This window comes from Osmia lignaria, chromosome 4 (assembly GCF_051020975.1).
Source record: "Osmia lignaria lignaria isolate PbOS001 chromosome 4, iyOsmLign1, whole genome shotgun sequence".
In the NCBI taxonomy this organism is placed as follows: Eukaryota; Metazoa; Arthropoda; class Insecta; order Hymenoptera; family Megachilidae; genus Osmia; species Osmia lignaria.
In genome coordinates this window covers 4,996,282-5,284,639 of record NC_135035.1, presented here as the reverse complement: position 1 = coordinate 5,284,639, position 288,358 = coordinate 4,996,282, and the positions used below count along the sequence as shown (strand labels likewise).

Below are 288,358 nucleotides of genomic sequence, written 5' to 3'. Positions count from 1 at the left end.
CTTTATCAGGAAACTAAAAACCTTTTTTTTAATAACTTCCAGAATATTTTCAAAAATTTCAAATAACATTTTCGGGAACAAAAGAATGTAAAAAATTAGATTTAATATTATCATGATACTAACGAGATATTGACCCATCTATCAGACAATTATAGTTACGCCACTGTCCTGTATATGTTACCGAGGATTAAAAAAGGAAGTCTTGGAAGTTCATTTACTATTACAGTATCTTAATATACTACTTCGAATAATGGACGAACATTCGTCTTAAATTATTCAAATGGTGCTTGTCAATTTTACGATTATAGAGTCGTTTCACGTTTATTGCATTCAACTTTCAAATTCGTTACATGTAATCCTCATCCAGCAGGAAAATGACGCCGATTCATGTGATTCTATGGGAAACCTGTTAGCGACGCTTGCCAGACAGATTTTCCTGAAACGGTAGAGCAAACGTGGACACGTGAACACCGGGGCACGTTGACAGGAGCTTAATAGCCGTAAGTACGCGTTTCATTTTACTTGGAGAGATTAGTGCTGAAGACATTCATGTCACCGTTATGTCACACTCGGCTTAATACGACGAGTCCTGTTTACAAGAAGCGTATTCCATTTCCTTTTCACTTTTATTCCGGCGATCGTGATGGTACGAGGCTGGCTACTTTCGACGTTTCACTTCTACTTCAGATGACCGATGCTCGATGTCAAATTATCGTCATCAAGAAAGGGACCAAGCATTGGCGTAACCATTGGGTACCGGAAAAAGTTTGTGCGGTTCTTCTCTCAGATTTATTAACTGCTGCACGTTTGTGAAATCTATGATTTTTTCAATTTTATGTTCCTTATAATAACTAATAGAAGTTTGTTAACCATTGGACGACAGACCATGGAGAAAGCCCCAATTTTAATTAAATTTATTTCTATATTATTCCAAATTATTCACTCCTCTTCTTTTTTGACAAATGAAAAATTTAATTTATACGTACATACAGGGTGCTCCAAAATTCATGGTACAAATGGAGTCGGGATGATTCTACGGATCAAAATAAGACGAAAATCAAGATTAATGAAATTGCATGGTAGGCTTCGTTTTCGAGAAGAATGCATTTGAAAATCAGTATAAGTACGCGTGTACTTAATTAATAACCGATGTTACCGATTCCACCATAGAACGTTGTTATAACTGATTTTATACACATTAAACGTAATAAATAATGGTAATAAAGTAACCATTGTATTGTTAGTTGAGCTTAGTTTATTATTATTTGTTTAGTGTATACTTTTTAGGCAAGATATTGTTTAAAATGTTGATTATTTTCTAGTATACAAAGTTGTAGTCTTTGAACTAAATTTTGTCTTACTATTTGCTGCGTATCCCAGATTTTGATTTCTTCAAATGCAAGATTCGTCGTTTTAAATGTTCAAAACTTACAATATCTTCAGAATTAACTATTCTTTTCACGTTTCCACACTGATAAAACTCGAGAAAATAATACAAAATAATCCTTAACATTGGTTATTAGTTAAGTACACGCGTACGTAAACTGATTTTCAAATGCACCATTCTCGAAAACGAAGCCTACCTCGCAATTTTGTTATTCTTCATCTTCGTCTTATTTTGAGCCGTAGAATCACCCTGACTCCATTTGTATCATAAATTTCGTATTACATATATAGTAATTCAAAAACAGGAATATAAGATTTTACTTCTTTTCCTTTATTAATGTAATTATTATTTGTACTATCCACCGATCACAAGAAGTCTCGCTGAACAGCACAAGGGCAAGAGGGCATCGACTGATCCCCTAGTTTACACGATCCCCTAATTAGTAGATGTGATCTCTTCGACCAATCATTCGTTACGACCGAAAGTACGTGTGAGCTGAGATGTGGTGCGACCAATCAGGTGGCGATATTCTCATGGGACTTCTTGGAATCAGTGGACAGTACACGAGAGCACAGCCGACTCTAGTAAGTTACTAGCCGTGCTGAAGTAAAAATGGCAACACCGCGGGAGTCCGGTCTGAATATATCAACACCTACCCTACTCTATCTGCCTCCCGGACTCCCAGACTCCCAACCAATCAACGTCGTCAGACTCTCGGCTACTCTCTGGACTTCACATAACCTCTTTGGTTTCGTTCCAATAATTTCGCTTGTTTCAAGGTTTTTATTAACTTATATACATGTTTATCAATTCCTAAATGTTTCAATTTGATCCAAAGATGGTTTCATTTCGCTTCATACCTAAATTTTCTTGAAACCACTGTAAATATTTCAAATATCATGCTTCACAACACCAAACTACTTCGAGAGTACACAAAATTTATATCACATTTATAACAATTTTATACTACCACATCACTTCTATTTGCCATAGTTGCAACGTTTATATATTGTTTATACATAATTAACAGAAAATAGTGTATGTTACTACAGCTTTTAATTAAAAAAGACGTTAATTACAATTCCGAGCACAGGACTCGGTTTTTGAAAATAGGACTCCCGATTGTCACGTGAGCGGTGTTGCCACGTTGTTCAGCATGGCTAGTACTAGAGTCGGCTGTGACGAGAAACTCAAGATATTGCGCGCACATGAGAAGAATAGGTTATGTCAAATGGCGCGAAATTTGAATATCTTAATATATAAATATGTACTTCACATCAGTTTTATTTCTATCAACTTTCTTACTAATTTGTCGTAGTTTTTAATTCTCGATTGTAAAGTCTAGTATTCTATATTCCTAAATCAATAAGGTGTGATTTCACGACAGCTATACCATACCATACTTAACGCTTCTGCTTATATTCCATTGCATTTTTACTTAAATGTTTATTTCTATTAAGAATACATTTTACACGCTAACAAATGTCTTTTTACTTATTTTAATAACTTCTGATAAGGGTACTAGTCTGCATTTTGGTCCTTATCTAAATTACGCCAATGGAATCGAGTAAGAGTTTTGAATGTAGGAATTCCTTTTTTGGTTGGATTGCAGTTTCCCGGGTAATTGATCTCGACTATTTTATCGGATAAATCAAGATCGGAGAAGACGATAGGAAGTGTCGTTACGAAGTTATGGCCATTTAAAAAAATTACAATTTTTCAAAAATTTTCCGATAATTTCGAATTCAAAAAATAACCTAACCCAACCCAACTTATCAGCTAGAATAGCTAGCCTTTGAATTAGCTTAGCTTAGTTCTCCTTAGTTCTCCAAATTGTGATTTTTTAAAATGGCCATAATTTTGTAACGTGATATCGATCTCGGGACACTTCCTATCGTCTTCTTCGACCTTGATTTATCCGATAAAATAGTCGAGATCAATTACCCGGGAAACTGCAATCTAACCTCTTTTTTTATTTAGTTCTAGTTTACACAATAAATTTTCTTATAAATTTCAAATAATGATAAATCAGAAATATGAAATAACGTTTTTCCCTCTATGCTTCCCACTGTATTTGTAACACTTAATCCTTGCAAGAATGTGTCATGAATAATGAATTGATAATATTGTGAAATTTTCTGAATGAAATTTTTACTAACGATACCTGTTCCGATCGGCATTACTTTCACCGACTTGAACTCGTTTTCTAATATCGTTTTCTCACAGCATGTTTATTTTTATTACAGGCATAATGCAATTCTTACTCGTCTATTTGCAGTCTCACCTTCATTTGTAAAACATCATAAATTATTCACCACTGTGGTTGTTTCTATTTATATTCTCATTATCTCAATCGACCGGTTGTTTTAACGGATTAATGAATCAAATAATAGAATAATAGAAATTAAATAAATTTTGACTGAAACATAAAAATGTATATATTAACAAATGATTATTGTTGATATGTGTACAATGTTCTTTTGCTGATGAATTATATTAAAGTACTATTATAAGCATTTTGTCAAATTAATTTAATGCAACTGATACTAAGCAATTGAATATAAAGTTATACCAAATGAAATATTTACTTCATACCTTTTAAAATATTTGTTAAACGATTTTTGCAGACATTTTGTGTCACCTTCATAATTAACTGATTAGCAGAATTAATTAGATAGTATTAAAGTGATAGCAGTAATTAATTAAAGCAATTAAATTAATGATAATTGTAATTATATATCAATAAGTTTAAAATTCACTTCCTCAATTTGTAAAATCTCTAATTATTATAATAGATATAATCATATCCAACTAATCTATTGATAGATAATCTACTAGCCCTTGAACAGCAAAGCCTGGGTCAGTCGTGACTCAAACTTGACTAAATATATCATTTTTGAATGAAAGAGTTTCATAGTTTGGATGAATAATTTTTAAAGCAACAGTGTAAAATTTAGAAATTGTAAATAATATTAAATACAAATTATATCAAAACTGTGACTCCCTTCATGGTCCGCTATTCGAGAGTTAATGAATTAATGGATTACTAATTACTACTAATTATAGATATAATCTACTAATTATAGCTAAGTTACAAAGTAATCAATAACAATTAGTAATTGGATACTCCCATCAATTCATAAAACCAGATTACAATTACATCACTTATTAATCTGTACGTTTATAATCTATTCACTGCATGTAACAAGTTCTCTATCAGATTCAATATTAATCTGCCATTTTCTTCTTAGTAACCATATCTTTTTCTAGTAATCTACAATAGCAATTGAGTACATTAATATTTAATATTTTCCTCGAAAAATTGAAGATTCTTGGTTTGAAACTTCTGACCATCAAACGCACTTATAGTCATTTTTTCCCTATTATTTAATAATTCAGTTTTGGTGTGATTCACAATTTTTCTACGCTTCCTTCTACGCTTACTTTCCACCGATTCATCATGAATATTTTACAATCTATAAAATATCAAAAACTGTGAATTTTGTTTTTGAAGCATTGATTATTAATAGATAATAATTATATTAATACCATTGTATTCTAACTATTAGATTTTATTATTATTATTCCAGATTTCCAATTAAACTCGCGATTTTTCGCGTATTTTAATTCCAAATAATGATTCATTAATATTTATTTAGAATGCCATGGTATCCTCATAATATAGATATAGTATCAATAATAGTATGGTATTCTAGCCATTTGTAACATTCAAGGCGAATATTAATAAAAGTCACTATATTTTGATACAAAATATGCGAAAAGTCGCTAAACCTAAAAATTTGTTATTATCGTTTCTAATATCGTTTTCTAACTCCAAGTTGACATTAGTCGCTAATGAGTAATGGGGCGCTTGTTTTGTTCACCTTTTCAGGCTGAATTTCCATCGCGTTTCACTTTCTTTACCATACATAATCACGCTTGTGACTCTCGATGGCAGTTTAAGGCTGCACATATAAAACGAACAAACGCACGAGACCTTAATACAGAGTTAGAACCTGTCGATCGGTTCTAACGATTGTTTGCCAATCAACTTCCGTGTAATCGTGCGGTTAGTTGTTACGCATGCCTTGGGGCTGCTAACGATTACCAACATTCTTGCTTTTCCCTCTTCCTCATACCTCTTTTTCGATATGAAATACTTTTTTTACCGTTGCAGCAATTCGTTGTGTACTCACAGCAATAAAGTCATTGATGTTATATTTAACATTTACAATGCTTATATTTAACATTTACGTTGTTTATATCATAATACATTTTTAAATAAGTGCTTGGATGAAAATATAGGATGGCGCAAAAGTTGCGAAGAGGTTTTGAATAATTACAATCCTTTTTAGTTTCTCAAGTTTAATATTTTGCTCCTTAAAGTTATAATATACGATTCATAAAGATTTTCTCTATTAATGAAACTGTCTCATTTGTGACTCCTTTTAAACTTCTAAGGTGAAACTTCATTTACTGTATATTTCGTATACTTTAAAATGGGCATTTGTTGTGGGATGTATTTAAGCTTTCAGTATCAAGAATAGGAGTAGTTAATTTTCAAATTTCAAATTTTATGCATTTTATGTGCTATTTTACATTATTTGTATAAAAGCAATATTATTTGAAATAATGTTTTTCTATTGACTTCTTTTAATTATTCAGGCATGTGTAATTTACGGTGCCAGTCACCGATGACTCCCATGGCATTTAACGTGTTCATTATAATTCATATTGCATATCATGAAATCAATAACATGCAATTATTTTACTCTCAAGCAACTTTGAATCAACTCGCTCTCACACTCGCTTGTTTTATATTATGACAATGAGTTCCGATAGTCTTTTGTTTTACGCATTTACGCGCGGCGTTCAAATTTGGGAAACATCGAAATTTTGAACCGCACATATGGTGGACCAACTATCGTATACACTGTAATCAAACTGTATTCGAAGATTTGTATAATTAGGAGAGTTTTATTGACTACGGCTGTCAATTTTTTTTTTAATTTAAGAAAAAAAAAGAGAACTAACAGCACGCGGAGTTCCCAAGCGGTCACCCATCCAAGTACTATCCGCGCCGAACTTAGCTTGACTTCGGTGATCGGACGAGAACCGGTAGTGGTCCTAAGTCGTATGGCCGTTAGTTGAAAACAGAAGGTTTGTTAGAAGAGAAAACTAGTAAAGATCGAAGAAACATACAATGTAATTAAAAAATTAATTAGTTGTACATATCCGTGATATTCCATTACATAATCTACTACGTTTGCATGAAAATGTGGTTAATACAGCTGTATTTCTGAAAATCTGTCAAATGCGATTCGATTGAAATTTTTACAGATAGCCATTTTACAGAAGAAGAATGTTTACGAGAAGAATTTTTGGCAACTGGAAGGTTAAGACACAAAATTTGCAGAAAACGTGTTATCATTTTATGATATTGAAAACTTTTATGCTCTGATTTTGCTAATACGTAAAGAATAAGTTCCTCACAAATAAGAAGCATTTCTGGGGATTCAACGGTTAACACTTACAATTCTGCGAGAAACATTTTATTACGGTAATGTCATTCTCTGCATTACCAATATAGCATAGAATAAGATTGCAATACATACTCGTATAATAGAGTGGGAAGAACAATATATACTTATCTAAACATATCCCTAATGTTTGATATCGTATTTTATAAGTCAGGTTAGGTTTGAAAAGTTTTAAACCGACAGCAGGTAATATTTTTGGATTTTAACTTCCGAGTTGCCAAAAATGTAAAATGAAGCTATTTACAAAACTTCAGCCAAACTCGATTTCAACTATTTTAAGAACAAATGATCAATTCAATTTTAGCATAGAACATTACCAACATTAGATAAAGTGATAATGAAGTTTAATTCCACCAACGAGAGATAGCTAAAGATACCGCTGCCAATACCGACAAGAGAAACAATGTTTCGTTGGTGGTATAACATAATAAGTGAGTACATATCAACAGCAGCAAAGTAAATATTAATGAGTACTCATCAATTTATATTTTTTCACATAAATAAATTTTAAATACAATATATTAATATTCCACTGTAAAATCCACTCGTAATTTCATAAAGTATCAAATTATGAGAAATGTTGTTTATGTAGTTAATTATTTTTTTACTTTTCTACCGTTGATATTATACTAACTGAATTTTTATGTGACAAATAATGTATATTAGAAAACTTAATAAAATTTTACACCTGTTTTGTTTTGAAACTTGTTTCTAATTAACTATGTGTGAAAAGAAAATCATTCAATTTTAGAAAAAGAATTATAAATCTGAATTAAAAAATAATTACTATTGACAATAAATTTTTCTGATTCGCTATGATAAAATAGGAATCTTTAACATTCTCGAAATCTGCTACGGTTGGTAGGATGCGGTGACATCTTTAATTCGTATACAATCTGTTGCTAAGTGTTTCCAGGAGGTAAGTAGTTTCAGCAGGTAAGTAGTTTCAATCAAATTTCCGGCCTTATCGATTACTCCGTTACGATATGGGATTACGCTAAAATTCAAAATAACTAATAACACTCTTATATTTGAGATTTGCATTTATAATTCTTCTTACTTGTCATGCAAGACTGAGGATTATGTTACTATCGCTTTAGTTTAAATAAGTATCAAGAGTTAAGTTCAATGGTTATCACATTATCAATTTACTTATCCCGGGAAAGAAACAATGAATCGATAAAATTGTCCTCGTGTTTCGTTCGACTGTTGTCGTGTATTCGTCGGCTATCATCGGAAATTCTCAGAGAACATTTCAACAAACATCAGCTTTGGCAAACGTTGTAAACAGAGATAATTAACTTCGATGAAAACATTGACACGCGTTCGACACTACGCAAGGCCATTTTTTTTCGGTGAATAAGGCCAGTTCCATTACAGACAGCTGTGAACGTGTTCTGAAAGCATGGCGCTCCTCGTGAGAATTTCCAAGTGCGAGGTACGTCAGAGATTTACAATACTCTTACTGAAATGTACCACTTTGTTTTTGGAATCGAATATCAGTTAAAATTGTGTGGAATTTATAAGAGCTGAACATGTTTCATCGTCATAATGATGGTTTGATGTGCAATTGAGTTTTTAATTAGCCGCGAAAAATCGATGTATGTTTCTTCTTCTTTGATATGATCATTTATAAATTACATCATCAATGATGTAATGATAAAATGATGGATATAGATACAGTCACGTCAGTGAAGATCGTACAGTTCTTGTCTATGCAAATTTTGGTTTAGCTTAGTAACAGAATAAAATTGAATTATCAACTTATAATTTACATAGAAAATCAGAGAATATAATTAACTTTATCTTTTTTTTATTACAAACGTAACTACAGCTACAACATAATAGAAATTGATTTCATACTCAAATCCTAAAAAATATATAATAAATCATGAATATAAAATGATATAAAAGTGTTATATACAAAATTCCTTTTAATATGTTTTAAGAGTAAAATAGTCTGTATTATTTATAACTTATTCTGATTGTCCTGACGTCACTTGAATTATTTTTTGTCAAATTAAACTGAAAATTTATCCAAGTCGATTTTAGCGCAATTATTAATTGAATTTTATATGATATTTCATACTTTTGTGTTTGCTAATTGAACTAATTAAAATAAAGTTACCTAATTAAACTTAAGTCTAGTAATTAAAGATATGTTTGAATAATTATTGGATAGTTACATAATAACCGTTCTTGTGCAATTCTTGATATGTCTTTTGGATCATTGCCTCAATCAAACATATATAAACTTAATATTTTTAATTTTTGCGCGCTTTCTTTTATATACAATTTTAGAAGACCGTAATGGCCAATCAGTAGTCGTAACGTATATATACCCGTTTAGTAGTCGGTGGAATTGATTGCTCGTAACCCGGGGGGTCCTTAGCTACACCTCTAATTAATAATATAATTGGGCAAAATAAAAACTATTAAAATTTTATGTCTTTTGCTTTACAATGTTAAAATGCTTTAATTAAATTATTGGAATCCGTATAATGCAAATGATGTCAAACGTAACCCTTCGTAAGCAAATATATTCTTCCAGTCTTCATAGACTAACGTTGTTATTTATGTCGTTTTACTATTCCTGGCTTTCAAAACATAGAAAAAAATCTCCATTGTACTATCGTTCTTTTTGTTAAATTTAAAAACAAATTCATAAGCCAAATTTCTGTTTCATACTGAAAAGAAATGTATTAAATGAAGAGAAACGCATTTGTTATAGAAAAAATATTGCAAAAATACTTTAGTAGTATTATATAATGTACCTATACCTTATATGGACAAACCTGTTTTGCAATTTATATTAAAACTTATAAATGGAAATTCAAATTTATAGGCTTCGGAAATTCGTCATCCAACCATAACAGATTATACAAAGTTGACTTATCTAACCACAGACATTTACGTTTAAAAATCGTCGCGTTACCATCGTGTTAAATGTGATACAGCATATAGCAGGGTATGGTGTATATTACATGAAAGATAAATGAAAAGACATAGCGTGTGTGGTGTATAGGGTATCCCGAAGTTAAAAGATCAAACTTTATCAGTATCTTCTGCAAAAAAAAATAAGAAAAAAATGTTGTTCGGCGAATGCTTTATAAAAACAACAAAAATGTGAAATCTAAAGGCAGCAGGTGAGTATTTAGTGATATGTATAATATGTAAAATGTATTTATGAGTATGAAAACGATGATTCTATTGACTAGATACATATTTAACAGTTTAATGGTCTGTCATGTATATGTGATTTTAATATTTAATATTTTGCACTACTATTATTCGCCTTATTTTTATCTGCTGTATTAAATACAAATTGCAATTTGAAAATTAATAATTTTATGGCGTATCCTAAATGAAGCTTTTAAATATAATTTTATTAGATATAAAAAGGTTTAAAGTTGTAAAAATCATAAATCTTACAAAATGTACAACTCTTAAAATGTTAAAATTGTGAAACTGTATCTTTTGAAAATTGAAGTAAGTACATATGTTGCGAAGAATCCATTATTTGACATGCGCGATCATCAGATTTGACACTACATTTTTATTTGTGAGAAACTATGCAAGTGATAATATATTGTACAACAATTAATTGACATCAAAAACTGATAGAAAGTCATTGGTGTAACTAGTAGTACTTTTTCGGAATGGGCTGGATTCCTTAATATTATTAATGGTGTTAAATGTTTAATATTATACGTTTTGTAAAATTTTACGCGAGAATTTTAGTGTTTTAGAATATTAAAATCTAAAAATTTTAGAATATTCGAATTTTACAACTTTGCAATCTTACAGTCTTACAATTTTTCAGTTTCAAAATTTTGAGAACCCCTGAATTTTAGAATTTTGAAATTTTAAAATTAAAAAATTATAGAGCGATAGAATTTTTGAATCTTAGATTGATGAGGGAGCCAATCCACAGTTTTTTAAGGGCGGACGGCATCCAGGTGTTTACTGAGTTATGTTAATGGAAAAGAGATTAATAATACATTCACTAAGGCAAAAAAAAACACAAAATTTATAAAGTTAAATTTAATTCCACTACAATATCAAACTTGCATTCGAAATAGGAAATAATATTTGAAAAGGAAATTTGTTAATGTAATAAACCGTTTGTAGACCTGTTGGTATGTAACATGTTATTTTTGCTCATGGAATATACTGGCCCAATTTGATTATTTAACTTTGGGACATCATGTATAAGAGTTAACAAATTTTGGAATGAAATTTGATGCATTGAATAAATCCTCGTAAATTCATCTGATAAAAAACATAAAATATTTTGTAATATTATTTTAAAAAGTGTTCGTAAAACAATGCTCATTTAGAGTTTAATGTTATGTTTTCTATATTTTAAGCAAAATTAGAATATCTTGCAAACTTCGTAAGGGTTTATACATGGTGTTTCGTAAATGGTGGACAAAACTTTAGGGATAGATTCCTAATGCTTAGAGAAGAAAAATAAGTTATATTAACATAGGTCCGGAAATGATTAGTTTCTGAGTTATTAAAGTTTTTGTGCCACAATTCTTGTTACATTGTCCGCGAGCATCTCGATGAAATGTTTCCTGATAAATGAATAGCTAGAGGTGGACCAATTGCTTGGCCTTCACGCTCACCAAATTTAAACCCGTTGGACTTCTTTCTGTGGGGTTATGTAAAGTCTTTAGTGAATTCGTCTGTAATAGATGATATAGAAACTCTCTGTGACCGAATTGTGGCAGCTTTTCAAACGATACGCGTCACGCCAGAAATTTGGGAACGTGTTTGGAGCTCAATGAGACGACGAGCTGAGGCTTGTATTGAGACAGGAGGTGGACATATTGAACATTTCCTCTAAGACGATGTGACAAGAATTGTGGCACAAAAACTTTAATAACTCAGAAATTAATCATTTCCGGATCTATGTTGATATAACTTTTTTTTCTTCTCTAAGCATTAGGAATCTATTCCTATAGTTTTGCCCGCCATTTACGAAACCCCCTGTAGAAACAATTACATCCTATCGTCTCTCTTCAGGTCTTAGGGTACGTTTATGTTGGAGCGTCGATAAACGATAACAGCGTCGATCATAGCAATGTGAAGTTGTCTTATTATCAGAGCTCTACTATAAACAAACCAGAGATATTTTTTCGCAGCTATGATCGACGCTCTTATCGTTTATTGACACTCCAACATAAACGTACCCTTATACGACCCACATTGAAAATTACATTTCCATATATAGGTACTATGTTTTAAAAAATGTTCTCTTAATTTTTCATTGAATTTTAATTGTATGTTTACTTCATTAATATTTTACATTTGTTAGAAAAAATATATCAAAAAATGTAGTAAAATAAAAGCATAAACGAGGACAGTAGTGTTAATTTATTAAATCTAACTGCTTTTATTATTTCTCTGCAATATTTAATAATATTAGGATAATTGAACTAAGAAAGGCTTAGTTGCTCTGTATTAATCAAAGTGTACAAATACATGGATTGTAAAATATTTAAATATTTCACTGATTGAAATATGAGAGCTTTCGTTATTGATTTCTCAATTGAATTTTAGAGGTGATGTACACCGGAAGCTCAAATTATTCCTTTACCATTCTACTTTCATTCAAAAGCCACGAGAGAGACTACTTACGTGTCTTCAATTCAATTGACTCCGATACAAAATTACTGGGGCCAATAGTGCTCGCAAAGGGGAATGTCATTACCAATCTGGTATAATAGAGCTCGCATACTTTACGTAACGCGAGACGCGAATTGAATCGGTTTGCCAACAACTGTATCGTGCCAAAGCGACATATATCGTGCAAGGGGCAAATAGTTGCTCACAATAGGTTCCTTATCTTTGACGTTGCCCATTGATAAGCGATAGCGAACGATTGAATTAATTCGAAAACAGAGCTGGCTACACTCCAAGTAAAAGCTACCAGCGATACTAATTATTGGTTCATTCGAAATGTTTTTAACGAATTGTAATAAAAATATCAACGTAGAATCTTCATGTAATCAAATGTTATATAGTAGAACCACGATTATCCGAACATCGGTCAACCGGATAAATACTGCGGATTACACAGGGTGTTCGACAACAAGTGGGAGATTTTTTAAGGAGTGATTCTAGGGATCAAAATAAGACGAAAATCAAGAATGACGAAATAGCGTTTGCGGCTTTGTTTTCCAGTAATTAACGTTTAAAAATTCGAATAAAAAGCGCCTGACACCTGTAACCTGCCCAGCACCGACGACTGAACGTCAGGTCAGCAGGGGTAGATACAGTCATAACCAAGAAGAGAAAGCCGAATACTGGAGTATCGAAACAGAATAGCACGAGGTAAATTTCTACTATTCAATGATTCTTGGTTATAACTGTACCCACTCCTGATGACCTGACGTTCAGTCGTCGGTGCTGGGCGGATTGCAGGTTTTAGGCGCTTTTTATTCGAATTTCTAAACGTTAATGACTGGAAAACAAAGCCGCAAACGCTATTTCGTCATTCTTGATTTTTGTCTTATTTTGATCCCTAGGTAAAGTTTAAAATATGTCAGTAAAATATTCAACGAACTTGTCACGGCGTGTGACACTAACACATATTCACGCCGGCAGTCGATTGGCTGCAGTCCCTCCTCCGCGTGCCCTTCGCCCTTCGGCCCTCCGACGTGAATATGTGTTAGTGTCACACACCACGACAAGTTCGATGAAACTTAATGTACATATTATTTAGAAAATGTGTAAATTATTTAAATTGTTTTAGGCAAAGTATTAATGCAATTTTTTAAATACAACCTAACTATTTCGTAATTACATAACTTTTGTTATTGGCAAATTACAAACATAGAATCAGTAATAATTGTATTTACTAATTGTATCAAAATATTATTTGAAAATCTATGGTTAATTATTTGCTATAAGTTGTTACGGATGCATGCGAAATATAACTTATTTACGTTCAATTACATGACTTATTGTTTGTGTAAAGTTTATATTATGAGTTATGAATTATGGTATGTTATGATAAGACCAGTGTATTATTTTTCCATTTGCAATGTGCTATAATTTCTTTGTGGTTCCTTTTGGGAATAGATGTAAATAAATTATGTAAATGATTGGGAGAGTGGCTTAAGGATAGCCAAAGACACAAATATTTTGTATTATATATTAGTTATTATGAAGATAAAAATTAAATCGTGTTAACTCACAACGGCGTAGCCCAGTATTCACTGAAAACCCTGGGGTGTTAAGCCTCCCGCGTGCTAAGTGTCGACCCGAGGCCGTTTCCGACCTCAGCAGGAGTAGGTTCCTGAGTCTATGCAGGTCAATGCGGATACGGGAAGGTAAAGTCTATCAGCTAGGCGTAGTCTAGTCTGCCGGCGAAATCGCCAGAGTTGGTACTACACTTAAGAAAAGGATAATCCCTTTGGATAAACACTAGAATTACCGGCAAGCGGCGGCAGCCGTGACTGTACATTTGTACATTCATGAGCTATTCTCGAGACAGTACTCGTTCGGAAAGCCGAGTAAACGAACTTCACTTTCAAATCAAAAATATAGTTTCAATTAACCGAGAATAAATTAGCTTTTTATAAAAAAAAGAGACCGACGAACTACGTACCGTACACATTACCTAAAAGCATATTATACTGGAACAAAAAACATCACAATTTATGCATTATCAGAATTGTATCGACGGGATATACTTGCTTAGGTAAATCCTCCCCTTTTGAACTTTTTACATAATTAGATTATTAAAATATATATCCTTTCTCTCAATATTATTTATTTACAAATAATTCTTTTTTGTACGATTAAATGTAATAAATTTTAATTTTTGAACTAAGTTTATCAACTAATAGGGCCCTCGAAAGTTTGATAGTCATGTGCCCCAAAAATTTTAATCCGCTCCTAAGTTCAATACAATATTATTTTATTTAAGTTTATTACACATATTGGGGTTGGTATTTAATTTAGCAGAGTGATATTGAAACTTAAACGACATAAACATTTTAAAGTAAGTTAATTAGATGGCAGAAGAATTATTTTTGTTCATTTATTTTAGTTTCTGCTACAAGGCTATAGTGAATCGTTTGATCGAACGTCAAATAGTGACAATTAAATTTGTTAATGAAGCACGCGAACATCAGCGTTTATTTTTGCAAAATTATTTGTATTAAAACTGATTGTAATTGTAAATACCATGATAAATAAGGTTATTCATTTATATTGAAAATTCAAAATCACAAAATTTATTTTCACACGAATGTATAATGAATAACATCGATACATATTCCATTAATTTTTTTTTTTTATTTTTTTATGTTGAATCAAGAATTGTTTAATATTAATTGAATGATATTTTAGGCGCGATTAGCCACAAGGACTTACACCAGTAGAGTATCAACGGTTAAGATGTACATTGATGGCCAATTCGTAGGTAATTATTTTATTGTATTAAAAATTGAATAGAAAATATTTTTGGAACGTTGAATTTCGTAGTTATTCATCGTCCAAAATGCATACTTTAATATAAGAATTCAAAAAGATTCATAATTCATTTAATCATATATCAACCATTGTATAGCGTAATGAAGTTTACAAAATTAAATGCAGTATGTCTGAAAATTTTACAGCTAAATTTTGTCAAATATAAGGAAATTATGTTATTTAAATGTATTCTGCTAAAGATAATGAACAGCTTTTGGCGGGCCCCCCTTTAAAAGTATAAAGCTAGCAGCACTGTCTTTAGTATATGTAATGCGTAATAACCTAACCTGACCTAATGAAGATTATTCAAGGAAAGTATAAGGATCAACAGGAGTAGCACTGGCACCTCTAGCGGTATAGCATTGAAACTCAAAAAAGTAATTAAAATTTTTTTATCACAAATCTGATGCTAACTCTACACGTTGAAACAAGGTTCTCGAATGTATACATAGATATGTAATTTGTCAGCATTGGCCCATTCACGCCAACATTGGCCACCGCTGGCCTTGCAGGATAACATGAGGGTATCGTGCAGGCGTAACATGAGAGAAAACGCGGTACGGAACGCTTTTTGGGAAGAGCTGTGAACAGTTTTTTCTATAAAAACGCATTTTTGTAAGGTTCTAAAATAGGTAGGCATTAGGGATGTGCGGCCCTACTAATGTGTCGGGTTCCCGACTAGTCGGGTCAGTTCGGAAAACATCGGGCGGACTCGGGCGGGCGTCCGATACATGTGTACAGTCGGGTAGCCCGACTATTTCGGGTTCGGTCGGGTGCAGTCGGGCAGATTCGGACGAGCTCCCAAATTATCTCATTATTAAATTATCTTATTCCAAAATTCCATATAAAACAGATTTCGCACATGCTTATTGCAAGTATTAACAAGTACATGAGAGCTGGATCGTAGCTCGCCCTAGTCAGTCCGACTGTACCCGATCGAAACCGAAATAGTCGGGCTACCCGACTGCACGCATGTATCGGACGCCCGCCCGAGCCCGCCTGATTTTTTCCGAGCGCGCCCGAGCCCGTAATATCGGGTATCCGCACACCTCTAGTAGGCATACAATGGCCAGCTGGCGGCAATGCGTCGTAGTCACGTTGTCGATGGATATTTTCTTTATTTGTTCCAACACCAAACCATACCGATACTTTCTGTGAATGGTTTCTTCATCAGAAATGTTTATAGAATGCAATCCTGTATAGTAAATTCCTGCTAGATAAAAGATTTTTCATAAAAATACAAAAATAGCGCGTGCAAACTAACTATGGCACCTCTTTTTCAAACTTTGACAAGCACTTACAAATATTAAAAATCATCAAAAAATATAATTGTTCATACAGACGTATAGAGGAAAGTCTACTCTATCTTTGGACATAAACCTGAACTGCCTCGCATTTTTCGTTTTCATATAATACTGCATTTTTTCCCCCAACCACACATTTTCACAAAAATGCCTGTTTCTCAAAAACTGTACGTATAGGAGCAAAACGGTTTGCAGATTCGTAATCAGTGAACAAAAGCCTATAAGAATCACGTAATGGATATTGCAGATCACAGAAAAAGTTCAAAGGGTATAGCAGGATAAGATGGTCAAAAGTGCCCTTGAGCCGAATTTGCTTCGCAATGCACCATTCGATAGCATATCCCAAAAAACCATGGTACACCAAGTTTCAACCCTGTACCTCAACCGGGAGGGTAGTTACAGGGTAAGAAAGAAAAAGTAGTTTTTGCCATATTTTCCCTATTTAATGGCATTCAAAAAATCTAAAAAAATTCTAGAATATTCTAGCCATGTTTCTTTATGATTGTGAATTTTCTCAGATTTTTCGGTTGCAAATCCTAGGCGTGAAAAATCAGAAACGCAAAAAAAAGTCGAAAAATAGAGATTTCGGGTAGAAGCTTTCGAGACACTAGATTTTTACTTTTACAGTAGTTAGATATTAGCATGACTGGTGTCCTCAATTTTTTTCAGATTTTTCATTCTGGTGCGTCAAACCGAAAAAAATCAAACACCGATATTTTCGACATATTTCGTGCGATAACATGAGAAATACTTTCAATTTCTACATTTCCTTTACACACTTAGTGCATTATGTGATTTCGAACATTTTTGCACTGGATGCAGTAAAATCTGAATGGAGAGAGTGAAGTTATTATAAATAATTGAAAATTACGCACCTTATCCTCTAAAATATTAGAAACTTTTTCAACGTCGCCGATGGATAAGTCGGTAAGGTGTCCGACTATGGAACCGCTGGAAACTTTTTTGTCACGAGTTCGCGCCCCATGAATGTACAATTCTATTTTTTGTCATAAAACAATTTTTTTTTAAATTATTAATCACATAAGAATACACAATAATCATTTAATAACGTATGAAAATAATTTTGAAATATTTTATTATTAAGTATACATAAAAATAAGTGGTGCACTACCGATTTTCTGATTTCGTACTGTTCTAATTACGGATAGCTCCCAATATTTTGTTAATTGAAAAGTTGTGTGGTTGTTGGTTTATGATGGATATTGAAATCAATACAGATATGTATATTTTACCTTAATTGTACATATAGCCAGAGTCGGTTGTGTACCACTGATTTTTATGTATACTTAATAATAAAATATTTCAAAATTATTTTCATACGTTATTAAATGATTATTGTGTATTCTTATGTGATTAATAATTTAAAATAAAATTGTTTTATGACAAAAAATAGAATTGTACATTCATGGGGCGCGAACTCGTGACAAAAAAGTTTCCAGCGGTTCCATAGTCGGACACCTTACCGACTTATCCATCGGCGACGTTGAAAAAGTTTCTAATATTTTAGAGGATAAGGTGCGTAATTTTCAATTATTTATAATAACTTCACTCTCTCCATTCAGATTTTACTGCATCCAGTGCAAAAATGTTCGAAATCACATAATGCACTAAGTGTGTAAAGGAAATGTAGAAATTGAAAGTATTTCTCATGTTATCGCACGAAATATATCGAAAATATCGGTTTTTGATTTTTTTCGGTTTGACGCACCAGAATGAAAAATCTGAAAAAAATTGAGGACACCAGTCATGCTAATATCTAACTACTGTAAAAGTAAAAATCTAGTGTCTCGAAAGCTTCTACCCGAAATCTCTATTTTTCGACTTTTTTTTGCGTTTTTGATTTTTCACGCCTAGGATTTGCAACCGAAAAATCTGAGAAAATTCACAATCATAAAGAAACATGGCTAGAATATTCTAGAATTTTTTCAGATTTTTTGAATGCCATTTAATAGGGAAAATATGGCAAAAACTACTTTTTCTTTCTTACCCTGTAACTACCCTCCCGGTTGAGGTACAGGGTTGAAACTTGGTGTACCATGGTTTTTTGGGATATGCTATCGAATGGTGCATTGCGAAGCAAATTCGGCTCAAGGGCACTTTTGACTATCTTATCCTGCTATACCCTTTGTTGGACTGTGTTATAGCTGTGCTATAGTCGTTGCATTTATTAATAATTCATTATATGCCACACTTTTTATAGAATTTAAATTATGTTTTCTCTCCAGTACACATTTACACGCGCTTATTTGTTATTACAACAGCAAATTTGTATAATGATTAAATAAGATCAAAACGGCAATTGCAAGAAATAATTGTGTGTAATGGCAAATAAGCATACGATGCCGTAACGATGTTAATGTATGTATTGGATGGAAAAAATAATTTAAATTCTATAAAAATTGCAGCTGTATATTTAGTTGTTTCGTTAATTGAATAAAAGTCAGCATACGTGGTAGCAGAAAAATTTTAATGGATTCTGTAATTTTCCTTGTGAAATTCAAAACGCGTGAAAATGTTGCGTCTCGTAAAAATGTTAAAATCAATATTCTAAATAACTTTCTCCTCTACATGTACAGAATTGCCTCGAAATAAGCAAGTGGCTCGGGACCGAACAGTTGCTTATTTCGAAGCAATACTGTACCTACTTACCAGTATCTCGATCTAAACAATGTTTTATGTATTTACTTTTTACAAAAAAATTTCATAAATTATTTTCAATATATAAAACATCGATCCTTAATGAAATTCGATTATTCAAACTGGCATTATTAATTTGAATACAACGATCAATAGATTAAAATATAATACATTTGTCAGTTTAAATTATTTCATTGAGGTATAAAAAAGAGTTCCGCACTTTTGATCGAATAGATACTCGTCTTCTGAAGCATTCTACAACCCATTTTTTCATTACGAACATTTAAAGTGCACTTCTAAAGGCATTTCGATTCAAGCCCCCGAACGACGAGTACTGCTGAAGCGTCCATTGAAATTGCATAGAAAAGGTGCTATATTCGAGGCGAATTCAATTTTAAGCATTGCTTTAATAAGGAACGCTTAAGAATCGAATGAATAAGCATCGATTAAACAGAAAGCTTCAAAGTTCAACGGAATGATTGAATTATTTTTCACGCAAAAATTATATTGGTACATACTTTAATGTACACATACACATTACTAGTCAAAACTAAGGAACTTCCTCTCTATAAAGATCTAAAGCCAGTAGCGTAACTAGGACTTTTTTCTAGAATGGACCAGGTGTCTTATAAATTTTGAAATTTGGAATTCTATAATTTTAGAATTTAGTAATCTTAGAATCTTAAAATTGTTGAACTTTGAAAGTTTAGAATTTTTTAACTTTAAAAGTTGGAATTCAGAAATTCTAAAATTTTTCAATTTAGGAATTTTAGAACTTCAGAATCTTAGAATTGTTGAACTTAAAAATGTTAGAAATCTGAAATCTTAGAAACCCAAATTTACGGATTATAAAGATTTTTTAAATTTGGAATTTCAGAATTCTAAAATTTTGAGAATTTGAAATTTTAGATTTTTGAAATTTTCAAAATCTGAAATACTGGTATATAACAAGTTTTTATCTTAAATTTTGATTGCGTTAGCATTGTCTCACAGGAACACGATGTGTGTAATCTATTTAACTTTACTTTTTTCCGTACGCTACCTCGATTCTCGATTGTGACCACATCAAAGGCGACCACACGAACTCGCTCGTGTAACGTATCATGTACGCGATTAGTGTTCGCATTCGGTCCCGAGCGATGTGCACTAATCCAAATTGTACTGCCATTTACTCTCTATCAGTGGCGGCTCGCGTATAGGCACTGTGGAACTACAGCGCCCCCTATTTCCACTTGATATTATTGATAACATTTAATATAATGAGTCCGTTTTTCTTTAATTCTTTCTTTATACTTATACCAATTTATGAAAAAGATACAAAAATCTTTGTATGGAACTGTGCGCTTCACAGTTCCAGCGACACGGCGCGGCGCAGCGCAGCGTGGTGGTTGACTGTGTGCTGGTTTTTTAAAACAAAGGCTAAAAATTTTCTGGAGCAGTACCCCCACTAATTTTAGCTACGAGCCGCCACTGCTTTCTATTATAGTAAAAATACAGTAAATACAGTCATCACTGGATAAGTCGTCATTTTCCTTTTCTCGTCATTTAAAAATTTACATGGTTTATGCTCTGCTTAAGTCGTCACTCTGTTTAAGTCGTCGAAATTTCTCGATCCCTTGAGTGACGACTTATCGAGGTTTTACTGTACTTATCTAATTAACCCCAAAATCAATAGGGTTCTTGGTCTACCTCATATCTACATTTATCAAAAGAGCTCGATTGGTTTTTTTATATTTGAGTTATCGTGATGACAAGAAGTTCCAAAGTTGATGGTTAAACAAACTTCGATCGCACTTACTCCGTCTTAATTAAAATTCTGAAATTCTGGAATTTCGAAATCCTAAATCACTTTTTTAGGGAAAACGAGTTTGAATGTTCTGAAGTTATTATAACTTTGTATGAATAAATTTAAATAAATTGTAAAATAGAAAAAAGTAATTATCATTTCCGCGGGTTCAAAAATATATTATTTTTCAAAATCGAAAAAATCACACAATCATGCTTAATAAATTTTAGAAGTCCATTTTCTCAACATCGTATTATTTAATTAAATGAAGAAAGCATCATAAACATTTCTTAGCATTTCATTTTTTCTTTTAATCACAGAAGGATTTGAATTTGTTTCAGAATCGAAGGCCACAGAATTCACGGAAGTTCATAATCCAGCAACAAACGAATTGCTCTGTCGTACACCGAAATGTACGAAAGAAGAGATGCAGAGTGCCGTAGAAAGTGCAAAGACCGCGTATGGAAAATGGAAAAATACCAGCGTTCTTACTAGGCAAACTCTGATGCTCAAATATCAAGCACTCATTCGTGAACACTCGGTACGTTCTTAACAATTTCAATTCTATCAATTACAGTAGACTCTCATTATATTGCCGTCGACGAGACTGTACGAGCGGAAAATTTCTGGAGCTTCCAAACATTGATTTGAAGAGGAGAGGGGAGGTAGAAATGTATTATTTTCATAGACTATGATGATGAATGGATGGCAGCAGTATTAGGGTAGACCGAAAAAATTCAACATTTTTTTTTTGAAGTTGTAATACCGCGGAAAAGCTGCGAATTAAGGAGACAAAGAAAAGAAAAAAGTATCAATTAAATCGACTGCTGTCTTCCGATCGCGCATTCGACTTAAAGTTTGTGAAAATCGGCAGAAATTCACATTTTTAACCGACTTCGAAAAAGGAGGAGATTATTCAATTCGATTAGTATATTTATTATTATTATTTTTATTTTTTCACGATAATTTTCAATGTCCTATAATTTGCCACAATGTAAACATAATAGCTCTAGTCGATTATTATTCAAACCATTGAAAAATTAGAAAAAAGAAATTGTTTAAATCGGCCAACGTCTTCTGGTCGCGCAACAATTACAAAATTTTTTAGGGCCTCTCATACCTCATATGAGGTCGCGTAACTTTTGAGGGTCGTTGAAATTTTAGCAAAACTGAAAAACTCCTGGATGCGTAATAACCGAAGAATATTATTTATAAATTTCCTTTATAATTTATTATCAGCAAATGTTTTAATTCGTATTCCCAGTTAATATACCTCTATACCCAGGGTCACGAAAATATTTGCTCGGGTAAAGAGGGTTGCCAAGTAGAAAAGTTTGAGAAGTTTATTTTAATAAATAAAAATACAATTTTTATTTATTAAAAGTTAATATTTAAATTAAAACAGTTGATACTGGCTGTTGGTATAAGATTGTTAAAATTAATAGTCTTATGTATTAAATGGTTACACTAAGTGAGAAGCTTACATGTATTATTTTATTTAACCTTCTGTTTTGAAATTCATGGATAACTAATAAACTAATTAAAATTTATGTAGAAGACAAAATATATTCGACAACATAAGACAACATATGCATAACAAATCTTTTTTTTTTTCAGAAAGAAATAGCAGCAAATTTAGTACAAGAGAATGGAAAGACAATGGCAGATGCTGAAGGAGATGTTCTTCGTGGACTGCGTAAGTATACTTATCAAAGTATTTGTTATATTAAGCTTTGTTTCTGAAGAAAAAAAGGCACTGTTATATTAATGACTTACAATTAGCATTATGCAGTAGGTACCATGGATTTACATTGTGATAAAATTTGAAAAAGTTTGGGTTGTATGTTATCATTCAAATTCATTTTACGTTTAATATTTATGGTATGTTATTAAAATTTGAAAAAAAAAATGAAGAAGAAAAATGACATTAAAAAATATTGTATGATATTTAAAAAAATTTTACGATTCTCTTCCCTTTAGAAAGGGACTGTACTAATTTGAAATTAATATTTCTCCTTATTTGTTAATTTATAAAATGAATATTTGATGAAATTATGAATGTATAATGAACTTCTGAAACGAATATTTTTACATTACACGTTTGAATAAATTCAAACTTCGCACATAATTTAGGACCTTATTTAACGCCTAGAATAAGTACTTGGCAAAATGATTTTTAATTATTTTAATAAAATTGCCGTACACGGTGTACATAATTTACCAAAAATGTTTATTATTCATTAGTTTGTATGACTTTCCTGATTTCTATCATGGTAGAAGTGCTTTTCATATCTTGTCAACGTTTCAGGAACTGTTTTAAATCTCAGCTCTGTAGAAGTGAAATGCAATATTCACGAAACGTCGACAAGATATAAAAAAGCATTTCCAATAGTATAGAATCCCAAAAAGTCATAAGGACTAGTGCCTACTATTTACCAACAAATTGTAATTTTGAATTGAAATGCTGTAAATCAATGTTTCTTCTGTCTATAGACTTTGTCTTACACTAATATTATTTACCAATTGTAATTTTTATAGTAGATTCTCGTTATATTGCCACGTTAGCAATTTGACGTTCGCGTGGATTTTAAGGAATACTAGTGCCACTCTTCCACCTTTTATAGAAAATATTGACGCCTTATATAGCTCTTTTTTATGTTATTTAATAATGTTAACTAAGCAAAATACCGTAGAGCAATTTGGCATTCACATGGATTTTAACCCCTAGGCTACTGTGGGCGCCTATAGGCGCTAAGAAATTTTGCGTTTGTGACACTGACGATGAGAGCGCCTATGGGCGCTTATCCCATTGTGGTCGCCTGAGACTGAGGGCGTCTAAAGGCGCTCGACGCAGTTTGGCTTTCTGACACGGAAGGCGCCTATAAGCGCCTTGAAAATTTTATCGATAATTATATTCTCGGTTCAGAATACAAAGAATTAAAGGTAATTATTTAGTAATACGGATCACCCTCCGATGACCATAACCTTGACATATGTTGTCAAGGTCACCCTCCTGAGTGACCATCAGAAGGTTTTAGCCGTCGCTCGTTTTTTATTAAAAAGTTATTAACCAAAAACGTTTCGAAAATATAGCAGTTATTTTGAATATTAAAACGCATAAACGACTAATGTATTTCCACGAAAATCGAAGTCTACTCCACCCCTATTAGATTTCTCGACAAAATCGACAAAAAAATATACCTACAATGCGTAGTCAACCTTTCAAAAATTTTGTTGATCCAAATATGTACGGATATCCATACCCCAAACATAGAACGCTTATGAAGAAATATTCATGGAGGTATTCCACAATATGGTCGTAAAGAGTACCATTTTAACCATTATTTAGTGAAATTTATGTTTAAAAAAGCATGCGATTTTCATGAACGATTAGATGCATTTTTCGAAATAATGTCTATTATGTATCTTTTACCAGAAAATATAAATGAATAAATGTTATAGTAATTATTATCGTTGGTAAATATTTAGATTAACGTACCCACCTCTAATCGCCTCGAGTTGAGTAGGAGATAAATAAACTGAGCAATAAAATTAGCGCAACAAAAATTTCTATCAAAATTTCACTAAACTTTAAATAATCATAACTCCGCGAAAAATGACCGTATCAGATAAATTTTTTTTTTATTTTAAAGCTTGAAGTTTCCGCTTTCAACAGAATTTGTCATATTTTGATTTCCTCCTTCCCCCTCCCCGCCATTTTCTTTAAAATGAGGTGATGTTTTGTTTTAAAAAGTTTGTACACTTTGACGCGTTCCACGGGGTGCAATGAATCTTTCCCGCAAATTTCACGAAAATTGCCGCAGAGTATAAACTATTCTGCACAAATTTAAAAAAAATTGAAATCTACGATTTATGTTGGCGGAGTTATGAGTGTTACAAGTTACCCATGCATTTTACTCAGTTTATGCTTGTTACCGCCAGCATTAGCGTTATTCAATGCACACCACGAGGAGGTTGCTGGCCGGATTTTGTGCATCGTGTGTATGTGTATGTGCGTGTGTGCCCGTATGTGTGCGTGTGCCTGTGCGTATATGTGTGTGCGTCTGTATGTGCGTGTGTTACAGCGTATGTCCTACGATCTTCAGCAGGTATAATCGGAGTCACGTACACGCAATTTATTACAAACGATGATGATTTATGTTACAGAGGTGGTAGATTCATACACCGCAGTTCCTTCCCTCCAAATGGGTGAGAGCATACCAAACATCGCCACAGATATGGACATAATTTCCTACAAAGTTCCTCTTGGCGTAACAGCCTCTATCTGTCCGTTCAATTTCCCAGCGATGATACCCCTGTGGTCGTTTCCGGTCTCGGTCGCCTGTGGAAACGCTACGATTTTGAAACCGTCCGAGCGTGTGCCAGGAGCATCCATGATCCTCGCCGATCTATTCACCAAGGCTGGTGCTCCGCCAGGATTATTGAACATTATCCATGGTCAACATAGCGCTGTTGATTTTATCTGCGAGCATCCGGATATCAAGGCGGTTTCTTTCGTTGGTTCCGATCAAGCGGTACGTTTTATTGATTGAAATTTATTTGTGCTTACCACAGCGTAAGTTCCATTTTGTACGCAAGATATTAGGCAGAATGATAAAGCTATTTTGATTTTATTGCTACTTTGTATAGAGCAGATTGATATATTGAATTTAAGATGGTTGGATTATGGGTATGATAGTTTAGAGTTGGAAAATATAGAGCACAGTGCCGGATCAAGGAGAGGCTACAAGTTCAGGCTCCACTTTGCAGGGGGCCCCTTTTCAATCATTCCATTTATTATATCAAAAAATATTTAATAAATTTCTGTTTACTGTTGCCTCTTTAGAATATATACCCTAAATATATAAATAAATCGGCTCAAAATTGTTAAAATATCTTTTCGATGTTCGTCCTTTAATATTATTTTTCCTCACTATGAAATGTTATTTAATTTCAATTAGAATAAATTTCAATTTTGAAACGAAATTTATCAGCCAAACCTTTAAGGTTTGATAGCCCAGAGCTCTAGAAACCTTAATTCGGTCCTGATAAAGTACTAATAGGCGCTCGCAGGGAAAATAATACACAGGGTGTTCCGGCTTTAGTGTTGTAATTCCGTTATTCCGTAACTATTAATGATATAAAAAATTGTTGATATGAAAATTGTATGGAAAAAGCGGGCCTACGTTTTCACCGAAGTGAAAAATCTTTTGTATTATTAGTTTAATAGATGTGTTGGTCAAGTTTTGTTTTTTAAATGGAACCATATATTTTTTTCAGATCATGTCATAGTACTTCTCAAGACGAATTCATTAAGCTTTAATGTATACACTCGATTTTAATTAGTTTTCAAGATATAGCATTTACAAATTTCCCGATTTTCAGTAGCGGAGGTCTACGCTAGGAACGGCAGACCCAAAGAATAACCGCTGTGGCGCTTTTACAATAGGGCTGCTTTTACGACTTACTACTCAAACCGAGATGTATCAACTGAAAATCGGGAAATTTGTAAACGTTATATCTTGAAAACTAATTAAAATCGAGTGTATACATTAAAGCTTAATGAATTTGCCTTGAGAAGCACTATCACATGATCTGAAAAAAAATATATGGTTCCATTTAAAAAACAAAACTTGACCATCATATCTCTTAAACTAATAATGCAAAAAATTTTTCACTTCGGTCAAAACATAGACCTCCTTTTTCCATGCAATTTCTATATCAACAATTTTTTGTATCATTAATAGTTACGAAATAACGGAATTATAACACTTAAGCCGAGACACCCCGTATGTAGAAGAAGAAGGCTCCGTCATTCTTTTTAACACCTCTGAATTATTATGCGTTGCACCCTAGACATATTACTCATTCATTGTTTAACTCATTCACTGTTCATTACGCTTCTGTGACATAAACATTTCTTCTTCAATATTAGGAAATTCTTCTATAAACACAAGGAAGCAAAATATGGTATCCTCCATTGAGGATATTTTTATTAATTATAGATTCAATTATAAAGTGAAAACTGAACAAAACTTACAAAAACTTTATATTATATTATGCTGTTGTAAAAGAATTAAAAATATTCATTTTTGCAACTTATATATAGGCACTGTAGTGTTAATAATATTAATTCTTTGGTAACCATTCAATCTTATTATCAAAATTTTGTACTATACATTTAGATATTATTTTAAGCAAAATTTGAGTAGGTATCTAATTTTAATCAATACACCGTTTGATAGATATGGGCCACGATTGACTCAACCACCCCTTTTCAAAGGTTAATTTAGTGAATCTTCGATGTAAAATAAAAATTGTAGAAGAAGATATCTTACCTTATAAAATAACAAACTCAAATGTTACTTAGTAATTAACACAATTAAAGTACCAAATCCATACCTTAGTTATAAATAATTTGCAATTTTCTATTATTTAGTTATAGTTTAAAAACTTCACAAAGTTATAGCCTTTAAAATATATGTATTTCTGTTTTCATTATTACACTGATAAAGTTGATACCTAATATCTTAGACAAAGACAATGCACAGGTAAAAACGAGTATCGATTCAAGCTATTATTAATTTTACTCACTCACTCAGTACTAAACAAATCAATTTGCTTTGAAATGAATACTAAACTAAATAATCGCATTGTGTAAACGGGTCATAGTGTGAAGTGTAAAGTCTAATGGAGTCTTTTCCCTCAACATCACCTTTTCCTCTAGGGAATGCTAGCATAATTGATAGTGTATGTAGAATCTCGTGTAATTTAGGCTTTCTTTAGTTAAAGGGAACTATAGAAAAAGAAATGTCTCATCACTCGACTTGTTTGTCTATGTTCTTCATCTGCAAGGGCAAGAGGTTCTAGTTTAGACCTTTTTGACTTTCCTAGACTCTCCTAGATTCTCCCAGACTCTCCCAAATTCTCCTATTCTCTTCTAAGTTAGGTTCTCTTATTCTTTCCCAAGCTCTCTTATTTTTTCCTAAGTACTCCTGTTCTTTTCTTGGTTCTCCTATCTTCTCCCAGGAATTCCAAGGTTCTCTCAGGCTCTCACAAGCTCTCTTATTCTCTCCTAAGTTCTCCTATCCTCTTCTTGGTTCTCCTATCCTCTCTCAGGGTTTCCAAGGTACTCTCAGGCTCTCTCAGATTCTCCTAGGCTTCCCAGGTTTCCCAAGACTAAAATCGAAAAGGTTACCTTGCACCCAATTATACATACACTTACATCTCTGATTCTCAAGATACTAAGTATACCAACTTTTCTTCCAGGGAAAATACATATACAAACAAAGCAGCGCCCACGGAAAGCGAGTGCAGTGTAATTTGGGAGCGAAGAACCACTGCGTTGTATTACCAGACGCAAACAAAAACAAGACCCTTTCTCAAATTGTCGGCGCCGCATTTGGAGCAGCTGGACAAAGATGCATGGCACTCTCGGTTGCCATATTCGTCGGTAAATCAAAGGACTGGATACCAGAGTTAATAAAAGCTGCGAAAAACTTGAAGGTCAATGCTGGCCATATTCCCGGAACCGACATTGGACCAGTTATATCACCACAAGCCAAAAAGAGAATATGTGATTTGGTCGAGTCAGGGGTGAAAGAGGGTGCAACGTTAGCCCTCGATGGCAGAGGAGTCGTTGTCAAGGGTTTCGAGAAGGGAAATTTTGTCGGACCAACTGTGCTGACCAATGTAGAGGTACATTTGTGCAATGAAGTCGTATTACGCTTTAATTGAACGGAGCTGACAGTTGTTTCAATGCTGAGGGGGAATGCACGTTGCGCTAGGTGACGTTGATTGATGCTGACTTGTTCAAGTTCATAGAGAGAAGGGGTCGGACGTTTTTAAACGGGTGGTTTTAATTGGAGGGTCCTCGCCTTTGAAATACTGTTGAAATTGGGACAGTGTTATGTAATTGAACGGGTGTAGATTTGTATATATAGGGTGATCAATAAGTACTTAATTTGATTTAAAGTAAAAAAGTAACATTAAAAGATACCAAAATTTTATCAGAAAATGTTTAATAAAATTTAAAGAGGTGTTCAATTGATCAGCTTTTCAAAATGTTTTACTGATATTTTTTTATTTCAAATCACAGTTGCTAAGAACTTATCGATCATTCTATGCATATTGCATATGAAGATATTAATTGAGCTTTTGTAAAGTGTGAGAAATTTTATTTAATATTATTGAGATACATCTTCAGAGCTATTTTGAATGAGTGCTAATGCTTTTTTAAATACATACAATGTTATAAATTCAGTTAGAATCATTTATTAGAATCTATATATTTTAGTTATTGAAGAAATGTAGGAATTTGTTGCTGTATACTTATTTACTATTATTTAGTTTTATATTTTATTTAGAAAATTATTAAGAAAGTTTGTAATCTGAATTACTAATTATAATTAGAATATTAATCTAATTGTCACATTGAAGCTACTGAAAGTTTCATTAGGAAATACTTATATTTTTAACAAATCTTATGATTATTTTCACAATATTTTATTATTCTCATTGTCTATCATTCCAAGTACCTAAAGTCTTTTACTTATCTAATATTTTAATTAGTTAAATAACAAAATTTCTAATGATATAGATGATGATTCCTTATAAAAATTCATGTAATTCATGTATGGATCAATCAGCGTGTTAAATTTTTATTATTGCTCTTATTATTTTCATATTTAATTGAACTCCATTTAAACTAAATAAAATTTTATATTATGTTTCAGCCTTCAATGCAGTGTTATATTGAAGAAATTTTCGGTCCAGTACTTGTCTGTATGTTCGCTAATACATTAGACGAGGCTATTAATATTATTAACAAAAATCCTTACGGAAACGGAACTGCTGTATTCACTACAAATGGTGCAACAGCGAGAGCGTTTGTAAATAGAATTGAAGTTGGTCAAGTTGGTGTAAATGTTCCTATTCCTGTGCCACTACCAATGTTCAGTTTTACAGGAAATAAGGGATCTTTCTTAGGTGATAATCACTTCTATGGAAAACATGTAAGTATAATGTTTTGTACAGACCTTAAATTTACATATATAATTAGAACAATGCATTAAAATTTTGAAGTTTATAGTAGAATTAAAATAAGAAATTGAAGGAATATTAAGATGAATTTTATAATTTTTTAATTACAACTGTTAGGTTTTTTAAAATTATTGATATTTTGTAACATATTGGACTTACATATTATCAAAAATTGAAGAGTTAAGTTTTTAATTCAATTATGGAATAATTATTGAACATTGAAATTTCGATTTTGAACTTTTGCAATATGTATGTAATTCTGTTTTGTACTGTAAAATTTTTTAATTAAAATAATTGAAAAATTCAATTATTTTAAAATGCTACTTAAAAGATATTTGAAACAAATTTATATCAATATGTTTACTAAATGTGTCAAATGTTTTAGGGCATTAACTTCCACACACAAGTGAAAACGATAACCCAGTTGTGGAGATCTGGAGATTCCAGTGACATCGCATCCTCAACAGCAATGCCGACTATGCAATAAAAGAAATTTAATTCGAACATCACTTTGAATATGTAAAATTTAATTAAAATACTGGTTCCTAATTTTTGCGCTTAAAAACTTCAGAGTCTAAATATATTTAGAAATAATTCTACTTCTTCAAGAAGTGTAATGTATAAGTTATACAGAATGTCTTCCATTATTCCAAAATCAGTTATTCGTATAACTGAACAGGGAGTGTTGTCCTATTATATTTAATGTACCTACATTTTGTAATAAAATAATAAAGTCTAATTTCTATGCATAATTTTCATTATTAGTATTAAGAACTACTTTTATCAATTTTAATATAAATCATAAATTTTTAAATACTACAAATATAACAAAAATGATACAAATTAAAATAGGCATAGTTAGAAAATATAATTCATTATACCTTATTATCAAGTTTAAAATATAATTATTTATAGAATTAACTTACATCAGTATATTTTGATACATTAAAATTTCTTTAACAAATATATTTGCATATTCAAAATTAAAGATTAAAACAGTTTCCAAAGTAATAGTTAGAAATTGAATAATTATTTTGCAAACATTGACGACGCGACGCGACGTCTAAAAATTAGAAAAATTTGTTACAAAATTTTAACAACATAGTTTCCACAAATAATTACTGGAAATTAATACGTCGCTCTATTCATTTGTTTAAACAATATTATCAGTGATTAGTTTAAATATTAATTTTAATGTGCTGCAACTCATTCATTCATTGTTTGATTGCACTTGTTCCTTGAATTGTTATAAGATTCCTTAAAAGATTTTATCACACTAGAAGTCTTAAAATGATAAGGAACTTTAAGAGTGTTTTTCTTGAAAAGTATAAAAGATATGGAAGATACTCTTATATGTATTTATTAAGTAAATTTTGGCCTACAATTTTAAATTTAAAGATATGAAAAAAAATGGCGAAACAGGAATTTAAATAATAGAGATACAAATTTTTAATATTTACATTAAATATGGTAGAAAGATACTCAAGGATGTTTTATTTTTATCCTGGATTGTAGGATCAAATATGAAGCATTTTCCTGACATCTCCACTATTTCTAAGTTTATTAATATTTTACCAAATTCATATGTACTTTTTTAATAAATTTAATGTCAATAACACAAACTTAGATCATAAAGGCAATTTGTATGGCTTGCATAACAAAAATCTATATCCGGAACACAGTTTTGATGTTCAAACTCTGAGCAACAATTTTATTTCTTTTTCTTTTTCATCTCTTTAAATTTGAATTTGTAAACAAAAGTTTGCTTAATAAATATCTCGTAATTTTTATACTTTTTGAAAAAATCGATCCTACAGTTACTTATAATATCATTTTGAAGTTACCATAGTGATGTAACCCTTCTACCTTTGCATTACAACTTGCTTATTAAGTTATATAATTTAGCCCTTGAACAGCAGAGCCTGTGTCAATCATGTCCCAAACTTACAAAACATATACAAAGATATTAACCTAAAGTTAAATGTATAATTTTTAAAGGAACAGTGTAATATTTAAAAAATCAAAACAATATGAAATACAAAATTAAATTAAAATTGGGGTACTCTTCATGGTCCGCCGTCTGAAAGTTAATATGTAAATACGAATAAACTAATTTCCTTTGTAAAATTTTATTTGCAATAAAGTGCCTCTCATCAAAAGTGCATTTTGTTTTTAATTTTCTAGTATATGTATTTCGCATAGGAAGATTACAGTCATCCTTGGTATTGAAAGAGTTAATTTCAATATAGTGCAAAAGTCGTTACTAAAAATGCATTTGCCAAATAATTATCTCAGTTTAAACGCTCGATCAAATTTAATTTTTCCTTTTGTGCTGGAAATCATGAAGAAGAATCGATGGTAAGAAATTTCTGAAGAACACGGTTTTTGGGTAATCATAAGTGGAATCATATTGAGAAAAGTTCAAGGTCGAGGTGTTTGGAAACGTCCTTGAACCAAAACTGGTCCCTCGTATGTCTATCGAAGACATTCAAACGGTGACGGACTTCCGGAAATTGTACGTTGCGTCTGCGCAATTGCCTCACCACCCCCTGGTGAGACGCATCTGCGCATTTTCCAGGAGAATTTCTCTCACAGGCGAGGTTCTGCCTGTCCTGGATTGTCGTGTTCGTTCCGACAGAGAAGCCTGCCGGAAGTGGAAACGGAGAATACCAACCCCTTCTGTTGTACACATATTGTGAGTACTACTTGTTTATCTCTAAATAATTATTTCCCACATTCTTTTTCATAATATTTTCGGCCAGATTACAAAAGGGTCGTCGAATCTCGCCATTTGTTTGTAAAGGAGTGAACATCATTGACATTGTCATTAATATATTTGTTGTCATTCACGTTATTGTTTTCATCTTCTCGTTTATGAACGATGGAATTTATTGTTGATTTAAAGACTCTTAATTTTGAATCATTACGTTTTGATTTTTCCTTTTCAATTGTGCTTCTTCTTTTGTTTCCTGTTTTGTTGTAATTTTGAGAACCCGGTATTAATCTTTGGGTGTCACAGATAGTTTGTTAAATGGATTGTGATTTAATATTTGCAGAGGAAAATCGGGAATCGATTCCTCCCACAGGAACGTGTCTAGGTCTGTTGTCCTTTCTTTAGCTCGACCATGCTCGATAATCCTTTGGGAATTTGAAAAATGAGTTTTCGTTACTGGTAGGTCACAAATGTCGTCGAATCATCACGCAATTCTCTCTTAAAATTATTTTCTTGTATATCTGCAATTTTCAATTAGAATTATTTTTATGACTTTCTGGAATAATTGTTTCCTTGTATATTTACAAATTTTTATCCACATATTTACAATGATCTGTTACAATATATTTGCAATTTTCTATTAAAGTTATTTGTATGACCTTCTGTAATAATTATTTTCTTGTATATTTACAACTTTCTGACACATTTGTTATTTATCCACATTTACAATCTTCTATTATAATTTATTTGCAGTTTTCTATTAAAGTTATTTGTATTATTTTCTGTAATAATTATTTCCTTGTATTGTATGTAATGAGCAATTGCAGGATATTATTATTAAGATACGAACTAATTTATTATTGATCGATTACTAATAATTCATAAATTTGTGTAAACCGAACTATTGTTATTTAATTAAATAAATAGGATTATTTAATAATTTGAAATTAATCAAATTTATGTTAATATTAATCTATCCGTTCAATTATACGAGTTAAACTTTGTGTATTATTTAAACCTGGTCATCATAATTACAAGATAGCATTACATTATAACATGTTTTATAAAACTTAAATTAATAAATAGGAAGTCTACTTTAAATATTTATATACTATTTCAGTATTATATATGTATATTTTGTAAACTTTAAATTAATAAGTTAATCATCTGCTTTGTATATTTACATATTCTTTTAGTATTATAAAAAATAGCATAAAACGTCTTTATTCAATATAAACAATTTTTATTCAACTGAACATTATATAAATTTAGAAATAACAAGTATCTTGAATTTCGGTATCAAAATCAATATAATAAGATTAAAATAAATTCTTATTAAATCAAAATGAGTCTAAAGGATAGTTCATTTCAACTAATACCTGAGATTCTAGTATTTAGGAAAACTTTTCGAATTATAGTATAATGATAAAAAAGAACAAACTCAGTTTAAAACTATTAAGAACCAAAGAATTCTAGGTTCAGGGAAAAACGATCAGGGTCAATATTTCCCCAATGAAATAATGATCCAACTTAAACTCCCGTTGCATTTTCAATTCTCATATATTTCAGAAGATATCCGATTCCATCAAAACCCATTAAAGGTGTAAAGATCACATCAAATAAATCAAGGTTCTTATTGGATAAAAAGTATCATTTTCAAATCTATTATAAATGCAGTAGGATACAATTATTATAATCAAACTTCGGGTTATTGCTATCACAACAGTCGGTTTCAAAGCATTTTATATAAAATTAATTAAAAATAATCTGCCCATTACAATCGAACTTCGGCTGTTGTTATTACCTAATTGTAATAATTACACTTGACAAACGATAAGAATTCTTAGCAAATTCATACTAAAGAGACCTCTTCTTCAAAACTTACTTTTAACTGAAGCATATTTATCTTTTACATGAGTGTATGACGAGAACTCTTAGAAAATAGGGAGAGAAGAATGGGGTTATCGCGTTCACTTATGGCAAATTATTAATATCTTCATTTGAAATTGATTTTTTATGTAAGTTTTTAATTCCAAGTGAAATACAAGGTTTTAATTTTAAGGAAAATCATCGAAAATATTTCAAAAATTATCAATGTTAAATTAATTGCTCAAAAGAAAGGAATTAATTGCTTAAAAGAAAAAAGTGACAATCGATGTCATGTGACCTGAGTAAGGTCAAGACGATCAGGTTAGGGATCGCGATAATCAAGATGGGGTCATGAAGATCGTTATACTTAAATCTTAAGGAATCGTGATCGGGGTCATGAAGGTCACTTTCGTGTTATGAATTTAAAAATGAAAAAAGTTTTGCTTCGATAAAACCTAATGCATATTATTTTTCCTTATTTTTTGACTTCCAATTTTTTTCTCGTCGCACCGGGTAACATTTTGACATTTGATGAAAATTGATAACTGCAAAGTCTCAGCATGATTGGACAACAGAAATCCGTGCCGCAATCGAGTTGAAGTTTTAAAATTTGTACGATTTCACGTTAACATCAGATGTATTTGGGTCATTTTATTTAACAAGTAGTAGCAAATATTTTGTCATAAAAATATAATATTTTACATATATAATGTTTGTGTACGATTTTCAACAATATATTCCAAATTACTGAATTTTACCGCTAAAGTTAGAATGAATCTTATTGCTTATTGGGTTCTAAAATTACAAAGCTTTTGCACCTTTGATTTGCTTTCCTCTAAAATTTGAAAAATGTCACATAATACACTCTGCCCCTGGGGGCACGTATATAGTATGTCCTTGTATGAAGACGCCATGACCGAAAGGGTTAAGGATGTCAAGGATTGAGCAAATATATCAATATAAAGGTGAACAGAGATGGTGTGGTTAGTTATGTTCGGTCTAGATTCGATTATACATATAATTAAAATAACTGTAGATAGTGATTACAATTATCTACATCGTATACATAATTATGTACATTCTTAACTAATACATATACAGAATAAACCAGTTCAAATTATCGCCTTGCCAAATAAAAAATTATGATATTAATATTTTTCAATAAATGCTGCACAATAAAAAGGGAACCATCATAAATACGGTGTCAACATTTTTTTTCCAAGTGAAGTCATCTGAGATTTTTTAAGATCATCTTTGTTTTTTTGTTTTTGTTTTTAAATAACATCACATTTTTTTACGTATACTAATTCTGCGAAACCATCTTACGTAAAAAGGCATTAGAATATAATGTTAAAGTAATCAACAATTATTACTATACCTTTTTCAAATTTTTATTATAAAATATTACACGAGTTATTCATTTCTTTTTATATCATGTACTAATATTTTTTTATGTGAAATGTTCCGAAAATGTGATTAACCTGAAAAGAAATGTATCATCCTAATATTTAAAGAGAAAACGAAAATAATCTTCAGAAGTCCGAAGCAACTCCATTTGGGAAAGATTGTTAACGTCATCTGATGGCCTCCTTTTTACCGTGCAACTTTTATTTGATAATATTTCTTTATTTAGCTTTTGCAAGTTTATACATGTACAGGTATTGAAACTGAAAGTTTTTGTTAATCTATTCTATATACTAGTATATAAAAATGTTCATCGTCCAAATTACGTATTTAGTAAAATGAATAATTTTTTTTAAATTTTGACCCTGTTTTGAATGACAAAATAAATTGAAATATCTAGAAGAATATCCAGATAGAGTGCAATCAAATGAAAATCAGCTTGTTTTGCCTGCAAAGCGTTTCGAGGAAAGTGGGTTTTCCAAAATAATTGTTGTAATCGGAGATCTCTTATTTCCGAAGATAAGAAGTTAAAAGTTCTCTTGCATTTCGAAGGAACTTTGGTATGAAAAGTAATTTTCGCGTATAGTGTTTCAGTTAGCTAATCTCGTAATATCCTAAAATTGCATAATTACAAACCCTTTAAACACCATAAAGTACAAGGGCTACAAGAAAGTAATTTGCCGCGGCGCGGCGTACTGAATTTTGCGATTGATTACTTAGGAAGGACGACTGCAAGTTTTCTAAAAAAATTTTTTGGACGGACGAATTAAGCTTTGATAATAATACAATGAGCAACACCCATAATGCTCGTAGGGTGCATTGAAAACCCAAAAGCGAGAAAGGAAACAAATTTCCAAGTACAATTTCGCATAAACGTATGGTGTCGCATAATGAACAATGTTCTATTAAGACCTTATTTTCATAATGGAATATTAAATGAGGAAAGATATTTAGAGTTCTTAAGTACATCAAATAATTTTTAACAAAAAATACAACCGACTTCGAGATGATTCAGTTTTCATGATTATGATTAACCGAAAAATACATAGAAATAAAATTCATTTTTTCATTCAATTTCTTGAAATTTCTCAAATTACAATACTGTACATTTAAATATGACTCGTTTAAAATATGCAATATACAGGGTGTCCCAGTTGAAGGAACTCACCAGAATATTTCCATTGTTTCTAATGTCATTAAAAATATTTATAGCACAATTTAAATGATTTTTAAAGTTGAATATCGCGGGAAAAAAATGTTTTATTTACTCTTTATTTATTTTCTTTTTTGCAAAGTCGGGATCATTTTTCATGTAGGAAATGAGTATTTTTTTCTGTTGCATTTTGTAGCTCCTGAATATGCCTGTATAATGATCTCCAAATAACCGTGAACAATAGAAGACAAAATTGCAAAACAATTATATAAAAGTTTACGGTTCGCGTTATTAAATGTTCGGAAACAATAAACGCAAAAGAACAAACAAAACATTTTTCTTCACAATATTTTCCTTTCAAAACCATTTAAATTGTGCTAAATTTTTCATAAGATTTAAAACAATGCAGATACTTAAGTGATATCCTTCAGTTGGGACATGTTGTATTCGTACAGTATTTGTATTTATAATTTACAATCAAAATATGTATTTCTTCAACAGGTTTATTAATTATGTACAAAACGGTACGAAAGGGCGATGCCAGCCTGCAGTACACAATTCTGCCGCAAACCGACCAGTTCTCATCGTCTGGTTTCCCTCAGACCTCGAGCAAACCGAGACCGAGGATCATTAAATACACCATGGGCACCTTGATGATCCTCATCATCCTGTCCTGTGTGGCGACTCCGTTCCTGATGAATCAAAACGACCAGAGTCTGTTCGCCAACACTGTTCTAGCGATGGGTCGTGTCAGTCACAACACAATAGCCAGGAACTCGTCGAGGAGTCAAGCAAAAGACGTTGTACACAAAAGCAAAAGCAGATTACCGCTGACGACGTCATCGACGGAAGTCTATAGAAAACCGGATGTTGAGAACGAGATGAGCACAGTGTTGGGGATGTTGAAGGCGGAGGTACAGGACACCGAGGATCTTACGATTACAGGTAGGAATTCTTCGATCATCTTGCTTCTCTTATAGCTCAAATTTATGGCTTTCTGAATCTTCATGGATTATAGCTTTGAAGGTGAAATGTGTACATACTTACAAGGGAAGTTCGGTAACTCGAAAATTCCAATTTTTTTTAAACTTTGCAGATTTGTAGGGGATCTCAAGAGAAGTATATTACAATTTTTGTTTTTGGCCCAATTTCAGTTCTTCAGGGTGAAAACATCCCCTGAAGGTAGACAAGCGTTTCCATATTTCCCTGTATGTCTTTAAAATTATTGTAGATATAACAAAATAGTTATAATAGGCACATATTATACATGTGTGCTCGCACACATACGTGGTAAGTATGGGCGTACAAAGTACATGTATCGGTTAAAATTATTTAAATACCACTTTGTTCGACAAATTTAGCATACATATCTGCATTTACAATAAGGTTCTCCGTATTTTTCGACGTGACAAAGAATTCAAAATTTTTCAAAATAACAGTGGTGGAGGGAATTTTTTTATTTAAACAAAGAATTTTTATCAATTTAATTGCCTCTTTTTATAGAGCATTAAAAACCATTCAATGTTTATTATAATCATTTTTTTATATCTACAATAGTTTTAAAGATATACAGAGAAATATGGAAACACCTATCTACCTTCAGGTGGTGTTTTCACCCTGAAGAACTGAAATTGGGCCAAAAACAAAAATTGCGCTATACTTCTCTTGAGTTGAAATTGCAAAGTTTAAAAAAAATCGGAATTCTCGAGTTACCGAACTTTCCTTGTTAGAAGAAATCAATATGCAATAGCATATCACAAAAAGAGGCAGTTTTGTTTAAAACGTCAAACTACCAAGTTATATTAAAATAAAAAATATGTTTCTTAACTCTTTAGCTACAGCACGTTTAAAAAAAAAATTATCAGCACTTTATGGTGTGATATTTCTAGAATCAAAGCATTTGATTGTTAATAAAAATGAGAAAACATTGAAACAGTTTTTAATATGTATTTAGTTATTTGATTGGTTGCTGCACTATGTCAAAGGCTGATTTTCATGTGTCAAGTAATTTAGTCGAATAGCAAGTAATTTAAGGGGATAGACACGGGTAATGCAGCGAGGTGACATTACCGGCAAAAATGGGCCTAAATGGGGGTTTAAGGGAATACACTTTTGTCCTTATATGAGAAGATTTGGGGCTGGATGAGGGCTCATTCGAAAGAGGAAGATCCAATGCAGGGCGGTCTGGTCACCGTTTGCGTCACAAAACTCTTTTAGTGGCTTAAAAATACTTGGATTCTGCGAATGTATTTTGTCGATTTTTACTCTACTTTGGACACTCATATTATTAGATATCATCACAATCTCATTGAACCATGACCAGACCGCTCTACATTGGACCCTTCCTCTTTCGAATGAGCCCTCACCCAGCCCTAAATCTTCTCATATAAGGACGAAAAATGTATTCCCGTAAACCCCTTTTTAGGCCCATTTTTACCGGTAATGTCACCTTGCTGCTATACCCGTATCTACCCCCTTAAGAATTTACTGTGTGTGGACACTAAATACTCGAGTAGTTTAGTAAAACGATTTAGTCGAGTAGATCTATTTCGTTGGATTTTCCTGGTTGGGTAGGCTTCTCCCGCTACTCACTAGTAACTAAGCACTTACCTGAACCTACCGAATCTATTTATTTAGTCGTGTTTATCTATTTATCTCTCTCGATTTCCAAAACACGACTGTACTAGTCCAGACAATTTTCTATGCACTAAACTATTTAATAGTAAGTAGCTACTCGCCGCACGATTAGATTATTCGACGTGTTTGAACCAGCCTTCGACAAACGTACAAATTAAATTTTAGCCCCTTTTAATGAAATGTAAGGTTAATTTTTGAATAAGCAAATTGCATTTCAATCGTTGAAATGATCTCTATCCATCACTCTTTATATTTCTGTTACTTCTCAAGTAGATTAGGAATCTCTTCTCGAAAAAAGATGGAGGTTTTAGGTAAAAAAACCGACAGTGTTTTCTTTGACTTGTTTAATTATTTTAAAGTGTGATTCAATTAAATGATGTTTAAATGACTGAAATAAGTGATAATCCGAAGAGGTTAGATCTGATAAGTAAACTGTGTGAAGAAGAGTTTCCACGCCTAACGAATATATGAAATTTTTTGTCCTTAGTTACATATAGCTAGTCCTATTATATATTGGATAATGACAGCGGTTCATTCTATTCATTTACTATTTCTTGAAATTATATTAATAGCAGAATTGGTATTATGATTTTAAAATTGATGCTTCAAAGATATTGTACAACTCCATCAGGACAAGAAAAAGATTAATTTTGTAACGGAGTGACTCGGTTGGTCATTGCGCACCGCAGCGGGATTAACCCGTGCCAGAGTTCGCAAGGTTGTGGTAGGGGTTCGCAAATAATAAAGCCTTATTCGGTGAACATAACTAAGCATTCATTTTATATATTCTTCTTGGCCTCGCCGGCGGAGGTCTTCTACCTTGGTCGCTACAATATGGAATTTGCCGGTACATGAAACAACGAATGGAGCTTCGCTCTTAACCTAAATATACATTATGCTTACTTGCTACGGACAGGATCCCGGTCCTTTACAGTCGGTACGCGGGTTTACAAACGCAGGTCTTACAAACTAACGCGGGTCTTACATACTAACGGGCGCCGATGTGAACGCGGTCGCGAGAATGAATGCGCGAGAGCGATCGGTCGAGAAAATCAGGAGGGTATGACACGTTCGGGCCAGTGTTCTTTATTACGCGCTGCGGTGTGGCGTCGCTGCCCACTTGCCTTGCGTGTTAGGCGGCGGAGGCCCGCCTCTACCTCCTCGGCCCTGCTTCTGGCTTGCCTGCGATTGCTCCTGGAGTTTTATAGCTGGTGGCTGGGCTTGGTCGGAGCGGGGGGCGGCGTTGCCGCTTCTCGCGGCACCGTTGCCGGTTTGTCTGGCTGAAGAGGCGACCACCGGCTTTAGATCTCTGACATGGACGTGGTTCACGCGATTTCCCCTGTGGTCCCGGAGGTCGAATAATACTGGAGATACCCTTTTTTGTACCCTGTAAGGTCCAGTGGACAGTTTGGCGTTCCGAGCCTCCGCTTTGCTGGACAGCGTGTGAGCGCGTTTCCATACTCGTTCACCGACTTTCGGTTGCCAGTCGCGTCTTCGTTGGATGTAGTATCGCTGCTGGCGTTGGAATTTCTGGGCCAGGTGTACCCGTGCATCTTGTAAATGTTTTAGCCGGAGTTTCCACGGGCTTGATGTCTTTGACCGGTTTTCCTGTTGTACATTAGTGGAATACATGTTTCCTGGCGGTACTCGTTGGCTTACCTTGAACTGCTGGCATTTGTGGCAGCTTCTGACGTATTGGGTGGCTTCCCGTAGGATTCCTGGCCAGTAGTATGACCGTGCTAGGCGGGCGAGCGTTTTGGTCACGCCTAGGTGCCCGGCGATCGGATTGTCGTGTGTCTCTTCCAAGATGTGTTGCCTCTGATCGCTAGGTACGCTAATTTTCCATTGCTGTCCGGGTTTTGCCTCGTTGAAGTCCAGGATTGGTAGAATGTGGCGGAGTAGTTTCCCGTCTTCTATTCTATACTCTGGGTTCTCCTCTGGATGGTCCTTTACCCCCTGGTAGATTTTGTTGTACCAGTTGCACTGCAGTGGTAATTTGACTCCGCAAGCGGCTTGCAGCCGTCGCGACAATGCGTCGGCGACCGTGTTTTCCGGTCCCCGTCGGTAGCGGATTTCGAAGTCCCACTGGCCCAGCTCGAGTGCCCATCGGACCAATCGTAAGGATGGGTTGTCGATCTTTTCCAGCCATTTGAGGGATTGGTGGTCGGTGACCACGATGAAGTGGTATCCCTCCAGGTAGTGACGCATTTTCCAAATCCCCCATCTGACCGCGAGGCATTCCAGTTCAGTGGCCGAATAGTTTCTTTCGGCGTTATTGAGGGTCCGGCTGGCGTAGGCGATGACTCGTTCGTCCTGATCTTCCTGGGTGAGCACGGCTCCCAGGCCTTCCGTGTTCGCGTCTGTCTGCAGGATGAAGGTTTTATTCCAGTCCGGAACGGCCAGGACCGAAGAATCGACGAGGCGCTTCTTGAATTCGTCGAATGCCTGCTGCTGTGGTTCCCTCCACGTCCACTTGGTCTTTTTCCGCAACAGTGTGGTGAGAGGGGCCACTAGTTGTGAGACGTCGTGTAGAAAACGCCTATACCACGATAAGAGACCCAGGAATCTTCTGAGCTCCTTAGTGTTAGTTGGTGGTGGTACGTCTGCTACCGCGGCTACCTTCTCCGGGTCGGTTCGGAACCCTTCGCTGTCCACGATGTGCCCTAGATATTTTAGGCTGTTTTGTGCCATATGGCACTTTTCCCAATTCGGGCGGAGTTTTGCTGCCCGTAGTCGACGGAAGACCTCGGTTAGGACCCTGACGTGTTCCTCGAAGGTGGATGTCACTATTGCAATGCCTTCTAAATAAACGAAGGTGTGGGGTGCCATCTCCGGAGGTATTACTCTGTCCAGGAGTTGTTGGAAGGTGGACGGCGCCGAGTGTAGCCCGAATGGCATCACGACGAATTCCATCAGCCCTCGTCCTGGTACGGTGAAGGCGGTCAGAGGCCGGCTTGCTTGTGAGAGTGGCACCTGCCAGTACCCATTCTTTAGATCGATGGTGGAGAGGTATTTTGCTCCACGTAGTTTGTCCAGGGTCGCATTTACGTGCCGTAGCGGGTACGCGTCTTTGCGTGTGACCTGGTTTAGCTTTCGGAAATCTACGCAGAATCGGTATTTCTCGTTCATCTTCTTGGCCATGACGATTGGTGAGCTCCACGAGCTGCTAGACGGCTGTATGATTCCTTCGGCCAGCATTTTCTCGACTTCCTCGTCGATGAGATTCTGCATGGGTGAGTTGCACGGTCGGCATCGTTGTTTGATTGTAGTTGTTTCCTCCAATCGGATCTCGTGTTTGATGAGCGGGGTGAGACCTCGTACTTTTTCGAACGCCTTTATTTCGCGCTGAATTAGTTGGTCTAGCCATTGCTGGTCGGCTGGAGTTAGTTCGGCTAGACCGATTGGCGCGTTTATTACACATGGGTCAGGGAGGTTTGCTGGCGGAATCTGGACTTCCTTCCTGTCTATGCGCTGGTTCCCTAACCAGACTTGCAGGCCTAACCTGCGTAGTAAATCCATGCCGATGAGCATAGAGTGCACTAATGTTGGCATGGTGTAGAAGCAGTGCTTGCGACGCATACCGTTGTAAAGCCCTCGCCCACTGTAGCTGGCGTAGATGGTTGTTATGTCGCCATTGGCTAGGGAGGTAGTTAGGTGGTGTTCCTCCTTTTTCCATCCGGCTCGTTCGCATTTTCCCGCCGTTTCGCTGCTGATATAGGAAGCGGCGGACCCGGTGTCTAGTACGGCCTCGATATCGTTATCCCCGATGCGGACGGTGATTATTATTCGGTCGTTGTAGACAGCCATTGGTAGTTGGTGGTTTTCTTTCTGGTTGGTTCCTGGTAGGTGGTTGGCTGTCTCTGGTGGTATTACGGATCGTTCGGCCGCTCCTGCGTTTGTCGTTTCCTGCTCACGGATTTGCGTGGATGTAGCCGTTGCCGGCTGTACTCCCATGCTGGCGCGGAACCATTCCCGCGCGATTTCTGCGTGGAACTCCTCGTATTCCAGTGTTCGGTCGACTTCCTCATTGCAGCCGGGCTCGTCTGGCGGCCAGTCGACAAATTTCTCCGGGTGATCGCAGACATAACCTGCTAGACGATGTCGTAGTTGGACCCATGTCCCTAGTGTTGGGAGCTGTAGTCGACGTAGTTCACCGATTACTTGGTCTCTCTTCAAGCGGTATACCCATGCGATGCCGCTCATCCTGTTCTATGTCTGCCTGGTCCGGTGTTCTTCTCGATTAGTTCAGCTACTCGTAGCCGATTGTCGGTCTGGCTGGTAGGCTTGGATCGTTGGACTGCCGATGGTAGACTGCTGCTTCTGGTCTCGTGGATCTTGTTCTTCGCTGGTTCGGCTCGTACTCTTTGCTTCTGCTGCCCGGTTTTTCTGCTCGGTCTCATCTCTTCTCGGTTATTCGATTTATTGTAATCTCGATTCCGTTCGCTCGCTCCTTATATACCTAAAATCTTAACACTAGAGGTTCCACTGTCGCTATTCCAAACTATTCGGGCGCCATGTAACGGGGGTGACTCGGTTGGTGCGCACCGCGGCGGGGTTAGCCGTGCCAGGGTTCGCAAATAATAAGGCCCTGTTCGGTGAATATAATTAAGCATTTACTTTATGTCTTCTTCCTGGCCTCGCCGGCGGAGGTCTCCTGCCTTGGTCGCTACAATATAGAATTTGCCGGTACATGAAACGACGAATGAAGCTTCGCTTTTAACCTAAATATACATTATGCTTATTTGCTACGGACAGGATCCCGGTCCCTTACAGTTAGTACGCGGACCTTATACACTAACGCAGATCTTACAAACTAACGCGGGTCTTACCTATTAACGCGCTGCGGTGTGGAGTCGCTGCACGCTTGCCTTGCGCGGCTGTCTTCTCGCCTGCCAAGGTAGAACCATTTAAGCAGACGAGGTGAGGACTAGTTCTGGCCAACCCTGGGTTAAGCTACGGGATTGCACAGAGCCGGTTGCCAAAGGCCGGATGCGGTGCCGTGTAGGCTAGTGTTCGGAACTCCGCGGTGTAACCAGCGGTCGTTATGAACATGCACCAACTTGGTCATCCCGGGAGATTGCCACGGGGATGGCGAAGCTAGTCGCCTACGGCAGATGGACCTTCTGGGAGCTGCCAGCCCGTGGCGTAGTGCAATGCCAACGGTCCGACAGCCGGTGATCTCTATGCCAGGAAATTGCCGTGGCGCAGAGCTACCGGTGCTCCAGTCCGGACCTCTTAAGAGGTCTTCTCGGGGCCGAGGCCCCGAGGCGACTCGCCTCTAATCGTGACGCTCGATCGTATTTATGCTGTGTTGCTCGCGGGAGTGGGGATGCCGGCCCGGTGGGGACCCGCTGCGTAGTGTGACGCGCAACGCCGTTCCGCGGTAGTCATCTCAATTGATATAAATAATTCAATATAGGGCTCGAAAATTAATTTATATACTTATTGTTTATACTATAATAATTCTGCTTATGAGTGTGCTGCTAAGCAAGCATGCTCTGTTCATGAAATAAATACTCCATTATTTTTCTTAAATTCATTTCTTCGTATTGATTCTTTAATCTTTTTTCGTTATAACAGTATTTTTCAAAGTACAAAATATTAATTCTTCATTAAATTTTAATTAAAATTAAAGATGATGTCGTTGTCCTTATTTATGCGCCCTTTCGATAGGTATTGAACATATATTAATGTGCCCCTACTTTGCGACCACTGTTTCAAGGAATATTTGTATCAGAATTTTAAGTCACTAAAGAAAAGTTACTTTAAGATGTCGAGAAGTCATTTTATTTAATATTTGTATTAATTGCGTATCTTATATCGTTAAGACTTGGATGTGTGTTTTTCAATTATAATTTTGCATCATATATTCAAAATCTGCGATAATGCTACTAATAGTTTCTGATTTATTTACATTGTTACTTTCGACCAGGGTCTCTTCTCTTCCAAATATACTGTACTTCCCCCATTATTGATCAATAGCAGGGTGACATGCATGCTACATCCGGCCCTAGAAAAACGAGTACATACCATAAAAGCTCACGAACGAGTTAGAAACTGGTCTAATGCTCCGATGACTCTTTAGCATGGAAATGAGCCAATATCAGACCATCTGTTAACTTGTGATGAACATATAATGGGTCACTTATACATCAAAATAAAAAGCTACTATGCTTTGTTATTACCTAGGGAATGAGTTACATCGACGTCTAAACCGAACCATCAGAGAAAAGTTTTACTGTGTGTTCGACGGACAATAGCAGGAATTGTTCGTTCTGAACTGTTACCAAGATGCCAAATATAGATCATTGCTGTAGATCTATACTTGATACGACATGAGAGAATTATAAGACCTGTATTTATATCAAAACAGTCAGAATTGGTCAGTTATACTTGCACCTAAAAGTGTTCTGATCTTTTAACACAATGCAATGTTTGCAAATTGTAAGTCAAATTCTGTAAAAACCACGTTTAGTTATCACAAATTAGACTTTATAAAATATTCCGAAAGAAGGAAACTTCATTTTAAATTTTTTCGTTGGCAAAATATTTGTGAAATTAACCCTTTGTAACAATATGCTAGGTATATAATGCAACTAATGCATGAACTGCACATTTTGTTATCAGTAAAATAATAGAATTATTTAGAATTATTTAGAATTAAAATAATAGAAATGATATTGTAATATCAAACAATTTTTAGTTAAATAATTTGTTAAATTAGACGTAGATTTGGTAATTGTTGTTCTCATCTCATTACTACCCATGAGAATTAAAACATTTATTTCTCACCAATTATTCACAAAATTATGATACTTTTCAAAATGATAACAATACTAACACCATTATAATGCAGTTTTTTGACGCCAAAAACGTAATTCATAATGATAAGAAAAAAAACATGAAACATACATTTGATAATAAAATTTTTAGCAAATTCTGTGTATTTTTCCCTTCAAAAAAAAAAAGAATCTTCTGAAAAAGTGCAAACTTTGCAACATAAATGAATCGAACATTAAAGCTAATATCAAAGTAAATAAATGAATATTAAAATATTCACATCGCATTAATCAATAATTATTGTCATCTGCTATTTAACTCTCGTACACTGTTCAGAATAAACTGACCTGGAAAATAAATTCAATATTTAATAATTCTTTGATGAAATATTTTATTATGAAAAATCTGATACTTTTCATAATAGGTATTCGAAGAATACATTTATCGAGTATCTGATTCAGGTCAGCTTTATAAAAGGGAACTGCAATGAAAAATACTTTCAACACGATAGAAATTGGAAAAGTCATTATAACTAAATCAAATTATTCTGAAAGTTCTTAATGCGCTATTAAAATATTAATTAGGTTTGTTTTTATAATATTTATGTAAGCCATTCACAGGCCAAGCACCACTTTTTGATTTTTTTAAATTTTAATACCAAATTAAATACTTGATTGCTTAACTTATACTATTTTGTCAATTACTCTACCTTTTGTTCTGTAGAGGTATTCGATTAAACAAATGAGCGATTCATATGTGAATCGAACGATATGAAAATACGAATATAGGAACGAAAATAATAATAAAAAATTAAAATAATCTATCTTCAAAACAGGGTACAGTTATACTTAGCTTGCATATTTATTTATTTATTCATTTTATTTTTGCCAGTAAAATTTTGAACAGTATACAACCATTAAATACCTGCATTTAACTACTATTCAGTATATCATTTAACTAATCAGAAAGTAGAATCCATTTTGACAAAAACAATGTAGACAAAATTACTTTAGGAAAATTAAACATATTATAGTAAAAATTGACTTCGACATATAAAAATTACAAAAAAATTTTATTTTATTATAGTTCGTATAAACTTGTTAAATTGATTTTCAATTATCTGCTTTTATTTATTTATGCTTTTACGCAAGAACTGAAAATGGAAGCTACGTTTCCTTTCGAGTTTATACCTCTGTTACTTGTATTTTATTTCAAGATTCCCTTTGATGGTGGGTTAAAAAGAAATATGTACGTATATTTTAAGAGAAGAACAAATAACATTGCTAGAGAATTTCACTTGAACAGGCACCGAACTTTCATTTTTGTATTTACAGCTTTAATAAAAGGAAATGTCTGCTCCAATTCTTTGAAATTGGAATATTTATACAAAATCCCCTACTTTTTTATAAAACTAGTATCCATGATAAGCTGTTCTTAATTTTATTCCAATTCTTCTGTAAAAGTGACGTTACTAAAAATATATACAGAGTGAGTCGCCTAAGGTAAGCCACCTGAATAACTACATTTTTGGAGATAGAAACAAATGTTTCAGACAAAAGTTGTTTGGTTTCGATGAGCTCATTAAGTGGTGTATATAACTTTTCTTCAGATGGAGGCGGTTAGGAGATTTGAAGGTCAACTTAGTTTTTTTAAATGGAATGGGGTACTTTTTTATGCATCAAACGATGCAGCTAGACATTCTTTATAAAAAAGTACTGACCTATGTATGTTGAAAAGCTGGTAGTTTAGGAGATATTTCAATTTAAATAATTCTAAAATTTGTACTGATATTAGCGTTTATTTACAAGTATGGTTGAACATAACGATCATTTGCATCACAGCATTTTTTAAATCGACGAAGTAAGTTATTCAGCTGGCTTGCCTTAGGCGACTCACCCTGTATATGTATATAAGATATTAAAACTGAAACAATTTTTAAACTAATATGTAGTTTCAAGGTATAATTATTTTAATACCTTTTCTGTAAAAGAAAAAATTGCATCGATTAATGTAACTAACTGAGTGCATTGGTGAAACTAGTGTATAACTTAGGTAGAAGCCATGATGACCCCTCAATATGGACTGAGTCTTTCGTCATTGTTAAACTCAAAGATTCTAAATTTCAAGAATTTAAAAATTTCAAAATCCCAAAATTCTAAGATTCTACGATTCTCTGGTGAAACTTTGCGAAATAGAAAATAAACATTTGACATTGTTAATCCTCGGACGACAAACCCTATAGTCTCAATTTTAATTTAATTTTCTATTTCATATTATTTTCATTTGCTAAATTTTGCACAATTCCTTTAAAAATTCTGCCTTTAGTATATGAAACTCTTCGGTTTCGACAGATTGGAAACTTCCAAAATTAAAAAATTCTAAGATTCCAAGATTCTCTCGTAAAACTTTGCGAAATCCAAGTTAAACATTTAACACAGTTAACTCTTGGACGGCGGACCGTAGAGAGAGTCCCAATTTTAATTTAATTTTGAGTTTCATATTATTTCCATTCTCTAAATTTTACACTGTTCCTTTAAATATTATTCTTTCAATATATGAAACTCTATTGTTTAAAAATTATAATATCTTACAATTAGTATATGTTTTGTAACTTAGGGTCACCCATTGACCCAAGTACAGCTAAGTTCTGGACCACTGTACTGAATGTAAGGATTGGACCCATCAAGCCAAAACATTTCTTATATTTACTATAATTACGATATCGACTAATTGGTTATAAATTTTACTTTATTTTGTTTATTACTATAATTTAAATCACTAAATATTTTAGTTTTGTAAAGTTAAATCTGAATTACTGTCGATTTCATGCAGTATTACAATCGATTCGGGGTGAGGGACGATTGTAACATTTTTTTTTCCAGTCTCCATTTTTATTAATAACTTGGATATTGTCATACAGCAAAATTGCTATAATTCAATAATGCCAGATAACTATGTAAGATTTTGGTATAAGGAGTTTTGTTGTGAATGCAATAGTTTTTGCATAATTGTGTTCCAAAGTTAAAGTGTTACTACAGCCCCGGTTTACAATTTTTACACGTTTTTTAGAAATAGACTTACACCACTTTCACAAGCAATGGTCTCTTTATTTTTATTTATAATAAAAAGTCAAATTTTGAAAATAATATAGTTTAGATTTTATACTTCAGATAATGCACTTTAAATTCAAGGAATTAATGATATAACACGATTTTTATTTTTTGCAATTAATTTACCGCGAACGTTAATTGCGTATTATCAGCAACATTAGAACATAAAACTGGTTATAGGAAAACAGTTTTTCACCACGTAATAAAGGTGAGGTTGGGAGAATTTAATTCCGAAGTACTTGATTGATCCAATTTCTTCCATGGATCACTGTCATATTTTCACCTCTATATTTCTGGTATCGGTGTGCTCGAAACTCGTCACAGTAATCAATAAACATCGACATCCTCGATACTTTCCTCAGTGTTATATCGCTTTAAGATATTTTACTTGTAAACTGATAACATATCGAAAATTATACGACAGAAACTAATAATAGTATTGAAAATTAATTAATCATATAAAAAATCAATTATTTAATAAAACGTTATACTGTTAATATTACAATACTTCAAGTGTTTTTACTTATTAGCTACAAAAATATATAAAATGTTAGAAAGATATCAGTGAAATAAACATATAAAAGTATTATATTGTTACGTTCCGAACAGAAATTTTTACACATTCACCTTGTGTTACATGGAGGGGCAAAAATTGCGCAGCGATCGGGAAAATTCCTTTTTCTCCTTCGCAGAAATTTTAATGTATATACCCAGGACACTTATTATGGAAACGCACAGCGTGATTCAATATATCAAAATTGTTGCGTTTTCTTTTGAAAATTATTTGTCAGTGATAATGACTCAAAACTCTTGTTATCATTTTAATGTGCGAAATCCACCCTTTAAATTCTGAAATGTGGAAGGTGACATACCCTATCTTGCGTTTGACAACATCGCAATAAACATAGAGTCATCGATTTAGAAGTTAAGGGTTTAAAAAGATTTCGTACATTAAAATGACGACGATAAACTTTTTAAATTAGTACCACCAAGCGATGATTTTTAAAATAAAATTCAAGAATTTTGGTACGCTGAATAACGCTGTAGGTTTCCATAATCTAGGTATCTCAGGTATATTTTAGAATTTCTGCGAAGCAAAAAAAGGAAAAAATAAAATTTAAAGGAATTACGAATTTTCCCAATCGTTTCGCGACCTTCTCTTCACCCTGTGCATTGAAATCTATATACAGGGTGTTCCGTAACGCATTTTCACCCTCTGAGATGGTGATAGGTGGGGTGATTCTGAACAACTTTTTCCTTTGCGAAAAAGTGGTTTGAAGCTTCCTTTTTGAATTATTAAGCAAAAACACTGACCAATCCCAGCGCGTATGGCGCGCGGGCTCAGGGACGGCAGCGTCAGCTACGAAAGCGGGGCTTGATGTAGGTTGCGAACGAACGGCTCGGCACCCCTGAAATAGCCTGTAGACCTAAGAATGTCTACGTTGCACTCGACTATACATAATTTTTGGCTATAAACAATAAACACTGAAACATTATAGTAAATTTAATTATTATATAATGCGTTGTAAAGTAAAAGTTGCCCTATTCTCTTTGACAAATCCTAGCTGATCAAAATGAAATCCTGATGTCTACGTTTCGCTTAATTCATGTGTCGATTATTCCAAATATGTCTTCAATAGACATCTAATTTAAAGGTCAACAGAAGTGATGGTCCAGTCTGAATCGAACTTTAGTGCCTTCTACCGGGAAACTACGAAACTCACAACGATCCTTGTCTCTCCTGCATAAAAAGACAAGGACAGTGATTTAGCGATTTCGTAATTCAAAGATTTTGAAGCGAAGAAGCAATATTTTCTCATGACTATTTTTTAAAAATATTCTTCGTATGATTATACAGCAACGTACAGAGCCCGATTTTGCAATTTGGTTTTTAAAACCTGATAAAAATACGTTTCTGCAGAAGAAATTTTGTACAGTTTTTCCCAAAAAACGTTTTATAGCACCTTCGGTATATTCTTGTTGAATATGAACATCATAATCATTACACGTTTCTCTGAAAATTGTTTTTAAAAAAGCATGAATTATTTTTTCGTGTTTCATTGCTACTCCACTCAGGGCCAGTTTTAGCAATATTGGCGCCCTGAGCAAGATTATTTTCACGCCCATTCAGGGGTTCCAAATTTTTAAGAAAAAAGTCAAGGTAATAATATGAAACGATGAATCTGTAGTTAGGGTAAACTTTACTTTACCGGACCCAAAATTTTGGACTTTTTTTTTGAATCTATAGTTTTTAATGCGTAGAATCTGAAAATGCAAGTCTCAACTTTAGGAATTCAGTGGTTAAAAAGTTATAAGCGTGTAAAGTTTGACATTTTTAGCGGATTTGCTACGTTACTGTGACGCCATATTGCCTTAGATGTATAACCTGATTGGTCTTCGCATAGCGTAGAACTAAACTTCCGCTTACCTTAATTAAAAACATATTGTTTCCGAATCGCTTCCATCATTGATCCCATGAGGTCTATGGTGTTGTGACGGCAAAACCGTCGCCACAGATATTCGCATAAGCGATCGGCAAATTCCTCATCGTGAAAACGACCCCTCCCCCTCATCCAGTCCTTCGCCGGCCGCCAATTTGACTCTATTTGCTGGGTATGAGTCCCATCACTAGCTGTATTTAAATTATTCATAAAATTAAATTCTCTCTCTCTCTTTAAAAAAATATACACATAACTAACTCAGACAGTATCAAATTTACCCGCCAAAGTAGTCGGCACCCATGTGAATCTGCCTACAGCTAGCGACATCGTTCATTGGACAAGAAGTCAGTATGACGTCACAGTAACGTAACAAATCCGCTAAAAATGTCAAACTTTACACGCTTATAACTTTTTAACCACTGAATTCCTAAAGTTGAGACTTGCATTTTTGGATTCTCCGCATCAAAAACTAGATTCAAAAAAAAAAAAGTCCAAAATTTTGGGTCCGGTAAAGTAAAGTTCACCCTGTAGTTAGGTTGTAAAAATTGTTAAACTACATAGCAGCTTTACTGATCTAAATGGATAGATATATGTATGTATGTAGAATGTAGATGAATAAACTAGGGACACCGGGCTGCGGCGCCCCCTACAGATCTAGCGCCCCGGACGATTGCCCCCCCCCAACACCGGCCCTGACTCCACTATAGATGCTAGTATCACTCTTAATAATTCTTAATTTTTAGTAAAAACTACATCAATTAGTCTAATTTATTATTAAGTATTTGTTATAATTGTCGTATTAAAATTACAGTAGTTTTTTGTTTATTATATTTACAGACTTCGTGTCAAACAACACGCAGCATTTGCACACCTCCTCGGAACCAACAACAAGTGTCCGACATACATCCACCTCCGTTCCATCAACTTTACCTCCAACGTTTTCGACGACGTTCAAAACGGTAATCAGTACACCAAACGAAGTAACCAAAACGTCAGCGAGCTCGGTGAGAAAGGCGCAAATGCCGAGGATAACCTTGAAGCTTCGAGAGAATGAAACAATACCACAAATGTACATGAAGGCGGGGATAGCTTCGTACAAGAAAGGAAACATTACGACTAGCGTCCTGGCGCATGGCCTAAGTCTCGAGGGGTTAATCTTCAAGACGCCGGAGGGAACGATAAAGCCGTGGCCGCAGAAGTGGTTCTTCACCGATCCCTCTTCCGACTTTCAATGGAAGGTAGGTGCATTTTATGCGTTTGAACGAGTGCAACAAGGGTGAATGTCTTATGTAAACCGAGCGACGCTAATGTATAGCCATTAATTACGCTGCCTGTCGTGCAATTGGTAATTATGTATAAAAAGATTCCACCCCCAGAGAACTATTAAGTCAGGAGTGGATTAAGATTTCTGGAGTCCAGAGCTATTAAACCTTCAAGGGCCACCAACGTTCAATTAACGGCGCAACATGTACGTTTACAGGGGGCGGTAAAATTAATCCAGACTATACGAAATTCAAATACACCCATATCTCGCTTTACGGCCTAGATACGTTCCGGAAAAGTTGACCGTAAAGCGAAAAGCCGTATAACGAATCAATTATTTTGATACAAACCCATACAAATCCAATTGGATCTGTTTTAATTTTTTATGAAATAATATAGTTTTTAGTTCGTAAAGCATTTTATTCCTTTTATTTCCTATAAAAATGCTTACATAAAAATAAAAGTAATTAAAAAAGGTAGTTATAGCGAAATGCTGTATAAAGAGCGGCCGTAGAGCGAGGTATAGATGTATCGTAAATCATTAGAAAAGTAATAAAATAAATCAAAATGATTTTTTAACTTAGTGATACTTAGGGGTTTCTTAGAGGTACTTTCAAGGATTTTAAAGGATGTTTTTTCAAATACTTGGGGGATTACTGTATCACAATTATTATCTTTCTTTTTTTCTAACTATCTCATTTCTGCAAAATAAACAATTTATGATTATTTTTTATTAACTTATAAATTTGTATTAACCAATACTACTATTTAGAATTTATTAAAACGTCATTTTAAGAGTTTTCTTTTGAAGGGGGAAGGCGATAAAGTACTTATACTATTGCACAGGATAGTAAAATTCGTAGAACCGGCCCTGTCCTTGATCGATAAACTTGATTTAAAAATTCCAAGTTATTCTAAATAAAATTAAATAACTTTTAATTGTGAAGAAAAATAGTGATTTACACATAAATAATATTACAGGAGAAGCATATATCAAAATTTAAATACAGAGGAACCTCAATAATTCGAACCTCAATGGAAGGGAAAAATAAAGTTTTTAAATAAAAGAAGTTCAAAACACAAAAGTTTGATTTATAGAAATTTTGTGTGACAGTTTCGACTTGTGAAGATGTAAAGAAAGACAAATTGAAGTTATAAAGGTCAATTGTTTATTGTATACCTATAGCCAAATATACAACTCATGCATTATACGGAGTGTCCCTACTATAAAAAAAATCTCATATAAATATAGGCTTACAAATGCTTTATTAAAAAACTGTAACAAAAGCTCGAAATAGTAACTGGCGACATTTATTTACGTTTCTTTCATTTCAATGTGTCGTCCATTGTTATAACAGGAAATTCTTCTGTTACAACAGCTGCAGCACTTCCGTTTATGAAGCCGTAAATGAAATGCATGTCGGTATATTCTTGACTGAAGAAAATTCGTGGCATGTTGACACGAATAGTACAGCATACTAATTTGGGCCATTTGCATAAAAGCAAACGTTACCAATTCACGTTACCAATTTCGAAGATTGATTGTCATTTTTAAATATTTTATCCCTACTTCATTTTTGTCATAACGACCTTATGTAGTTCGAGACGTTTGAAACATTGAACCATTAGCATAGTCGTGGCAGCAATAATGATAGCAATGTGAAACTTGTTTTTGCTCGCAATTTGTAAGCATTGTATAAATTACCTCTAATTAAACAAGGAGTGAATGAAAACAGGAGGAATGCTGATTATTATTCTTAACTGGGTATTCCATATGTACATATATATGTATGTATAATATCGGTTTCAGTATGACTTTGCTAACGTAATTAACACGATAACAATGCTTACAGAATCCACTGGTTTTAAGTTTTAAGCTTCTATTTCAAAAAAATGTAAATGATGGTAAATATACCGCTATTTTCATGTAGCGATATGAGGTCATTCCAATATTTCAGTATTTCGGTATTTCGATTTCTACATATAAGGGTTATGAAGATGGAACCGAAAAATATCGATATTATACCAGTATTTTCCGTTTCGGTATAAGTTCCTGATTATAAGTTAAGTAAACTTCGATTTGTAGAGGTCAGAGTTCTCTTGACTTCGAAACGTCCAAGTAAAAAAATTCCAATCAATAAAAGTTGGAGTTTAAGCTGTAGAAGATTTTACAGTAGAACAGAAATTAATGAAGAAAATTTTCGAGCTATTGAGGTTCCACTATATTTCAAAATATCTAGAAAAATGAAAAATGGTACACAGGGTGTCTCTGAACGGGTAGTACAACCGGACAGGAGGTGATTCTGTAAGCAAAAATAAGCTGCAAAAACAGAAAAAATTTTTGGAGCTTGTGTTTTCGAGAAAATTCAGTTCGAATATTCGTCGAGTACATCTGCACTCACAAGAAAAGTACTTGGGATGTACCTCAACAGTTTAGTTATAATACCTACATCAAAAAATGTTAAATATGTATCTTTTCATACGTGCTAATTCGTTCATTTAGGGGTTGAAAACCACCCCCAAGGTTTACCCCGAAGAATCGTTTTTACTACATATCTCGAAAACAAATTGGAATTCTATTATTTGTCATAAAGGGACGATATTATGTGCATAATTTTGAAGCTAAAGCGTTACATCCCCTACCTTATATAAAGAAAAATAACACTTGTTAACGCTTTTTTCGGATTATTTTTCCTTATAGAATCACCCTCTGCCCGGTTGTACTACCCAACCTGAGACACCTTGTACGTATGGAATTTTAACCAAGGAAGACAATATTGTCAAAATATTATTTAGAACAGTAAACTTCCTGTTCAGATGTTTCTCTGATATTCACTGCACCGGTTGTTATGTGTTTTATTTCTAAAAAACACGACTACCTTTGTCAAATCATAGAACTGAAAGAATTTCGAACGACATCGACGAGTGTTCGAGTAGTCGTAATAAAAAACCATTTGCGAGAGAAAATATACGGAACAGGATACAAGTTCGAAGAAAGAAAGCTTTTCTGTTTGTTAATATTTCGTGCACGTTACTTTCGGAAATACTATGCTCGTCCTTGAAACCGCTTGAAAATTTAAGGACGATCTTCGCAGAGCCGAAAGGTTAATTCGTATTCAGCATAAATATTGATCGTGTTGCACCAAAGACATTTAAACTGAAGCACTCGTACCGATCGATAGTCACAGAGTACGTTGGTGAATCTAAAAGCAAACGAGGAACACCCAGTCCCTTTATTTTTACATCGCCTTTCTCACCAAGTCATCCATTATCTTTCATCTCTTATCTCGTTGCCTTGCAAGCAGAGACAAAGATGCACTAGCACTTCTTTAGAGATTATTTTGCATTTGTCCTATTCTTATCCTCCTACTTATTCTTAACACGAATATTATGCAGAGCGCTTTAAAAAGGTGTAAGGTAAATAGAACTATGAAGACGCTTATTATTTTGAGAACTAAGACTTTGATTCTGAAATAAAAGTGATCGATTAAGTGTTGGATGTCTATTTTTTGAACGTTCTACAATAGACTCTCCTTATATTGCCAGATGAGTGATTTGAATTTCACATACTAGTGCCGCCCTTACACCATCATAATCTAAAAAGATCATACACTTCTTTCTTTTCTGTTCATCTAAATGAGAGCTTGAAAAATTTCTAGTTAAAATTGACTAATTGGACGTTGTAGCCATCGTTAATTGAAAATGCAAGGAAATCTGTTGGAAAGATAGGATTTATTTTAGGAGCGGTTACAAGGCGTAGGATACAGTTTTTCTTTTTATTTATTCGTACAAAACATTTTACAAAGAGCGCCATGCTTATACTTTTCCCGTTCGATAGGCGTCCAGGTATTATCGCCGAACTCTCCATATCGAACGGGCGTCTAGAAAACTAACTCTACTAGGGCGTCCAGGAGATGCTCTGTACTCTCTCGACCGACAGGCGTCCAGGTATTATCGCCGTACTCTCCGTGTCGGTCGAGCGTCCAGGAACAGGTCTCCTGTACTCTCCCTTCTTCCGGTAGGCGTCCAGGAATTGTCGCCGAACTCTCCTACCGGGATCTCTCTCTCTCTTTTCTCCGGCAGGCGTCCAGGTATTATCGCCGTACTCTCCTGCCGGAGTCCCTAACCTGCTGACCAAGAGCGGCCGATGGTCTTACCTCGTCCTTTCTCTCTGTTAACAGCAGGCGAAGTAGACCGAGGCCGTCGCGAGCCCTTATTTTATATCCGCTCGTTGCTATCCGCGGTCGCCGAAATCAACGATCTCGTCGTCAGGAATGAATTTGGCGTTTTCCGCGCTCGCGTTCCGCGTCTCCGCTCGCGCCTCGCGTCACTGTCTCCCGCGATACTCTATCGTCGGTTTTCTCGAAATCGTCTGGACGTTTCCAGACTACGTCGCTCTCGCGAAGTTCCTTTTTTACCGTTGTTACAACGTTATTTTGTAATACAGTATTAGCCTGCAAAAATTCGAAAATTGATATTTCAATACAATTTCTTTTTAAGCCAAAAAGAACATTGTTTTATACATTTTCATTCAGTTGATTGCATTTTAAATAAAACGGCCGAAAACATAACTGAGAAAAAATAATATACGTAATATTGTATTTTGCAATAAGATGTCAAATCTTATAACATTTTGTGTACGTCATAAAAAAAATTGTGGATTTTAACCTAAACTCATGATTAGTTACGTTCTTAGGTGAAGAATCACGATTTTCACTAATTTTAATTGCTTGCAACTTCTAAATGCGTTAATCGTTCTTGATGACATGTTCAGCAGTTATATAACTTATGTATATTTACAAAACGTACATTTTAAATTTTCATTACAGGCTCAGTTACAAACTTTCTAAAAAGTGCTCTTCATTATTTTTTTCGCGAATTCGACGAATTGTAATTTTTTAAAACGACGAAGTACATCATCTACTAAATTAATGTTCATAGTTTCTCAAGAAACCTGAAGTCATTTGGTTCAGTTTTAAAAAAGGTACAGTAAAAGCTGGATATATGCAACAAAAGTTTGGCTGGATATATGCAACAGCGCTATCCCCTCCACTTGGGGGGATCCCCCTAAGCTGACCGTAATATAGGTGTGACTAATACTAATTGAACGATAAAACTTTTTTATTTTTAACTTTTTCTTAATGAAACTTTTACTGACGCATTTATAAGATTTTTCTGATTAAAATGGTACCAAACACGATATGATTTGAATTATATTTATTTATTAAAATAATAATAAAACTGTACATATATATAAGGCAGGCTGTACACCAAAGATACATCAAACACGCAACATGCAACATGCAACACGTCGCATGTTGTGTACGAACGTAAAATAGGTATCGCGGCACGGTACAAACGATTTGTACGAACGTAGAATAAGTGTCGCGGTACGGTACAAACGATTTGTACGGACGCAGAATCGACACCAAGACTGGATATATGCAACGTCTGGGTCCCAATGTTTGTTGCATATATCCAGCTTTTACTGTATTCTGATACAAATTGTGACGGAGCGCCTCGATTGGTGCGCGCGGCGCGAGGGTGCTCGTGCAACCTGTTTTCCCGGCGCGGCGCCTGAATGTCCAGAGGCTCCCTGGGTCCGCATAAGGAGGGGACGGTGTGAGGGCCTTCAAGTAACAAGTCAAGGTGTCATACAGGGTGATCCTCTCGCTACGCTACCCAAAGGAAGTGCCGCCACAATAGAATGTGGAAGTCGACATCCCATTTTTGTCATCGCTTACTTGACCCCTGCAGCGAAGACGGCTGTGTGCGTGAAAATGTGTGTAATGAGCAGAAGAGTCCCATTTAAGCGCTGCAGAAAACAGAATATTTTCTTAACACATTTTCACGCACACAGCCGTCTTCGCTGCAGGGGCCACCTCGGTCAAGTAACCGATGACAGAAATGGGATGTCAACTTCTACATTCTATTGTGGCGGCACTTCCTTTGGGTAGCGTAGCGAGAGGATCACCCTGTAGTTGAACTGGTACTGTTCGGTGATCTTTTTTTTTCACATTCAATATTTAATTTTACTAAAATTAGATATGAAATATGTTAAAACAAGAGTTAAAGATTATCCAGGAATTTTTTCAAATTAAAATAATGAATAGCTTTTCTCAAGAAATATTTTAGAAATTTTTATGTTAAACGTCCCAATGTGCCAGCTAAGGATTAACTGAAAAGTTAAATATATATTTTTTAAACAAAAGAGTTTCATATATTAGAAGAATAATTTTCAAAGACACAGAGTTAAATTTAGAAAATGAAAATACTATGCTATACAAAGTTAAATTAAAATTCTGGCTCTCTCCATGGTCTACCGCCTGAGGGTTAATAAATACATCAAAATGATGATTGAACAACATTTCATTAACTTCCACATGAAGTATTCTTATAAAAATAAAAGAATCGTTCTAAACTTAAAATGCATTTTACGTAAAGGGGTGATTTAACACTGTGTTGCTCAACGATACTCCATTTATGTGCGTAAATAATGTTGTATCGTTTTGTCAGCCGGGTCGTATCACCTAGTTTTGCCGTAACCATGTTACGTAAGCCCAGAACTATGAATAAACGTGAAACGAAGATACTCTATAAAAATTGCTTCCGTAGCTGATCAAGTTTGTCAATAATTGCCAAAGTATTAGATAAGTATTATATAATCTCTACGGTTCTGACAGCTTTAACGAATAGGGGATGTCACCTGAAATTCCACCACCTCGTTTCGCTTCGTCTACAACTGATTATTGTGATAAACGTAGACCAGTTATCGCTGCACAAACCGCGACCAATGCAATTTATACAAATTGCATAAGGCGATATTGCAATATTATTGAAAAGTATTACCTACATTGATAAACAAGAAGGCTGCTTAACACATTGATTGCCAGGCTGAAATTATTGAAAATCTTATTAGGTAGAATTTTTATTCTGAACAAATTTTGGGTATCGATTTCAAATTTAAGGGGACAGTGGGGGAGGAAGAGTGAATCCTAAATCTAAAATTTTAGTAGTTTATCAAAGTTAACCTTACAATTTATGAAATAAAGCGTATTCCATATCTTGTCGAAGCAAAGTATATTTTACTAATTTATGATTAGACAAATTAACAAGACGAATTTTCATTAAGCAAAGTAATAAGACGAATTTTCATTAAGCAAAGCATCAATCGGATCTTCGTTAGAAAGTACAACCTAACCTAACCCGATGTAAATTGAATTAAATTCTAGTTTACTTAGATTATATTTTACAAAAATGTATATTACATTATTACTTTGTCTAAAGCAGTAATTTATATCTATACATTTCGTAGTTAATAGTATGCACTTACTAAACTGGTTAGTAGATGCATTCACCGGGAACGAATATAACCTAACCTTTTTTACAAGACACCTCCAGCCCCCCTGGGGAGGGGCCGGGGTTAGTGCAGGACTAAAACCCCCACGGTGGCCTGCACTGGGCTTGAGGGAGGGCCCCGGGACCTCTGTCGAACACGCCGGGACCTCCCTACCCTTGGCGCGTTTGCGCCCCATCGAGGGTCAGAACCGACGCCGGCTACTCCTCGGGCCGCATGCAATGGCGACCCAGCGGCTCCGCTTAGGAGCCGCCGATCTGCGATGGGGGAGAGGGGTAAGCTCCTCCCCCCGTCCTATCCCCCCAGGCTTCGGCCTCCCCCCACTACATCTTCGCTGGGGGAGGAGTTGAAGCTTCTCCCCCTCATCCTGTTGGGGGCGGTGGGCGGAGTTGTCAGAGCCCACTATCCCGCCCTCCGCGGGGCCCCAGCACCGGCCACCTGCGGCCCAGCGACTCCGCAAGAAGCCGATCCTATTCCCCTGGGGGAGGCCTCCCCCCACTACATCTGCCTTCATCCTGTTGGGGGCGGTGGGCAGGATTATCAAGGCCCACCGCCCCGTCCTCCTCAGCTTACTGTGCCGTCGGGGGCCTTCCCCGACGGCGTCCTCTCCTGCGGGCGGGGTCGGCTCTCTCCCGACCCCGCTCCGCCTCCTCCTTCATAGCGATGACCTTCTCAGAGAAGGAGGTCATCGCCCTCCACTGATCCTCGCCGGCGAGCATATTTCTTACCACGCTCGCCAGAGAGATGCACCCCCATCTAGCACCGCAGGGCGTGACGAGCCCGCGCAAACACTGGACAGTGCTCCAGTGTGTGTTGCGCGGAGTCCCGCCCCGCCCGGCAGTGATGGCATATAGCCGTCGCCTCGCTACGAATCTGGCACAAGAAGTCACCGAAGCAACCATGCCCGGTGAGCACCTGTGTAGTCCGGAAGGTGATCCGACCAAAGCCGCGGTCCCGCCAGTTTTTGATGACGGGCAGGACCGCCCCGACCGCTTGCTGGCCAGCGGCGCCGCTCGCGATTATTTCGCGACGCCAACGGTCCAGGGCATCATGTCGGGCCTGGCACCTCCATTCCCGTTCGACCGTCTGCTCTGGCGGGCCTTCGCGACAACCTAACCTAACCTAACCTATCTTTATATTTATGAAATGAAAATATTTATGTTTTAATACATATTTACTTTACTTTATACATTTTTATTCTTGAAATACACCTATATTTAAAAAAAATTATATTTTCGATGTTATGCTTTTATTAACACTACCATATGAAATGTATGCATTATGTATCTCGTAAATGAATGTAATTACTAGGAAGGGTTTTTATACTCGGTTCATACTTTTCGTACTATTTAATTTAAAAAAAGAATTAGGTCGATAACTGTTATAATTTTCGAAATAATAGTTTGTAACACTTTATCGGACTCACCCTGTACACGTTGCCTTCATTTAACATTTTACTGGTGTTCAATGTGGTCCATTTATCTTGAGACAGGTCAAGTTTCAAAAGGGTCATCGGGTAGTAACAGAATATTTGATTGATGGGAACTTGGAGGTCATATAGGGTTTAACTCGATTTTTTTAATTAGGAACCTCTACTTCTAATCATAGCATTGTATTCTCAGGTGAAAAATACGCAACTATCGTTCCAAACATTTTTCGCTAGTCATCAACTTTCCGAAATAAACCATTAACATATTTGCGGACAGTGTGAAGTCACATAGGGTGTTGATATAATATAAGCGCTCTTCATAAATCTAATTTCAAAGTTAGTTAGACGAAATTGGACAATAATACAATGTTACCAATATTAACAACGGAAAGGCGGGTGTCGAATTATTGTATATGGGATGAATGTAGATTAGATAGATAATTTTGCTTATAAGTTTTTCTATCGTGATTACTATAAAAATTAAAAAAAACTAATGTACTGCATATGCAGTGGTGATCTACCAGAACAAAGCGAAAATACTGCATATGTAGTAGCCGTCCGCGAACGCGTTAAATAATTAAAACAATATAATGGAAAAAAAGAGTTATAAGGAGAATTGTATTTACTACTGCCTTATAAAATGCAACAAACTTTTTATTTTATTATCCCAGAATGCACTAATTTTATTAGTGAATACGCAAATTTTATTACCTCACTTTAACTGTTATTACAAAATTGTCCAACTTAAAAGGTTCCATAATTTTATTAAAATTTAACCAAACTGCTATGACAAAAAGTTAATTAAAACTTGAACCTCTTACTTTTTAACCCCTTTAGTCAATGTCCAAAGGGTAAAATCTCTTGTTAATGAAGGGAGAGGGATCGTTTAATTATAAAAGTTTCTTGATATTTTATAAACACTACAGCTTGCAAGCAACAATTTTTGCAATTGCCACGTATACTGTCGGAAAGTTTGAACATTTTCTTTTAAAACGAACGAAACTGCATTATAAAGGTAACTGCATTACAAAGTTAGAGTCATTTACAGAAATGCCTGTGTTTTTATGGTTTTATGTATTTCTGAAGTAAAATTTTAATACGTTGAATACCGCACGAAACTTACGACAATTCTTTAATAATAGGATATATTTATTTAATACTTCCTCTATTTTTTCCGAGATTTTTTAAGGGGTGATTCTAGGGATCAAAATAAGACGAAAATCAAAAATAACGAAATAGCGTTTGCGGCTTTGCTTTCCAGTAACTAACGTTTAAAAATTCGAATAAAAAGCGCCTGAAATCTGCGTCAGGTCATCAGGGGTGGGTACAGTCATAACCAAAAAACATTGAATATTAGAAACTTACCTCGTGCTATTCTGTTTCTCGGTACCGCAGGATTCGGCTTTCCCTTCTTGGTTATGACTGTACTCATCCCTGCTGACCTGACGTTCAGTCGTCGTTGCTGGGCAGGTTGCAGGTTTTAGGCGCTGTTTACTCGAATTTTTAAACGTTAATTACTGGAAAGCAAAGCCACAAACGCTATTTCATCATTCTTGATTTTCGTTTTATTTTGATCCCCAGAATCACCCTTTAAAAAATCTCCCACCTGTTGTCGAACACCCTAAATATGTTTTTCGTTTCCATGTCTTTTAGCAGTGGTACATTAAATTTTAATATTTCAATCCGGAAGAGTTTTCTGATTACATTGTACTTACGTGAGCATAAAAAAGACGGAGAAATCAGTCTCAACGGAACGGGATTCAATTTCCCGGATTAAATTAAATTACATTTTGCCAATATGTCTCTTTAGAAAGGAAGGTGGACGTTATTTAAATGGAAAATTACTTTGGATGTCGAACCTTATATACGATCTTAGAAATAAGAATCCGAAATATTTTATCCGTAGGATTTCTTTAAATCCTCTATCTGAATTTGTATTTGAAAAATTGCAGTCGACATCGATTTTAACGATTGATTTAAAATAAATTATCCCATTATAGGATATGTAAAAACGTAATCGTTCAAAACTTATTGTTTTATTAGAAGGTATATAAAGATATTTGAATAGTTGAATATTAATTCTTCTTGTTTTCTAAATAAATCGTTTTCAACTGTAATGTAAATAATTATAAGACAATTATTAGTGAAAATTACATTTATATAAATTATAATTGATGTGCTTTTTATATTTTACTGTTAACCATCTGGGAACCAGGTGAATAAAAGTGATGCCCTGAACCATGTGGGATTTATATTTATCTTTTTAATAAAATCATGTTTCATCAATTTTATAATAGGGTCAAATCTGAATAAACAAAGATTTATGTTTTAAAAATAAACGATTCACTCGAATAACCGAACAAATTGCAAATATCTTGAAAAAATATAGTAGTATTAAATAATATAGTAGCTGTGGAGTATTGGTATAAATGGAACAGAAATTATTTTATACTTCTTAGCCCATTTTGTTAATGCAACAAGAGGTTTCATTAATAATTGTTACGCAGCTGTATAAATGAAATATAAATTATTTTACACTTTTCAGCGTATTTTGAAGGCGGTTGTATTTCTTGTTAAAAATTATTTTATTTCACACTTTTTAGTGGAACGAGCAGTACTCGTAGGATGCCGTAAGATGGTTTACCGTTCTTATTGGTTAATTGCAACAACAAAATTTATTACCGATATCAAATTCCATTCATTTCTGTAAGTAGGGACATCGCGGAAGTATCTCCTATCTTCTATAAGATGTAACAGGTGTCATCGGAAACGATACATTCCTTGCAGAGTAAACGCCGAAAAGTGTAAATGAAGCATTGTAAGCGTAGAAACCGCGACATGGAATCTTCTCGAAGATTCGGGGATATCCCCACCACCGAAATAGGCAATAGGCATATATAGGTAACGGTCCGCGGACTAGAGACGGAGATTAGACGCAGATTACAAAGAGATTAGACCGAGACAAACGATTTAGATAAACGGCGTGGTTCCGCGACTGTGATACGACAAAGTTAATTATATTATTAAAACGCCCAGTTAACCAACATTACGGAGAGAGCATTTTATTTATTTAACTTTTTTTCCTCTCCTACAGCATTACGATTTTGCAATAAAAGTCGTTAGGAATGAAAAAATGCGAAATGTCCTTTTTACGGGACCAATTGGGGGACATATGTACTCTACAATCTACAAGATGTAAAAGGTTTCGTTCCGATTGGTCCATCCGTCTGGGAGTAATTGGTGAAAAATATAAATGAAGCATTACGTTTTCTGCAAAAAAATTGTTAGCAATGAAAAAAAGTTAAAGTTATATTTGATCTGTCTAGAAAACTATACTGACTGTAAAGCATACAGGATATTTGCTCACCTATAATAGTGTATAAAGAATCCATTATAAATCTTATTTCCATGTGATACTCGAGTTTGCCAAAGTACATAATTGTATATAACTGATAATTTGTAAATATCCACAAGTGGAAAATGATCACCATATTGACCATTTTACAACATGACTATTTGAATATGCTTGCAAAAAATCTTTCCATAATAAAATATAAGCTTGTCTTATTTTACGTATCAATGAAATATTTGTAATGGGAGAATTGTTGTTATTACCCTGTTCTGGTCTATGTAATACTTCATTTAAATTGTATGATTGTGTGACATTTCATTATTAGTTAAAGAACCATTTATGAAAATAAATGGACTGACCAACAGAAGGTAAAAAACATGCCCATATTGTTGTAAATGAAATAGCTAGAAAATAAATTTTACTTTTTTCGTAAAAAGATATTGTAAATATCTATAATTTACATAGTTTTTGAATATTTTTAATTCATAAATTTCTTTCTTAATATTTGAGTTATTAGAATAAAAATTAACTATTTCACAGTCTAACAATTATTACTTTAACAAATACCTGATACTGTAATGTAATTTAACTGATGATAATAATCTAATATGATATATCAAAAGAAACTGTCAATTGTACAACAATACCAGACATGCAACGACCAAAAAGAGATCCCAGATAGCACACGATGTCTTAAAGATATCCATTTTACGACCATTTTAGGTCTGAACGTCTTACGACCTTACCTGGACATCTTTACGATATTTTGTCCCGAACGTCGTTAAGACATCTAAAATTCATGTCTTTAAGGTATCTTTACAAGGTACAAAACGAACGTTGTAAAGACATCTGAAATTCATGTCTTTAAGGTATCTTTATAGGGTACGAAACGAACGTTGTAAAGACATCTGAAATTCATGACTTTAAGGCATCTTTACAGAGTAGGAAACGAACGTTGTCGAACACGCTGTATATACCGAATTGAGTAACCTCCTTCTTTTTCGAAGTCGGTTAAAAAGTCCATCTTCACTGCGGCGACCAACGTATTAATAAATTATTATTTACAATGTTTAAATAATTTGATCGATATTTCCTTGCATTTTGGACTCTGCAATTGGACACTTTTAGAAAATGGGGACTTATCGAGCGTCAATGGAACGCGTGCATACTCCATAATTGATTTGTTGCTGTTGCATAATTATTGACTATCTATGCAAGAGAGTAGAAGGTGCGTGCGACTACGAGGCGTCCCCAATAGGGAATTAGCAGGTGTCTACTGTAATTTTTCATTAGAAATAAGTAGATCTTGTAATGCTGCCAGTAAAAGACTATAACAAAATTTTACAATTAGTGAATTTTGTGCCCAGTAATTTTGATAAATACAGTTTTGTAATTTTTCATTTCATTAGATAAATAGATTCGAAATTTAATGTTTTAATCATATTATGTGTTAAAATATGGCACCATTATTAGTGTGTTAATAAAAAGATAAAATCATTTAGAACTTTAGAAAACACCAAGTTTTTACTCTTCAAGTATTTAATTGAAAAATGTTGTTTCCATAATTAACCGTTTCTTCGTTGCTGTTGGCGATATGAGGATTATAATAATAGTAATAATAAAGTAATAAACAATTGTTGGATATGATTTAAATGAAAGGAAGCTTTCCGTATAGTTTTTAATGGTAATTCTCATAACTGTAAAGGTATAAAACGTTTATTGCGAACTCGTGTGTTTAATAAATGCGAAGTTTGAAATCATTATCATACCGAGTTCTTTAAGTAGGTCAAAATTTCCGATATTGAATTTTATATCATTATGACGGATTAATTTAAGCCATGTCAGGAAAGTATTTAAGCAGGCCAACGTTCATAACAAATACGGATGTTTTCCTTTAAATGCAGTTTCATGTTTATTGTATACCCTCGATCAATAAATTCTAATTTAACGAAATCTTTAAATTGTCAGTAATATTGTTCAAAATACATTAATAATTATAAATAGCATTCGATTTTCGTAATTCATTGCTTTACAGATGTCATGCTTATTATTTATTTGTATTATCAACATTTAATTGTATAATTTGCAATTGACTTTATAGAAAGTTTATTTCTCATCTCGTGCAAAAGTGAAATAGTTTTCTCCAAAAGTTTGGATACATACATATACTAGTTAGAAAAAATCTCAAGTAGTTAGATACAAAAAGTATCAAAATAAATAACGGTACAGTAGAAATTGGATAAGCACCCGAAAATCGGAGAAGAAGCCGGGCATTTACGAAACGGAAGTGTAGATTTTTAATGATAGAAATGGCCCAGGTCGAGCCTTTGAATGCTGCCGAACTTAAACAAAAACAGACAGCGGAAGAGAAAGAGGTCCGAGAATCCTAATTTAACAACAAAACTTTTTTACTTTATATTTTTGTTAAATGAAATTTTCACCAATGTGATTGTCAGATGTTACTAATGTCGCAATCGTGTTTAGTGGAGGGGGTTTCGTCTCCCCGGACGCCTTGAGTTCGGACCGGGAGCGTTAGGTGGCGGCGAGAGGAACCGTGTTCTCACAAGCGCTCGCCCAGCATGCGGCTCGAATATATACAAGTTTCGAACCGCGGTATGATACGTGTCTGGAGCAGAGGTCGTCTGTTGTCAGCCCCACTGACGAGTTTAACAGAGGATCCCGAGACGTAATACCGTTTGTTTTCTCGACTGCTACACTAATTAAAATAGGATTAAACATGATATAATTGGAACGCGACATATATAGACGAAAAAACAATTCGCATTGGGGATGTTTCCATGTACATACATAAAATAAAGTAAATATGATCAAAAAATTATATCGTTGTTTGGTCTTGTTTTAATCAGAAAAATCTCACAAATACCATTAGTAAAAGTATCATTTAAAAAAAATAAAAAGTAAAAAAATTACATGGGTGTGTTAATTATTATTGTTTCACTGATATCGGTGCTTGGATCAGGTTAAACTATTCGCTCGCGGAGCCATCCCTGTTCCGCAAGGGGGGTGTTCCGTACCGAGGAACACGTTTACGAGGATTTCGTTGGACAGTTTATGACAGTTTCGCGACGAAAGGGGCTACTTTTGAGTTTAAACGTTTTTAGTATTGCCTGCAATAGTAATTTATCTTTTTCGAACAATGGACTTAGTTAGAATTTTCAATTTTTGCTTCGTTCCCAATAGCTACAATTATGTCATAAACTCAGTCTTCCGAAGGATAAGTTCGAAAACGGTCAACTAGTGGTACTTGGCCTCCGAGGGTCAACCTGGAGAGAAAACCGCGGCGTTGCCGAAATTTCGAGGTCCTTGGGTACATCAGGTATCGCCTCACCCTCCCCTAGACAAAATTGCATTAAGGGCGCAAGGAAGGGCGGATGCGATACCAAGGGACACGCTGATTGGCAAATTAACTATCGCGTAATCAGCGTCTTTCCCCCGGACAAGAAAATTCGAGAAGGCGAAAAACGACGACGGAGCCTCATTCTCATTTTTATGTTTCGATCAGCGACAAAGATGCGAACTGATACTCTACAATCGGTCAAGTGTTCGTGACCGAGAAACAGTGGAAATTCAGACGTTTCAATTTTTAATTATTGTTTCAAAATTAATTTGGCGAAACAACGCGTCGCGACGGACTGCTAGCCATCGAGGCTATTCTGAGATTTACGACCTCGGAAGGACGCGTGAAATCCGGCAATCGTTCGCGACGCAGGGACGACCAGCGGTCAGTACGTCGCCAAGTAGGATCCCCCAAGTGGTGGGATGGTTACCGAGCATTTATCCAATGCATCTCACCGGATGCCTATCCAACTTATGCTATGTATGTATGTACCGTGCACCGATGACAAAATGTCCCATGAGAAGCACGCATTTGCATTTGTCTCGTGGGACATCTTGTCATCGGTGCACTATACATACATACATATTCAGTAAATCTGTAACATGCATGGTTATCTGGCGGTTCGCGAACCATAACCCTACTTTTCTATTTCTCTGAACCATAATGGCCGATGTAAGTATGTAAGTAGTTACTTACACGGCGCGAGAAACCTCGTTTCGTGAACACCGTTAGAAGCATCTCGAAACTTGTATACGTGAATGTTTTGACACGGTTTAAGACATAACTCATATAGACAATTGTTTGTAACCTGTATTACACCTTTAATACTTAATTTCCTTTACAATCGCTTGGATTTCAAAGGAAATCTATTTACCTGAAAGAAAAACCTACTTATTTAAACGAAAACCTATCTTATTTTAATAAAACATAAATATGTACATAATATATGCATTTTAATCAGGAGGAAATTCCCTACATATTGACAAAATTTCATAATTTTTCGAGTTTCCGGGTTTGGGATCATTCCTTCTTATATTTGTTAGCGATACTTTTTAAAATAATGGTATTTCTACCTTTTTAAATAACCCTTTTGAATATATTGAAGTTTCGAAAATTTCTTTTTCGTCATTTTCTCTAGAGAAGCCTACTGTCACGCGACAGCTGCATTCTAATTACCTATTCAGGCGAGCTAATTAAAAAACTTACAAAATAAGTAATATAGACGCAATCACAAAATCTACCGAGATAAATTTAACAATAGAACCCGCAGTGAACCACTGTTTCCTACATGACTGCCTGTACAATTCTAAACAAACAATCCAGCAAAAATGAATACACCGTGTGCGGTGGGCTGAACTTTAGTTACAGTTATTGCATGTATGCTATTCGCAATTACAGTAACTGCAGCGGAAATTCGTTTATACAGCACACTGCTCACTACATAGTGCTTTACCGCTTGCATCAAAGGGTATTTTAATATTAATACCCTTCGCAGTTGTATTTAATATTCCTTTCGTAGTGCAAAATATTTCACTAAAACATATTTATTAAGCATTGCAGTAATTGTGTATTTCTATTAGTTAAATATTTATACTGTTCATAAAACAAAGGTTTTGACGCAAAACGGTATTAAATCAAGTTGAACTTACAAAACTTTCAGTAACGTTATAATTAAATCAAAGTTTCAGTTCGACGAAACAGTGAATAATTTCTTGGCTTCATTGAAGATGTTTCTGTACCGTATTTAATTAAGAAGTTATTGAATGCTGGTAAAAGTTTTAGATAACAATTCAATTCTTATAAAGGATAAAAAGGAATTGAAATATACATATATATTTATTAGCAGTACTAATATTAGCCTTGTATTTCTTTATTTGCTTTGAAATACCTTCTTTGTAGGATTTAGGGATTTGAAGCAGAAAAGGCATTCACAAAGAAGAAAGTACCTTAAGTAGTCTATATATTTTATTGTTCAGTCTTCTCAACGTCCAGCATATCTTATTGATAAAAAAAATTAATTCTATCCTTTTCATACTTTATACATATATTATAAATATAATATAATCACTTTACTCTGAAACGATTTAAATCTATTTTGCAGCAAAACATTAGCTATTGAAATGTAAATAACGATATAATGTTTGTAACTATAATTACAATTCTAATCGTTGTATTCATTATCAGTACCTTTTAAAATGAAATTGTACATTTAAGTTTAATTTAAAAGTCATGGTATTAAACTTCAACATGTTTAATCAAAAGTTCTAAATATTTAGCAGCATTGGCTAATGAAAATTCGTAAGTTAATGAAAAAAGTTTTAGCTTCAGTATATTAAGCGTAGCAACGGTCAGCAGCTTTTAAAGTAGTGTACCTACTATGAAGTTTTATTATGAGAAAATTTAACTAATGGTATCCTGATGTTTGCTGTTAACAGAGAAGGAGTAAATAACTTTTTTATTATGAATAACTTTTCTTTATAACTTATCTATTAAAAAGTTATTAATAAACATTTAATCTAATCTAATTCCAAACTGAAATGCTTTTATGTTAATTCTACATTTTAATATCGAAGTTGATGTATGCGCTTCATTCACAACACCACACCGGTGTTGTCAGTGTTATCAGTTGGTTTTGTTCGACCCTCACCAATAACTGTCATGGGCTGATCTAGCTTGGTTAGATTTGAGCATCTCCAACGTCCAGATTCGTGATATGCCGAACTGGTCGAGCTGCTCAAACGTCGGGTAGTCCGTGGCTGTCTCGAGTGAGAACTCCCATTTCTCCCTTGTGGTGCGGTCCACCCGTCTGCACACCTGGTGCACCAACATGCAGTCGCCGAGCATACTGGGATCGACAAGCTTGAGCAATGCATTTCGAGTCTCAATGGCAGTTGAGATGAGTTTGCTCAATAATCTGGAAGATTGATTTGAATTCATTGGCATCGACGTGAGCTTGTCCAGGTGAGCCTGAACGAGTTGTCTCTTGTTTCCATATCGGTTCTTGAGCTGTTCAATAGCCGGTTGCAGTAAGGCGCCAGTGAGTGGGAGGTTTGAGATCATCCGAGCTGGCTCTCCACGTAAACATCGCTTCAAGTAGTAAAATTTCTCCACATCCTTCAGATGTGAGGTGTTCAAAATCATTGAGCTGAACAGGTCGAAGAAGGACAGCCAATCTGTGTAATTTCCGGTGAATTTTGGCAATTCGAGGACCGGGAGCCGCGATTGAACTACCTGTACATCAGATTGTTGAGCCTGCAGCGTCGCATTCTTCTTTACTATGAGTGTTTTCACTTCTAAGCACACCAGCTGCATCTGGAGGTAGCAGCGGTCATTAAAGTATGGGTGGTCCAGCATTGAGGAGGGCCACACTACCTCAAAATGCGCATGTTCCTTATTAAAGGCTCGCTGCACCTCGTCCACTTGCTGCTTGACGTCGTCGAGCTCTTCTCTGGAGAGGCGTCCAGAGCTGTCTCGGGTTGTGTCGAGCATGCTCTGCACCGTGCGGAGTCGACCCTTCTGACTTTCAACCTTGAGCTACAGCTCAATCGGCAGTGTTGCTGGTGCGTTGGCTCGTGTCGCATGTGAGTGAGGTGATGGTGAGCAACGCGATGCCTCCTTTGAACTAGGCTCAGGTGAGGTGCGAGCTGACGAGTTTGGCTCTGGCACCTCCATGGTCTCCTGCGAGCTGTCTTGCATCTCAATCCGTTTTCCGGTCGTCTTCGACGGCTGCGCCATTGTGTCGGTAACTGGACAGGTGAACTGTACCTCCTTACCGACGGTTGATGTTGAGTTGCGGCTATGGGCTTCTTGAGCGCCACCTAGTGAGTGACGTAAATGAGAGTTTAATTTGAACGTGAAAGAGACAAAGATGGTTGAACAAAGAAAAACCGTTACGAACACGAAACAAAGATTCATGAGGCGCACAATGATCAATTTGCGAAATTAACGAAAACCGAGTCTAGCAAGTGCGCAATCCGACTCGAAGGATCAAATGTTCGAGATTGGTTTCGAAAATTTGATTTATTCAAGTCGTTGGTGATAAAATTCACAAGCTCGTGATTTGAACTGTCGCAAATTAATCTGTCATGCCAAATGAATTACAATACAATGAGCAAAGTGCCGTTAATTGTATTAATACGGTCCGCTGTAGTGTAGATGCCCGCGAGTGTGTGCTGGCGCGGCACGTGGTTGGCGATGCACGTGTTCGTTGAGTAAATAATGTAGTGCGCTATACCTGGTGAGATCTTGCTGGTCTGCACAGTGACTGAGGATCTTGCGATATGTCGAGCTGGTCTTAATCGGTGAACCAGTGCACTTGATTAAGCTTTCTGTTGAACACTTCTTCACGATTTGATGTTTCACAAGATAGTGCCGTCGGCGTGGGCCTTGTGCGCAAACGAGCGAGAAGACCCGTGACAGAGACAGGCCCTCCAAACTCCCCGAAAATTAGTGTTACGCCTCACTACCAGGATCGCTGGTGTCGCTACAAATACATATAAATGATATCGGTGAGGTACACACACAAGCACATGGTCCCTATATATGTTCTCCACTCCTCTGGTGCAGTCAGGTTTAACTATAAGAACAAAATTATATAATATTATACATACACTTCATGTAAGAAGTATTATTATACAGACTGTCCCACGCAACTGGAACAGGCTGTATCTCCTAAACGGTTGGGAATAGAAAAAGATGTTATAAGTAATAGTTAAATGATATCGGACGGTGCATAATATGTAACTAATTTTATGCACTTTTGTGCATCGGTGCATCAGAAAAATGCAACTGCACTATTTTTTTAAATGGAAACCTATGTTTTTGACTGCACCAGTCGATGCAGTTTCTTGTGCTCTACATAAAAGCACTAACATACTTATGCCCTAATCTTATTCGTTAGGAAGTTTTCGAAGCTAAAGCTTCTCTGAATTATTTCGGGCTCTCGGCAAGTGTTCCGGATTATTTACGTTATGTTCCATTACAATGTTTGTAAACATGAAGCGGCTGCTAATACTAGTCACTGTAAGATTAAGAATTCCATGAGTAACAATTCACTACCCGTGTGCGATCGTTTGCCGACCCGATTTTATATCGATTTTAGCTTCGATAACTTCCTAACGAATAAGTTTAGGGCATAAGTATGTTAGTACTTTTATGTAGAGCACCAGAAACTGCATCGACTGGTGCAGTCAAAAACATAGGTTTCCATTAAAAAAAAAAAGTGCTGTTGCATTTTTCTGATGCACCGATGCATAAAAATGCATAAAATTAATTGCATATTATGCACCGTCCGATACCATTTAACTATTACTTATAACATCTTCTTCTATTCCCAACCGTTTAGGAGGTACAGCCTGTTCCAGTTGCGTGGGACACCCTGTATATACTCAGTGTATTAATACCATGTTAATGATTTTATACATATATTGTATATGCAAACTGAATACTTACAATCTTCCTCTTTTTCTTCTTTTCATTTGCATCCAGCTGTCTTGTTGCTCTATTTTAATAGAGGTAGTCTCTGACACTGTAATAAATATTTTCATTAACAATTATTTACATATGCTATAAAAAGTATACATAAGAGTAATTACCAAATAAGTTCAGTGTTGGAACTGCTGATGTTGTTAATCTTTTCTTCATGAAGTATTTTTCTTTAAAGTAGCTACTACAGATCACTCGGAATTTCTTTGGGTTGTCACATACTTCCACCCACTGTGCCATCCTCTTCTTATCCTTTCTCTTTAAGGGGAAGGAGAACATCCTGCTGTTTTCGTTAATACACCCTCTGATGATGCATATTTTCTTCCTCTTTCTTTAAAGATACATTTTAATAATTAAAATTAAATATATTACTAAAATAGCAATGTAAACAGTTATGTTTCCAGTAACAATTTTAAAAAATTCTGTACTTACTTAATTTCTATCTTCTCCTCCTGTTACTGCATCTCATCAGCAGAAGTTATTGAAAAACCTAAACACCTAGAAAAAACTTTAAAAAATATCTTTTTCAATAATAATAATAGTAATAATAATAGTAATAATTATAATAACGGAATTCACGAACCTGGAAATTCAGTCACCTACGCTGCCACCATCACACCATGTGCAGCTATGTGCACCATATTTCTTTTGTCTCTTTAAATTTTGAAACAATTGAAAAACGCGGCGACAAATTTCGCGGGAACATGATGTCACGATATCTTTAGTTGTGTGTTAAAATCAGTGATACAAGCTATGCATGGAGAGAAGTGACATCAGCGCCTCCTGGTAGTGAGGCGTAAACCTAAAATTTGCGTCAAAATCACAAGAGTGGAGCTTGGAGGTCAACGGTCTTAGCCACTTAGGCCATACCGGTACCCGTAAGATCACCGAAGTCAAAAGTGGGCACGGTTTCGCCAATAGATGGGTTACCGTGTGTTGTTGACAGCGATACACACACGCACCATACACGGACACACACACACATAATGGGACTAAAAAAAGTATGGAGTATAGAAAAGTAAAAGTGTGGAGTGATAAACTCACGGAATTAAAAGTACGGAAAATGTAAGACAAAGAAAAAATTCAAAAGAAATGCGCGGGGTTTGGGGTTGGCAGAGCTGTCTAACACGTGTTAACGGTAACAGAAGATTGCTTCGATACCAAGAATTGTACCCCTTTGCTTACTTTACTCTGAATAACCCTTGTAGCAGCAGTACTTGCAAGTAAACTAAACTCGGGTAAAACTAAATATTATGACTGACAGAGACTTCAAAAATATAATCAAAAGCAATATCAACAACATTTGGAGTACACAATGGATAAACAGTAAAAAAACTTGCTCTGCATAATGCAAGGAAAAACACCCACGAACGCAGCCTAGCCTAATTTAATAGGAAAGACCAGATCTTAATAACAAGGTTTCGAATAGGACATACATTGCTCACGCACTACCTAATTTGCTCACCTAATTGCAACAAGTGCGGTCAAGCTGGACTCAAAGCACGCTCCTTGATTCAATAAAGCATCGCGGTCCAACAAATAAAAATTTTTATTAACGATAATATACCTTGAATGAATTCCTCAAATATCGATTCATCATAAAAAAATAAGTTTTTCATAAATAAAATAAGTTTAATTATATTATTAAACATAAATTTAATTAAATTAATAGAAGTATATGACCCTTATTCAAAATCTGACAGACACACAAAAGCCGTGACATAAGCACACTCAATGGAGGGTGCTAAAAACTACAAGACCAGAATATGAACAGTGCAGGAACCCAATTACTGTGAATCATATATTAATAGATTGTCCAAAATTTCACAACTAATCTCGACAAGAAGACAATTGGTGAAATGTTAAGTATCTTTTCACAGTGCAAAAATGTAATCAAATTTATTGATTCCATTAACGTTAGACATTTATTGTTAACTGTGCAATGTAACCGTTAACTATGTATTTATTGGATATATGTATGTGTGGTATGTAATAGTCGCTAATACCCAGGTGGGGGATGCGATTTAAAATAATAAAATTTAAAAAAACCTTGTATACCAACGACTAGTTAAAAAACTTTTATCGTTATTAAATCTTTACGTATTTCGCAAATAATACACACTCTTATTTGCCATGACCTTTCGATGTCTTAAACACAATGAATACCTAATAACATCAGTACCATTCGACTACAAATAACAGGATAACTCCTTTGATTATAGGGATCAAACCAGATGCCAGTAATGATTTACATAGTCCTGGCAGGGCTGGCAGCGATGGCAAGCATCAGCATCGTTCTCATGTTCTACGTGCAGCGAAAGGCCATAAGACGTCAGCGTCAAAGCGTAGAGGAACCAGAAGTGGAGGGTCACGAGGAAGACAAATCGACCTTGTTGGGCAGTGAGAGTCAGGAAACCGAGGAGAAGGAGTAATCGTGATTCTACAACAGGGAAACCACGTAGCTCGTAAGACTCGCATATTTTTACAACACGCGCATCAGTTAGGTTAGGTACCTCGCGTCAAAGACCGAAGGGATGATTATGAAGGCGTTGGACACACCGAATAACATTTGTTTGATCGAATACTAGAGGCATCAGTTATGGAATTGACAAATGATTATCATTGATTACATTTGCTTACACACTTATTGTTTCTTTATGAAATAATACAAGTTAAGATGGCATATGCGTACACTTGACATTTCTCTTAGCTCTTAACGTGTAACGAGTAACACGATTATTACTTTTGATACAAAATGTTGTTAATAATTAAAGCTGGATATCGTTGACAATTTGCTTATTGCGATTCACGAGAATCTTAAGAAAAAAATTTTAATTCATATGATACGGAATTTAATAATTCTACGAGACGGTTATTAAAATAATTGAAGTCCAAGATCTCTCGTCTATAAGAATATTTGCAAAACTAGGGGGTCCTAGGCTAGGGACGCTCAGCAAGTAATAAGCCGAGCGCCCGCCGATGCCCGGATTTGCACGCGAGCATTGTTACGGGCTCGAAGTACGCCCTTATCTCGGACAAATCGTTGGGAGTGGTGGGGTACTTCCCATTCCCCAAGTTTCCCGAGGTCATACAGCTGAATGCCTTTCACTTCTCAATCTGATTTACAACTCTCATATGTCCACATCAAAGCATCGCGTATAGGACAAGGAACGCACTGGATGTCCGTGTAAACTTTACGGTGTCACGTGATATCGTCTGCCCTTCGTAACACGTGCTCGTAGACCTATCGTTGCGATGATGCCCTCTCCCGCCATGGATCGATAATCGCAGTAGTATAGGCAGCTATGTCCGTGACAAGTCCGACTGCACTCAGGCGGTCGTACGGTGACCTGCATGAGCGTGCCTGGCCTAGGCGAATAATCGAGCTGATCTCTTGAATTGATAGTAAGCACGTTTTTGTGTCCCTTTAAATAGAATTTCTCGGCCACAAGGATTTTTTTTCTTTGCAAATACGACTGAAACGTATGGTGATACGATTAACATTTTATTTCGCACTTAGGTTCTTTTGCACAATAATAATGATTTATAATTATATAAATGAGTGATATCTCATTAAATAGGTGACAGATTTTTTTGAGAATTCATTTGTCATCCGAATTTGGGTGACATGACAATCAGTGTTAAAAATAATAAATTAGATGTGTTGACGCATCGTAGTCCGATCGATTTTCTACTAATAGTCTTTTGTCAAAAGTAATAGAATTATATTGTTTTTAATAATTTTATAAAAAAGGTATAAACTTATTATATGTTTCTTATTTGAAATTATCGATTTCCTCCTAACGAGAGTGCTTGAAACACTTCTGGTCGTTTAAATAATGTGGCATTTAATAACGTTACTTTTTAATAATTTTTTGCATCGGAACAGCGTTCGTCCATATCGTTTGGTATTTTTATAAAATTGGATAGTTTACATATGCAATTAAATATTCTTATGCAGACCGAATAAGAGACATAATTTAGAGTGGAATATTTTCATGGAAATTAAATTTGAATTTTAGATGGGAAAAACTTTAAAAATTATGAAAAATGGCACGGCTAATTTATTAAAAATGTTGAAACTTTTAGTCCAAATAAAAAAAAGAATTCAATTTGAATTTAATTTTATATTGTATATTATTTTCTTATTTTATACTCTGGTTTAAAAACTGATAGATTTAATTTTAGTTGAATTTTATAATAGACGAAGGGTTAAGGGTCAACACGAGCAATGGCCTAAGTCTGAACCGATGTTCTCGACTCTCCTGCATAGGAAGACAAGGAGATCGCGATATTCAAGACACGTTAATATAAAACGGCACGTCTGCGATTTAGTAATTCAAAGATTTTAAGGCAAAGAGGCAATATTTTTTAATGATTCTTTTTTAAAAATATTCCTTGTATAATTATACAGCAGTGTGTAGAGCCCAATATTGCAATTTGGCTTTGAACCTTATAAAAAATGCGTTTTTATAAAAGAAATTTTTTTACACTTTTTCCCAAAAAGCGCTCTGTACTGGGTTCAGTATATTCTACCTAAATATGAATATCATAATCATTACACGTTTCTTTCGGAATTGGGTCGGGAAAATGTGAATTACTTTTTCGCGTTTCATTAGTACTTCGCTATAGGTGCTAGTGTCACTCCTGTTGACCATTAAATAATAATGAAATAAATGAAACACAAGATATAGTAAAATCCGGAACTACCTTGTTAACGTGAAATTCTGAGGAACTTTATTAATGTTAAATGTTCGCACTAATGTCAACGTACATATTTGATTTATTAGAGAAGATGAATATTAATTTATGTACACATCCATTTGATATAAATGATGAATTAGAGTTCGTCAAATTATTCAAAATTATACGAAAGTGCTACACTCAACGTTAAATATCGCATTATAATATAATGAAACGTGTTTTCTACATTATGTGACATTATACGTGACATAATCAATGAAAACTATTACACGCACCAACCAAGCGTTATTGAACGTTATTAGCAGTCATGTTTTACATCTGCATACTTTACAATACATTGGTTAATGTAAAATGATTTTCTTTTATTACAAACGCGAAAAATCATAAATCAATTTTTGTGTGACGAAGAGGTAAGGGGAAAAAAGTTGATTGACATTTTATACTTTATGAATATAAGAAAATAGACTTTTAGAAATAAATGTTTAAGAAATGTTTGTGAATAATATTAATTTAAAATATGAGTATGTAATTATAAGTGGAAATTCTTTATTTAAAATTATATGATCCTATTTATTTTAAAAAACAAGTTCAAGATTACAGAAAATTTATTTGAAAATTGTTAAAAATAAGAAAGTTGTTCCTCAAATATCACGAGTTCTTTAAGTTATTATTATGCTCCACTTATTAACAGCTCTTCTGGTAATGTACAAGTGTGTATGCAGTTCAGAGATTAAGAATTCCATATTTTAAAAGAATAAATTTCAAGAAGGCTTGAAATTATAATACTGATTTTAGCATTTAACGTTATTCATGATTTTTGAAAATTTAAAAAGTTTTACAGGTTCAGATTTTTACAAAAATAACATTTTTAACATTTGGCTAACGATTCATTTAGTTAAGATCATGAGAGCGTTATAAACATATCAATATTTAAAATGTAGGCAATTAACTTTATTTTTTGTCAGGTAAAACAGTTCTTTCTAGGAAGGCGGACCGATGGGGTGCGGTTATAATTATTAAACGATTCACTTTCGCGAAGGATCTGGAGAGTTCCTTTATTTTAATTATATCACCTTTCTTCGCTCGTCAACTAATGAGTGTATGATCGTCGATGATCTATATCCGTCTGATCTATTCCTTAAATCTCTCGTCCTCGCTCACGGCCGGAGGGGGGCACCTGAGAGAGGGAAAAGAGAGGGGGGGAGACACCGCGACAGTAGACTAATTTACCTACAAAAAAAACTTTTCAATGGTATGTTATTAATTTTTTAGTAAATTAATAATAAAAAGTAAGTCTGCTCGCGGGGGTCACTCTATATTTTACTCGCAATACACAAAATTCGTTGGGCGCTAGCCACTCGCTGTGGCAATCTAAAAGTGAAGGAAAAGGGTAGAATCGGGGTCTTTACTGGGGATGGGTTGCGCGGCTCAACCGGGGTCTACCGTAACAATCGCTACGCAGGGGAGTTCGCAGGGAGGATTGTCGGGGGAGGGGAATCTCAAGGGTCGGGAAGGTTCATTGGAAGTTCTTTACGTTACGCGTTGAGAAATGAATTCAGAAAGGAATAGTAGGGGTGGGAAAAGGGTTTCGCGAAGGCGGGGAATACCGGACGAAAAAGCGCATACGCTGACGCGAACGCGAACGTGAGGATGCCGTTGTCGACTCTCAAACTCTTACAAATTTTTATGCGAAAGGGGCTTACCCAAAACGCCTCACACACTGTACACTCAACTCTGCACACCCAGTACTCGCTTTCCGTAGTTTCCAAAAATCGCTAATCGCTTTCCAAATCTCTATATCGCTTTCTGTGACGATCAAGGCTAATTGACGGCTCGTCGCCGCAGCAACGACGACGAGCCCGTCGCGGGATATTTTGGAGAGGGGATGGGGTAGAATTGGGACCTCTTCCGGGACTAGGAATGATCGATTATCGATCTGCCGGTAATAGGGATCGATGGGGCGGATGGAGGTTCGGCGACGACGGCTGCGGGCTGTGTTCTTCGGGCTCGGCGACAGAGGGCTCTATAAGTCGCTTTTGGCTATCTTTACAGGGCTGGTGGACTTCGGTTAGTTTTCCGGGTTGCTCCCTTTCTGGGTAGGGATGATGGTGCTGTCGCCGGCCTCGAAGCTCCGTTGGCAGCGTTTTGGGGTTTTCTTTGTCGCCTCCATCGGCCCCGTTACCGGCGGGTGGGAAAAAGGGTTAGGTGTGGGAAGGGTTATGGGTCGTTTTGATGTTGGAGCGGGAGGTAAGAGAAGCGCAGCGATTCTAACGGAGGGGCACACGTGACACCACGTTACAGTACACATATCAGAGGTCACTGAATTGTGTGTAAAAAAGAAACATAATTTTTGTACAGCTAAAGCTGTACAAATGTTATATTATATAATACCTATATTATTATAAAATTATTCCATGAATCAATTACAAAAACAGACAAAAAAATTATAACAGTCCACTTATCTGAATACAAGTTAAATATGAAGTCAAATCAAAAATGATAATTATATAATAAATATTTATTATTTACAAAATTTAATTCTGAAAATCAAGTGCTCTCGTAAACTTGCATTTCAATTTTTCAATTACATTTTGTTTTTTCAAAGACAAAAGACTAATAAAAAATTATGAAATTCATCGATCTCGTTAGGTCTAAAGCAGGCATGGGCAGCTATGTAGTAATAAACGGAACAGGAGCGCTCCGGAGCTTGGCGAAGCTCTAAGCGGAGCGCGAACCGAATTGAGCAGCGGAGAGTGTATCCCCACTCCGCCAGTATCTCGAGGTTAAGCAGTCAAAGCATGCATGTGTGACGTTCTCTGTCGAACGCCACACATTCGTATCACCACGACCGCCGCAGCACGATTTCCCCTACAACAGCGTCTCCCCGCTACCTCGAAAGAGCTAACAAGTAGAGTGAATCGCGCTCCCAAACAGTGTCGATGTCAGACGCGCTCTTTGAGCTGGTTTCGTGCCCATGCCTGGCTAAAGTCTAAACCTAAACCCTCTTTGCAGGGGGCCCTGTTATAAAGGCTCTCTGAATGAATTTTTTTTACTGTTGCTGTCGTTCTTTATGATTAAATGTTATTTAATTTTATTCAAATCTAAATTTTTTAATTAAGTATGTCAATCAAGAAGGCTCTCGAAAAGGTTTGATAGCCATGGAGCCTTAGAAATCTTAATTCAATTCTGACCGGACTACATGACGTTTAACAATTTCAAAAAGTTGTAATCAATTTTGAATGAGCTTAATTGAAGTTGTCATAAAAGTTTTAAAAACAGCGTTTCAACGAATATTTCTACGACAAGAGGCATCTTTTGATTAACAGTATGTAAATATTTATTAATTGTTCTATTATAGTAAACTGCACGAAACTTGAATCATTAAATGTCAGAAAATTCCAATGGTTTTTCATAACCGCGCATATTTTTGTACGTGTTAATAGATGTAGATTTATTGAAGAGTATCCAAATTTTTTGTTAGACGTATGAAAACTATAATAAATAAACGAAAAGGGAACTTGTGTTAATTTGGTGACTGTTTTGAGAAACAAGAAATAAATGTAAAAAGAATTGCTAAAAACAATAAAATCTATATTAATGTATTTATCCAATTTGTTAATTTTATTTTATTAACAGACAGTATAATGTCTTTATATAACAGTATAAAAAAAAAAGAAAAGAATTTTTTTGTACCATTCATATTTAACCAATGACAGTATATTTCTATGAATCAATTGAAACAATTAAACTTATGAGATATTAAATACCTGTGTTCTCGATAATTCTCATTAACATGTTGGCTGTTATGGAATCAACCAACAGTATAATAAATTTTATAATACAATTACAATTACAAAGCAGTATTATGGATTAGGATTTCGAAGCTTCCACCTCTTGGTTTATTATAATTAATGCTATTGAAGCCTGCGGCTGTAAGCCGTATTAAATAGGACAATATTCCCTGTTATATGTAGAATTAACACATGTCAATTTTTAATGAAATTTTAGTATGATATTCAATAGTACACTCGCGATCAAATCAGGCTTCTCCAGGGCAAATACTGATGCTTCGGCTTTTCGCTCTTCCTCAGACCCCCGTCCTTCTCTGTAGGCATCGCCGAGGAGAACGACGATATAGGGGAGAAAGCCCACCTTCTATAGAGGAATGAGGGGCGGCATGGCCACTGCGGGTAAATTGACTTGCAGGTAAAGGGTATAGCAGGATAAGATGGTCAAAAATGCCCTTGAGCACGTAAACTTTTTCAAAACGAAGGGGGAGGGGGAATTCAATTTTGCAAAAAGGATGATTTAAAAAAAAAACTTACACGCAGCTTTATAGACCTCAAGAAACGGTATAACTTTTATTTCAACTATTTTTTTATCTTTTGTTGTTTACGATTTATAAGCACGTATATAGAAAGGGCGCTTCAGATAAAAGGGTTAATATCTCCCTCAAAGTGAAAAACAGGCACCAACGAATTACAGTTATCTTCATAAACAGGTCTAATAAATATTTATGCAAAGTTTCATCAAAATCGGAGTGTATCAGTCCCCGATGTTCCCTTGTCAGTTCGTTAAAAACTTTCAATATGCAACTACACGAATTTCTGAGTATTTCTCATGTATAGTATAAAGTATAAAATGATCAAAATATTTACCCTTATTTCTTGGGTCCTTCGTTCCATATTTGATAATTTATAATTTATAATTTAAAATGTAAAATTTAAAATTTTTATAATTAAGGTTCAGGTAGATTGAAATCGTTTATCATCAAAATGTAAAATTAACCCTTTAAGTGTTGTATTTAAGTGTGCACTCGTATCTTTTATATAATTTTACAATATGTTCAAATTATGAATTCTTGTTTCATTTAAATTTTATTAGCAAAACAAATTTTTTTGTCTCCATGTCAAGTATATTCGACATAAACCTCAAAAAGATTAAAAATGATGTTTTATTTTCGTTACGATTCAGTCAAAAACACAAAGGCAACAGCTTATTTAAATGTAAAATAATTATATTACATGATTGAAATAAGAAGAATAAAATCTTTTGTGTATGTACACCTAATACATAAACATGCAACCTTTAAAGGGACATAAATGTCAATGATTATAGAGAATGTTAAACAGCAAAGGGTCTCTCTAATTGGGACATGATATTTTCTAAACTTTCTATGATGTATATACTGCCCTTTTATGTCTGGTTGTAAAATGTTATGTACTTGTGTAAATATCACTAAACAGAGAATATTTTAATAGAGAACCCTTTGAAATCATTTCACAGTAACACAAACACTATAAATTGATTTGAATAATATGAATTTTTGAAATTGATTTAATTATAATATTATGTTTAATTCACTTGCGTTTTCTATTTTTTACAGCTTGGGTTTTCAACTTAAAAATCTGAAAAAGTTCTATAACATGTGTCTTGTAAAGTAGATGTTTCTGATGTTTTAAACAATTTTTCATGTGTTAAGATGGGAAAAATTGAGCAAAAACGTGGTTTAATTTTTACCCATTACTACTCCCCAGTCAAGACACAAAGTTGAAACTTGATACAAACTCTTTTTAAATATCGGAGACTTTCGTTATATTGCCGCCAACGGGACTATAAGAGCAGAAAAGTCAAGCTTCCGAGTTCTCATTTGGAAACGGGAAGCGAGATAGAAATCTATCATTTTCATAGACTATGATGGTGGAAGGGTGGCAGTAGTATGCTTTAAAATGTGACTTATCGCAAGTCGAATTTGACTTCGGCTGCCACTTTTTACCATCTTATCCGACTATACATTTTAACACGTTGAATACAGTGGGAGTTATTAGTGACCTATAGCAGATTAGATATATAATATTTGAGCAATTGAAAAAAAAACAGTACAGAAATATCATTTTGATAACAAATTGAAAATTAACACTTCTTAACCTTCATAATATACCTAATTAAAGTTTCTTCTTGCTGTTTCTTATATTGTATTTTAAAAAAAGTCAAGTTTAATTAAGTTTAATTCCTGAACGGCGAACCATAAGGAGACCCCTAATCTTAATATACTTTTATTTTTTATATTATTTTCAAACTCTGGATTTTACACTGTAAAATTTATTTTAAACATTTTTTTTCCACAATATAAAACTATTCTGTTTAAAAATTATATATTTAACTTCCGTTAATACTGTAGCATACAGTTTGTAAGTTTGGGTGATGATTGTGACTCCATTTTTCAAGGGTTTAAATAAATTTGCAATACATCACTTTGCACGAATTGTTTTAAAACATAGCACTAATAAAAATCAGGTATTATGTTTTTTATAATGCTTGAATGCCTGAACTGAAGTGTTAATATATTTATTGATATCTTATTCTATTTTATTAATTGAATTACAATGTCAAATTCTCTCTCACATGTAAATAGCAATCATACATATGTATATTAAATTTTAAGCACGAACTGTCCTCTGCATTAAAAGTGAATGGCTTCTTATTTCATGTATGGGTCAGGAGACTGCAAATGTGTTAATCCTTTGTCGCATGATTTTTGTTTATTTTGAGGAAAACAAAACAGTTTTAAACAATACAAACTATTTTTTTATTTCAAATATAATATTAAAATTCTCAAAATTATATAAAATAAAATTTATAACTCAAAAATTTTATGCGACAGGCTTTAGTTAAGAATAATCACAATCTTGTCCTTTAATTTTACAAGTAATACAGTTGAAAGCTTTTCAGAAAAAGATTTAAATCTTTAAGTAAAAGTATTACTGTAAGTTGGATCATATTAAAGCTGCTCAGCAAGTGGCTACCAATTTTATTTATTTATTTCTTTTCTTCCAAAATATCGCGTATCAAAGTGGAATTAAAAGGGCAGTTGATGCTGATAAAGTTAAAATTAGATTTTCATCGATAAGCAGTTGTCCTTATGTAATGAAGTGGGACGTTATTTTAGCGAAAACGTCAAATGCACACGGATTGCGAAACAACGATAACGATTTGACCCAACCTTTTCAACTTTTTATCGTAATAACTTCGAATCGATAAAAATAGTCAAAGAATTTTTATATATTTCGCTAATGAGCTTTAACTTTATTCGATTCGACGGTGAAGCTGCAGCTACTTATCGACGACCTGGCTGATTGGAGAAATAAATGAGGAAATTTCCGTAATTTTATACAAAACAGTACAAACGCAGGTTTCCTAATAAATGGTAAATGGAATTTTAATATTACGTTCCTGAATAAATTATAAATGAATTCACAGTTTAATTATGAATTTACAATTAAGGTGGTTGTATTATGAATTTTATAATAAAATTGTTTTGAAATTTAACTCGATTTAACTGAAGGGTTCATGGAAAATAGAAGAATTTTAAGTTAAGGGTAAACATTTTGCTTTTTCGTTATACATTATAATTTTTTATAATTACTGTAGACCAGTAGTAGTCTGATGACTGGTATACCAGTAGTAGTCGGTGTCCCATAATTTAATGCCTAATTGACAACTAAGATTCAAAAATAATGCAATTTTTACTTTCTTTATACGTGCAGTCACTTAGCAGTGACTACAAGTCATTTTAATTACACTTACACTCACAATCAAATCAGATTTCCCTAGAGAAAGTAGCAATATAGGGTAAGCAGGAGTTTTGATAATACTAATATTAAGAATAATTTAGAAAAAAGATAATATAATTTTTCATTATTACATATTATAAAATTTAGTATCTACTTGAACAGTTCGAATAACAAAGTAAATATAAACTCAAATTATTCCGCGTGAACGTTTATACGCAAGTGGTGGGGGATCACAGCCGGACACAAAGGAACTGGCGAGACCTGAACTCCTTGACCGCACCAAGAAGAGGTCCGCGTTCACACACAGAGTCGTCTTGGCCCCGGTAGGTCCCCGCTGGCGTGTGACAATGCGGACCTCTTCATGGTGCGATCAAGGAGTACATTGTCGCCAGTGTTCCTTTGTGTCCGGCTGCGAGAGAATCACCCTGTATATAAGGCCCTTTTCGCTACATCAGGCCTGTCTAACTGCTATATAGAAGCGAAAGTGCCACTGCTCTCACTCTTACCGCTTCAGACTTCCCCCACCATCCAGTAGTGTCAGTAGTGGGGCAGCGGTTTCTAGCAGCTAGGACTAGGAATACGCGTCAAATATTGGAAAAGTCGGGAAACCAACTGGAAGAGTGGGGGGAGCCGAGCGCGAGCTATATGGTAGGGGAAGGAGCCACGACTGGCCCGCGGGCCGCAGGTTAGACAGGCCTGCGCTAAATTGTCATTTACCCTGGGGAGACCTACGAAGAATGACGGATAAAGGGACATCACCACTTTCTCCGGTGAAGCCTGATTTGATCGCGAGTGTACAAAACAGCGATCTTAACAATTGGTAAATAGCTAGTTATAAAAGGCCCAAATAGAAGCATACGGAAAAATATTACACCCAAAATTTGTTAAAGATTGAGATCCTCTCTTTTTTTCATGGACCTTTTCCATTGATGAAATTTCAAACAAGATTAAGTAGCAAAATGAAGATGATTGCATTTTAAATTACAACATTTAATATGTACAGTATAACTTGGAACTGTGAAATTTCGCAATGTTCGAATTGTAGAATTTTAGAATCTTAAAGTTTTAAAATGACGAGGGGGGCAGTCTCCTATCTATTTACACTAATGATGATACAGCCCCCTTAACAGTTACTGCACTAAAAAAATACTGTTGCTGCTTCTACAGAATCTTTTTTTCACATAAGGATAGATTGAATTTTAAAATCAGTTCGGTGTACTCACTTATATTAACACTTTGAGTGTCATATATCATTCACATGTGGATGACGCCTGAATTTTCATGGAAATCCACTACTCATTTTATTAGGAATTCTTTGGCTTACCTAATTTGAAATGTTCGTATTGGGTACTTAAAATTATGGATAAGAGACATAATGAAATATTGTGAAAATAATAAATAAAATAATAAATTTTAAATACATAACTTCAGCATGGATTGAAAAATTGAATAGGATTGTTGAATTATAAATTTACAGACATGGTGAAATATAGATATATAGATACTTAATTCAACTTTTCTGCTTTTATCCAAATTAATCGTGTTTGTTATTCTTTTATTTTTATCACTCATTAATTAAATTGTATAATTTCATATTTACCCAAAATTTTAATTACAAATTATAAATATTTCAGTATGCTACGATTTAAAATTCATTATTGTTTTCCAATCACATCTTTCATTACATGTTTATTTAAAATTGCAATAAGTTTATAAATATTCACCAGAAAATTTAAATTATATATATTTGATGGAAATAAATGTTTCAAAATAAATGAATGGTCATTTATAATTCACATAAATTACTAAGGAAATTACCAAATGATTACACACATTATTTCGACGAATTTGTTATTAATGTTTTAAAATTTTCTACAAATTCGGTAACAACAAGTTAATCCTTATGTTTTAAAAAATTTTTATAGTATTTAATTAATTTTTTCATTCTCTTCGTATATTCGTGTCTTTTCAGTTGCTTTCTTTCTAATTTTATTTATTTTAGTTATTTCTCTCTAAATAAAATCTAGCAATTTTCATAAAATATTTAGATTTTTAAATTTATTTTCGTATTTTGTATTTTTTATGTTAGCTACAGTTTGTTTTACCTTTTCGCTAAACTAATATTTAATCCAATATGGAAATGTTTTCAGTTACTGTGGACAATCTTATTAATGGAAAATAAACATTTACGTTTCAATTTTGTTCGACAACAGCCCATCTTGAAATTAAAACCAACAGATTTTAAATTAACTTCATCAAATATCGGAAGTTTGAAAGTGTATTATTTACCTAATAATTCAGTGCTAAAATCATTTCCTTTCGTTAAAATAATGAAATGGCAAATACAGAACATGATAACCACCTCTGTGTATAAAGATACAAACACATCAAGCTAATAAAAATTGTTTAATTTTTAATTTTTATAATAAAAGTAATCGATCTTTTTCAATCATCTTTTAAATCAAATTCTTTTTCAATTACACCTTTGTAAGTACACAGTTAATGTTACAAATTTGTACACAAAAAGAAAGTTAAAATATGCCATATTAGGCATTTACAGGTTAAACTTTTAATTTGATTGATTAACTAATATTTGCAATTAAACAAAATAATCGTCAAGAACCGTTATTGTTTTAATTGATTCAATAAATATAACTGAAAACTTTAAAAATCTTACAAAGAATATTCTTTTGTTTTATTATTTTAGAAATAAAAGATATATTTTGTGTGCATAAAAAATCCATTGGAAGACTGCACATTGTTTCAAGCCTCGTGTTTGCGAACTAGTAATCATATTTTAATAAATATTTTGACAGTTTCAACATTGTGGAATTACAACATAACCTGGTTGTCATATCTGTAACCTAGAAACTCTTTATTTATCATATTATAATTAATTGGATTCTGTCATAAGTTATGTTGCATATTAATAGCAACAAAAAAAAAGCATTTCAATAATTAACATGTTGATTGTCGTGGAGATCACCAGTAACGGTATTACAGATTAGGTATACTTGTATAATTAAAAGATAACGGTAGAAAAATATTATAGTACTCGTCCGCTTAATGCTTGCATCGGGGTTTTAGCGGCCTAAATTTCCAGAAACCGAGCATTAAGCGGACAGCCAGTGATACGCGTGCTCTCTCTGAAGCTCGTTCGTTCGCTTGTTCGATGTGGCTACATATGTATACGGCGTCCTAGATGCCCCGTATGTAGACTCTACATTCAGGCATGGGCACGAGAGCGGCTCTGATGTCGGGCCTGTTTGGGAGCTGCTATTTGTTCTTACTTACGATTAGAGCTCTCTCGAAGTGGTGGGGATGCATTGTAGGGGCGACTGTGTTCAACAGAGAACGTCAGTCAAACATGGTTAGGCTGTGTGTGATCTCGAGAGTTTGGGGAGTGGGGATAGCCTCTCCGATGCTCGGTTCGATTCGCGCTCCCCTTTGAGCTCGCCGCCAAACTCCGGAGCGCAGGAGAGCGTTCTCGCTCCGCTTACTACTACTTGCAGTCTATGTCTGATGTATGTAGAGTAGGTCTGTCTAACTGCTAGAAGCAAAAGAGCCACTGCTCTCACTCTTATCGCTTCAGGCTTCCTCCACCATCCAGTAGTGTCAGTAGTGGGGCAGCGGTTTCTAGCAGCTAGGACTAGGAATACGCGTCAAATATTGGAAGAGTCGGGAAACCAACTGGAAGAGTGGGGGAGCCGAGCGCGAGCTGCGTGGTAGGGGAAGGAGCCACGAGTGGCCCGCGGGCCGCAGTTAGACAGGCCTGATGTAGAGTAAGCGCACCTACAGGATGTCCCAGCCCAACTGTTACAGAGCTCTTATTCTGTAACTATTAATGATACAAAAAATTGTTGATATGGAAATTACATGGTAAAATGGGGCCTATGTTTTGGCCGAAGTGAAAAATCTTTTGCATTATTAGTTTAAGAGATATGATGGTCAAATTTTGTTTTTTAAATGGAACTATATTTTTTTTCAGATCATGTAATAGTGCTTCTCAAGACAAATTCATTAAGGAGATCGGCACGGTTAATAGTAGCGCGTTGACATTACCGGCAAAAATGGGCCTAAACAGGGGTTTACGGAATTCGAGTATTCGTCCTTATATGAGAAGATTTGGGGGTGGGTGAGGGCTTATTCGAAAGAGGAAGGTCCAATGCAGTACGGTCAACTCATGTTTCAGTGGAGTTATGTTGATGTTTAGTAATATAAGCGTCCAAAGTAGAGGAAAAAATCGACAAAATGCAGTCGCGGAATCGAAGCATTTTTCGGCCACTAAAAGAGTGCTGTGATTGAAATCATGAGTTGACCGTACTGCATTGAACCTTCCTCTTTCGAATAAGCCCTCACTAACCCCCTAATCGTCTCATATAAGGTCGAATACTCGAATCCCGTAAACCCCCGTTCAGGCCCGTTTTTGCCGGTAATGTCAACGCGCTACTATTACCCATACCTTTGACTATATAAGTATGGACCGCCAATCATCCCCACTTTTCCTATCCTTGCAATGCTTTGCTATGTGAGGCACATCAGCCACGCTGTTTTTAATTAAACGGCAGAAAATGTAAACATTAAGTCAGGTTTGGCCGGTAAAGAAGGAATAATGAGGAGTCATATAGTACTGTTTTACCATTTTTTTATATGATCAAAATGTCTTAAAATTTAAATTCATGTAATAGACATATGTATGTACCCAGAAAGCCTTGCTGTTGTATTCTCAACATAAACTACAAATTAATGGACTTTAAAATGAAAGAAATAAGTAAATGTAGAATGCTATTGTATGTAACATATTTTACTATTTATAGTTATTCAAAGGTATGAAATATATCAAAGTAAAATAGGTTCAAATTATTATTGGGACGCGGTACAATGCGATGTGGCGTCAGCAAGCAACTACACGTACAATTTTGGCTAGCGAGTACTACAAGCCGCCACTTGATCAAACGCAGCGCTGCTGATCCGCATTACATACACACAACCATAACTGGCGGTCCATACTTATACAGGGTGTCCCAGAACTGGGGTAGGAACGGAAGAGGGATGATTGGTGAGGTCATTCTAAACAACTTTTTCCTTTGCCAAAATGTTGGTTAAGGCTTCGTTTTCGAGTTATTAACGAAAAACACTGGCCAATCAGAGCGCGCGGGCCGGACCACGAGAATGTTTGGTATGTTCCGCGCGGTCGTGATCAAGTGCCTCGGCACTACGTCGGTATGATGGGATTCGTTGAGTAGAAGTTGCATCGGATAATGAATAAAAAAAAGAAAAGAATAATTGTATCGAATTATTGATTACTCATGAACAACGAATCCTATTACACCGACGTGGTGCCGATGCACTTGATCACGACCGCGCGGAACATACCCAACACTCTCGTGGTTCGGCCCGCGCTAACGGCGCGTTCTGATTGGCCAGTGTTTTTCGATAATAACTCGAAAACGAAGCCTTAACCAACATTTTGGCAAAGGAAAAAGTTGTTTAGAATGACCTCACCAATCATCCCTCTTCCGTTCCTACCCCAGTTCTGGGACACCCTGTATAGTCAAAGATGTATACACTCGATTTTAATTAGTTTTCAAGATATAACGTTTACAAATTTCCCGGTTTTCAGTAAACCTCGTATTTACTTGAGCATTTTTGTCCGAACGAATGTTTTCGGCGCACGAACGTTCATTCGGGTTTCTTCGTTCTCTCGAGCATTACAATCGTGCTCCGGCTGTTCGCGCAACCTTTCTACCTGGGGTGTCGTAAACCAGTCGAAGTTAGAATGTCGTCAGGAACAGACGTCACGATCGCCAGTGCAGCATATGTTGTTATGCATACAATAATAAAAAGAAGAAAAAGAAGAAGAAATCAAGATAGACGATGGTGGATTACCCAGCTGTATAAAAATAGAGCAACCTCTAGTGGTGGAAGTCTACTTAGCGATTTACAGCTAGAAACTGGCGGACATTTCAAAAATTTCGTGCGGATGTTATCGGAAGACTTTGAATTTTTGATAAACGCTATCGGTCCCAAAATACAGAAAAACGACACTAGATTGAGAAAAGCTGTGACGACGAAAGAGCGATTAGCTATAACGCTACGTTTTTTAGCAACTGGAGATTCATATACGAGTCTTCAGTATCTCTTTAAAGTGTCAAAACAATTAATATCAAAAATTGTTCCGGAAGTATGTCAAGCGCTTGTTGAAATTTTAAAAGAACGTATAAAGGTAAGTGTACATATTTAAAAATACATACTTATTTATTAATTTATTTAGTATATACATAGACTTACTAAATAACACATCTTTAATGATAAATAATAAATTACAAATCTTTTTCGGCATTTAAAATATTAATGATCGCAGTCAGAATAGCTGAAGCCGGTTTCCTACGGAAATTCCTTGGCATTTCATGATTTTGGAAATGCTGAATGGAGGGAGTGTGATAATGCTGAGTTGATGCAGCTACATACGTCATACATCCCCATATCCGCCTCGAATAAAATTTTGTTAATAGCGTGCTCCACTTGAGCACGTGTGCGAATGCTATAGCTTCGGAGCTTATTGGCAATATGTTTCGTACATATTAGTCTCGCACTCGTCCGGTTGCCCCTTTGGGTCGTGCATGAACTGCGCCGATTACTTTATGGCGGGGGCCATAAAAGACCCGCACGAAGGTCCGGTACTGTATACCTGGAAGTCAGACAGAGCTCTGCAGAGCCGAAAAATAATTTAATATTAATATTTTTTCACTGACTAAAGCCATTCAGGCTTTTCTTTATTAATACTTTTTCACTGACTAAAGCCATTTAGGCCTTTTTTTATTAGTACTTTTTCATTAACTAATCTAACTTAACCTCACCATACCTTTTTCTATTTAATCGAAACTAAAAGAAAGCTCCCGCTACTGATCGAACGGGTTAAAGGTTGAATTAAGCAATCCGCGCAGGATGAGTCTAGCTGACTCCTCAGCATGCATGCGCTACTTTCCAACCCAGGTACAGTAAAAGCTGGATATATGCAACAAACATTGGGACTCAGACGTTGCATATATCCAGCCGAGGTGTCGATTCTAGGCATTTAAACGTTGCATATATCCGGCCGAGGTGTTGATTCTGGGCATTTAATGTTTCATATATCCAGCCGAGGTGTCGATTCTGGGCATTTAAACGTTGCATATATCCAGTCGAGGTGTCGACTCTGCGTCCGTACACATCGTTTGTATTCAGCTGCGATATCTATTCTACGTTCGTACACAACATGGGACGTGTTGCATGTTGCATATTGCGTGTTTGATGCATCTTTGGTGTACGGCCTGCCTTATGTTTGGTATCATTTTAATCAGAAAAATCTCACAAATGTGTTAGTAAAAGTTTCATTAAGAAAAAGTTAAAAATAAAAAAGTTTTATCGTTCAATTAGTATTAGTCACACCGATATTACGGTCGGATCATATTACACGGTTTCCTCGTCGAGCGGCTCGGTTCGCCTAGGGCAGGCCTGTCCAAGTAGGGGAATTCACTCCTGGAACACATGTTTTGGGTCCCCTTCCAACGCTGCTCCTTCAAGTAAGATGGGACGGTTCCGACTACCGTCTCTCCGTCTTTCCTAGCGGCGGTATTGTCTCCTCGGTCCCATCTTACTTGAAGGAGCAGCGTTGGAAGGGGACCCAAAACATGTGTTCCAGGAGTGAATTCCCCCACTTGGACAGGCCTGGCCTAGGGGTATCCCCCCAAGTGGAGGGGATAGCGATGTTGCATATATCCAGCTTTTACTGTATACAGTACCCGACCTTCGTGCGGGTCCTTTATGGCCTCCGCCATAAAGTAATCGGCGCAGTTCGAGGCCCACCCTTCGCTACTGATTGTTTTAAAATCTTGAATACCTCCTCCAATATCTCTTCATCCCTTTTTTCGAAAGCTCGGTTACGACGTTTCGGAGGCACACGAGTAACAATTTCACTCGTATCCATATTTTCGATCGGGTTCTTGTACGGTATGGGCTGTTTTGCATTATTTCCCTCATTGCAGTTTTTTTACAAATTTAATTTGTTACATTACTTTTAAACATTTATCTGTTTGAAACAAATGTTTATTTTTATTTTTATTTTTTCAGATGCCATCAATGCCAAATGATTGGTTGGTAATTTCGCAAAAATTTGAAGACTTATGGAATTTCCCACATTGCATAGGATCAATGGGTGGAAAGCACGTGGTACTGCAGGCACCTGCCAACAATGGGAGCGAGTTTTACGATTATAAATCGCAATTCAGTAGTGTCTTATTTGCCTTAGTTGATGCTGATTATAATTTCATGTATGTGGATGTAGGATGTCAAGGTCGAATTTCGGACGGCGAAGTTTCTAAAAATTGCGAATTATCGAAAAAAATATGTACAAACACTTTGGGGTTGCCAGAAAAATCGGTCTTGCCAAACAGGACCAAAGAAATACCATACGTATTTCTTGGTGACGAGACATTTGCTCTAAGCGAAAATTTAATGATACCTTTCTCTGGTGCTTATAATGAGAAATCAGCCGAAAGGATTTTTAACTATCGACTCAGCAGAGCTCGACGAGTAGTTGAAAATGTGTTTGGAATTTCTTCGGCAGTATTTCGAGTATTGAGAAAACCAATGTTATTAGAGCCGGGAAAAGTGCAATTAATTGTACTGACGGTGGCGTATCTGCATAATTTTTTAAGGAGAAATGATAATTCGCGTTCACTATACTCTTCTGCAGGGACTTTTGACTCAGAACAAAATGGAGTATTCGTCGAAGGTAATTGGAGACAAGAAACAAATCCAAGTTCACTAATTTCAATAACAAACATTCCTCGGAGATCACTACTAACAAGTGCTCAAGAAATTCGCGACGAGTTTAAAGAGTACTTTATTACTAATGGGCGTTTAGAATGGCAAGACGAATATGCATAAATTTTATAAATTGTACAATTTTTTACTTACCTGCTCCCTGTCTAACGTTGCTCGCGATTCGTCTTTGTCTAATAAATAAAGCATTCGCTCGAAAGCGAACCACTTTGACGTGTACATATCCTTAAAAGCTGTCAATAAAAAATTACTTTGTATTGATTGTAATTATATACAATATTTCCACCTGATTGAACATAGAATAAATAAATACCTTTTCCCGTTCCAATACACCTTGCACCCTTTGCTTTTTCCCGGCGAAAAGACGCTAGCAAACTATTCATTTTTTGTTTCACTTGACTGCTTTGGACTCCCACAACTTTAGCAATAGCTTCCCACGCGTCATTTTCTTATTTCGCAAATAATGAAATTCGTCTTTCGGATTACACAGCACTGGGTACTTTTCATATTCGTCAATGAGACGAAGTGTCATTTTATTTGTCCATTCCATGCCGACCTTCCTCAACAGAGCTCGTATCGACCACTGGCTACTCTCGCGTCGCTTGTCACAAAACAAGTGCAGGAATGCGAGTCAATTGCTGATTTATTTACCCGAGTTTCCAGTTCTTTCCTTTCATTTCTTCGGCCGCACATGGTTGTACGTGCAGGGTGTAAAAAAACGAAGTGTTACGGACCACGTGGGGTGATTCTACACCTCTGGATCAGTGGAGATCTTTTTATTCCCTCGATGAGCACTATACGATAAGTCAATACAAAAATTTGACCTTCAAATTAGGGGTCAAGGTCAATTTTGCGGTCACTTTTTTTTACAGATCTCTACCAATCCAGCGGTGTAGAATCACCCTACGTGGTCCGTGACACTTCGTTTTTTTACACCCTGTACTACCAGAAACCCGTCCACATTGAGCGCTTGTCCGCACAAACATCCTTTGATGGACCAACAGCCGTCGGAAAGTGTTCGTTCGTGCTCGAGGCATTCGCGAACACATTAACCGTACTCACTAGAGCAGGGGTAGTCAACATTTTTATACCTACCGCCCACTTTTATATCTCTGTTAGTAGTCAAAGGGTATAGCCGGATAAGATGGTCAAAAGTACCCCCAAATCAAATTCGACTTGCTATGAACCACTCGATAGGTGATAAAAAAAAACCAGTCTGTGCCAAGTTTCAACCCTGTATCTCATCTGGGAGGGTAGTTACGGGTAAAAATGTAATTGCGAGGTTTTTGGCCAATTTCTCCCATTTAGTGACATTCGAAAAAACTGAAAAAAATTGAGGATGATAGTATCAATAATATACACTTATAAAAAAAATATGATCGTAGGACCTCATCTCCTTCAATACAAAATCGCCATTTTTCAGCATTTTTTACGGCTTCAGTTTTCAATCTACAAATCTAAAAAAATTCTGTAATATGTGCCTCACAAATGGAAATGTCTTTGATTTTTTTCAGAATTTTCGAATGTCATTAAATGGGGAGAAATTGGCCAAAAATTTCGCAATTACATTTTTACCCGTAACTACCCTCCCAGATGAGATACCGGATTGAAACTTGGCACAGACTGGTTTTTTTTTATCACCTATCGAATGGTTCATAGCAAATTGAATTTGGTTGGGGGGCACTTTTGACCATCTTATCCGACTATACCCTTTCGGCTAAGCTACATAGTCCACTACTAATCGCAGCGCCACTTGGTTGATCCGCTTTTATATCATTCGTGATGACGTAGCTTCATAATGATAATATACCTACCCCGAAACTACGTAGTAGGATTGCATTATTTTGCGTTTTAATTTGTGAATCGTTATAAAATATAAACACTAAAGAATTTTATGAAAACCTAATGAAAATGTTTTTAAATAATGCTATGAAAATTTTTTAAACGATACATTAAAAAATTTCCATTTCAATGTTTTTAAAAAGTACAGTATCGGACAAAACCCCTACCGCCTACCATGATAGCTGGAACGCCCACTAGTGGGCGGTAGGGACCAGGTTGACTATCACTGCACTAGAGCATTCGTGCGCCGAAATAGGGCTGCTTTTGCGACTCGCCACTCAAACCGAGACGTATCTACTGAAATTCGGGAAGTTTGTAAACGTTATATTTTCAATCAAACGTATACATTAAAGCTTAATAATAAATTCGTCTTGAGAAGCGCTATTACATGATCTGAAAAAAAATATATAGTTCCATTTAAAAAACAAATCTTGACCATCATATCACTTAAACTAATAATGCAAAAGATTTCTCACTTCGGCCAAAACATAGACCCCATTTTACCATGCAATTTCCATATCAACAATTTTTTGTATCATTAATAGTTACGGAATAAGAGCTCTGTTACAGTTGGGCTGGGACACCCTATATAATGCGGTGCTCTGATAACGCGGTACGAATGAATCGCATTATAGGAGGGTTGACTGTACTGGCATTTTTTGTGATTAAAGATTGAGCTGTTATTTTGCTGGGCGGCAAAGTAAGACAGGCACGCGTGTGTAAGTAAAGGTTGTCCGTGTGAGCGAGGGGTGATCCTAACGTGCATTAACAAAGGAGCTATTAAGCGGACGAGCATTATGCTTTGAATAGCATTAAGGGTCAACAAAAACCACAAATCAAGTCGAAATTAATCTTAGGGGTCCCATGCGCGGAGAAACTGAGAAACTCCGGATGACCCTTGTTTCTCTTGCATAGAGAGAAAAGGACAGATAGACAAACAGCCATGTTAATATAAAACGGTGCAAATTTAACGATTTCGTAGTTCGAAGATTTTGAAGCGAAGAAGCAATATTTTCTTACGATTTCTTTTTTATTTAAAATATACTTTGTACAATTACACAGCAGTGCATAGAGCCCAATATAATAATTTGGCTTTTAACCTCACAAAAAATGTTTATTTGTAGAAGAAATTTGTTCACAGTTTTTCCCAAAAAGGACTCTGTCCTGCGTCTGATATATTCTACATAAATATGAATATCATAATTATTACACATTTCTTTCGGAATGAAGTCTGAAAAATGTGAATTACTTTTTCGTGTTTTACTGTTACTTCGTTGGAGGTGTTAGTGTCACTCCTGCTGACCCTTAATAATTCAACCCTTTCAACACAGCACTGTTCTCATTTATGTAACTAATTTTTACTCTTGAACTATTATTGTAATGTAAAATGAAAATGGATTGTATAAGTACTGTTATTGTTTTTGTTTTTTTTTCTTCCTATGCGCAAAAGGGGATGACATGTATCCTAATAGTGTATTACGGTAGTTATTTTCATCCCAACAGTGCATTACAGCAGGATCATTTTTAAATTTTATGGAATTTGGGATAAAATTGAACTCAAGAAAAATTTTCAGTTATTTTGGACATAAAGACACTTAATACTGTTGAAAGGGTTAAGCTAATAAGGCTGAAATTAAAAATTTGAAAATTAATTATTTTAATTCCTAATAATTAGTTTCAATATGTTCTATAACAAAAATCCATGCTTACTATGACAGTCAACATGTTAATATTTTTTCACCGAAAATTCAAAAGCTCATATTCTTAATTAAAATGGCGACGGCCGATAAGCGATATCCTCCACAAAATTAAGAGGACAATCGAAAATAATACTTTTTGTTTATACATTATTTATACTTTATGTACAGTAGCGCACCACTCAGTATTTTTAAGAGCAATACATAGAATGAAAAAGAATTTATTATTTAACCCTCGGATGGTGAACCACTGAGGAAGCGATATTTATTTCATTTTCTAAATTCTATAGAATTTCTATAAATGTTATTTTCAAATGTAACCTAACATTTTCTTTTAAAAATTCATATGCCTAGTATTATTCAAAATACCATTGTATACCTTTCGTAACTCTAGGTCAAAGTTGACTCACCTCCACTGTTCGAGGATTAAATAACAAATGTATAAAATCTATCACCTAATCTTTCAGACAAACGAATGACAAATAAGTATTTTAACAAATTAAAATACTACAACTGTTAAAATACTACAAGTTAAAAGTTTACCAACTAATAGAAAATTGTATTATGTTACATTTTCTATATTCGTTTTCATCAGAAATTGTTTATATTTGCAAAGTATATTGTTACTATCGATGAAATAGATCTTAAGGGCTAACAGAAGTGGCGGCAAATTTTGAATTGATTCTGGAGGCTTTGTTTGAAAAAATTGTAAAATTCAAGATTCTTAAATTTAGCGATTTCGTAGTTCAAAGATTCTAAGGCAAAAGAACAATATTTTTCTATGATTCTTTTTAAAAAATATTCTTTATACAATTACACAGCTCCGTGCAGAGCTCGATTTTCCAATTCGGCTTTTAAAACCTTATAAAAATGTTTTTATAGAAGAAATTCTTTTATAGTATTTTCCAAAAACAACTCTGTACGTCGATGGGTATATTTCTCCTGAATATGAATTTTATAATTATTATGCATTTTTCTTAAAACTGGGTCTGGAAACCTTGAATTACTTTTTCGCATTCCGCTTCTACTCCGCTAGGAATAGGACTATCACTCCTGTTGACCCTTAAAGACATAATTATCCTTAATGAAGACAAATTTTTAAAGGTTTGTTAAGCGATGGATGTTTAAATAATAAAAGTGTTTAGCTTGATGCGTTTTTCTTCGAAATGGAAGTTTTAGTACAGCAGTTTACAAGAGCCGTTGCTCAATTGTGTTAGTGGAAACGACATGGTTAAGATTTTTAACAGGTTCGAGCCCCTAAATAACTTATACCTCAGCAGAAATAAGGCGAAGTCGTAAATTAAATAATTAAAAAGCATCAAGGACTCGTGTTGTTTCTGAGCATCGCAACATCAATATTGGTGCCGATGCTATTCGTCGATAAAATTTCATGTATTTTCATTCCACGACTTATTAAAGATCGCCATCTTTTGCAGTATGAGTAAATCTACCCAAGCGGGCTCGAATATGTTAAGCAAATATTTGCAGCTTGCATTATGAATACAAAATAACCCAGTGAATATAAGTGTTGTGAGAAAAAAAATAAACTATACTGTATCTGATGCTGACAACATAAGGAAATATTTAAAATAACAATTAAGCTACCATGTGAACAAAATATTTCTATAAGTTAACCGATAGAAAAAATGAAATGCGAATAACGAATGTTCGTGATATTCCCTACTCTACTTTTATTATGTTTTTCAAGATGAAATCGATTGATTTGTTAAAAAATTTCGTGAGAATTATGTGTATATTTTAGGATGGCGTATCCGTAGTGGATCAATCGAGGATGCTCTAAAACGACGAGAAAAAGAGGTAACTTTTATTTTTACGAATATTCTTTGGTACTCATACCAAAGAACATCCAAATACATAATAGGTACACATATACAATTCCGTACAAAGGTGAAAAAGAGAAAGAGATGATGTTCGATGTTTTTCAAGGAAAACAAAAGACGAGAATAAAGAACTTATAAGTGACACAATAGTGCTGTAGCTGAGAGAAGAAAAACGGTTATAGTTTCTATTTTGAAGATTATATTTTTTTAACTTTATTAATTTTTGACTTCCACATACATATATTTATATATACATATCATTGTATATATGTATTCGCATACTTATTATACACGTATAAATATAAATCTATATACATAAATTATAAATGTTATTAAGTAGATAATGAAATATTGTGTGTGTGTATATACAGAATATACTGAAAATCGAAGTGTAAGCAAAAAGGAAGAGATTCTTTGTACAAAAGCACTTAAATAAAAAATGTAGGATTTTTTTTCAAGGCCTAATTTAGGAGAAAATTGGTTATTAAGTTGCGTGAAATAATGACAGTAGGCTGTCAAGGCACATATAAAGAAGCCTACGTTGCAATGCAGATATTCATACACAGTAATTCTTAAGTAAGGGGGCGAATGGTGAAGCGTTCTTCCCCTGCACCAGGCATGAGCGTATCGTGGCTGGGGAGTAGCATTGCGATAATCGGAGATATGAAAAGGGACGCGTGACGTCATAAAATATTCCGTTTTGTTCCGTGACTAGTGCGCACCAAGCGGGGATAAATGGTACTAAGGATTTTAGTTAGCATTAGTATGTGCACACATGCTTCACAGTATGAAAGTATGTACTTACAATCTACACCAACGAAACTAATATGTGACGTCATATGCGTCCCTACGCTATTCCTGAGTAAGGAGACGAGTGGTGAAGCCTTTTTCCCATACTTTAGACATGATTAAACCGTGGCTCGCGGGAAACGTTATCCGATCGAAGGATAAAAGCGATTTCGGGAGAAGGTTGTGGGGAGGAAGAAATCACCAGTGATGTATAGAGTTATACAGGGTGTTCGACAACAGGTGTACAAAATTTTAACGGGTGATTCTAGGGATCAAAATAAGACGAAAATCAAGAATAACGAAATAGCGTTTGCGGCTTTGTTTTTTAGTAATTAACGTTTAAAAATTCGAGTAAAAACCGCGTGAAACCTGCAATCCGTCCAGCACCGACGATTGAACGTCAGGTCAGCAGGGGTCGGTACAGTCATAACCAAGAATTGTTGAATAATAGAAACTTACCTCGTGTTACAGTAAAACCTGGATAAATGCAACCAAGATTGGGACCCAGTGGTTGCATTTATCCAAGCGAGGTGTCGAATCTCGGGTTACACGCGACGACCAGTCAAACGTGAACGTAGAAAGGGACAGACAGTGGAGGAAAGAGAGAGGTTCGATGATGAAAGGAAAGAGCCGAAAGGTATCGGTGTGACTAATACTAATTCAACTATAAAACTTTTTTATTTTTGACTTTTTTTTATTGAAACTTTTACTAACACATTGGTGAAATTTTTCTGATTAAAATGGTACCAAACACGATATAGTTTCAATTATAATTACTTGCTAAAATTGATATTAAAGGTTGGCGAAAAGCAACAGAGATCGAAATCAAAACCAGTCGCGGTGTCGGCTCTGGTTTCAAAGGTTTCATTTATCCAGGCAAGGTGGCGATTCTGGGCATTTAATGTTGCATTTATCCAAGCGAGGTGTCGATTCTGGGCATTTAATGTTGCATTTATCCAAGCGAGGTGTCGATTCTGCGTCCGTACACATGTTTTGTATTCAGCCGACATGCCGATTCGATGTCCGTACACATCTTTTGTGTTCAGCCGACATCATTTATATTCAGTCGTGGTGTCAATTCTATGTTGTTTATTCTATTACAATTGTTTATAAATATAATTCAAATTATATCATGTTTGGTGTCTTTTTAATCAGAAAAATCTCACAAATGCGTTAGTAAAAGTTTCATTAAGAAAAAGTTAAAAATAAAAAAGTTTTATCGTTCAATTAGTATTAGTCACACCGATATTACGGTCGGATCATATTACACGGTTTTCTCGTCGAGCGGCTCGGTTCGTCTAGGGGAATCCCCCCAAGTGGAGGGGATAGCGATGTTGCACTTATCCAAGCATTCTTTCGTTGCATTTATCCAGGTTTTACTGTATTCTGTTTCTCGGTACTGCAGCATTCGGCTTCGATTCTTGGTTATGACTGTACCGACCCCTGCTGACCTAACGTTCAGTCACCAGTGCTGGGCGGATTGCAGGTTTCAGGCGCTTTTTACTCGAATTTTTAAACGTTAATTACTGGAAAACAAAGACGGAAACGCTATTTCGTCGTTCTTGATTTTCGTCTTATTTTGATCCCTAGAATCACCCCTTAATAAATCTCTCACCTGTTGTCGAACACCCTGTAAATACTAATTCGACTTGTGCACCCCACGCGCGATTAATGGTGATAGCATGGAGGGGTAAAGGTGTCAATGATAGAGTCGTGCAGATGACACGGGATGAGGGGAAATCTCTCGTCGAGAGATTCTTTTCCGACTACCCTTCTCGCAAGTCACTTGTCTCTACCCCCCCGACTTTCTCACTCCTTTGAACCAGAGAAGAAGGTCCGCCACTATACTGTCTTTCTATCGCCGTTGAACGCATCTCTGAATTATTGCACGATACACGGTTGTGGGGGTACGGGCTAACTGATAATGGGAATATATGTAGAGTATCTAATAGTGGATTTGCCTACCCTGCATCACGGTCATATACACAAGTCTGAGAACTGCTACGGTCGAGATGGCTCCCTTAACGAAAAGCAAAAGTTTCGTGAATCTTCTGGTAGCTACACAGCTCTGCTATCATAATAGATGCCACGGTGGTGAGTGGGTTAATTATTATTCTGAATTCTGTATACCACGATCGTAGCGCCCTTGCTTCGTGGCAGATTTTGCAAGCATATGTACAAATAATAGGGGTATCATCTCTACCACAAGTGCTATCAGACCCTATGTTAGGTTTGGCTAACTGGTGACTCATTCCTCCACTTACCTATTTCGCTAAGAAATCCACACGGTAGGTTTGAAGCCGCTGCTCGTGCCGTCATTGTGAGCTACACGACATTTGTTTATATCTGTGAACTTAAATAATGGAGGCATGGTGTGATTGGTGGTGAGAGCATATGACTTGTGACGGAAAAGTTAGCCGTTCCTGCCGTATGACACTATTTTCCCCAGGGAAAGTTAGTGTGCCCCGCAGTGCACTTAAGAATTTTACGTTACCTCACAGTCGATTTTCATGAAAATTAAGCCTTGAAGGAAAAAATATCATTGTATGTTTATAAGTTATTTTTGTACAAAAGATCATCCATTTTTAGTTAATAACACGATTGTCATATATTCTGTATATTCATATATCTACATACATTACCAGCCAAAAGTATGGGACTACCTTTTCATAAAGATGTGAAGTAACATTTTTTAATACCTTACAAAAATAACCTTTTCCTACGTACAATTTGTTATAAATAAAAATAGCAATTTATAGTATCTTCACACCTGAACCGCAAAACTTTGAATTCCAATCAAGATATAAGTGAATAGTTCATTACAAATGGACCATTTCTTAAAATGTCCAAGAGAAAGAAAACACTGGTTTAATTTTATTATGGTATTGAAATAATTTTGTAGATATCAGAAATAATAAAATCACAATTGGAATTGTAGGAATACATGATCTTGATCAATATAAACTTAATAAAAGATTTTAAACTCCTTTTCAAATTATAGCTATGATTTTTTAATACTTTAATGTGTGTATATTTTATAGAATCTACCATTTTTATAATTTTACATTCTTTTTTCTATCTAAAATGAGATCATTGATAGATTTATATCTGACGACTTCTGTATTGTACGCTGCAAAATTATTATTTTTTACCTTATAATTTGTACATGATACTGTAAATATAAACAGAGTAAAAAATAATAGTATATAAAACCACGTATTGAAATTACGAATACGTGACCAGCCATTAAAATTTTAAAGCGGTCAATTAGAAGAATTAATTTTTAATCAGAGATTAACTTCTGATGGTCAGGAAAATATACCACAGCGTGGTATCGTTGCAAAATAATTTATTATACATCTTTCCAACTGGAAGTAAAAGATTAAATCCATTCTAGTTAATTTTAATGATATAATTTCAAATAGAATGATCCTATAATTTTGACTGGAAGTGTATATTCAAACCTATATACTTGAAAACAAAGCTGTGTAACGTGAAAATCATAAACAACAAATATATTAATGAAATATATCTTAAATTTTGTCCGTATCACATTATTCGCATATTGAAAACAAATTATAAGGCATACCAAGTGGTACATCTGTACACGATGTAATTTGGAAAACGCGGTTCATATTTCTGAAAATATGTTTCCAAGACTATATGAAATTAAATTTCAGTTTAAAATAGATAACTGTTGCATAAAAGCAAGAACTCCATATGTATAAAATACAGAACTTTTAGAATAAATAATTGTTGGTTATGGTGATTTTTGTATTCTTATCTTTTCATAAACGTAGACAAACTTTAAACAAATGTGATGTTTATTTTTACTAGTGTTTTATTGACTTTATATCATCAACAATATTGTAGCAAGCAGAGAAAATAAATTCCCAGGTACGTTAACATTAATTTGTAAACAAAATTATTATTTCGTTCTGTTGTGCTATCTTAATCTCATTAAGGGCACAGACTTCTTCGAGGCCTCCTCCGAATCGATTTCTCTATTAAAACTAAATATAAACAGAAAGCTAGTTTCAATGTTAAAAAGGTTTTTTTTCCACCAGGACTAATGTTATTTCCTTTAAGAAAGTACTTCTTGCTAGCAGTATTCTTGACGATTCAGGAAACATAACCTCGTAACTTTGTGAGTTTAATGCGTCTAGTTTAAAACTTGTAAATCAGAAAATCCATTTATTTTATACCTTGATCGTGAGAAGCATCGCAATTTCTCAAAGTAAGCTTATTCATCGATTGTAGTGTTAAATACATGTATAGTGTCTGCGAAGATATAGTAAGGTCATAAAATTCTTCAAACTGTCAAAATATATAAAATCTGATTGCTGAAATATTTATTTAGAGAGGATAAAGGTCTGAAACTTTGTTAAAAGAAATATGAAAAGATAATTTATGAAGTATCTAGGTGGTCCACAACGCATTATGTGATCCTGCGATCTGTGGCATCTTTCGGCACTGCTTTTTGAGGATTTAAGTTACGATCTCACTATATCATAGCAGGGACTATACAATAGCATCTCTCGTATAGTAAACTCTCGTTCTATTGCCAACATCGAGACTTGGAACGAAAAGTTTTTAGAAATGGCAATATAGCAAGCATTTAATTGACCCTATTTTTGTTTGAGAAAAAGAACAGATAGGGTCAAGTATCTACTAGGGTCAAGTAACGGATATAGATGAATAAACTAGGGACACCAGGCTGCGGCTCGCCGCGGCGCCCTCTACAAATCTAGCGCCCTGGCCGATTAGCCGACCGCGCATGCCCCTAACGCCGGCCCTGATTGGAAGTTATGGCAATTTAACCGACTAAAACGTTGGAATGTGTTCTCGTTTCACTATATTAACACATTAAGCTTTGGGCGATCTTTCGAAGTCCACCATGGGTTCTTGAAACTAAGAGAGTGTCATCAGAACCTATGGTTCGTTTCACAAAACGTAGATCAGAGCTGTTCAACTGCTTACGAGCAAAGGGAAATATTCGCCACCCCCACAGATCATGCAAAAGAAATAAAAGATATCGCTGGAGCCGTGGTGGGAAGATGTCGCTCCACGTCCTCCTGCACCTTTGCGTCTTCACGCAGGAGAATATTTGCTCGTGAGCAGCAGTGGACATATCAGTCGCAAAGTGTAACGAATTTAACTCCTACCACTCCTATGTCGAGTGTGGCTCGACATCACATTTCTTACATCATCTCCAATGTCGAGCTAGACTCGACATTTCTAAAGCAATTAAAAATGTTTTACTCTGAATGTTTTAATGTTTTAATATTGTAATACAACATTTTATTGAATCCCCCTTTTTTGATCTATTTTGTAAATGAATGAAGGAGTTGTTGGTAGGTAAAAAAAATTAAAGAGTTCTAAGGGTTAAGCCTTTGACTGCTATGGACGCATATACACGTCAGGCGTTAGCTATTGTTTCTTGTACATTCTAATCATAATCAAATAAAAGTTTTCAACGTATATTACTAATTACACACTATACATATATTATTGGATTATAATGATGTGATAAAACACTGAAAAAGAAAAAAAAATGAAAAAATGAACTAAGAAATGAAATGAAATAAAAAGAAAAGTGATGTGTTATTGACTTGATTCTTATTTCGTACACACGAATCATTCAACCCTAGAGTACTCAGCAGTCAAAGAGTTAAAGACTCATATATGCGTCATCCGGATGGTGCTAAGGAATCCTAAAGATTCTAATATGACTCGACCGGTGCAAATGTGTTAATGTACAAGAAAAAGAATGCGTATAACAATTACCACCGTTAAATATCAGTGGAATAATGATAAATTTGTATATTCTCTGACCGTCCCAACTATAGTATGCATGAAAGTCCGTGTGAAAAACCCGTTTACGCGGCAATATAACAAGAGTCTACTGTATGTTTAGTTCGTGCAGAAATATAGCGTGATAGTTAAAAAGGTCGGTGATTAAGAAACATGTGTAAAAGGCTGATGATCAACAAAAGTCCTTTAATAAAACACATATCAACTTACAAACCCCAGGGGTTAAGTATTATGCTATATTTCAGTGCCAGTTATCCTTATAAGAGCATGGCTGAAAAATCAGGTGATTTATCATGGAAGCAAATATGCATTTGTTTATTGGATTAATTAGATTACTGAATGCCGTATGACGCATGCATATGAAATAATGTTTTCTTATTTAACTTATTGTTAGATGACTTGCAAATTTCTCATTTGATATAATGAAGAGTGAAGCTGCTATGCGATTGATTAATTCGACGAACAGATTAAGATATAATTTCTAGTTAATTATGTAACTGCGTAAGAAATTTGATTTAAATTAATGATGAACCTGGTACCTTGTTTGAAAACATGATAAGCGATCGAATTCCGTTACACGGCTCCATCGCATTAAATACATAGCTTAGGTAGGCAAAATAATTCTGTGTACATATATTATTAACTCTGTAATGTTTATCTGGAGAATCACAATATGGATTCTATCGATTGTGGTATGTTCACTATCAAGAATTGACTTGTTAATTCGAGGTGAAACTGAAATAGCTCACGCCTAATTAGGGCCTATGATAAGTGTACACAAATAAATAAACCGTTGGGAATAAATATCAGGATTATTCTTGGGTATAGTTCCGAATAGCCCCGGCGGAGGAGGGGGTCCCCCTTTGGGGGGGGGGGGGGGGGGGGGGGGGGGGGGGGGGGGGGAAGACCCCAAATATCAAACGGTATCCACATCAGACCAGTAGTTTCGGAGATATTAATTAAAAACTTTCGCAGAATACATACAATTCTGCCTATACAGACATGACCAACACAACCATCCCCACTGTAGAATTCGTGGTCGTCGAGTGTCAAGTAGCCGATGACACAGTAGAGCGTCTCGACCTGAGTATCTATAGGGTGTCTCATTCAGTTGTGATCATTGTACCATTGTATTTAAAGTAATTATTCTTGTGTTTTAGGCTTTGCCCCTCCCCCGACACCCCCGCCGCGGAAAACATAACCTAACCTCACCTAGTGTTCTGTTCGTATATGTATAACTGGCAAATTCGCCTTACATATGCCTTACATTATTGGGTAAAATTCTATGTAAAGTTTGCGAATATTTCGACAGCTTGTTATTTCCATTAAAAACAAAAATCATATTCGTATTCAGCATATCAAAACGAGTAAAACGACGAGATTAATGTAAACGTGAACCACAGTTTACAAAATAATGCGCTTTATACATATACAACACCCTGTAGATACCCAGGTCGAGACCCCCTACTGTGCCATCGGCTGCTTGACGCTTGACGATCACGGTTTCTACAGCGGGGATGGTTGTGTTAGTCACGTCTGTATAGGCAAAATTCTATGTATTCTGCGAAAGTTTTTAATTAATATCTCCGGAACTACTGGTCTGATGTGGATACTGTTTCATATTTGGGGTTTTCTCCCTCCCCCCTTTCCCCCCTCCAAAGCCCATGTCGATCGGCCACCGGGGCTATTCGGAACTACAGCCTTATTCTTTACCATTACTCAGCGGCGACTCATCCATGAAGGCTGTACGGTTGCAGCTGCTACAGCAGGGACGTTCAAACAAATTGCACCCACAGGCGTCTCAGTATTCTCGGACTTGTGGCAGGCATCGTTATCTCTACTATGGCCATTTATCGAGTGGCGATCGTTAGTGGGGTGGTATGTAACGCTAAAGAAGCTTCCTCCCTCCCAAACGATTCTCGCTCGAGACCAAGACGTAAATACTGTGCGCCCTCGAAAAAAAGGCGAGCGACTCTTTAGATCCCCACTCCAGCCACAGTTTATTACAGGAGCGTTCAGTAAGTAGTAAGCCAAGGGTTAAACTTTACTTTACTGGACCCAAAATTTTGGACCTTTTCTTTTTAATCTATAGTTTTTGATGTGTAGAATCCAAAAATGCAAGTCTTGGCTTTAGGAATCTAATGGTTAAAAAGTTATGAGCGTGTAAATTTTGGCAGTTTTAGTGCATTTGCTACGTTACTGTAACGCCATATTGGCTTCTTGTCCAATGAACGGTGTCGCTAGCTGCAGGCAGCAGGTGCCGACCACTTTAGCGGGTTTAGTCAAACCGTAAATTTGATATTGTCTGAGTTAATTAGATTTATATTTAGATTAAACTTTACTTTAGGGGACACCAAATTTTTTTGGGTATGGGTTCCATCACTAGCTGTATTTAAATTACTCATAAAATTGCTCATAAGAAGCAATAAGCAAATGCATGGGCTGTATCCTCTCTCTCTCTAACAATAAGATAAATATAAACCTAACTAACTCAGACAGTATCAAATTTATGATTTGACTACACCCGCTAAAGTGGTCGGCACCTCCTGCCTGCAGCTAGTGACACCGTTCATTGGACAAGAAGCCAATATGGCCTCACAGTAACGTAGCAAATGCGCTAAAACTATCAAACTTTACATGCTTATATTACTTTCGATTTATTACAATTAATTGTAGACTACTATATTTAATATTCTGTGTTTTATTATAGATATGACATGTAACATTTAAGGAAGTCTACAAAGGAAAAATCATTGCAAAGTACCAGTATGACTTCGTGGATTGTCTCCTTTTCTTATATTACATTCATTTCCAATTTAAACAACAATGTATTAATGAAATAAGCTTCATTATTTTCTTAAGTTTAAACTTTATTTGTTTCCTTTAAGTATTTTTATTATTCATATAAACTCTAAAGTAAGTGTAAATACCACATAACACATACAGGGTATCCCAGCTGAAGTGTGACAGACTCGTTATTTCGTAACTATTAATGATAAAAGAAATGATTGATATGGAAATTGCACGGTAAAATGGGAACTGTGTTTTGTTTGAAATAAAAAATTTTTGCATTATTAATTTAAGAGATATGATCGTCAAGTTTTGTTTCCTAAATGGACCATATATTTTTTTTTCAGATCATGTAATAGTGCTTTTCAAGACAAATTCATTAAGCTTCAATGTATACACCTGATATTAATTAGTTTTTAAGATAAAACGTTTGCAAATTTACGGATTTTGAGGGGAGACGTCTCAATTCGAGTAACAAGTCGTAAAAACGGCCCTAGTGTTGCGTAAGTGCACCATGGTGTGGAGGATGGTGTCTCACTGCAACAATAGAGCCGCTTTTACGATTTGCTACTTGAACTAAAGGCTGGTTCAGACACGGCTAGTAGTTTAGTCGAGTGGCAAGTAGTTTAGTGTATGGACACTAGAGTTTAGTCGAGTAGTTTAGTAAAACGGTTTAGTCGAGTCGATCCGTTTCATTAGATCTTTCTGGTCAAGTAGACTTCCCCCACCACTAACTAGGCTTTCGGACAGACCTGTCCGGACGCATTTCTTTAGTCAAGGGATATATCTTGAACTCTTGATTTTCAAAGTTCAACTGTACTAGTCCGGACACTTTCCTATGCGCTAAACGGTTTAGTAGTAAGTAGCTACTCCCCACTCGACTAAATTACTAGCCGTGTCTGAACCAGTCTTAACACGTTTCCCCTGAAAATCCGTACATTAGCAAGAAGCAGTATCACATGATCTAAAAAAGAAAATATATATATAGTCCCATTTGAAAAACAAAACTTGACCATGATATCTCTGAAACTAATAATGTAACAAATGTTCAGCCAAAACATAGTTCCCATTTTACCGTGCAATTTCCATATCAATAATTTTTTGTATCATTAATACATAGTTACGGAATAACGAGTATGTCACACTTCAGCCGGGACATCCTGTATGCATATAGAAACCATGTTCTTGTGTGCATATCACACCGATACAATGCACTTATACATATGCATATGTTCGAAGCGACAGACACCAGTGCTCTAAGTATTCATGTGTGCGAACTAATTTGCATTAAGCCTCGTACAGGGTTGAGCATTTTTGCCCGAACGAACGATTTCGGCGTACGAATGCTCTAGTCTAGGCCCTGTTCGCGAAGGCCCCGAGCACGAACGAACGCTTTCCGACGACTATCGGTCCATCAAAGGATGTTCGAGCGAACAAGCGCTCACTGTGGACGGGTTTCTGGTACAGTGAAACCTGGATATCTGCAACGAAAGATTGGCTGGATATATGCAACATTGCTATCCCCTCCACTTGGGGCGATCCCCCTAAGCGAATCGAGACACTCGACGAGGAAGCCGTGTAATACGATCCGAACCGTTATACAGTAAAAGCTGGATATATGCAACAAAAGTTTGTCTGAATATATGCATCATCGCTATCCCCTCCACTCGGGGGGATCCCCGTAAGCCGAACCGAGCCGCTCGGCGAGGAAACCGTGTAATATGATCCGACCGTAATATCGGTGTGACTAATACTAATTGAACGATAAAATTTTTTTATTTTTAACTTTTTCTTAATGAAACTTTTACTAACGCATTTGTGAGATTTTTCTGATTAAAATGGTACCAAACATAAGGCAGGCCGTGCACCAAAGATGCATCAAACACGCAACATGCATACGTACGAACGTAGAATAGGTATCGCGGCTGAATACAAACGATGTTTACGGACGCAAAATCGACACCTCCACTGGATATATGAAACATTAAATGCCCAGAATCGACACCTCGGCTGGATATATGCAACGTTTAAATGCCCAGAATCGACACCTCGGCTGGATATATGCAACGTTTGAAAGCAGAACTGACCGGTTTTCATTTCCAACCCTCCTTTGCTTTTCGCCAAATTTTAACATCAATTTTGGCAAGTAATTATAATTGAAACTATATCGTGTTTGGTACCACTTGAACCACAAAAATCTCACCAATGCGCTAGTAAAAGTTTCATTAAAAAAAAGTCAAAAATAAAAAAGTTTTTTGATTCAATTAGTATTAGTCACACCGATACGTTTCTTTCCTTTGATCATCGGACCTCTCACTTTCCACCATTGTCTGTCCCTTTCTACGTTCACGCTTGGCTGGTCGTCGCGTGTAACCCGAGATTCGACACCTCGGCTAGATATATGCAACGTCTGGGTCCCAATGTTTGTTGCATACAGGGTGTCCCAGAACTGGGGTAGGAACGAAAGAGGGATGATTGGTGAGGTCATTCTAAAAAACTTTTTTCTTTGCCAAAATGTTGGTTAAGGCTTCGTTTTCGAGTTATTATCGAAAAACACTGGCCAATCAGAGCGCGCCGTTAGCGCGGACCGAACCACGAGAGTGTTGGGTATGTTCCGCGCGGTCGTGATCAAGTGCATCGGCACCACGTCGGTGTAATAGGATTCGTTGTTAATGAGTAATCAATAATTCGATACAATTATTCTTTTCTTTTTTTTATTCATTATCCGATGCAACGAATCCCATCATACCGACGTAGTGTCGAGGCACTTGATCACGACCGCGCGGAACATATCCAACTCTCTCGTGGTTCGGCCCGCGCTAACGGCGCGCTCTGATTGGCCAGTGTTTTTCGTTAATAACTCGAAAACGAAGCCTTAACCAACATTTTGGCAAAGGAAAAAGTTGTTTAGAATGACCTCACCAATCATCCCTCTTCCGTTCCTACCCCAGTTCTGGGACACCTTGTATATCCAGCTTTTACTGTAGTACGTCTATTCCTGACTACATTCTAACTTCGATTGGTTTACGATGCCCGAATGTGATGCTCGAGAGAAGGAAGAAACACCCGAACGAACGTTCGTGCGCCGAAAACATTCGTTCGGGCAAAAATGCTCAAGTCTGTACGAAATGCATGACGATTTCTTAGGTCTCGTTCAGTGTATTAGAACATCCCATAATCTGGCATCCCGTAATCACGTACTGTGCGTTGCACCTAAGTTGCCGAGCACCGACAAACTGAACCGACAGCGGGGCAAGGGGACTGTGCGTTCGCTCCACCTAATCCCCTCCAGGGTCTCGTAACTTGAGAAGTGAGCGGCCAGATTGCATAGGCGTAAAATTTCCATATTCGCGGAAGATGTATTTAATTATATAAACATGCAAATTTTTCGAGATATTAATGGATTTTTTATAATACTCGTTCTTGACAACAGTTGTTATTATGCAAAATTTATGGAAATTACATTATGGAAAGTGTAAAAACTCTCCTGTTTTCTTAATACAGTAAAACCTGGATAAATTCAACGAAAGAATGCTTGGATAAATGAAACATCGCTATCCCCTCCACTTGGGGGGATCCCCCTAGGCGAACCGAGCCGCTCGACGAGGAAACCGTGTAATATGATCCGACCGTAATATCCGTGTGACTATACTAATTCAACGATAAAACTTTTTTATTTTTAACTTTTTCTCAATGAAACTGTTACTAATGCATTTGTGAGATTTTTCTGATTAAAATGATACCAAACTCGATATAGGTTGAATTATATTTATAAACAATAGTAATAGAATAAACAGCATAGAATTGAGACCACGACTGAATATAAATGATGTCGGCTGAATACAAAAGATGTGTACGGACACAGAATCGGCATGTTGGCTACAAAGAAAACATGTGTACGGATTCAGAATCGACACCTCGCTTGGATAAATGAAACATTAAATGCCCGGAATCGACTCCTTGCTTGAATAAATGAAACATTAAATGCCCAGAATCGACTCCTCGCTAGGATAAATGAAACCTTTGAAACCAAAGCCGACACCGCGACTGGTTTGGATTTCGATCTCTCTTGCTTTTCGCCAACTTATAACATCAATTTTAGCAAGTAATTATAATTGAAACTATATCGTGTTTGGTACCACTTTACTCACAAAAATCTCACCAATGCGCTAGTAAAAGTTTCACTCAAAAAAAGTCAAAAATAAAAAAGTTTTTTGATTCAATTAGTATTAGTCACACCGATACGTTTCGGCTCTTTCCTTTGATTTCGGACCTCTCTCTTTCCACCACTGTCTGTCCCTTTCAACGTTCACGCTTGGCTGGTCGTCGCGTGTCATCCGAGCTTCGATACCGTGCTTAGGTAAACGCAACCACTGGGTCCCAATCTTGGTTGAATTTATCCAGGTTTTACTGTAATGTAAACCCCGAATCTACGTCTACGTCAATGCGTTTGAATCGTCGCTCTCAATCGCTTCATCTCATTCTGTTTTAATGTCTGTCCTTAGCGACGTTCGTCACACGATAGATTTGTGGATGTAAAAGCCTCGGCCAATAAACATAATACGTGTGACTGGAGGTAGGTCAACGAATTTGATTGGACGGCAACTTAGCTGCAACGCACAGTACCTGATTTCATGGTAACGTACAATGTAACTGCTAGATTCCTTTGCTTCGCAATTGTACAAAATGTATATAAGCGAAGGAAGAAGTGGCCAAGAAGTGTTACAGGTGTTTGTGCATGGCCTCATCAGACGGTGCTTTTCGCAAGACTGCCGAAAGAATCGATAAGAAACACATGCGCCAGCAGCAACTTTGTACATATTTCTTCGTTCACTCTTGCATGGCCTCGCATACCATCGAGTCCAATAAGAATTGGAGCAGTATCAAAAGGTACCCGATGATGCCTCCCACGACCTGCAAAAAAGTTTTATTCTAGTATAATTGAACTGGGAGGAATTTAAACTAAAGCTTTTGCCCTCAGCTTTGCCTCTTTCACCATATACTGTACAGGGCAAATTTAGGGCAATCTTACCTCCGCAAGAAGCAATGCGTTCAAATCGATTACTTTCGCTGAAAACGTAGTGTCACCGTGTAGTAATTGCAGCGAGAAAAGCTCCAGCTGCAATTTAATAATATTTATAGACATCTTTTGAAGATTCGATGAATTTGTAGCTTACCTCGCGTTTCACCGACAAATCGGTCGCCTCGCTAAGGGCATCGTGAAGAGTAGTGCGGATTTGTTCAGCTTTCTTAGTCGCCGTTTCACAGGCCCAAATCGTCGTAACAAATTTAAGAAAATTATATATGACAGGAGTAATATAAGGCCAGTACCAAAATAGTTGATTTTTCTGAGCTTTTGTCCCACCGATGATCAGCACTATCCAAAAGTACAAATTCAAAGTAATAATAACACAAGTGTTGAAAGCTGTTACTACGTGTTGCGTGACAAACATCTTGTTCAGTAATTGTAGAATATCGGTGACCTGCAGGTGTTTCCCTTCTAAATTCTTCAATTTCATCAGCAACGAGGCAGTCCTCTGTTTGTGGCGCAGAAATGTCTTGGTGACGGGTTTTCGAAATATATCAATTTCTTCGTTGATTTTCATGAAGCATGCTTTTAAAACGCACGCCGAGTTAATGTGGAACATGTCCATGACGAAGTTCACCAACATAACGAATAGAACGTAAAAATTTCTCACTGTTATGAACGTGTTTCCACTTTCAACGCAATTGAACACGTAACTTGAGATAAGTAAAAATACAAAAAGATCCTTTGAATGAACAAATATCGCCATATCGTTGAAGTCCTTTGACGCCACCATGGAGGACACCTCCGTGAGCTCTTGAAGAAAGCGCAGTATCGTTTTATATTGACCGTACGTTAACGAGATAGTGCTTACAGTCATGATGAGAACCACATTGAGATGCATTTTTTTTGGTATAGAAATGAGTGTCAACGGGGTGGAATTAATTATATATCCCATATAAAAGGCCACGATCAGGAACGTGGTCAAAATGATCATTGAATAAATTACACGAATTCTTGAAATGGTATATCCTGAAGAGTCTAATTTGAAAGGAAAAACTCCGAATAGATTTCCGATGAAATGGCAAGGGTACATCAGCGAAACGAAATCCGTGGCGTGAAATAGTTTCCATTTCTTGTTCTCCTTTAATTCTGTTATCTTCCAAGCTTCAGACATCGTTCTTCCGAAACTTGGAAAGTTACAGAGGAAAAATTTCAATGTTACTCACGAAAATTGTCTGTCTGACAGACTAACAGAAAAAAACTTCGTTATAAAAGTGGACAGACTGCTTATGTTTTCAATAAACTCGAGATACTGATGTTTAATCATGGATGTAGGGCGTTTGAACGATTCTCTTGGTATTAGAAAATTGCATGATATTAAAAAATTAATTGCAATACGATAATACATAACGTAAATAAATAATTTGTTGTATAGTTTGCTTTTAGCATGATTAAGAGTAGTGCTGTAAGTTTATAATTTATTCCAGGCTCTTCGTCAATCGACCATAATTGTTTCTTCACTATTCAATTAAAAATCATTACATTAGAGCTTCTTCTTAACAGGGCTTTACAAGCAGAGATTGTACCAATAGTACTACATAAGTGGAAATAGAGCACACTATCTGCAAGAAAGAAAATATGAAAGAATTAAATATTAAATTCGAATTGTAAATTAAATGAATTTACCTTTGTCAAAATGGTTGCGTCCATCGGAAGACCCATCGCCGAGAAGGTGCTGTCACACTGCAGTACTTGCAACGAGAATAATTCCAACTACGGAGGTGCAAATTAATAAAATTCATCCATTAAAATCAATGAGATTTTATTCATAATTCTTCCATCATTTCACCTTACCTCGATCGTCGTCTGTTTGTCAAAAGTATTCACGACGATTCGGTGAACATTAGAACCAATCTGCTGGGCTTGGCTCTTAGTCGTCTCGGTGGTCCAAACAATCAAAATCAAATTGAAAGTATAATGTATAATATACATATTAACATCGGAAAACCATATGGTAACGATATCCCCTTGAGTAAAAATTACCACATAATGATACACATTAAACGTGAGGTCAATGAAGATCATTATAAGTGATCCGATATTTTGAATATTATACGTCTCGTTAATTAACCGGACAGCAACAGTGATTTTTAAATGTTGTTTTCTAAGATTTCTCAGTTGTTTGAGCAACTCAGGATTTTCCTGCGATTGATATACTCTGCTGAAAAGATGCGGCTCTTCGTTGATCACCGTTTCGTTCAGTTTTACCAAGGAATCATTTATTTTTTCAAAACAAGCTTTCAACACGTACACATTGTTCACGTACAAAGCGTTTGCCGCTACCATCGACAAAAACACGTACCAACAGGTGCAACCAACTATGTATCCAAATCCCTTCACACTGAATAGAAAATACGGAATAAATGGGATGAGAAGCAACACGTCCTTCGCGTACACCAGTTTGGCTAATTTGCGAATGGTTTTCGGTGGCAGCAGAGTAGCAACATTTTTCACTTTCTCAATCATTCGTACGGTAGAATGATTTGAAATGCAGCCACATATAACGATCATGGGACTCAAGAACAAAATGAAATTGCTGTGTAAACCCATGGACTTGTCGATTTCAATAACGTAATTAACATTGTATATGGCTAATACCATACAAATGCTGAAAATGATCACCAAGATCACAGAAAATGAGAAACGAGATTTTGATATGTATCTCGATGAGACAATTTTAAAGCGCAAAAATCCAATGCACATATTTACGAAAATACAATAACGCATTAACGTTCTGTAGTTTGTTACGTTGAAAAATGTCCATGTTTCGTTTTTATCTTTGATTTTCTTTTCACCGAGTTTTGGTACTTGGTTGAACATTTGGAGAACGTTTCTTGAAGTAGTATATAAAGTACCTTCTTCTTGGAGGTTGTATCATGTACTAGTGAAGAAAGAGTAATAAAGTTAGAATAGTGACATTTAATCATTATTATACAAATCTAGTTGAAGCATCAAAAAACAGAATGAAAATATCATCCACTAATGGAAGAGGGTTTTAGTACTTCCGTTAAGTCTTTAAAATGGTAGTGCATGCAATACATTGTATGAGGAAATTATTGGGAATAACAGTTGCATTATCTTGATTAAAAGTAATCGATAAAGTTAATACAATATAACCTATTTTATCGATTCTGTCTACCCTTATCTGGTGTTTATATCAACATTTACCGGGAAGTATTATTAGAAATACTTGAAGAAATATTTTTTGAAATACATATTCATAATTTGATATATTATTAGAAGATTTGCAATTTTTATTTTCATTATTTTTATCAAATTATATAATAATGTTTTTGTAGTTACAGGCATGTAGATAATGACGATAAATTGGGTTAAAATAATACTTGTTGCTTGTAAGAAATTCCTGTTCAAAGCTATACACTATCGCTATTTTCTCAATTAAGAGCGTAGCATTTGACGTCAATGAGTACTATGCGTAGCTTATTTTATCAACTTCCTGTGCTTACTGTTGTTAATAGATATAATGTTTTTTAACCGCGATATTGCAGTTTATCATTGAAATTTTTTCTTCTATTAAATAAAACAACCATTTCGAAAAGGTTAATGTGTCAGCAGTATTGACGATGCAATAAAATGTTTTATTTAGATCGCCTGCAAGAGTAATCAATTTCTATAAATTAGAAGCAAAAATATATAAACTTCAATACGAAAGTCAATTTATTTTAAGTGAATAAATAATTATAATAATGTAATGATTTTAAAACTATATGATTACTAATGCGTTTAAATATATTTAATATTTTATTTTATATGGGAAACAACCATAACATCAATTTTAATTTTTTATGTATTCTACATATACATTTATATATTTTCTTTTTTTTAAATAATAAATTATCGCGTAAAATTATTAACTCTAAGGCACATCTAGAAACGTATATGTTTCTGGCGAAGAGATAATGCTGAATAGGCAGTATAGATTAGGTATTTTTGCTGCCAATAAGCACCTATCAGCACCTATTAACGCTTATGTAATCAGTAGTATGACTGACTAATACGTGAAACTGTTTGAACTGATATCATTTTAAATGTGATAGCTACGTAGCTTTTGTATGACACCGATTGAAAGTAGTTTATAACGATTAATTAAATATTTATTTCCGCATCGGCAAACCGACGCGGCGTGAATGTGTTACTGTGCCAACTTCAATGCGACAACTTCGGTGCAACTCATACGGAGAACTACCCAAGTGTTACACTCGCTTATTAATGAAACTTTGCCAGCTTGTAGAGCTCGTCGAGCTGAATACGCCTATACCCCGTTTTGTGGGCAGACGACTAATTGTTTAAAAGATATTAATAATTAAACTTATAATTGATTAATAATTAAAAGATATTAATAATTAGTAACTACTTACATTGAAAAGTATGACAGACTCACACATACAAACGGTTAACTCTGTGGTAAAACGCAATCTAAAGGTCCACGGTTCAAATCCATGGATCCCAAGTTTTTTTTAAATTATAATTTCTCTTTTTGAATAACTATTACAGCTGTGCTATAATCACTGCATTTATTAATAATTAATTACATACACTGCAATTTTTATAGAATTTAAGATATTCAAAATAGAATATAGAATTTTAGTTTAGGATTATATAGAATTTTAATTATACAAAAAGAGACAAATCATTTAAAAAAAAAAAAAAAAAAAAAAATGGGAACCAAGCATTTGAACCGAGGACCTTTAGATTGCGAGTCATGTGTTTAACCACGGAGCGGATCCATGACTCGCAATCTGAAGATCCTCGGTTCAAATCCTTGGTTCCCAAAAATTTTTTTTTTTATGATCATTTTTATGTAATAGTTATTCAAAAAGAGACAAATTATCATTAAAAAAAAAGAAAAAAAATGTTGGGAACCAAGGATTTGAACCGTGGATCTCTAGATTGAGAGTTGTATGTGTGAGTTTGTCATACTTCAGAATGTAAGAAGTAACTAACTGTAATTGTTAATATCTTTTAAACAATTAGCCATCTGCCCCCAAAAGGGGGTATAGGCGTGTTCAGCTCGACAAGCTCTACAAGCTGGCAAAGTTTCATTAATAAGTGAGTGTAACACTTGGGTAGTTCCCCTCGTCAGTATAAACAGCATCATGAACAAAAACAGTATTAATAAAGGAATAATTTCTTATATGTATTTAGAAAATTTCGTGTAAGTATTATTCTAAAATATTTTATTAATCATTTCAATATATGTGAAATGTTTATTTTGTTACAGAACTTATAATAGCGTTTCTCTAAAACCTGGGAGTTTGTCCATTGCTTGACACAGTCTGCGACCTTTCAGAATATTCGGGGTCTGTTTTCTGTTATAAAGTCTTGCCGTAAAACTTTGAAAAAGAAAGGACAGTCAGTGATGGGCCATGATGGGGTATGTGCGGACAATGACGCACTCAGGATTTATTCTTGGAGGGAGCTAAGTTGAACGAATAAAAATATTTTTAATACAAAAAACAGTGTTATTAATATGTTACATAAACAGTAACACTACTTTAATTAGGAACAGATTTTGGAAAATTTTCTGTTGTTCTCCTTCCTTTTTCTTTGAGGGATGCTAGAGCCCCTTAGCCCCCCTTGAGTGCGCCAGCGTCAGCGCGGGTATGCAAGGACACAAGCTTTTAAACGTTTGGGACGTTCGACTCTGTTCACCACATGGCAGAATAAGAGAATACTAGTATGTCATTCTCTGTTAAAAATGTCTACTTTCGCTACCTGTGAAAAAGGTAAAAATGCCCACCTGTTAACAGTCTGCTAAGAGACGAGTCTCTGTTAACAGTTAAATGATATTTTTGGTTTAAGAATCATTATTTTATAAATATAACAGTAATTTTCGAATTATTTTTTATTCAATTCTTCTATTTTTTTCAGAATGTTACGTACCAAATATTCTTATTTTTCATATATTTATGTAGTATCGATTATTACAATAAGAATCTAATCCAATTATAAGGTAAAATATAATTGTTTTCCAAGCAGCACCGACGAGATAATTATTGTACTGTGGCAAAGCTAAATCATCTCGTTGGTGGTATAACAGTTTTTTTCGGCGGTACAATGGGTAATATCACTATTCTACATTATCCATCATTCCTATTTACCGATCGTACCCCAGGCCCACTGGGCCCACTTGGCGTGCCGAACTTTAACACAGGGGTTGGCAATCTTTAACAGTATCTCGTCGGTGTCCATGGCACTATGGTAGAAGTGAGAAGCCAGAAGAACTTGCAAAGCACTTAAAAAAGAGATGAACTGCTTTCTTTATTAATATCCAGCCCTTTATCGACTCTGATCGTCCACCAATCCATAATCGGTATAGATCCCTTACCCGTGATCCGACAGAAAGACCCAATCCCCGACCTGTAACCCCACCCCAAAATTCGCCGCGACAGCGACGAGCGAGCAGTCAGAGTTTAGTATTAGAAGAGTTAGTAGTGAGTGAGTGCAAGAGTACGAGCGCGTACGTGCGGTCAACGTATCGGTAAGCCCCTATCATTACTAAAATTGTAAAATCTGGGTCCGATAACGGCTACCTTCCCCGTCCGAATCTTTGTTCGCCGCGATATCGTCCCGCCCCCTTCTCCAGCCCTTAAAGATACCCTTTGGATACTCGATCGCGTAACGCGAAGAACCTCCTCGAACCCTCTACCCCGAGATTCCCATCCCATATTCTTCCCAACCCTTGCGAACTCCCCCACGTAGTCTGTGATGGCCGGCCACGGTCTTTATTGTAGAAATTCTGTATAGAGTGAACTCTCGAAAAGGGTCACAAAATTGGCATCTAACGTCGGGCCAGGAAGGTCCAACGTTCCATAAGCTTTCGCGATCGGAATTTCTCGAATCACCGTTACGAATTTGAAATTGTCGAAACTACACAGAAGGTGCCCGTTACCGTTACTGATACCCTTGTTGCCGTTTTTTTGGCCGTTGCCGGTCGAACACGGTGTTGTGATTAACGTACCGATATAAAAACTGTCAGTGCCTCTCAACCGAACCGAAAGCCGTTTTCGATCGAACGTTTGATTTTGAAAATTATTTTGAACCTGTTGCATGGCCACTGATCGTGAGTTAATGTGGCGGTCTCCTTTAGTTTTGACATACTTCAAAAGGAAAAAGTTGTTCTAAATTACACCCCCCACCACATATCCAAAAATTATTTCTTTCTGCTGTAACTGCTTTTAATATTTTTTTTGTCCTGGCAAGTTCTGCCTGCAATTCCACTTGTAAACACAAGTTGTAAATTAAATAATGAAAAAAATATAACGATGCAAATATCTATTATGAAAAATCGTTTACAACCATCTCTTTTCTATGTAGTTCCTCGATTCTTGGGCGGTACGGCGAACTGGACCTAGATCGGCCGCCCCTCCATTCTCCGGGCCGCAACATCCCCTTTGTTAATTCTAGTGGGGAGTAACTTATATACAGGATGTCACGCGACTACTTCGACAACCGAAGAGGGATGATTGACAAGGTGATTCTAAACAACTTTTTCCTTTGCCAAAATATTGATTAAGGTCCCGTTTCCGAGTTATTAACAAAAAACACTGGCCAATCAGAGCGCGCCTTTAGCGCGGGCCGAACCACGAGTGTTGGGTTTGCTCTGTGTTCAAGCCACGCCGTGGTCGTGATCAAGTGCATCAGCACCACGTGGTATAGTAGGACTCGTTGGGCAAAAGTTGTATGGAATAATGAATGAAAAAAAGAAAAGAAGGATGATCGCCGATCAAGATGAAATTTTAAGGGGAAGGGGGAGGTGGGAGGGAACCCCAAATATAAAGTGGTATCTTCGGCTTCCTATTAGTTTCCGAGATATTAATTAAAAACTTTCCTAAAGTACATAGAATCTTTCCTATACAGACGTAACTAACACAACCATCTTCGCTGTAGTAAGCTGACATTGTCAAGTGCCGAACAGCCGTTGACACAGCGGGGGTTCCAACCTGACTATCTATAGGGTGTCCTATTCAAAACTTTAGAGATGCGACGATTGTTGTAGCGTTGGCGGCCGCCTTCTGGTGGCCGGAAATTTATCTAGCCTAACCTAACCTACGTATAAATCAAACGTGTTTAATTCCTTGAGAATTAGTAATACAATATAAAACATAACATAATGTAACTAAAAAGATGGATTTTACATGGTACACCCTATAGAAACGAAAGACGATATTGCTATGGTGTGAACGGCTGTTCGACACTTCACGATGACGGTTGCTAGAGCGAAGACGGTAGTGTTAGTTATGTCTGTATAGGAAAAATTCTATGCATTGTACGAAAGTTTTTAATTAATATCTCGGAAACTAATAGGAAGCCGAAGATACCGCTTTATATTTGGGGTCGTTTACTTGCTCCCAACCAACCCTCCAAATTTCATCTTGATCGGCGACCGGTCGTATTCGGAACTACAGCCGAAAAGAATAATAGAATCGAATTATTGGTTGCTCATGAACAACGAATAAAGTAATGAATAGGTTTCATGTACAATAAATAAATCGATACTATTATTTTTTTCTTTTTTTTTTAAATAAGTTTGCAAATAATAAAAAAAGGATTAAAATGGGGGAAACTTCCGAAAGGCCCCCCCCCCGAAATTCCGAAATTGCCCGGAATCCATCGTTCTGCAAGTGCGTCTTATGGACTGATGAAGCCCTTTTCACCAGGGAGGGGTGCTTCAATGGCCACAATTTGCAAGTGTGAGACGATGAGAATCCGTTGGCGATTCGAAAAAGAGCAGGACAAGTGCGCTGGTCAATCAATGTATGGGCCGGAATTTGCGGCAATTTTATCGTTGGGCTGTAAGTACTTACATTCTACTTGTTAGATGGACGGCCCATCGTACAGAGTGTTCCTAGAACATGTCCTTCTCATTCTCGTGGAGGTAATTCCTCCCGAAATTCGGAGGAGCATGTTCTATCAATACGATGGTGCACATGCACATTTCGCCGCAAATGTCCGCGCCTATTTACATCAAGCCTTTCAGGACAGGGGGATTGGCCGCGGCGGTCCTGTTGCGTGACCCCCTCGATCGCCGGATATGAATCCACTGAATTTTTTTTCTGAGGATATTTAAAAGTACGTATGCTATTATAACTATTAATTTAGTTTAAAAATATTTCTTGACATGTACATACACTTACTCACCATTTCGTATTTTTATTAACTATTTCAGAACCACGTCTACAAAGTAGCCATATCCACGCTAGAGGAACTAGTGGCACGAATACATGGCGCGTTGGAACAATACAAGGATTTTTAATTCCGTTGAAAAATTTATTTTTTATCGCAAAGAAAACAAAATTTGACCACCTCAAAAACCGGATTTTTCAATATTGTAAAATATCGTCATTTTGGTGAAAATCAAAATTTCGCAAAATCCTTCGTTCAGTGCCTTAACAGTACAATATACTAACTCAATCTTCTTTGGTTTTGATTTTAAATAAGCGGTTTGGAAGATATCGTGGCCACCACGAGTGATCTCGAGAGAAGGGCGTTCTACGAAAAGAGCTGTATTTCCCTCATTATTTAAAACTACTTTAAAACATGTATTTTTCGGTGGTATATTTCACTTCATAATAAATAATTATTAGGACGGCAAAAAAATTCTTGAAAATTACGTCCTTTTGCCGATCCCAACTAGGCGTAACCCCTTGCAGAATTGTAATAAAAAAATAAGAGAAAGAATGCTATTATTATAACCTATTATTAATAAGATTATGAAATATGTATATGTTACGGGCAATGTGTTTAACGTGGGCATTTTGTAAAATGATCGGGCATTGTGTAGAATACCCATTTGTTTTGGGCAATGTATATAATAGACAGGTATTTCACAAATGATTCGTTTATTTAAATTTTTTTTTAAATTTTCCCTTAATAATTCAAAAACGAAGTTTTAAACAACATTTTCGCAAAGGAAAATGTTTAGCATCACCTCAGCCCAGCTATTACCCCCTTAAACCGCTTACACTCTTTCTGAGACACCCTGTATACGTATATATCACAAACCAATTCCACCAACAATACTGATGTACAGCGTAATCTGAAAATAAAATTATATGAATACTAGAGAATTATCGTACAAAATTGAACAATGGAAAAATAATAACAATTTCTGTATAAGAATTTATAATACATTTAATATTTCTTATATTTTCCCTCCGGTTAGTATCTGACGTGCCGTTTTCGAGTCACGTTGGTTACAATGAATTTGAATACGAGTGACCTAACAGTCAATATTGTGTACGCAACACGAAATAGTAAAAATTATTGCAATTTTTAGAATACACAGCGAGTATTATATATTAAGAATACACAGTACGGATATAAATAGCCAAAAATGATCAAGGATTTTGTTATCCCCGTAAACAAAGATGAGCTCTTGCAAAGGAATATTGGAAAATATAATGTTAAACAGATTGTTCCAATAGGTGTAATTCCGCAAGCTCTCAATGGTATGTATATAATTAATGTTATTTATTGGTTTCATTGCAATTTTTTTATTTAATACTTCTTACATATTATTACTTTGTTACTTTTTGTTTTACAGAAGCAAGAACAGCGCTTCAAACCAGTGGAATTTGTTTTATTATTGAACATTTTGATACATTTTTTTCTATAATTGTTCATGGAAATAAAATTGAATTGCCAATTGTTATGCGTGGTTTTAGTAGAATTCATAAAGGTAAGGAATGTTATTTTCATATGTGTTACACTTATTTAAATACTATTATATAGCAATAATACATTTAATTATTATTTAAAACAGCAATAGAAATATTGATTGTTGACATGGAAAGTATATTTGAGAACCAGACTAAATTAAGCGAAGAAGAGAGATTAAAATTTCTAAATGTAACTAAAATGCTTGCATATTTATTTTCATTGTTTGTTTGCTACATAAATGATGAAATTCTTAAAGATGGAAGTGATAAACTTAGTGGAAAGGTTTATATAATATCTGTAATTGTATTATAAAGATTTAATATTTTTATGTCAGTTAATTTATTTTATTTAGCGTAAGAAAGGTACTAGATCTGATATGGAAGAAGAATGGGAATATACTAAAGAGAAAGTATTAGAATATGTTTATAGATTATTACAATTACCTTTACAAAAACTTTGGCAACCGCCTATTGTTGAAGACTCATTCACCGAGTAGGTTTGATACATGATCTAAGAAATTATTCTTATGTTAAAGTAACAAAAATTTTATTACTCTAAATAAAAAATATGATTTAATTTGTTGATTTAATTGTTAATGCTATGTTGTAGAATACTCACTAAAATGTGTTATAAAATGATAGAACAGTGTACAGATTCCAAACAAAAACACATAAGAAAAACTATTTTTGAGGTAAAATTCTTTAATGTTTTATTAAATTGTTTTCAATTTTAACATCTCTTCATTTTTTAATAAAAGATTTTAGGTACTTCAGTTAAGAGATATCATCATGGAATAAGCTGTGTAGTAAGAATAGTTCAGGTGCGTATATTTAAATTTTATTTAAATAAAAGAATTTGTTAATAGTATAAATTAATATTGTAGTTGGTGAAATTACGTGATGTGTTAGCATCACATATAGGAATTGGAGTTGTGCATATGATTGACGAATGTGATTGTAATGGTTTATTAAAGGAAATAATGAAAGAAATTGATCAAAGCGAACCATCCGAAAGTGACTGTCGTAACATTTCAGTGTTTCTTGAAAGCATTGCCACTGCTAAACCAAATCTTATAATTCCTATTCTTGATGATATAGTAGATTATCTAGCTAGTGAAGTATGGTTTCTATTGGTTTAAATATAAAATTGCATATTCAGTTTAGTTTATGTTTGTTTATACCATTTGCAGCATTACACTATGAGAATTTGTATTATTAACATCTTGGGAGTAATTGTAGAAAAAATATTAACCGGAGATGAGCTTACCCAAGAACAGAAAAATCAGCGTGATGAATGCCTTAATATTTTAGAAGAACATATTCTAGATGTTAATGCTTATGTAAGGTCAAAGGTTTTACAAATTTGGCAACATTTATGTTGTGAAGGTGCAATTCCTTTAGCAAAGCAAGGAAAGCTTTTAGCTGCTACGGCATTACGATTAGAAGATAAAAGTACAATTGTACGAAAACAAGCTTTGCAGCTGATACGTGCGTTAGTTCAAGGCAACCCATTTGCAGCTAAAGTATGCATAATGTTAATTTTTTCTTTTTATTATGAATACAAAATCTGACGAAATAAATCGTGTTTTTAGTTAAACAAAGTAGAGATTTCTAAATCGTTAGAGAAGGAAGAAATAACGCTAAGAAAGCTACAAGCTGAAACTGTTGGTAAAAGTACTCGTGGTGATAGTCAGAGATTAGAATTATGGAATGCTTTGCTTCCGAAAATAAGAGAAGCATTAAAAGAAGTTATTAATGGCACGAAAGCGGGGAGCGACAAACGAGGTATGTTCATTTTATTCAGTATGATGCATGATATGAAGATACATATAAGTTAAATGTGTTATTTTATAGATTTAGAGGATGAAGATGAAGAAAATATTGATATTGACCCTAATACAGCGTTTGAACACGTCAGACAATTAATGTTAAAAGAAAAAATTCTGGAAGCAGTAAAATTTTTGTGGAAGGTTTGTATTAAATTGAAGGAAAGTCCAGAAATTGAAAATTTTTCTGCCGAAGCAAAAGAAGAATGTCTATTTTTACTTCTATTGAAAACATTTATGGAATCAGAAAATGGTCCAGATAATGTACAAGAAAATGCTGATAATAGAGAATCATTAGATAAAGATAAAGAAAATATAATTGGAGCAAAACGAGTTGTAAATTATTTGAGGGTATGTATCTAATTATTTCCTATTAATTTTGATAATTCTTTTATTTCTGTATTTTTTTTGTAGCATTGCTTAGAATTTGCCACTGAACTAGAAATTGCTATACCTATGGCAGAAAAATTACTTTTTTCTGAAACTGCAAGCGATGCTGTTGAAGCATGTACTTTGCTTGGAACTGCTTATCAGTTTGGTGTAGTAGGAGCTGCAACCGCTATATGCGATGCTCTGTATCAAGTATTTCACCGTGATCCATCGGTACGCAATAATATTGCAGAGGTGTATAAAAGTATTTACTTAGTTAATAGTGAAAGTCAAAAATCAGAGCGACAAAATGCTCTAACCTGTGTTAAAGCATTGGTTGAATTGTTAAAATCACTTCAACCAAATCAAAGTCCAGCTTTAACTCAGCTAATTTTAACGTGGTACAATAATAATGATATAAATAGTGAAGTATTACAGGTAATATCATGTATATTTAGTTTTATAATTTTTATCTAAGATGTGATCTAATTCTCTAGTTTAATAGGTATTGTGGGAAAAGTTTTCAATGAAGTCCTCAGACACAAATTCATTAGATAGTAGGACAGCATTGATGTTAATAACAATGATTGCCCAGGCTGAAAGCAATATTATAACAGGAAATTTGGAAGTATTGATAAAAGTAGGATTAGGACCACGAGCAAAAACTGATCTGTTATTAGCTAGAGATACCTGTCGAGCATTGTTAAAAATAAAACACAAAAATGATGATATTGAAAAACCTCCTGTCAGGTAAGCTACCTGTGAAAGTGTAATAATTCTTTAATTGTATATTTGATAAATGTAATAATCATTTCTATTGTCATTAGGTATCCAAATGACCATGAAATATTTACAAAAATTTTCACCCTATTGACAGAAAATTTTACTAATATGGAAGAAGACGCATATGTTTCATTTGCGACAGATGCAATTAGTACCATTTATCATGTACGAAGTATTCTATGATTTTATTACGGATTATATAGAACAATATTTCATAAAAAATATTTAAAAATTTTAGTTAGCTAATCAACCCGAGCATTTAATAAAGAAATTATTGTTAGAAGTGTATAAACGAGGACAATTTGACAGTGAGTTGCCTGTTCCATTTCTTCTGTTAGCTAAACTGTTATATGTAGTCGGGCACATTGCAATTAGAGAAATGGTACATTTAGACACATCAGTTTACAAAGAATTAAAGCGAAGAGATGTTATACGACAATTACGAAAAGAAAAGAATTCAAATAAAAAAGGAAAAGAATTCGATCGATCTCGGAAATCCACTTCAACAACCACCCCAAGTAGTGCAAGACAAATGATTCGGAATAAAGAGGTAAACGACATAATATAGAAGATGTGTTTTAAAAAGATTATACACCGTGAAAAAACTATAGACCTTTATGAAAGATCTTATCCTATACTTTTATAATTAGACAACTATCACCGAAGATAATGGAGAAGAAGCTGTTGAAGGCGCGGTAGAAGATGCGGATGCAGAATTTATAAATGATGTTCTTGAAAATCATGTTGTGACCGGTGATGGACTTTTATCAAAATTTGTGTATATGCATAAATTTAATTCATTTTCTATTTTGTTTGCATATGCCTATATATTTTGTTTTATAGGCCCTTAGTATTGGATGTGTGTCGATATCCTGATAAATATAATAGTGAAGATCTACAAGCCGCTGGTGCCCTTGCCCTTAGCAAAATGATGCTAGTAAGTTCCATTTTTTGCGAAGAGTCATTACAACTGTTAATTACGATCTTAGAACGTTCACCCTACCCTAATATTCGGGCTAATGTTCTTATTGGAATAAGTGATCTAACAACTAGATTTCCAAATCAAATTTTACCATGGATGCAACACATTTATGGCAGGTGATTATAAACACGTTAACCAATTTCAAGCATGGTATCGTAATTGATTAAAGAATGTAATTAACTTTCAGACTTCGGGATGAAAATATAACCGTACGAAGGTCGTGTTTTCGAGTTTTATCAAGTCTTATACTGAGAGAAATGTTGCGTGTGAGAGGTAAAATATCAGAATTAGCTGTGTGCATTGTTGACCATGACGAACAACTCCGAAAAGATGCGAGACAATTTTTCAAAGTACTTTCACAAAAAGGCAACACATTATACAACGTGATGCCTGATATATTATCTCATTTAACCGACCCTGAATTAAATTTGAATGAAGCTGATTTTCACGAAATTTTAAAGTACGTGTAATAAATAAGACAGAATATCAAATCGTCATTTAATCTAACAGCATATGTTTTCAGGATCATTTTGAATTTACTACAAAAGGAAAAACATGTTGATTCTATAATTGATAAGATTTGTGCTAGGTTTAAACTAGCTACTACAGAAAGACAGTGGCGTGACTTTGCATATTGTCTTTCACTTTTACAGTTTAGTGCAAAAAGTAAGTAAGAATTTATTTAATAATTAATTTAAAAAATTTCTTTCTAAAACAAAACAAATTTTATATAGGTTTACGTCGTCTTATTGAAAGTTTGCCTCTTCTAAAGGAAAAGATTCATCACAATCAAGTTTCAAAAGCATTGCAATCCATTATAGAGCAGACAAAGAAAAAACCAAATACAAAAGCGATTTCCGTAGAACTGGAAGAAAAGATGAAGGAACTTTTACAAAAAATAGAGAATTCAACACAGAATGATAACGAAATGATGCCACCACCACAGTTGATACCGAAAACAAGAAAGCGTGGTCGACGAGCTGCTTCAAAACGTAAAAGTAGGGGTGAAAGAGAAGATGATGAAGAAGAAGAAAATGATGGTGACGATGACGATGATGGTGATGCTGAAACGGATAACGATTTAAGCATATCTGCAACAAGTACGTTTTTTAATATGAAAATAGTAATTTTAATAGTGTATATTACTGATATAAAATTATTTTAACAATAGGTAAGAAAAAAGAAAAATCGCATGAACTTCAATCAAGTTCTGGTTCTCATGAATCAATCGAATCTCAAAGACGATGTATGTATTCCGATTTCTGTAAACAAACAATTTTTTATATCTGATTGTTACTATTTTTATTAGCTACTGTAAATCCATCTACGTCAAGTGTAAGAAGATCAATGCGAAACAAGGGTATCGATTTAGCATCGCCGTATCCGAAGAAAAATAAACAGGCTGTAACACCAGTATCTTTTCCAAAAAGATCCTCAACTCGGTTATCGCACTCACGAAACAAGGAATCAAATTTGTAAATATATACTTATATATACATATTTGCATAACTAATATACAACTTTTTATTTTTTTTTAAATCATACTAAGGCTAAAAAGGAAAGTAAGTGACAAATATACATGCAAATCGATTTTGTAATTATTTTAATAAAAATAATGATAAAATACCTTTTGCAGTGTACCTATTAACTGTATCAAATGGTAAAAAGTAATTTCGTGTATTTTATGTATATTTGGATGTTTCAAAGAGTTTAGATCTTCAGTTTTTTGTTACCGATTATTTAACAGGACCATGGAAAAATTTTATAAATGTTCAAGTAAATATCGAGTTTTTTGTATATAGTAGTTATATGTAATTATAGAAATTGTTAATTCCAAAAATAAATTTATTTATTTAAAAATAAAGGACGAATTTCTGTTATTAAATTCTTTATTTTTAATTATCATTCATTTTTCTTGTATATTACACAGTAATTACAGGACCATCATTATTTTTCAGGTAAATCAAGAAATATTTACTGTTGCATCATATTCTTATTTTGCAACATTAGTTGTTATATTTTTAGTAACAGATTTTGTACGATATAAGCCTATCATTATTTTGTGTGGTTTCTCTAGTGCTATCACATTTCTTTTGATAATGTTTGGAAAAGTTATCTTGACTATGCAAATTGTGGAATTCTTTTATGGCTTGTTTTTATCTACAGAAGTGGCTTACTATACCTATATTTATGCTAAAATTGATACGAAATATTATCAGGAAGTAACTGGTCATACAAAAGCAGCATCTCTTTTTGGTCTTTGCATGTCAGTTGAATTATATTACAGTATCAGGTATTTATTAAAATAATAATTTTTAGACTGATGTGAAATAGTTAACTTTTATTTTAATAACTCAAATATTAAGAAAGAAATTTATGAATTAAAAATATTCAAAAACTATATAAATTACAGATATTTAAAATATCTTTTTATAAAAAATATAAAATTTATTTTCCAGCTATTTCATTTGCAACAATATGGGCGTGTTTTTTACCTTCTGTTGGTCAGTCCATTTATTTTCATAAAGAAAATCAAATTATGAAAACCATGATTCTTTAACTAATAATGAAATGGTAGTATCACAATCATACAATTTAAATGAATTATTATATAGACCAGAACAGTACAATAACAACAATTCTCCCAGTACAAATGTTTCATTGATACGTAAAATAAAACAAGCTTATATTCTATCACGGAAAGATGTTTTGCAAGCATATTCAAATAATCATGTTGAAAAATGTTCAATATGGTGGTCATTTTCCACTTGTGGATATTTACAAATTATTATCAGTTATATACAATTACTTTGGCAAACTGGTGTATCACATGGAGATAAGATTTATAATGGAGCTGTAGATTCTTTATACACTATCATAGGTGAGCAAATATCTTGTATGACTAAATGTGAAAGGTTTCATTGCGAATGGTACATTTCTTGCAGAGTAACACCAAGAAATAGGTTTTTGCCATAACAATAATTATTAACAACAAATTCCATAAATTTTTGCAAGTGGGATCATCGCGGATATACATCCTATTAAATGTGAAAGGTTTCCTCGTGATCGGTTCATTCCTTGCAGAGTAAACGCCGAAAAATATAAATGAAGCATTACGTTTTTTACAAAGAAACTGTTTTTCTAACAGGACCTGTAGAGACATGCTCTACAAGATGCAAAAGGTTTTGTTCCGATTGGTTCATCTGTCTCGGAGTAATCGGCGAACATAAAGAACAAAAACACTGATCGAATCGAGTAACCTCCTCCTTTTTCGAAGTCGATTAAAAATTAAATAGAAGGGAATTGTATCGAATAGGGCAGTCAAATTTTTTTTACTTCAAAAAAAAAAAATGAACTAACAGCACGCGGAGTTCCCAAGCGGTCACCCATCCAAGTACTATCCGCGCCGAACTTAGCTTGACTTCGGTGATCGGACGAGAACCGGTAGTAGTCCTAAGTCGTATGGCCGTTAGTTAAAAACAGAGGGTTTACTACTGGAGAAAACCGTTAAAAACCGAGGAAATATACAAGATAATTAAGAAAACAACTGGTTGTTCATATCCGTGGTATTCCATTGCATAATCTACTGCAATTGCGTAAAATAAAAATGTGGTTAATACAGTTGTATTTCCGAAAATCTGTCAAATGCGATTCGACTGGTATTTTTGCAAATAGCTTCATTTTACATGAAAAAAATGTTTGCAAGAAGGATTTTCGGCGATATTCAACGTGTTAACTGACATAATCTTTAATATGTCTCTCAGACGTAAAAAATCCAAATTTCTAAAAAAATTGAATTATGTAAGTTAATATTGTAGTGTCGGTAATTTAAAGTATTTTCATCAACTAAAGTTCAGCACCGAATCAAGGGGGGTCTAAAGGGGTTATAGTCTCGGGCCCCACTTTCCAGAGTTTGGAATTCACTACAATTTTGTAAATTTGAAATCCAATTTCTTGAAATGAAAACTTTTTTACAAGAGTCTGCTTTCTCTAGAATGCTCAATGAATTTGGTAAGTCGTGTTATGTCCTTTTCATATTGTATTTAGGGCAGTTAACCAAAATATGATCGATGGAGTTCTGTATCCCGCAAAAATCACAGTTGTTTGAGATAGAAGTGATGAGATAGGAGTGCGTCCAGTTGCTGTGACCTATTCTTCGTGTTAACTTTACTTGATCTTTCCTGTTGAATAGCCAGATCGGATTTTTATCATTTATATTGTTGCGGATTCTATGTAGTTTTGTCGGTCGTGAATCTCTTCGTTCCATAATTCTGTAGTCGCTTTAGTGAGGTATTTTTGAAGATATTGATAAAGTATAGGGCTATGAATTATTTCAGATGCACTGGAGCTAGCTAGCTTTATTGTTGAGTCGTCCTTTTCGTTGCTTTCGATATTGATATGTGAGGGAACCCAAGAGTACAATATTTATTTTCCTGCATTAATACTCTGGATTATTATGTTACTACTTTCTAAATTTTGCAAGGCCGACACGACACTTTTGAAGTCTGATAAGATGATGAATTTGTTGTGCGTTGCTCTTTTTACAGGGTGTTGGAATACCCCGTATAAAGGGTGTTCGACAACAGGTGAGAGATTTTTTAAGGGATGATTCTAGAGATCAAAATAAGACGAAAATCAAGAATAACGAAATAGCGATTGCGGCTTTGTTTTCCAGTAATTAACGTTTAAAAATTCGAGTAAAAAACGCCTGAAACCTGCAATCCGGCTAGCACCGACGACTGAACGTGAGGTCAGCAGGGGTCGGTACAGTCATAACCAAGAATCGTTGAATAGTAGAAGTTTACCTCGTGCTATTCCTGTTTCTCGGTACTGCAGCATTCGGCTTCGATTCTTGGTTATGACTGTACCGACCCCTGCTGACCTGACGTTCAGTCGTCGGTGCTGGGCGGATTGCAGTTGTCAGGCGCTTTTTATTCGAATTTTTAAACGTTAATTACTGGAAAACAAAGCTGCAAACGCTATTTCGTTATTCTTGATTTTCGTCTTATTTTGATCTCTAGAATGACCCCTTAAAATTTTGCTCCACTGTTGTCGAACACCCTGTATAAAACATGCACATATTTTATAAACATTGTAGTAATACTAATATTACGTTAAAGAGTCCCTTTATTTATTAACTTACTTTGAAAGTTTAAGCATGTTAGAAATATTTTGTTTTAAATAATCCTGCTTAATGCGTTTCCACTGACTATTAAACATTGTATTAATCCTAGTATTGGTGAAAATGCTGAATAGTGGACCCCGCCCCAATGACTTAACCCTAACTTATCTGAGCTTCCCAGCTACCCATAACTAACCCAGAACTAACCTAACCTAACACATCAATAATATTCACTTGTGATTGAATTTTAATGAACATTTCGATCTTAATTTTTACAAACTTTTTTTGTTAATAACTTTTTAATAAACTAGAAAAAGTTACTCGAGGACATGTCCTTGACAACATATCATTGTCATTGGGGCGGGGTCCCCTATTCGGCATTTTCACCCTAGTATTATTGCTATTATGAGCGTCATTTGGATATTATGGTCTAGCTGATCTCATAAATTCCAAATGTGATTTAAATCCGTCAATTGAAGCGTACTATTTTAAGACAATTATATAATAAATATTTTTTTACAATTCCCGATGTATGTTTGGAATCACTATTTTGATAAAGCTTGAAATTATCACGTATGTTCTTATCAATGTCATTTTTTATTAAATTCTATTTTAAAATATCTAAACATTTACTTTTATCTAAAGTACCATCAATAAAAAATCAAAACAGATGTTGCTGTATATCGAAAAAATGAGTTTAATTAGGTTTTTCAGCATGGTTATTACTCGAAGCACATTGCAAATGCGGTAAAAAATTAGTCAAATACAAGAAACGTAATATTTATCGTAACTAGCTCAATTAGCTGATTTAATTAAATTCAACTGACCATTCATAGGTTACATATAAAAAAAATTTTTTTTTTAAGCTTAAAAGATAATACAGAAAGTATTAAATCACCATAAGTTTGTATTACATTTTCTTTAGATCTTTCTCGACATATTTTCTAAACAAAAAGCAATCAAATATATACCTTATATGTTATTGTAGTGTTTTCTTCTACTTTAACGTGCAGCTTTCAATTTAACAGTCATAAGATTTTTATTTAGAAAATTGTTAATGTAATTTGTAGCGATTTTTGGGTATTATTTTTGTGAAGTAAGTTATACAATATTTAAACAAAAAAAAAGATTTTGTTCATAAAGTCTACTGAAACAGTGACAAGGGGATATAGGAAAAAATGTACAGAAATATTTGATTAAAATTATGTGCATAAGTGCGTATGCAAAAGCTAGGCTGGTCCTGCCCTCTTCCCCGCCCCAAAAAATATATAGTGCCCTACGCCAAAAAATATAGAATCTCATCATTTTAACATTTTAAGATTTCATTTCAGAAAAAAGTCTTGCAATTAGTTACGTCAATGATTAAAATATCAATTGTCTTCTTGGATCATTGCCTCAAAGACGTGCAGTAAAAATTGCTGCAAAAATTATGGCAATTATATAACAGAATCATAACTTATGGTATATAGAAGCTATGAATGTTTTATTTGTATTACAAAATATTTATAATTTATATTATTTTTTTATACAACAATTGCAAATATTAATAAATATCTATTATTATACCCTGTTCAGAAATTTATTATCCTTATAATTCATGCTTTACGATTAGTATCAAATATTCTTTGGATATTAAAAAATTTTTGTAAAGTCAATGAAAAAAGAATTATAACTGCATATTTTTTACGCTATTGTGTCTTCTATTAAATCATCTGATAACTAAAAATTTTAATAAACACAGTTAATTGCAATAAAGATGATCGGCGAAAAATGTATTCTATACATAAATCTTTCGTAGATATGGCTCAAACATTACTAAGGCTTCATAAAAATAAGGATGAAAAAAAACAAAGTTCGTTATATGCTCTAATAAACGAAATAACTTTTTATCATCATATTTGTGCGTTACCGAATTCATATAATCAGAATACTTAACTTTATCATGCAAGCAGTTATCGATAAACATTCATATTACGAAATCCTTCAAATCGTGAACTTTTCTATCTTTATAGAAATAAAAAGAATTAAATGAATGTTTTCACTTTACAAACGATAAATTAAAATTTATTATTCGTGGTAAGAATATATATACATATATATCGTAAAAATTAAAAAATTCCATAGTAAGAGTGTTTCCTAAGGTGTCATATGATTGTGAATACCTTGCAACTGAAGGTAGTAAGTCTATACTTTGTGAAACGAAATGTAAATCTTGACGACGTGGATTTATCCCTTTAGATCTTCACCAATTTTATAGCCTCAGAAACCTGTTGGAGATTTTGAAAAATTGCCTAGTGACAGTGGCATCTCTAGCGGAATAAAAGTGAACTATGAAGAAGTAATTTGCGTTTTTCAAATTGTAAAAAAAATTTTTTCTACAAAAACAATTTTTACAAAGTTTTAAAAGCCCAATTGGGAAATTAAGCTCTGTACGTTGTTGTATAACTGCACACAGAATATTTTTAAAGAAGAATTATGAGAAAAAATTACTTCTTTACCTCAAAATCTTTGAATTATCAAATCGCTAAATTTGAATCGCGTTATTCTTGTCTTTCTATGCAAAAGAGACAAGAATCTTACGCAACTTTTCAATTTCTCCGCTTGAGGTCTCACAGATCAATTCGTCACTCCTGTTGACCCTTGATATGTTAAGTTAGATTTCGCTGAACTTACGCTAGAGACTGCCGCTAAGAATGGTAGCAGCATTGTTATGTTCCTGACATGCTTGTGGCTTTCTCTTATTCTTAGGTGTCCCAAGATAAATTATATCTGTAGCAGTCTTTTTAATAGACCACTGTTTTGACAGCAATATGGTACAAAAGAACGGTGAAAACAGCAAAAAGCTCAATTTACTCTGAAAAGAAAGAAAATGCTTCTTCTTCTGGAGAAAGCTGCAACGCCGATGTTCTATATTATCAACGAAGAAATGTATTAGATTCACAAATACATTGTTACCAGCAGGGAAGAAGTAATGTGGCAGCACTCTTGAAGTTATCGACGGAACTAAAAAACATTAGAAAGCTCCCTTCTCACAAGTGCTTACCGACAGTGATGGTTATTCATGTGTTTACAAAGTGACCCACACAATTAGGACAAGATGTATCTTCCAGTCAGAGATCGTAAATATGTCATAAAACAAAATTAAATGGTATCTCATGGTACATCATTTCAAATAATTTTTATGGATTTTTATATATTCATGCACCTAAAAACTACAGTTGCACCTTTTTTTTTTTTAAATAGAACGCCATATTTTTGAATACACCAATTGATGCATCATTTTAATCTCCTTTATGATTTATGACTCAAATTTATAGTGTACCTCCAACTTCCAATAAATCTTATCTATCCCTTTAATCCCTATCTCAGATTTACTGATGAGTTCAACGAATTTCACTCCAAAATAGTTAAATTAACAGCTACTCTTATATGAAAACAATAAACTTGTAACAAATTTCTTACACAAAGTAGTTAAACCAGCAGCAACTATTGTGTGGAAACATTGCAGTTGAAAGGAATCCTATAATCAAGTCAGAAGACTGAAATTTATGTCAGAAGATAAAAATTATGTCAGGCGAATATAATCATTACAAGAAAGATAATAAAGTGATTAATTATATAATTAGAGTTCTTTGAAATTTCTGAATGTGAGATGTGTTCTTTTAAAAGATAATCCTCATGCTTAGCGTTGTAACAATGATTTCTTTTTATACAACTTATAATTTAAATAGAGACTTTAATCAGGTTGTGAATGAAAAAAAGGGGGCTGCAATAATTTTTTTATGAATTTTCTTTCTGAAAAAATAAATTTTAAAGTAACGTAATATGCGGTCGAACGCAAAATTTGTGCTAATTTTAAGATGCAGTAGCTACGAAGACTTTTTGTTTAAAAAAAGAGGGAGGTCTTATGGACCATCCATACTTCTAATATCTCATTCTATTACACTCAATAATAATTGATGTACCATAAATTTATAGCATCACGTGGCCAACAGTAATCGAATTACACTATTCAAGGGAAGGACTCCTTAATGTCTGCAATCTTTTGCAACGCCTTTTTGTTTTGAAAAATTTGTTCAGGCTTACAATTAGATCATTCCTCATGTAGCTGACAATGAGATTAAACAAAGAAAGTAAGCTAAGTATTTACTTATGTAAGTTGATCAATCATGCGGCGGTCATATTGATCAATATTCTCAAGATATCAAAAAATGATACGGATAATATTTATTATAATGAAAGATCAGTTTTATATTCTTCTTTCTAGATTAATATTTTAATTAAATTCTTAAAAGTAGAACTTATATTACAAAAAGTGTAAACTAAAACCCTATCTTACAATTAGAGATAATATCGTTACATTCATTAAATAAATTTAAATGATTGGTAAAATACCATAACTAGGTAAAGATATTTGTTTCTGTTGCTAATAAGTAGCAGTTAGCAATTAACAGAATGTTAACAAATTGAAAAAAGTATTTCCCCTTTTTAAATAATCATATCTGTTTTTATATCTTTACATTTTATAAATTTCAAAAAATTATGAGCATAAATTTTTGTTTCTAACAGTCCTCATAAACTAATAAATATACATCACTGTTAAAACGGTAAAACTGAACCAGCGAACAATTTGAAAATAGAAAGAGAAGCTATTATACATAAGTACGAATGCAGTTTAAAAAACATTTATTTTAATTTTCATTAGTATTAATATAAATTTGAGATTAAGATGAAAACAGTAATTCATATACTATTACTAACCAAGTTCTTGGTATTCTAATGTATCCATAATTATTATCTTCTATATAAAGCGGTTCTTTTCAAAATAAGAATCTACCTACATATACATATACTGTCCATCGATCAGAAGAAGATTCATGAGAATAATGCAATCTGATTGGTTGCGCCCCACCTCAATAACGTATGATTGGTCGACGTGATCACACTACTAAGTAGGCTCGTGTAAAACTAGGAGGTCAGTTGATGTGTGTGTACTACGTCCTCTTGTCCCTGTGCCGTCCTGTGAGACTTCTTGTATGTATAGTGCACCGATGACAAGATGTCCCATGAGAAGCACGCATTTGCATTTGTCATCAGTGCACAATACATAATCGGAAAAACAGTATTACATGTGACGCATTTTGATGTTCGTCTCGCAAACTCGCATGATACACGAGAAGTAATTGCGCGACCGGCTAGTGATAAGTTTTCGCGGTAGAACGTCACTAGATGGCGAAACTATCGGTCGTCCGAGAAGGCAGATCGGGGTATGAGCAGGCGCAGGTTGGTACACCAATCGCGCCTGTCTCTATTTCCGTAGAGGTCGAATGCGTGTGCCAGTGAGAGCAGTTCGACGCTCGAAGATTTCACAGCGGTTTAGACTTCAGTCGGACGGGGTCTGGTCTGCCTTGTCCCCGGCTTGCGACACTGTAAGTAGTGAAATTACTGACTGAAGTTTGTCATATTTTATTATTGTTTCGTTGTGTTGCGTTACGTACGTACGTAAAAAATCACGGCGAGTGTGTTCACGTGCGGTTTTTCAGCACGTCAATTAATCACTGACAATTCACGCTGACGGACGAAATTGCTCCAGAATCCTGAAACTGCTCATTCGTGCTCGTGTTCTCATGATTCTTCGGGCAAGTGGTCGTACCGTTTTCGCAGCAAAATTGATCCATCAGTTACCGCGAGCCTCAATTCACTACTTAATTCGATGCCCATCGTTAGAACGCGCCAATTGGTCGCGCGCGTACTGGCTTTTTCGGTATATTGTTACCGACACGCTTCTCGACTGAATTCGAACCAGTGCATCTGTAACTGTAACGTGTTCTGTGCCAATATCACTATGGATGCTTAAGATTAATTTCGAATCGTTGGTGAACTTATATTTGCAAGAGATTCGATATTAGCCATTTTTTTTTTAATTTTTCGAGAAGCAATAAGAAGATTCTTTGAATTGTGTTCATTGATATTAGACAGGTTCGCTTGAAAATAATAAACGTTTACGAACGCTAGTCAAGCGATCTACCCCGAATGACGTTTAGGACGTTTATGTAATAATCGCGCCGGATCGCTATAGTTGTTGATCGACGAGGTCTTGATGTAGGGTCGAAGATCATGATCCTCGATGTTGATTTAAGCTTGAAAATAGCTGTAACTTTTGTATCTTTTTGGTTTTCAAATGAAGTTTTTCCGTATTGTATGCGAAGGTCTTTAATGTCTGTAATACACATGTTAGACTGTTTATAAACATTTTAAAGTTTAATAAAATGTTTGTTATAATTAGAGAAATGGATTTAAGTCGTAAAGTAGGTTTAAATGAATTTTTGGAAGATTAGGTTTAAATCATTTTTAAAGCAATAGCGGTCGTTCTATGTTTATGTGAGTTCATTTGATGTATTACAAGTTATTTACATAACCTGTTTCGCTACGCACGGCGGCATAGTTTCCTTTTTTCAAATACAAATTGATTGTACGTCTTCGATGCTTATTGATCTAGTTCCATTTAGCGATTAATCTATATAGTCATTTACCGGGCGATTTTATTACTTTCGACAACTTTGTTTTCTGTAATGTTTGACACTTTATAAAAAGTCTAATATTGTTCGAATATCAGTGTTTTTTTCTTCGACAAGGAATTTAGATTTTACGTTAAACTAAATGTATGCACTTATTTAACGTGTTAGCAAAAATAATAATATGTAATAAAAAACATGAAATATTTTTTCTTTAAATTAAGTTTACACGTAAATTATTGCCAATTTTTCTTAATTTCCTATAAAATCATATTAAAAATTTTATTTCTATTATTTGTTGAGTAATTGGTTGCATAATGACTATTGCATTTACCCAAATAATGATTTTCTTATCTTTTGTTATATTTACATACATTTTCCATAAAATTAAATAAACGGTAATATTAGTAAAATTATATTACTCCTTTAATAATTTATTGTTTATGTAAACTCATGAATATTTACATAAGAATTATAGTATTTATATAAAATAATTTCCACCATGTATTGTTGATCTATTTGTTAATTTATAATGATTTATACATAATATTGTACCTACTAAAAATTTTTCATGAATTCACATATCATATTTGTTATGATTAAAGATGTATTGGTAAATAACAGAACTGTTTTGCTTGATAGAATAAGAAAGCACGTAACTAAATATTCGATGAAATATGAGTGAATAGAAAGCGAATTTTGGATGGTTACACCTTGAAGTGTAAACTGTATTTCACATTGATTGGAAGTCTATTGATTGGTTAATTTAAGTCGATAGGGAACGCGAAACACTATGCATCTGCTCTTTCACCACCCTTCGTCTCTCTGTCGTCCCCTCTCTTTTGAATTTTTGCTCGTTCATTCTCTTCCTTTCTCTCTCCCTCTCTCTGCTTCTCTCTCCCTCTCTCTGCTTCTCTCTCTCTCTCTCTGCTTCTCTCTCTATCTATTGATCTCTATCTCTCTTACGTACGTTTGAATAATCTTTACATATAATTACGCATGCAAATAAATAAAAATGATTATTAATAAAAATATATATCTGCGCCAATGATCATACTTATATACCAAAAATAGTAGTGTCTGTTACAAGTTCTTCCAGTAAGTGATATTATTATACAAAAATATTTTGCTAAGTATCAGGGCAATCATATAAGTTGCAATATCTATTATAAATTTATGGAATGAATGATATTAATAAAGTAATGAACCTAATATCTGTTGCACATTACATACATTTATAATATATATCATAACTTAACAAATTAATAAAAATTATTATTCTTTTTTCAATCAAAACACTTTTTTCACTAATACTAAATTTTATTAATTACCAATCAACATTGAATTGTAAAACGATCATTATTATAACATCATTTTATAAAATGGTTAATTAGTATAGCTTTTATTTAGTTTTTGTAAGTACTCTTTCTTTTTAAGAATTTTTTAATATATCAATAAATAAATTTTGATTAATTAAAACTAATTAACTGGAAATAATATTAAAATCTTATTTGCTGACATTGAATTTTGATTTGCTTAATTAAAAAAACTTACGTATTACATTCTTCTGAATTCGTAAGTGTATTTGTCGTCCGACACGAATGTGTCTTCGTCAGCGTACCTTTAATTAATTTTTAATTCTTACATATAAAAATTTGTGGAAATTACCTCTACCAATGGAAAATACCTCTATCATTTTACAAAATAGTAAAGGAATTTTGCATTTGCTTTCGCAAGAGGGATCTATGGTTTTCGGGTTGTAAGATGTTTTTGGGACACCCTGTATATTCGAAGGACTGATTGCTTAGCGCCCGCGCTGCTTAACACCTGATACACCAGTGGTTGACTCATTGTCAGGGTCTATTTGAAGTCGAGTGAACTTTTATCTTATTGTTAGTATATACATTGTGCTTTATCGTATAGATTCTTTTCCTCATTCAGTATTCTTAAACCTACAAAAATTAAAATAATTTCTTTTAACATATAAAATCATTAAAAAACTGAAATATAGACTGTTTCTTTTGAAATTGGTTTAATTTTTTTTTTTAACTGAGAAAACGAAACATTGAAATATGCTTAAATGTGATCTGTTTATTTATGAGCAATTTATATATATATTTTTTAAACGGACTTGTATCATTTTCAAAATTAACGCTTATTGAAGCATTGATCATTATCAACCTATACATATTGTTAAAGTTATATATGAATTTCTTTTTGTTTCCAACAGCAATATATACAGGGTATCGTAATATTGATGGTAAAACCAGGAACAGAATGATTTTACGTGAAAAAAATAAGTCGAAAGTGTAAAACAAAATTGTTTTTGTCTCTAGCTTTGTGTTCGAGAAAGTTGAATTAAGATATTTTTCAGAATATTTTTAATTGTAAGAAAATTCGTTTATAGTGAAAAAAAATGAACACCAATTTCAGCAGTTCTTTCGTTAATCCAACAATTAGTAGATATTATAAATTAATAAATATGATTGTTAATATCGTTAAAATGTTGGTTCTATTAATCACCGCTTTTAATGACATTGTTACTTATGCATATTCTTATCATACTTCCGACTAAATCCATTACAATATATGCATTGGCGTAACTAGGATTTTTTTAGGGCGGGCCAGGTCTCTTCGAAATTTTTTAATTTTTTAATTTCTCAATTTATGAATCTAAGAATTTTTTAATTTTAGAATTGTAAAACTTCAAAATCTTAACATTTTTGGAATTCTGGAATTTTTTATTCTTAAAACCTTAGAATCTTAAAATGATGAGGGGGGCCAGTCCACATTTTGAGTGGAGGATGGGGGGGGGCGTGCTTGGTTCATCCTGGTCCCTCTCTAGTTATTGATAGTACACTTTAACTGTAATAATAATTGTACTTATTAATTTATACCATTCATTAAAAAGTATCTTTCATAGCTTTTATTGACTGTTTATTTATTTCCACAAAAAGTTTTTCACAATCTGCAATACTGCTGCGTTCTATTTTGCAGCATATTCCATAAATAATAATAAAAAAATCTTCGACACATACATTCCAGTTCAAAAGTTATAGAATATCTGTTATCATTTCATAAATGCCTAAAAAGAATTATTAGAATTGTTGAAATATCTAAAGGAGTACAATCTTTTTTCCATTTTCTACAAAAGTAGCTATGTATACAGGGTGTTTCATTTGAAGTGAACCACGTCATGATCATATTTCTGCAAAATATAGTTACAGTTAAACTTGATAATGTTCAAAGTTTCATATTTACATTTTTTAATTAAATAGTTTGTAAGAACTATTATATTGCATAGTGCATATTGCAATTGAAGGCGATAAATGCAGTATCTTGTGTTCATGGTTGCATGGTTCAATTTAAGTGGAACACTCTGAATATGTGATAACAGATAGGATAACAATGATTTACTAGTAACCTCACCAAAATGATTAATAATAATTAAAGCCTTTCGTTAACATATTCTCCACATTTTAAAGTGCTGCTTTTGTAATTTTTATATTGCAGTAATTAGTATTTTCATCATTTCTACATTAATATTATGTTCATATTATCTTAATAGAAATAAAGTACCTAGCCAGCTATTATAACTAAACGTATTTCTAACACTTTAACAGGGCGACGTCTGAAGCTTTTCGGGCCCTGGGCATAGAAACGAAAGCCGAGCCCTTCTTATGCATACAGGGTTTTTCGCTTAAAACAGGCCACCTAAATATCTTCTATATTTGTTATAATACTAAAAATATTTTTTAAGCAAAACACCCTGTTTATTTTAATTAAATTTAGAAGTCAAAGCCAGCAGATTTATTTATTTCATGTAGTAATGATAAACATCTCTATGGTGGCCCCTTTTTCAGGCACGTTTCTATTCTGCTTAGGGGTAATCGCTACACCTTAAATATTTCTAATTATTTAAAGCATTTAAACGATTAACCCTTTGGGACAGAACATTCTTAACCTTGCACAGAGTAATTAATTTAAAGTAAAAGAAGTAATAATTTTGCTCATTATAATCAGTTTATAATTTTTTATTTCTAATAATATCGAGCAAGCAATAATACTACAGCCTTAATTTGCAAATTAAATATTTAATTTTTTGTATATCCTACTAATATTGAATCTGTATACCTGAACATCTACGTTCAAAAATGAAGCTACTTAATTTAAATAATTTATACGAAGACTTATTCCACAGTGTATAATGTATATCTCGTAAGCAGTTCGAGTATAGCTATTCTGGTTTCGAATTCATTACAATACAAAGTAATGTGCTGTTTACAATTATCGTACGTCAGAAATATTCTGCCCGGTGCATACGAAAGTAAAACTACACATTTGTGTAATTAAGTGTAATATGATAAAGCTTGTGTCAATAATAGTTGACAGCACGTGTTTCTTGTCCGCGGTTATGTATGTTCAATGCTGACTTCAAAGTGTATTCTTCTGACGCTCACAGTTTATATTATCGATAGAGCAAACGAAGACAGGTGGAAAGTAGCATAATACTTTATGTGCATTAATTTACACAAAACATAAGTTAAAAGAAACAATGATACGCAGAAAAATCTATTGGAGTCCCGAAGGTATCCTAAAAATAGTATTCAATCCGGAAAGCGTAGATTCTCGATTCAAAAACAAATAAAAAATTCGCTCACTATTTTACGATTTGTGTTTAGTTTTGGAGATATAAACACTTGAAAATAGAGTATTCGTGTTATCCTTGGCCAGTATTTAAAAACTTAATTTACACAAAAGATTATAACAAGATAAAATGGTCAAAAGTGCCCTTTAATCAATTGTACCTAGCAATGCACCTTTTAGCAAAATACCAAAAGAAAACATTATACTCCGAGTTTCAACCCTCTGTCTCAATCGGGAGGGTAGTTACAGAGTAAATACGAAATTTGCTCTAAAAATAAAATTATGTAGTATTAGAATTTGTATGTTCGAATTATTATTAGCTATAAATAATGAAATTATGCAAATCTTCTCAAATTGTATTGTAAATTATAAATATAAATATAATAAGATTGTCAGTACTTTTTAATGAACATCTACACCTATCAGTTATTAGTGAAATTAGATATAAAATTATAGAGCAAGAAATTATCATTCTATCTCGTTGTACATTTTAATTACATTTAAAACAAGAAAATTACCATTTTTCATTTTATCTTTTATTTAACTTACTTTTTGGAATGAATGTACAGGATTTTGTTGTTATACATTATTGAGTAAAAGTAAATTCGTCACCATTTTATAGTTGACCACAATCATTTTTGGCAGCGCGGCCACCCCTCCCCAGGTGGGCCGCGATCACCATTGCAATTGCCATGAATGTCTGTCTGTCTATCTCTTTCCGTAGCGGCCAAACGGTAAGAGGTATCGACTTGGGACCTTGACCATTGAACGCAGAAGGTTCGATAACCGGAAGCAAGTCCAAATTTTCAGACCTCTAGGACAGGCCTGTCCAAGTAGGGGAATCCACTCCTGGAACACATGTTTTGGGTCCCCTTCCAACGCTGCTCCTTCAAGTAAGATGGGACGGTTCCGACTACCAAAGACGGTAGGAAAGACGGAGAGACGGTAGTTGGAACCGTCCCACCTTACTTGAAGGAGCAGCGTTGGAAGGGGACCAAAAACATGTGTTCCAGGAGTAATTTCCCCTACTTGGACAGGCCTGCTCTGGGACCACTCCTTCCACCTGAAATGGGAGGTCAAAGTCCCCTCTTTGAATAACGCTATAAGTTATGCTTTGTTACATAACCGCTATATCGCGCCGCCTTAATTTAGTGCTTTGCACTAATTGTAAATTATTAATATTCCTGTTAGTTAATTACAATTGAAAATTCAGGAACTTAAAATCAAGCAGTAAAAACAAATACAACAATAAAGATAAATGTGATTTCCTTTTTGTTATTCGTCGATACAAAATTTTACGTAACTTTGATAACGAAAGATTATTAAGAACAGTCACGGATGTTTAATCAAGTTGGTTAAATAGTCACGACGCATCGCGGCACGTCTCTGATGCAACTGCAATTCGTGCAATAAATAAGCAGGAACGCATTAAATTGACGTATCAATGCGGCGTCGAAAGCATGTGGATCTGTCTCGTGTGCATTTATGCATGCATCGTTCTTCACGGTCTTTTTCTCACAATCGTACAGTGGCGTATTTCGCAAGCAAGGATAAATAAATTATTTTATGTCCATTTATTACGCATTTCGAGCTGATGATTTGAAACAAGATAGATGTGCACAATTCCACCAATGTGTTCAAATATTGTACATCAATTATAAAAAATTCATAAATGCACTGCAGCTGTCTATGCATTTATATCAAACGAATAAGAAAATACAGTGCCACACAAAAGTATTGACACAAGCTAGAGTTTCATATAAAATTCTGTATAAATCGGTAAAAATTACGATTTTTTGTTTAATCTTTTTGTAAAATATAATTTCTAAGTCTAAAGTTTAAATATGTCGTAAGGATAAATTGTAAGAAGAACTGTAATGAAGTAAGATTAGGATGTTCACATAAGGGTCTGTTTTCAGTGTAACAGAAGTATTGGCACATTTTAAAAATTTATTACTATGCTATACTGTAATTAAACATTTGTAATGTTGGTGTGCATGTTACGTCTGGGGAAATCTCTCGATTCCAACTCATCGTCATTTGTTAAAGTTAGTAAACAAATTTTAAGAAGAAAGTAGAAAATCGTAAGTATGGGAAGAAAAAACCCAGGAAACAAAAATTTCTAAAAAAAAAACATTGTATTGTATTTACATAAAGAAAGGAAGTCTTAATTGAATATAGGTTAAACCTAAAGAAAGTACTTTTGGAAGAATGACAGAAAACAGATTCAGAAATGATCAAAAAGTTAGTGCACTCAATGCCTAATTATTTAAAAGCAGTAATTATATACGAAATATTCAATTGAATATTATAATTATTTATGTTGAAAAGTTGTAAATGTGCCAATACTTTTGTTCTGCTGAATACAGACCTTTATGTATATTTTATTATCTTGTTTTATTATATTCGTGCTTAAGATTTATGATTTTTAATATTTTTATGTTAGACTTAACAGTTGTATATTAGAAAAAAACAATAAAACGTATTTTTTAGGGTTTTATGTGAAACTCTAGCCTGTGCCAATATTTTTGTTTGGCACTGTAAGTTATCTGAAATTTATAAAATATATGTACAATATGCGAATTAAGATAACATTTTAAATCACGTAGAAAATGAAATTGTTATATAATAATATATATTTGCATACAAATTTTGTAGTCTATTTTCAGGACTGAATTGTTTTTGGGGACTTGGTTCTATCAAATCTTAAAGCCCTTTGGCCCTTTTGGTTGATAAACTTGATTAAAAAATTGAAATTTATTCTAAATAAAACTAAATAATATTTAACCGTAAAGAAAAAGGGTAAAAAAAAAATGTTACATGCAGTATCTCTTGACGTAGTAAACAGAAGACTTATAACAGGACCCCCACAAACTGGGGCCCGGGGTTGTAGCCACCTTTAGATCTCTCTTTAATCCGGCGCTGGTCTACTTTATAAACTAATTAAAATTGCTGTATAGTATTAGTATAACATATGTAAATCCTGCACATCAAGAATTACGTGTACATAATATGTATAATATATTGCATTTTAATACGACACGTTCAACCCGTATTTAATTTTAAAGTTACCAAAACAATATTGACAGTAGGCAATTTACAAAAATAATCTTTCTTCTGAAGTTTGATGTTTCTTCTGTCGTTAAACTTGAAATTATTAGTAATTTTTTAACAAATATTCTGAGATTTCTTTTGCACGTTTTCTCATTTCAAAATTTCGTATATATTTAAGTTTTTAAAAAGAAATCGGATGCTTTAAGAGATTTTTATTTAGTTGTAGTAACCAGATAATGTATTATAATTATATGTTCCTAATTTTTTTTAGTGAGTTATTACTATAGATGCCTGTTTTTATTGAACAGTCGATATATTAATTTTTTTCCTCAAAATTATACTAAATTTATGGTACTGTTTTGCAAATAAATTACATTAATTCTGTAGCGGTGTGAAAAAGTCTGTAAAAGATGTGAGTAGTACATCAGAGGAATCACGGAAGAAACGTGTTAAGGATATGCAGTTAGTATTAATTGATTTTGGTAACGATCTAAAACAGGGGTGGCCAACACGAGGCCCGCGGAGCTAGGTCAAATGAACATAAATGTTAACTTTATTGTACATATCACCAAAAGAATATTACATCATGAGCGACGATGTGGTCGAAGCTATAGCACGCTTGCTTGTTTACTTTAATTAACAAAAAAAAAATTAGGTGCGTGGCCCGGCAGGAAATATTATTTCTGGAATTTGGCCCGCCCCTGATCTAAAGGATCTAGCCGTATAAGTATAGCGAATCGACCCTAGTAGCAATTTCGGTTAATACTTATACCACATAATGCTTTTTGCCTAAAGAACAACTGTGAGCAATTTCAGCCCCCTATCCCCCCTGGTAAGGGAGATATGAGGGTAACAACCCTAAACTTTACTATTTTATTTCTCGAAAACTTTGAACACACTTAAGTGCAAATAGTAGGTACTAAATAGCTGTACTTGAAATTTTTATTCGATGATTAAGGGTTGAAAATTAATAAATACATTTTTGAGGGTGATTTTTATAAACAACCCCTTGAGTGACACCCACCGAAAAAATTAGGAACAACCCTTTATTACTTATCTAATATCCGTATAAGTTTCAAGAATGTCGGATTGGCACAACATGATTAAAAAAAAGAATAAAACCAATATAACGCTCCTTCAAAAGACAAAGTCAGGTTGAACGTTAGTGATGTTCAACCTAACCGACCTACAAGGGAACACGTTGTACGCTGACTTCCATCGAAGTTGTCGCAGTGAAGTTGGCGCACTAACACATTCACGCCGCGTCAGTGAACTGATCGGCGAGGTGCTGACGACGCGGTGTGAATGTGTTAGTGAAGTTGGCTACAAACCGATCTCGCTATTGGCTCAGCGACGCGTGAATTTGTAGCCAACTTCACTGCGACAAGTTCAATGCAACTCATTGTCAGTGTACCGGGTCGCCACGATTTTTAGGTTGAGCGTCACTAACGTTTAGTCTGCCTTTTGAAAGGGTGTTATATTGGTTTTATTATTTTTTTTAATGCGAACTGATCGTTATATTAAAATTGGAGCGTCTAAATTAAATAATAGAATTTTGCTATTTCGTAGTGTAGGAACAGAAAGAAATTACACAAGGGGAGAATTTTTAGCTAATATTTTAATAGATGATACAACCTGTTCAATAAGTATATGTTAAGTGGTGTGGGTGCGTGACGACGTTGGAACTAGGCGGGACAGACCGAGGAGTCACTCCTTAGCCTCCGCAACATCTCATCTCTGCACAGTACTGTATGCGTCCACTAAGTTGAGACTCTAGGCGACGCTTATTGTTCTTTTTCTCTGTCGACGCATATACCATTCTTTTTCTTTGTCACGCGACATTTCATTTCTACTAGCTCCGACCAATCCGACCCAATTCCTTAGAAGTCTCAACTTAGTGGACGCATACAGTACATGTGCCTGATGTGTTGACAGAGGGAGAAATTTCGATTAGGAAATTAAATGTACCAGAAGTTTATAATAGCGCCCCGGGGCGCTGGGCCTCTTTCCCGTGATAGCCGCAAAAGCCGCAAGTAACACTCCATCCTTTCTCGCAAGCGCTCCATCACGGGCCTTGTCGTTCTGAGAATGTAGAACCCAGACGTCTGGAGCAGGGACCGTCCACGTCAGCCCCACTGACGAGTTCTACTGGACGGTTCCAGAGACGAAACGCCATCATTCTTTCGCCGGCATCCAAAAATATTAAGGTTGACTTTCGAAGAGTGAAGAACCTTGATTCCGCGAACTACCTTGGTGTAAATTCAGTATCTTATACATATATCCTATTGAATACAATTTTTATTATTCATTCTAATAAACTATATTCATTTGTGATACTACAATTTCTTGCACCTCAAACGTATCAGCTATGTGTTGACAGTTCAATCTAAGTAATTGTTATGCTTATCAGGGCATGGCAGTACAACTTGCCATAAGAGTGCAAAGGGTTTGTGGTGTTCTATGCTAAACATACTAAACATAAAACTTCTGCAAATTAAATGTACCTAAAACATGTTAGAACCAGGAAAAGATTGATCTGTCACCTTGAAATATATTATAACTTTATTACAGTCTTTAATGCTCAAAACGCAGATGGAAGAAGTGTTTTAAAAATCCTGTTTTTAAACATTTATGGAGCAGTTGGTAGTTCTTTTAAAAGGAAGAGAAGCTTTGACCTTTATGATAGACATATGTTGAGATCATTTCCCTGTGTTTACATATTTAATATTTGTCAAGCCGGAAGTTTAATTTGTTCTCACTTTTTCACGAAACACGCCACTTTAAGTCGCTTTGCGTAATACTTTGAATCCCTCTAATACGTTCATCTATGCGATTAACGTTCCTCTGATAGTCAGTTACAGTGATAAAGTTAATTGACGTTTTAATACTGCAAACGATATTTTACGTTTAACCTTGCCGCTGTGAATGACTCACATTACTGGTTACAAGTCTTTGAGCAGTTATTAAGCATCATAAAAAATAAGAAAATATTGTAACGTTTAATATGGTCATTTTATACAGGGAAACTGGGTGAAAATATTTTTCTTATCTTTCTCATTAATTTTGAGTTATGTAATTAATTAGTTACAGATTTTGTAGAGCGTATAAAACAGAACATTTAGCTGAAATTCAAAGCAGACAAAATATTCCTAGTAAAGAGATAATTACTATGATTACGTTCCTACATTTATCTGTATTTGTATAATTTTACTATTACTTTTGAAAATGTAATTGTTAAGGGTTTACAGGAATATTTATACACGTTTACACTAGTACACTCACGATCGAATCAGGCTTCCCTAAGAAAAAGGGCGATATTAGGGAAACAGAAATTTTCAAAATCATAGCTTTGATAATGTTACTATTAAAAGTAATATAGAAAGATAATATAATTATTATAAAATTTAATGCATAACTGACAAATATGAATAATGAACAAATATCAATTCGAATTTTTCTGCGTAAACGTTCATACGCAAGTGGTTGACAGCCACAGACCTATAGGGGAAGGCGGGACGTTATGACCACTATCAATGTTATTTATCCTTTCAAGTAATCTAACAATCAAAAATGAAGAAAACGACGTATAAACAATCTACAATTCTTAATCTATTTTATTTCAACTTGTCCTTTCTAAATAATCTTATTAATTTCGTAGTTTTAATGACAATGTAGAAAATGTCATTTTTGACCATTATACTCGCTAAGCGGAGTAACATGGTTACTACGTCGGGGCGTTATGCCACAATGGCTTCTAATTATAATTTTTAGTATTTCTTTAATAATGAATAATCTTAGAAGCAAATTTGATGACATAAATAATAATAACAGATTTTGATCAATTTTTTAGTTGTTGAACCTTTAATACTACAGCATTCTTTTTGAGGTTAAGATTTTGCCGGATTTCACACAGGCAAACGGAATCGTTGACCACCGAAATCAATGGCCATACCGCCCTAATCGCAGTGTTCATCACGCTCCAACTGCCTTTCTTCTATAATTGAAATTAAATAATGGCTAAGACTTGGAAAATTGATTCATCGTCAGTAGGATCAGGACCGGTTTTAGCAATATTGGCGCCCCGGGCAAGATTATCGTGGCGCCCATTCAGGGGCTAAAAAACGCGTCAGGGAAGATGTAGACATAAATGTCGCAGCATATATAGCACATATTTGTGTAATATTATATATGAGATGTAGATAGAGAGAAAAGACAATGAGAAAATATCGGTATATTCGCATACTAGGGACACCGGGCTGCGGGACGATGCCCGACCGCGCGCCACCCTAACGCCGCCCCGGCCTTGAGTAGGATAACTCGGTGTAATATGCCACAGTTAACTTTAATACGTAATATCTTGCAAGTATAAGTAGTTACAGAGGAAAAGATAAAACTATATAATAGTATGATTAATTATGTTTATTGACTAATAATTACAAATATCTGACTCTTATAGTTTAATAGTAAAACAAAAAGTTCAAAAGGCTTTGATAGTGGCATATTCACCCAAGGTGGCATGTAACATCGAGTTACCCTTTGTGATAGACACGAAGAAAATTGTTTAACTTTCGTTTCTTATCCATAACAATTAAATATAGGTTTGATTTGATATTTTCTAATTAAGGAGAAAAATATTAATTTTAATTTTTTGGAGCTAAACATGTTTACTGTTTAATATAATTTTTAAACTAAAAGCAATTAATTTAATTTGTTGTTTTATTGTAAAATTCATGTTTTTAAACGAAGGTAATATCAATTCACCCGCAGTAGTTATGACGCCCTGCTTTCCTCTACATATCTGTACATAGAGGCCTAAGGGGCCTTCAACCCTCCATCGTCATTTTCCTTCAGAACGCCTAAGGGGAAAGACGAAAGTTCGGGTCGTTACCATCTTTCCTGCGGAACTTGATTCGATCGCAAGTGTACCTTTAACGAAATAGTAATGAAACACGGAAAAATAATTCACGTTTTTTAGTTACAATTTGGGAAGAAACGCATAATTTATGCATAAACCGAATATTTTAGAAAAAGAATTTTGAGAAAATATTCTTCGCCTCTAAATTGAGCCATTTTATGCCAACACGACTGTTCGACTGTCTTTCTATGCAAGAGAGACAAGGATCGTTCAGAGTTTCTCATTGTCAGTTTCCCCGCAGGAGGTCTCAAGATCGATTCGGATATGGGGCGTTACTCCTATTGACTTTTGCATAATTTCTAATTCATAATAGCATCTAAAAGAATTTAAAAGAATTTTTCTTTTCATATCAAATGAGAACGCTTTCAGCGCTTTTGTATTAAGAATATTGATGAAACATTTATATGTATAGGCATTGTTAGCAAACAATAAGCTTCAAATTAGTGTAGAATAAATAATTTATTATGGTACTCTTGTCATCAAATCTTGTTAAATTTTTAACGCTTGGACAGCGGAGCCTAAATCAATTGTCACCCAAACTTACAAACCGTGTATAAAGGAATCAACATAAAGTTAAATGGATAATTTTTAAATGAAAGGGTTTTGTATGTTGTAAGTATAATTTAAAAATAATTTTTAATACTTTAAAAATTTAGGAAATGGAAATAATATGAAATACAAAATTAAAATAAAATTAGGGCTTTCTCCAGGGTCCGCGGTCCGAGTGTTAATGTTCAATCTAAAAAAGACCTTTACCAAAAATGTCAAAATATACATAAAATGTTTAACTTGTTTTTTCATCGACATATCCATCCAATTAATACTTTTTATGATTTTCCTAGCCATATTATTCCATTCTTTAAGCAAAATTATCCACAGTTTTTACAATTATTTCATTTTTTCTATTTTTTTATAATTTGTAACATACTATATTAATACTCAGTAAGTAAATGTAAATTCATGACATACAAATTGCCGTTTTAAGATCAAGGTTGTTGAACAAGAATGTTTATTTTGCTCCTTAAGAGCCAGCTAGGGTACTTCCCTGTCGAATATATTGATTCGGCTAACGCCCTTTTTCGGCTGTTCTAGAAAATTTCAGGCTTTGGCTGGCTCAATTTTCATCTTAAACGATCATAAAACTGACGGATCAGTTGTTCCTAGTTGAACGATGCTTTTAATAAAAGAGATCGATGTCGCTTTCTAGCGTATCGAATATCATTTAATGGACTTGTAACAGTGACATGAAATTTAAAAAAAACGATAACACGATAAAGAAGCATCGTAACTCATTTTTTATTATAATCTCCCTTTTAAGAATTTAAGTACAGAGGAAAATAATGATCGGAGAATATGAAAATTTAATTGCACAGATCATGGTTCTTAACTTTAAATCTATAAATAAAGTTCTTTAAAAGTAGTATACTTATAGTGTAAGCTACACTAATATTGGTACTGTATGAATTATTGACATGGAATTTTATTAACAATTTATAAGAATAAATTCTTATTTACGATCAGTGGGACGTATTTAGTGACATCGGTTTTAACATTTCATATTTTGTTTGACAAATTATCATAAACTTAGTATGTATCAGTTACACACAATTTCAACAAGCGAGTCGAGTGTATCAATGATTAATCTTTGCTTCCTTTACATTTCATAATTACTGTGCAATATATTGTACTTTTTATAATAGATTCTATAATTATAGATTTTTAACTAAAATAATTGTTTCGTTTGATTTTGCTATCTCTCGAACTCAATTTTTATATTTTTTTAATGTAAAATAAAAGTTCACTAGATATATTTGTTGCATAGCGAATCAAACAAGTCCTTTTTTTTATTAATTAAAAAAGGATTAAAAGAAAGGAAAAATAAAATCAATATTTGTTATGGTTTCAGAGAAAATAGTTTCAGAGAAAATCCTGTGTATGAGATTATAATAAATTCTTGCAGTTATAAACAGAGGGAACGTGTATTATATTTCATTTATCTTTCTTTAGTTGTATATGAAAATGACTTTCCTGTGAATCATAAGTTATATCTCTTCAGGGACTTTCCTTGTTCCGTATATAAGACTTATTTGAGACTTTCACAATCATTTTAATTAGTCATTACTTTCGTCGTTATTAATTGTTATGATTAAGTACAATAATATAATGGCAACCTGGGTAGTCGTTACTAATCTCATTTACGTTCAATAGAAATCTCAACAGAAATTTATTAAAAATGTAATACATTTAGTATTAAGAATGATTAATGCATTCAGTATATAATTACATAGCACATGTAATCATTAGCGTAGCTAGATATGGGTCAGAGTGGGTTTGGACCTGCAAAAATTTGGACTGTGACCCTCTCACCATTCTACGATTCTAACAATGTAGAAATGTAAAAATTTTTTAATTGAAAAATTCTAAAATTCTAAAATACTAAAATTCTAAAATTCTAAAATTCTAAAATTCTAAAATGATAAAATTCTAAAATTCTAAAATTCTAAAATTCTAAAATTCTAAAATTCTAAAATTCTAAAATTCTAAAATTCTAAAATTCTAAAATTCTAAAATTCTAAAATTCTAAAATTCTAAAATTCTAAAATTCTAAAATTCTGAAATTCTGAAATTCTGAAATTCTGAAATTCTAAGGTTTCCTCATAAAATCTTACGAAATGCATTGATACGTGAATACTGTTAATAAATCAAAGGGACCTGGTCTACACCAGCAAAAAATCCTAATTCCACCATTTTCATGTAATTAGAATTATTTTATTTTATGGAAGTTTTATTTAGAAGTTGTTCAATACCTGTTTTGTAGATTAGGTTTGTTACTGCATTATGGAATTTTTAATTCCATTACATACATAGCTTATCTATATTGTGTATAGGTATACTGTAATACATCACATATATGTTTTTCCTTTTTGTTTCTTTCTTAGAGATTTTTATATTTATCTTATCATATATTTCTTTTAATTTATTTTACATTTCGCGCTAATGTACCATACTTTCTATTTTTACGTTATTATATCATGTAAGCAACAAAAATCTTTTTTTTTCTTTTTTTTTTTTACGTTAAGATTACTCATTGTTAGTAAATTGGTACATATTCTAATGTACACTACTCTTCAAAAGTTTAAAAGCAATCATATTTTTTATTAAACCAGTAATCAGTTATAAGGAAACCATTTGTAAAAGAAGTTCGTTGATGTAAAGTTTTAATTATAATAAAAAATCTGTAACTTTTGAATGGTAGTGTATGTTGCTAATAAGTAGACCGTAGATTTTTATAAAAACATATATTTTTATATATTTTCTTCCTCTACGTAATTTAAAATATTACCTCAATTTGTACATTTTTCATGTTTAACAAATTACAAATGGTTAAGTTTTTCTTATACTTAATTTATAATTCACATATTTTTTATAAGCTTTGATGTTGTATTAAAAGCATCAAGTGTTTACTAATAAATATGAAATAAGATATTCACAGATAATCACCGACGCAAGACCAAAGTTACGTATGACTATTGACCCAAAATCAGCTGTCTTTGATGTTACTCTTCTATCGGATCGATAGCTGAAATAGTTTCGTAGTTTCCAGAAGCACATTACTCTGTGACGCAAGGACGTATCACAAGTGCCCTGATTGAAACTCAATCTTGGTAGTATCAATGTTTAATGAGTTTAATTTAATGAAGACCTATAACGTAGAATATCAGAGTGAAATTACGAACTCCTTTCTCTCGATGATAGAATTCCTATATGAAAGAAATTAATTCATTGAAATAAAGTACGCAATACTATAATTGTATTGTTGAATGTAAGGAGGGCTTCAATGACTAAAGTCAATTCTAGGAAATACGTCTCTATGCGTCGGATTAAAGGGAGGTTTAAGGTAGATTACAGCTCTGGGTCCCATTTTCCAGATATATCCGTTATAAGTCTTTTATTTACTATGTCGAAAAAATTACAAACTTTGGAATTCACTATTGTTTTGCAAATTTTAAACTCAATTGCTATTTAATGATTTTTCGGGATGAGCATTTAATGATTTCTAATGATTATATGATAATGATTTAATAATTTTTCATAATGATATGATGATGATTTAATGATTTTTCATGATTATGTGATAACGATTTTTTGACTCTTCATAATGATGGTAAAATGATTTTTTATGATGATGACTTAAAAATTTTGAAATTTCGAAATCCATTATAATTTTACAAATTTTGAATTCAATTGTTATTACAAAAATAAATCCTTTCCCTTTAAATTTTTTAAATTACTTAATTATTCAAACATGTGTCTTTTCGATGTATCTCCTCCAATGTTATTTATTTGTAGATCATTTTTCTGCTTTACAATTAAATGTTATTTAAATTTAGTCTAAAAAAGAAAAAGGACAATAGTAAAATAAATTTCATTCAATATTTTTTACATATAAATGGAAGGATTATAACGGAGCCCCCTGCGAAGTGGGTCCCTAAGAAGGCTGTAGGCTTCCTTAGAGCTCCCCCTTTGCCCTATAATATCGATTCACACTCGTGACGCAATTTACAGTTCCAATATGTCAAAGGCTGGTACTTTTAGTATGGTTCAATTCTGAATTCAATTATAATTATAATTTGCCCAGTCAAGGATCGTAGGATACCATGCATGATATTTAAATTTTCTTTATTTGTTTTAAAATTCAGGCAATGAATAGTTAGCTCTGACTGACGCAACCAAGTTCACAGCAGAAGGGGTGAATTCAGCAGTGACGAGGGGAACTACCCAAGTGTAACGCTCATTTATTAATGAAACTTTGCCAGCTTGTAGAGCTCGTCGAGCTGAACACGCCTATACCCCCTTTTGGGGGCAGACGGCTAATTGTTTAAAAGATATTAACAATTAAAATTAGTTACTACTTACACTGAGAAGTATGACAAAATCACATATAATTTAGATTTTTCGTAAGGTAAAAGTTGTGTTCTACACGGATCTACATGTTCAAATTAGGCTTAAATTAAAGCTGGAAGTTTCCTGAATAAGGATCTGTAAAAATATCTTGCGGTAATTTGCAGTCTTCTGAGTAAACATTAAATATGTCCATTCTTTCTATTTCGTCCTATATCACAGTTAAAAATAAACATTTTGTTGTGCAACTTACATAATTATATTCAAAAAGGATCATATAAAGTGGCACTATTAGCGAAAGAACATAATAGTTAATTATGTTAAACTTTGCCCGATGAAATTGACTTCACAAAATCATCAACTTTGAAGGCTCATATCTGCTAAATGGTAATAATAAAATCATTAAAAGTGTCAGAACATTATGCACACATTCCATATGAACAAGTTCCATTAAACAGATTTCAAGAATTCCGATTTTCATTTTTTGACTTTTGTCCACGTTTTCGGCGATTCTCGCCACTGTATTTACGTCGCAGGGAATTTCTGGAAAGGGGATTGGCCGGTGATCGGGATCGGTAGGGCTGACGGGCTCGGCGATGCTGGCTACGGGCTGAGGGTCCTCGGGCTCGACGGTAGGTGGTCCCACGATGTCCTTTTGTGGGGGGCTGAAGGGTCGTCGTCGGCCTCGGGACGGGGTCCTCCGGGGGTTGGGGTTGCAGGGTTGGGACTGGCGCGTGGTGGGCGAAAACCTGGATTATTGTAACAGAGGGGCACTCGTGCCACCTTGTTACAATACTTAATAAGGATTATTAAGAGAATTAGGTAGGTTTAGATGCTTTATTTAGCTTACGTTATCAAAATAATAATTTTTAATCATTTTCAAAGTGCAATTAGCATCGTTAAACATCAAAATTAAGAATAGGTGACAGCGACTGTCAAAATGTTAATAAATAAACTTTATTTATATACTTTTTGCCTATAGTGGACACAAAATAAAGGTCAATATCTGCCAAAACGTATGATATAATATTTGCCTTTGGCTTTGAAGTTCCATGAACGATTCTGTTTCCTTTATTTCTAATACCTGATAATCTCGTGTTATCGTTACAATTTAGTCCATTTCTTGTGGAAAATTACTCCCCTAATCTCGAGGAAACCAGTATACGTTGAAATCTATATTTTCCATAGTACAAATATTGATAAATGATAGTTGTTGTCAAGGAAACTCCAAGTAAGTCAAATATGCTGCTGCCACATTAAATTGAAAGCATACAAAACTTATTTACCCTTTTATCATAGTATTGTTTCAACAAAAAGATGAATCAGAAAGGATGATTAAAGTGAGCAAAAATGCAAACAGTGATATCATATGATAATTCTTTCGTTACACATCCAGATCAGATAAATAAATGTCATATGTTTTATGTTCGTGTTTCACTTTTTCTGTTCTAAATTTATAAATAAATAATTTTACTATATTTTGGTTTTTAGTGTTCTTTTTTTATCAACGTAATGCAAAAGTGAAAGAGAATTATAGAAAAAGATGTTGAAAGTAAGCTAAGACGTAATCGAAATATTAATATGTCTATCGTTCAAAAGTTTGGAAACGGTTTTTGTATTAAAAACCAGCATATATTTTTCTTTAACATGTAATTCTTTGTTAATATATTGCAAGTGGTTACTTATGAAAAAATTTAATTACAATACTTTCAAATTCTGTAAGTTATCTTTATAAGATTGTGTTTAACTGCTTCGAAATTTTTGAAGGGTAATGTATATTTTAAAAAATTCTAAATAATTTATAAATGTCTTAAATCCCTTATTATCTGTAATTAAAATAATAACAATACCTTTTGTAAAGTATTTCAATTGTCTTCTCATTCAAATTTCAAATACAAGTGGTAATTTCTAACAATAAGTAACCATACGAATTTGCAAACATAAATAATTTTACAATTTTGTTGTTAAGAATATTATTTAGAACATTAATGTAATAAGTTAGGTAAAATTTCGGATTATTTATTAATGATTATAAATTATAAGCGTTAATAAATAATTTATTAATTTTATATTTCTTATTATAGAATTTTTTATTTGAAATAATTTAAACTTATAATTTCATAAATTAATCTATAGTTACAAAGTTTCACTAAAATATATAATTTTCTTGATAGTTTATTCAGTTGGAATGAAATCCATACCTTTATTATTAAAAAAAAGACAAAATATTTTAGGTGTAATCAAATTCAGAAGTTCTTGTAAATGTGAGGGGTTCTTACAATATCCCTTTTTAAACATAGCATTCAACGTGTCACTGATGAAATTAATTTGATATTTAATTGATTAAAGTTAAATGTATAATTTTTAAAAGAAAGAGTTATATATAATGGAAGAATAACTTTTAGAGGAACAGTATAAAATTTAGAAATGAAAATCTGAAGCATAAAATTATATTAAAATTGTGGCCTTCTTCGTGGTCCGCTGTCCGAGGATTAAATACCTATTTCTTTTTAATGCCCATGCCTAGGTGCATCAGGTGTTTCCTCGTGTACCAGTGCCCAGTAATGAACCCTACGAGTAAACACAGTTGGTTTCTTTCTAGGCAGCTTAGGGTCCTGCCTAGCAGTGTGGATGGTCCTTTAAACAGGACCTTCGTGTGTCTCATGACTTGAGTCCGGCTCTAGGTTTGGTGGGCCTGGGTTCTCACCCACGCCCTCACCATTTCCTTTCTCGTCCCTCGACGTACCTTAGTCATTGAATTTTGAAAAATTGCTCATCGTCTTTGTTTCGTACATTTATGCGTTAGTTGAAGCAAGAAAGTTAATACAACGAGGTTCAAAGGTTAGTAGTTCGGGAGATTATCCAGTTTTAAACTATTTATAATTGCGTAACTTCTTTCAATACGATTGTAGCTTTCTGGGTTGATCAAGATTGTTTACATGTTGTTCTATAAACCATGCAGAAGTATTGATCACGAAGAGCCTTTACCCCTTCATTATATGATTCTTTTTTTAATTTTACAAAAAATACATACAGCTTTTATATTGCGTTTATGTTATTCATCTACTGGTATTTTTGCATGCTGTTGGTAACATGTATAGGGAAAAGTTGTTCAGAATGATAACCTTGACAACATATTTCAAGGTTACAAAAATCGGTGAGGAGGACCAACTTCTAAATAATTACCTTAATTTTATTTAAAATAACTTTCAGCCTTTTAATCAAGAAGGCTCTCGAAGGTTTAATAGCCCGGGTGTCCCAGAAATCTTAATTCGTTCTTGAATATATTTATTAGATCCTTGTCATTAATTGTATCATTTTACTTCGATTAGAAGAAAAATACTTTATGAACTTCTCCAGTCTTATGGAAAAGTAAACACCTAAGCACTTGTTTAGTTGTTTTTTTTAATATTAAAGTTTAATATCCCATGAATTGCAAGGTCTGATGTAAAGATTTCTTTAAAGGTTGACATAAAACATCCTTTGCTTCTTTTGTTAAACACGTATGAGGGAAATCATTATTTTCCAGTTGAACAGTGACCTGGTTAATGGGTTAAATATAATATCCAGCAGCTCTAAACTAAAAAATATTTTTCTATTTTAGCAACAAAGCGTTAAAAATAGATTTTGTTTATTCTTTCGATAACAATTTCATTGATATATTTAAGTTTGTCAAACCGAAGGTAAATATTTCTTGATCATACTTTGTAATGTGTGTTTGCACTTTGTAATATTGTTGACGTTGGCGATATGCATTAACGTTGATATATACAAAATTCGTTAATATTGGAGTACGAAGTACAAACGGCTAAGAAATTCATTACAAATTTAAAAACAACATTTTAATACATCAACATACGAACAATTTTCATAGGATTTCTTATAGAACTCATTTATTGTTCAAGCAATTTGGGCTAAAAACTTAGAAACACCTTCGAAATATTATTTTTTATCAACTGTGGGTGAATGATTATTATATATGTGGAAATAAAATATTTTCTTTTGCAAATATGTCATAAAATGGATAGTGCTTGGCGCACTTTAGTTACCTTAATCGCTTTACGTAATTGATAAGGTTATAAGTTAGATAATTTTGACACGAACAGTGAACTGCTGTCAAGTAGAAGCTACTTTAACATAATATCGTTGGCTTGGAAAAAGAGTGTCATAAGTAATTGTAGTAATTTGTTCATTATTTTCTTGTTTTTCAGTGAATATGCTTCTTTGTTTGTGTAGATTCATCTTCCTTTATTAAAATGTTAGTTAACTAAAATTTAAATATAAACAAATAAATAAATGAATAATTATTAATTATATATTTATTTATGTTTTTATTAGTTTCTTTGTTAATGTTAATGACACTCTACCAGATAAAAAAGCTTATTTTTAGGATTTATTTTTTCAGGCATCACAAAATTAATAATTTTTCAGGTGTATCACTGTTTTTGTAAGCTGACAATGTGTAATAATTTATTCTATTTAATAATTTATAATAAGTAATTATTAAGAATTATTTTTTGATCTAATGTAAAAAGTAATAGAAACTGCATAAATGGTATTCTTATCATCAGAATGGTATTAAAATGAATACCTACTGCTCTGAAATGGCATAAAGTGATATTGACATTGACAAGTTTTATCAAATGATATGATATCATTGTTTCATTGCCCTCTTATCATTTTGTAAAAATCTACACGTATTGCCATAAAATAGAGATAGAGGTAAATCTACTAATACCACTTTGCAATATTGAAACTAAAATATCTTTTAAATTAATGATTTTTTAACATAAATACTTTAACATCTTTTCTATAAAAAATAGAGAGATTAAGACTTTAAAAATTAAGTAATTACCCCCCTTGATTTAAACAATTTATTAATATATATATTGTTAAAATCATAACCGTGAATAGGGTTGTGAAAACCTTACTAGGCTGTTGTTGTTTTTTAAAATGTTGTGAATAAAAAATGATCGAAAAATACAAGTTTTAACGCCGATGTTTAAGGGTATAAATACAAAGTATCTAAGAACAAGGTTGTACAATTTTTATAAATATTGTATTTATCTTTACTAATAATTCTTTTTAACAAATTGTGGAAGATTAGGGTAGGTTAAATTAATACAAGTAAATGTTCGTCCAAACTGTCGGTAAAGATAAATGCAATATCTATACAAAGTATACAATGTTGTTTTAAAATACAACATCTTTTGATATCAACGTTGATCTTAATAATATATTAAAAAATCATCGACTTTGGAGGGTGGTACTTCTTCTAAGTTTTTACTTCTTTTCTTATTATAAGTATTTACCAAAAATAATTAATTAATATAAAATATTAAATTTAATTAACATTTTTTTGTTGTAATTTTCATAATAATAGTATTATTATTTCATTTTATAAAACGTATCTCGTTCAAAGTAATTTAATTTTTTTCTATATCATTGCTTCGTGTCGTCAATAGTTTACCATTATCTTGTACCTATACATTAAAATTAGACACCCTGTATATGCAAGTGGATATCTGTGTCTTACTTTTGTAAGAAATACTTTCATCTTTTTTTTGTAATGTTGCTGTTGCATAACTTGCATTCCATTGGTGCCTTTTTCCTTTTGATGTTGTTTTATATCTGTAACATATAAACCTTTGAACGAAACAGATGTTACACTTTCCTGAATTACATAAGGAAGAGATTTGAAAGCAATAAAAATGTGCTGTGATATAAAGATGTAGGAAATGAATGAATGTAGACTATATAGGGTGTTACATTTTAATTAATGCACTCAGTATTCTTCTGAACTGAACTGTACGTTTAAAAAAAAGAATGTTTTAAAGAGGATCTCCTCTAATAGCGCCCTAATTTTAATTAATTAGGTCCAAAATCGACTCATCGAGAATTTTCCTAAACTCCCAATGGCCAGTCCACCTCAAAAAGTATTTAGATTTTATTTCCGATAAATGTATTGAAAATTTCATGAAAATTGTTGTACTCTGTCTGCAAAATGATTGATGATGAATTGAATATAAGTTTTAATGAATCTCTTTAAAGTAATTAAATCAAAATCATTGCAGAAACTTTGGAACTTTGAAATGAGTAAGATAATCTCTTCTTTAATGAATTTTACTGAACTTTACTAATTTTGAAAGCGTTACTAATGAAAGTATAAAAACTACTATTAATAAAAACAAAGTATTCATTGAGATACGTATACATGTACATAATATACAAGGTTGTAGAAGGAAATAGAGAAAAGGGAAACTGTGTATTAATAGAAGCTAAGGTCAACAAAAATTGTAGTTCAAATTATAGCAAATTTTTATCTACATGTTCAGTGAACATCAGACTGGCGATTTATTTAATGGTAATTGTCCAGCGTATGTACAGGGTGTCTCAGAACTCGCATAACTCCCGGAAATGGGGGATTGCTGGGGTGATCCTTTACCAAAATGTCATTTGAAGCATCGTTTTTGAATTATTAACGAAAAACACTGACCATCCGTATTTTTGCAGCCCCTCGGTCTAATACATTCATACATGTGGCAGCTCTTTATAATATGTTCAGACGTTACTAGTTCACTTCCATTGCACAACTTGCATTCCTCCTGTTTGTTTACTCTTTATATCCGTTCATCTTTATCTCTTACAAGGGACATTACTCAATCGACACATGCCGATTTTGATGCCCTTTGAGTATGATATAGAACTCAAAAAAATATTCGACACGTATTTTTTTTTATCGGCAATCGTCCATGCTGAAGGGGTGAAAATAGCCCTCAAAGTTGGGGTTGAAAAACATATTTTCTTGAATATCTCAGGAACTATTAGGTGTAGGCGAAAAATTCAAAATGGAATTTGTGTGTTTTTGAACAGCAAATTTTTCTATGAAGCCACCTTTTTGATAAATTTATTTGTTTAAAAAATATATTGAAAAATATTCTATTTTTGTCATTTTTTTCACCCCTTCAGCATGGACGATTGCCGGTAAAAAAAAATACGTGTCAAATATTTTTTTGAGTTCTATATCATACTCAAAGGGCATCAAAATCGGCGTGTGTCGATTGGGTAATGTCCCTTGTTAGTCTCAGTTGTAGATTTACCGCCAATCTTATTTGTGCTATTGATCTTTTTATTTTAATTGGGATGTTCATTTTGATGTATTAACCCATTTGCATCATCGCTCTACTTAAGCTGCCGCGTTGAAACATCAGCGACGTTCAACTGAGGACTGACTTGTATCACCGCGCGCGGTCAATCGTATGATTCGTATGTCGTTTCGCGGATTATTCCGCGCTTGGTGATAGCAGACAGTCGCGGCTCGCGGATTATTCCGCGCTTAGATGCAAATGGGTGAGGATAGAAATGAAATACAGTAGGTTCTCGTTATATTGCCGCCATTGGGACTGTAGGAGCGGAAAATTTGTCAAGCTTCCAAATTCTCATTTGAATGGGAAATAAAAGATAGAAATTTTCGTAGACTTTCGTAGATCTGTAAAATCTATGTAAAGACCAAATTGCTTATGTGGCAATATAACGAGAACCTACTTTAGAAACCCATAGAAAGATAATTATCACATGCTATGAATTGATCAGAATCTAGTTTGACATTACTTTGCACACAGTGAATATAATTGTAACGAGAGTTGGACTTGATCCCAGAGAGAGGAATCAATACATATATTATATGTATATTGTTAGACTTATTCAGCTAGCTCTGTGCCATGTATTAATTTAACGTGTCCGACATAGTAGGAATGTATTACGTTCAAGGCCGGTTAACGACGCGATTTAGTGACTCACTTCATATAACAATACAATGTTTTCTTATATTAACCATCTTGTAAATATAAATTATCTGTATTACTATCTATAAATACTTTCTACAAGGTTATTGATTTAAAAATAGATAAATTTTGTACGAACTATTTATACTACTAAAGTAAGGAATATTGGAATAGATACTGTTTAATTTCCACAGTTATAGGAATAAATAACCAATATTAAATACAGTGTAAAAAAAGAAAATGACAGTTATATATAGATTTTTTCTAAAACTTCTAAAATAAGTAATAACGGAATAATTTATCAGAGTTTAAGAATTGATTTCTGATTAGTTTGAGACGAATGACTTGCGATAAGGTTAAGGGCACAGACTCCTTGTGTCATGACCTGTATTCGTGCACTCACACAATCAACGGAAAGCATGCACGTATACGCCATGTGTGAGAGAGACACTCGATTTCGTAGATTCCATTTTTCGTCTCGATAATTGCATAAATGAAATTTTCGCGGGTACAGCACACACGGGTAGACTTCGCTACAGGTCGGTCTGGTCCGCTTGAACGATAATAAACATCATACGTTGAGAAAAATGGAATTTTGGAAACTGTACGATTGAGACAGACGCTGTTGTAAGCAAACAACATGGCTGCCGAATGCTGCGTTCGGCTACATTTTAGCGAATATTGGACGATTTAATCGTTTTTTCACTGATAACAGAGCAGACCAACTTTCCTTGAACTAGCACAATATCACTGAAATTCGATTTTTCACAATTTATCACTTATGGAAGACGTAAAATGGAATCTACGATTTGCACGCATCAGACGTCAAATAGACATAAGAATAGTTCAGTGATTCTCCGTCAGAGGCATTGATGGTATATTTGACCACGTTATCATCAGGGTCGATAAAAACACAGATCAGTCGATAAATGTAAATTCTAATTTGACACCACAAATGGCTACGCGAATATAGCCACAAGTATGGCATAGTTGCCGCAACGTATTAAGACTTCTGTCACGCTGTTGCCACATCTGTTACAATTACAACAGGCTCGAGCCGATTTTGATTCCTGCCAGACATAGAAAAGAATAGGGCGCTCGAGAGAGAAAGAGGTTCGAGAATGAAACAATACATGTACTAATGTGTGCAACCATCAAACTTTTTTATTCATATTTATAATCATGTTTTTTTCATCAATTAAATTACAGATAGAATACTTGAAATGGTATGCCAGAAAAATGAATTATAAAACTTGCACCATATACAGTGAAAACTCGATAAATGTACATAATTATTGCAGGTCCACTCCGCAACTGTTATGGAATAGGAGAATCATTTTTCAAATTTGATTGCCTAGTCAGTAAACACTGATTAGAAAGAGTCAGTAGCTAAAGACGAAAGAGGGACTAAAACCGGGATTTATTGCCTTCATTTAAATGCCCCGTGTCAATGTGACCATACTAATGCACAGAATAAAGTTTTTTATTTTGTACTTTTTGTTAATAAAAATTTCACTATCATGTGGAGAAGATTTTTCTGATTAAAATGAAGCTAAACACAATATAAATCGGTCAACATTTAATAGCATAATATTGGGTTAAATGTTGTGCTTGTGAGTCTTTCTCTCTTTGTTTATCTTTCTTGCGCTATCCTTTTCTATGTTCGGAAACATCAAAGAACGGCGGATTCGTGGTGCTGGTAGGGGTAGAATGAAAGAAATAATACACATAACGTAAGTACGCGGCCATAAGACTTATAGGAATGAAAACTACCTGACATAATAATTTCAAGAAGGGAATAAGAAATAAAGAAATGAATAATGAATTTTAATATAATTCTGTCACACTTAGACTGGGACACCCTGTATATGCAGGTACAATTATATTAAAATTCATTATTATATTTCAAATGAAAAAGATTTCAATAACACGTGGCTGGAGTGGCTGTCATGGGAATCGACGATATAGACGGCGCGGAGAAAGAAGAGGCATTGTTTATATTTATTGATTATATTTCAATCGATAAATATTGTATATTATAGATCAATTTACATGTCTTTATTTTTCATTCCTTTCCTGAAATTATTAATGCCATATAGTTTTTATTCCTATAAGCCTTATAGTCGCGTACGTTATATGTATTACAGAGTCTCATCGAATCTGTCGTAGCGTGTGACTATATTTACGCCGATCGGCCCTACGTTGTTTGATTCATGATACTCCTTCTCTTTCTCTCGCGCTGTCCTTTTCTATGTCCGCCAGGAATCAAAATCTCGCTCGGCTCGAGCAAATTCATTTTGCTAGATGGTCACAGATGCGGCAACACCGCGATAGAACCCTCAAATGATGTGATTTGGCAACTATGCCACCTCACTTTCGTTTCTTATTCTGCATAATGACGTTAGATGTCACACCGTCAAATGTCGAATTTCTCAATTATGTGTTTTCACGATTGCCCGATTCTTTCCAATGGCGCTTACATCGATTCGGAGGAGGCCTCGAAGGAGTCTGTGCCCTTAAGGGCACAGACTCCTTCGAGGCCTGCTCCGAATCGATGTAAGCGCCATTGGAAAGAATCGGGCAATCGTGAAAACACATAATTGAGAAATTGGACATTTGACGTTGTGGTTATTGAATACGGCTTCGTATGATACCTTCAGTTATAGTAATGTATGTACTCTGAGTTGCATTGAACTTGTCGCAGTGAAGTTGGCTACAAATTTACTAACACATTCACGCCGCGTCGGTGAGTCGATCTCGTCCATCGTCTCACCAACGCAGCGTGGATGTGTTAGTGAATTTGTAGCCAACTTCACTGCGACAAGTTCAATGCAACTCAGAGTACGTAGCACTCAAAGGATAAGTCGTTTCTCATTTTCAGAAATTATGATTCTATTATAATAGATTGATTATAATAAATTTCATAATCAGATATTCTGCAATAATATACAGTTAGTGATGACACTTTTCATGTACCTTAAAAAAAGGTCGAATCAATTAATAATTATAGTTAGTAGATGTGTGCAGGTACCTGAAAATTCGAGGATCCAAACCTCGGCTCGAATCGGGTAATAATCGAGACGAGTCGGAGGAGATCCTGAAAGTTTGTTTATGAAGTACATTTTGTTCGGGTACCCGTAATTTCGGGAATCAAACATAGAGATCACTCTCCTGAGTAACTTTCCCCTCTAACTTAACTGTCGGTTATTGTTTATTAAAAACTTATTAATAAAACAGTTTGCTTAAAAAAACAGCAAACCTAACCTATCCCAATGACAAAATGCTTTTATGTGAGTTGTATATTTTAGTATTAAAGTCAATGTAAGTACTATAGACTCCGTCCCTCCCTCTGAACCCCGCTCCCAAAGACGCTCTAACCTGACCTAACCCTAACCCTATTTTTATTTCCCACGAGTATGATTACAAAACAAAAATTAGGTTAAGTTATGTTAGGTTAGGCGTTTCAAAGAAGTGGGGACATCTATTCATTACCTTAAAGTAGCAGCATTTTCTGCGAGGAAAATATTATTTCCTAGAAAAATAACGATATATTTTTCAATCTTTCTTTATTAATAACTTTTTAATAAATAATGACTAACGGTTGAATTGTACGAAAAAGCTACTCAGGAGAGTGACTTCTGCGATATATGTATATCAAGATTAATGTGATTGGGGGCGAAGTACCCTATCCGCTATATTTGGCCTTAATTACATTATTTATACTACATTATACTATATAATTACATTATATTACGTGTATGTTACCTAAATTATCACATATCATTAGTTGACATTCGCTTTTGTGATTGGCTGTGCACTTCTATTAAAGGAAATCAGGATTTGGATTATATCAGATTAACAAATAACAAATAATTTCTTCACTTTGATGTTTTTGTTTATGTAGATTATATTTTCAAATTTTGTTGTTTACTATAAATACGAACGATGTTTACAATTAATAAGACTAGATAAAGTATTGGTTGAATTGATTAAGACATTAGTAGATAAAATCATCTAATCTAACCTCTTAAGCAGATATAACGAAATATTTCTTTATGCCGACAAAACGACTCTATTGACTACGATGATAGAATTCGTCATATTTTTAAAATGTGCCCCGTACTGAAAGATACAATACACAGGGTTAGTCAGGAGGAGAGGAAAATATCTTGGGAGACGATAATAGAAGTTATCTAAAAACAAAAGTTTAAATGAACATAGTTATTATTCTGAATTTAGGACATAACTACAGTTGTTCGAATGTGTTCTACACAATCCAATTAACAATTGACACGTATTTCTTCAATTAGGCTGTGCTCAGACGAATCACTTTTCAACCACAGCTGAACAATAAAAGTGGTCGACATGTACGACACGCCAAGCATAGTTCAACCACTTGCGAACCACTTGCGGACCACTTGCGAACCACTTGCGAACCACTTGCGGACCACTACCGGACCACTCCCGGACCATTTACGGACCACTCGCGGGTTACTTTGTTATAACATCGGAAAGTAACCCGCGAGTGGTCCGTAAATGGTCCGGGAGTGGTCCGGTAGTGGTCCGCAAGTGGTTCGCAAGTGGTCCGCAAGTGGTCCGCTATGAGTGATTGAGCTGTGGTCGACGCGTCGACTACGGCACAAACATTGTTTTCCCGTTCAGCTGTGGTTCAAAAGTGGTTCGTATGAAACGTACGTACTCTTTGTTTATGAGGATGGTTGAAAACGGAAGTTTATCAAATAAAGCTGAATATATAAAAAGAACTGATTGCTCATATTTTACATGCTGATACTCGTAAAAAAGAACATTAAAGTAAAAACAACACGTAATCTTAAAACACTTCTAATCTGGTTGTAAGCCAAATTTCAAAAAAGTCTTTGGCTAAAATGCGTGTTATCCTTAGTAATGAAAGCACACAAATAATCAATTCGATCGGTCGAACGGGTATTGAAAAAAAGAAACACAAGTGTCCAAAAACGTGATTTTACAGGAGAAGCACTTTTCTAAAATCTTACTTCTATCGATTCACACGTCGGACACTACTTCGTAAGCATTATTTGCCCATTTATAGCACTCAAAAAATTGTTTTAATTATAGACTCTTGCTCCAAATATTGTCTATTATCAAATAAAAAGATAAAAAAATTCGGTTTTTTTACCTGAAAAGATGCCCACTGCCCTAAAGAGATTAAACAGCTATTTGTTAAATAATTCAAAGGAGTATTGCATTACAGTGGTAGTAGATTTTGGAATACTAATTTATAAACATCAAATTATTAATAATAAATATCATTTTCACAGTATCTTTGAAAATTTGCAATATTTAAAAATTCCTTCCAAATATAAATTATACTTAAACAGAATATTAAGTATATTTATTTAGGATAATTATTAAAAATTTATGTAATACTATTGAACAAAACACTAATTATATACATATATATTATGACCCTCTGTTCGCGGGTGTCACTTTATATTTTCGATACACAATAATACAAAATTCGTTGGACGCCAGCCACTCGCTGTGGCAATCTAAAAGTGAAGGAAAAGGGTAGAATCGGGGTCTTTACAGAGGATGGGACTCATGGCACTTCCTGGACGTCCGTACAATATGTACTTCGCGGGGGAGTGCGCGAGGAGGATTGTTGGGGGAAGGGAAATCTCAAGGGTCGGGAAGGCTCACAGGAAGGTTCGCTACGTTACGCGTTCGAGAATGGGACTAAAAAGGGACAAATGGGAAGGGAAGGGGCTTGGACGAAATCACGGAGTACCGTGCGCGAACGAAGGGTATCCGGGCGCAGAAATACACGGCCGGAGAAGATACCGTTGCCGAATTCGCAGGACAATATTATACCGGGACACGCCACACACACACACCGCAAATCGTTCTCTATAATCGATGATCGTTATCTAAACGCCAAGCGCCAATTGACGGCTCGTCGTTGCCGCTGCGACGACGAGACCGTCGCAGGGAATTTTTGGAGAGGGGATTGGCCGGTGATCGGGATCGGTAGGGCTGACGGGCTCGGCGATGCTGGCTACGGGCTGAGGGTCCTCGGACTCGACGGTAGATGGTCCCACGGTGTCCTTTTATGGGGGGCTGAAGGGTCGTCGTCGGCTTCGGGACGGGGTCCTCTGGGGGTTGGAGTTGCAGCATCGTTGTCCAGTACTTCCGTTGCCTCTACCGGCCCGATACCGGCAGGTGAGAGAAAGGGATAGGGGTTAGGAGAGGGGTGTTAAGGGAAAATTTGGATTATTTTAACAGGAGGGCACTCGTGCTACCTTGTTACAATATATATACTTTGAAAATTCAAAAATAATAACCTTGAAAAATGCGACCGTCTCATTTTTTGGTATAAATAGAGCAGCTTTCGCTCTTATCACTTTTTCTTGTTTTAAAGTTTAATAGAGGCATTCCAAGGTTGTGTGTTAGACACATCGTGCTGTGTATGTATACATGTAATGTTACTGAAGAATAATATAAATAACAAATATTTTTTTTATAATTATTAACAGCAATAATTTAAAAATGTAGAAGCCATTATAAACTTATTTGTAGCAGAAATGTAATTAAGCACATCCACAAATATTGTTTAATAATACTGAAATATCTCGTATATAACGAGGGATAGGATAAAGACTATATTTTTCTTAGATGTACTTGGGTATACACACACACGAAGGGTGGCCCATAAGTCGCGAAGGGGTTTACAATTTTTATAGGTAATCTCTTTCTATACAATATAATTTATTTCATTTTTTTAGAAATTATAGTCGATAAGTTAATTTTATTCCTCTATCCCACGTACCATTTGTGTTAATGTGAATCCGTTTAAAAATAATTAATACATATTTTAAATAACGAAGACATAACACTTCGAAGTAGAAGTTAATTATAGCAATCAGAATTATGTAAGTAAATTATTTTAAGTGTTTCATTGCGGTTTCGTGCAAGGTCGAAGCGTTTCTGTGGAGTTGGTCAGTATTGCATTGGACACAAGATCTTGTATGTAAATCTTGGCAAAGAGACATTTTCCTTCAATAGACGTGTAGGTACGTAGATTATACAACAAATTACCATTTCCAACGTTCTTTACTGCGACAATGATTTTTTAAATAATTCTTCATAAACTTCAGACATTTTCCTTATCAACAAGCTCTTTGTTGGTTACAATTCAGAAATAAAAAGATAATTCGTCTTAAGACATTTTGGAATTATTAAAATAATTATTTTTTATTTAGGAAAATATATAATAAATAATAATTAATACATAAATTAATCGGTTAATTGTAAAAGATCGGTAATAATCTTCTTACAAAAATATAAGTATTTTGGAAAATTAAGTTGAAATTAATAAGCACCTGAAAAATTTATAAATAGATATATACAGGATGTCCTACATTTATCACGATTTTTCAATCAATCTGAAGATGCGACGAAAAAGTGTTTTAAACAAAAGTTAGTCAGTTTTCAGTTGGTTACAAGGTACAATAAAAAAATTTCCAATAAAATATCAAGACACCCTTGATTCTTATTAAATGGCACTATGTTCATCCTAATGCAGCAGATTTTTTAACGGAATAATAAACATTTATTGGAAATTCTTAATTGCAATTTGTAGCCGATTGAAAACTGACCAACTTTTGTTTAAAATATATTTTCGTCAGATCTTCAGAAATAATTCATACTCTTTTGTTAATTTTTACCGAAAATTAAAGATATCATTAAAAAACAATCATTAAACAAATATCAGGGGCTTTTAATAAAAGGCGTCATATTTGCTCTATTACTTTGTACTTCCTGTTTGTACTTCTGTACATCAACTGATTTTGACAAAATTCTCAATTTAAAAACACATTGTTTCAAATACTGATGTTTATTGTAAGTACAGTATGTACAGAGTCTACCATTTATCTCGCAACCCATGCGCGCGCAAATTGATGAAAATGGCAACAGCGCAAGAATTCTAGAGATGTAATAAAAATCCGTACAGTTAAGTTGGTAATTGATTCGGGATACGAGTACACCGAGTTTCATCGAACTTGTCGCGGCGTGTGAAACTAACACATATTCACGCCGGAGAGCCGATTGGCGAAGGGCACGCATGAAACCCAATGCAACTCAATGTACTTGTATCCTGAATCGAATCTCGGATCACACTTCAGTTGATTACCAACTTAACTGTACGGTTTTTACATCTCTCGAATTTTAACGCTGTTGCCATTTTCATCAATTTGCGCGCGCATCGGTTGCGAGATAAATGGTAGACCCTGTATGTGTTTTAAAAAATCAATATTTAGTCTTGTGTATTGTATATACCTGCTAATGTATATTTTGATAAAATCTTAATATATTTAAAATAGACACAAATGAATACAAGGAATGAAAAGTCAAAAATAGTATATAACTAACTTATAATAGGATAATGAAATAAAAAATAACTTCGCTTTTCTGGCGCTTCTATCATGATGCCCTTTTCTATAACATGGCAGACCACTCTACTAACAGACGCAAAAGTAACTAGGCCCACAGCCGGCCCGAACAGAGACCGCCAACGGCAGCACCGTTCGGCGCCCCGCCAGATTCAAAGACATCACTAGACAAAGTGAAGATGGCTGAAGCGCAACATCCATCATATTTTATTGTCTGTTGTGTACATAATTATACCTAACTGTTACAGGTGTAAAGTATTTAGTCAGCATTAAGAATGTCAAAATTTAACTTCAAAACTTTCAACCATCCTACATCCTATTTTCTAAATTTATTACAATAGTTTTTCAGTGTTATCTTTTGGTTTGTTACTTTGTAGTTTTCTTGGCAAACTAGAAAATTCAATCTCTGTAGTTCTCAATAGTGTAAGACGTAACTGCAAGATCATATGTTGAAGTTTGGCAAATGTTCAGTATTATTTCAGAATTGCCAAGTACAATTCATAGTTAAAGAGGAAGTACAAAGTAATAGAGCAAATATGACGCCTTTTATTAAAAGTACCTAATATTTGTTTAATGATTGTTTTTTAATGATATCTTTAATTTTCGGTAAAAATTAACAAAAAAGTATGAATTTTTATAAATTAACCACAATAATTTTATATGATTAAAAAAAACAAATTACAGTGAGTCACAAAATTATTGGCTATTGGAACGTGACTAGTTACGTTCTTAGATGAAAACTTGGGATTTTTGGAAATTTTAATTACTTGTAACGTTTAAGTGCATTGACCGATCTCGATGAAATTTTCAGCATACACATAACATTTGAATCTACGAAAGACATATTTTAAATTTTCATTACAGGCTCAAATAAAAAAGTTAAAAAATTGCCTTTTACTATTTTTTTCACTATTTCGACAAACTGTAAGTTTTTTAAAACAATAAAAGAACATATCTTAGTAAATTAATTTTTATAGGTTCTCAAAAAGCCTCAAGTCATTTGGTCCAATTTTAAAGGAGGTATTCTGTTTTAAACGGTATGCCAATAATTTTGTTGTATTAGTAAGGGGAAATCGGGGTTGAAAGTAACAATTTGACTTTGGACTCCAGTTACGCAAAAACTATAACATTTACAAGAAAAGTGTTTATACCAAAATATTATCTAATTATCTAACATTATTGTGTCACAATAGTTTCGCTTTGTAACAAGTAGTAACTAAGTTATCAATAAGAAACGGAGACCAGAGAAAGTATTACAACCATCCTGCACTATGGGGTGGTTGTAACCCCGCAAGGGGGTTGATAGTAACGCAATTTTTTTTTTTAATCAAAATATTTATTAAACTGAATTATAATAATAAATGAAGAGAAATAAAATAATTATGTCGATACTTGAGTTACTCAATTTACTACTCGTCCTATTGCTAAATACAATATTATATATATTATTTGTTTTCTATTATTTTTTGAGCATTTTCCAATTAGAACGTAATAATTAACTAAAATAAAAATATATAATATAACGTTCTTTATTGCTTCAAGAAAAAATTATATTGAAATATGAATTATTAGATTTTTATGAATCAACATCGTACTGTGAAATAGTTTTCAATCGCAACTAACATAATAAAATTTTCTGTGCCAATATTTTTTGGATCCCCTATTTCGTAGCTGGTATGTAAAGTGCTGAAAGGGCACCCTTTATCTAGGAAGGGGTTAACGTACTGTACTATGTTTTTTAATATAGTTCGTTTCATATGCATGTGTTTTACATAGGTGAACAATGATCCTTTCTAGAATAGAATGCGCACACAACTCTCTACCCGAGTCCAACATTCATCATCAGACCCTTTCTTTACAATAAAGTTTTTCGAGAGCAGTTTGCCTCGAACCTTTGTAACATTACGTTTAAAGTTTGCAGTGAACTGTGCAGCCAGTTGAATGTAGTGCACTTGTGTTTCCGTTGCTTTAATATTCATAACAGTTTTTGTATTTATATATTCATTCCATTGTTTCTGACGTGTTGTTATATTTTGATAAAGGTGAATTCCTTCTACTTTGATAAATTTTCGAAATACAGCAGATAGGTACGAGGCTGTTTTGAATACCAACTAGCAATAAAAATGTAGAGATGTTCGCTCAATTTAAGTATTTTTATATGCATTATTATTTGAAACTTCGATTTGCAGTTTTTAATTTCAAAAATGCTTAGAATACTTTACTTTCTTAAAATATTTTTGTTCGTAATTTGATAAATACAAATTTTTCAATTAAATTAGCAATTTTATACTAAATTTTTATTATAGATCTTAATTTTGTGGCATTCTGGCTAATATTAATTTATACAATTTCTTTAAGAAGTTAATTTATTTCGTTACTCTTTTAAGGAATATTTTTGAAAATTTCAGAGAATTTTATCATAGTCATTAGTATGATAGTACAAAAAAAATGGTGCTAATGAGGTATGAAATGAAATTTTTGTTAAACTAGCGTTAATTATACTACACTAACAAAGTGCCAAATTACTGCATTAATTATATAGTGCATAGAAAAAATATATTTAACGAACCTGAGTTGAATATCTCAGAAATACCAGCGTAAACGTTAAACGTCTTAGAACTCTAGTAATACTGAAGAAAAAGGAACGTCGCCAGATTACGTAGCTCAGGACTATAGTATTATTTGCTTTTCCATAATTAATGCAGTCAACTAACAGTATAAGCGAGATTTAGCTTTGGGCTGTACTGTACCACTTTAGCTGGAAAATCCTCAAATCAGATCTTTTTATTTATTTTCTTTAATTCTACACGAACTATTTAAATTTTTCTTATGAGTATTGCATTATTTATGCAGCGGGAGTGAAATGTTTGTGTTGTTTTAAATGTTATTAACAATTATATTAATAATTCATAAGGTGTTAAAATATGGGCTTGGGCTATTTTAAAATTTATGACTTCAATTTATTTATAATCCGTGGAAGGAATCGATTACAAACACTTTAAATGAATAAAAAAAAAAAATAAACGATTTTTAAAAGTATAATAAAATTATCAACTCAGTGGTATAGAGTTATCACTATTTTTAAAAATGCAAATTTCAGTATACACGTTGCTGTTTTGCTTCAAACAAAACGCATAGATTTACGCACAGTCGGTTGTAATACAATTGCAAATGACTGCTTTGTCTGAGGTTCATAGTCTACCCGTTACGTAAGGAAAGTGCTCTGGAAAACGTATGATGTCAAAGAACGACAAAAGTTAGCTCAGTCATTAAATGGCATCGACCTCAAGGAATCACAAAACGCGATTTATTTCTCTTATCAGTTAGTTAAGGTTTAGCAACTCATCAATCACGATCACTGGTACAAGTATCTGTTTGTTGATTATCCAACTATAAGGGCCGTGTTTACCACTAGACAAAGTAGGCACGTGCTTGGGGCCTACATAGAAGGGGGGACTACAGTCAGGGTCCCACTTCCCAAGGGGCTCCTTCTAAGCCTTTCATTTACTATGTCAAATATATTAAATAACATCTTTTTTTATTGCTGACCTTTTGGAACAATTAGAAATTGTATCAAACATAGAAACAAATCGGCCCAAAATCATTAAAATCATCATTTATTCTTTAATATTATTTTTCTTCACGATGAAATATTATTTAATTGTATTTAAAACGAATGTCAATTTTTGAACCAAGTTTATCAACTAAAGAGCCTTTTTACCGTTTGATAGCCAGCGCACCAGAAATTTTAATCCACTCCTAGGTGTTTATCATTACTGCATGAAATAAAATAAATAAATCCGTTGGCTTCAACTTTTAGATTTAATTTTTAAAAAGATATATAAGAATAATAATACTCTTATTGCAACGCCAACGTTCATTTTCTGTAGTGAAAATGATAAAAAAGTATTTAGGTACATAGTACTCTTTTGGAACAAAAATTTAACGCGTTCACAATACTGTACAGAGAAAAAGATATTTTAAAAACTCTTACCTATACGGATATTATTACATAATAAGTTTGCAGACATAAAAATTAGAAAATAAAAGGTTTTAATTTCTTTAAATAATTTAATACCTATTAATTTTTTATTTTCATTTTTTTGTAATCTCTAACTTAAATAATATAAATTAACGCAATTTCAAAATTTTTTTTAATAAATACCATTCTCATTGTTACTTATATAAGAAAGGTTCTGATTTTCAATTGTATGCCTAGGGCCTGAAAAGTTCTAGATGCGACCCTGGTTGCAATAATACCTACTAAATTAGATGATTTACGCGTTAAAATTATTGCGGAAGCTTAACCCATTAAGAATTAGATTTTCATTTAATTCCAGTTTGAAATTCAGTTAATTAATCTACAACTGTGATTAGCACGAAATATAGGTATATTTTATAAAAAATGCATTACAAATTTAAAATTCTGAACTATGAATTTTGGAGGTAAATATTTGTTTTGTTCAGCATTTTTTCATTTCGGAGGCAAAGAATTTCTTGACGCTGTGAAGGTGTGATATGTTTACCGCGGCCCATTTCTATTGAATAAAATACATATTCTTAACACATTGTACAACTACCACGCCTGTTTATACAGTGTAATAAAAAAAGTCTTACCGAAAAATGATTTGAAATTGAAAAATAATGTTTTTTCTATTTAGCTGCTCTCCACAATCTTACCACTGAGAAAGTACAAATTCAATTGACAATTTGTAAACACAGACTTACGCAAGTCAATTATACGCCATAACAGTTTATAGTATGAGTCATTGAAGGCCGTAACGCAGAAAGACAAAACAAAACAGAGTACCAAATAACGCAGTATTATATATGTAAGTACTGACAATGAGAAAGTTTTTTCCCTTTTTATATGCTCGCCACTGCACTGTACGTCCAACCAGAATCATCATAGTAACTTATAACTTCATTCATCTAACAATAAGCAACAAATAAAAATGTCGACAATGAAGATTTATAATATTTTCGTGCATATGTTAGTTTTTGAAATATAATAAAAAATATCAGCCGACGTTCGTGCGTTTTAGGCGTCTCTTCCACTTCCATTATTATTTGAACATATTTACATGTCTATAATATAATAACAATTTATATCATTTTATTCGGTAGATTCCACAGAATTATTGCGTGAAAAAAAACCTGAATATTTGATATTGTAAAAGCATAAATCATTTCCAAAGTTGAATAATTGCAATTTCTGTTTAATATTGATTATCTCGAAAACTATAAAAGTTAGATAAAAATGATTTAGAAATTCGGATTCAGCACAAAAAAATCTATAAGAATCACTCATTAAAAATTACAAAATCAAATAACTATTATAATTTATCAAACGTTGTTGTAGGCGGACGATTTTCACTATGAGGTTCATTTCGGACATGTTTTTATTTGCAATGCTATATCTCGATTATTATTCAACAGAATCTTTTTCTTTTTGATTATATTATGTAGTTATTTATGTAGAATAATTTAATATGCGCAATCATTGTATTTTATTTGTATTTATTGTTTTATTTAGACTAATATACGCCCCGTTGTGGGTGGACGATTTTCACTGTGAGTGACTGTACTTTAAAAAGTAGAATTATTATTGGGTAGACAAGAAATTAATTTCGGTCTTCAAATTTGAGGTCGTTACAGAATTTTCAATAGTTACAATTCGTGTAAGTAGTATTTTTCTTCAATTTTTATGTCTTTAAATCGTGTTAGACATTTTAAATTTCAAAAAACGACATTAATTTTTTACTAACCCAATAAACAAATAATATTCTGTGTACACTACGTCAAGTTTAAGATTATCCGTAAAGGGTTAAAAATAGAGCGAAAATTCTTTTCCAATGAATTTTACGGTTTTATGTGCTTATAACGTATCCAAAACCATTTCGAAAACTGCTCACACAGAGAAGTAGCTATTCAGAGAACATCTTATGCTTGAACAGTGTGGAGCATACTTATCAGTTCTCTGAATTCTAAAATCTAAATTCGCTTTATAAATCAGTAGAAATAGTATGTTTCTTTGCTTTTAACTAACAAATTTGGGACACGGGATATCCTAGTACATAATACCAATGTAAAAGTGATCAAGGCTGTGGTATTACCATAAAGAATGTCAATATGAAGGTGTTAGAGATGTTAATGCATGGTGATTAATGATCTTTAATATTGAAATCGGTACTCGGAGACAGGCTGTTATTTCAGAAAATCCAGCCAAGGTCGTTTAAAAAGATTGCACAATGCACTGTACAATTTTCAAGTACATATTACTAAGTAAGGATCAAATATCCAGGTGTTTCCTAGTCGACTTCAAGGGCATAAATTCAAGCTATACAATGACGCATATATGTTAGATATACAAATTAATTCAGTGCCTTTAGTATTATGTCTTCTTAATTAATATTTTTAATTTCAATATTTTCTCGCGGTTTTGAACATTTTAAAAGTGACAAGACAACATAATAACAATAAAGATTATTTCAATAATTGGAATTACTATAGCTCTTTAAAAATAAATCTTTAATTAAAATAAAGAAAAGGCACCGAATTAATTTGTGCACCTAATACGTTCGATTTTGAAGCATAGGAAGACTAATCGTTGGGTTCGGTTTTTCAGTCATGATTTAATACTTTCACGGGCAAAAAAATAATCCTAAAGGGTTAGAAAAATTTTAGTTGAAAATTTAAAAAAAAATTAAATTTTCCAACACTTCTATGACGCAAACATGTTTGTTAAAAGAAAAGTTTTTTTATGTTGTTTACATAATTATAACTAATTAAATAGTGGTTCGCAATTGTTTATTCCTCACGTTTGATTTAACGTGAGTTTGGGACAACTTAAGAATTGCTATTGATGTCCAAATAAATTGACCCGTTGTACAATTTGTACATGTAATCGACTATATTTTTCAATGTTATTACACTTAGGTTAAACAGTTCGGTTGAGTATTTAGTGTGATGGGTATGGTGGAATAAACGTTGTTTTACAACAGATAATTGCTTAGTATTAATATGTATATTTAAGGATGTCTTATGACACATAATAGAAAAGAATATAATAGTTTATACATAGTTATGAATATAAAAAAGAAAGAATAAACTTATCGAAAGAATTATAACTGCGTGCATACAAGACGCATATTAACACTACAACTAACAGGAAGTGGCGCTAGTTGCAGCCTAGGGATTTTTGCTTCCCATAGCGGAAGTGTCTTCATTTAGTTTCGGATCTTGTCCGTTCGACAGGAAATGTTATTTCGTTCTGACGTTTGTAAAGACGGAATTTCTTGAATTTGACGAGAACAGGGAGGAGTTAAAGAACTGGAGGCAAGAAAAAATCGCGGATTTTAATTGGCTGTAAGGATACGTGGTGGAAGCTTGCGGAGGTGCGAAAAGTGTCGCGAGGAGAGGGCGATGGAAAAAGGCCTGTGGTCTGTTTTTCCAATTTCTACTTTACTTTTGGGCGACCGTTTTATTGCTACCAAAATCATTTTAACTCTATTAGGAGTGTTGCAGATGGTACGTTATGACGGTTTAAGAACATAAAAATTGCCGAAATTATGACTATAATAAGTATTGTTGGTGCGACCCAACAGTAGTTATGAATAATATGTTTGTAGCTATGAAATTTAATGTAGGTGTCATAAGAAAAGTGTCATAAATGTAACTTAACAAGAGTGTCACAAATCAAAACTCTTAGGGATTGAACTTACAATTAGATTTAGAAAAAAACCTACTTAATACTTAGATGGCCGCACATTTTATAAAATAGATAACTTTTGCAGTTCCGCGCTGTTTTTATACCTAATAAAAATTATTAATAGCCGCATTAATTCGGAGTTTTCAATATTACGTTTACTTAATTACTATTTTACATTTGACTATTTTCCCGCGCTTCTGTGTATTTAAAAAGTGGCGCAAAAATTTGACAAAAATTGCTTCAATAATTGGAATTACCATGACTTTTCAAAAATAAATCTTTAATTGTAGAAAAATGTTACAAAATTACTAATTTTCAAATTGCAATTCACATCTGACAAAGTGGATGAAAATAAGGTGAAGAATAGTAATGTAATAGTTGAACATCAGAATCTATACATATAAATAAAATTGAAGTGTCAGTCTGTGATTTCGAAATAATGTTTTTGTTTAGCTCATATTTGGTTTTTGACACCTTGCTAAAACCCGAACACGCTTTTGCAAAATTTTTGTCTATCTGTTTCGCGCTGTTTACGGGCTAATCCCCGAAACGACTGAACCGATTTTAACGAAACTTTCATTGACAGATTCAGAATTTATAGAGTAATAATTTAGACTGCTTTTTATTCTAGAAATATTCAGAGTTCTCGCGTAAATTTAGAAAATCAGGCTCTAATCAGGTAACTTTTTTATAGTCCGTTTATGCAGTTCACGCATTTACACATATATATTATACCGATTTTAATTGTGAAAATCGAAGAGAGAGGCGATCAATCACAAAATTAAACAAACTTATATTTATTTAAACGCATGCAATGCGAACGAAGTCGCGGATAATCGCTAGTTACAAATATTTCATCACATAAAAGTAATTTTAAGTATAAGCTTCGACCAAATTACTGATTTAATTTTTGAAAATTAGTAATATTTGACTTAATTAAAATTTTTGGAAGACGTTCTCTCTAAATTGATACCTTTTGAGTTGTGTCGGTTTTTTGCCAATTATAACACTGTCCAAGTACTTTCATAAACTTAAGTGCAATGAGTTCGCCGTATTAATTTATTCGATGCACGACGCTTGGTACGTAACAGAGGCAATATATTCGAGGAGACTTTAACCGGGTGTTATTTATTTGTAAGAGACGCGTATCGTATAAGAATGTCGTCGATGGCCGGGACGATTCACGGATTCAAAGTACGCTGTCGAAGGTCAGGGAAACAAGTCGCCTTCTTCGTATACGAATCAGTTTCGTCATCGTGTTTGATTAGCGGCCGAATCGATCGTGTGAAGTCCAAAATATTTTTTCTAATTAACAACCGTTCCTCAGTGGCGTCCATTATTTGATATCGCTGTGAGCAGTTTAAAAAACTCTATCATTTCTGATATGTACTTACATACAATAATAGTGAATCAGAGCTTCGTACGGCGGGTGTTATTAATATCTCAACTGCTTCAAGCGTTAATTATTAAACATTTTTGTTCATTCCAACGTGATTACTGGCTGTTGGTACTTATAACTTGGATACGTTTTCATATTTTTTGAGGAGGAAAATGAATTTTATTATCTTGAAAATCTGAATTTATATGTGATTTATAGATAAGATATTAAATATTAAGTTTACAAATTAATTCTGTACCTCTTCTTTTCTTTTTCATTGTAGCTTTACTTTTAAAAAGTTATAGCAATTTTAATTATTGAAGTAATTGTTAGTGTTATTATATTTTCGCGCCACTTTTCAAATATACAGAAGCGCGGGAAAATATTTTGAAATAGCAATTAAGAGAGCGCAATGCAACCAGCAACGAATTAATTTGTACACCTAATATATCTAATTGTTTTGCATTACTGGTTGAAAAAGCTTCTTAATTTTAAAAATCTCAAGTAAAATTGTTGATATCTAAATATAATACATTTACAATTTACTAAATTAAAAATCTTTTAAAATCTAAATCTACTTGTTTATCTTAAAAATTTAAATTCATATGTAGTTTACAAATAAAATATTAAAATTATTTCAATTATTTGCATTACTTGCTAAAAATAGTTCTTATAGTAGACTTTCGTTATATTATCGCGTGGGCCTCGGACTGCACAAATTACTGGTAAATGTTTACAATTAGGGCTCCAACGAAAATCAATTGAAAAGAGGTAAATTCTATGTATTTTTGCCCCTCGAATCCAAAACGGTTGATAACATTTGGGGGTCTCTTGTATTTTTTTAGATACATAGGTTAGGTTAGGTTATCAGAAAAAATATAACTTATCACACGGCAAAAACTTGACCAATCAACAATAGTCTCCTTGAAAAGAATAACTTCAAAGTGTGAATATAAACGAGGTGTTAAGAACAGGAATTAAAACTGAGCAAGGAGACTATTGTTGACTGGTCAACTTTTGCCGTGAGGTAAGTTATATTTTTTCTGATAATCTAACCTAACCTACTTGCCGTCACGATAGTCCATAACTGCGAAAAGACGAGTTTTCGTCCTTTCGGGCGCATGTTCGGCCTGATTGGCGATACTCCCAAACGAAGTGAAAACCGATTAGCGGAGAGCTCGCTGAGTTCCCCCACCATCTTCCAACCTGCGCGGCTTAGTTATGGACTCTGGTGACGGCAAGTGTAGGTTAGTGACGCGCTTTAAAAGTATCGTCTACCTCACAAAGTAATTAACTTTTTAAAATAATGATTTTATGTCAATATTTACCACAATATCTTAGTAAATACAAGCGTCTCTCAAATTTTATCAGCAGTTTTGTATTCAAGGAGCAAAAATACATAGAATTTACCTCTTTTCAACTGATTTCTCGTTGGGGCCTTAATTGTAGACAGTTACCAAATTACTTTATGGCAGTTTATGGCGGGGCCATAAAGGGCCCGCACAAAGGTCCTGTACTGTATATGTACCTGGGTTGCAAAGTAGCGAATGCGTACTGAGGAACCAGCTAGGCTCCTCCTGCGCGGATTACACAACCTTTAACCCGTTCGATCAGCAGCGGGAGCTTTCTTTTAGTTTCGATTAGATAGGAAAATATTTTCTAGGCTGCCAGAGGTATTTTTTTCCTGATAACTATCAATTTCATTTCTTGAAAAAAAAATACTCCTGGCAGCCTGAAAGGCTTTAGTCAGCGAAAAAGTACTAATAAAAAAAGGCCTGAATGGCTTTAGTCAGTGAAAAATAACCATTGTAGCCATCGTTAATCGAAAATACAAGGAAATCTGTTAAATAGATAGGATTTATTGGATTAAGTGAGGTTACAAGGTGTAGGATACAGTCTCCTCTTTTATTTATTTGTACAAAACATTTTACAAAGAGCGCCATGTTTCTACTTCTCCCGTTCGATAGGCGTCCAGGTATTATCGCCGAACTCTCCATATCGAACGGGCGTCGAGGAAACTAACTCTACTAGGGCGTCCAGGAGATGCTCTGTACTCTCTCGACCGACAGGCGTCCGGGTATTATTGCTGTACTCTCCGTGTCGGTCGAGCGTCCAGGAACAGGTCTCCCGTACTCTCCCTTCTTCCGGTAGGCGTCCAGGTATTGTCGCCGAACTCTCCTACCGGGATCTCTCTCTCTCTTCTCCGGCAGCCGTCCAGGTATTATCGCCGTACTCTCCTGCCGGAGTCCCTAACCTGCTGACCAAGAGCGGCCGATGGTCTTAACTCGTCCTTTCTCTCTGTTAACAGCAAGCGAAATAGACCGAGGCAGTCGCGAGCCCTTAATTTATATCCGCTCGTTGCTATCCGCGGTTGCCGAAATCAACGATCTCGTCGTCAGGAATGAATTTGGCGTTTTCCGCGCTCGCGTTCCGCGTCTCCGCTCGCGCCTCGCGTCTCTGCTTCCCGCGATACTCTATCATCGACTTTCTCGAAATCGTCTGGATGTGTCCAGACCGCGTCGCTTTTCGCGAAGTTTCTTTTTACCGTTGTTACACTATTTATTTTATATCTTGAAAAAAAATATATTCATGGCAGCCTGGAAGGCCTTAGTCATTTAAAAAATATTAAGATTAAATCATTTTTCGGCTCCGTAGAGCTCTGTCATTCATTTCCGTCCTAAAGTGGATTGGTCGTATGGTCGCTAAATATTTGCGATTGCCTGCAAATATTCGATTTTATTTTTATCTAATCGATACTTATCGATTACCGACTGAATTTTCATCAACCTGCTGCGGTCTTTTGGCTCCCGAATACGACATTTTTCATCCTGCTTTATATTTTCGATTTTCGCATATCATTTTACATTTCTAATAATACTTCTGTGAATGTGAAAATGTTCGAGTGCGGCTTATTGAACTTTTTGTTGAAGCGCGAATGAAACGCTTTACACGCGTTAGTTGTCTGATTCGAACAGCTCACCATTTCGGCCCACATTGCTGGTTGAAAGGGCGCATTTTCTCCGATTAAGTGATCGATTAGATAATCCGTCAACTGTTCGATTTGTGGATCTCGCGGAACTATTAACATTAATTCAAAAACGAAGCAGTCGCCCACTTTATTTGGCGGAAGCAGCGGTAATCCAAACACGAGCTTTAGCCACACGTCCATTTCGGAGTGCACCTGCTGGTACTCTCGGGACAATTCAATTTGCTGAATTTTCCGATACCAAGCCCGCACAAGGTCAAATCGGCAACCTTTCGGCCATTTTCGCCTGATAAGCTTATCTTTAATCATTTATTTTATCTTTTATTAATTTTATTAATTATTATCTTTTTACATTTTATTTAAAGAAAAAAAGCTAGAAATATGGCATAGACTTCACATAGCGTCTCCGAAAAATATGCATTTAACAAACAATACAATGGTATTTTTTTATGGTATTTAAGAACGGTACTATTAGTAGTAATTTGAGAATGAAACTAATATCACGTTATTACGGTCAGATTGTAAAAGAGAAAAAAATTATTATGTCACGTTACCGAATCGGTAATAATGATCTTAAGTATAATACTGTTTTTATTTTATGTCATCGATTAATTGAATATATCAATTTTATTACTTACAAGTGTTATTTACTGAAACTTGCTTTTATCATATATTTTTTGTAGAACTTGATATTTAGGTTAAAGAGTATCACTGTAAAAAAATATGAGAAATTAATTTAATTGTACGATACATAGTTGTTAATCCACTCTGAAATTTATTCTTATATATAACTTTTAAATTGATCTTGCATACCGTTATTGCATTCCACTTAATCTAATTTTTTCAAGTTTTAATCCTTTGAAATTATTTCCAGAAAAGAACTAATTAATCGCAATAAGTTACTACTTATCTTTGAATATTTTTTTACACTTTCATAAGTAAATAACACATTGAACTATTCGTAGTTTTAATCAAGAACATCAATTCACAATCAGACCATGGAATCTAACTTAATTATGCATAATGAAAAAGTTATTCAGAATCATGTCCCCGACAACATATTAAAAGGTCATTGAAATCGTCCAATCTTGACATTAAAAACTTCCTGTATTTTGCAATAAAAATGAAAAAATGAAAAATTTTTTTTCAATGGGACCAATCGGAAGACATACCCTACAAGATGCAAAAGGTTTCGTTCCGATTGGTCCATCCATCTCGAAGTAATCGGTGAACACACACGAAAAAAAAAAAAAAAAATACATACTGATCGAATTGAGTAACCTCCTCCTTTTCAAAGTCGGTTAAAAATTCATAGCATTTCTTCAATTGCAGGTAATAAATTTTTATGACATCTAATGCCATGTATAATTTTTAATAAATAATATTTCATTTCTATAATGTCAAAGTTGTTTTCCTCATTTTAAATTAGTTTGAAGGTGAACATTTCAGGAAGTACGTTTTGTTTTTTATGAAGTGGATTATTGCTATCCATACCTATTGTGTATCTCTAGTATAGGTTCAGTTTTATTTATAAAGGCATACAGCAATGTCCACGAGCAAAAGAAAAAATATGTACATACAATATCGGAAATGTAGCATGTACAGTATAGGAGAAAACATTTGCTGCTGCTACACTCGCGATCAAATTAGGCTTCTCTAGGAAAAACAGTAATAGAGGGGAAATAGAAATTTTTAAAATCCTAATTTGCATAATATTAATGTTGGAAATAATTTAGAAAATAATAATATAATTTTTAATTATTGAGTATTATAAAATTAGATATATAACTGGGAAGTATGAATAATAAACAAATATCAAATCTATACATTTATAGGGTGTCCCAGTTTTTTTTCCACCAAACTTTATTAGCATATTCTACACATAAAGATAAGAAAATATGTTATATAAATAAAGCTCTTAAATTCCGTATTGAAAAATTATAATAAAAACGCGAATTGATAATGGACTAGTTTCTGATTCAATACCATAGAGAATAGAGAAATGGATCGTCAGTCTACCTTATAATCCCATTTTAAAATGTCGGTCATCATGAGTGTAGAACTGACATCTGCGAAAAATAGCAATATGTTCTTATACTGTGTCAACGAAACCATTTGATCGACCAATGACACGAATCTATTATTATTTTGTATTTTTGTTATAATTTTTTAACGAAGCATTTTAGAGTCTATATTTATTTTTTTCTTATTTTTAAGTATAGAATATGCTGATAAAGTTTGGCAGAAAATAACTGGAACATCCTGTATATGCGGTGCTTTTTCTATGAGGTCAGCCACTTTAATATATCCTTCAGTTGCGAACATATAAAAAATGTGTTGGATGCACTTGAAATAGTATCAAAGGTGAAATACACTGCAAAGAATATCTTTTTGCCAAGGTAATTCTTGTAAGAGTTTCTAAGGTCACCACTATTTTATTCCAGATAAGTGAACAATTTTTCTCTTCTATATTATAGCTAACAATAAAACGCATTTAGATATGTTAATAACATGACAAACAATTTCAATTTTTGCAGTTAAGGTCACTTCAAGATCGTGTCATTAACATCTCTGAATGCATTTTAATATCAGCTATAATATGCAGAAGAAAGAAAAAGATGTACAGTTATATGCAAAAGAATATCGGAGACGATGGAAATTTCGAAAAAAGAACCTTGGCAAGAAAAGATTCTTTGCAATGTAGATATTTGATATCATTCAAATTGCATGAAACATATTTCTGATATCCTTACAACTGAAGGAGATATTTTTAGGTGGACCACCCTGTATAGGAATACTTTAGATATAGAAAATTGCTAAAATCTGTGAAAAAGGAACTATTCTCGATTTAAATAGTAATTAACCCCTTTGACACTTTATGTGTTAATCATGCTAACGTATACAGTGACGTACTGAAATATCATACGATTTCCAAGGTTACTTAAGAAGTTTTAATTTGCGCGAAATTGTTCTAATTTATTGCGACAGGAAATAGAGACAGTGAAAAAGAATTGTGTACATTTCCATATTAATTATGTAAAAATGTAATACAAGTCTCAGTTCCTTTGCAACTAATATATATTTATAATGAAAATTTAAGTGAACTTATAATTGTACAAATCTTAATTTAAGCTTCGTTTTAACTGATTGACTTTATTTTTGTAGATTTATATAATTATAATAAGTGGCTTGAAAAGGATCTCGAAAAAGACTGAAATTAAGACCGGATTAAGGTTTCTGGGACTCGGAGCTATCAAACCTTCGGGGACCTACTTAGTTGATAAACTTGATTCAAAATAATATTTAATCTTAAAGAAAAAGAGCAATAGTAAAATAATCTCATTAAATATCTTTGACATAGTAAATGGAAGGCTTATAACACAGTCCTCTGCAAAATGGAGCCCGAAGCTATAACCCTTAGATCTCCCCTTTTGGTCTGCGACGTTGGCCGAAATGTAACATATGTATATGGTATACATGTATATGTCTATACATATATGTATAGACAAAATTTCTTTTTGCAGTTTTTGCCTGAATTGGCTACATTCCTTCAATTTTTTATCATGGGAATATCGCGCAAAGAATAAAATACAAATTATTGATCTCTTTATTATTTTTTAATTGTGCAATTATACATGTTTTAATGAATTTGAATTTTTATTTAGAAAAATATTTGATACATTTAACTTAATCAATTATAAAATGATATAATAGACACTCTGAAAATTAATTTTGATTTTTATGAAATTTTCTGCAAATCCACAATATTTGGAAAATTCGAACCACTTTTCAAATCTGCAGTGTGTCAATTCAAAATGCTGGAAACAGATGTGCCACTAAAAGATTAAATACAAGGATTAAATACTCACATAGTATGTAAATGGAAAATTTCCATTACAATTAGCTTAATTGTACGTCAAAAGGTTAACTATCCTATGATTTATTCTAGTTGAATGGTATCATATAATACAACAATGAATTAAATTGTGTTAAATTCCTGATCAACGGTGTATGTACAGAAGCTCACAAAAGTATTCGAACGACAACATCTGAAATTATTAACAAACAATGTACATATATTGTTTTTACATTTCTAAACTAATTCGACTTTTGAGAATATATGATGTGACGTGTTCCGGTAAAATAAGGTGCCAAAAAATCGGTTTTGACTTTTCTGTTTCCTTCTTTACAATGAGATTAACTGTATTTTATTAGAATCATTATTGACTTCATAATTGACAATTTGTAATTAAACATTGATTACCGCAGCATACCCACGAATCATGTAATTACAGTAAACTCTCGCTATATTGCCGGTTATGGTACTACGATAGCATGAACGCATTGTTACTGTGTGTGAAAATTTGTACGAAGGGAAACTTGTTCAATTGGCAGTATACATATAGAATAGCATTATAACGAGAGTCTACTGTATGTAGATTATTGGTGCCACCTTCAGCTTTAGATATATTAAAACTTTAATTAAACTTTAGATATATTATCAAGGATCTGATTCTTAGTAATTTTTCCTAATAATTTACTCGACAGTCTCTTATAGTTTTTGAGATATTTGAAGTTAAAGTTTAATTCGAAACGAACATTAGATGTGGACTGTATCACATAACCCAAGGACGCTCAGCAGGTACATACAGGATGGCCCAAAAGGAGCTTCAATTTTGATTTTAGCGCCATTTCTTTATTTTTATAGATATTCAAATCATATAGAGATTCAAATAAGTTATGTGTATGCAGAAAATTTCATGCACTTAAAAGTTACAAGTAATTAAAATTTCCGAGAATGGCGACTTTTCGTCTAACATAAGAACATAACTAGTTACGTTCTTATACCGCAGTTCACCAGAGTCCATAACTGCAAAAAGACCAGTTTTCGTTTTTCGCGCATCTCCAGTGCGCATCTTCGCCCTGATTGGCGATACTCCCAAACGAAGTGGAAAGCGATTGGCGGAGAGCTCGCTGCGTTCTCCCACCATCTTCCAACCTGCGCGTCGCAGTTATGGACTCTCGTGAACTGCGGTATAGATGAAAAGTCACGATTTTCAGAAATTTTAATTACTTGTAACTTCTCAGAGCATTGACCGATCTCGATGAAATTTTCAGCATACACATAACATACTTAAATTTACAAATGTCATATTTTAAATTTTCATTACAGGCTCAAATAAAAAAGTTAAAAAATTGCCTTTTACTATTTTTTTCCCGATTTCGACAAATTATAATTTTTTAAAACGACAAAAGCACATATCTTACAATTAGTGAATTAATTTGTATAACTTCTCGAGAAATCTCACGTCATTTGGTCCAATTTTAAATGAGGTATTCTGTTTTAAACGGTGAGCGAATAATTTTGTGGCCCACTGTATATATTGCATGACACTTTGGGATGATATCATTCATGGGTTTTCCAATTGATATAATATAGTAATAATCTGCCGGGAAAATTTATCTGCTCATGATAACTTAATTATTTTTTCTTCTTATGTTTGTCGTTTCACATCGCATCTACAGCTACGTAATTAGCAACGCTGCAGTTCATAGGCCTAATGATGGGCATTTGCATAATGGGTAGGGTTCAGGGTGGGCCTAGCTCCCACAAAAATGTGGACAGATCTCTTCAAGATTTTCAAATTTCGGAATTTCAGAATTTGAAAATTTGAAAATTTCAGAATTTCCAAACTTTTCAGAATTACTTAGCGCATTTTTAACGCAATTCACACAGGGTTAACGTATCAGTGTTTTGGAATACAAGTATCTGAATACTTTCGTGAATGACTATGTACAATCTTGAATCACTAAATTGATGTAAGATTTTATACCTTGAGTGTATCGTAAAGATTTGAATCACGTCACGCGAAATCTCTCACGTGCCGTGATATTTAATCATCTTGATAAGATCGGTGATAATGTAGGAAATAAAGAGAAGCTACTTGATTATCAATGGGTATTTCACGCGTAGTGTTAAATCAGTGCTCGTTGAAAGTGACTGACGATGAGATCTCTTCAATGGTATCGAAAACATGTGTAAATACATATTACGATGTAAGCATTTATTTTCGTTTCATAATATTTGATTTAAAAAGCGTGACAGAAATAACGAAATTGTATTTGTGAATCGAGAAGAATTATCACTGTGAATTGGAAATATTGATTTCTATACATTTAGCGTTCTTTTAATGATTGTTTTTAATTGCAAGTTTGACGTCGCATCAATTGCATACGAGTCGTTCATAGGCCAAAGTGATTAATTCCATTTTATGGATTTTTGAAATTTTGTCGAGAAAATAATTCTTACTTAATATTTTCTATATTTTATCAATTTTTCTACTTTTTTTTGTGAAGTGGATTTTACACACAGATGGTTCATATAGTGGGTATTAACGACGAGTGTACTAAATAAATGTAAGTACTGTTCGGAGATCGTAAGTTGCCGAGCACCGACAAACTGAACGACAGAGGGGCAAGGGGACTGTGCCATTGGCTCCACCTAATCCCCTCTACGAATCCTTAACTTGAGAAGTCAGCGGTCACATTATATAGGCGTAAAATTTCCATATTTGCGGGAGGTACATTTAACTATATAAACATGCGATTTTTTCTGGGCATTAATGGACTTTTTATAATACTTATTCTTTACAGCAGTTGTTATTATGCAAAATTTATGAAAGTGTAAAAACTCTCCTGTTTTCTTAATAATGTAAACCCTGAATCTACGTCTATGTCAATGCGTCCGAATCGTCGCTCGTTATCGCTTCATTTCATTCTGTTTCAATGTTTGTCCTTAGTGAAGTCCCGCAGAACGGCACAGTATTTTATTTGGTAATTATTTAGATTACGGACGGCAACTCCGATTTCGATGATTTTTAAATATGTTGTAGAAATCAACATTTTGAACAATTTTTGAGGAAACTTCCGAAAGGCCCCATCACCCCAGGACAACCAAATTTCGGATTTATAGTAATTGAGGGACGAGAAATCGAGTGAGACCATTTTCAGAACTGGCAAATAAACCGTTCTCGAGATATACGGGGTATTCTAAAAGTGCGGAAACCCCCTATTACCTCGATAAGAACGCATTTTCACGGAAAATGACTAACCTAACCTAGGTTAGAGTTAGGGTTAGGGTTAGGGTTAGGTTAGTCATTTTGCGTGGAAATGCGTTCTTATCAAGATAATAGGAGGTATCCGCACATTTAGAATACCCTGTATATCTCGAGAACGGTTTATTTGCCAGTTCTGAAAATGGTCTCATTCGATTTCTCGTCCCTCAATTACTATAAATCCGAAGTTTGGTTGTCCTAGGGTGATGGGGCCTTTCGGAAGTATACCCCAACTTTTTCCTATAGATATAACCGCCGCTCGACCTTAGTTTTCGAAATATTATCGAAAAACTGTCGAAACTAATACATTGAATTCTGCCTGTCGTGTGCGTCCGTGTCACATTTTACTTTTCTACTGTTTTTACAGACCGACACCAATATATATATACATATATAACGGGTAAGCTTAAATATCAAATTTAACTAATTTTAATGATTTTGAATCTCAGTTCGTGTGTCTGGTCGTTTAACGGCGACCAGAATATTGCTATAGCCTAACCTAACCTAATTCACTGATTAGGTAGATTAGATTGGGTTAGGTTAGGTGATATTAAATTCCCGGTTGCCATCTCAGTTCGTGTGTCTGGTCGTCTAACGGCGACCAGAATATTGCTATAGCCAAACCTAACCTAATTCACTGATTAGGTAGATTAGATTGGGTTAGGTTAGGTGATATTAAATTCCCGGTTGCCATCCTAGCTACGATACGTTGAAATCATGAATACAGAAGTACACAAGGTATATATTGGTTATCAGTCGTCGTGTTGTTGCCTGCAGAAACAGTAGAAAAGCGGCGATCCCATACTAATGCGTACCCACACGGATGGGCAGAATTCAATGTGTTAGTTTCAACAGTTTTTCGAAAATATCTCGAAAATTAAGGTCGAGCGGTGGTTATATGTATAGGTGTTTCTACAACATATTTAAAAATCATCAAAATTGAAGGTGCGTCCGTATTTCTAAATAATTACCTCCCATCCCTATGCAGCACCTCGACGATTTCAAATCATGAGCTGTCACTGATTACAAGTCATTATTAGTTGTTGTTAGGCGAAAATCGTAGATATTATTACTGAAAATCGAATGACTAATGTCATCTGCACGACTACTTTAGGGTTCACATGATAACTGTGTATGAAAGTGATTAATAGATGTCTTCAAAATTTCATAGCGATTAGAGAATCCAGATATTTGTACTGGGATGGTAAACATGTTTACTTACATACATTCACAGGTTCTCGACCGTGATTGCCTAATTGTGAGCCTAAGATTTTAATGGAAATAAATTTCAAGTTTAACTACAATTTTAGTAATCCTAGATTACTCCAAAATTATGTAATATACATCTCTGAACACACCGTAATACTAATTAATAAAAAAAAGATTATGCATTTGTATATGAAAAAAAACATCGTTGATCTTGAAACCACTAAAGAAAGTCTCTGGGAAAAAAATATTTTTTAGAATGTACATATTCATTTTTGTTACCATTCAAATTTGATCTACAATATTTTTTATTTTATCATAATTGATGATGCTCTGTTGACCTTTTATAAATAAGACTCCTTACTTATACAGAATAATCCATTTCTGTCCTGTACATAACACTATTTGGAATAACATTCTAAACACATTGATAAAATATATGAAATTCTACGTTTTGTAATTTCATTACAATTTTTAAAACTTATTTAAAAATAAGTTATATAACTTTTACAAAGTAACTAAAAATTTTCTTTATTATTAAAAACAACAGCGTTTTGTTTCATATAATTTTACGTTATAAAAAGAATCTCAATTAGTGGACTATACAATTTATTACTAAAAACAAACGTACCTGTTGGGTTATACATATATATGTATAAATTTGTTAAATAATTTAGATTTTTTAGAAGATTGTTTTTAACATAAAATGAATAAATTGTATAATATACTTCTTTTTTTATGTAACTTTATTTTTGTGAAAAACGACTTTGAAGATCTGCCACATGTACATGCATTAACTACAAGAACAGTTAGAATAATGATAATAATTACACAATCAGCTTAATTACTGTACACGTGTATGCACAGAATTTTTTAAGTCGTTTTTTTCAGAACATGTATGAACTAAAAATTTATTGCATTAGAGGAAACGGTAGTAATATAGATTGTTACTTATCATTTTGAGCTGTACAGAGTGTTCCATATAACTCAATATGGTAATACTTTGAAAATCACGTCATCCTGTAAATAACAATTTTCCTTATTAGAAAATTGCAAATAATTTCTTTATATTTTTATAAATTTTGTCAGAACCTAAGATGCTACTTAAAGAAATCTTTGATGCCATTAACTTTTTCTGTGTGTACAAGGGTGCGACACCCTCAGGGGCGAACTAGCCATCGGAAGTTCGGCAAAATTTGTGGTAGGTCGATAGGTATTTGGAGATTAATTAATTAAAATTAGGGCTTATCACGTCACTAATCTCCCGGTAAAAATTTAAGTCCCAGTCCGCCCCTGAAAATTAATAGAAGTTTCTTAATTTTTAATTTTTGTTATATCCGTCTTCTTCAAAATCGACAAAATTTTACAACGAAAATTTTGTCTCCACATTTAGCACTGAAAATGCATAGAATGTAATTACACCTCTGTATACAATTAATGTTAAATATTTGCACACAGAGAAAAGGTTAAAATAACACTGATACATCTTCGTTTTTCCTTAAAACAACATAGAACTATCATTTCAGTTCTGAATTTAAATTCATTTTTGACTCATCAGAATGTATGTTATTGCATTTAAAATAAACTTCGTTCAAGTGTTACGAGCAATAAGAATAATCGTGCTCGAAATGTTTAATAATTTCTCCGATTACATCTTAAGTTGACAATTTATGTTTTGAATTCTCCGCTCCGTCGTACTGTGGATTTGTTTAATCAACCATGAATTTTTATATTCTTTGTTTCAGAAACGTGATAATCACTCCACGCTGAACTTGATAAGGAACGAGGTGCAGTTTTAACCCTACCATTGAACTTTTCGAATACAACGAGCTTCGTGTGACGATAGAAACGAGTTGCTTGTGGATCAAAGTGCTGTTTAATACGATTAAGATTTGTTTTTCTCTATGAAAAGTGATAAATTGTGTGACAAGGAAGAGGAATAATATTTTTGTAACAAGTACAGTGCCAATCGAAGTTTTATTGGAATACATTAAAAATCTGAAAATTTTTAAAAATATCATATAAACGAGTGCAAAATAATATAAGTTGTTCCTTTTTAAAAAAAATTCAACGTTTAGTGTAAACGATACGTTTGGTGAAGGTGTTGTAATAATATATTATTATAAAAAATGCATTCCTCAAGGGCGAGATATTCGTTGATCAGGTACAGAAATGTGCTACACGTGTACAAAGTTGCTACGAGGAATTTTGGCACCGATGTCCAGTACAAACCCATCAGAAGCGTCCTCGTCGCTAATCGAGGTGAGTTTTATTTTATCCTTTTACTAGTCTATTGATATTATGTTCGCTAGCAGTATTCAATTGGAAATTTATCTTGCATAGACCACTTATTTTATTACACAGTAGGCTCGTTAAATTACCACGTGAACGATTTGACCTCTACACGAATTTTTAAGCATAGAGGGGCGACATGGACACTGCGGATGAATTGGCCACTTGAATTCTTAATAGTGCAAATGGAATTTTAATAACTAATATTATAATAACATTGTTTAAAAATATGAATTTTACAATCAGAGAAAAATAAAGTCAGTTGTTTTTAGTTCAAAAATGATATTAAATAGTAAAAATTCTAAGCTCCAAAAAGTTAAAATTAATATTTTTCTCCTTAATCAAAAAACTTATCGATAAGAAACAAAAGTTGAACAATTTCACTAAATGTCTGTCACATACTTCATCAATTTTCCAAGCATTAACCGTTATTTAGTTCCAATAAAAAAAAAGAAAGGCATTCAAGGGGGCTGAGACTTTTGTTATATTGCCGTGGACAGGGCAGTAGGAACAGAAAATTTTTTAAATTTTCAGTTGGAGGGGAAAAGGTATATAAAATTGTATCATTTTCGTAGGCCAGGTCTGGCCAAGTAGGGGAAAGCCACTCCTGAAACACATGTTCCGATTCCCCTTCCAACGCTGCTTCTTCAAGTAAGATGGGTCGGTTCCGACTACAGTAAAACCTGGATAAATGCAATGAAAGAATGCTTGGATAAGTGAAACATCGCTATCCCCTCCACTTGGGGGGATCCCCCTAAGCCGAACCGAGCCGCTCGGCGAGGAAACCGTGTAATATGATCCGACCGTAATATCGCTGTGACTAATACTAATTGAACGATAAACCTTTTTTATTTTTAACTTTTTCTTAACGAAACTTTTACTAACGCATTTGTGGGATTTTTCTGATTAAAATGACACCAAACATGATATAGTTTGAATTATATTTATAAACAATAGTAATAGAATAAACAACATAGAATTGACACCACGAGTGAATATAAATGATGTCGGCTGAATACAAAAGATGTGTACGGACACAGAATCGGCATGTCAGCTGAATACAAAACATGTGTACGGACACAGAATCGGCATGTCGGCTGAATATAAAACATGTGTACGAACGCAGAATCGACACCTCGCTTGGATAAATGCAACCACTGGGTCCCAATCTTGGTTGCATTTATCCAGGTTTTACTGTACCGACTCTCCGAGGAGACAGTATCGCCGCTAGGAAAGACGGAGAGACAGTAGTCGGAACTAGGAATGGACGATGTTCGAAAAAAATATCGATGTTAAAGTAATCGATTAGTTAAAAAATCGATAATTGAACATCGATGCTTTTTAAAAAATATCGAAGTATCGAATTCTTTTTTAATAGGGTTGATTTTGGAAACACCAGCCTGAGCACATTTCCTAGAACGTAGCCTAGAAAATGCATATACAGGTAAACAAAAAATATTACACTATATTTCTTATTTAAGTTTTATTAAAAAATATATTTAAATCAGAATCGTACATTTAATGTTAACTTCGAAGAATATTAATGAATTCCCCCCAAATAGTAATAGTATTTTGTGGGTTCTTGAGCTGTAAGTGCAACAGGGTTGACTTCGTGACCAGAAAAAAAGTTTTTATTAAATCTATAGGGAATTGGATATTCTAAAAATAGATATGCATAAGCAGCATAAACATCAAAATATTATGCGTACTTTATAAAAAGTCACTGTACCTGCAATAGCAAAACAGATGCAAAAGGATTGAGATGATAAAGAAAATTATAGATGGAGTATTTGGATAAGATAATTTTTTAAATCTAAGATCACAGAATCAGAATGAAGAACAATTAATAAGAGTTACAAGAATATAATAACACAAATATGTATGGCGTTCTTATTTAGTCGCGTTCCGAAATTCACTGCTAGTGCTGGAATCTAGTTACGTATTATAGATTTTCAGTGCTGGCAGTGAATTTCGGAACACGACTTATACCCAATGAACATTTCTCTGATTGAATAATGCGTGTCGCGTTATCATGCTGTTCAGTTTTCTCACAGAGATAAAAAATATTGATGTTATGTAAAAAAGTATCGATAATCGATTAATTAATTTACAGAAACATTGACAAAAATAATCGATTATTAGGAAAAAAATTATCGATATTTAATTAATCGAAACATATTGCCCATCCCTATTCGGAATCGTCCCGTCTTACTTAAAAGAGCAGCGTTGGAAGGGGAACCGGAACATGTGTTTCAGGAATGGTTTTCCCCTACTTGGCAGAGTCTGTCGTTAGAAGAGTAGCCTGAAAATCAAATTGCTTAGGAAGCACTATAACGAGAGTCCACTGTCTGCTGGAAGCAAAAGAGCCACCAGCCACTGCTCCCATTCTTACCGCTTCAGACTTCCCCTACCATCCAGCAGTGTCAGTAGTGGGGCAGCGATTTCTCGCAGTATGAATAGACGCTAAATCTGCTCTGCTAGGACTAGGAATAAGCGCCAAATATTGAAAGAGTTGGGAAACCGACTGGAAGAGTGGGGGGAGCCGAGCGCGAGCACCGTGGTAGGAGAACAAGCCACGAGTGGCCCGCGAGCCGCAGGTTAGACAGGTTTGTAGACCTTCTACTTACATTCGTATAATTCGAATAATACGTCAAATCTTTATCGCAAATTTAAAACTTCCTTTCTCAAAGTTCCTACTATCTATAGTAATTTAAAAGTGCAAGTAGATAAATCTGAAGATAATTTAACATTTATTTTCGAAAACAGAAAATTCGGTAATTATTTAGGAGTTTGCCCTCCTCACCGATTTTTGTGACCTTGAAATATGTTTTCAAGGTCACTTTTCCCTATATATGTTACCGCCGCTCGGCCTTAGTTTCCGAGATATTTGCAAAAATCTTTAGTTAAACTTAGATTACGAGTACACTGTATTCCAGGAAAAATGGAGACTGAATGGTGATTGAAAGAATGATTGAAGTAGTTTGAGGTTAGGGTTAGGGTTAGGGTTTTGTTTTTGATTTTTTCGCGTTATAATTACTCTTTATTTCACCTTTTATATATTGTATACCTGTTATTCATTTTGTGTTTCGTCAGAAATCGGAAACATTTCGGCCATCATGTCGAAAAATGCCATTATACGCTCGTTAACATCATGTTGACGTCGGAATAAAAACTTAGCTATATATCCCACGTAATGAGATGTACGAGTTCCATAACGAGAAATATTAGCTCTCGTATCACGGCTTGTACACTCTAAATCTAAACCTAACCTAAACCTAACCTAACCTAACCATAACCCTAACCCTAACCTCAAACCACTTCAATCACTCTTTCAACCACCATTCAGTCTCCATATTTCTCGGAATACAGTGTACTGGTGATATAAGTATACAGTTTTTTACGAATATCTCGGAAACTAAGACCGAGTGGCGGTAACATGTATAGGGAAAATTTGTTCAGAATGATAACCTTGACAACATATTTCGAGGTTACGAAAATCGGTGAGGATGGCAAACTTCTAAATAATTACCGAAAATTCGAGTTATAGAGAACTAATACATAATGTGTAACTTTACTGTGCGAGTTGTCGTTACGTTATTTTTTACATTATACTACAAGTTGATTTTTATATATTTTAAAGTAGATATATAAAATAAATAAAAAATTACCATGTTATAAAATGATAGAAGGTCTTACAACCAGAATAATAAATGAGTTTTTGAATAAACTTTTACACCTTTCAAATATGTTCTAAACTTTTCGATTTTTTTTCCAATGATAGCCAGCGTTGTTATTAACGAATTATAATATGAAAAGACGTAATATTTTACAAACAGAATTAGGTTAAAGATAGTTTGTTTTACAGGTTTACACAAGATGTTATATAAAAATCTGTATTGTGACATTGGTTTTGCTCGTCGCTCTATTTCTAAAAATAATAAATCACTGCTACATTTCTGACTCAAAAACCTTCAACGTGATCGATACTCCAAATACATACAGGATTGGGAGAAAGTATTGGCACACCGTTTAAAACAGAATACCTCATTCAAAATTGGACCAAATGAATTGAGGTTTTTTGAGAAGTTATACAAATCAATTTACTGAGATATGTGCTTTCGTCGTTTTAAAAAATTACAATTTGTTGAAATTGTGAAATCTTAATTTGTATAACTTCTTAAAAAACCTCAAGTCATTTGATCCAATTTTAAATGAGGTATTCTGTTTTAAATAGTGACCGCATACTTTTCCGAGCTACTGTATACATATATAATAAAACCTCATTAGAACTTTGTGTTTTTGTTAAGCTAAAAAACAAATATCATTTTAAGTGTCAACGATGCAATTTCATACGATACAAGCTATATTTCTTAATAGATTGAACCTCAAACATTTATATAATAAAATAAAGATACAGTAAACTGTACAATGATCTCGGATTTTAGTTTCATATGTTCGCATACAAAAACATGCTAAAAAATCGATATTTTTACCTTTTCGAATGAGAATACGCCCTTAAGAGGAATTTTATTTTGTCCTTTTATTTGGTAATAGACAATATTAGGAGTTAGAGTCTATAATTAAAACAAGTTTTCGGGTGCTATAAATAGGTGAATAATGCTTACGAAGTAGCTCCTCTGTAAAATCACGTTTTTAAACACTCATGTTTCTTTTTCTCAGTACCCGTTCGACCGATCAAGTTGATCATTTGTGCCACATACGTACATGTACAGTGCACCGATGAGATGTTGCGGAGGCTAAGGAGTGAATCCTCCTCGGTCTGTTCCGCCTAGTCTCAACGTCGTTACGCACCCACACCACCTGACTTTGTGGTGTGCAAGCGGCGGATTTAGTATGTGTGAGCGTTTCGACCAATAACGCGCGACGGTCTAGAATGCGTGTGCATTAGGCGTGACTAGAAACCTCTGACCAATCGTACCCGCATTCCTTAGCCCCGCAACATCTCATCGGTGCACTGTACATGTACATCTGAGGAAGAAATACTATTATTGTTCATAACAGCCAAAATAATGGGTTTACGTAAAAAATGTGTATAACCTTTTTTATAGAGCCTTTTATAAGCTTCATTTTCTGTCTGAAACTTTTTTCTCTAAAATCAGTATTTTCGGAGATATTTAGTAACAACTGTCAAAACTTTGAAGGAGGCTGGGGGGCAAGCGAGGCTTTGTCGTCAAAAATCCTTTTAGGGACTCTCTTTTCTAATCAAGGATAAGCTTTGGCAAAAATTTCAAAGAAATCGGAGGGTTGTCGCTTTTGGAACTTTATTCGTTTAGGAAATACAGTTCTTTCAATTGTATTAAAGTATAATAATAACCAATGATATGTATATTACGTTTGTAATAAATGCTCGAAAATTGAACCATGTAGTAAAATCTTTCTAATTGTCCGTTTGTTGCTCTGCTGACAGTGTCCGTCGGTTTCGTCCTACGCCTATGTATTTCTCACCCGACGCCTATGTTCTGTTCGTTCAAGGGAACATCCCCAATGCGAATTTTTTTTTATAGTCCAAATTATGTCATGTTTGGTCTCGTTTTATAATCAGCAAAATTGTACCAATATGTTGAAACAATTTGCATCCAGAAAAGTCTAAAAATAAGAAAGTTAAACTGTTGTTAATTTCTCAGCTGCTATGGCTCTCATGCTGTCCTCTTTTACAACTTGTCGCTGGGGATCAAAAGTAGCCGCGAAGCTCGAGAAATAGTGTCTATCCTGCCCACATTGTCCATTTTCGCTTTTCAGCTTACGGACAACTAGAGAAATTTTACTGTACTTCAATACGCTTTGCAACTGGTGTCTTAAGATTACGTGTTGTTTTTCTAAGCTTCCAAACTTTTGGTCAATAATGTACATCACGTCTATAATAGTTTCAAAGTATCTTATATAGCTAATCTTCGTTCTGGATTTTCTAATTTAGTATCAACGATATAAGCAAATTGTCTAAAAGTAGTTTCTCAATAGTAGACGACATTGACCTCACAAACTCTGACGAGGTGCTTGCTATAGAACACGATTATTCAGTTCACGACCTTTGGCAGCAACTCCCCAGAGACGTAAATTGCAAGACCAACATGATCGACTAACGAATGATAACGCGAAACGTTGCAGTACGTGCTCCATGTAGGAGGTATTGTGTCTGCCTGCGATAACGTTGTTCGTTAATACTGGGTCAATACCATAACACAACGTCACAGTGTAATATTTTCGTAATCCTGTTTTCATCACAATCTTTGTTTACATCTTCGATTATACGAACAATTTTTGAAGATTGAGAAAGAATTTAGGAATGTTGTTTACTTGTTTGCTGTCCCAGATATCCTATTTGGTTTTTCAATTCTATAAACATGTACAATACGGGGTAAATGTTTACAATTAGGGCGCCAACGAGAAATCAATTGAAAAGAGGTAAATTCTATATATTTTTGCCCCCCGACTCTAAAACTGTTGATAAAATTTGCGAGTCACTTGTATTTACTAACAAGGAGAACTACCCAAGTGTTACACTCACTTATTAATGAAACTTTGCCAGCTTGTAGAGCTCGTCGAGCTGAACAGGTCTATACCCCCTTTTGGGGACAGACGGCTAATTGTTTAAAAAATATTAACAATTACAGTTAGTTACTCCTTACATTCTGAAGTATGACAAACTTACACATATAATTTGCAATCTAGAGATCCATGGTTCAAATCCTTGATTCCCAACATTTTTTTTTTTTTTTTTAATGATAATTTGTCTCTTTTTGAATAACTATTACATAAAAATTATCATTATAATAAAAAAAAAAAAAAACAACAGGAACCCAGGATTTGAACCGAGGTCCTTTAGATTACGAGTCATGTTTTTAACCACGGAGTACATCCGTGACTTGCAAGTTAAAGGTCCTCGGTTCAAATCCTTAGTTCCCAAAAAAAATTTTTTTTTTATGATAATTTTTATGTAATAGTTATTCAAAAAGAGACAAATTATCATTTAAAAAAAAGAAAAAATGTTGGGAATCAAGGATTTGAACCATGGATCTCTAGATTGCGAGTTGTATGTGTGAGTCTGTCATACATCTCAATGTAAGTAGTAACTAACTTTAATTATTAATATCTTTTAAACAATTAGTCGTCTGCCCACAAAACGGGGTATAGGCGTGTTCAGCTCGACGAGCTCTACAAGCTGGCAAAGTTTCATTAATAAGTGAGTGTAACACTTGGATAGTTCCCCTTGTAAGATATTATGGTAAATATTGACATAAAATCATTATTTTCAAAAGTTAATGACTTTGTGGAGTGGACAATACTTTTAAAGCGTGTCACTAACCTACATAGGTTAGGTTAAGTTATCAGAAAAAATATAACTTACCTCCGGCAAAAACTTGACCAGTCAATAATAGTCTTCTTGCTCAGTTCTAATTCCTGTTCATAGAATGCACAGCGCGGAGGACGCATCATGAGAAAATATCCAATAAAACGGGCAATCGACGTAATATCAAGATTAGAATTGGCTAGTCACGTACCATTTTTAACACTTCGTTTAAATTCACACTTTGAAGTTATTTTTTTCAAGGAGACTATTGTTGACTGGTCAAGTTTTTGCCGTGAGGTAAGTTATATTTTTTCTGATAACCTAATCTAACCTATGTGTCTTAAAAAATGAATGAAGACAAAATATATCTTAATTTGCACCCAAAGGTTTCGGCTAGTGCGTTCTGATCGTGGTTTCAATCAGAACACTCTTTTAATGACCTAAAAATATATCAGGAATATCCGGAGCGGGCGGTTTAAAAGTATAAAAATGAATACCTAAATTCACTAAACTGTGGGTGCTTTCCAAAACAAGATATACTCTTTATTTTAACTGGTCGTACATGTTGACGGTTAGAACAAGAATGTTCTGCCATCCCAAAAATCCTCGATGATGAGGACGCTTTCAACAGTATACAGGGTGTTCGACAACAGGTGGGAGATTTTTTAAGGGGTGATTCTAGAAATCAAAATAAGACGAAAATCAAGAATGACTTAAAGTAAAAAGCGCCTAAAACCTGCAATCTGCCCAGCACTGACGGCTGAACGTCGGGTCAGCAGGGAACCAAGAAGAGAAAGCCGAATACTGCAGTACCCCTGCTGACCTGACGTTCAGTCGTCGGTGCTGGGCAGATTGCAGGTTTCAGGCGCTTTTTACTCGAATTTTTAAACTTTAATTACTGGGAAACAAAGCCGTAAACGATATTTCATCATTTTTGATTTTCGTCTTATTTTGATCCCTAGAATCACCCCTTAAAAAATCTCCCACCTGTTGTCGAACACCCTGTATGTACCCTTTTGTTTATGACACCTCCAAAGGGGAAACGATCTAACTATTTACGAATCTAACTATTTCGAATTTTCTAACAAATACTTGAATTCCGCTGCTGTATTTTGTCGATCTTTTTTCATCTACTTTAGACGCTTGTATTACTAGATATCAACATAATTTCATCGGAACACAACTGCGCATTGAATTTTTCTCTTTCAAGTGAGACCACTCCCAGTCCAAAATCTTCTCATGTAACGACGAAAAGTGTATTCCCGTAAACCCCTTTTTAGGCCCGTTTTTGCTGGTAATATCACCTCGCTGTATTACCTGTGTCTACCCCCTTGGATTCATTTGAAAGTAAATTTGTTGATTCGATTTAGTGCCAAGTGAATACACTATGTCAATTTTTTATTCATAGCTACTACTGTTCAAAGTTGAATAAGTTGATGATTAGTTATCTCAAAAAACACTTATAAGAATATCTAATTTAAAAAGTGTAAAATGAAAAAAATAGATGAATAATAGTATTTATCAGTTATAAAGGCAAGAGAAAATGAATGAGCTTTATTTAAGCAATACAAAGACAGATAATGATGTATCACGCGCATGATTACGTGCCTATTGCTGATAAGTAGAGAATCTCATTAACATCCCTATTAATTAAGTGGGTCTCGTTCATTGCATGAGTTTGTTGTTTAAAATAGCACACTTTTATCGTAATAAATAGTAGAGTTCGTGACTTCGTCCAGTAAACTGAGATAAAAGACAACAGATTTCGTAAATCATTATTAAAATGCTTTTCTATTAGCCAAAGTTTGCTATTACAATAATTTTGAAACATTCTATAAAGGAAACGATAGATCTTTTTTATATCTTTGCACGATATTTGTTTTATAAAATTCAAAATTTGTATTGATTTTTTGTTATTTCAAAACTATTAAATTATAATACTGCTGGAATTAACATTTTTTGTTTCATAAATTGCTATTTTTATTTCTCAAGTAATTTGTGAACAATGTTATATAACACTTTTTATTTTTTACAATTAATGTCATTTTTTCATTTTTATAAAAATATGGATAAATCTACAAAAAACGTCTACGCTTTTCATCAAATTAAAGATACCCCTTTACCCTCTTTTAGACTTCTTAAACGTGAAATTTTGAAAAATCTTTAATATACTTTTTAAAGATTTTGAAAAGGCAAGTATATGCCAAGGAAGAATGTTTTAATTCAATAAACACTGGAGACATTCGTTCCAAATATAGATTCATCTTTGTAGGGGTTGATTCAAGCAGAATCTTGAATTATATTATCAAGCAATTGTATGGGCAATCTTTTCAAGTAAAAATCAAATCAGTAAATCATCGAAGAATATGTGAATATTATTCCCGAATTTTATGTATTTAAATCCAGGAATTCAAGCTAGGCTATGATGAATCAATCAATCACAAAATTTGTTTTTACACACAATACCTGCACCCACGATATAATACCTGCAGTCAATTATGAAAGTTTAACTAATTATTGAAATCTCAACTGTTAATGAAAACAGTAATAAAAATATTCCGCCAATTATCTATAAATATTTTTAACTGTACTGAACAGAATAAACTTATAGAATTGAAAACAGTATCTACTTTTTTATAATATTATACCTACTTGTTAAATTAACAGTGTCATTCGCTTCAGAATATTCTGATTGGTGTCAATCTAGAAGTAATACACAAATTTTAGTCTGATTTATTGATTGCTGTAACTGACAACCACTTTGCGTTAACCCTCGAATGACAAAACCGGGTCAATGCCAATAATGATCCAGACATTTGAAATATTTTATACGATGACATTTTGATTGTCAGACGTGAGTCTTAAACGAAAAATACGATTAAAAGGCAAAAGACAAAAAAAGATTAAAAGAAACAATACCAAATTTATAATAAATAATGAAAATGAAAGAAAAAGTAGGTATCCAACTTCAGCATTAAAGAATTTACAATATCAATACAACTTTTGTATAGTCATTTATATCGAACTTTAAATTTACCATTGATAAATGTTATTTTGCAGTACTTTTACAATCTCAAAATGTGTCACATTTTTTATATTTCAACGTGAGTTACCTAATATGCAATAATTAATATTTGCAATTAGTAATTAATAATCTAATAATTAATTGATCCAGTAACAACTTATAGTAATTAAAATTATCATGGTATAGATATGTGCAAATAAACAAGATTTCTTTGGCTCTTATTATATAGGGTGCTTTTACTTAAAACAATCCACCTAAATATCTTCTCCATGTGTTATAATACCAAAAATATGTTTTACGTAATTTTAATTGTTTCACAAAGTAGATAAGATTTGTTTATAATTGTTACATTGTAGTGATTTTTTCAAAGTTATCCATATTTTTTTACGCTAATGCAAATTAGATGAAATATTTTAAACTAAATACTCTATATATTAACATATAATTTTTATTGTACGTTGTAGAGGAGATTGAAACACACACTATAATTTTTTTAAATAGCCTTGAGCAAGAAACTAAATTGTATTTATTATAATATTTAGTTTGGTGTGATTTGATGCGCCGATATATGTATGTATAAATGTATGGAAGAAACTCACAATTGTTAGCTGCTCCTCCTAATCTTAATATATTATCTAAATAGTAATGAATAGTAATGAATATAATTAGAACGTGATTAATCACGAACTTAGGTGAAAAACTTCAATTTTCGCTAATTTTAATTACTTTCAACTTCTAATTGTAAGAACGTTGACCAATTTCGATGAAATTTTCAGCGTGTATTTACATATACAGGGTGTTCGACAACAGGTGGGCAAAATTTTAAGGGGTGATTCTAGGGATCAAAATAAGACGAAAATCAAGAATAACGAAATAGTGTTTACGGCTTTGTTTTCCAATAATTAACGTTTAAAAATTCGAGTAAAAAGCGTCTGAAACCTGCAATCCGCCCAGCACCGACGACTGAACGTCAGGTCAGCAGGGGTCGGTACAGTCATAACCAAGAATCGAAGCCGAATGCCGCAGTACCGAGAAACAGAATAGCACGAGGTAAGTTTCTACTATTCAACGATTCTTGGTTATGGCTGTACCTTCCCCTGCTGACCTGACGTTCAGTCGTCGGTGCTGGGCGGATTGCAGGTTTCAGGCGCTTTTTATTCGAATTTTTAAACGTTAATTACTGGAAAACAAAACTGCAAACGCTATTTCATTATTCTTGATTTTCGTCTTATTTTGATTCCTAGAATCACCCCTTAAAATTTTGCTCACCTGTTGTCGAACACCCTGTATAACTTACTTAAATTTACAAAAGGTATGTAGTGGAGTCCGATTATTGCGACATTACTTATAACAATAGAGCGCATATTACATCCTATTACAAATTATCATGGATTTCATTTCATTTTCATATAGCAACGAAATTTCTCTGTCCCTTGAATGTCGTTATAAACTGACTTCACTATATTTTAAATAATCATTATAGGCTCAAATAAAAAAGTTGTAAATAGTATCCTTCACTATTTTTTCCGCAATTTCAATCAATTACATTTTATGCAATATAGCGAAAGCGCATCATCCGGTAAGTTCATTTTTATAGCTTCTCAAAAAATCTCAAGTCATTTGGTCCAATTTAAAAAAAATTATTTTGATTTAAGTAATAGCCTACTATTTTTTTCTACCACTGTATATTTATAAATTTATGGGAAATTCCCTTGTTTTAAATCAAACATTATCGATGCACCATTATCGACGCCTCTTTTGACCCCTGATGGAGCAACTTATTGTTAATTGCTATACTGGCGAACTGTCTGGAATACTCTCCTGTTGAGTATCGTATAAGTATACCCACAAGCACTAAACATTATTAAGTCAAGTAACTGAGTTTATTTTATGTAGAATGATATGGGTGAATGAGGGATTCGGAGATGGCAGAAAAATCACACCGAGTACACAGTCTATGTCCTTAATAATTCGATCGCCCTCGATCCTGCTTCGTACAAATCTCAGTCAAACCATATCTTTTTCCGCTCGCGTTCAGGGTTTTAACGCTACCCGATAATAGGCGTTTCTCGCCTCCGCCAATTAGATGTTCCTAAGGAAAATATACGCCCTGGACATCTCTCTTCCAATATAGGTTCTAGAGGGGAAATTCGCACCTAAGCGCGTTGGCCCTTGCATTTCGCCACGGAGACCAGGTTTATGGTGCGGCTACTCCAGACCCTCGGATGGTCAAAATTGAAATACTCTGTCGTGACTGAAAATTAGTTTCCGAACTTCGAAAAAAAATAGCCGACATCATATCCAAGCCGACATCATATCTGACTGCTAGCACCAATAACACTTTATTGCCTACATTTACGTATTTCTTGTAGCATGATTTTAATGAAATCCATATTTGAAATCAGTACATTGAAATCTTATTTTATTTTGTCGCCACGGAAACATTGATCAGAGTATTTCAAAGTTAATATGTAGAATTGTCAGTATAGTTTAAAGGATCAGCAAGAGACACTAGCACTTCTAGCGGAATTACAGTGAAACACGAAAGAGTAATTCACATTTTTCGGGCACAATTTTAAGATAATCGTGTGATTATTATGATATTCATACTCAGGAGAGGTATATCTATCGACGTACAGAATCCTTTTTTGGAAAAATGATAAACAACATTTTTTTCTATGTACAAGAACGCATTTTGTATAAGGTTCTGAAATCCAAATTGCAAAATCGGGCTCTGTATACCTGTTACATCCATATAAAATCCCTTTCCCGTCGCATTTCCGTAATTTCGCATAGGGCAATAGCCGGTAAGGCATCCGCCGACTCGATAGTTCGCGACTATGCAAGCGCGCGTCAGCAAATTCTTGAAGGCGCATCGATGTCACAACAGGACTGACTTAGTTTGGCTCGGCGACGCCCTACCTGAAGCGTATAAAAACCCATAGACGAGCCCTACGGTCAGCTTTTTTTTAGTAACCGTTATTCGCCGCTGAAGACAGTGTCGGTATCGCGCTCGGCCAACGTTCAGTGTAGGACCACCGCGAACCACCCACAGTTTCTTCCACCGAGCGGATTCGAGTTATAATCATCAGGAACACGCGTCGCCCAGCCAAACGAGCCACTGGAGTGAGTGAGTACAAACCAGACAAAACATCGGAACTGTAAGTGAATACTTATAAAATATATTGAGAAACAAGCGCGATCTAGTTGAGGTCACTACTCCCTTTCCTCGTCTCCCATAATCTAGGGTTCAAGGTCAAGGTGTGCTTAAGCACTTTAAAGGGCCAAGAACCCAACGCAACTCGCGACGTAAGAAAATTGGTGTCGGAAGAGGGATATAGAGTGCCATAACTTGACCTTGCCTTATTCCTGCCGTTGGCTTCAACAAATATGCCGTTAGTCATCCACTCGCCGCGTTCACGTAATCCTTCGCCAATCCCTAGTACCGCATTTCAAGTAACATCGACTTCAAAAGGTACCAATTTACACGAAATGTCCGCTTACGAAGTGTGGCGCGTGTCCCGATATAATGAAGATCGTGTATATCGTATGTTAGAAGCAGTCCCGCGTTTTGACCCCAGAATTATTTCGTTTGAAAATTTCTTATCTGCTGTAATGGAAGCAAAAGATCGAATTCCTGAAGGATACGAGGAAAAATTTCTCTCCGGTCTAAAATATAAGTTAGCGGAACCGATCAGACTCTATATAGAGGATAGTAATTGTTACACGCTGAATGATTTCTTAAAACGCTTACGTAAACGTTACGCGCCGTACAAGCCTTATCAGGAGATACGTAACGATTTAGAGGACATTCAAGTGTACCCCGGTGAGTCTGTTTTGAACTACATTCATCGTTTTACGTGTTTACGTCACCAGGCCCTTACAAGCGCCCGTGACGAATACGGTGAAAGCTGGGATTCTTCGGATTTGGATCTTATAGCACGTACATCTTTCATTATAGGACTACCTCCACGTATATCATCCGCGGTTATAGCATCAAGGTCGATGACACTCAACGAAGCATTTGATGAGGCGCTTTATGCTGAAAAACGCGAGCGCAAGAGAATGGGTAGCTTTTCTACCGAGGCGTACGCGTATCTTTTACCACCGCGATCATATGATTATCCAGCTCTATATGATTATGAAAGAACCTGGACAGAATGGCGCGAGCCACCAAGACGAGTAGAATATGAATATCCCAGAACCTCGTGTCATACAAATGTACGTTATTATGATCTCGAGGCCCGAACTCTTGCATACAACCCTGGTAGAAGGAACGCGCGAAGATGTTACTGCGATAACCGGAGACCCGAACGGGAAAACTGTCATTTCCAATACTACCAACAACGCGAACCTCCTCCTTTAAGGCGTGAACAAAACCGGACCCGAAATCGAAATATTCCACCACGAAGAAATCCATTGTTAGGAGGAGAAAATTTAAACTCCAATCGCGCTCGTTCGCCGGCCGGGAGGGGAACGAGGGATATATCGAAACAAACCCGGATCCCCTATCTCGGACAGGCGTCCTCCGCCCCGCATCCGAGTCCGGGCAAAAGAGCTGGTCGACGGCGAGGACGAATTCATAATCGACACTGGATCCATGTTAAATCCGATGAAATTATGTGCAATCCGCTAGGATGCACCGATTGTAAACAAGGAACACATAAATATTATCAGTAGTGTCGAGCGATGTTGGCTTGGCGACGGCACCACGCAGTCTTCTTTCCGGCCTCGCTTGTGCCCCTAAATATCCCTCACACCCGTACCCCACAACGGCTTTTGGGGAGTTGTAATGGTCGCGGCGTGACAAAAGACGCGAGCCGATGCTTCCACGGCGCGACAAAAGACGCGAGCCGATGCTTCCATGGCGCAACAAAAGACGCGAGCCGATGCTTCCATGGCGCAACAAAAGACGCGAGCCGATGTCTCCGCGGCGCGACGAAGTCGCGATCCGATTGTTTGAGAGGGCGGCATCACTCTTGAACTCGACCTTCGTCGTCCCTTACAATATAGGGAAAGATTACAACGATCGGTGCCACCTGCATGAAAATTAATGGAAGCTGGGGCCTGTTTTATGTCGTTGATACGCCCAATTTACCTGAGGCAGTATTAATATAGGCAGTTCCTATCTTCTGCAAGAAGAAAGCTCTATCTCGGTTTATCATCGCTCAATAGTAACAAGTAGGAAACCAATTAACCCGATAAACTTTTCAAACGCAATAGAAATGGAAGATAGAAATAGAAATATGTAATCGTGACCAAGAAACGTTGCAAGCATTCTTGGCCGATCATCCAGAGCTGGAAAACAAAAGGTATAACGAAACGGGCGATGAGAGGTAATCTGAACATGAAGCGGACAATTCATTATCACCACTCAGTGAGGCACAGCTAGAATTCGAAAAAAACAATATATACTGATCGCATTGAGTAACCTCCTCCTTTTTCGAAGTCGGTTAAAAATGACGATCTAGGGGACTATCAAACCGCCAATCACGCATCGGAAATGCGCTTGAGCATTATTATGGAAATTTAAAAACTGGATCATTTAAATTCACAATCCCGAACACCCATTAGGAACTTATTGTTAGTTGCGGAATACGCTGATAGATTTTTCGTACCTGGTGATCCTTTAGAAAAGACCAACGCGATAATACACAACATTCCACTAACAGATGCTACTCCTGTATCCACACGGCAGTACTCGTTCATCTTATTGTTAGATCAAGAAAAGAAAATTGAAAACCAAGTGTGAAATTTAGAAGGTTTAGACATTATAATTCCATCAAATTCGCCGTATAACTCACCAGTTTGGATTGTACCCAGAAAATCGGACTCGCAGGGAAATAAACGTTGACGTATGGTAGTGGATTTCAGGAAGTTAAATGAGAAAAAACAATAGATGATCGTTCTCCATTACCACTAATATCGGATATTATAGATCGCGTCGGAGGTGCAAAATATTTTGCCATCTTTGACCTGGCAAACGGTTTCTATCAAATACCAATGGCACCAGAGGATCAAGAAAAAACAGCCTTTTCTATGCTGGATCGCCATTTCGAATACGCACTAATGCCATTTCGGCTCAAAAATGCCCCTGTTACGTTTCAAAAATGAATGCGCCAAGTACTAAAAGGGTTAATCGGGAAAATTTTGTACATTTATATAGATGATATAGTTTTCACGAAAACACTCGAGGAAATGGTACAACGTCTTAGGAAACTGTTTGACCGATTGCGAGAATGTAACTTGAAACTACAAACGGATAAAGCCAAATTTTTAAAGAATGAAGTTGTAGATTTGGCTCACATTATATCTTCAGAAGGTGTAAAACTTAATCCTGAGAAGATTAGAGCTGTGTCAGAATTTCCAACCCCCCATCAACAGAAAATCTATCAGACAATTTTTGGGGTTAGTCAATTATTACCGACGTTCCATACCAGATTTAGCAAAGCGAGCCAAACCTCTAACAGAAGTAAGGAGCACAAAAAAAACATTTATTTGGACGGATGAACAACAAGAAGCTTTTGAGGATCTTAGACAGGCACTGTGCAAACCAAATTACGACGAATCATTTATTGATGCATCTACAGATCCATCCGACATTGCGGTCGGTGTTGTTTTGAGTGAAGGCAAAACAGGTCAAGACCCGCCCGTCGCTTATGCATCTCAAGTATTCACAAGTACTCTCAAGTACTCACAAGTTCTGAAAAAAATTATTCTACGACAGGAAAAGAATGTCTGGCCATTATATTCGCAGTAAAACATTTTAGAATTTTCATTTACGATTGGAAATTTACATTGATAACTTGATCCAATGGTTATTTTCAATCAAAGATCCCGTATTTCGATTAGCCCGCTGAGGAGTGCTTCTCGCTGACTACGACTACAAAATAGTCTATAAACCTCGACAAGTAAATGCGAACGCAGACTCATTATTGTAGGAAAGGGGAGAAAAAGGCATTTCGTTTCGGGATCATCTGTCAGACTTGTAGCAGTCTCAGAAAACAAACGGTGTTTCGTCTTGGGATCGTCTGTTAGACTCGTCCTGTGGGGGCTGACAACAGACGACCCCTGCCCCAGACACCTATCATACCGCGGTTCGAAACTTGTACTTATATATTGGAGCCGCATGCCGGGCGAGCGCTTGTGAGAGCACGGTTCCTCCCGCCGCCACCTAACGCTCCCGGCCCGAACTCAAGGGCGTCCGGGGAGACGAAACTCCCTCCACTAAACACGATTGCGACAGACTTGTCAGTGGGGCCGACAACAGACGATCCCTATCCCAGATACCTACGATACCGCAATTCGGAACTTCTATATATTCGAACTGCGTGCTGGGCGACCGCTTGCGAGAATACTGCCACCAATCTCTCGCCGCCACCTAGCGGTCCCCGGCCCGAACTGAAGACGTCCGGGGAGACGAAACCATCTCTCCCCCTCCACTAACGCCTACATTATTGCGAAATCCTGTACCCCGTGCTTTCCCACTGGTTCCAAGGGAATCAGAGGACCAAAACCGTCCAAAACCAACTGGACAGATGGTTAAAGCATAGCGCGAGCGGCGACCACGACCAAATTACGAGGAACCGCCGTCCCTTATAATCGAGAATGATAGCACTAAAGAACCTACTATGACCAATCCGTACGTAAGGGAAACCACCTTGAAAACAAGAGAAATAACTGAAGCACCAAATGCCAACTCAACAGGAAAGGAGCCACATCGTGCTAGCAGAATACCTAAAACACTATTTAGACAAACAGGAGGACTGGGATATACTACTACCTTTCAGGACGTATTCATATGACACGTCAGTGCATGAGGCCACGAAATTTATACCTTATAAAGTCTTTGGACAGTTAACTCGAGATCGTTTTACGCCTATGTCTCGTGAAAAATTAGCTACCTCTCCCTTCTACGTGTAAAATTTAGTTCCACGTTTAAAGGAAATTCGACGGATGACAGGCGATAATTTAGTCGCCAGTAGGTACATCACGTTCGAAATTGAATTACAATAAACAATGTAATGAAGTTAGGTTTATCCCTAATGAATATGTTTACGTGCTAAAAGAACCCCGCGTAGGAAAAATCGACTTCCATTACGAAGGACCGTTCAAAATTTGCGAAATTACAGATCATCATAATACAACTTTAGTCACCGAGAACGGAGAGAAATTTGCAAAATGTCTTGATAAACTAAAACACGCGCACATCAAAGAAGAAACGGAATTCGCTGATAGTGATCCAGACCAGCGTTTCTCAACCTATTTTGGCCCGCGGTCCGATCAAATTTCTCTGCGGACCGGTGGCGGTCCGCCTGATTGGCGGTTGGGAATAGCTGCATTACAGGAAACGGTACATTACATTACTGCACTGCATCTTCAGTGCAGTGATAATCATAAATTACGTAAACTTAAAATTAATTAAAAATATTTTAATTTCGTAATTTTATAAATTAAAAATTTTTTTTTTTTTGAATAAGAAAATTTTTTAACGCGGACAGGTAAAGTTCTCTGCGGACCGATGGTTGAGAATAGCTGATCTAGACCCTCCTTGAAAAACAAAAAATATCAACCTCAAATTTTAGCTTGGAGAGTTTCCATTGTTCATGGGACATATGCAACTTAGGGTAAACATACATTTTGTGGGTATGCTTTTAGCAATTCTCAGCCTTGAATGTACATACTCGTTTCAGAACCTCACTTTTTGATTTGAACATGGACATTCGGTACCTACTTTTACTTGGGACCATTGGACGGATCGTTACGGCCTTCCAAATAGAGTGCGATTACACGCTGACTCCATTCAACCATAACCCCGGAATATACCTAGAGAAAATTCGGCCGATTCGCACCTTTCACACCAATTGGAAATTAGTGACAGCCTTAGAAGTGATCGAAATACTATAAAACCGTCCAAACATACAGTGTGATTCTCTCGCTACGCAAGACAAAGGCCGTGCCGCACAATCGAACCCTGCTGTTTTTGCGGGTAAAGAGACCCAGGGGCCATATCGCCGGACCCAAAACTGCTCTGTGTGTGTTTATGGCTGAGACGAAGACAAGAAACGGAACAGCAGGGGTTTCATTGTACGACATGGCGTTTGTCTTGCGTAGCGAGAGAATCACCCGGTAATACCGCAATGAAATGATATGCGAAGTGTATGCTATTCACACAATTGGACGACATGCCCAGCAGTAACCCTAGAAAAAGAATTAGATAGGAAACAATTTGACGCGCATCGATATGAAGGATTATTCTTCATATCGATATGAAGGTTTCCCAGAATAGTTATAAATAGAAAAATCAAACAGAGAAATTTGCAGAATTTCATGGGGAATGTGCTGTACAAATATAAATATTATAGATCTTACATAACTTCTATTTCTTTTTTTTTTCACTTTGTTGCGGTGCAACCCCCAACCAGCTCTTTATCGTTAGTCTATAAGTTAGTTTCATTCAGTAGGAAGAAACAATGCAATCTTAAAGGAATCACAATCTTAAGAAAAAATTTTACCACAAAATATGAACATTTTATATATTAATATGTTTATTTTATTATTTAGTATGAAATTTAAACATATAGTAATAATATAAGACAGTTTCATCTTGCTATAAATCAAGTATTTTATATTTTTTCCAATTTGTCATTTCACTATTTATTATTATTTATTATAATCAAAACACAAATACTTCAAATATCCTTTGATATACTAATACTATCATTATTATAACTTACCTACTCGTTTTACTTTTTTAAAACTAAAGTAAATTTCCCTTTCAGAAGCACGAGTAGAAACTTTATATATTAACTTTATAGCCAAAAGTTAAGACGTTTGTTAAACAAAATAATGCTACTTATCAAGAATATTTGTTATGGGAGAGCGTTTTACTCGTCGAAATACTTCATGTACAATTATTGTTAAAAATGTCAATACTGTGTACGGGTTAAAACCTTGGTATCTCATATTCATACCTTCTGTAATCTACCATACTTTGTTGAAATATTACGTACTGAATCAAATTTCAATTTGACTTATTACATTATAATAAATGTATCTAACATACAAATTAAAATACAAAGTAAAAATTAACAGTTTTCTTAAAAAAGGTTTATCTTTTAAATACGTATTTATTTATGATAGGTACAAAATTTAAATATTCTAAATTCAGTATTTAATTTAAATATTTAAATAAATTATATGAAACACTGATTAAGGATTATTTATTTTAGATAAGCTTTAACTACTGCCTTGCCGTTATTGTATACATTATCTAGGTATTGAATACTTTAACTAGAAATAATGTTCTAAATTCAGTATTTAATTTAAATATTTAAATAAATTATATGAAACACTGAATAGGGATTGTTTATTTTAGATAAGCTTTAACTAATGCCTTGCCGTTATTGTATACATTATCTAGGTATTGAATACTTTAACTAGAAATAATGTGCATTTTATTATTCAATTGATAGTTTGTCTAAAACTGCACGTAGAAGTATACATTAACTGGATTTTATACTTTAACTGTAACACATTCATAAATACTACAGATTTTATCTTTAAGGCACGTTCGATAACAAACTACATATATGGATAGCTGCGTTATTTCATGAAACAAAGCTAAGCCATTAATCAGTATACGAAAATTATGGCTCTTGTTTCAATTTACGATGAAGCATTTCAACGAGCACTTTACTTAATCACACAGGCCTCTTTAACACGAGTTTTACGGTATAATTGGCAGTTTATCCTATCTGAAATGTATTTTACATCTATAGTGTATGTGCTGATTGTAATAATACGTAATTAACTACTTATCTCACAATTTTCGTATCAATTGGATACTGTAGATTTTAGAGTCTAGAATTACAGGAGAGTCTCGTTATATTACCACAGACGAGACTGTAGAAGCGGAAAAAGGTCTAGTCAGGAAATTCGGTTTATATTTATATAAGCATTACCACGTAATGTTTGTGGACTAAAGAACAACTCTAAGCAGTTTCATACCTCGGTAAATCCGAGATAAAAATGTATTGTTTCCATATTTTAATAATACCTTGTAAAGGTCAAATCGTGGCAATATAACGAGAGTCTACTGTACATCATGGAATAGAACAAATTCTTTTCTCATGAAAACCATAAGAAATGCCATAAAACATAATTTTATTTCGTTTTTGATTGAAGAAATAAAACAGTTTGATAGAAAATAATGCATTGTCAGTAAAGGTTGGTTCAGATTAGCTATTTACTACTAAATGATTAAGTACATAGAAAAGTGTCTAGACTAATACAGCCAAGCTTTGAAAATCGAGGAAAATAAACAGATGTACTCGACTAAAGAAATGGGTTCAGATAAATTCATATAAGTAGTTATTAGTGAGTGGTGGGGGGAAACCTACTTTACGTTCATACATTTTCCTGGCGGGGTTATTTCGCAAGGTTTTTAGTAAGTTACTGAATTACTTGCCACTCGACATGTTTGAACCAGGCTTAATTCTTAACATTAATGATTGCTTGACATTGCGTCGATGGGTACATCGTAATATCAGCTACATAATTTATCATATTAATAAAATAAAAAATGAGAAGATAGCATATACAGGGTGTCCCAGTTTTAACCAATCAAACTGCACCAGTACGTTCTATGAGTAAAAATAGGAAAAAAATGTTATATAAACATAGGTCTGAAAACGCTTTATAAAAAAGTTATAGCCTAAGCTTAATTAGCCTATAAATCATCATAACAGTACAGATATTTACACAATTCGATCTCTGCATTATCACGTTCAACTATTCCCAATAGTAAACATAAATAAAAGTAATCATAATAGATTTCATTAATGCCTTCGACTTACTGTTACATTTCGATGTACCAACAATTCTCGCTATTAAGCTTAAGCTATTACTTTTTTATAAAGCGTTTTCAGACCTATGTTTATATAACATTTTTTTCCTACTTTTACTCATAGAACATACTGGTGCAGTTTGATTGGTTAAAACTGGGATACCCTGTATATTTCTACTTCAAAGTGTTACTCTGTTAATAATTCACTAATTAAAAAATAATTCAGCAATTAAAAAATTATCGCTTTGTCTAGAGATATCAAATTATGTTATGATGGATCACTGTTTTTGGATGGATTTTGACATGTAACTATAGTCACCTTTAGGATTAAAGAAACCCTCTACAATCGCAAGTTGAGTTACCCTATGTATACATAGTTACCTTTGGTAATTATAAGGTTATCAGAACTTTAACAGTCCCTTAACTTATACCAGGGACGTTCAGCAAGTGCTGTAGGGAGGTATATAAACTTTCATTCGAAAAAAACGCGGACCTGATGAGTCATGCTTCACCTCAGCTCACACAGTAAGTACTTTCGGCCGTGGAGTATTATTGGCTGAAGCGGACACATCTACAGTTCATCCACGAGGTTTTTAATTAATATCTCGGAAACTAATAGGAAGCCGAAAATACCACTTTATATTTGGGGTCCCCTCTTCCCTGCCCCCTGCCCCTCAAAATTTCATCTTGATCGGCGACCGGTCATATTCGGAACTTCATCCTTTAATAATTCTACGAGACAGTTATTAAAATAATTGAAGTCCAAGATCTCTCTATAAGAATATTTGCAAGGCTAGGTAAGCTTAGGTTAGGAACGCTCAGCAAGTAGTAAGCCGGGCACGGGCGCCCGCCGATGCCCGTATTTGCACCCGAGCTCGAAGTACGCCCTCGTCTCGGACAAATCGTTGGGAGTGGTGGGGTACTTCCCATTCCCAAAGTTTCCCGAGGTCATGCAGCTGAATGCCTTTCACTTCTCAATCTGATTTACAACTCTTGTGTCCACATCAAAGCATCGCGTATAGGAACGGACGGGACTTCCGCATAAGTGTAAACTTTACGGTGACACGTGATAACGTATGTCCTTCGTAACACGTGCCCGTAGGCCTATCGTAGCAATGTTGTCCCCCCACCGCCGATCGATAATCGCAGTAGTATAGAGATCCGTACGGCGACCTGCCTGAGCGTGCCTGATTTATACATACAGTGGGTCACAAAACTATTCGCCCAACATTTAAAACAGAACACCTCATTTAAAATTGGACCAAATATCGTGAGGTTTCTTAAGAAACTGTAAAAATTAATTTACTGATATATGTGCTTTTGTTGTTTTAAAAAATTACAATTTGTTGGAACTGTGAGAAAAAATAGTGAAGAGTAATTTTTCAACTTCTTTATGTCAGCCTGTAATGAAAATTTAAAATATGACATTTGTAAATTTAAGTATGTTATGTGTATATTGAAAATTTCATCAAGATCGGTCATCCTTAGAAGTTACAAGTAATTAAAATTTCCGAGAATCGCAACTTTTCGTCTAAGAACATAATTAGTCACATATTACTATTATAATAATAATGTAAGATAGCAAATAGAAAACTTAACATTTGAAATTTGAAAATTAACTATTCCTATTTCTAATAATTAGAACTTCAATACATTTCACAGCAAATACTCATTTTTACAATGACAGTCAACTTGTTAAATTACACTTTTACGATACTAATAAATCATTGTTTTATGTTTGTAGGTGAAATTGCCATTCGTGTGTTTCGAGCATGTACCGAACTGGGGATTCGTTCGGTGGCTATCTATTCCGAACAGGACAAGATGCAAATGCACAGGCAAAAAGCAGACGAGGGTTACATGATTGGCAGAGGGCTTCCACCTGTTCAAGCTTATCTGAATATTCCGGAAATCATCAAAGTTGCAAAAGAAAACGACGTAGACGCTATTCATCCGGGTTATGGCTTCCTATCTGAACGATCCGATTTCGCGGAAGCAGTAATTAATGCTGGAATGAGATTCATCGGTCCTAGCCCGAAAGTTGTTCAGCAAATGGGAGATAAGGTATAATTTCCAATTAATAACTATAGTATATTAAAGTAAAATATTTTTGCTATATTAGAATAAAATTCTAAGTACATTTCCGTATTTTAGTCGCCCCTTCTCCTTTTTAAAAAATGAAAAATTTAATTTATACCAATATACAAAATAGCAATAAAAAACAAGGGTAAAACATTGTGCTTTTTACCACCCATTAACACAAATATTTGTACTGTTTTCCGCTCATGAGAAGTTTTGTGGGATGGCATAGAGATACGAGGAGGCACTGCGCACACATCGACCGGTCCTGTAGTTTTATACGAGCCTAATTAGTAAAGGTGTTTTTGTCTTGTCAGCGGAAAACTGTACGATAAAATTAAAATGTTGCACGCATGGAAAAAGCACGCGAATTTTGAATATTAATGATTTATAAATTCATTTAGTATTCCATACCCCTAAGTTAGTAAAGTCTACTTTCACAAGAGTTATCATACCATACTTGACGTCCCTGGTTCAATATTTGGTATTTTGTGATTTATATTAAATGATTTATATATATATCTATATCTATAGAGGAAATTTATACAACAAAAATGTTATATAAAGCCAAAATATTTTAACAAATAATGTAAACATTTTACCACTAACATTGGAGCATAATTTTATGAGCAGAATGATATGGAAATTTTGATTTTTTGTGAGTTCTGTTAGAGTTGACGATTAAAAAAGGAGATTTCTAAGAATTTAAAATTTTATATCTTTCAAATCAGGTATAAAATACCATTCAGATAAGCTCTTTTTTATTGCTTTCTCAAGTCTAGCGCACGACAAAATAAAACATGTTTCAGCACCGTTATTTATATGTATAAATTTCAATTTAATATATTCTCCAAAGGTCATACTTTGAAATTATATATTAAAAAAATCAAGTTTTTTAACTCGTTCGTATGTAGTTTTTTAACACATTGATTGTCATGTTGAAAATGTTCAAAATTTCATTAATAGTATTCTTATCTTGAACAAATTTTATTTATTATTTTTACGGTATTTCGTTATTTCTATGATCCATCATTTTAAATATTTATTATAAATTTTTCTAATTTGGCAAATAAAAGAACTCGTAATAATATGGATGATAGATTTCTATGGAAAGTCAAACATTACTCAAATATGGGTTACATGACAGTTAACGTGTTAAGAATGACAAAGAAAAATTGGACGCCCAGTATAATATGGCATTCTGGATACCGTATAATTATTGATACACTTTCTTTATATCTCTAAAAATAACAAAGATAATTAAAGTGATCAAAGTCATTGGACCGCTTTGTTTAATAAGTAAATAAATGTTCTTGATTTAGTAATTTCACAAAAAGTCTGTTTAAATATAAATTTAAATTATCAATTTTTATATTGAAATATATAAAAGGGAAGCTCTCACCTACTGACTGACTGACTCATTATTAATTCTCCCATTTCCGGAATAGATAGAAGGTTGAAATTTGATATGATTGATCATTATAAAATACTTAGAAAAACTATGTATAAATAATTTTGGGTAATAATACTTAAGGGGGTAACAAGGAATTTCAACTGCTCGAAATGAGATTTTTAATCCTCGGATGGCTGATCATGCAGAGTTTCAATTTTAATTTAATTTCGCGTTTGATATTATTTTCATTTTCGAAATTTTATACTGTTCCTTTAAAAATTATTCTTCCAATATGTGATACTCCTTCATTTAAAAATTATACTATTTAGAAATTATATTGTACATATTTTGTAACTATAGGTCTTGATTGACTCAGACTTCGCTGTTCAAGGGTTAATTGTCCTACTTACAGAATAGTTAGAAGGTTGACATTTGGTATAGCTATTCATTATGAATTATTTAAAAGTCCGAATGTATGTCATTTTGAATAATCATCTTTAAACATGTAAAAAGGAGGTTAAACCCCTTAAACTAAATAATACTATAAAATTTATATTTATGATAGGTTGATAGTACAATTAAAAGTATATTACAAACTGTATGATTTTAATGTCTTTTGATATTTCATAAAACTTTTGCATAAATTATATTTTTAATTTTGCTATCATTGCCGCAAATATTCTAAATCAGAAATACTCGAGCAATACTGGGTGATTGTACTAGTACTGAAATAAAATTAATTGTTTAGGTAGCCGCGAGAGTAGCTGCAATAGAAGCTGGAGTGCCAATTGTTCCGGGGACAGATGGACCAGTGACCACGTCCGACGAGGCGATGGAATTTTGTATAAAACACGGACTTCCGGTTATTTTCAAAGCTGCATACGGAGGAGGAGGAAGAGGTAACTTTAACTTTAATCCTTGGATATTAGTACACTAAGACAGTGATAATTTATATTTAATTTTAGACTTTTTAATTCTTACTTTGCAAGTTTGAAACTACATATTTCTTTAGATATTATTTTTATTTTTTAATATATGGAAATTTTCCTTAAACAATTTGAGTGCCTAATTTTATTAGAAGAATTATTATTTATCTTTTAGAGGAATAACATTAAAATATTATGTTTTATAATATTTTTATGAAAGTTTAGATTGTTCAATGATGGAAGAATTATATTATATGTAAAAAAAACTAAAATTTAGATAAATATTGTAATTTTTTCATTTTTAAACCGCAAGTAATTGCTTTTTGTAGTAAAAACAAAGAAAAATTATTGAAACACCAAAGATAATTTCAAACTGAGGCTATTAAAATAAAAACTTAAATTTCGATTTTTTAATAAACCACTCCTCAGATGAAGAAAAGTTAAGCGTTGCCAATCGATTATGCGATATTGCGTATTTATTGTATTTATATAAAATTTCTACAATTTAATATTCCTGTTATAATATTTAACGTTAACAGCCAATAATCACAAAATCGAATAGATCGAATAGAATAAGCAAACGAGTTTAGGTAAATATGCATAAAAAGTCACATATCTCCAATCCAAACGCCACCCATATATATTGCAGGGGGTAATGCCCTGAGTAGCTCCCGGCAAGAATCAAGTGGCAATTGCTATTGGTTTAAGAAAGATAATAAATAAAAATTTGACAACAAAGTTTGCATACGTCGTAATAATGTATGATTTTTTGACAAATATGTCTCTTTATGACCTTCATGAGTGATCGGGAGAGGGGCAGAGTGTTAGTAATAACTATCTTACAATTAGTTAGCAATTACTATCTTTAACGAAACTCAGAAATTCGTGTAGCTGCATATTGAAGACCCGATTGTTGACAAAATATCCATGTAGCTATGTTTTAAATAATGTAAATAAAAATTTTGTCACTTAGAGGTCATAAACAAACTACGACTATTCCTAATGTGAATCTACATTATCTAAGCAAAAGCATTAAAATTGATAAACTTTGAGTTATTATATCTCCTAAACCAGGCCTGTCCAAGTAAGGGAATTCACTCCTGGAACACATGTTTTGGGTCCGCTTCCAACGCTGCTCCTTCAAGTAAGATGGGACCGAGGAGACAATACCGCCGCTAGGAAAGACGGAGAGACGGTAGTCGGAACCGTCCCATCTTACTTGAAGGAGTAGCGTTGGAAGGGGACCCAAAACATGTGTTCCAGGAGTGAATTCCCCTACTTGGACAGGCCTGTCCTAAACCAATAGATATTGACCGCCACCTAATTCTTGCGAGGTATGTATTGTACGCGTCTACTAAGTTGAGACTCGAGGTGTGAAACGCTCCGCCTAATCCTCACCACGAACCCTCGTCTAGTAGTAGTAGTAGTAGTTTCTACTAGTAGTTGTAACCTAGAGAGCGAATAGCGAGAATGCGTGTGGGTCAACTGTATAAGTGTGCGTGTCTAAGTCTGGCCCATCTAGCTCCGACCAATCAGACCCAATTCCTTAGGAGTCTCAACTTAGCAGACGCGTACAGTACTTACTTACATATCACTTGGAACAGTGGTGTATGAACTACACAAATTATTTTATGGCGGGGGTAATGAAAGGCCCGCACGAAGGTCCTGTACTATACAGGGTGTTTTTTTCGCAACCGGACACAAAGGAACTGGCGACAATGAACCCCTTGACCGCATCATGTAGAGGTCCGTAAACACACAGAGTCGTCTCGGCCTGGGTAGGTCTCCGGTGGCACGTGACAATGCGGACCTCTTCATGGTTGCGTCAAGGGGTTCATTGTCACCAATGTTCCTTTGTGTCCGGCTGCGAGAAAATCACCCTGTATACCTGGTAGTATACAGAGCTCTGGACAGAACTCTGCAGAGCCGCAAAATAATTTAATATTAATATTTTTTGAATGACTAAGGCCTTCCAAGCTGCCAGGAATATATTTTTTTTCAATATATGAAATAGATAGTTATGTTTCACTGACTAAAGCCATTCAGGCCTTTTTTTATTAGTACTTTTTTCGCTGACTAACCTAACCTAACCTTTTTCTGTCTAATCGAAACTAAAAGAAAGCTCCCGCTGCTGATTGAACGGGTTAAAGGTTGTACTGTGTAATCCGCGCAGGAGGAGCCTAGCTGGCTCCACAGCTCGCATGCGCTACTTTCCAACCCAGGTATACAGTACAGGACCCTCGTGCCTTTTATGGTCCCGCTATAAAGAAATTTGTGCAGTTCGAGGCCCACCACTTGGAACACTCCTCTCTATAACATATTCAAGTGGCGCTCAAATGGGAGATGTGTGACCTTTTCTGCATATTTACCCGAATTTCTACTTAATAAATATATAATAAATAAAAATGTATTTATTTATTTTCGCAGGAATGAGAGTTGTAAGGCAAATGGAAGAAGTGCGAGAATCATTCGAGCGTGCATCATCGGAAGCGAAAGCTGCTTTCGGAAACGGAGCAATGTTCATTGAGAAATTCATTGAAAGGCCAAGGCATATTGAAGTTCAATTGCTGGGAGACAATGCTGGCAATGTCGTTCATCTTTACGAACGAGATTGTTCTGTGCAACGTCGTCATCAAAAGGTCAGTACCCGAGAACTAAGTATTCTTAGATTATGGTCGTTCATACATAAAATCGTTTGTTTTCCTTCTTCTTTCAATCAATGTGATTTTAAAGATATAGGTTCAATTTGTACATTTCGATTACACTGACTGAGTGGCATTGGTATTTATACCCTTTTAATTACTAATTGGATGTGCACAATGCTTTTCTAACTATTATTTCAATTAATTTAATTTTTATCAATAAAAGTCAATTTAATGTAAAATCAAAATTTTATCTCGGTTTTTGTATCTTTAATTAAATTTACACTATTGATCAAAATCAATACTTCATCAGTAGCACGACTAGGAGAGGTCAGAAGGGTCGGTTAACCTGTTAACAAAATTAAAAACTTTTTCTTTTGATAAATAATGGAATAATATCGAAAATTTAAAAAAAACATCGTCCGGACTAAACAAAAATAAAAAAATTAGACTTATATCATCATACATTTTTTTATCTCCATCTTAGTTAGACAACTATGGTTGTATGTACACTGGGCGGGGGTGTATATTGTAAAAACCGGGAAAATTAGCAAATTTTAGTGAATTTTCTTTCATAATTATATAAATTATATTTCGGTTTTCAACTATTTACAAGAAATGATCCCGAACCCGGAAATTAAAAAAGTATGAAACTTTGCGAATATGTTGGAGATGTCCTTCTGATTAAAACGCAGTTTTTGTTTGCGGGGTGAAAATCAACCTTAATATTCTTTTTCTCCGAGACCGTTAGAGATATCAAAAAACTTCATAAGCAAAAGTTGTTTGCCTTATCGTTAATGTATAGTATTTTTTTATGTTAAAACGAGACATTGTTTTTAAACATTTTTGTTCATAACGTTTTGTAATTGAACAATTTCTTGTTTCAGTTTCGAGAGATACTGTATATTAAGACGAACAACTTTTGCTTATGAAGTTTTTCGATATCTCTAACGGTTTCAGAGAAAAAAAACTTTAAGAGCGATTTTCATCCTTTTAGACTGAAAATGGGCAGCAAACGAAAATTGCATTTTAATCAGAGAAGACATCCCCCTTATAATCATAAAATTTCATAATTTTTTGAATTTCCGGGTTCGGGATCATTTCTTGTTAATATATACATACAGTGTGTCCGCGCTAAAGTGTGACAGACGTTTTATTTCGTAACTATTGATGATAGGAAAAATTGTTTATATGGAAATTGCACGGTACAAGGGGGCCCATTTTTGGCGTGAACGAAAATTTATTTACATTATTAGTTTAAAAGATATGATGGTCAAGTTTCGTTTTTTAAATGGAACTATATATTTTTTTTCACATCATGTGATATGTAGTGCTTTTCAAGACGAATTCATTAAGCTTTAATGTATACACCCGATTTTAATTAGTTTTCAAGATATAACGTTTACAAATTTCCCGATTTTCAGTAGATACGTTTCGGTTAGACGATGAGTGGCAAGTCGTAAAAGTGGCTCTATTGTAGCGGTCAGTGCCTCAGTGGGGATCTACGCTAGGAACGGCAGAGCCAAAGAATAAGAAACCGCAACAATAGGGCCGCTTTTACGACTTGCCACTCAAACCGAAACGTATCTACTGAAAATCGGGAAATTTGTAAACGTTATATCTTGGAAACCATTTAAAAAACGAAACTTGACCATCATATATTTTAAACTAATAATGTAAATAAATTTTCGTTCGCGCCAAACCATGGGCCCCCTCGTATCGTGCAATTTCCATATAAACAATTTTCCCTATCATCAATAGTTACGAAATAAAACGTCTGTCATACTTTAGCGCGGACACACTGTATATAAGGGGTCTCAAAACAGTTGCACAATTTCAAAATTGCAGATTGTCAATACTAACACAAATCAAGAAATTGTTTACCATTTTGCAATCCACAGCTTGGTTTCCGAGGTTAAACAATTAAAAATTGCTTACATATGAATTATGTATAAGTTGCTGAGTCGTTATCAGATATGCACAACCGACGACACATTGTCTGAGGTCAGTGGGGCGCATGGTGGAATATACACGCATACACAGCAAATATCTAATTTTCAATCGTTTATATATATCTCAAAAACAAAGCTGCTAATTATTATTTTTGCATTTATTTTAGCGTGAACAATGTGTTCACAGTATAATGTACAATCTTTAAAACTACCTGTGAAGGTCGTAAACAGTAAAAAGGTTCATGAAGTGAATACTTTAATAAATATAATAATTAAATCTTTGCATTTTATTGATGCTATTATGGAGATTCAAGCTTTACTAATGTAATAAATAATATGTAGCAAATTAACTAATGAAAATAACATGAAACAGAAGACTTTTATTAGGTAATTAATGACAGCACCATTCATTTTATAAAGGAAAACTAATAAATCTCACTTTTGCATCGCCATGTTTTATTGGTAATACATTTTTATATTGCAATTTTTATAATTCTACTATAATATTTACCAATTTATGATTTTCTGGTTTCCTAATGGATTCTACTCTGCGGTACATACAGTGTTAATTTCATAATCGCTTAGTTTAGAATGGCTTTCATTTTAATAATATTTAATTTGGAGATTAACGAAATGTTGTCCAATCAATATTTTGATGTATTTATTTATTAATTATCATGAAGAATTCTTTAAATTAACAGTACATTATATTGCATTATTGTATTTTTATTTTCACTACAAACTCTATAGCTTATACAAGGTGAGTCACATAAAGCGTTACAAACTATTATTTCGGAAAATCTAACAGCTATCAATTTTATGTATTTTCTAAATTAATTGATACAAAGTGCCTAATTGTTTGATATATAAAAAATGTTTCTAAGATGGCTACGATGGGGTCAGAATAAACAAACGTCGTCTTTTTTAAATGTGATGCTATACTAATTTTTGCTATTTAAATTAAAAAAATGTATTTATTTTAAGACATTTAATATCTTATTGGAAAATTATTCTATTGGAAGCTATTTTACATTCACGTAACAATTTTCATGACGATCTTATAAGTTTACGCGTTATTGACAACAGATGGCGGAATATGATTGCAAAGATTGACATTTGATTGCAAAATTCAGTATTACAAGTATTATTTTTTCTTAATTATTTGTGAAGTATTTTTCAATTAAAATGCAATCAACTTGAATGAGAATATATGTATAAAAAAATTTTCATTGTTGGTGTAAGAAAAAAAATATTAAAATATTTTCGATTTTTTGTGGGTTAACACTGTATTACAAAATAACGTCTAAATATAAATAAATGAATGAAATATGTAGATGCTATAACTGTTTGAATTCTTACGAGGAAATCACTCATGTTTCCATCCATCACTTATCATCCAATATAATTAATCAGAATAATTGATTAATATTGTAAATCTCAATAATCTACAGTTTAAGATAAATGAATAAACGTGCATATATGTTTATTGCTTCGTTCCAAGGTTTCATTAGATATTTGAATGACGTCCATGTTCTTGCGTTATTAGCAATTCATGTATTACAGAAAAAATGAGGCCAACGTGCAGACAAAAGTGCAGATTGTGTTAGCGTTACTAAAAAAGGAAGTAATTAAAACATTCTCGAGTAAGACATATGTATTGAAGTATTGCGGATATAGTATTCCCCTTCTAAAACCATACAAATAGTGTTTACAAAATTTTCAAAAAATAATACATGGTACACTCATGATTAAATTAAGCTTCCCTAGGGAAAATGGTGATGTCCCGGGTGCCTTGCGGAATGCATCCTTGCGGAAAATGACAACGCAGGAGTGTTCGGTTACGGATGGGCAACTTTTCGAGACTTGGTAGCTGGGATTATTCTGAACAACTTTTTCCTTTACCAAAATGCTCGTTAAACCTTAATTTTTGAATTATTAATGAAAAACACCGACCAATCAAAGTGCGCGTACCACGCGAGCTCAGCGGTGAGAGTGTTGGCTACGAACTGAATTAAACTCAATGATGCACAGTGTGGGATTTCTGGCGCATGCGCATGTATTAATCCATTAACTGCCAAATTTTTTTTTTTTTTTTTCAAATTTTTGGCCGGATAAGTTATGTACATATGCATATTTTTGGCACCGAGTACATACGTAAAATTCCAAAATCCTCAAATGGGGATCGTGGCAGCTAATGGGTTAAGAAAACATTAGGAGCGTCTCTATGACGAACCTATGTATATCCTTTAAATATGAAGGTACCTCAGAAATTTTAAAGCGGGGAGAAAGCTTTAATATAATGAAAAAGAAAAGGATACAGTTACGTGTTTCACCGTCCCTAAAATAGGACAATGTATATGTATATATATTCTGTAAGGTCTCGACGAGTCCTGTCAAATGAGCCTAGTCTCAGGTTGCGCAAATAGAAAAAATTAACCTAGATTAACCTAATTAAATCGAGAGAGGAAATTGTGATTGAGCTTTGTATGGTTAAGGTCTTCGGAAAAAAATTATTTCGTTTTTTTGCTCCTCGAGGATTCGAACTCCCGGTCTTACTGTCGAAGAGCGAGTGCCTTAAGCTATACGCCACTCAACCGCTATTATAAATAGGAACAAAAATTCAACCGGTTATAACTTTTTCATTATTCGTTTGCGCAACCTGGGACTAGGCTCATTCGATAGGATTCGTCAAGATCTTATCAGGGGGCATCCTAATTTTGGTTCTACGGGTGGTAAAACATGGAACTGGCAGCCAAAAAAAATATTATGTATATAGGTTTTATAGGTACTTAAACTAATTGTAAACGGTAAAACTAGGTAAACTATGGATGAAACGGGTTCGTCGCGAGTTCGTCGCGGATTCGTCGCAGGGCACGTCTATATCCCATACGTCGTCGTCGTCAACTGATTGTCGATTTTTTATGATCGGTCGCGTCGCGGACCCCCTGCGATCCCCCTGCCATCAGCAGTAGAATCCAGAATATTCTAGAATACATCTTTTATTTCCTACATGTAAATGATATTAATAAATTGTGTTGCTATTTTGTACGTCTCTGCAGCCAATTTATTATACGAATACTAACATTTGTTGCAAAGGTAAGGGAAACTGAAGAAAATACGTGGGCAGCTTTCAGACGTGTAATGTATACAGCTACTTGTAATGTCATTTCCGTATATGCAGATAGCCTCTCAGTGAGAAAAAAATCCCACGATTGCGAAATAGTGGTTTGACCTAAGTGTAAGTCGCGTTTAATAACAAAAGTACTGTCCATCGATGTCAAGAAGTCTCGCGGGACGGCAGAGGGGCAAGAGGAGATACTACGCACACATCGACTGACCCCCTAGTTTTACACGAGCCCACAGCCGCATCTAGTAACTAGCCGTGCTGAAATAAAAATGGCAACACCGCGGAAGTCTGGTGTGAATATATCAACACCTACCCTACTCTATCTGCCTCCCGGACTCCCAGACTCCCAACCAATCAACGTCGTCAGACTCCCGATTACTCTCTGGACTTCACATAACCTCTTTGGTTTCGTTCCAATAATTTCGCTTGTTTCAAGGTTTTTATTAACTTATATACACGTTTATGAATTCTTAAATGTTTCAATTTGATCCAAAGATGGTTTCATTTTGCTTCATACCTAAATTTTCTTGAAACCACTGTAAATATTTCAAATATCATGCTTCACAATACCAAACTACTTCGAGAGTACACAAAGTTTATATCACATTTAAAACAATTTTATACTACCACATCACTTCTATTTGCCATAGTTGCAACGTTTATATATTGTTTATACATAATTAACACAAAATAGTGTATATTACTACAGCTTTTAATTAAAAAAGACGTTAATTACAATTCCCAGCACAGGACTCTGTTTTTGAAAATAGGACTCCCGATTGTCACGTGAGCGGTGTTGCCACGTTGTTCAGCATAGCTAGTACTAGAGTCGGCTGTGACGAGCCTGATTAGTAGATGTGACCGCGTCGATCAATCATACGTCACGGCCGACGTCACGTGTGAGCTGAGGTGGGGTGCGGCCAATCAGACTGCGTTATTCTCATGGGACTTCTCTTGTGATCGGTGGTCAGTACTTACGTTATCGACGTAGTAAATTCTCAATCAATTTTCGCGCGGCTTCTCGTAGCCGACACTATCACGACTGAGCCCGCGCGCTATGCACGCTCTGATTGGTCGCTGTTTTTCATCAATAATTTAAAAGCTAAGCCTTAACGAGCATTTTGCCAAAGGAAAAAGTTGTTCAGAATCACTTAAATTACCACCTCTTGAAAGGATGCCCACTAGGGATGGCGTATAGAATCACTAACAGTGATTTATCACAGTGATCGCAAAATTACGATCATAGCCGTGATTTAATTTTATTCACGACCGTGATTGCGATTTTTTTTATTTTAAGTAATTGCTCACTGTGATCCTAATTCTTGATCTTGATTGAATTCAATATACAGTGACTCACGAAATTGATCAAATACTTTCCATCGTTATACTTTTTATTTAATCAAAATGTAGTGACTAATTATAGATCTTTGGAAATGCATTTGATCAATAATTTAAATTGTTATTCCGTGACCTTGTTCAAACGTTAACTGTTCTAAAAAAGCTGTATTTCAAGAAAACTAGGAATATTGTTATTCAACACCCTTGTAAAACGGTTGCAAATGTTCTCTTTGGTGTAAGGAAAATGTGGTGCATATTATAGGGTCGGAAAATAAGGAAATAGGGATTATCTGGAATTCAGTGGTTAGTAAAAGAAGAGTAACAAGGTCGAGGTTCGAGGATGACTGGTAAAGGTGAATCATTGGTTAATGAAGTACTTTGGGATTGTTTATTGCTGAGGATTAATTTATGATGTTTGCGAGAGAATGAGGAAGCCAGATTATTCACATAAAGACTATACATTACGATGGCATACAACAAATTATATACTAAATTTTATAATATTTCATAATTAAAAGTTATATTATTTTCTTTCTAAATTACTTTTAATATTGATATCGTCGGAATTAAGATTCCGAAAATTTCTGGTTTCGCTATATCGCCATTTTCCTTATGAAAATCTGATTTGATCGTAAGTGTACTTTATATTGTAGCAAGAAATAACATATTCTGATGATTTTGTTGATTTCAGGTTGTCGAGATTGCTCCTGCACCACGATTGGATCCCAAGATTAGAAACGAAATGACTGAGCGTGCTGTGCGATTGGCCAAACACGTTGGTTATTCAAACGCTGGTACTGTTGAATTTCTGGCTGACGAACGTGGAAACTTCTACTTCATTGAGGTCAATGCTAGGCTTCAAGTAGAACACACAGTAACCGAAGAAATCACTGGGTAAATAAATGAAGTTTGTTTGGAAACTAATCTTCACTTTTCAATATAATTTTTTGCGCGAATAAGAATTTTGTTTATTTATTTTTTAAGTATACTACTATCCAAAACTATTTGCTCATCTATAACTTCTTGTTAAAATTTGGAGAAAAAAATAGTTGGTATTTATAATAGAACTAGGTACGACCCGCTCGTCCCTTGCGGCCTCGCGAGCCCCACGTTCCCCGGAAAATTCGCCTTTTTGAAATATAGCCCGTCAAAGTCTAAAAAATCTATTGTTAGACGCGCGCAGACTGCATAATACCAAAGTGACTTTTTTCAACGATATTACGTAAAATGTGCGACCCATAGACTTTCTATAGGGAATAGAAACCCTTGTAACTTTTGACTCCGACCACTTTAGACTTTAAATTTTAAACGCATAAACGGTTTTGAGCTAGTCTCACAATCAGTGAGACCTTTCTAACGACGTATACAGGGTGTCTCAATCCAAGTCTGACAGAGCTGTTATTCCGTGATTAGTAATGATACAAAAAATTGTTGAGATGGAAATTGCATGGTAAAATGGGGCCTATGTTTTGGCCAAAGTGAAATTTTTTTTGCATTATTAGTTTAAGAGATATGATGGTCAAGTTTTATTTTTTAAATGGAGCTACATATTTTCTTTCAGATCATGTGATAGTGCTTTTCAAGTCGAATTTATTGAGCTTTAATGCATATGCCAGATTTTAATTAGTTTTCAAGATATAACGTTTACAAATTTACCGATTTTCAGTAGATACGTCTCGGTTTGACTAGCAAGTCGTAACAGCAGCCTTATTACATATTGCGGTAATTGCCACAGCTGGGGTCTACGCTAGGAACGGCAGACCCAAAGAATAAGCACTATTGGCACTTATCGCAACAATAGGGCCGTTTTTACTACTTGATACTTGAATCGAGATGCATCTACTGAAAATCGGAAAATTTGTAAACATTATATCTTGAAAACTGATTAAAATCGGGTGTATACATTAAAGCTTAATGAATTCGTCTTGAAAAGCACTACATATCACATGATGTGAAAAAAAATATATAGTTCCATTTAAAAAACGAAACTTGACCATCATATCTTTTAAACTAATAATGTAAATAAATTTTTGTTCACGCCAAAACATAGGCCCCATTGTACCATGCAATTTCCATGTAAACAATTTTTCGTGTCATCAATAGTTACGAAATAAAACGGCTGTCACATTTCAACGCGGACACCCTGTATATAAACAAAAATAAATTCAAAAGAAGGAATAAATTTTTGTTTGTTTAAGGTTTCATTTCCAGAAAAATTATATTTGAAAATTCTATCTTCAAACAAAATTTTATTTTTCTGTAATATTGATCATTTTAATAAACCATTATTTTATATGCTTTCTTTGACATAATGCAATTTTTTTTAAGTTATTTACACAATAAATGATTTAAGAATAATTTAAAAAAGTTACATCAGATGCCACACTTTACATAATTAATGTTAAAGTTAAAAACTCTTGAAAATCAACTATCAATTATGGTTTCAGAATTGATTTGGTGCAATCTCAAATTCGTATTGCCGAGGGTATGACGTTACCTGAGCTGGGTATGACTCAGTCGAAGATTATCCCTCAAGGTTCAGCCATACAATGTCGTGTAACCACGGAAGATCCTGCAAAGAACTTCCAACCAGATACCGGAAGAATCGAGGTGTTCCGTTCGGGAGAAGGTATGGGCATCCGATTGGATGGTGCATCGGCGTTCGCTGGTGCGATCATTTCACCTTACTACGATTCGCTTCTTGTTAAGGTAAACCTCGACGTGAACGTTGATGTTCTATTAAATTACTTAAATAAAACAAAAACAGGTTAGATGTTTTAATTGTAAGAATCTAATTGTAAGCTTACTTTCATGTACAGGGTGAATCAGTAAAAACTACCATCTGAAATAATGTGTTATCTACATAGTTTATCAAATATGTTTAGAGTGCAATTTATTGTATCAGAAAGATACATTTAGATTTTCTGATACAATAAATTTCTCTTCAAACGATTTTTAGTAAAGTCTGTAGATAAGGAGTTATTTTAAGTGGCACCTTTTACTAACTCATCCTGTACGTCCTTTAAATAACTAATAAAAGTACAGAATAACTGATTGGTCAACATAGAACAACTGATAAATGGAAACGAAATTTATTAAACCATAATAAACGATACACATAATAATAATAATGTGAGGTATCATTAGGCACTAATAAGGAAATAAGTTATAAAGTAAATTCGGTAAAATTTTGAATTAGAATTGTATATATTATTATATAATACTGCAATTTATATTGGAGATATACTAGAAAAATGTTTGAAAGTTAGTGAAATATTATGTAAGTACTTTGAAAGAAACCAGGATGTCTAATTTGCAAATTTCATACATAATTGAGAATGTGAAAATTATTGAATTAAAAATAATAATCTTTTAAATCAAGCAAGAGCTGAATCAGAAATACACAAAGAATAGCAATCATAGTACATAGTACAAACTGAGGTATCATTCATTAATTGCAGACAATATTATTTATTTTATTTGGTTTTAATTTTCCAATCATTTTGTTACAGTATTTAAAACCAGTTGGTCAAATTATAAAAGCCATTTTAATATGAACATACTAATTACAGCATGGTTATATTACAACATGAAAATAATATAAGAACCAGTTAAAAAGAAAGTTTTGTTTTCAGGTGATAGCTCATGCAAGTGATTTGCAAGCATCCTGTGCGAAAATGAACCGTGCTCTACGTGAGTTTCGTGTTCGTGGTGTGAAAACGAACATCCCTTTCCTATTGAACGTGCTGGAGAATCAGAAGTTTCTTAGCGGCAACGTGGACACCTACTTTATCGACGAAAATCCGCAACTCTTCCAGTTCCAACCAAGCCAGAACCGTGCTCAGAAATTGTTGAATTATCTCGGTTCCATTCTGGTGAATGGTCCCAGTACTCCACTGGCAACATCACTGAAACCTGCTGATATAAAACCACACATTCCCCAGATTGCGCTAGGTATGGTACTTAAGATTCCATAAGGTGTAATCAACATCATATCACATCTATCCGAGACACTACAATCGCACTTTGGACACATTTCTACTTTCTGATCTTGTGGTGGAAATAATTGGGTACGATTGAAAAGATAGAAACACAAGGGGGACTGCTCTTAACGCGAGGATCGACTAATTAATCCTTTGACTACCAGTTACATATAAATAAAAAGTGTAATATCTATAGTCGAGCTACAACAGTCATTTTTTAAAACAATTTTTGTAATATTCATATAATGAGTTGCTTATTTTAGTGGCCACTATTGTTCATAAATGATTATAGTAGTCAAAGGGTTAAGGGAATAGACAATTCTTTTTCTGACTCACTTTTATTGTATATAGAGGGTGTCTACTAAAAACTAATGGGATATATCTTGAATTTACTACATTCGTGAAATATTGAAAGCTTGACAACTTTTTGTTTGGGACTGTTGGTAAACGTTTAATGACTACTGCTACCGTTTCATAAAAAATTAAGCTGTAGTTTAGGTAGGTGATCAGGTAATTTTATTTTCATTTTTTTTTATTGCTAATTTAACAACTAATATATTTAAAGAAAAGGATATTTCTAACAAGGGAGTATCATTTACAAATATTTACTTATTTATTTTTTTAATAAATAGAAAATAGTTCATAAACTATAAGTACCAAGAAGTTGATATGGAATAACATTTTAAAAAGTTATGGGAGAGAAAGCCAGTTCTAGGTCATATTATTACAGGGATTGTGGCTCATTTCCTTTTTATTTTTAATAGAACTTCATATTCTTTTTTAAATAAATTGATTTTTTGAAGCATTTTATATAAAAAAGTATTAAAATAAATTTTTTTTAAATTGATAGTTCCTAAGAGGTTTGAAATCTAAAATATAATATGTAGTTTCCCCTTAGGATTTTTCCTATTTTTATAAATAACAATTAAAGATAACAAAAGTTAAATGAAACCCCCTGTATATATTTATATTACTGGTATTTATACTTTTATTTTTTATATTTTAATGATAAATTTATACTGAATTCTATAGTACAGGATTAAGGGCTGCGCTTCTAAGGGTTAACGAATTTTCATTCTACCATAAAGGTTGCATTATAGTAGACACCCTTATGGGCTTAGTAAAATAATTTTCTACGCTTCCTGCTGGGTTCAACAACGGAATTGCAAGGGGTCCACACGATTAGAAATTTTATGTTGCACTTTAATTAATTGTATTCTCAAAAAGTACGGAACTCTTTACTGCACATATTTCATATTTCAACATGCAAATTCACTTTTTTTTGACAACATATCTTCATGGCATGGTGTTTTTGTTTTTATAATACATGGTATGTTTTTCGATTTTCTCTTTTTGTTTTAAATGTATAGACGTGATTTAATAACTTTTTCTCGTGTTGTTTATTAATTTATAATAATTACACGACTGAAGGATTTTATACAGCGTGTTAGATTTTCTTCTTTTTTTTTTTCTTTCTGTGAATATAACTTTCCTTTTTTCGTTTTCACTTTTAGATATTAAAGACCTCTCGTAATTACACTTAAATGTTTATCGCATGCTTTTATCTTTTCGTTTGGCAATTTTTTTAGACTTTGCTAAGCTTGCAGCTGCAGAAGAGAACAATGATCCAGATCTACCAGGTATGTGAACGCAATCTTTTTTATTTTCTGCTAAATTATTGAAGTATTACTTTGATAAGCGACCAAGGATTACAATTTAACATGGAGAAAAAAGAGGGGTGGTATTGGTTAATTGAATTTTATTTATAATTATGAACTTACTCTTTGGTGTTATTTTAATTCTATTACAAACCTATTGTAGATCTATCATAATATTTAATTGGTATTCAATTTATGAAAAAGAAAAATTAAGGTATTGTAGTTTCGTGTGGTTGCTGGGTAAAATGATTGCTATATAAATGGTTTGGTAATATGAGTAAAACTGGTTAATTTTTTCATTCTCTGGTAGATAATACTACTTCACAAGAGTTTAATAAAAACACTAAATTTTCGGATTGAACTAAAAGATTTAATCACATGTGTGCATATTTCATAAATTACAGTAATTTCTACAAAAATAAAAGCAGCCGTAAATTAACTTTCGAATTGCTACATTTGTCTTTTTAACAAATACAGATTTTAAATTATCAGTAGGTATACATTGACGAAACTAATGACGAAATAATTGAAGAGTGAAAAATATTTTGAATAGTATAATTACTAATGAAACAAACAAAAAAATTAAAAAGCACTGTTAACAATGAAAATTTTATTCAATTTATTATATACAGTGTCCTGCGTAACTGGAAACACTCAATTATTTCCTAAACTATTAAAGATACAAGAAATTGCTTTGGTGGTCATTGCATGGTAAGAGGGGGCAACATTTTAACGTAGACGAATTTTTTTTTGTATTGTTATTTTCAAAAATATATTATAATGACAAAGTTTGGTTTTTTAAATGGAACTATATATTTTTCTTTCGATCATTTGATAGTGTTTTTGAAGTCGAATTCATTAAGCTTGCATGTATACACTCGATTTCCATTTGTTTTCGAGATATTGCGCTAACAAATTTGGAGATTTTTCACGGGAAAAATTCACTTCAGCGGGAAATATCAGCAGAGATCCTATTAAGCCGGGTATCCGCCGGTATCAAACGCCCGTATCATATCACCGTTCCGAACCCTTTTGAATAGGCAGGCGTTGCCTCGTTGCATGCAACGGCGTGCTGTGGCTCGGACAACATTTCTTCGTTTCTTGATAGAAACGATTAGGCAATAGGACTGGGCCACTACAGGCGAGGAGTTTCGTTTTGCTGCGTGCCGTTCCAAAGGAACGGACCCATCCGAAAAATTTGTCAATTCTTTGCCGTTCCATCGAAGGAAAGGTTCATGCGTTTGCACTTGACATAGCGTTTCGTGCCGTCACTTGGGTTTCAATTTATTTGTAATCTTGCAGTATTATTGGATTCATTTCAAAATCGATGAAATTATTTATGAACTTAATCTAATTTAATTTAGATAAATTTTATCGTCTAAATATATTTAAACAGATCAATTATCTTCGGTAATACGCTATACATAAAATAGCAATGTTAATAATCACCTGTATGATTATTGAAAAAGGACAATGTTAATTTCCCAGAGATTTTTCCGTTGCCGAGTATCGAAAGTTCTACATATTGGGCTGTGATACGGAGGTGAAGGAACGGGCCGATCCGAAAATTGTCGGTTTCTTGCCATTCAAAGCATAGGTTCGGAGACCACTTGAAACGTAAAAGCAGCATACCCAGGCGAAGGCCCGAAATGCTATGTCAAGTGGAAACATGACACTTGAGGAACGAGATAATATGATTTGGAATCGGATATATCAGTGAAATAATACTAATGCAATGACTGAACTTTGTTATTTTTCATTTTCTTCTTATAAAACTGTTACCAAGATATTTGTGACGTTTTTCTGATTAAAATGATACCAAACACGATATGGTTTGGACAATTACAATAAAGAAACAGCATGCAGCAAATCGAAACTTCTCGCCTATAGGAGTTTCTTTCAAGAAACGAAGAACTATTGTCCGAGCTGTAGCACGCCGCACAGTGGTCTGTCTATTAGTAATCTAACGGGACAAAAGTAAAAAAACATGACCCCTCCGAAATGAATAAATGTTTGTTATATCACAAACGATTGTGACAAAAATATTATAATAACATGGTATGTAACTTTATATGTATTTTATGAATGTAACAATGGTCAAAACAAATGCAAGCCGGTCGCTCAGTTACGGATTGTTAGAACTTATTTGTATCCGTTAAACGTTAAAGGAGCGCGATTGAATCACAGTTTCGGTTGTTAGTATTTTAAATAATGGATTATAGACGTACAGGTAAGTAGTAAATCAATCCTCAGCCATGAGTATCTTAATTTGCAACTGTCAGAAATAAAATATTGGCAAAAAAATCATGGAAGTTTTCAATAGTTTTTTTTGGAAAAGCTCTGTACATCCAGGAACCTGGTGGAACCTGAAACTATTTGTGCTGTTTTATTCTATTTGCTTTATAGAACAAATTTTGACCAGTTATAGCTGCAAATATTTGCAACTCTGCATATCAATTTCTCACCTTTTAAAAAACCCCAAAATATGAATTTGGTTTTAAAACACCCTAAATGAGAAAGATGTGAAAGTTTTAAGTCTAATAAAATAATGTCGATGGTGATTTTAAAACAAATAATAAATATTTCGGCTTAATTAATGGTTTACGTACAACCTGTGACTTTTGTCCCGCTAGATTGTCGAAACAGACCACTGTGCGCCGTGGCATGCAACGAGGCAACGCCTGCCTATTCAAAAGGGTTCGGAACGGTGATGCGATACGGGCATTTGATACCGGTGGATACCCGGCTTAACGTGGTCTGTTACGAATTTGAAAAGTTTAATTCTCAGCTAGCGTGCGCGCAACACGATCTAGGAAGGCAACAGCGCCTAAAGTATTTTTACAAACGCATTCAAACGCTCATCTCGCCAGAGGCATCGCGACAATACAGCTAAAGAACAAAAGCGAAACATTGGCGCGTATTTAGAGTGAGATGTATGGTGATCATGCTATCCTTCTTTGAACCTAAATGATAGAATTGTCACAGTACAGGCACAGTATAGGAAAGAACAGTAGGCTCACTCCGTGTCGGCACCTTTGATCTCATGACCAATAGATCGCCATATTGCTGGTTGTGCGCGGGCTCTAATTTGAAAAGCACTCGGTACAATCAAAAAGAGATTTCGTAATAGAATACCATAAAAAGACTATTAAATATCTACATTTAATTAAAATACACATTTTATTGAAATCTCTGTACAATACAATTATTATATACAACAATTATTCAATTAATAAAGTCCTAATAAATTATATACAAATGTATAATGTATACAGCATATCTTAGAAATTAATAAACAACCCACAAAGTGGTAATATTTTGATAAAACAATGATGATAATAATAATAATAATAATGTCTATATCTAAAATGTACAAAGAATGTTGGAAAAATATCATTTGACAGATATAAAATATAGGGTGTCCCAGAACGCCTGTTACTGCTGTCACTGCTTGCACTTTGGCACCCTTTGAAGGAACAACGGTATCCACCTCTTTCACTCATATTTTATATCTCTGTATAAAATTTACTGAATTTTATCGCAACAGGAATGTTTTAGAAGTAACAGAGGTTACAATGCAAGAAACTATTATCATATATATTCACAGCCGCCATATTGTTGGTTGTGCGATTCGGTCATGCGCGAGCGACAATTATTGGTACGCTTTTTGGCAGAGTGATCCTACTTTTGTTCTTTCCTATACTGTGGAATTGTCAAGCTCCGGTAAATTCTGACTGACTGAACGCGTGGATTTTATATAGCGCACCGTAGCACACCTCGCTGCTGAAAAATATATGCCTACTCTGAGGAACCAAAGGAACGTGCAATCTGAGAATGATTTTTAGAAAAAGTTATTAACTTCTTTAAATAAATGTTTTTTAATTAATAAAAGTATACAGGATACGTCATGCAATTGGGACGAGTTATATCTTGAATTTGGTAAGAGATAGGAAAAAGCTCTTTATGTAAAAGTTCAATGGTATGATAATGTTTATTTTTCTATGACTTCATTTCCTTCGTGAATGCAACGATTCACTAAAAAAATGCAGATGCACTTTTTATTTAAATAGAATTGCATTTTTTTTTACTCGTATCAACTCCTTGAAACATTCTGCATAAAAAAGTACTATTAGAACTAATAAATGGAGAGGCCTCGGCTCCTTCTCTCCTTCTCTTCCCTCGCTACTATTCCCTCTCACTATTTCGCTGACGCGCCTATATCTAACAGGATAATGTTTAAAAAACTAATATTTCGTGAGATATCTCACACTTTTCATATGTCTTACCATTCAACTTTTACATCAATAGCTTTTTCCTATCTCTTACCAAAAAGATATAACTCGTCTCAATTGCGTGACGCTTGTATTTCGAGAAACCTATAGTAACTTTATTTTTACGAAACTAATAAAAAATACAAAGGAGTCAATATTCTGAGTGAATGCAAATAATTTAAATAAATAAATACATATCTCGTATACAACTTATATAAACGTTTGCAGAATTATTGCAAGGAGGTTGAGACGAGTTATATCTTTTTGGTAAGAGATAGGAAAAAGCTATTGATGTAAAAGTTGAATGGTAAGACATATGAAAAGTGTGAGATATCTCACGAAATATTAGTTTTTTAAACATTATCCTGTTAGATATAGGCGCGTCAGCGAAATAGTGAGAGGGAATAGTAGCGAGGGAAGAGAAGGAGAGAAGGAGCCGAGACCTCTCCATTTATTAGTTCTAATAGTACTTTTTTATGCAGAATGTTTCAAGGAGTTGATACGAGTAAAAAAAAATGCAATTCTATTTAAATAAAAAGTGCATCTGCATTTTTTTTGTTATACCTCCTCTTTGAGCGAGGTTTGTTATGGGGCGCTATGAAAAATCCAGGCGGGCGTCAGTCAAAACTTAGCGAAAAGGGACAATCTCAACATTCAGAATGAGAGAAGGACAGCCTGACTGTAGTGCGTCTCACTCAGCGTTCGGGCGTTGTTGCCTGTTTCGCTTGCTTTCGCTTGCCTTCAGTCGAGTGACGTAACCAAGCTAACGCCTGATTTTGGCTACGATTCCAAATCGGCAGCCTTCTTTGTTAGACACCACCTTATAACTAGTAGCTGAATTGAATTTGTCACATGAATTGCTCTGTATTATCCACAAAATGGCAGAACTGGTCTGTGAGAATGCTTTTACGGGCATCCGTTATTCGTCCTTATTTCGCAACAAATGAAGACAAAATACATTTTAATTTACAGGTAAGGGTTGTGGCTAGACCGCTCAACTCATGATTTCAATCACAGCAACTTTTAGTGGCCTAAAAATGCTTCGATTCCGCGAATGCATTTTGTCGATTTTTTACCTCTATTTTGGACGCTTATATTACTAAACATCAACATAATCCCACTGAAACATGAGTTGAGCAGTGTGCATTGGACTTTCCTCTTTCGAATAAGCCCTCACCCAGCCCCAAATGTTCTCATACAAGGACGAATAACGGATGCGCGTAAACCCATGTTTAGGCCCATTTTTGCCGGTAATGTCAGCGCGCTACTATTACCCGTGTCTACCTCCGCTTGAAATGGATACTGCGGGACGGCAGGCCCAAACTTTAGGCGGCGCAAAATTAAAAATACCCGAATATACGATGCTGCCAATAACGATTTGATAGGTTGCCGACGCCTGAACTAGGATCTTCCTAGTAGAAGAAAAGTTTTTAATTTTGCGCCGCCTCCGAAAAGGTTGAAATGTATTTAGTATACTATTTAACGAGTAAATAGGTTTTATTAATAGCTGTTGGGTATTTGTATAAATGAAATGGAAATTATTTGATTAGGAAATAGAAATTATTTCATACTTTTTAGTGCATTTCGAAGTCAGTTGTATTCTTTGTTAAAAATTATTTTATTATTCATAGCGAGTTAGGAGAACGACTCGCACCATATCGATTACATCGATTGTCACTTCGTCGAATTTCTTTCTCGCTGTTTTTTGCTCAGTCTATTGATTCCTCTATCAAGCACATTATATCCACTCTACAGGGTGATCCTCTCGCTAGGGGACACAAAGGAACTGGCGACAATGAACCCTTGACCGCACCATGAAGACACACAGCGTCGTCTCGACCCGGGTAGGTCCCCGCTGGCACGTGACAATACGGACCTCTTTATGGTGCAATCAAGGGGTCCATTGTCGCCAGTGTTCCTTTGTGTCCTCTAGCGAGAGGATCACCCTGTATATTGTATGAAAGTTTTTAATTAATATCTCTGAAACTAATAGGAAGCCGAAGATACCATTTTATATTTAGGATCCTCTCCCCCCCTCCCACCTGCCTTTAAAATTTCATCTTGATCGGCGACCGGTCGTATTCGGAACTGCAGCCAAAATTCTTGCTTTCCCTATATCACCATTTTCCTTGGGGAAGCCTACTTTGGTCAATACTATACAGGGTGTTTCGTTTAAAACAGTCCACCTAAATATCTCCTCTAGCTCTGAAAATACAAAAAATGTTTCTGACGTAATCTAAATGGTATCAAAAGACAAATCAGATGGAAGAACCGTTTTTTATAAATTGTAATTTTTTAATCGTTTTTTTGAGGTCACTCGTGTTTAAATTTTAGAGTCCACGGTCACTTCAAGGTCGTGCTATTAAACATGGATAAATGCACAATAATATTTGCTATAACATACAACAACAAAAAATGTGTGTACATACGTAAAAAACACGAGTGACCTAGAAAAAACGATTAAAAAATTACAATTTATAAAAAACGATCCTTCCATCTGATTCCTCTTTTGAAACCATTTAGATTACGTCAGAAACATTTTTTGTATTTTTAGAGATAGAGGGAATATTTAGGTGGCCTGTTTTAAACGAAACACCCTGTATATATATTATAATTATAATGTACTTATCATCAATTTATCTATACTATACATGGTATGGTTTTCTATAAAAACTTGTTATTAAAATTGTAAGTTGACAATGAATGAATTTTCAATATATATCGATTATTTTCTTCTTATAACTCTGATGTAACTTTTTTATATAAAACTGTAAGAATGAATAATAATTTCACCGCACGTTACGTAATCGACGAGTATGCATCAAACTCTCGCATTTCTTATACTTGCCTATCACTAGTATCATTATTTCAGAAAAATCAATATTTTATTATTAACACCTTAGCGAATCGGTCGTTCTGTGCCATAATACATATAAATTTATTAACATAATACGTATTATGCACATATACGATTATTATAAAATAACAATAACAGCTATAAATTATTGAAACATTATTATTAGTATAATATAATAACAAATAATTTATCAATTTATCAAATCCGTAAAGAAAAAAAAAACTTTTACTATTACCATTTAGAACCTTTTTTTTTCAGAATTTATTGTCACTCTTCGATTAGTTTCTGGTATTTTGAAGTTTCTTCCATGCGTGCAAGCTTACTAACAACAGCACGTGAAAGCTTTTCACAAATTTTCCGAGTTTCCCATCTTCAATATAGATCCATCGATTTTTCAGATCTCCTGGAACCACCTAAAGGCTTCCGTCACATCTACAAGGAACAAGGACCGGAAGCTTTCGCCAAGGCCATTAGGCAACACGACGGGTTGCTTTTGATGGATACCACTTTTCGTGATGCTCATCAATCTCTCTTAGCAACACGTGTAAGGTCACACGACCTTCTGTTGATCTCGCCCTTCGTTGCTCATAAGTTCAACAATCTGTACTCTCTGGAGAACTGGGGTGGTGCCACTTTCGACGTCGCCCTTAGGTTTCTTCACGAATGTCCTTGGGAACGATTGGAGGATATGAGGAAAGCTATTCCAAACATTCCTTTCCAAATGCTTCTCAGAGGTGCCAATGCGGTCGGTTATACCAATTATCCTGATAATGTTGTCTACAAGTTCTGTGAACTGGCTGTGCAGACTGGAATGGACATCTTCAGAGTATTCGATTCGTTGAATTACTTACCAAATTTAATCCTTGGTAATTTTTAATTTTTTAAAAATAATTTCAAAGTATAACCATCTGAGAATTAGCACCTAAAATATTAGATCAAAGTCTTTAAGTTAAAGCACGTTTTGTTACACTATGGGATACTTCTAAGGGCTTCCATTAATTTTTTGAAACTTCCAACCAGGAAAAGTAGGCAAAAATTAATATTGAAAAACTTTACAGGTATGGAAGCAGCTGGTAAAGCTGGTGGCATCGTGGAGGCTGCAATTTCTTATACAGGTGACGTGAGTGACCCAAATAGGAAGAAATACGACTTGAAATATTACACAAACTTAGCTGATGAGTTGGTAAAGGCTGGTACTCATGTCCTGGCGATCAAGGATATGGCAGGTCTTCTGAAGCCAAAAGCAGCTGTCATGTTAATCGATGCTATTAGACAGAAACATCCTGATGTACCATTGCACATTCACACTCATGACACTGCTGGAGCTGGAGTAGCAGCCATGTTAGCTTGTGCTGAAAGTGGAGCTGATGTGGTTGACGTTGCTGTAGACAGTATGTCTGGAATGACTAGTCAACCCTCTATGGGTGCTGTAGTTGCCTCCCTAATGGGTAAGCTACTCTATGCATCAAAGTTAAAGTTCTTGAAACAACCATTAATAATATATTCTGAAATTACAGGAACTCCAAAGGATACCAAATTTAACCTCAATGATGTATCTGAGTATTCTGCATTCTGGGAACAGACCAGAACTCTGTATGCTCCATTTGAATGCACAACCACCATGAAATCTGGAAATGCTGATGTCTACTTGAATGAAATTCCTGGAGGGCAATACACCAATTTACAATTCCAGGCTTACTCGCTGGGTTTGGGAGAAATGTTTGAAGATGTCAAAAAAGCTTACAGAGAAGCTAATCTGTTGTTGGGTGATATAATAAAAGTTACTCCTAGCTCCAAGGTTGTTGGTGATCTTGCTCAATTTATGGTTCAGAATAAGCTGTCGGCTGATGATGTGTTAAATAAAGCTGAAGAATTGTCCTTCCCAAAATCGGTTGTTGAGTTCCTGCAGGGTGCTATTGGTGAACCTCATGGAGGATTCCCTGAGCCATTGAGGTAATTTTACCAATATAAATAAATGACTTGTCTTTGTTGACTATTCTTAGGGCTTAGTTAGGTTTGAAAGAACCCATGCACCCCTTGTAATCCAGGTTATGAAAATGAAGTAATTTTATTATAGGTCGAAGGTATTAAAGAACATGCCACGGGTCCAAGGAAGACCTGGTGCAAGTTTGCCTCCATTGGACTTTGATGCCCTAAAATCTCAGTTGCAAGAATCTTATCCTCAGGTTACAGAAAATGATATCATGTCGGCAGCTCTCTATCCTAGTGTTACGAACGACTATTTGAACTTCAGAGAACAATATGGACCTGTAGATAAATTGGAAACTAGAGTTTTCTTGACTGGACCGAAGGTTGCAGAGGAATTCGATGTAACGATTGAAAAGGGTAAAACATTAGCTATTAAGACTCTCGCAGTTGCTGAAGATCTCACCAAGAATGGAGAACGCGAGGTGTTCTTTGAGATGAACGGACAAGTCAGATCTGTGTTTATTAAGGATAAGGAAGCTGTTAAGGTAAATTCTAGATTATGGTTTTTATTGCAATTTATTATAATCTTTTAATTTTCTATGTGTATGATCGTAAGCATATTAACATACTTATATGACCATGTAATCTTATTCTAAAATATTTCATACTATGATTCTTACAGCGGAAATATTAGGATAAGAATTTTTAGAGATATAAGCATATTAATCAAAAATTTAATTTTTCTAATTTTATATTTTATATTATTGAAATAATATTAATGATGTTAAAAATCTTCTATCCTTCTTATCACTAAACACTTGTAACAATTTAAATATAGTTTAATTAATATATTCATGGAAAACTGTTATTAAAGAATTATAATGAATAAATAACAGTTATACATGAGATAGGTGATTTCAAACTTGCTACTGGTAGTGTATTTAATGTTAACGTCAAGTTACTTTTATATAAATAATTTTGTACTATTTTTACTATTTTGATTTCTTTAAACTCTATAAGTAATACTAAACTTTTATGCACAATCACACATTAAAAAATTATAATGAAATGTTTTCTGTTTAATCAGGAGCTTCATGTTCACCCCAAAGTTGTCAAAGGAGATAAAAATCAAATTGGAGCACCCATGCCTGGTACTGTGATTGACATCAGAGTGAAAGTAGGAGATACAGTAGATAAAGGAGTACCATTGGTTGTTTTATCCGCCATGAAAATGGAGATGGTGGTCCAAGCACCAAGAGCAGGGAAAGTAAAGTCACTGGAAGTCTCTCAAGGAATAAGATTAGAAGGAGATGATCTAATCTTGACCTTGGAATAGAATTTTTAGTCACTTGCATCTGTAAAATCACATCGTTGTATACATTCTTCAAACAAGAATGCATTTTGTTTAATGAATACTTAAATATCTATTTTCTATCTGTAACTAATATTAATCATAACAATTTACCAATACGTAAAAAGTGAAGATATTAATGTATCATTCAATAATGTAATTTTTTCAATATTATTCTAAAATTTTGAAAGACTGTTAACCCTTTCATTATTAATGTAATTATGAAAAACACAAAATTGCAAATTTATAATATTTAAATATTTTATTTTAAATGAGTTTTTGAAATAGACTAACATATTTGATTATTGTTATTTTCTTATAATTATTACTTATAAGAATACAAAAATGTATTTTTTAAATTCTAAATTCAGTAAATTATACAATGAAGGTTTAATAATTTTCTAATCTTAATAATATGAAAAAGAAGCTGAAAGTAATTTTGCAATAAGTGATCACAAATTTCTCAAACTACCTCGTATATAGAATTAATTAATTAAACAAAATGCATCTCTTGTTCAATAACAAAGAGGATTATGCATAAACGTTCATTCAAGTACATTTGTCAAGAAGAAAGAGCGACAAACATCAAAACGTTTTTTATCCTACTCGATTTTAATCAGTCAAGTCAAGCCCATTGTATCGTGATGATCATTTATTAGTATTTAATTTAAAATTATCAAACCGAGCTAATATTCTTCACTTGCCAGAAATCTTACGTATGGTTGTTTGTCGATTTTTTAAATTTTGCAACGAGAATTGATCTATGCTGCCTAAAATATCAATTCCTTTATACTTCGTGTTCATACTTGATGTTAGGTACAGGCCTACAATTGTAATTAGGTGAATGAATGTTACAGTTAATGTTACCGAATTTTAAAGTTTCATAAGGATACTGTTTGTAAAATTAGTATCATATTGAAGTTGCACAAAATGCTGTTCTCTTTGTTTATTTTTTGAAATGTTTAGTGCCAGTACATCAGTGTTTCTCAAACTGTACTATACTATTTACTGTACAATTCAATAGTACAAAGAAGATTGCAAAGTGTCCAGAAACAAGAATTAGTTTGCAAACTAATATATTTGAGTTGCACCAAGGTAATGGACATGTTGAGAGCCACAACAGAAATAATTAAGCTGTTAAATTAATCCAGATTATTAAGAATACAAAGGAGTAATTTTTTATCTCAATGCTGCAAGTTTTAATTTCAAATTATTACTAGTGGTCTAAATTTTCTGCCTTTCTGTCCTTGGTTTTTAATTTTCCACTAAATTAAATTAAAAACATCAGTCATTAATAGTTATTATGACAACCTATTAATAACTGATCTTTGTAAATTAGTTTAACAAACATTTTATGTCATTTTAAATTGTAAAACAAAATGAAATAACAAATTGAAGCTCTCAAGAAAAGCTATTAGTTTATTAAATACAATTGTGTGAATATTTATTGTACAATAGTTTTGTATAAAAGAAACTGCAACAAGTTTGTGTACAAAGAAATTGTAAATTTCAATTCCAATCAGATTGTGTAACCCTGTGTTCAAAATATAGAAAAATCGATGCTGTTTGACCGTAAATCCTGTGATTTGATGTATATTTTGCGTGTGAATGAAGAAATTAATTTAATTTTAATTCAAATTAATTTTGAATTAGTTTAGAATCTTGAGAAAAATAAGTTGCATAATAGTTGTCAAAGGAATCGGTGTAATTTCTGAATTCCTTGCTACAATAATTTTAATTAGTGCGTTTTAAAACAAATTTTCAACATAATTTGTACATTAATTTTATAAATATAGTGTTGTGTATTTGTATTAAAGGCGAGCATTACTTTTTAACATGTTTTAGTTTTAATTTCTGAATTATTGTATGTAGTAAGAAAAATCATTGAAAACAACATTGTATATATTAATTTATAAGTTGTCAAATGCAAATTATTATATGATTCTTTTGAATGAAATAAACAATTAGACCAAATTTATAACAACACCACAAACAGTTATAATAAAAATGTGATAATGGTTCTTTGTTTCCTCTAAGGCTTAGAGTCTAAGCGTCAAAAATGACAGTGTCAATTTCAGTGAAGTTGAATTTCAACAATAACAAGTGCAAAGGTAAAAGTGATAATCGTTCCTCCTTTGATCGCGTTTCAAAGGATTGTACAATTGTGTTTGATAAAATTAGGTCCTTATGCGTCTTGACATTGCGACTATTGCAATCTCCTCGCTAGTATGCGTCTATGAAATGTTCACAGTGTATTTATGTAGTATGAAATCTAAATGAATGCGGTTGCATTTATACAGCAAATGCAGAATAGTTTTTTACAGTTATGAGAATGAGTTGCTTCTTTACATTCCTTTTCTTTTACCTTGTTTGACCCCTTACTAGATATAGTAATGATTTAGTTATTAAATGGTTGCGGAATTGAAAATTCTAAAAAAATCTATTTTTCTATGAGTAATTGATAAAAGAAATCATTAAATTCTCATCTAAACATCATAGTAATAATTTATTTCAGTAGATATAATAATAATTAGTTAATAAATAATTGCAGAATTAAAAATTTAAAAAAAAAATTTGTTTAAGACAATATTGCTTTTTTTATTAACATTAATAAGAAACAAAATTAAAATCTTCCGTGGAAATTATATAAATAATTCATTTCATTTTTAAAATAATTTTTGCAAATAGTAATTGCTCGATACCGAGGAACACGTTTTAAGAGAATTTCGAAAGTCAGGTTTTATGACAATTTCGCGACGGTAAAGCTATTTTTTTTGAGTTAGCATTTTCATATTGCCGGCACTAGTAATTTTGCCTTCTTGTACAATGGGATTTAGGATTTAATTTCTGCTGTGTAGGAGAGGGGAAAAAGAAGGGCGTTTCGTCTCGGGATCGTCTGTTTTTTTTTTTTTAAATCGTTTTATTGTTTTTGTTAACAGTGGTACATATATCAGTCCTAAGGCTACGAGAATACAAAAACTAAACGAAAAAAAAATTCAGTGCAATCTTTGGGGTATCACAGCCAGCTTGCCCGTTACAGGACGGGACTCGGAGGCTAACTCTAAATATTAACAATCACATGGTCAACTTATAAACTAACGTATTGCCAGAGTATATAACGATATACTCAAAAATAAGTGCGAGGTAACGCTTAACGCAAAAGGGAAAAAAAGGTACAAAAGGAGAAAAACCCCACGGATCAGTCTTAGGCAAACTTAACCTAACTTAAAAGAAGTAGAGGCGGGAGGAATATGTACAGGGGATGCTTATAGACTAAGATAAGGAAAAATGAGAGAAGAGAGACAGGGGGGAGTAATATACAAGGGGCACAGCACCCATCTGGCTTAACTAGATCTTCGCGTGCGGTTCATACGCGAAATAAGGGCGGGTAAATGGGCACTATTTAAAGATAGCTACCAAAATTTTTTAAAATTAGATCTGGAAAAATCCATCTTATCTCGGCGCGGGACGGCCGCGGAGTATTTGAAGTTGGCACAACCTGGTCTAGTATCAGACACGTCGAGCGCGATCCGCTTGTCGGCTCTATTACGCCGCCAGTGGTAGAGGATTGGCACGTTATCCGCGTCTTGGATAAGGCCATTATTGTCGCAGTAGATAAAGACCTGCGGTGTGACGTAGCCCGTGGATAATTGTCGGAGTGCGTAGGAAGGCTCGATTTCAGCAAGCTGCTGGACCATAGGTTTCTGAATCTCAGGAAGTTTACAGAAGTAGTTCCTAGTAAGTTTTAAAATAAAATTATCGATTCTAGGGATATCTGCCTTATTATATATATACGAGTTGCTTATGAATCGCTGGAAATTAGAGCGCTGTGACCGATAGAGTCTTAAGCAGGCTCTTAGACACCTTCGTTCGAATGCACGAACCTTTTCCATGATCGTGTGATTGCAGTTCCACCAGATGGGAGCTGCGTAAGAGATGATTGGGCGTACCAACAATTGGTATAGGATGATTTTAGTTTTGCTGGATAGGTGCGCATTATGGAATATCCTTACATTTGCTCGGAAAGCAGCACGAGCTTTAGTTAGTTGAAGCTCAACGTGAGTGTTGCCCCGTAGGAGGTAATCTAGATGATAGCCTAGATACTTAACTGCGCTTCTGTGAGGAATGGAAATAAGCGTGTCGGAGCCCGGAATAGAGGTTTTGATACCGAAACAATTAAGCCCACTTTTATTGTTGGATGAGAGGCGATCAACAGGCTTCCTAAACAAGATAGTCTTACATTTACTTGGGTTCAAACGCAAGTTCCAGGTAGCGAAGTACGAGTTAATTTTATTGACCGTAAGTTTGAGGGTAGTCTGGACAGCGGAAGTCTTATTGCATGCAAAATAGACGATCGCATCATCCTCAAAAAGAAGATACGGGAAACCGGGCTGATTAAGATCGAAAAGCTTGGGAAGGTCGCTAATAAGGATGGAGAAGAGTATGGGGGAATTGACAGTTCCTTGCTGCAGTCCTTCGTGTATGTAGTAGGCTCCAGTTGATAGCAAAACACCGTCTGTAGTACGGAAAGATTTGTTTCTAATCATGTCCCAGATAATATGGACGAGCCATCGGGGAAAGCCCTTCTTAATAAGCTTGAAGATCAAGCCATCGATCCATACAGAATCGAACGCCTTTTCTAGATCGAGGAGAGCGGCCCCTACGAAGCTGCTATTACCAACCTTAGTGTTAATGTCCGAGACTAATTTATGTATAGCATGCGTCGCGGAGTGCTGGTGTGTAAAACCGAATTGACAATCCGGTATGATATTGAGCGCTTTGCAGTAGGAGGCTATTAATGAATTGATATGTGCTTCGTAAACTTTGCTAATAGCCGGCGTGAGGCTGATAGGGCGATAACTAGCAGGGTCGTTAGGGTCCTTGCCTTTTTTGAGGATAGGGACAACCTTAGCACACTTCCAGGCGGAGGGAAAGTAATTGTGGTTGAGACAGTTATTGAAAATGGTAGTAAGGGCCAGAATGATATTACCAGGTAGGTGTTTAAGAATAATAGGCGGAATATTGTCCAACCCATGTGACGTTTTGTTTGGAAGCTTTTTCAGAATATCACCAAGGGAGAACGGGTTACAGAAAGGGTGCGGCCCCTCATCGTCCAAGAGGGGAGAGGCGGCCCTACTATTATCAGAGAAGGAGGTGTAGGTAGCTTCCCGCGACTTATAAGCAGCAGCTTCGGATTTGAAAGCACCAGCTGTTGGATTATGGGAGATTAAATTACACAGTTTTACTTTAGAAAAACTAACTTTATTAAACGGAACGGAAAAACACGTCTAACGCTTCTTAGATTTTGACTGCAAGTGACTCGACTCCCATAAGAAAGCTGGGGTCCGCTTTTCTAAACAAAAGCGTTTATGGCCCTGCCTGGCGATGCAGTCCCTTGACTTGGGTGACGAAATCCAGACACATCTGGTCGTCCTTCTATCGCCTTTGTTTAAATTGAACGTTAGGCATTTTTGCTTACAATATAGAAATATTATTCTAGAGTACCCTAAACAATATTTCAACACCAGCAACCGAATCTACGATTTCTTTGAGAGGGGTGTTGAGATTAAGATACCTAAGTGAATTGATAGCCTCAAAGTGAGCCCCGAGTATATTTAATTTGTCCTGGGATGATGAGAAAACATATCTATTGTCAATAGCCGGGACACTATCTGTGCAACAACTGCTTCGCTCAATAAGTCGCGAGTTATCCTTGTCCACGTGTAGGTCACTAACTGTCAGCGGCTGCTTAGGTCGAAATAATGCATTAATCTTTGGGAAGAATGAATCTGAGCTCCTGTGGTCAATAGTCTTAATAATTTTGCTCCAGTACCTTTCTGAGTTTTTCTGAAGCTCAAGATGAATCTCCCTCTTAGTTGAGGCTAGCAGGGATTTAAGGAACCTAGTTAGTGTCTCGCGTGAGGTAGGGTCCGAGATATGTAGTTTATGGAGAGATGAAACAATTTTCCTCTTCTTACGCTGCAATTTAGAAACTTTACTATTTATATATTTAATTAAATTAGGGGCACGGCTGGTTGGGAAACAAGGTACCGTCTCCTGAATAGTGTTTATAATACAGTCATTGATGACAAGCAGCTCACTGTCAATTTCGGAAATTGACAGGTTACGATTGTCCGGGATTGAAGCGAAATAGTTAACGCCCAACCTCTCAGTGAAGGCCTCCCAATTGGTGGCTTTGTAATTGAATCGCTGGGGCAGTGGATTAGTACATCCGAGGAGGAAAGAGTCATTCCCAATCTCGAAGGAAAGAGAGATTGCAGAGTGGTCGCTGTCATATGGGAGCGTAATCGCTTTATTGGTGAGTCCGTGGCGATTCGTGTGAGCTAGCCGGGAGTCAGCTAGGCAAATATCCAGGAAAGTGTGTGCTGGTTTAAAAGTGGGGGAGTGTGGGGTAATCACATTAATCTTAAATTCCTGCTCATATGTTTCAGTCCACCGATTAAAATAACGACCCCGCTGGTTATTCGCACGATCGCCCCATTGTTTACATCTAACGTTGAAGTCACCGGCCATAATAAAATAATTCTCATCTTTATGAAGCTCGAGAGCACGGAAAAGGGCAGAGAGTTCTTCAACAAATAATGCCCTGTTATCATTGCGGGCATAGATACTAATTAGAAATAAGTTCTTATTGTGAAGGGAGGGGAGCTTTAAAATAGTACCCTCAATAATTTGAAATTCCCGCATTATCGGGAGATTAATGGTATCGAACTGGAGGTTCTTCCTGGCCAGAATAGCAGTTCCTCCGCCATGACTAAGAGCATGTCTGTCGTTCCTAATAAAAATATAATTAGGGAAGGAAACTTTGTGGTTAGCATTTAGTTTGGTTTCCGATATAAAGATGGCGTCGTGACCATACCTTCGCGCAAAGTCTAACAGCTCAAGCCTTCTATAGTTAGCACATAACGAATTAACGTTAATCGCCGCTATCTTAATGTTACTAACAGGAACGGGGATATTAGCCATTATGCGGGCTGAACAAAGAACTAAGAATAAATTCGATTTTCTCAGAGTTGGCCGAGATCTGCACTGACAACGATTTAAGCTGCTGTGAAACTAGTAGAGAAATATCCGCTTTGAGTTCGTTCAACCAACTAGGGGTTTCAGAAGGTTGTGGAGGGGGAGATGGTCGCGACGGCGCTTGAGTTCCAGCAGGCTTGCCGGGTAGGGGGTAGCTGGTCCGCTGCAACTCCACAGTAGGTGGCGCTGGGGGGTCTTCTCCTCGCTTAAGGCCCAACGCTTGGGCGAAGCTCATGCCCCTCTTCACTAGGCTCTGCTGCGTGCTAAAATCACGCAGCTTCTGGTTGGCCTGGTTAGCCTTTTGCGACTTCCTTCTTTGCATCGCAAATTTAATAAATGGGCAACCTCAGTAAGAAGCCGGATGCCCCTCCTGTCCACAGTTTGCGCACTTGAGCGCCGATTTCTCGGAAGCCTCCGAAATAAGGCAGTTGCCCGGAGTGTGCGTCTGTGCACACTTAACACAACAGAACGGCAGATTGCAGTTCTTGCTAGCGTGGCCCAGGCGCTGGCACTTCTTGCATTGGTATATTGCGGGCTTCTTAAGGTGCTCCCATTTCACCTTCTGGAAGGCAAGGGACTTTATCTTGAATAGCTCAGCCGTTTGGCTACCACTAGATACCTGTAGTATGTGATAGAATCTATCTGGGTCCCTCTTATTGAAATGGAACTTACTGAGGCTAATAATCTCCACATTAGTTAGTTGTAGTTCTAGTATCTCAGCCTTAATATCGTCACAGGGAAAAGAGCCTCTGATCCCTTTAATGATCAGCGATTTCGGTTTTTGGCCTTTAGGAGTATATGTGTAAAAATTAACTTTGGCTTCTGCGAGCTTGTTCTTGAATAACTCAAAATGTTCTAGCCGATTAAAGTAAATTGTGTGGCTGTCCGCCACTACTTCTTTGATTGTGAAATCTCCTTTAGTTAGATTCATATTCTTCGCCAATTGGATGAGCGCCTGCAATGACGTGTTGACCGAGTATATTGGTGGGGGTCTATGAATTTTTGCTGCTTTTGGTTGCCCAGCTCCGCTGGCCGCGTCGTTAATGTCGTTGGTATCCATCTCGGCACTATCAGCTGAGAGTGCACTGAATCTATTGCAGCCCCCGCTTGAACCGCCCTGTGGCGGCGCTACGGGTTCGTTGGCCGTAATTTTGGCTGTCTTCTTCGGGACTTGCCAGCCGCTAGTACCTGGCTTCTGCGCATGCGCACTGTCCAAGATGGCGGGGCCAGAGGGTAGCGTGGTGGACGCGCGCAACCTAGCCGAATTCAGGTTGGGCGCCATATTGCACTGTTTCGGTTTACTCTCACTCATGATTTGTTTATACAATTTATCGAGTTGTAGGGAGTGTAACCTAGGCGTTTTAGCTTCCCTAAGTCGAATGGAATTCTCCAGCGACGAAGCATGTCTGTCCGTGTCACTAGGCGAAGCCCCACGCTTTGCCTTGTGCGTGGTTGGGGACGCCATTGCAGAATGGGCCTTACGGGCCCAGCCCGCCACAGCGCTATAGGAACCACTATCACGGACGGGTGTAGTAGACACGTAACACACAGCAAAAATACATGAGGGCTATGGAACAATTAAGCCACCGAGCACAAGAACACAGCAACGAGGACAAAAAATAAAACACTTGACCACAGGTGATATCGCTACACAAAGACTAATAAACTGAGGAACTACCCTTGAGTAGCGGTCACGCACGTCCGTTCACCTTCACGGTCGCCGTGAAACCGGGATCGTCTCTGTCAGACTCAACAGTGGGGCTGACAACAGACACCCATTCATACCGCAATTCGGAAACTCCTATATATTGGAACTGCACGCCGAGCGACCGCCAGCGAGAAAACTAATCCCCATTTATCTCCGCCGCCACCTAGCGGTCCCCGAGCCGAGTCAAAGGCGTCCGGGAAGACAACATCCTCCCCACCCCCCGCCAAACGCCTACAGCTGCGTTCTCAATAGCTAAAATCATGTCATAAACTGTCTTCCCGAAGGATAAGTCGACAGCGGTCGACTAGCAGTACTTGGCATTCGAGGGTCAACCTGGGTGGAAAAACCCCGCCGTAGCTGGACTTTCGAGGTTCTCGCATACATCAGGTATCGTACCACCCTCTCCTGGACAAAATCGCGCTAAAGGCGCACGCAAGGGCGGACATGAATATTAGGGAACACGCTGATTGGCAAATTAACGTTTTGTGTGAAAACCAAATAGCGTGTTTCCTCCCAGACAGAAAAATCGGGAAGTCTCCTATTTTCATTTATCGATCGACATCGAGTCAGAAAACATATCAACATACCGTAATAGTATTACAAAGACAGCGACATCAAATCAGTTCTTTCGAATTAAGTTTTTAAAGAACCACGCCGCGACGACCGCGAAACTATTGTAGTTAACTCGAATCTTACAAATTCGAAGAGGAATTAAAAATCCGCGCGATCACTCCAGGCTCGTGTGACGTGCAGCATTCGGTACGACACAGTAATAGTATTAGAAATTATATTTTATGTTCTCAAACTGTTCCGACTATTCGGAATATCAACAAAATGAAGAGGGAAATGAGATGGAATTGGCGTCACCGGTGATAAATAAATTAGACAGGTGAATTAAGATCGGAAAAGCAAAACAGATTTATTTATTTGGAAACTATGAAACTCTACCCTACAGGGTACCGGCTGTAAAAAACTCCAGTCAGAAGTGGGGAAAAAGTCTGGTCCTTAATCAAATAAAATTATATCAAATCAACACTTAAAATAAATAACGTAAAAATATATAAATATAGTACTTACGAAAACTAAAGATTAGAAACGAAACGCAATTGAATGATCATTCAAAACTTAAGACTAACGCACGCAAGAGTGCTCTCTTATCATCAACCGTAACCGGATGGCGCCTCGTTAACGTCGAAGTGGATCGTCGTGGTCCTCTTAATCAATCCTTTCTGATCATAGGAAACTTCCCCGATAACCGGGAACAAGGTGACCGTACCTACGCGTCACCAACTGCACGGCTAGCCAGGTGGGCAGGTTCAGCCGTTACTGTGCCGTTCCACAACTGCACACAGCTAGCCGTCTGAAAACCTCCCAAGAGATCGCCGGGCCGTGCAGACACAAAATACAGCACCTAGTGCTTCACATACTTCAGAACATACGCCTGATTGCAACAACGCCCGTCAGCAGATCACCACCCGTTCAAGTATCAATAAAACAGACCAAACGTTGACCAAGCCAGTCGCACAATGCACCGATCCCGGTCTTAATGCGTGGGCTAGTGATGGGCGATACAGTATCGATATTTTTCAGTTCAAGTGGCACTTCCTGGACGTCCGTACAATACTTCGCGGGGGAGTGCGCGAGGAGGACTGTTGGAGGAAGGGAAATCTCAAGGGTCGGGAAGGCTCACAGGAAGGTTCACTACGTTAAGGCTGGTTCAGACACGGCTAGTACTAAATCGTTACTTTTTCTGGCTTTATAGCATCACACGCGCGTTCCATTTACCGGTAATCACATTGCTCGACTACCACATTACCACATTTCACACCCATACATTCATGCAACAGCAATATGTAAACGTTACACTTACATCGGGTACCGTTCCGAGTCCACGAGCCGCACGCAACACCATGTTAAAAAATATTGCGGTTTAGATGACTTGTAAAACTTGAATTGCGTTATGCTTCAATTGAGCTAGCGCCGTATCAAGAGAAGGTTCGAGGGGGGGGCTACAGTCCCGGCCCCAGGTTCCAGGGGGCCGTGTTGTAAGGCTTTCATTTACTATGTCAAATGGTATTAAATGGAAATTTTTTACAGTTGCCCCTTTTCTATAGAATTAAATGTTATTTTATATGATTTAGAATAAATTTCAATGTTTGAACCAAGTTTATCGACCAAGGAAATCCATAAAGGTTTCATAGCCTGAGGCCCCAGAAATCTTAATTCGCTCTTGTTTACTCTTCTGCTTCATTGATTATTTTAATTGAAATGCTACTTTTATAGAATGCGCAAAAACTTTCATGAGTGACTGTATGTTTCTTGATAACTTTCAGTTGCTATCACCTCGAGGATGTGATTACTGATAATACTTTATAAAATCATTAATTACTATTCTCATGTATCGTTTAACACGAACCGCAGTGAATCAAGAATGAATAAAGCTGCAATAACGACCATTAATTGTAAGTATTAAAACCGGGAATTATGATTCAGCAAGTTTTATCGTTATTGTCATTGGTATATTTCCTCCAGAGTTGGAAATATTTAGTTAGTAATCATTCGGTAGTGATCAGACATCGCTTCTTGGAGGCGAAGTACATTTAAACACCATTACGAAGATTGACGTATCCAGTCTTTCGGACAGCGATTAATTTATTTTTCTACTTTTCTGTGTAAGTACAACATTATTTTACTATATTGACGTCTTCTGTAGTCCTTTTTCCTCTTATTTAAAAATGTTAATTAAGCAAAATACAGTAGATTCTCGTTATATTGCTACGTAAGCAATTTGGCATTCACATCGATTTTAAAGCATTCTAATATCACCCTTCCATTATCATAGTCTATGAAAATGATATATTTCAATTTCCTCTCTCCCCTTTAAATAAGAGTTTGGAAACTTGATTTTTGCGCTATGTACTACAGTCACGTCGGCGGTGATATAACGAGAATCTACTGTATACAAAAATAAAGTATTATAATTAACTCTTTAATTGTGGCGTGTTCTAAAAATGAATCGTCAGCATTTTATGACATTTAAAACATATTAGGTATAATTACATGTTACATTTTTTCAAACTATAACTTATTTCTAAGAAATATAAAATATTAAAGAAATAAATATAAAATTAAAGTTAAATTAAAAATTAAAAGAAAATCTTTAAAAACATAGTATATGTATGTGGAAATATAATTTTCATTATGGATCATATGGATAACAGAGTGATGATTAGAATTTTGCATTGTTAAAAATAAGAAAAAGTGAAAACAGCTTTTGATATTCAAATTATTTAATTGATTGCTGCACAATACGTACAATATATGTACATATGTAACAATTTGCTTATATCAATTTAATAAAATAACAAATTCGTTTGAGAAAAAATGCAAAAAAATGGTACAGACAAAAATTGGGTTGGATTGCAGTTTCCCGGGTAATTGATCTCGACTATTTTATCGGATAAATCAAGGTCGGAGAAGACGATAGGAAGTGTCTCGAGGTCGATATCACGTGGCGTTACAAAGTTATGGCCATTTTAAAAAATCATATTATTTCAAAAATTTTCCGATAATTTTGAATCCAAAAAATAACCTAACCTAACCTAATCCAACCCAACTTATCAGCTAGAATAGCTAGCCTTTCTCCTCAGCTAAAAAAGTGATTTTTTAAAATGGCCATAACTTTGTATCGCCACGTGATATCGACCTCGGGACACTTCTTATCGTCTTCTCCGACCTTGATTTATCCGATAAAATAGTCGAGATCAATTACCCGGGAAACTGCAATCTAACCAAAAATTGTAACATATCAAGGAGCACATATTGATATTCACATGACCTTAAAATGACCCTGAAATGCCCTGTGAACATGAGGTTTAAAGGGTAACCCCAAATTTCGCCCATTTTTTCCCACTCGAATTTCAAATCAAACTATGTGCTAATCAATTCTATATGATGGTACCTCAGAAAAAATTTAAGTTGAGCATAGGGGTAGTTTTCAAGATACTGGAGGTCAAAGCGACTAAATTCTCACTATTCTCAATATTGTCCAAGCATTGTATATACAAAAAAAAGGTCAATACTTCTTTGATAACAGTGGGTATTTTAATAGAATTAGTCAAAATGGTTTTCTGACTCCTCCATTCCTGTTGTTTAGCAACGGTTAGTAAATGTCGAAACAGTTTTTATTGAATTTCTCGAAAACAAATGCAGATACGAAAGAATGTTTTAGAGAAAAGTTGTTTGTCTTAAAATTCTACATAAAAAAGGTCTTTTTAATTTTTTCGATAGGACTAATTCTTTACTCAAAAATCGCAACTGAAAAGATATATTTTCGGAAAATAACATTGCGATATAAGCAGCGATTTTTTTAATATATGTATTTAATGTAGAGAAACATCAATTGCACACTGAGGGTGCGTTCCGTTTCATTCAATGCACGCATCAGAGGGCACAGAATTCCCCAGATTCCCACCACTTCTTGCGCATTAACCGTGCATTAGCTACCGCAGCTCAGGCGTGAAGCGTTTAATGCAGAGTTAATGCATTCGCGAAAAATTCAAAAAAGTTTGTTGCAATAAGATGGAAAGTGAGTTAATTGAATTCCCAGTCATCTTCGAGGAGAGTAATGAAGTATTGACTCTCTTTCTTGACAAGTTTGTTTTTAGTTAACAAAAATAACGTTAATACAGATAACGTTTTGTCACCCATGTTAGCATCCATTTTTGATTCGCATCAAATGTATGGAAAAGTGTTCCGTTACCAAGCGCGCATCATGCGCCTTAATGAAACGGAGCGATATCAATGCGCGGAGCACATTGAATGCAATCTATGCGCTCAATGCGTGAAACGGAATGCGTCTTAAGCCGAGTATCCACCTGTATCAAACGCCCGTATCGTATCACCGTTCCGAACCCTTTTGAATAGGCAGACGTTGCCTCGTTGCATGCCACGGCGTGCTACGGCTCGGACAATATTGCTTCGTTTCTTGAAAGAAACTCCTATAGGCGAGAAGTTTCGATTTCCTGCATGCTGTTTCTTTATTGTAATTGTCCTAACCATATCGTGCTTGGTATCATTTTAATCAGAAAAACGTCACAAATATCTTGGTAAAAGTTTTATAAGAAAAAAATGAAAAATAACAAAGTTCAGTCATTGCATTAGTATTATCTCACTGATATATCCGATTCCAGATCATATTATCTCGAGCCTCAAGTATCATGTTTCCACTTGACATAGCATTTCGGGCCTTCGCCTGGGTATGTTGTTTTTACGTTTCAAGTGGTCTCCGAACCTATCCTTTGAACAGCAAGAAACCGACAATTTTCGGATCGGCCCGTTCCTTCACCTCCGTATCACAGCCCAATAGAACTTTCGATATTCGGCAACGGAAAAATCTCTGGATAATTAACATTGTCCTTTTTCAATAATCACAGAGGTTCTTATTAACATTGCTCTTTTATGTACAGCGTATCACCGAAGATAATTGATCTGTTTAAATATATTTAGACGATAAAATTTGTCTAAATTAAATTAGATTAAGTTCATAAATAATTTCATCGATTTTGAAATGAATCCAATAATACTGCAAGATTTCAAATAAATTGAAACCCAAGTGACGGCATGAAACGCTATGTCAAGTGCAAACGCATAAACCTTTCCTTCGATACAACGGCAAAGAATCGACAAATTTTTCGGATGGGTCCGTTGCCTCCGTTCCTTTGGAACGGCACGCAGCAAAACGAAACTCCTCGCCTGTAGTGGCCCAGTCCTATTGCCGAACCGTTTCTATCAAGAAACGAAGAAATATTGTCCGAGTCGTAGCACGCCGTGGCATGCAACGTGGCAACGTCTGCCTATTCGAAAGGGTTCGGAACGGTGATACGATACGGGCGTTTGATACAGGTGGATACTCGGCTTAACACATGCTCACGCCAGAAGGCCGTTTGCCGAGGGGCACGCGGAAGAGGGGAGCCGCTCTCCTCGGCATGAGCATGTGTTAGACTCTATGGGCAACTGGTAGTAATGGAGCCGGAGCGCTCTCCGGCGCTCCGGAGCTTGTCGGCGAGCTCAAAGCGGAGCGTGAACCGAACCGAGCGGGGGAGAAATATCCCCACTTCGTAGTATCTCGAGGTTACGCAGTCGGAGCATGTATGTGTGACGTTCTCTGTCGAATGCCACACATTCGTATCACCTTACCGCCGCAGCTCGATTTCCCCTACAATGCTGCCCCACCACCTCGAAAGAGCGAATCAGTAGAGTGACGTGCGCTCACAAACAGCGTCGCTGTCAGACGCGCTCTTTGAGTTGGTTTCGTGCCATGCCTGTGTTAGAGTCACACGCCGTGACAGATTCGATGAAACCTAAGAATGAACATTGTCAGGACACATGTATACATTTATTTAGTAATTATATATAGAAAAAGCCACCTCACCGATTTCAATGAAATTTGAATATGTTGCAAAACTCGATACTTGGAATAACTTTTTCCAATACATATGTATAACTGACACTCGATCATAGTTTCCAAAATATTTTCGAGATGTTTTCGACAACGTATGTGTCAATATGCGAGTGCCGCTTATCTATTATTTCTGGATACAACGGCACCGTCGCGTCGCATCGCTGACAAGCAGTACGTATGTATGTATAAGGGGTGAAACGAAAACTGAAATTTGCGTAAGGTGATTGGAATGTTAGATTCCGTTGTTTAATAAATATTTTATCAAACTAAATACATACACGGAATTCTTACATTAGACCAGTGTTTCCCAACGTGGGGCCCACGCCCCACAGGGGGGCGATTCGAAAATGCACTCATCCAGAGTTTAAGTTAACCGTATGGCGACTCTCAGTCGCTACTCGAGCTGGGTAAACGTCCATAATTACTAATAATTAAAATAATATAGAAAAATCTTTGATTAAAATTATTTCCTACTTGAATTTCGGTTCTCTATTATATGTTTTGAAAATATACTTACTGTATTTCCTCAACAATTAAATTTTTGAATATTAAAAATTATGTTTACGTTACATAGGGGGTATAAGAATTTTAGAAAGGCTACAAAAAAGATTGGGAAACACTTAAAGTAATTTTCTACTGCTAGCGATTCTTTTTTACGTGACTATACAACTTTACTTCTGAAGAAGTGTTCTGGTACTGTTTTTAAAAGGTCAAAAGTCTGATTTTGAAAATGACGAGAATGAGGATTGGACCAATTGGAATTCTTGGATATTACTGAAGTTCAAAGGGTCAAGCGTATGATTCAGGGATGGTGAGTAAGGAATTCAAGGGCCGTATGCGTAATTGTATATAGAAGATAGTGCGGCTAGGGACAGAATTTAGAATTTACTTATCTTAACCGAAACGCGAAGAGTAAAAATATTTTCTTAGTCTATAACGGTATCCAACAGGAATATCAATCTGCCCTTTTTTTTACGTGGGGGAAATCTTCATCGACACCCCACCCTAATAAGGGCGGGGTAGTGTCGGACTCCTACGGTGGTCCTACATCTGACGCGGTGGGAGGGGCTCTGGGACTTCTGACCACATCTCCACGCCTCGCGCTTCTTGCGCACTTCTTGGAGGGAGTCAAGGAGACCCCCGTCCTCCTACCTGCCGGGACCAGGGACCACCACTGGCACCGGCCACCGCCGGGCACGAGGGCCCGGGCAGCTTCATTGATGTTGTGGGAGAGAGGGTGGGTGATCCTGTACTCTCTCCCCCATATATCAATCTGACCTAACCTAACTGAACCAGTCAAATTATAAATACCAATTTGAACGAATTACAGCCTGTAATTAGCCAATCAGTGAATTAGATTAGGTTAGATTATAATAATATTAATAGAAAAAAAGAAAGCTTACATATACTGAACCCACCTTGTATTTTTTTTCATCCGTTTATATTTAAAAATTGACGCTCAATGAGATGACCAAGAATGACGCATACGCTGACACGGACGTGTATGTATGTACTGTGAACCGATGACAAGATGTATGCAAAGTACATTGTAATAGCAGCAAAAGTTTATTGCAAATATCTCGAAAATTAAGGCCGAGCGGCAATTATATGTATGGGAAAAAGTTATTCAAAATATCGAGTTTTACAACATATTCAAATTTCATTAAAATCGATGAAAAGCCACTCTTTCAACATGCAGTAAAACTCCATTTATCCTAACTAATGTCGTCACAGTATATATTCGATTAACCGAACATATTATTGAGCTCCTATTATTATCTGAACTCAGGCCACGCATGATATCAACTATGCAAACTAGCGTGTTTGCCTTGTATCTAAGGAATTAAAACAAAAGATAGCGTATCTTCGAAAACTCTTCATTTACAAAAGAATTATTACTCTAGTGCTCAAATCCAGTTATATGAACATCAGCTCCTATTATACGAACCGTTGAACAGTAATGGAAGTGGATTATCCCAATTATCCACTTATCTGAATCGTCATATCTTCCGACCGATTTGGATAAATGGAGTTTTACTCTACATAATTACTATTTGTTTTTCCTACAATGCTTTTAGCTATTCTTGCACGAGAGTCTAGCGTTCAGTCTAGCAAACGTTATCACTGAAATAACAGTTCGGAAAATATCCCGCATAATGTCCTTCGCGTTGAAAAAAGAGACAATACTAGTACTGTTATGTAGCGATAGTTATCGGTAATTATTTAGGAAGTGAACGACATCATCGGCTTTGATGATTTTTAAATGGGTCGTTAAGCTCAATATTTTTAACAACTTTTTTCTATACATATAACCGTCCCTCAGCCCTAGTTTCAGAGATATTCTTGAAAAGCGGTCGGCACTATTCATTGAATTTTACCTACCCATACGTATGCATAGGAGGCAATATATGCGTCAGTATCAGTGCTTGACTGTAAGCTGTTAAACGAAGGACGCACGTCCTTAAAAGCACCGTACACAACTGGACATGCGTGGCTGCAAAAAATATTAGGTTATATGTTAGGTTATATTTTTCACTGGCTGGCAACACGCCCTTAAAATAATAACTTTTATTTACGTTGAAAACGATAATTGGCACGCCCGTAAAGATAATACTTTACGACCCCTACAACTTTTGTTTTAGTTATTTTCCGTGGAAATGCGTTCTTATCGAGATAATAGGGGGGTCCCACACTTTTAGAATACCCTGTATATCTCGAGAACGGTTTATTTGCCAGTTCTGAAAATGGTCTCATTCGATTTCTCGTCCCTCAATTACTATAAATCCGAAGTTTGGTTGTCCTAGGGTAGGGGGGCCTTTCGGAAGTATACCCCCGAGACGAAACACCGTTTCTTATTCAAGAAATATTCTTGAATATCCTATCGCAATCAAAATAAATTATTCATCTGCCACGTAAAAAACTGATTAAATGAATATAGAAATATAAAATATTCCTAATAACAGAGACAGAGCCTTCAAGGACGTCTGCAATAACACGTCAACTGACGGCCTGCGTGCCTTATGATGTAGTTTTAATATAATAGATTTTAAGGTTATTTGTTTCTAATTAAACATTTTCAATAATATTGTCTTTACCCCTGCCCCTTGCAACCCTTTAAGGAGAGTTCTGAATAATTATCTAACACTATTTAATCATTTTATAATTTACAGTTTTCAATCTATGGTTAAATGAATTCTTGAAGAAACCTAAACCAAAATGGCGACATATTTGGAAATTTCTTGCGGCCTCGTAGCAGTGTTTCTTGCACTCTACTACTATTTCACGTCGACCTTTAATTATTGGAAAAAGCGTGGAATCAAAGGTCCAAAACCCATACCAGTGTTTGGCAATATTATGGCACCAATGTTAGCAAAGGAGTCATTGGCAAACTTTCTAACGAATCTTTACACGAAATACAAAAACGAACCAATGATTGGAATATTTGTAAGAAGAGAACCTATTCTAATTATTCTTGATCCTGATATCATCAAGGATGTCCTTATTAAAGATTTCTCCAAATTTGCAAACCGTGGCTTCATAAAACATGAAATAGTAAGTAATAAACATACCTTTAACAAAATTTAATTCTATACATAATTTTCGCCAACACTAACAATTTTGACAACTCTTTATTACAGTACTATTATTTATTAGATTTTCGAGAAAATTTTTTAGTTTTCTTTTTTTTTTTAAATTAAAATTATTTATGTCAAATTGTTGCTATATTGTAAGCGTAGAAACCGCGACATGGAATCTTCTCGAAGATTCGGGGATATCCCCACCACCGAAATAGGCAATAGGCATATATATATACAGGGTGTCCCGTAACTTGTGTAACTCCCGGAAACGGGGGGTTGCTGGGGTGATTCTGAACAACATTTTCCTTTACCAAAATGTCGTTTGAAGCTTCGTTTTCGAGTTATTAAAGAAAAACACTGGCCAATCAGAGCGCGCGCCGGGCGCGCGCTGAGCCACGGGGGCGTTGGCTTTCAACGGCGCTCGGTCGTGGTCGTGAACAAATGCATTGGCACAGCGTGGGTATCAAGTGAAGCGTGCGATAAATGTTACATCGTCTTAAATTAAGAACAATGTGGAATCATTCGTTATTCATGAATAATGAATGCGTTTGTGCCAATGCGTTTGTTCACGACCACGACCGAGTACGGCTGAAAGCCAACGCTCTCGTGGTTCGGCCTGCGCTAAAGGCGCGCTTGATTGGCCAGTGTTTTTCTTTAATAACTCAAAAACGAAGCTTCAAACGACATTTTGGTAAAGGAAAATGTTGTTCAGAATCACCCCAGCAACCCCCCGTTTCCGGGAGTTACACAAGTTACGGGACACCCTGTATATAAGTGACGGTCCGCGGACTAGAGACAGATTCAGACAGGCATTAGACGCGGATTACAAAGAGATCAGACCGAGACAAACGATTACGATAAACGGCGTGGTTCCGCGGTTGTGCTACATCGAAGTTTAATTATATTATTAAAAACGCTCAAAAGTTACCAACATTACAGAGAGAGCATTTGATTTATTTAACAATTACCTTCCTCTCTTACAATATAATATAATTGTATTTAATCGAAATATTTTCTATCATCTTTTATGATTTAATATACCTCTCAGATAATTTACGGATTCCATTACAAAAGGATAATGTAGCTTTTGGTATAACGTAGCCATTAATGATTTACAAGTTATTATTATTTATACAATAAATTTGTTTTGTAATGAATGATTCAGGTCCTTAATTGATCTACATAAATACAAACCTTATAGCTCAATTGCCAATGTTATAAGATCTATTGGAATCTAGAATAATGGTATTAGAATAACATTATTAGAATACAGAATAACATTATTATTTTGGGGGCACTTATAATTAAGGCGATGTAACTGCTATCTTTTTTTTTATTTATAATATTTTATTTAACATTTTAACTAACCATTCCTGTTCTTAATCCCAAAATTTCAAAAAATGTCTCGTGCACCCCTTTCGTTCTAAATGCTTTATTTATATAATGATTATTCAGTTTCAAAACATCAACAGTAACTTGCGCAATATCGAACACAGTAAGCTTCCCCAGGGAAAATGGTGTTACAGAGGAAGCAGCAATTCTTGATACTTTGATTTTAACAATATTAACATTAAAAGTGATTTAGGAAAAATAACATAATTAAATATTAAAATATTTAGTATGTAACTGAAAAGTACAAAGAACAAAGTAAATATTACTTCAAACTTTCCCGGGTAAACGTTTATATGGAAATGGCAGAAAGCCGTCGCAAATCTGTACAGTGTGTTCTAGAAAGAGTGTTAAACCCGTGAAAGAGTGATCGCTGAGGTAGCTCTGAACAACTCTTTCCTCTGCCAAATTTTTGAATTATTAACGAAAAACATTGGCCAATTAGAGCACACGTAGAGCGCAGGCTGAACCGCCAGAGTGTTGGCTACCGATTACGATCAAACTATGGTCGTGAATAAGGCGGCGATAGCACGTCGGCACAATCTGCGACTTCGTTTTCGAGGTATAAGGAATTGAAAATTGGAATATCAAATTCTGAAACGCGTGTTTTGCTCTCGAACAGCTGACAGCTGAACAGTTGGCCTATTCTCTAGTGTCTTCTTTGTCCGGACACTGGCCCAGGATCTGCTCAGTTGTTAGCTGTTAGAAAGCATAACACTCGCTTCGGAAGTTGATATTCCAATTTCGTCACCGAGGACGGGCAGGATTCCACGGAAGAGGAATCCCCGGGAAAATACTGGAAACCTAAGGAAACCTAAGGAAAGGAAGGCCTACGAGGAGGGTCAAAAAATCGAGAACCCGTGAAGTCTACAGAGTGTGGAGGTGTGACCTTGGGACATCAACATTTTTCTTAAGCCTCGTACAGACTTGAGTATTTTTGCCCGAACGGACGCTTTCGACGCACGAATGCTCTACTACAGGCCTGTCTAACTGCTAGAAGCGAAAGAGCCACTGCTTCCACTCTTACCGCTTCAGACTTCCTCCATCATTCAGTAGTGTTAGTAGTGAGGCAGCGGTTTCTCGCTAGATGCTATATCTGCTACTGTGCGTTGCAGCTAAGTTGCCGAGCACCGACAAACTGAACCGACAGAGGGGCAAGGGGACTGTGCGTTCGCTCCACCTAATCCCCTCCAGGGGCCCGTAACTTGAGAAGTGAGCGGCCAGATTGCATAGGCGTAAAATTTCCATATTCGCAGAAGATACATTTAACTATATAAACATGCGATTTTTTCAGGATATTAATGGATTTTTTATAATACTCGTTCTTGACAACAGTTGTTATTATGCAAAATTTATGGAAATTACATTATGGAAAGTGTAAAAACTCTCCTGTTTTCTTAATAATGTAAACCCCGAATCTACCTCTACGCCAATGCATTTGACTCGCCACTCGCTATCGCTTCATCTCATTCTGTTTCAATGTCTGTCCTTGACGACGTTCGTCACGCGATAGATTTGTGGATGTAAGGGCCTCAACCAATAAACATAATACGTGTGACTGGAGGCAGGTCAACGAATTTGATTGGACGGCAACTTAGCTACAACACACAGTATTGTAAGTGTCTACTAAGTTGAGACTCGAGGTGTGAAACGCTCCGCCTAATCCTCACCTCGAACCCTCGTCTAGTACATAGTAGTAGTAGTAGTTTCTACTAGTAGTTGTAACCTAGAGAGCGAATAGCGAGAATGCGTGTGGGTCAACTGTATAAATGTGTGTGTCTAAGTCTGGCCCATCTAGCTCCGACCAATCAGACCCAATTCCTTAGGAGTCTCAACTTAGCAGACGCGTACAGTACATAGAACTAGGAATACACGTCAAATATTGGAAGAGTCGAGAAACCAACTGAAAGAGTGGAGGGAGCCGAGCACGAGCTCCGTGGTAGGGGAAGGAGCCACGAGTGGCCCGCGGGCCGCAGGTTAGACTACGGATGGGCGGTGTTCGACAAAAATATCGATGTTATAATAATCGATTAGTTGAAAAGTCGATAATTGAACATCGATGCTTTTTAAAAAATATCGAAGTATCGAATTCTTTTTTACTAGGGCTGATTTTGGAAACATCATCCTGAGCACACTTCCTAGAGTGTAGCCTAGAAAATGCATATACAGGTAAACAAAAAATATTACACTATCTTTCTTATTTAAGTTTTCCTAAAAAATATAGTTAAATCAGAATCGTACATTCAATGTTAACTTCGAAGAATATTAATGAATATCCCCCAAGTAGTAATAGTATTTTGCGAGTACTTGAGCTGTAAGTGCAACAGGGTTGACTTCGTGATTAGAAAAAATGTTTTTATTAAATCTAGGAAATAGGGTATTCTAAGGATAGATATGCATAAGCAGTGTAAACATCAAAATATTATGCGTACTTTATAAAAAGTCACTGTACCTGCAATAGTAGAACAGATGCAAAAGGATTGAGATGATAAAGAAAATTATAGATGGAGCATTTGGATAAGATAATTTTTTAAATCTAAGATCATAGAATAAGAGTCACAAGAATATAATACCACAAATGCGTAAGGCGTTCTTATTTAGTCGCGTTCCGAAATTCACTGCCACTGCAGGAATCTAATTACGTATTACAGATTTTTAGTGCTGGCAATGAATTTCGGAACACGACTTATACCCAATGAGCATACAACATTTCTCGAAAATTAAACGCTCATTGAATAGTGCGCGTCGAGTTATCATATCATGCTGTTCAGTTTTCTCACAGAGATAAAAAATACCGATGTTATGTAAAAAAGTATCGATAATCGATTAATTGATTTGTAGAAACATCGACAAAAATAATCGATTATTAGGAAAAAAACTATCGATATTTAATTAATCGAAACATATTACCCATCCCTAGGTTAGACAAAGGATGTTTGTGCGAATAAGCGCTCAGTGTGGATGGGTTTCTGGTAGTACGTCTGTTCCTGACGACATTCTGACTTCGACTGATTCAAGACACCCCTGGTAGAAAGATTTGCGCGAACAGCCGGAGCACGATTTTGTACGCACGAATGCGGTGCTCGAGAGAACGAAGAAATTTCACCCGAACGAACGTTCGCGCGCCGAAAGCATTCGTTCGGGCAAAAATGCTCAAGTCTGTACGAGGCTTTAGGGAGGCTTACTTTGCTCGACACTGTACATTGACACAATATTCTACCATGTGAATGATAAATCAAATTATTTAATGAATATAGGCAGAACCGTTATCTCAGCACCTCTTTGCTCTGGAGGTCGAAAGATGGCGTCCGCTAAGAACTCAACTCTCTCCAGTATTTACATCTGGCAAACTCAAAGGAATCTTTTCCCTGATTCTTGATTGCGCTAAACATTTGGAAAAATATATGGATACTTTAGTACAGAAAGGAGAACCCATCGAAATCCGAGAAGTAGCAGCCCAATACACGACTGACGTGATCGGTAGCTGTGCATTTGGAATTGAAATGAACTCGATGTCGGAAAGTGAAAGTGAATTCCGCAAAAGGGGCAGAGAAATCTTCGCTACTAACTTTACAGCACTTCTGAAGTTCAGAATGAAAGAATGTATGCCACAGTTATATAATTTACTTGGTTATGTACTTCCTAAGGATAAAACAATGGCATTCATTGAGAGAATCACTATAAGTACGATGGAGTATAGGAAGCACAACAACATAGTCAGATCAGATTTTATAAATACACTTTTGGAGCTGCAGAAACATCCTGAAAGAGTTAGCGGTATCCGTAAGTTTTAATGTTTCAAATTCTCTTGGATCAGTAATTAATGTATAGTGATTAAATTATACTGTTCAAAACCTATTTTAATTTAGCGATATCGACTAGTGTAAGTAGGGGCCGGGATGAACCTACCTCTTCCTCTAAAATGTGAATTGGTCCCTCTCAAAAAATGTAGAGTGGTCTCCCACGCTCTAGCATTTTAAAATCATAAAAATCCAAAATTCCGAAATTTCAGAATTCCAGAAATTCAAAATTTCCAATGGTGCACCCCGAAAAATTCCTAGTTAAGTCAATGAGGATGTCTGATAAGCGTTTCACATAGGCTACCCCGAAATCATCGAAATTATTACATTTAGATAAAATTCATTCTGTTATAAAATTTATGGTTCCAACTCTCCAAATAGTTTTAAGATTCCAATTGTTATTGCACATTGCGAAATATAAAAACAATTAAAATTTATTGCACAGTATTAATTACGGTTTGATGATCAATGTTTTGCTACAATAATATTTTGTTCAAACTACATCGCCGACTGATTTAACTTTATGTTACTATAAGACTTGATTTTCGTCAAGTATCATACACTGTATTACTCCTTCTTTCTTTAGAATTGACGGACACGTTGCTGGCTGCACAAGCGTTTGTGTTTTTCGCAGCTGGTTTCGAAACTTCATCGACAACGATAGCCAATGCCATTTATGAATTGACTCTAAACCAAAAGATACAGAATAAATTACGAGAAGAAATTAAAGAATTCGACGCGAAAAACAACGGGGAATGGAAATACGAAACTGTCAAACAGATGAAGTACCTGGATAAAGTTTTTCGAGGTAAGTACTATTTTATTTCACTTGAATAACAACTTGCACACTATTTGACTGTAGGATATTTTACACATCAATACAAATAAAAATATAGAATAGAATTACTGCAGGATTATATTCACTATATCTTAGTAGATTGTTTCTTGATTTGTTTACAGAAACATTAAGGAAATATCCGCCCCTACCATTTTTAAGCAGAGAGACAACGGAAAGTTACACGTTCGAAAACCCGAAGTTGACAATTCTTAAGGACGCCAAGGTATGGATACCGCTTTATGCAATTCACAGAGATCCGGAAGTTTACCCAGATCCAGACAAAGGGTCTAGCCGTATAAGCATAGTGAATCGGCCCCAGTAACAATTTCGGTTGATATTTATATCACATAATGCTTTTTGCCTAAACAACAATTGTGTGCAATTTCAACCCCCTACCCCCTCTGATAAGGGAGATATGAGGGTAAATCCCAAAACCTTTACCATTTTTTTTCTCAGAAACTATTTAAGATATTTGATCACATTAAAGTGCAAATAGTAGGTATTCATTAGCTGTATATCATATTTTTTTTTCAAAATTTTTATTCGATGATTAAGGGTTGAAAATTAATAAATAAATCTTTGAAAATGATTTTTATAAACAATCCCTTGGATGACACCCACCGAAAAAATTAAGAATAATCCTTTACTATTTAACTATTATCTGTAAAAATTTCAAGAGTGTCGGATTGGTACATCATAGTTAAAAATAAATAAAACCAATGCAACGCCCTTTCATAAGGCAAAGCCGGCCTGAACGTTAGAGACGCTCAACCTAACCGACCTACAGGGGAATACGTAGCGCCGACCCGCCACGTTTCTCGTACCAGAAACAGCTCTCAGAAAAGTATGAGCTCTTCTTTCCCTAAACTGTGTGTTAATTAACAGTCATTTATTTAAATAATATATTAACAATTTAAATTTTTTAATTAAGTTTTCTGGTCCTAACTTTTAACGTCCGTGTTTTCACAGTCTTTCTCGTTTTAAGTATGTGGGAGCCCTAAATCACAGATTTATATCATGTCTTGAACAATGGCACTGTGTTAGATGCCATTAGTTGTCCTTTTAATAGTCAAAGAAGGTATCACAGTTATAAATGCAATATCATTCTATTCAACGCTGTAAAGAACATAGATTTCTATAACTATTTCCGTCTTTACCTTTTCACGTACGTATTACTTTTAATTAAATTGTAGCTGGTACCTGTGAATAGTTGTAACTAAGATTTTCCTCGTTTTAAGTATATGGTCGCCCTGAAAAGGGTTAATTATATTATAGCGTACCAGTACTACCTGGAAATGGCTGCAATTAAGGTGGCCTTCGTTTTAAGTATATGGGTGTCCAGAAAAGAGTTAAGCGCGTTTTATGGTACAAATGGTGTATTTTCCAATGCGGTTTATATGCCCTGATACTTTTTTACGCAATCACGGAGCCTAAATTGGCGTGTAAATAGACGCATCATAAAGGGTAAAGCGTACGATCCTGAGTCCATGATTTTAGTGTCCACTGTCTTGTTCCCTCTTGTTGCCGAATATAGAGGAGTCGTTAATTGGATAGAATTTGCAAACTTTAAAATCTCGCGGTAAAAACGTTATCTTGCGGAATTATTGGACGAACATGACGCGTTAAATGTACAATATTTACAACAAAACAATAACATTATAAAAATGAAAGTTCGGTCGCGACATATAAACGGTAAAACTTACAATTGTTACATAGAATACAAATCAAACGTAAATAGTTACGCGGGTATAAACCAATATGCATGCGATTGTCCGAATGGTAACAGAACGGTAGGTTGTTGCTCCCACGTCGTCGCGATCATTTATTATTTATCCCATGCGCGTTATAAATCCAGAATAGTTAAACCGTCCGAAATTTTAACTCACTTATTTGACAAAACTAACATTATTCCAGTTATTGATGAAAATAGCGACGAAGATTAAAATTTATTTACAAGCGTGTTTTTTTAAAAAAAGTTTTTGTGTTTTCTGTTTCAAATCATATACTTCAACCTGACAATACATAACACAATCAGCTCTTTTTAGGGCTTAATAATCAGCCCTTTTCAGGGCTCCCACATACTTAAAACGAGGAACACCTTAGTTGCATTTATATAAGGGTGCCATTTGTAACGTACAACATAATCAGCTCTTTTTAGGGCTCCCACATACTTAAAACGAGAAACACCGTGAAAACACGGACGTTAAAAATTAAAACCAGAAAACTTAATTAAAAAATTTAAATTGTTAATATATTATTTAAATAAATGACTGTTAATTAACACACAGTTTAGGGAAAGAAGAGCTCATACTTTTCTGAGAGCTGTTTCTGGTACGAGAAACGTGGCTGGTCGGCGCTACGTATTCCCCTGTAGGTCGGTTAGGTTGAGCGCCTCTAACGTTCAGGCCGGCTTTGCCTTATGAAAGGGCGTTGCATTGGTTTTATTTATTTTTAACTATGATGTACCAATCCGACACTCTTGAAATTTTTACAGATAATAGTTAAATAGTAAAGGATTATTCTTAATTTTTTCGGTGGGTGTCATCCAAGGGATTGTTTATAAAAATCATTTTCAAAGATTTATTTATTAATTTTCAACCCTTAATCATCGAATAAAAATTTTGAAAAAAAAATATGATATACAACTAATGAATACCTACTATTTGCACTTTAACGTGATCAAATATCTTAAATAGTTTCCGAGAAAAAAAATGGTAAAGGTTTTGGGTTTTACCCTCGTATCTCCCTTATCAGAGGCGGTAGGGGGTTGAAATTGCACACAATTGTTGTTTAGGCAAAAAGCAATATGTGATATCAATATCAACCGAAATTGTTACTGGGGCCGATTCACTATGCTTATACGGCTAGACCCTTTGACCCCGAAAGATTCTCAGAAGACGCAGTGAAAGTCAAGCACCCCATGCACTACATACCCTTCGGCGATGGCCCAAGAAACTGCATCGGTACGTATAAATGAATAATTTAATTATAAGCTCGTGATAGATGACATAGTATCTGCAAAAAATGATATTTATTAATCGTATCATGTTTCAAAAGGTATAGAGTATCGAGCAGAGTAGGCTTCCCTAGGGAAAATGGCGTTAGAGAGCAAACAGGAATTCTTAAAATCTTAATTTTGACGATATTAATACTAAAAGTGATTTAAGAACAAATAACATGATCTTTTATTATTAAATGACATAAAATTTAGTACATATTAAGATAATGTGAATAATGAAATAAACTTGAACTTTATGTGTAAATGGTGTAACTGATCTAGAGTCGCCACTGCAGGTGAAGTGGCCAGTTGAATTTTTAGTAGTACAGTAATGCCTCTAACGGTGTCCGTAATCTGGGAAGCGAAAATGGACAATACGGGTAGAACAGATACTACTTCCCAAATCTCACGGCATAAAAGCCGTAGCAGCTAACAAATTAACAATAGTTTAACTTTCTTATTTCTAAATTTTTCTGCATGCAAATTGTTTTAACATATTGGTACAATTCTTTTGATTAAAATGAGACCAAACATTGCATAGTTTGGAGATTTTCCTTTGTACATAAAATAAGTAAATATGATCCAAATTATAACGTGTTTGGTCTTATTTTAACTAAAAAGGTATCAACAATATGTTAAACAAATTTATGAGTAAAAAAAAGTAAAATTAAGAAACCTATATTGCTTTATTATTGTTGTATTCCGCTCGTGATATTTATTTTAATTACAAAATGGAATCCAGACGAAGTTTTTTTGATACAATATTCGTCGTGCTGGTAGTAGATTCTAGTTCTTAAGACGGTTCGGAAAAATCTGACTCGGAGGGAAAAGTGCTGGGTAATTTATAGAATCGGAAAAATAGGAGAAATAGGAAAAATAGGAGAGTGGGAGTTATTGCGAGTCCAGTGATCGGTAAGGGATGAGGTCGTGAGTGCAAAGTTTGAAGATGACTGTTTCGGCTGAGTCACGAGGAGTAGAAGGAAAGACTTGGATGTTTGTCGTTAAAGGTTGACTTATAATACAGTGAGAAGGTCGGTCTATCTAAGTACAATAATGAATAATTCGGTATACAACATTATAAACTGAACTCTCATCAAAGAAGTCGTGTCGCGTGTTGCGTAACTGACTCCAATGAAGAGAACATGGACGTCGGATGCGACATAGGCGTAGGAAGAAATCGGTGGACAAAGTATTATAGGGAGATGAGAAGTTGATGAGGTTAAGGAATGCGGGTACGATTGGTCGTCGTCGGTAAGTCACTTCTCACGCAAACGCCTTCTAGATCGTCGCGCGCTATTGGCCGATGCGGTCACACATTAATCGCGTCGCCTGACAAAGCGAGATGGTATGAAGTTAGCGTTGCGGCGAACTTTGAACGAAGTTGAAGTTGAAGAGAGGGACTGCACAGGGGCAAAGGGAGCACTTCGCACGCTCCGTTCTGTCCCCACGTTTGATCCTCGCGTAATCCACACCATTAGATTTTAGCGGCACACTCTTACATGGGCGTAGCAATTTTATATTTCCGAGGGAAATAGTACTAAACGAAATACGAAAACTGTGCTGTATTGTTAATAGAAGTCAATTATTTTTCCTTACATATGCAGGGTGTTCGACAACAGGTGGGAGATTTTTTAACAGGTGATTCTAGGAATCAAAATAAGACGAAAATCAAGAATGACGAAATAGCGTTTGCGGCTTTGTTTTCCAGTAATTAACATTTAAAAATTCGAGTAAAAAGCGCCTAAAACCCGCAATCTGCCCAGCACCGACGACTGAACGTCAGGCCAGCAGGGGTGGGTACAGTCATAACCAAGAATCATTGAATAGTAGAAACTTACCTCATGCTATTCTGTTTCTCGGTACTGCAGCATTCGGCTTTCTCTTCTTGGTTATGATTATACCTACCCCTGCTGACATGATGTTCAATCGTCGGTCCTGGGCAGATTGCAGGTTCTAGGCGCTTTTTACTCTGATTTTTATACGTTAATTACTGGAAAACAAAGCCACAAACGTTATTTCGTCATTCTTGATTTTCATCTTATTTTGAAAAAATCTCCCACCTGTTGTCGAACGCCCTGTATGTATATAACAAAATTAAATGTTCTTAAAAGACTGAACTTAGAGTCTTATAACAACGATTTAAAATTATCCGCAAATTGATTTCTAAAGTATTACAAAGATATAGAATTTAAAATTTCAAAAGGGAAGAGAGTCTTGAAGCAGAAACATGTAGCCTATTTTGTGACATTTTTATTTGGTTTGTATATGAAACTCTATAATACGAGCCTACGCCCATGGTTTAAAAACCGCAACACAGACGTGGTCTCATCTCACTTTGTGTCGTAGCGTCTTTGTCAGGCGACGCGATTAGTATGTGTGACCGCATCGGCCAATAGCGCGCGACGATCTAGAATGCGTGTGCGTGAGGTGAGACTTATCGACGACGATCAATCGTAACCGCATTCCATAGCCTCTTCAACTTCTCATTCCGCTATAGTAGGTAGAACAATATTGGGACAACGTGAGAGGCATTACTGTATAAATGAAATTTTTATTTCAAAATATTAACTTTGTATCGAAATATGAGCATTACAATCAGCAAAAGAAATTAAGTCCATTGATGTTAGTTTAAAAATGATATTAAATAGTAAAAATTTTAATCTCTGGAAAGTTAAAATTAGTGTTTATCTCCTTAATCAGAAAATATCTAATCAAATCTATATTTAATGTTTATGGACAAAAGAACGAAAGATGAACTATTATGCCTTTTATATAGTTAATCAGTTTTCCAAATTTGACGTAAAATCTCATTCCGATTAAAAGGAAACACCATTCGGGGCGTGAGAGACTCTGTGATTGGGGTGGTATAGCTATTGATTTCTGTGGCCATTGATTCTGTTTGCCGGTGTGAAATCCAGCTAAATCTTAATTTCAGAAAGAACGCAGTGACACTGAAAGATTCGACAACTATACAAACTTATTAAAACCTTTTTTAATTATTTATATCATAAAGTTTACTTATTAAATTATCAATTATCAAAGAAATACTAAAAAGTATAATAAAAAACTATTGCAACCATAACGCTCCGTAGTAGTGGCCATGTTACCACGCTTGTGGGGCGTAATGGCCAAAAATTACACTTTCTAAATACATTGTCATTAAGATTACAAAGTTCATAAAGTTATTCACATAAGACAAGATGGAATGAGTTAGATTAAGGATTGTGGATTGTTTGAACGCCGCGCCGTTTGCTTTTTCATTTCTGATTGCTAGATTACTTAAAAAATTAAATAAATCTATAGTGACCATAACACCCCACCTACCCCTGTATGTATGTGGCAGTCTCTCCTTCCTTACATCGTCATTTTCCTCGGAACCGCCTCTGGGTAGGCGTGGCCTACGGTGAGATTCCTGAACTTGAACTCGCGAAAGCGGTAATTCGCGAATCCTGGAAAGGATTTTGTGGAGCCAGCGGCCCAATCCATTTACCTCTGCGCTGCGCCGCGCCGTTCAGTTTGTAGGGGCTCGGCAACTTACGATCTCTGCATAGTACAGTAATGCTTCGAAATAAGCAAGTGGCTCGGGACCGAACAGTTGCTTATTTCGAAGCAGGTAGCTATTCGGCTTGACTTTATTCTCGAAACGGGACGATAGAGAACGCGAGAAACGAGTGAGAGATCCGAGGTAGCGGCAAATCATAAAGTGATCGGCCGAGCAGCAATGTTATTTTTTGGACAAGGATAGAATATAACATGCCCTCTCATTCTCGCACTATGCTTTATTTCGAAGCAAATATACCGGACTGAGAAAGCATTATATATATTCCGTCCTTCTTCTACTAACCGATGTCACCGCTCAGTCGAGCGTGAAATTTATTACCCTAAACATCGGCTTCGCGCTTTCATGGACCTCTCACTCGTTTCTCGTACCTCTCACTTTGCGGGCGACTTCAAACAAAGAAGAGGGGATAGCGACTTGCTTATTTCGAAGCAGAGACCACTTGCTTATTTCGAAGCATTACTGTACCTACATACCGAAGAGGTACCCACAAACCCAGAAAAGCCTACGCGGTGGAAGTATTGCACTTTTTTTTTAGCAAGCTTACCATGCTCAACTGTACATATGTTTTTAAGCCAGAAATTATACAGTAGACTCTCGTTATATTGCCACGTGAGCGATTTGACGGTCACATGAATTTTAAAGCATACTAGTGCCATCCTTTTCCACCATCATAGTTCATGAAAATGATACATTTCTACCCTCTCTCCCCCCCTCCTTCAAATGATACCTTAGAAGCTTGACAGATTTTCCACTCCTACTGTTTGCTCGCCGGCAACATAACGATAGTTTACTGTGCTGTTACGAGCCGGAGGGGGCGGCTGCGTAGTCGGGGCTTAATTTAGGTATATGGTATTTGTTAATGGTTTGACAAGTGTTATTATTAACACTGGGAGCCTAAGGAAGTAGACGTGGAGACGAACCTACGTATGGCTAACGTAGGGAGCTCCAGGAGGTTGGCTATAGTGGACGAACCTACGTATGGCTAACGTAGGGAGCCGCAGGAAGCGTTAGTATTAGCTCTCGTAACTTGATTGATGTACCTCGAGCGGTAAAGGTACACCTTAGTGAGTTTCTGGATAGTAAATATAATTGAATAATAGGATGTAAGTTAAAAATAATGTGAGTTTATTCTCTATTCCGGGACCTTACAATTGTTGTGTGTAATTGTCGCGGTGTTCAGTGAATTAAACTCTAGGTTGCAAGTTTAAATGAGTTGAATAAATAGAAATTAGTTTCGATTCCGCGAAGCAAGAATCTAATCCTTCTCGATTTTCACGAACGCGAGCAAACGGGGGCGGACTACAACGATTAAAATATTGCTTAACAGCAGACAACGTACTGTATAGTTACTGTGAGTGCTTGAAGGGGACTTGAATACCCGATCTCGCAGAGTTTCCTCGTTGCAGAGATTATCCGTAAAAGAACGTACTGACGTGTAACGAACTGATTCTAGACTTCAACTAGACCCGAGGTGCCCTTGTCGCTACCCTTTTTATACTCAAAAACTAGAGTAAAAAAGTGGTGGGGACTGACTCTACATGACCCGTAGGACCGCGCCCTTGCTTTGCATTGGTCTCAAATTGTCTAGAAGACGGTTGGTGTCGGGGGCACCCATCCGATTCCATATAAGGAAATTTTTTGAGAAGGGTTTGTAACACCATATAAGGAAATTTCCGAGACGGATACGTAACAGTGCTATAGTATTTTTTACTGCAATTTGTTGAATGAACAACGTATTATATGTTCATCAAATTAGCAGCAGCCGTCACAATGAAATATCCTAATTGAAATCTGAAAGGAAACAATAAATGTATTTCATTCTAATCCATTATTTTTTGTAATTAACAACCAGCTATTTTGTGTTAAAAAATGATAGAAACACATATAATTTTCATTAAACTTTAAGTTAGTCAATAATTGATTAAAAAGTAAGTACTGCGATTGTTTGTTTTTGATGTTATTACTTTGTATTTTCTGTTCCAGGTGCACGATTTGCAATTTACCAATCAAAAATTGGCATAATAACTATTCTTCGTAATTTTAAATGCGATATTTCAGAGAAAACTGAAATTCCTTATGAATTTGACCCAGTTGCATTTATAATGTGCCCGAAAAATGGACTGTATATAAAAATAACTAAGCTAGAAAGTTAGTTCAAAAGTTTGCACACTTTCGATGTTTGTGCTGCGTCTAAACAACAGAAATTCAGTTGAATAATATATTTAATTCGATACAAATAAATATAAAAAATAACATATGATGGATACCGACTATACGTTTTTCATATATATATATACAGGGTGTCCCAGAACTGGGGTAGGAACGGAAGAGGGATGATTGGTGAGGTCATTCTAAACAACTTTTTCCTTTGCCAAAATGTTGGTTAAGGCTTCGGTTTCGAGTTATTAACGAAAAACACTGGCCAATCAGAGCGCGCCGTTAGCGTGGGCGGAACCACGAGAGTGTTGGGTATGTTCCGCGCGGTCGTGATCAAGTGCCTCGGCACTACGTCGGTATGATGGGATTCGTTGAGTAGAAGTTGCATCGGATAATGAATAAAAAAAAGAAAAGAATAATTGTATCGAATTATTGATTACTCATGAACAACGAATCCTATTACACCGACGTGGTGCCTCGGCACTTGATCACGACCGCGCGGAACATACCCAACACTCTCGTGGTTCGGCCCGCGCTAACGGCGCGCTCTGATTGGACAGTGTTTTTCGTTAATAACTCGAAACCGAAGCCTTGACCAACATTTTGGCAAAGGAAAAAGTTGTTTAGAATGTCCTCACCAATCATCCCTCTTCCGTTCCTACCCCAGTTCTGGGACACCCTGTATATATATAGAATTGTACGCACAATCATTTCATAAAAATTAAATTAAGAAATATTAAGGAATTAAGTTAATTAAGAAAAAAGTGACACTTACTTGAGATGGCAGAAAAACTCGTCAACACACTATAAATACCAGTAAGGAATACTAATATTCACTCGTAATATGACGATCGTCAACGATTGAAATTCACACTCAAAGTGTACGGAGACTCGCTATACGTCTTGTCGCAACAACGTTTCACGAAAAAGTGTCGATGGTGGCTCGTCATATTCCCAAGTTGGGAATTCCGCCAATCGTTTGTCAGCGCCCGGGATCTGTTTTCTGTTTAGGCCTTGTCATAAAACAGCAGGCCCCAAACTTCGGTCGTTCTCGCCGCGCGGGTGACGTACGGGTCATTCTACCCTATTTTGGACATACGTCTCATCTATGTCCGTAGGACCTTCAAAATGGACGGTCGTAGGACATACGAAATGTTCGGCTTACGGACGTCCGTAGGACTTTCAGGACGGACGTTCCTAGGACATACGAAATGTTCGCCAAACGGACGTTCGTATGAATTTCAAGGCGGACGTTCCTAGGACATACGAAATATACGTCTTGTGGACATTCCAAGGATGTTCAAAATGGACGTTGGACGTTCGGACATAATCTGGACATAAAACGGACGTCCCTGGGATACACGGTGCTATCTGGGTATATGTATATATGTATATCCGTGATGATCCCTATTGCAAAAATTTATGGAATTTGTTGTTTATTAATCATCTAAATTCATCTAAGTTAATAGCTAAGCAATAAAAATGCAAAATCACCTTTCGCTATTCTACAAATACTGCACATTCCACTAAAAAGTGTAAAATAAAATAATTGTTAACAAAAAATACAACCAACTTCAAAATGCGCTAAAAAATGTAAAATAATTTCTATTTCTATTTATACCCATGCTCCACAGCTATTAATAAAACCTATTTAATCGTTAAATAGTATACTAAATACATTTCAACCTTCTCGAAATAATTCAAAAATACCCGAATAAACGATGCTGCCAATAACGATTTGATTGCGGCACAGCATGAAGAACTTGGTAATTAATAAGTCACAAGCAAAAATACAGAATGTTATCTAGGTGCACGGTAGTGCAGCAGCCAAGTTCTCGCACTATGTACCTCCTTTTACACGAAACAACTTAGCCGTTTTTAAGGGGCTTATAGCTCGGCACTGGAAGCAGATGGAGAGATGTAATTTCATACACTTGTTAAATGCTATCATGTCTCAATATTGACAAAATATTAATCTTCCAACATTAGTAGGTTCCGAGATATAGGACCTCAAAAATCGCTAAATTTGTCACTGACTGACTGACTGACCTATCATCAAAACCTTTTGGGTACTTCCCATTGACCTAAAAGCTTGAAATTTGGTACGTAGGTCCACCGTAACAAACAATCAACGGAATAATTATCAAAGTTTGAAATTTTACACCTTAAAGGGGTTGTATTGAAAAAAACATTACGAAATAGGTACGTGGGATGGAACATAGTAGCATAACATACATAACACAAAAAATTCAAGGGAAAATTGTACATTCAATTTTCGACTCTTATGCCCAAAATGGGATAAAAAAATAGTTAAAAAAAAAAATTTCCAAGAGTAAAATCTACATAATCTAGGTAAAGTTTACCCCATATTTTCACATTATATTGCAAAAATAATTATCATTAGCATACTTGATAATTGATGAAATCTCAACAAAAATCGATGAAATCCCAAGAAAAATATCCTGTAAACAGGAGCCAAGTTCTTATGGCCGTACAAAGTTGTGAGATCAAACTAAATACGGCCAAGTTCGTTAGCTTAGAAATACCTCATACAATACTGAAAAAAGCTTTTGTGAAAATTAGGTTAAATGAACGCTATTTAATTTTTGAAGAGTTACATGGAGGGATAAATAATTCAAACTTGGCCGTTACTTTTTAAACCAATGGCCATAAAAGGTGTTAGGTTACCACACAAACGCTATTTCGCCATTCTTGATTTTCGTCTTATTTTGATCCCTAGAATCACCCCTTAAAAAATCTCCCACCTGTTGTCGAATATTCTGTATGTGATAACACCGTTGGTGATCAGTCAGTTGTGGATTTTGAAATAAAGGTAGATAAGGTTTCGCAGATACACAGAAGAGAATATGATTATTACGGTAGTACCTGTTAGTGATTTACAGACATTTATTCATCTTTATACAGGAGAAATCTTCCGATCTAATCCCGATTTTAACATTTTCCGATATCGCATTCTGCAACAATGGGATTGAAATGCATATCTTCAGGGCATTGGCCTTCTGTTGGTTCTCCTTTTACGCAGTAATAAAACTTATCACAATCTTTATGAGCTACTTTTCGGTCGCCAATTATTGCACAATCCGGTAGCCATGGTGGCCTTACTGACGTCGTTGGCGTTGGCGTTGGCGTTGGCGTTGACGTTGGCGTTGACGTTGGCGTTGGCGTTGGCGTTGGCGTTGGCGTTGGAGTTGGCGTTACAGGGGAATCACCTGGACAGGGTGCACCCTCCCAAACGCAAATTGTCACGTTCTCATTAAACACCAATTGGACGCCATTTTGCGACGAAGAATCTATTAAGAATCCGTATCCTCCTACGCATTTGTAAAACTCACGACAATTCGTCTTATCACGAATATAATGTGCATTAGTCGCTGTCGTTATACCAACAATCAGAAACATTAGATCTGAAATTTGTAAAAGGTAAACGTAATTCAACAATCTTCGTTCTATAATGTTTATATCGTGTATTAGATTTTCAATTGAATATTAATTGTGTAAAATTTCAAATTCGTTGCTCAAGGCGTTGAACGTTGCCTTAAGAAGGTAACCGCCTTTAAGAATTTAGTATAATAGAATAATTGAAACAGGTGTTAACCAATAAGCATAAATAAATAACGAATAACTTTATAGAAGTAAAAATTAATCGCTATTCGAAATTCGAAGGTCTTCAATGACCCGCAGAATACAAGATACTGCCTGTATTTATTATTACAAATTACTGCTTCAATTTTGACGATTCGTCCTTCGCGAAGCGCAATTAAAAAATTTGAAATTACTTACATTTCATGATGGATATCTTCTAACAACTGTACCGAAAGAATGATACGCGTTATTGTACCTTTTCACCTACGAATAAATTTGTATCCGGTAGATCGTCTTTTATAGTCGGTTTACGCTTATCGTTACCTCATTATGAATATTATTATCCTTATCGTTCTACACATTATCATATTTAACATCTGTTTTAACATCATGCTTTATTTAATGTAAACATATTTTGAATTATTTGCCTTTGGAAATACAGCTACTATATTTCTTTTAGTTCTTCTTCCTTCTTCTATTTGATAACAAACTTACTCAATTCAAAACCTTAGTATTGCGCAAACACCAGAGCGAAATCTGTTCTATACTAGAGAAATAGTAATGAAGATAAAATTATTTATTCTAAACGTTTAAGAGATCGTAAGTAGAAAATGAATAAAATAATTTTTAACAAAAAAAAAAATCGGACTTCAAAATGCACTAAAAAGTATAAAATAATTTCTATTTCATTTATACCAGTATTCAATAGCTATTAATAAAATCTACTTAATCGTTAAATAGGATACTAAATACATTTCAAAGTTTTCGGAGGCGGCGCAAAATTAAAAATACCTGAAAATACGATCCTGCCAATAACGATTTGATTGCGGTATTGTTCCGACCGTTCAACGAAACAGATGTACGAGAATTTCTAAAGGAAGTTTATGACAGTTCTTCGACGAAAAGCTATTTTTGAGTTTAGGCATTTTAGCATTTCCGGGTAATAACCGTTTATCTTTTTTGAACAATAGAGTCCGATTTTAGTTTTCGTTTTCGTCCTCAATAGCTCCGCTCATGTCATAAACTGGTTTTTCCGAAGGGTAAATTAAAATTTCGGTATTTCGTAACGGTACCCCAGCCTTCGAGGCGTAGCCGGGCTTTCGAGGTGCTCGTGCACTCACCGACATCGCCCCACCCTCTCTAGACGAAGACGCGCTAAGGACGCTAGAGAGGGTGGGACCGATTTTCAGGGGGACACGCCGATTGGAATTTTGACTTTTCGTAGGAAAACCAATCAGCGCGTTGTCCCCCAACTCGACATCTCCAAGAGAGATGATATAGAGGCGTTCGTAACGCGACGAGGACACTT

The 288,358-nt window shown here is 34.8% G+C and overlaps 10 protein-coding genes and 2 non-coding genes across 24 annotated transcripts; 6 read left to right on the top strand and 6 right to left on the bottom strand.

Moving 5' to 3' along the window:
- Window positions 1-6,414: 6,414 nt before the first annotated feature.
- On the bottom strand, window positions 6,415-6,535 carry LOC117603608 (5S ribosomal RNA). The gene has a single exon (XR_004581253.1). It is a non-coding gene; the product is annotated as a 5S ribosomal RNA (ribosomal RNA).
- Window positions 6,536-8,221: 1,686 nt separating this feature from the next.
- LOC117603268 (putative methylmalonate-semialdehyde/malonate-semialdehyde dehydrogenase [acylating], mitochondrial) lies at window positions 8,222-30,913 on the top strand. Of its 2 annotated transcripts, XM_034322250.2 has the most exons (8): window positions 8,224-8,365; window positions 15,295-15,367; window positions 21,507-21,706; window positions 22,783-22,861; window positions 25,333-25,700; window positions 28,435-28,863; window positions 29,901-30,179; window positions 30,593-30,913. In XM_034322250.2, exons 1-8 carry the CDS (start codon window positions 8,333-8,335, stop codon window positions 30,692-30,694), a joined length of 1,563 nt encoding a protein of 520 aa, XP_034178141.1. In that variant the 5' UTR covers window positions 8,224-8,332; the 3' UTR covers window positions 30,695-30,913. The 2 variants fall into 2 exon arrangements, with proteins under 2 accessions (XP_034178142.1, XP_034178141.1); XM_034322251.2 differs by lacking the exon at window positions 15,295-15,367 and having other exon boundaries at window positions 8,222-8,365; window positions 30,593-30,912.
- Window positions 30,914-31,043: 130 nt separating this feature from the next.
- LOC117603274 (uncharacterized) lies at window positions 31,044-84,551 on the top strand. Its single transcript, XM_034322259.2, has 4 exons — window positions 31,044-32,902; window positions 37,848-38,291; window positions 53,152-53,552; window positions 76,780-84,551. The coding sequence occupies exons 2-4, from the start codon at window positions 37,859-37,861 to the stop codon at window positions 76,987-76,989; spliced, it is 1,044 nt and encodes a 347-aa protein (XP_034178150.1). The 5' UTR covers window positions 31,044-32,902; window positions 37,848-37,858; the 3' UTR covers window positions 76,990-84,551.
- Window positions 71,247-73,637, bottom strand: LOC117603275 (uncharacterized). Its single transcript, XM_034322260.2, has 2 exons — window positions 73,308-73,637; window positions 71,247-72,891 (listed from the first exon to the last, which is right to left on the bottom strand). The coding sequence occupies exon 2, from the start codon at window positions 72,560-72,562 to the stop codon at window positions 71,717-71,719; it is 846 nt and encodes a 281-aa protein (XP_034178151.1). The 5' UTR covers window positions 72,563-72,891; window positions 73,308-73,637; the 3' UTR covers window positions 71,247-71,716.
- A 30,643-nt stretch (window positions 84,552-115,194) lies between the features above and the next one.
- LOC117603307 (uncharacterized) lies at window positions 115,195-116,340 on the bottom strand. Its single transcript, XM_034322303.2, has 3 exons — window positions 115,612-116,340; window positions 115,467-115,553; window positions 115,195-115,348 (listed from the first exon to the last, which is right to left on the bottom strand). Exons 1-3 carry the CDS (start codon window positions 116,338-116,340, stop codon window positions 115,265-115,267), a joined length of 900 nt encoding a protein of 299 aa, XP_034178194.2. The 3' UTR covers window positions 115,195-115,264.
- A 190-nt stretch (window positions 116,341-116,530) lies between these two features.
- On the bottom strand, window positions 116,531-118,396 carry LOC117603226 (uncharacterized). Its single transcript, XM_034322156.2, has 3 exons — window positions 117,318-118,396; window positions 117,150-117,236; window positions 116,531-117,085 (listed from the first exon to the last, which is right to left on the bottom strand). The coding sequence occupies exons 1-3, from the start codon at window positions 118,341-118,343 to the stop codon at window positions 117,020-117,022; spliced, it is 1,179 nt and encodes a 392-aa protein (XP_034178047.2). The 5' UTR covers window positions 118,344-118,396; the 3' UTR covers window positions 116,531-117,019.
- A 7,167-nt stretch (window positions 118,397-125,563) lies between these two features.
- Window positions 125,564-131,704, top strand: LOC117603269 (condensin complex subunit 1-like). 6 transcript variants are annotated; one of them, XM_034322254.2, is made up of 23 exons: window positions 125,564-125,704; window positions 125,824-125,995; window positions 126,091-126,225; window positions 126,310-126,488; window positions 126,559-126,698; window positions 126,816-126,897; window positions 126,964-127,026; window positions 127,090-127,323; window positions 127,396-127,728; window positions 127,798-127,990; window positions 128,060-128,382; window positions 128,446-128,838; window positions 128,906-129,150; window positions 129,228-129,348; window positions 129,422-129,491; window positions 129,576-129,733; window positions 129,834-129,961; window positions 130,027-130,281; window positions 130,353-130,625; window positions 130,689-130,831; window positions 130,900-131,265; window positions 131,337-131,411; window positions 131,475-131,704. In XM_034322254.2, exons 2-23 carry the CDS (start codon window positions 125,881-125,883, stop codon window positions 131,642-131,644), a joined length of 4,194 nt encoding a protein of 1,397 aa, XP_034178145.2. In that variant the 5' UTR covers window positions 125,564-125,704; window positions 125,824-125,880; the 3' UTR covers window positions 131,645-131,704. The 6 variants fall into 6 exon arrangements, 5 of the variants coding, with proteins under 5 accessions (XP_034178145.2, XP_034178146.2, XP_034178144.2 ...); XM_034322255.2 differs by having other exon boundaries at window positions 126,310-126,395; window positions 129,422-129,733; XM_034322253.2 differs by having other exon boundaries at window positions 129,422-129,733.
- A 113-nt stretch (window positions 131,705-131,817) lies between these two features.
- On the top strand, window positions 131,818-133,411 carry LOC117603494 (thiamine transporter 2-like; the record flags this gene model as incomplete). Its single annotated transcript, XM_076688147.1, is given in 7 exon segments — window positions 131,818-131,885; window positions 131,887-131,941; window positions 132,124-132,431; window positions 132,433-132,458; window positions 132,625-132,704; window positions 132,707-133,046; window positions 133,314-133,411. Coding segments are annotated over 7 exon segments (975 nt in total), but the record flags the coding sequence as incomplete, so codon positions are not given.
- A 107-nt stretch (window positions 133,412-133,518) lies between these two features.
- On the bottom strand, window positions 133,519-133,639 carry LOC117603604 (5S ribosomal RNA). Its single transcript, XR_004581249.1, has one exon. It is a non-coding gene; the product is annotated as a 5S ribosomal RNA (ribosomal RNA).
- Window positions 133,640-140,555: 6,916 nt separating this feature from the next.
- On the top strand, window positions 140,556-251,907 carry PCB (Pyruvate carboxylase). 2 transcript variants are annotated; one of them, XM_034322776.2, is made up of 14 exons: window positions 140,556-140,716; window positions 197,678-198,194; window positions 222,151-222,470; window positions 224,627-224,777; window positions 227,232-227,443; window positions 234,555-234,757; window positions 236,311-236,572; window positions 237,499-237,817; window positions 239,436-239,486; window positions 247,031-247,498; window positions 247,691-248,080; window positions 248,150-248,585; window positions 248,710-249,106; window positions 249,649-251,907. In XM_034322776.2, the coding sequence occupies exons 2-14, from the start codon at window positions 198,062-198,064 to the stop codon at window positions 249,895-249,897; spliced, it is 3,591 nt and encodes a 1,196-aa protein (XP_034178667.1). In that variant the 5' UTR covers window positions 140,556-140,716; window positions 197,678-198,061; the 3' UTR covers window positions 249,898-251,907. The 2 variants fall into 2 exon arrangements, with proteins under 2 accessions (XP_034178667.1, XP_034178668.1); XM_034322777.2 differs by lacking the exon at window positions 239,436-239,486.
- A 1,610-nt stretch (window positions 251,908-253,517) lies between these two features.
- LOC117603255 (putative cytochrome P450 6a14) lies at window positions 253,518-283,682 on the top strand. 6 transcript variants are annotated; one of them, XM_034322220.2, is made up of 8 exons: window positions 260,980-261,123; window positions 261,194-261,333; window positions 268,295-268,676; window positions 273,349-273,874; window positions 274,478-274,699; window positions 274,852-275,012; window positions 277,602-277,692; window positions 283,273-283,681. In XM_034322220.2, the coding sequence occupies exons 3-8, from the start codon at window positions 268,341-268,343 to the stop codon at window positions 283,440-283,442; spliced, it is 1,506 nt and encodes a 501-aa protein (XP_034178111.1). In that variant the 5' UTR covers window positions 260,980-261,123; window positions 261,194-261,333; window positions 268,295-268,340; the 3' UTR covers window positions 283,443-283,681. The 6 variants fall into 6 exon arrangements, with proteins under 6 accessions (XP_034178115.1, XP_034178111.1, XP_034178116.1 ...); XM_034322225.2 differs by lacking the exon at window positions 283,273-283,681 and adding an exon at window positions 277,787-278,236; XM_034322221.2 differs by having other exon boundaries at window positions 260,997-261,123; window positions 261,228-261,333.
- Window positions 283,683-285,844: 2,162 nt separating this feature from the next.
- LOC117603328 (uncharacterized) lies at window positions 285,845-287,366 on the bottom strand. The gene is made up of 2 exons (XM_034322354.2): window positions 287,248-287,366; window positions 285,845-286,871 (listed from the first exon to the last, which is right to left on the bottom strand). The coding sequence occupies exons 1-2, from the start codon at window positions 287,252-287,254 to the stop codon at window positions 286,399-286,401; spliced, it is 480 nt and encodes a 159-aa protein (XP_034178245.1). The 5' UTR covers window positions 287,255-287,366; the 3' UTR covers window positions 285,845-286,398.
- Window positions 287,367-288,358: the final 992 nt, after the last annotated feature.

Excerpts from the sequence above, each read along its gene's own strand:
- LOC117603269 (XM_034322253.2), top strand. The coding sequence starts at position 125,881 with ATGATCAAGGATTTTGTTATCCCCGTAAACAAAGATGAGCTCTTGCAA. Across the intron at positions 126,489-126,558 it reads GTGATAAACTTAGTGGAAAG|CGTAAGAAAGGTACTAGATC; the intron begins GTTTATATAATA and ends TATTTTATTTAG. Across the intron at positions 127,729-127,797 it reads GCAACCCATTTGCAGCTAAA|TTAAACAAAGTAGAGATTTC; the intron begins GTATGCATAATG and ends TCGTGTTTTTAG.
- PCB (XM_034322776.2), top strand. The coding sequence starts at position 198,062 with ATGCATTCCTCAAGGGCGAGATATTCGTTGATCAGGTACAGAAATGTG. Across the intron at positions 234,758-236,310 it reads GTAACCGAAGAAATCACTGG|AATTGATTTGGTGCAATCTC; the intron begins GTAAATAAATGA and ends TTATGGTTTCAG. Across the intron at positions 237,818-239,435 it reads CATTCCCCAGATTGCGCTAG|ACTTTGCTAAGCTTGCAGCT; the intron begins GTATGGTACTTA and ends CAATTTTTTTAG.
- LOC117603255 (XM_034322224.2), top strand. The coding sequence starts at position 268,341 with ATGGCGACATATTTGGAAATTTCTTGCGGCCTCGTAGCAGTGTTTCTT. Across the intron at positions 268,677-273,348 it reads GCTTCATAAAACATGAAATA|GCAGAACCGTTATCTCAGCA; the intron begins GTAAGTAATAAA and ends TAATGAATATAG. Across the intron at positions 277,693-283,272 it reads TGGCCCAAGAAACTGCATCG|GTGCACGATTTGCAATTTAC; the intron begins GTACGTATAAAT and ends TTTCTGTTCCAG.
- LOC117603274 (XM_034322259.2), top strand. The coding sequence starts at position 37,859 with ATGTACAAAACGGTACGAAAGGGCGATGCCAGCCTGCAGTACACAATT. Across the intron at positions 38,292-53,151 it reads CGAGGATCTTACGATTACAG|ACTTCGTGTCAAACAACACG; the intron begins GTAGGAATTCTT and ends TTATATTTACAG. Across the intron at positions 53,553-76,779 it reads CTTCCGACTTTCAATGGAAG|GGATCAAACCAGATGCCAGT; the intron begins GTAGGTGCATTT and ends CTTTGATTATAG.
- LOC117603226 (XM_034322156.2), bottom strand. The coding sequence starts at position 118,343 with ATGTTCAACCAAGTACCAAAACTCGGTGAAAAGAAAATCAAAGATAAA. Across the intron at positions 117,237-117,317 it reads ACAAACAGACGACGATCGAG|TTGGAATTATTCTCGTTGCA; the intron begins GTAAGGTGAAAT and ends GCACCTCCGTAG. Across the intron at positions 117,086-117,149 it reads ACGCAACCATTTTGACAAAG|ATAGTGTGCTCTATTTCCAC; the intron begins GTAAATTCATTT and ends TCTTTCTTGCAG.
- LOC117603275 (XM_034322260.2), bottom strand. The coding sequence starts at position 72,562 with ATGCTCGACACAACCCGAGACAGCTCTGGACGCCTCTCCAGAGAAGAG.
- LOC117603268 (XM_034322250.2), top strand. The coding sequence starts at position 8,333 with ATGGCGCTCCTCGTGAGAATTTCCAAGTGCGAG. Across the intron at positions 22,862-25,332 it reads AGATGTTCTTCGTGGACTGC|AGGTGGTAGATTCATACACC; the intron begins GTAAGTATACTT and ends TTTATGTTACAG. Across the intron at positions 25,701-28,434 it reads TCGTTGGTTCCGATCAAGCG|GGAAAATACATATACAAACA; the intron begins GTACGTTTTATT and ends CTTTTCTTCCAG.
- LOC117603307 (XM_034322303.2), bottom strand. The coding sequence starts at position 116,340 with ATGACTGTAAGCACTATCTCGTTAACGTACGGTCAATATAAAACGATA. Across the intron at positions 115,554-115,611 it reads ATTTGTCGGTGAAACGCGAG|CTGGAGCTTTTCTCGCTGCA; the intron begins GTAAGCTACAAA and ends ATTAAATTGCAG. Across the intron at positions 115,349-115,466 it reads ACGCATTGCTTCTTGCGGAG|GTCGTGGGAGGCATCATCGG; the intron begins GTAAGATTGCCC and ends ACTTTTTTGCAG.